This window comes from Vulpes lagopus, chromosome 18 (genome assembly GCF_018345385.1).
Source record: "Vulpes lagopus strain Blue_001 chromosome 18, ASM1834538v1, whole genome shotgun sequence".
NCBI classification, from domain to species: Eukaryota; Metazoa; Chordata; class Mammalia; order Carnivora; family Canidae; genus Vulpes; species Vulpes lagopus.
The window spans coordinates 29,319,368-29,586,439 of record NC_054841.1 but is presented as its reverse complement, the minus strand read 5'-3'; the positions used below and the strand labels follow the sequence as shown (position 1 = coordinate 29,586,439).

Sequence of the window (267,072 nt, the reverse complement as noted above, 5' to 3'; positions counted from 1 at the left end):
GGGAGCCTGCTTCTCCCTCTGCCTCTCTCTGTGTGTGTCTCAGGAATAAATAAATAAATCTATTTTAAAAATTCAGATAAGTAAGGGAGAAGACTGACAAATTTGACTACGTTGAAATTAAAAACAAAAATCTTTGTACATAGAAAAAAAAGCTACATTAGCAAAGTAAAACATTGTAAGCTGGGAAAATGTAATTTGTATTACAATGGTTAATATATAGCTTCTAAAATTAAATGCACATAATGTGTTAAACCTGTCGAAAGATGCTCAACCTTGCTCATGATATGGTAAAATGAAAGCAAGCCTAAAATACCATCTCTTGTCTAGCAGATCGGCACTCAGAGTCAGGCCACAGTCTGCCGGTGGGCAGGTGCTGTCATGCACTGGTGGCAAGCTCTGTGGAGGGCAACGTGACAGTTTCTAGCAGTTACATGTTCATGGACCCTCTGACCAAGCCGTCCCACTCCCAGGATTCTAGCTCAAAGATTCTCTGCAAAACTAGAAAGAGAAAAATCTTGGCCTCACTGGAAGCAGCAAGCGACCTGAGCAGCGGGTGCAGGTCCCTTGGGGGGGGTGTGCAGAGGAGATACCTCGCCCCCCTGCGGAGGGAGGGGCCAGCTGTATCGGGAAGCTGAGCCCAGGAACAAGTGGTTTACATGATCGCGCATGATCATGCATATATGATCATCAAGGAGGCTATGGAGACTCTGAAGGCCACTCGTGTGTTTAAAAAAACACAAATATTGCATTAAAATTTTTTTTTAAGTTTCTATGTATTGAGTACACTGCCCCAGGGTGGGGGCGGGGGACATCCCGCAGAGTGCTTTATGTGTATGACCTCATTTAATCCTTGCAGCTCTTTTTTTAAAGTGAGGTCTGGGATCCCTGGGTGGCGCAGCGGTTTAGCGCCTGCCTTTGGCCCGGGGCGCGGCCCTGGAGACCCGGGATCAAGTCCCATGTCGGGCTTCCTGCATGGAGCCTGCTTCTCCCTATGCCTGTGTCTCTGCCTCTCTCTTTGTGTGTGACTATCAATAAATAAAATCTTTAAAAAATAAAAAAAAAATAAAGTAAGGTCTCCAGCCAACGTGGGGCTTGAAATCAACGACCCCAAGAACTAGGGTCACAAACTCTACAGACTGAGCCAGCTAGGGCCCCCATCCTTAACTCCCAAAGGAGGAAACAGGTCCGTGAAAAGCTCAGGTGATGACTCCAAGGCTACTCCTAACCCCTGAGATGCTCTACTTGTGGCAGAGGCTGCCAAAGAGCAGACTCAGTCCCCCCCTCTATAGGGGTGGCCTGTATGTTGTCCCTGCATGGCCCCTAGGGACGCCTCCATTGAACTAGGACCCCAGGCAGTGCACAGAGGCACTGCTAGGACTGATCTGGTGGGAGCCCATGCAACTCCTCAACCTACAGGAACCTTTCTGCTGAGGCCCAAGTCTACCATGCAAAATAGAACCTGAGGCATACAAAAGTCTAATTGTGGAATAACAACTCACGACCAAGCTACAGCATAGCTTTCGAAAATTAAAAAATATTACACCTCTCAGCACAAAAATAAAAGTTGCTCCCCCCAGCAAAGACTCAGCACAATTCCCTTCGTGTATGTGGAGAAAACTGGCTGAAATGTGAATGGAAAAGTACCCGTCCCGTGTGGCTGCTGAAGGAGGAGAACGTGGGATGGAGCAAGGAGCCAGACAGGGAAGGAGCAGGTGCAGAGTGGCCCCGGAATGGTCTTTGGCAGGCTGCAGTCACAGCAGTGGGGACCAGCCTTCCCCGAGTGGGCATGCCACACTGCAGATAGCAACCCCAGGTGTGTGATGCGTGTGGCTGGGGGAGACGCTGTGTGAAAGAGAAACAGTGGGAAAACAGTGAGTGGGAAACAGTCACCAAATGAGCCCTCCGTGATCCTGGTGGGATCAAAGGCATGAGGGATGGCCAGATTGGGGGGCCATCCCAGAAAGGTGTTGGGAAGCAGAGGCAGGAATAGGGAGGAAGGCAGGCAGTCTGATACCCTCTAAACCAGTGGAGAGAACTAGATTGGGGGCGCTTGGCTGGCTCAGCTGGTGGAACATTAGACTCAATCTTGGGGTTATGGGTTCGAGCCCCATGTTGGATGTAGAGATTACTTAAAAATAAAATCTTAAAAAAAAAAAGAGAGAGAGAGAAGGGGTAGAGAATCAGGGTCAGGGGAGGCAGAGACACAGGCTGGCCTCCCCTCCCATGGTTCCTGATACCTCCCCTTGGGTCCAGGGCCCAGACATCAATCGTGACTCAGCTGATGAAATGCAACCTGATGGCTCATTAATTAGGAAGCCTGTAATTAGCCTGTCTCAGGAACCAGGATCCTCCAGAGAGAACCCCTCTGTCCTGCCTTCCTCTCCCTCCCACCCAAAGGATGAGATCAGGCTTGGGGGGATCTGGCCCCTGGGAACGAGGAGGGGCAGGGGAGCATGAACACCAGGGGAAATGAGATGCCAGAGCACGCATTTATGCATGAGATGGCCCTGCAGATTGACCCTAGGCAATGAGACGACGGAAATGACAGTAGGCGCCTCCACCCTGAAAGTTTCTGGGGGCAAGCTGGGTGCGGCTGGCGAGACCTGGCCCAGCTTGGTCCAGAGCAAAAGAGACATTCAGCAACTGAAATGCCATTTCACACCGGGTGTTACTCAGCAGCACTTCCTAAACCCCCTCCTTCCTCCATCCACCTCCGGTCCACCTCCCACACTACTTCTGCAGCTGCTCTGTCACCTCCCTTTCCAAGAGTCCTTGGGAAAATGGATCTCAAACCTTAGTCTTCATCCTTTCCTCCTGACTCCATGCCACTGTGACTGTTTTATTTTTTTTTTTAAGTTTATTTATTTTCAAGTAATCTCTACCCTCAGTGTGGGGCTCGAACTCACAACTGAGATCAAGAGTCATATGCTCTTCTGACTAAGCCAGCCAGGCGCCCCCACAGTGACTATTTTAAATGACCGGTTGCCAATCAGAGTGCCAAGTTCTCCTTCATCCAAAGGAGCACTCTGTTCCTTCTCGAGACTCTGGATCGGCTTGTAGCTGCTGGGACCAATTGCGTATAGTAGCAGCAGTGACCCTATGTGATTTCTGAGGCTGTCATAAGATGCCACATCACTTCTGCCTCATTTGCTGGAACACTGTTAAAACCCTTGTTTGCTAGAACACTCTAAAGCACTCTGGAAGCTGGAACACTCAAGAAGTGCAACTATCCCGAGGTCACCAAGCTGCAAAAAGCCACACAAAGGGGCCACAGATAGGCAGGTACCCTGGTCAGCAGTCCCAGTGGAACCCAGCCTTTGGGTTATCCCAGCCCAGGTGCCCAGGCATGTGAGTGGAGAAGTGTCCAGATGATTCCAGCCCTTAGCCATTCACACTTTCCAAAAGAGGCCCCCAGTCACTTTGAAGCAGAGAAAAGCTGTCCTTGCTGTGCCCTGTTTAGACTCCTGACCTTCAGAATCCAGGATCATAAGATGGTGGTTTTGTGTCACTGCCTTTGGTAGCAAGTGGACCAATGACAAGATCCTGGACAGCTACTAAGGAGAGAGCTGGGGTGGGGGATGGGGAGCCAGGAAGGCAAAGCACAGAGCGGAAGGTGACACTCACTGGGGCTGGCCACTAACTCAGGCATTGACTCAAGACCCACCACAGGGTCTGGGGACTCACTGAAGAAAGGAACATGGTCTCCGAGGCAGAGAGAATTAAGCATTTTTAGGGTACCATGTCAGCCTGGAAGAGGAGAAGGAGGATTTCAGGCTTTGAGGGCTTCAAGGACCAGTGCTGCCTAAGAGACCCTGGTCCTGGCCTCGTCCCTTAGAGGGCCAGCTCTGACCCTCCTCTGGGTGAGACCAGGGGATACGCCCTCCTCAAATGTGGATCCTGCAGGCTATGGCCTGGAACACTCTACTTAATGTTCCCATGACCTTTTCTAGGGCAGGAGGGGCCCTCTTCTCTGTGCCCAGGTGGACCCACCTGCAGTGTGCAAACATGCCTGCATAGTGTCAAGAGGAGGCAGTTTGTGAAGCACACAGAGAGAACCCAAGCCTGCAGCCTGGAGCGCCCACTTGCATGCTTGGGGTGTGGGACAGAATAAGGCTGTTGGGAGAGACCAGCCGCCCAACTGCCGAGCTCTGCTGCAGAACTCCCAAGAGAACCAGATTCCAAATTTGAACCTGGGCTTCCAGGTTATTATGAGCACATATTTTTCAAGAGGATAGAACAGGAGCACCTGGGTGGCTCAGTGGTTGAGCATCTGTCTTTGGCTCAGGTCATGATCCCAGGGTCCTGGGATCAAGTCCCGCATCAGGCTCCTCACAGGAAGCCTACTTCTCCTTCTGCCTGTGTCTCTGCCTCTTGTGTCTCTCGTGAATAAATAAATAAAATCTTAAAAAAAAAAAAAAAGAAAAGGATAGAACATATTTTACTTAACATTTTGTTAGCTTGACTTACAACTTTTAAATATTTGATCATATTTTACCTCAGGTCCCACAAAAGCTGGAGCTAATACTTTAAAAAAAGAAAAACACAACTTTGGGGCACCTGGTGGGTCAGTCGATTAAGTGTCTGGCTCAAGTCATGATCCTCGGGGCTCCTGGGTGGCTCGGCGGTTTAGCGCCTGCCTTTGGCCCAGGGCATGATCCTGGAGTCCCGGGATCGAGTCCCACGTCGGGCTCCCTGCATGGAGCCTGCTTCTCCCTCTGCCTGTGTCTCTGCCTCTCTCTGTGTCTCTCATGAATAAATAAATAAAATATTTTTTAAAAAGTCATGATCCTGGAGTCTCAGGCTTGAGCCCCCCACATGGGGATCCCCTCTCAGCAGGGAGTCTGCTTGTCCCTCTGACCCTCTCCCCTCTCATGTTCTCTCTCACTCTCTTTCTCAAATAAATAAAATCTTTAAAAAAAATAAAGCTTTTTTACTATGGAAAATTTCACACCTACACAAAAAGATGGATTAATATAATCAACTCTTGTGTGCCTCTGATCCAGTTTCAAAACTCACCTCATGGCTAGTCTAATTTCTTCTACACTTACCCCAGCCCGATTCAGCCCTCTCAGGTTGTTTTGCAGCGAGTTAGGGCAGCACCAGATGAACAAGTTGAGGGCATGATGGTGGGAGATCCCGGAGTCTCCTCATCAAAATGGCAGATCTAGGGATCCCTGGGTGGCGCAGCGGTTTGGCGCCTGCCTTTGGCCCAGGGCGCGATCCTGGAGACCCAGGATCGAATCCCACATCAGGCTCCCGGTGCATGGAGCCTGCTTCTCCCTCTGCCTATGTCTCTGCCTCTCTCTCTCTGTGACTATCATAATTAAATAAATTAAAAAAAATGGCAGATCTAGGGCAGCCTCAGTGGCTCAGTGGTTTGGTCCCACCTTCAGCCCAGGGCATGATCCTGGGGACCTGGGATTGAGTCCCACGTCGGGCTCCCTCCGTGGAGCCTGCTTCTCCCTCTGCCTGTGTCTCTGCGTCTCTCTCTGTGTGTCTCTCATGAATAAATAAAATCTATAAAAAATGTTCAAAAAAATGGCAGATCTGAACTTGGGCAAACCCATCAAAGTCTCGAAAGACATGGATGGCGAGCCCTCTTAGGGCTGCTCTGAAAGCACAATGCTGCTTGGGGTCCTGCTCCTGCTCCCTACCTGCTATGGCACTTCAGGAAATTTGCTTAACCCTTTGGTGCCTCAGTTTCCACACCAACAAAATGGTGACGTTTGTCATGTCATATGACATATGGCTTATAGTACATAACCTGAGAACTCATTGTCAGCATGCGGTAAATGTTAGCTATTCTTGACGTTATGCCATGTGCCCTGTTTGGTGTAGAAGATGGATAGGTCTTGGAAAATGAGGAGAGTTTTCCTGAATTTAATCGAGACACATCTCCAGGAGACTAGTCTTTCCACGGGAGTAAATCCTATACAGCTCCCGATCTGGGACACAGTTTTTTTTCTTCTCTCCTCTGGGGGTTAAGAATATCTAGTCCTCAGAGGAATGCTGAGTGGAGTTTCCATCCATTTCATTTTTAATAATAGTGAGTAGTGAGGAGTCTTAAAATCAAAGTGACACTAAAATATTAGCAACAATATAATGGATGATGAGAATGAAGGAATTCCTTGTTAAACATTCTAGAGGGACGCCTGGGTGGCTCAGTGGATTAAGTATCTGCCTTTGGCTCAGGTCATGATCCCAGGGTTCTGGGATGGAGCCCCATGTTGGGATCCCTGCTCACTGGGGAGTCGGCTTCTCCCTCTGCCTCTCCCTCTGTGTGCTCTCTCTCTCTCTCTCTCTCTCTCTCTCTTTCTCTCCCTCAAATAAATAAATCTAAAAAAAAAAAAAAAACATTCTAGGGAATTCATCTTGCTCTGGAGGAGGAGAGGAAGATGACCAGCCTCAGACCTTGGTTAGGTATGGTACTAAAAGAATAGAAATAAAATTTAAAGATAACCAATCTAAGGGCTTGGGTGGCTCAGTTAAACATCCAACTCTTGATCTCAGCTCAGGTCTTGATCTCAGGGTTGTGAGTTCAAAAGCCCCACATCGGGCTCCTGGCTCAGTGGGAGGTCTGATTCTCCCTCTCCCTCTGCCCCCCCACCTCATGCTCTCTCTCCATCTCAAATAAATAAATAACATATTTTTTGAAAAAGATTTATTTATTTGAGAGAGCATGCAGGAAGGGAGAAGGAGAGAAGCAGACTCTGTGCTGAGCGGGAGCCCTATGTGGGGCTCAATCCCACGACCCTGAGATCACAACCTGAGCCAAAACCAAGAGTCGGATGCCCAACCAATTGAGACACCTAGGCACCCTGGGTATAGAGATGACCCAGACATAAGATCTTCAAAAAGAAAAAAAAAAAGATAGCCAATCTATTAGAAGACAAGAAAGAAGGGAGAAGAAGTAAAATGTCATAGTAAATAGATAACAAAAGCTAAATGTGCACAAATGAGTCCAAGCGATCACCGCAAATGCCACTGGATTAACTCCACCTTGTGAAAAAAACAGGAACGCTCAGGGGTGATAAATCAAATCCTGCCATATAGTTTCAACAGACATTCCTAAAACACAAAGATGGGATTCGTGAAGGGATGAGGTTAAGGAAGGAGAATGGAGCAGCAGTAATATTAGGCAAATAGAATTTAAGGCAAAAATACTAATAAGGATAAAGAGATTTTATTTAATGATAACAGAAATAATCCATCAAGAATACACAGCAGTCAGAACCTGTCTGCACTGAACAGCATATCTTTTTTTTTTTTTTTTTTTTTATTTATGATAGTCACAGAGAGAGAGAGAGAGGCAGAGACACAGGCGGAGGGAGAAGCAGGCTCCATGCACCAGGAGCCTGATGTGGGATTCGATCCCGGGTCTCCAGGATTGCGCCCTGGGCCAAAGGCAGGCACCAAACCGCTGCGCCACCCAGGGATCCCCAACAGCATATCTTCAAAGCAGGACAACCGCACAACTGCAGCGAAAGGCATTGGCAGATCTCTCCATCCCTCCGAGATAGGACCGCTAAGGAGGGCCGAGAAGGTTCCAATCATTCAAATCAGTCTTGACCACCCGATTCTTGCTTTTCAAGGATTTGTGTAACATTAGCAGACACGATCATCAAACACGACCACCCACTTTGCCATGACGAGGTTCTCAACACATTCCAGAGAATCCATAGAACATAGGCTACATTTTCTGGCTACAGAAACAGTAAAAAATAATGATAAAACAAAAACCTGGAACTCTTGTAAATAACTAGAAAGAAAAAGGGTAAATCAGTGTGGATATTATGAAATGTTTAGAACCCAATGACAGTAAGGGAGCTACAAATCAAAATTCATGGGACAAAGGAAGTTTTATAGCCTTAAAATGTATTAGTTAAGAGATGCCTGGGTGGCTCAGTGGTTGAGGGGCTGCCTTTGGCTCAGGTCATGTTCCCAGGGTCCTGAACACTGGGCTCCCTTTGAGGAGCCTGCTTCTTCCTCTGCCTATGTCTCTGCCTCTGTCTCTGTGTGTCTCATGAATAAATAAATGCAATCTCTTAAATATATACATATATTTAAGTGTGACTCAGTCAGTTGTCTGCCTTTAGCTCAGGGTCACGATCTTGGAGTCCCGGGATCAAGTCCCACATCAGGCTCCTTGCTTGGCAGAGAGCCTATTTCTCCCTCCCCCTCTGCCTGCTGCTCCTCCTGCTTGTGCACTCTCTCTGAGTCAAATAAATAAATAAAATATTTTTAAAAAATTAATAAGAAGAGGGGTGCCTGGCTGGCTCAGTTGGTGGAGCATATGACTTTTGATCTCAGGATTGTGAGTCTGAGCACCATGCTGGGTGTAGGGATTACTTGAATAAATAAAATCTTTTTTTTTTAATTTTAAAGGGAGAAAGATTGAAAATTTATAAGCCAAAAAAATAAATAAAAATAAAATTTTTAAAAAAGAAAAAAAAAAAGAAAATTTATAAGCCAAGCATGCAACTCAGTCAGAAAAGAGGTACGGAAATAACTCAAAGACAAGAGATAAAATTAAATTATTGAAAATAAAGGTAGAAATTAATGAAACAAATCGGACCTTCAATAAAAGCAGAAGGTTGATTCTCTCTTTTTTTTTAAGATTTTATTTATTCATAGGGACACAGAGAGAGAGGCTGAGACACAGGCAGAGGGAGAAGCAGGCTTCATGTGAGGAGCCTGTCGTGGGACTTGATCCTGGGTCTCCAGGATCATGCCCTGGGCTGCAGGCGGCGCTAAACCGCTGTGCCACTGGGGCTGCCCCAGAAGGTTGATTCTTTGAAAAACTGAGTAAAAGGTACCAAGAGAGGAGGGCCCTGCAGTCCTGGCTGGGAGAAGCATAACCTTGGGGTTGAGGGCGCCATGGACAAAGGTGATGCTAAAATGCTTGGACATTGTCCAGTAGGCCAGGGGGAGCCATGGACGGGTCTTGAAGTGGGAAAGGGAAGTGGTGTGATCAGTCTGGGCAGTTGATGTGTGAGATCCTGGGCTGAGACCAGTTGCAGCCTGGGGATGTGTAGGAATTGGGGGCTGAGGGTTCCTCACCCAGTAGCCCTGTTACTGCTTAGCTGTGTGACCCTGAACAAGACACTGAGCTTCTCTGTGCCACAAGGTCCTCCCACTTTAAGTGATCTATAGGATCCTACAAATCCTCCCAGCCTGGGGCCAGCAGCCACTCCCTCCTGTTCCTCGTTAACAGAACCCCATTTAAAAAAATTTTTTTTAATTTTTATTTATTTATGATAGTCACAGAGAGAGAGAGAGAAGCAGAGATACAGGCAGAGGGAGAAGCAGGCTCCATGCACCGGGAGCCTGACGTGGGATTCGATCCCGGGTCTCCAGGATCGCGCCCTGGGCCAAAGGCAGGCGCCAAACCACTGCGCCACCCAGGGATCCCCAGAACCCCATTTTAGAAGGAGACTGCGGATACACCCAGCCCTGGGGTGAACCTTGGCTGACCTAACACACAGCCAGATGCCTGCCCAGCCCGGAGGGCCTTGGGAGTGGGGCCCCTGGGCCAGGGTGAGAGTCCCTGAGAGGGGAAAGGCTCCAAGGAGGGAACCACTTGGGCTGCCCCCTTGCCATAAGGAGAGATACCCAGACACGTAGAGGGTGCCAGAGAGAGTTAGGCAGCCCCGGGTGACACCCCTGAACCGTGAGCCCGCCACAAGATCACCAACCTCCAGCTCTGAATCCCAGTAAATATGTTCTGGTGGTTTAGTGCCCGTTGGCTATAAGGCAGTGGAGTGCTGAAGAACACAGGTGCCGGGGCCCAGTCCTGCTGGTTTTTACCTGTGCCTCCTCGGGCAAGTGCCTCAACCTCTCTGTCCCTGTTTCCTGTCTGCAAATGTCAATAAATAATACTGTCTCCTCAGGGTTTTATGCAGATTCAAGAAGGAAATGCATGTGAACAGTTTGGCCCAGCGCTGGCACAGGCTCAGTGCTATGGGAGTCTTTGTTGCGGTCTGTGGGTCAACGTGCTCTATAGCCTGTGTGTGTCCTGTGCGTGCACACACACACTTGCCACCTGCTCCTTCACACCTTACCCTGCCAGGTGTGCCCATCCAGGCTTCTTCTCAGAACTCCCCATTTAACCTTCAGTGCCAGACTACAGGTGAGGACAGGGAAAGGTGGACTTACTGCTGGCAGCAGAGGCCCTTTGAAAATGAGACCAACTGCCTTCCGACAGGTAGTATGCATGTCATGTGGTATGGGCACAAGGTTGATCTGAGAAAAGAATAAAGAACAGGAGTAGACAGACCCCAGGCAGTTAATTGTTACCTGCTTTCAGAAAAGATGGTTTAACGGGAAAGAAGTACTTTAAAGACAGTTCTGAGATTTGAGTTTAATCTGGAGACTTGCAACTCTTTGTTTTCAGGAAATATTAACCTTTCTAGCACATTCATCTGATTTCCTTAAGTCCTCAGTGAGATGGGAAGTGAGGTTAGTACATCAAGCAGGTGACCCAAGAACAGGTGTGGCTTGCCCAAGGTGATGTGTAGTTTTATTTTATTTTATTTTATTTTATTTTATTTTATTTATTATTTTATTTTTTGTTTTATTTTATTTTAAAGATTTTATTCTAAGTAATCTCTACATCCAATGTGGGGCTTGAACTCACAACTCTGAGATTAAGAGTTGCATGCTCTACTGACTGAGACAGCCAGGAGCCCCTGAAGTATAGTTTTAAAAAGGACAAGTAATCTTAAAAAAAAAAAAAAAAAGGCAGCTAGGTGACTCCGCAGTTTAGCGCCGCCTTCAGCCCAGGTTGTGATCCTGGAGACCAGGGATTGAGTTCTAGTCAGGCTCCCTGTGTGGAGCCTGCTGCTCCCTCTGCCGGTGTCTCTGCCTCTATCTCTCATGTTCCGTGTCTCCCATGAATAAATAAATAAAATCTTAAAAAATAAATACATAAAAAGCACAAGTGTTCAGGACGCTTGGGTGGCTCAGCTGTTGGGCATTTGCCTTTGGCTCAGGGCATGATCCTGATCTGGGGATCCAGTCCTGTATTGGTCTCCCTGCAAGGAGCCTGCTTCTCCCTCTATGTCTCTGCCTCTCTATGTCTCCCATGAATAAATAAATAAAATGAAATAAATAAGAAAGAAGAAAGAAAGAAGAAAGAAGAAAGAAAGAAAGAAAGAAAGAAAGAAAGAAAGAAGAAAGAAAGAAAGAAAGAAGAAAGAAAGAAAGAAAGAAAGAAAGAAAGAAAGAAAGAAAGGAAGGAAGGAAGAGGGACCCCTGGGTGGTGCAGCGGTTTGGCGCCTGCCTTTGGCCCAGGGCTCGATTCTGGAGACCCGGGATCGAATCCCACGTCGGGCTCCCGGTGCATGGAGCCTGCTTCTCCCTCTGCTTGTGACTCTGCCTCTCTCTCTCTCTCTGTGACTATCATAAATAAATTAAAAAAAAAAAAAGAAAGAAAGAAAGAAAGAAGGAAGAAAGGAGAAAGAAAGAAGAAAGGTGAAAGAAAGAAAAGAAAGAAAGGAGAAAGAAAGAAAGAAAGAAAGAAAGAAAGAAAGAAAGAAAGAAAGAAAGAGACAAGTGCTCAACCATGTCAAATGCTGCTAGAGAATTATGTTAAATGAGGACATTGGCATGACCACAAAATTTGGCAATATAGAGGGAATGTATGACCTTTATGCTAGGAGTTTCAGTGCATTGGTTTGGGCAGAAGCCTAGATGGAGAGAGTTGAAGAGTAAATATTGACTTCTGGATGAAAATAGTAGATGTACCACAATGAAAATCCAAGACAATCACTAACTTCAGAGAACACAGAAAGTTGTTCAAGGATGAAAAGATTATCAGAATATACCATACGACTTAGCTTAGAGAGTATATTTGAAGTCTAACTCATCATACTGATCTAACCAACATGACATCATTATATCCAGAAAATGGTGGGTGAGAGAGCATGTGGCCAGGGGTGGGGTGGAGAGGGACTGGTAAAAGGGCTAAGTCCTCCCTTTTAAAATGACATGTGGGGACGCCTGGGTGGCTCAGCGGTTGAGCGTCTGCCTTTGGCTCAGAGCATGATCCTGCAGTCCCAGGTTGAGTCCTGCACTGGGCTCCCTGCATGTAGCCTGCTTCTCCCTCTGCCTATGTCTCTGACTCTCTCTCTCTCTCTCTCTCTCTCTCTCTCTCATGAATAAACAAAATCTTAAAAAAAAACAAAACAAAATAAAATGACATGACATGTGAATAAAGATCCATGAGCTCAAGTGTAGGAGATGTAAGGATAGAGAGGGTGTGAAAAAGTAGATTTGAAAATATGAAGGGAGTAGAGGAATGTGGGGTGTCCAAAAGGTCCATGTGACATGTGAGGTGATACATTTGAAATGACAGCACAGTAACAAGACTTTTTCTAGCCCATGCATGTTCCAAGAAGGTGGATACTGTAAGAAGCAGGCCACCTGGCATCTCAATGGCAGTGGTATTTGGGGTCTTCAAGGGGGCCTGGTATGGGAGGCAACTCTTAGACTGATGATCCTGGTAGACACAGCTAGTTGGTACATGGGTGTCCTGGCCTGTCCCAGGCCCTGACCCCTTCAGTTAGTATAGCCCCATTCATTTTCAGATGATAACTTGGACCTGAAGTGCAGAGAGGGTAAGGTGCCAGGCCAAAGCCACACAGCTGGCCTAAATGAGGCATGTGGCCTCTACCATAACCAAGAGTTTCAAGGGAGCAATAATTTGGGCCCAGCTTCTCTCTAAGCCCCATAACTGGAATGAAAATGTCCCTCCTGGGTTAGCCCAGGAAGCTGTTCTCTCTGGAAGACTCTCTTCAGCTCTTAATAAGAATAATGGCATCAATAACATAACACTGTTATTACTTAGCTTTATGATGGTGCAGGAACTTTCCTAAAGCTCTTATATATTCCATTATTTCAGTCTTCACAACCCTACAAGGTGGCTACTAGTTAGTAAATTCCTGACATTACACTGGGAGAGGATGAGGCACAGAGAGGTCAGGTAACCTGCCTGAGTCATGAACTTTTGAGCAACAGAGGCCAGATTCTGATAGGCCATCAGGCTCCAGGATCCTCACAGTCTGTAGGGGATGTTCCTGAAAAGCCTGGCATCAGATCTTGAGTGTGGGAGGTCCCTCCCTGGGACGCCAGACCCCTTACAGCACTTGGTGGGGAGAAGGCAGCCAGAACTTTCCTGTGGCACCCCGAAGAGGAGGCAAAGAGCCCGGGGCTGGGAGAGCTGGGGGCAGAACAGATCCTGAGAGGAGGAGGATGGCCAGCCTGGCTCCAAGGACCAGCAGGGCACTCCTGTAGCCCAGGAAATGGAGACTGTACCTTTATCCCACCAGCCTGGGGGCATGAACCAAAGTTTGTTTTCTCAGGCAAGGCTCAATGGGCAGTGGCTCCTCTAGTGCCCCAACACCAAAGCTCCTGTGCCTCCATTTCCACCCTAGGCCTGAGATGGCACCTGCCCGGGGCCACATAAACTGGGGTCCTTGTAGGGCTGGGAATTGCAGCAGGTGGCTTTCCCCCCACCTTTGAACCTTACTGGGTCTGAATCCTGCTCTGGGTGTGTATGTGTGAGGGGCTGTCCTCAGCTTCCCCCAGAAGCCTACCCACTCCCCAGAATCCATGTTGGTCTCTTGCTCCATGGCTGCAGTTGCTCTGTCTGACGTTAGGCCGCAGACAGCCATTTCCTTTGCTAATGCAGTGGGGACAAAGCCCCCTGGGTGTGTGCTGTCCTTGGTCACTTATCCTCTCCTGAGGCTAAGCCTCCTGATGGGGTTTTGCACACCTGACCCTGTTCCATCCTTTCTGGGCCGGGGCCGACCATGCTCCTTGGACACTAGCCCCTCAGGCCCCCTCCACCTCCTCAGGGGGCTGTCTGGGGCCGGTCCCACTGACCCCAAGCCTCTTCTGGGCAGCCAGAAAGGTCGGGGATGGTCTCCACAAGACCCCCTGCTCCCATCCGTCTGTCTCCCCAGATCCAGAGAGCCACAGTCATGGTCACAGCAGCTCCTGTCACACCGCAGCCACATGCCTGCCAGTGACAGCACAGAGCCCCGCACCCCTCCCCACCAGGCCCCCCCACAGACAGGTCCACGTGCATCCCCAGATGCCTGAATCACTGCTGACGCCTGGGGACCTGGCGGTCGTGGGCTCCTGGGGAGTCGCTGGGGAGGGGGGATGGCGACCACGTCGTCTCCAAGGGAATACCTGCGGACATAAATAGGCAGCCAGCGAGGGCAGCGCAGCACAGTCGGCACAGCAGCCTCGCACACTGTGCCCACCTGCACCAGGATGCCGGACACCATGCTACTACCCGCCTGCTTCCTGGGCCTGCTGGCCTTCACCTCCGCCTGCTACTTCCAGAACTGTCCTAGGGGTGGCAAGAGGGCCATGTCTGACCTGGAGCTGAGACAGGTATGATGGTGGCCCATATCAGGGCTGCCTGAGGGGACAGAGCTCCTGGGCTGGCACTACAGTGAGGGGCTGGGAAGGAGGGAAGTGGTGGGAGAGGCAGGCTTTAGGGGAAGAGCCCCGCAGAAAGGAGGCTTGGCATGGCGGGGCAGAGGGGGCCAGGCTGCCGGGCAGGCGAGGATGGGCTGCAGGACTTCCTGGGCACCATCCCAATCTGGGCAAGGGCTGCAGGCAAGACAGTGTTTCTCCAGGAACGGGGCTTGGGGCAGATCAGGACAACTGGACAGCAAGGCATCCTGTGTGAGGGAGGGAGGGCCTCGCAGCAGCGACCGCCTCTGTCCTAGCCAGTATGGAGGCCTTCCCCCTCTACTAGCCACAGGCCCCCTGCGGGCCCCACACAGAAGCTGGCCATTGCTCTGAGCTTGTGGTAGTGAGGGTGCCACCTCCTGCCAGGAAGTTCTGCTGGGAACCTAGCCCAATTCTCCTGCGCTGCATGTCCAGTCAATTCCCTTTTATTCCATTTTCAGCAGAGCCAAAGGAAATCCAATGACCAGGCTCAGTCAGGCCCAGGCCACAGGTGGCTTCATTTTAAGCTATGGAACAAACTAGAGTTGGTCCGAGGGCCGCCCCCACAGACTACCCTTCCCTCTGCTTGGCACCTTTGGAAGCCTGAGTCAGTGAGGTGCCTCATGCCTGTACCTGGGGGCTTGGGCTGATGCCACCCACAGTTAGGGCACCACGGCCGGAGCTGAGGTCTGCACCCACAGAGGCCCAGCAGCTTGCGATGCTGGACAGGAAACCGGAGGAAGGACCCTCTGCTGGGGCCGTGGGTGCTAGAGACCGAGTTTGAGTGATGGGGGCAGGGGAAGGAGGCCTGCCTTGGGGCAAGGGTGGCAGCTGGGTGACGGTGCACCCCACTGATGGCCCCAGAGCGGAGAGAAAGGGCTGGGGCCCACCGAGGGAGCCTCGTTCAAGGAAAGGGGAGCATGCTGAGGGCCTGTCCTCAGTCACCTGAAATCCCGGGGACTGGGGCGGCCTGCGCCCCGGCCTCGCCCTCGCGGGGCCGCGCTCACCCCGCTCCCGCCCTCCCGCCAGTGCCTCCCCTGCGGCCCCGGGGGCCAAGGGCGCTGCTTCGGGCCCAGCATCTGCTGCGGCGACGAGCTGGGCTGCTTCGTGGGCACGGCCGAGGCGCTGCGCTGCCAGGAGGAGAACTACCTGCCGTCGCCCTGCCAGTCGGGCCGCACGCCGTGCGGGAGCGGGGGTCGCTGCGCCGCCGCCGGCATCTGCTGCAACGACGGTGGGTGGCCCGGGGTCAGGGCGGGGGGAGGGGTGGCGGGCGCGGCGGCCGGGGGTGCGGGGGGGGGGGCGGTCTGGGTCCCGCCCGCGCCGCGCTCAGCCCGTGGCCCCCGCAGAGAGCTGCGTGACCGAGCCCGAGTGCCGGGAGGGAGCCGGCTTGCACCGCCGCGCCCGCGCCAGCGACCGGAGCAACGCGACGCAGCTGGACGGGCCGACCGGAGCCTTGCTGCTGCGGCTGGTGCAGCTGGCGGGGGCGCCCGAGCGCGCCGAGCCCGCGCCGCCCGGCGTCTACTGAGCCGCCCGCCCGCCCGGCCCCGCCCCGCCCTCCCCCAGCCTGCAAAAATAAACCTTGTAAAATGCACCCGCGAGTGTCTGTGTCGGGGTCCGGGGGTGGGGAGCGGGCGCGGACACCCCTCCCTCACCCGCCCCAGCCAGTCCGGGATCCGCGAGGAAGTGATCTTGGCCGGCACAGTCCTTAGGGGGAACCGGGCCCCGGCGACCGGGGGATGGCGGAGGGGCAGGGGGCTGGGTAGGGAACACTCCGGCAGGGGGACAGAGGCAAGGCAAGGAGAGGGAAAGACGGTGGACAAGATTCCAAAAGCACACAGAGAAAGCCCAATGATGGAAAGAGAGATGTTCAGAGCGTCAGAGGGAAGAGTGAGAAAGGCCAAAGGGGAGCCACGGGGTGACCAGGTTCCGGTCCCCATCTACCTCCCAAGAGACTGAGGCACAGCTTCAGGAATCCACCAACTCCCCAGATTTCTAGCCTTCTAGTTCATCCAGGGCTGTGCTCTGTGCGTGTATGTGTGTGTGTTCAGGGGTGAGCAGGGGGCAGCAAATCACCTCAGACCCAGCAGAGAGAGGGCAGGTAGTGTCTGTCCAGGAAGAAGGTAAGGGAGCCCTTCAGCCAGAGTCGGAGGCAGAGCCCACTGACACCCTAGCTACATGCCCCCCCCTTCCATGCAGCCACACGAATCACACACTAACCCAGACACGACTAGTAAATAATCATTAGCCACATGCCTGGTGATTCTTGACCGGTTACAGGTAGAGACCCTGAGATACACATTCAGGACCACAGACCCTCAGAGAAACACGGCAGACTTGATCTTGGACAGGCACAAACACACACACACACAAACACACAAACACACGTGCACACACACGCACACACGCACACACCGAGCACACTCACATTAGGACCTTCTACCTTTTGACACATGCAGCTTCAGGGCAGATGTTCACTGGCATTTAACCGATGAGTTAAATTCTGTGTCCTTCTGTCCTTCTCTGTCCACTCTATTCCTTTATCTTCTTTGCTCTTCACTTGGCTGTCTTCCCCCATCCCTCAGCTCCTGGGCTCTCTTTTGCTTCCCTCCTTGTCCCATTACCTGCCCTCTCACCTCCCTCCCTCTCTCTCTGCCTCCTCTGTTCTTTACATCCTGTCCTTGGGATTTCTTGGTGCAGGCCTTGGGGCAACAAGAGGCTGCATCTCCTCTGGAAACTTCCACTGATTTAGAGGCCAGGAGGAAGCACAGGCAGAGAGCAGTCACTCTGAGCCCTGGCACCAACACCCAGCCTTAGGGTAGAGTGCCATGAGTCAGCCTCAGTCAGACCTGGCCAGGGTCCTGGTGCCAACCCAAGGTCAGGCTCTTTTCTGGTCCTAGAGCTCCAGTTTGCTGTCACCCCTGACCTGGCTCAGTGCTCAGCGGGATTAAGTGTCGAGGGAGGGCAGGAGCCATGTGGGCTTCTATCCCTGCCATGGACTCCTGGTGTGGCCCATCTGGCACCTGTCCCCAGGTCTTGATAGGACAGGGGCAGGACCAGACCTAATAGGATCTTAGTAACCCTCCAGGACGCAGGGAGATGGAAAGAGGCAGCTGGTTTAAGTAAAAATGGATCGTATACCCTAAATATAAAACCAAAAACTCTAAAGCATCTTGAAGAGATGGGAGAAATCATTTACAAACTTGAAAAATGCAAGATTTCTTAGCTCTGACACCAAAAGGACGGTCCATAAAAGAATAAATTTGATATGTTTGGAATTCACCAAAATTAAGAACTTCTGCTCTTTAAAAGAATGAAGAGGTAAGACACAGACTGGAAGGAAAGATTTACAACTCACAGAGCTTATCAGGGACTGACACACAGAATATATAAAGACCTCTCAAAACTCCATACTCAGAAACAACTCAACATTTTAATTTTTAATTTTATTATAATTTTTAAGATTTTAAGTAATCTCTACACCCGACATGGGGCTTGAATTCACAACCTCGAGATCAAGAGTCACATGCTCTAGCGACTGAGTCTGCTGGGCATCCCAAATCTTTTGTCCATTTAAAAAGTTGGATTGAGGGATCCCTGGGTGGTGCAGCGGTTTAGCACCTGCCTTTGGCCCAGGGTGTGATCCTGGAGACCCTGGATCGATTCCCACGTCGGGCTCCCGGTGCATGGAGCCTGCTTCTCCCTCTGCCTGTGTCTCTGCCTCTCTCTCTCTCTCTCTCTCTCTCTCTCTCTCTCTCTGTGTGTGTGACTATCACATAAAAAAATTATAAAAAAAATAAAATAAAAAGTTGGATTGGGGACGCCGGGGTGGCTCATTGGTTGGTTGAGAGTCTTCTTTCAGCTCTGGGCATATGTAATCCTGGAGTTACAGGATGGGATCAAGTCCCACATCAGGCTCCCTGCATAGAACCTGCTTCTCCCTCTGCCTGTGTGTCTGCCTCTCTCTCTCTTGTGTCTCTCATGAATAAATAAATACAATCTTAAAAAAAGAAAGTTGGATTGTTGGGGCACTTGGCTGGCTCAGTAGGTAGAGCATGTGATTATTGATCTCGTGGTTGTGAGTTCGAGCCCCACCCATGTTGGATGTAGAGATAGATTAAATTAAATAAATGGGCAAAAGATGTAAAAAGATACATCACCTAATAAGATCTGTAGATGGCAAATAAAGACATGTCAAGATGTTGAACATCATTAGTTGTTAAGGAAATGCAAGTTAAAATCACAATGAGAGATTCATTACAAAGACTTTTAAAAATGCTGACAATATCAGGTGCTGACAAAGATAGGGAGTAATTGTGACTCTCATATATTGCTGGTGAGGATGCAAATTCATTCAACCACTCTGGAAAAATGTTCAATAGTTTCTCATAAAGTTATGCTTTTCCTTACCATTTAACCCAACAAATCCCAGAACTCATCCAAGTGAAATAACTACCTATATTCACACAATAACTTTTACGTAAATGTTTGGAGTGGCTGTATTGGTAATCACCGAAATTGTGTAAGTTTAAACAGAGTAGAATTTAAACATTGATCCATTCTGAGTTGTGTTGGTGCAAGTTAGGGTTGCAGTTCATTTTTTTTTAAGCATTTTTTAAAATTTTTTATTTATTTATGATAGTTACACACAGAGAGAGAGAGAGAGGCAGAGACACAGGCAGAGGGAGAAGCAGGCTCCATGCACTGGGATCCCGACGCGGGATTCGATCCCGGGTCTCCAGGATCGCGCCCTGGGCCAAAGGCAGGCGCCAAACCGCTGCACCACCCAGGGATCCCTGCAGTTCATTTTTTGCATCTGGATATCCATTTGTTCCATCACTGCTTGTTGAAAGGACTACTTTTTTCCCTTTGAATTATCTTTTTTTTTTTTTTAAAGATTTATTTATTTATTCATGAAAGAGACAGAGGCAGAGACACAGGCAGAGAGAGAAGCAGGCTCCTCGCAGGGAGCCTGATGTGGGACTTGATCCCAGAACTCCAGGATCATGCCCTGGGCCGAAGGCAGATGTTCAACTACTGAGCCACCCAGGCATCCCCCCTTTGAATTATCATAATAACTTCCTCAAAATCATTTGATCATATACGTGAAGATCTATTTCTGGATTCCTTTGTCCATTCTATTGGTCTGTAGCGCTATCCTTTATCCACTACCATCTTGTCTTCAATATGGTAGCTTTATGATAAGTCTGGAAATCAGGTAGCGTGACTCTTCCAACTTTGTTCTCTTGCAGAATTGGTTTGGCTATTTTAGTTCCACTGCCATATAAATTTTGGAATCAATTTAATGATTTCTACAGCCCCTCCCCCCAGCAAACAAACAAATGAACAAACAAACGTTTCTGGGAGTTTGATTGGAATTCATAGCAACAGAATTTTAGCCACATTTTCCAGCTTTCTTTGCAGTGAGGTGTGTCCATATGACAATGCTTTTGTTAATAAAGTGTGAGCAAAAGGGATAGAGAACTTGAGGTCTTAAGACAGTGGGTGTGTCTCCTCCATGCTCTTTCCTTTCCCACCTGTTGGGAGTCTGCAGCATCCTCACCTCAAGCATCAGACAATGACAAGGACTAGAAGGTGCCAGAACTATGACAGAAGAAATCTGGATCCTTAAGTAACAGGATGGGACAAAGCCAGGAATGCTCATCTCAGGCTGATAGGAGACAGAGAAACATCTACCTTCTAGAAGCCCCTGAAGCCTCCTTACTATTTCGGTGGGGGTTTTTGTTTTGTTTTGCTTTAAGATTTTATTTATTATTCATGAGAGACACAGAGAGAGAGAGGCAGAGACATAGGCAGAGGGAGAAGCAGGGTCCATGCAGGGAGCCCGATCTTGGGACCGTGGGATTTGGACCTGGGCCGAAGGCAGGCTGAGCCACCCAGGCGTCCCATTATTTCAGTGTTTTAATTACAGCAGCCTCACCTTACCTTAAGCCCTGAATTCTGCAACAACTGAAAAATGACACAAAAGAACCTGACATATGGAGATTACAGTACTAATTTTTTTTTATGATTTTATTTATTAATTCATGAGAGACACACAGAGAGAGGCAGAGACATAGGCAGAGGGAGAAGCAGACTCCCTGCAGGGGGAGCCTGTTGTGGAGCTTGATCTCAGGACTGTTGTGGAGCTTGATCTCAGGATCATGACCTGAACTGAAGGCAGGTGCTCAACAGCTAAGACACCCAGGTGCCCCCCCTTTTAAAGAATTTATTTCACAATACTACTTCTGTTATTGGTAGAGCTGATGTCAGAGAATGTGATTTCTGCTGCTGGCAAGTGGGCTCCATAAGGATGAATAACAGGTTGGAGATGTTTACTGTCCTAGGCACAGGGAGCTGGACCCTCTTACCAAGGCTTTACTGCTCCTTTGTTTTTCTACGCACTTGCTCTGTTGCCAGCACCTGCTTCCTGGGCTAGCAGCCTGATCCCAAGAGGCCGGAGAGGAAGGGGTGGACTGTATGCATCATTCTTTCTCCGCAAGCCCACTTCGACTACTTTCTCCCCTGGGAGGAGTGTTACCTCAGGGATGCAAAAAGGAAATGTTAGGAATGGGAAAGAAATATCCCTGAACTCTGCCCCATGGAAAATCATGATGCTGGAAAACTTTTGGTATATTTTCATACCACTCCAGATTTAAAGACTAAACTACACTAAACTTAGGTATGGAAGAGAAGCCAGCTTGCTTAACCTATGCATAGGGACCCCTACAGGAAATTGAAATTACTGCCCTTAGGAATTGTACTGGAGGTCCTCGATAAGACTGTATGGCAGAAAAATCAATCATAGAAATACAAAAAAAAAAAAATCATAGAAATACATGTTCAATGATGAAGTTGCTGTTTATAATTTTCAGACTGGGGCAGCCCGACTGGCTCAGTCAGTGAAGCATGTGACTTTTAATCTCTGGGTCATGAGTTCAGCCTCACATTGGGCTTAGAGCGTACACTAAAAAAAAAAAAAAAAAAAAAAAAAAAAAAGTATAGCTTTCAGACTGGAACACCTTTGTCCTAAAGCTTCACACAGCTGTTGTTTTACAAATTAGTATTATTTACATATCTATATGTCCTAATTTACATTATTTTTGACAAAGTAAATTTGGGGTATCTTTTCATATCAAAACATTTACCTTTGCCACAGTCTTTCTGGTTCTTAGCTTTTGTTATGAGAAATTTCAAATATATGAAAAAGTAGAGCCAAAAGACAAAAATCTCTCAGATCTACCCCCTTTACCTTAAACAATTATCAATCATGTGGCTGCCTGTGTCACTTCTACCCCACCTTCTCCTCCCACCCCCAAATTATCTTGATGTCAAGCCCAGCTGTCATACCATTTCATCTGTAAAAGTTCCAGTGTGCATCTCAAAAGATTTCTTTTTAAAAACATGACCACACATAGCATTATTTTACAACAGCCAGATTATGGAAGCAACCCAAATGTCCATCTATTGATAGATGGATAAAGAAGATGTGGTATATATACACAATGGAATATTATTCAGCCATAAGAAAGAATGAAATCTTGCCATTTGCAACAACTTGGATGGAGCTAGAAAGTATAATGCTAAGTGAAATAAATCAGAGAAAGACAAATACCATATGATTTCACTCATATGTGGAATTTTAAGAAACAAAACAAATAAGCAAAGGAGACCAAAAAAAAGAGACAAACCAAGAGACAGACTCTTAACCATAAAGAACAAAGGGGTGGTCACCAGAGGGGAGGTGAGTGGGGGGATGGATGAAACAGGTGATCTGGATGAGGGAGTGCACTTGTGATAAGCACTGGGTATTGTATGAAAGTGTTGAATCACTGTATTGTACACCAAAACTAATATGTTAACATACAGTTAACTGTATGTTAACTATACTGGAATTAAAATAAGAATAATTAATTTTGATACTATATTAATAATCATATTTGATAATATATTAACTAAATTTTAAATACTACAACAAAAACCATGACCACAGACTGTTATCACACACACGCAAGCTGCAAAACAAAATGCAACAATATATTAATATCATGAAGTAGGGCACCTGGGTGGCTCAGTGGTTGAGCATCTGCCTTTGGCTCAGGTTGGGATCCTGGGGTCTTGGGATTGAGTACCACATCAGGCTCCTTGCAGGGAGCCTGTTTCTCTCTCAGGGGAGAGAAAGAAGTCTCAGAGGGGAGATCTCAGACTTCCTGCTAAGGCAGTGAGTGAACATTCCAACTTGGAAAACACAAATCCGTCACCCGATGTCTGTAAGTGAGGAGCCCAGTCACCCCTCGCTCTAGCCCTCCCAGCTGTGTGGTTCCTGAAGGACACAGAACTCTGCAACCATCCTCAAATATCCAATTGTGGGCCACCTGGGTGGCTCAGTGGTTGAGCATCTGCCTTTGGCTCAGGTTGTGATCCCGGGGTCCTGGGATCCAGTTCTGCAACTGGCTCCCCACAGGAAGCCTATGTCTCTGCCTCTCTCTCTGTATCTCTTATGAATAAATAATAAAATATTTTTAAAAATCCATTTATGTGCATCACATCCTTCACCATAGTTGGTTTGAACTTTGAGTCATCTTGTGTCCCTTTCAGTGACTAATTCCCCTGGATGTGGGGTGGAAGGATGGCCTGCTCTCATGGCCTCAGCAAGAACCACAGTCTATCCAGTGGAATATTGTTCAGTCATGAAAAGGGGTGAGATCTTGCCATTTGTGACAACATGGATAGACCTGGAAGGTATTATGCCAAGTGAAATAAGCCAAACAGAAAAAGATAAACATCATATGGTTTCACTTATATGTGAAATCTAAAAACAAAAATCAATAAACTGAAAGCAAAAAACCCCCAAAAGAACAAAAAGAACCATGGACCAGGTTGCAATAGGCCACTGGAGTTTTCAAAAGCCTTATCTCAGGGACACTTGGCTGGCTGAGTCTACGGAGCGCGTGACTCTTGATCTCAGGGTCATGAATTCAAGCCCCACTTTGGGTGTAGCGATGACTTAATAAAAAATAAAATGATAAGCACTTAAAAAACCCCAAAAGCTTCATCTCTATTCTCTCCATTCATCTTAGCAGTAATGATACTTTTTTCATTTTTAAAACCTTTTATTCAAATATAATATACATATAAAAGTCAACAAATCACATGCATACTGAGTTGTTTTCTGAAAATAACCACTCCTGTTTCACCAGCTCGCAGACCAGGAAACAGAATATGACAAGCACTCTGGAACTGCCCTTGGGTCCCCTCCAGTCACCACTCCACCCAAGACTTCTAGCACCATAGCTTAGTTTTGCCTGTTTTTGTAATTTATATAAAGAAAACCTTAACGGTTCTCTTCAGTATGTTTTTTTCTCTCTATCCTGTGAGACCCACATACTGGGGCAGTGCTCTGTAGTTCTCCAGTTCGAGAGAAAGCCATAAAAATTACTTTTTTTTTTTTTTCTCTCACTAACAGGGAGTGATCTGTTCCTGTTTTACTTAGAGTAGGAGTGTGGCCATGCACCTTCTGAAGTTGCTTGCCCAGTGGCATGGATAAGTGACAGCATGTTTTGGGGAAGAGGAATTAAGCTCTCTTGATTCCCAATAGGGTTTTTGGTCCAGGCACAGATGACAAACGGTTGAGGATTCTGTTTGTAGGAAGCTTTTGCATCTTGTGGTCATTTCCGTGGTTGCGGGCTCTCCTGAACCCCTGTCCTGCAAGAGGCCCAGCACTGCCAAGTTCCTCTCCCGCACAGGCCAGCGCAGGCCAGCTGGGGGCACGGCATCCTGGCCACCTTGTCTGAGCACCTGTGGCCTCCGGGGCTTTGGAGTCCAGCTCCGTGGAGCCTGAAGGCCCGTCAGCCGCGAGGCCCGCACCCAGCCCTCAGGGGCGCTCACGCCTCCTTCCAAAGGCAGGGGAGTGACTCAGGCGCTGGCCGCCTCCCGCCCCTCTGGTGCCTCAGGCCCACCCCACCTTATCCTTTGTCCTGGGGCACCCGAGTGGCTCCGTCCGCTAAGCGGCTGCCTTGGGCTCTGGCCAGGATCCCAGGGTCTGGGGACGGAGCCCCACGTCAGGCTCCCTGCTGAGCGGGCAAGTCGGCTTCTCCCTTCCCCTCTGCTCCTCCCCGTTTGTATTCTCTTTCTTTCAAATAAATAAAATCTTAAAAAAAAAAAAAATCTCTTCAGTCCGCCTGCGGTGCGCTCCCAGCTGTTTGGAAGGGAGACTACTCTCCTCGCAGCCGCCCTGCTGCCCCCTCCCTCGCCACCCCTGCGGACTCCGGCGGCGGGAACCGCGCCCGACCGGGGCTCTGAACCGCCGGGAGCCAGAGACGCAGGCCCCCAGGCACGACCGTCGGGGTCGCCCGGCGCCCTCCCTCCCATTTCCGACACCAAGACGCCAGTCGGGTTGGAGGGGAAACTGCTTTATTGGAGTTCACTACTCCTGAGAGGAGCTCAGCGCTGCGAGAAGGCGGCGTCGGGGTCGCAGGCGGGGTCGGCGCGGCAGCCGTCTGGGAGGAGAGACGCCGGATCAGGGTCCGCCCCGCGGGGTCCCGGCCCCGGCCCCGGCCCCGGCCCGGCCCCGGCCCCGGCCCCGTGCCCGGGCGCCCCCTCCCGGGCCCTCCCGGCCCCAGCTCACCCGGGCTGCAGCAGACGCCGGCGGCGGCGCAGCGACCCCCGCTCCCGCACGGCGTGCGGCCCGACTGGCAGGGCGACGGCAGGTAGTTCTCCTCCTGGCAGCGCAGCGCCTCGGCCGTGCCCACGAAGCAGCCCAGCTCGTCGCCGCAGCAGATGCTGGGCCCGAAGCAGCGCCCTTGGCCCCCGGGGCCGCAGGGGAGGCACTGGCGGGAGGGCGGGAGCGGGGTGAGCGCGGCCCCGCGAGGCCGGGGCGCGGGGCCCGTAGGGGCAGGGCTCACCTGGCGCACGTCGAGGTCCAGCGCGGCCCTCTTGCCGCCCAGGGGGCAGTTCTGGATGTAGCAGGCGGAGGTCAGCGCCAGGAGGCCGAGCAGGCAGCAGGCGAGGCCGGGGCCGGCCATGGTGCGGGCGCGCGGGGTCGCGGCGGGGGCTGCGGCGGCGGCGGCTGCGGCCCGCCTTTTTATGGCCGGGCCCGGGCGGGCGGGGCCTGCCTAAGGGGGCCGCCGCATGGCTGGTCACAGCGGGTCGCTGCGGGTCAGGCCCCGGGCGCGCCCCCTCATTTGCAGGGGCCTGGCCGGGTCAGGTCCCCGCGTCGGCTAAAGGCCTGGGGGCCGGGGAAGCAGCTAGGGAGGCCGTGCGGGGGCGGGGGGCCGGGGCGCCTGCGGGGGGACAGGGAGCGTGGGGCCTGAGGCCCAACCGGGGACTCTGGAGCCGGACTCCCAGCATCTGGGGGAAGGGTTACATGGCAGACACTTGGACCGCCCGGTCAGAAGAGCCTGGGCGGGCCTCCCCATCTGCCCTCTTGGCGAGTTTTGGGTTGGGAGCATCCTGGTCTCTCTTGCTGGGGGGCGGGGGGGGGGGGGTGTCCTCTGCCCCAACCCAAATTTCCTGGAACCCACCCTCCGCCTTCACACCAATACCCACATTCCTACACCTGGAATTGATATAGGGAAAGATCTTTATTTTCTGTAACTTCTAACTGACATTTAGCCTTTGCTTCAACTCTGAGGTGGGCAACAGACCACAGAGGGATTTGCAACACGTGTGACTTTGTCATAAATCAAAATGACAGATATTCTATCACATTACAACGTTGTATGTCTAGATTCATCATCACTTTGAAATTATGGCAGTTATTGGACCTGCTGCTGAATCTTAATGCTTTATTTATATTTTTAAATGTATTTTTAAAAATGTTAATATCTAATGCTTTAAATAAAGATGCATATTTGTGACTATATCACAAATTTGTTTTAACATTTCAATGCCTGAATATAAATACAATTGGTAAAAATACATAAATACATACATACATACAATTGGTTTCTGTTGTAATTCTGTGTCTTTTGTCTTATGGATTTTAAAGAGTGCTTTTTTTGCATTTTTTAATATATCTTTTTAAAAAATATTTTATTTATTTGAGAGAGAAAGATAGGGAGCGAGGGAGAGTGCAAGCCAGCAGGGAGAGGCAGAGGAAGATGGAGAAGCAGAATCCCTGCTGAGCAGGGAGCCTGATGAGGGGGCTCCATCCCAGGACCCCGAGATCATGAGCTGAGCTCTGTCTAACCAACTGAGCCACCCAGGTACCCCTTAATATATCTTTTTAAAAATATTTATTTATTTATTTGAGAGAGAGAGTGCGCACACGAGCATGGCTAGAGTAGGGCAGGGGGAGGGATGGAGGAAGAGGGAGAGGCCGATCTGCAGACTCCCCACAGAGCAGGGACTTTGATGCAGGGCTTGATCTCAGGGCCCTTAGATCCTGACCTAAGCCCTAAGCGAAGGCATGCTTAACAGGCTGAACCACCTAGGCACTCTGCATTTTTAATATATCTTAAAATGAAAATAATTACAAATAAAAGAGAGGGCCTCAATGGAAGGGATGTTGGCCAGTGTCACAAACAGGGAGATGCTCAGCACTGATCATTCTTCAAGAAGGGACCTGCCATTGGCTCTGTCCTACTCTTGGTTTCTGCTCCTGTTATGGCTCTCAGGGTTGTGAGTTTGAGCCTCATTTTGGGTGTAGAGATTACATCAATCAATCTATCAATCAATCTTAAAAAAATAATAAAAGAAGGGACTTGCCACCCAGCTGCTGGTACTGCGGTCAGTAGACAGCCTTTGGCTGGCAGCCCATCCAGGGCCTGCCTCAGCTGCAGAGAGCCACCTGGCCCAAGGTCACACTCTTCCCTGGTGGCTCACATCCAAATAACTGGTCTGGCTCAATGGTGGGCAACTACAAAGGACTATTTCAGCTCTGGAACTTCACATAGGGTTACCTGAGGCTCTCATGGCAGTTTTCCTTATACTTAATCCGGTTTCCACCCTTCCCTTCCACAAAAGTGGGTCCCCTGGACTCCTGGTAATAAACACCCTGCATGTTTAACTCCATCTCAGAGTGCTCTCGGGGAGCCCATCTTGCAGTAGCACAGAAGAAATGAGGCCAATGTCAGAAGGAATAGACTCAGCGCAGCCCAGCTGGTCCCTACGTGTTGCCTTCAGGGAGGAGGAGGCTGGGATGGCCCCAGCCACTCTAGCATTCTTGTCGACCCTCCCCAAAGAGGGGGCTGCGGCTGCTGGGGCTGAACAGGTCACAGGGCCCGGCTGACCCTGAGCCACTCATGTGAGCTGCCCGGCCCTGAGGAGCTGGTCAGGCTGCCCTGATTACCAGTCAGCAGCTAATCTTGTTTCTCAGCCAAATCAGCTCATTGGCATTGCCAGGGCTAGAAGGCCAAGGGCTTGACCCTAGAGGCAGCCCCAGAAAGACCTCCTGCCTGTCCTCTGAGCACATAACCTCACCCAAGTTAACACATGCACATAAATTACCTTAGCATAATGGTCCCCACAGTGCTGCCATTTCTTTAGCTGTTTCAGGACTCCTCATCTGAAGATGCATGGGGTCCCAGTACAGACGCCTGAAACACCAGTGAACCAAACAAAAATCCCTGTTCTCAGGGGCTTATATTCTGGTAGAGAGGGGGAGACATCAAACAGTAAATATATTTCAGTAGGTTAGGAGGTAGTAAGTGTAATGGAGAAAAGGGGGGGGCGTTTTGCAGTTTTTCACCCTTATCATATAATGAACTATAATCATGGGAGTGATATCTCACCATTTTTGCCATAATCTTCTATTGGTTAGAAGGAAGTTATATGTCCTCAAGGACATATAACTCATGGGTGCCTCAGTTGGTTGAGTATCTGATTCGATTTTGGCTCAGATCATGATCTCAGGGTCCTGGGATAGAGCCTCTGTCTAGCTCAGTGCTCACTGAGGGGTCTGCATGAGATTCTCTCCCTCGGCCCTGCCTCCTGCTTGTGCATGCACATGTCCTCTCTCTCTCTCTCTGAAATAAATAAAATAAATATTTTTTTAAAAAAAGATTTTATTTACTTATTCATGAGAGACACAGAGAGAGGCTGAGAGAGAGGCAGAGATAGGAAAAGCAGGCTCCATGCAAGGAGCCCGATATGGGACTCAATCCCGGGACTCCAAGATCACACCCTGGGATGAAGGCAGACGCTCAACCGCTGAGCCAACCAGGCGTCCCAAATAAAATAAAAGAAGAATAAGAATAAGAATAAGAATAAGAAGAAGAAGAAGAAGAAGAAGAAGAAGAAGAAGAAGAAGAAGAAAAAGAAAAGAAGAAGAAGAAGAAAAGAAGAAGAAGAAGAAGAGAAGAAAAGAAGAAGAAGAAGAAGAAGAAGAAGAAGAAGAAGAAGAAGAAGAAGAAGAAGAAGAAGAAGAAAGAAGAAGGAGGAGGAGGAGGAGGAGGAGGAGGAGGAGGAGGAGGAGAAAGCTTGGACATGTAGTCCTATTCATATGCAACAGGAGATTACATAAAGATGTGGCCACCAGGAGTAAGAATCACAGGGGTCAATTTAGAATTCTCCCTGTCGGGATCCCTGGGTGGCGCAGTGGTTTGGCGCTTGCCTTTGGCCCAGGGCGCGATCCTGGAGACCCGGGATCGAATCCCACATCGGGCTCCGGTGCATGGAGCCTGCTTCTCCCTCTGCCTGTGTCTCTGCCTCTCTCTCTCTCTCTGTGACTATCATAAATAAATAAAAATTAAAAATAGAATTCTCCCTGTCATGGGAGGGGAGTATTCTAGGCAGGGGAAATCACAAGTGCAAAGGTCCTAAGCTGGAAATGCGGAACCAGGAGAGCTCTGCATAGAGGAATGATGTGATTGGATTTAAAGGTTATAGGACAACATTGGATATTATATTGTGAAAAGATGCAGAGCAAAGGTGGAAGCAGGGAGGCTGTGAGGAGGCTACCGTAGCAATCCCCACAAGGGATGACAGTGGGCTGCACCATGGTGGTGGGGGTGTGGAGGGAGAAATTATTTGATTCCAGACCTGTTTAGAAGAAGGTGCCAATTGGGGGTTGCTTATGGGTTGGATGTAGGTGAAAGAGAAAAAGAAATGTCCAAGATGATTCCAAGCTTCTAGAGCTGAGCAGTGGGAAGGATGGAGCTGCCAACTGGGATGAGGACCCTGAGTGTGGCACAGCTTTGTGTTCAGAAGGACAGGAGCTCAGTGGGGCACATGATGTTTGAGATGCCCATCACACATCGGAAGGAATCTTTAAGCAGGCATTTAGAGATAAAGTTCTGGAGTTCAGGAGAGAGAGCTAGGCTGAAGATCCACATCTAGACATCATCAGGACCAATACTTAAAGGTGCAGATCTGAGTGAGCTCACCCAGGGGGAGGAGAGATGGAGAAAGGATTGAATCATGTTCTTAGGAGCAGCCCAGGTGGCTCAGCAGTTTAGCGCCGCCTTCAGCCCAGGACGTGATCCTGGAGTCCCCGGATCGAGTCCCAGGTCGGGCTTGCTGCATGGAGCCTGCTTCTCCCTCTGCCTGTGTCTCTACCTCTCTCTCTCTGTCTCTCGTGAATAAATAGATTTTAAAAAATCATGCTCTTAAAAAAAAATCATGCTCTTAAATAGACCATGGATGGAACATAGGAGAGAACAAGAGTGTGGTGGGGAAGACAGGGTTTCAAGGAGGAGGAGATGATCAGCTGTGCCAAATGCTGCTGACATGAAGGTTTAACTTCATTATTTAAACAATTTCAATAAGGTATAATTTATGTAGCATAAAACCCACCCAATGTAAGCACACAGTCTGATGATTTTTAGTAAACAGTTGTTCAACCATTACCACAATTCAGTTTTAGAACACTTCCATCCCCTGAAAAGATCTCTCATACCTGGTTACCATTACTCCCTGCTCCCATTCCCAGCCCCAGGAAACCACTGATACGGAAATTTCCTATAAATGGAAGTATATGGTATGTAATTTTTTGTGTCTGGCTTCTTTCATTTGCCATTGGTGTTTTTGAGGTTCATCCAAGTGATTGCATGTACCAGTAGTTCATTCTTTTGTATTGCTGTGTAGTCCATGGATGTACCTTATTTTGCTTATCTATTATTCACCAGTTGATGAACATTTAATTGTTTCCTGTTTTGACCATCATAATAATCTTGTTGTGAATATTTCTGTATGAATCTTTGTGTGGACATGTTTTCATTTCTTTTTTTTTTTTTTATGATAGTCACAGAGAGAGAGAGAGGGAGAGAGAGGCAGAGACACAGGCAGAGGGAGAAGCAGGCTCCATGCACCGGGAGCCCGACGTGGGATTTGATCCCGGGTCTCCAGGATCGCTCCCTGGGCCAAAGGCAGGCGCCAAACCGCTGCGCCACCCAGGGATCCCTATGTTTTCATTTCTTTTGGGTAGTTACCTAAGAGTAAACTTGCTGGGTCATATGATATATGTCCCAATAACTTTTTAAGAGGTGAGCAGTGTCAGGACACAAGGGTGTTTCAATATTTGCAAATCAATCAATGTGATACATCGCATAAACAAAAGAAAGAATAAAATCAATATGATATTTTCAATATATACAGAAAAAGCATTTGACAAAGTACAATATCCATTTATGATAAAAACACTCCACAAAATAGGTTTAGAAGGAACATACCTCAACATAATAAAGGCCATATATGAAAAACCCACAGCTAACATTATACTCAAAGGTTAAAAACTGGGAGCTTTTCCCTTAGGACTGGGAACAAGACAAGGATGTCCACTCTCACTACTTTTATTCAGCATAGTACCAGAAGTCCTAGCCATAGCACTCAGACAAGGAAAAGAAATAAAAGACATCCAAATTGTTAAAGAAACAAAACTTTCACTATTTGCAGATGACATGATACTATATATACAGAAACCCAAAGACTCCACCAAAAAACTACTAACAGTGGATAAATGACTCTAGTAAGATTGCAGGATACAAAATCAATGTATAGAAACCCATTGTGTTTCTAAATACTAGTAATGAAGAAACAGACACATTAAGAAAATAACCCCATTTACAGTTGAACCAAAAATAATAAAATACCCAGGTATTGGGATGCCTGGGTAGCTCAGTGGTTGAGCGCCTGCTTTTGTTCCAGGGCGTGATCCTGGATTCCTGGGGTCGAGTCCTACATTGGGCTCCCTGAGTGGAGTCTGCTTCTCTCTCTCTGCCTATGTCTCTGCCTCTCTTTCTCTGTGTGTCTCATGAATAAATAAATAAAATCTTAAAAAAAAAAAGAAACAAACAGGAATAAACTTAACCAGGAAGGGGAAAGATCAGTACTCTGAAAACTATAAAACAGGATGAAAGAAAGTAAAGATGACACAAACAAATGAAAGGATAGTCCATGTTCATGGATTGGAAGAAGAAATATTGTTAAAAAGTTCATACTAGGGATCCCTGGGTGGCGCAGCGGTTTGGTGCCTGCCTTTGGCCCAGGGCGTGATCCTGGAGACCCGAGATCGAATCCCACGTCGGGCTCCTGGTGCATGGAGCCTGCTTCTCCCTCTGCCTATGTCTCTGCCTCTCTCTCTCTCTCTCTCTGTGTGTGTGACTATCATAAATAAATAAAAATTAAAAAAAAGCTCATACTACCCAAAGCAATCTACAGATTTAATGCATTCCCTATCAAAATATCAATAGCATTTTTCACAGAACAAGAACAAATAATCCTAAATTCTGTATGGAACCACAAAAGACCCTTAATAGTCAAAGCAATCTTGGAAAAGAAGAACAAAACTGAAAATATCACAAACTCAGATTTCAAGGTATACTACAAAGCTGTAATCAAAACAGTATGGAACTGGCACAAAAACAGACACATAGAACAGAATAGAGACCCCAGAAGTAAACCCACAATTATATGGTCAATTGATCTTTGATAAAGGAGGCAAGATTATGCAATGGGAAAAAGATAATCTCTTTAACAAATGGTGTTGGAAAAATTGAACACTTACATGCAAAATAATGAAACCAGAGCATTTTCTTACACCATACACAAAAATAAACTCAAAATGAATTAAAGACCTAAATGTGAGACCTGAGACAATGAAAATCCTAGAAAAGAGCATAGGCAGTAATCTCTATGACATTTTTCTCAATATGTATCCTGTAGAAACATTTTTCTTGATATGTCTCCTGAAGCAAGGGATACAAAAACAAAAACAAAAATAAACTATTGTGACTACCTCAAAATAAAATTTTCTCCACAGCAAAGGAAACAATCAACAAAACTAAGACAACTTTCTGAATGGGAGAAGATATGCAAATGACACATCTGATAAAGGGGTTAGTACCCAAAATATATAAAGAACTTATACAACTCAACACCAAAAAACCAAATAATGCACTTTAAAAATAGGCAGAAGAGATGAACAGACATTTCTCTAAAGAAGACATACAGATGGCCAACAGACACATGAAAAGATGCTCAACATCACTTATCATCAGGGAAATGAAAATCAAAACCTCAATGAATTATTACCTCACATCTGTCAGAATGGCTAAAAAACCCTCCAAGAAACAACAAGTGTTGGGGAGGATGTGGAGAAAAAGGAACCTTCCTGCACTGTTGGTGGGAATGCAGACTGGTAATCCACTGTAGAAAACAGGATGGGGTTCCTCAAAAAAATTGAAAATAGAATTACCATATGATCCAGTAATTCCATTCCTGGGTATTTACCAAGAGAAAATGTGAGTATATGCAATAGAATATTACCAGCCATAAAAAGAAATGAAATCTTGCCATTTGCAACAACATGGATGCATCTAGAGAATATAATGCAAATAAGTCTGTCAGAGAAAGACAGATACAGTATGATTTCACTCCTTTTTTTTTTTTTTTGATTTCACTCCTATTTGGAATTTATTTATTTATTTATTTATTTTTCTATTTGGAATTTAAGAAACAAATGAGCAAAGGGGAAAAAAAGAGACAAACCAAGAAACAAATTCTTTTTTTTAAAAGATGTTATCTATTTATTCATGATAGACAGAGAGAGAGAGAGAGAGAGAGAGAGAGAGAGAGGCAGACACATAGGCAGAGGGAGAAGCAGGCTCCATGCCAGGAGCCCAGTGTGGGACTTGATCCTGGGACTCCAGGATCACGCCCTGGGCCAAAGGCTGGCGCCAAACCGCTGAGCCACCCAGGGATCCCCAGATTCTTTTTTTTTTTTTTTTTTTTTAAGATTTTAGTTATTTATTTGACAGAGAGAAATAATGAGTGCACAAGCAGAGGGAATTATAGAGGGAGAAGCAGGCTACTCATTGATCAGGGAACCCGATGCAGGGCCCAATCCCAGACCCTGGGATCACGACCTGAGCTGAAGGCAGCTGCTCAACTGACTGAGCCACCCAGTTGCCTCCAAGAAACAGATTCTTAACTACAGAGAACAAACTATGGTTACCCATGGGGAGGTGGGAGGAGGGATGGGTGAAATAGCTGAAGGGGACTAAGGACAGTTATAGTGATGAGCACAGTAATGTATAGAATTGCTGAATCACTATATTGTACACCTGAAACTAATATAACACTGTATCTTAACTAAGCAGGAATACAAATAAAGATAAAATAAGGGTGCCAGGCTGGGACACCTGGGTGGCTTAGCAGTTGAGCGTCTGCCTTTGGTTCAGGACATGATCCTGGAGTCCAGGGATCGAGTCCCACCTCAGGCTCCCTGCATGGTGCCCGCTTCTCCCTTTGCCTATGTCTCTGCCTCTCTCTGTGTGTCTCTCATGAATAAATAAATAAAATCTTAAAAAAAATAAGGGTGCCAGGCTGACTCAGTTGGTGGAGCATGGGACTCTTGATCTCAGCGCTGTCAGTTCGAGTTCCATGGTGTAGAGATTACTTAAAAATAAAATCTTTTTTAAAAAGGGTAAATAAAATAGAATGCTGTAGAGCAGTAACCTTAAAAAACAAACAAATAAACAAACAAACAAAAAAGGTGAGCAGTGTCACCTCCACCTAAGTGGAAGTGCTGCCTGATGGTCCTGGTGTGGAGCCAGCCTACAAGGAATGGACTCCCAGCAGCAGCAGGAGAAGGGGTAGGGCTGAGAGGATGCGGAGATGGTGCATGCACGCGTCCTGCACAACTTTGGTCTAAGAGGCTGAAGCTGCCTTCTCGATTCTTGAGCCAGAGTGGCTGAGCAGTTCTCATGGAAATCACGCAGCCACAAAGAATGACAGCAGCACTAGTGAGAAGCTTCTAGTTTCAACTAGGCTTTCAGGACTGCTCATGATTTTTCTTTGTTGAGGCTAACCATTCTCTCCATGCCACTCCTGTGGGGAGACAGCCCCACACATTGTTTACAGATTCAGAATATAATCCACCCTGTGGTGTGGTCTTTGGGCTGCCATGGTACGTCTGCCTTCAGTAGGCTGTTCCGTTGTTCTCCGAGGCCACGGCGTGGATGGGTGCATGCTAAGACCAGAGAATCCATTGTCCTCCTTCTTTTCCTAGAAAGGGAGTTCCTTGATCACAAGCAATTTGGTGGGATGTCCATCATGCTGCATGAGGCATCCAGTGCGTCTCTGAAGGTCGGTGCTGGCAGTGGTTTCTGCTGGTGCTGGGTTAGGCTCTCAGCAGTGATGGTAGCCAGGTCAGCCTTGGTGAAGGGAAGTCCATGTGGTTGAGCCCCACACAGCTGCAATCCCTGCCACCATGACCACGTTGTTCATGGGCCCAATGAGCAAGAAGTGGGGTGGATAGGGATAGAGGATGCCTGACATGCACAGGCATGGAGTCATCTTGTTCACTTGCTTATTGACAGCCACCTCTGCAGTAGGTCCTTTTGGGGATCTTCCTAAAGAGACACAAATAGGGGCACCCGGGTGGCTCAGTCGGTTAAGCATCTGCCTTCAGCTCATGTCATGATCTCAGCATCCTGAGATCGAGTCCCAGGTCTCTGCTCAGTGAGGAGTCTGCTTCTTCCTCTTCACCTCCCCCCTGCTTGTGCTCTCTCTCTCGCTATCACTTTCTCATAAACAAACAAACAAATAAAATCTTGTTTAAAAAAGAGACACATAAATATTCTCCAACTTCAGGTCCATTCTGACAGAGCCACCCACATGCTTTTCCACGGGTCTTCAAGTTACCATCCCTCCTATCCTATTGCTGCTAAGTGCCAAGTCCCTTATCATGCAGCCAAACCATTATCATGCAGCTACTTGTCTGTCCCTAAGGCTCTCTTTCCAGTTCCAGGTAAAGTGGTTGTGATGCTGCTGTAACAGTCCTTTGAAGGACTGTTAGCTGGGGAAAGTCATCTCCTTACTGTCCTTCAGGACCACTTATGAGCAAGACAGCAGCACCACAGCCAGCTGCCATCTGGATTATGAGCCGTCTGAAAACAGGACTCCATTTTTCCCTCTTTGATCAATTGGCCACCTAAGACTCTCCATGAGATCACAAACATGAGTTGAGGATGGAGCATGAGTTCGGGAAGAGTCCATTTGCACATGCTGCTAACTGACCCAAAACTGACCACACATGCATGAGAAAGCCCACCCAAAAGCAGAAGAAACATGCAGACACAGACTCCTGAACAGTAATAAGTATTTATTGTTTCAGACCATAAAGGTTTGGGGTGGTTTGTTATACATAATAAGCTAACTGAAACATCCCTGGGGGCTCAACATCAGGTAGTCTCTAACAGGGCAGGGGACCAGGAAAGATAGGTTTTTCAGAAGGAGTTAGTGACTTGTCAAAAAGAGTTATAGCTTTGTTCTGAAACCCTAGGGACTTCTGGGGCCCCTGGTTGGCTTGGCCAGTTCAGCGTCTGACTCTTGATTTCAGTTCAGGTCATGATTTCAGGGTCATGAGATCCAGTCTTGTGTTAGCTCCATGCTAGGCATGGAGGCTGCTTAAGATTCTCTCTTCCTCTCTGCCCCTCCAATCCTTTGTACATGCATGTGCTCTCTCTCTCTCTCAAAATAAAATAAAATAAAATAAAATAAAATAAAATAAAATAAAATAAAATAAAATAAATAAAATAAACCTCTAGGGACTTCTGATGTAAGATCCCATTGGAGCTTGTTGCAGGCTTCCCCAGCATTCTGATCAACTGTGGACATCTTGAGCATGAGGGGACTCTGCATCATTGGCATAAAAGGCAGAACCGCCTGTCATGCAGCTGGATCACCTGTGGTTGCCTCTTGCCCTAGATGACTCTCAGAGCCCATAGCCATTCTGTTCTGGCAAATGGGTCAGAGCAGCACATTCAAGGGTGGCCAATGTGGACTCCAAAATCCAGAGGGTCACCATGCACAGCATCCCCTTTTCAGGGATAAAAAGGTACCGGGTATAGCAATTTGTCCATCATTTTTGGGAGTAGTTAACGGGAAAAGCAACACACATATAAAGAAGACATTCATATGATGCCCTCTCTACTTTCATGGCCAACAAATTCATGCAGTCACTTCTCACTATGTCATCTTGTCTTTGTGCTGGGAAATATTTTTCCTTCACTTTTATTAACCAGAATAATATTTACATAAAGTGTACAAATCTTAAGTGTACAGTTCAATGGATTTTTACCTGTTGCTACACTATGAAAACAGCACAATGACCAGCACTCTCTAAAAGATTCACCGTGTATGCACTCTCCCGTTGAGCTTCCTGAGATGGCCCCAGCCTAATATCATAATTGAGTATTATAATTGATTAATCTTGCCTGTTTCTGAACCTATCTAGATGTAATCATAGAGTAGGTACTGTTTTGTGTTTGGCTTTCTCTGCTTTACACCATCTCACAGAGACTCACGCATGCTGTTGTACAGCAGTGGCTCAATTCTTTGTTATTGCTGAGTAGTATTCAGTTGTAAGAATATACTAGAATCTGTTTATCCATTACTCTGTTGGTGGACTTTTGGGTTGTTTTCTGTTTCTAGATATTATGAATAAAGCTTCTATGAACATTCTTTTACATGTCTTTTGAGACATAAGCATCATTTCTCTTGGGTATATATCTGCAAGTGGAATTGCTAGATTCAATAGTTTTTTATGTTTATCTTTTCCTGTCAGCACAGTGTGAGAATTCTCTCACTTTCGACAGGATATCTCAGCATGCCCTAGCCCAGTGATTCCCAGAAATGTCACTGACATGGCAAGCCTTTGTATTTTCATGGGATTTATCTCTCACCCTCCAACATATATATTTTATAAATGCATGAGGCTACTTCCTGCTTTCTAGGTCCTACTTCTCTCCTGACTGCCACAAGCCCTGGCTCTGCTTAGTGGGCCCCAGTAGAACTCTGGGTCCCCAGGGATTAGAAATTCCTGGAAGATCTGGATATTTTTCCTTCCCTGCTTCAGTTACATAGGTAATAGGCCTCCTTGGCAAACACTAGGATGAAGGTGTTTTGTTTTGTTTTAAGATGTTATTTATTTATTCATGAGAGAGAGACAGAGAGACAGAGACTAGGCAGAGGGAGAAGCAGGCTCCCCACAAGGAGCCCGATGTGGGACTCAATCCTGGACCCCAGGATCATGTCCTGAACTGAAAGCATCTGCTCAGCCGCTGAGCCACCCAGGAGGAAGATTTATAGTACAAATATAATGTTATTGCAGGGTTTTTCCTTTATCCAAGTGGCTCTGGTCCATGAATGAAAACAGGTTTGGTAAGGGACTAGGATGCTATATTGCAGTGGCACACATTAGGTCCCACAGACAGAGTATTTTGGTCATTTAGAGTAAGTGGGACCTTAGTGGGCTTCCTGATTATTTCAGTCCTGGGAGACCCATGACCAATTAGTACATCCCAAAGATCCTTGTGGATCAAACTATTATTAGTACAGTATATGTACTCAGCAAAGGGCTCATAATCACAATCTAAAATCAACTCCTACAAATCAACTGAAGAAGACAAATAAGCCAAGAAAAAAAAACACAAAAGAAGCTATACAATTGTCCAGGGGTGCCTGGCTGTCTCAGTTGAAAGAGCAGGTGGATCTTGATGTTGGGGTTGTGAGTTCAAGACCCACATTGGGTGTAGAGATTACTTAAAGAAACTTAAAAAAAGAAGATATACAGAGGTGCCTAGGTGGCTCAGCTGGTTGAGCATCCAACTCTTGGTTTTGGCTCAGGTCATGATTTTCAGGTCATGGGATCAAGCCCCGCACCAGGCTCTAAGCTCAGTGTAGCTTCTTCAGATTCTCTCTCCCTCTCCCTTCTGCTCATGCTCTCTCAAATAAAGAAATAAAACCTTTTTAAAAAGGAGCTATACAATTGTCCATTAAAAACAGAAAGGTGGGCAGCCCAGGTGGCTCAGTGGCTTAGCACCGCCTTTGGCCCAGGGTGCAATCCTGGAGACCCCGTGTTGGATCCCACGTTGGGCTCCCTGCATGGAGCCTGCTTCTCTCTCTGCCTGTGTCTCTGCCTCTCTCTGTGTCTCTCATGAATAAATAATAGTCTTTTAAAAAATAAAAAATAAATAAAAATAAAAATAAAAACAGAAAGGTAGGGATGCCTGGGTGGCTCAGTGGTTGGGCATCTGCCTTTGGCTCAGGTCACAGTCTCAGAGACTTGGGATCGAGTCCCACATTGGGCTCCCTGCATGAAGCCTGCTTCTCTCTCTGCCTATGTCTCTGCCTCTCTCTCGGGATATTCATGTGTGTCTCTCATGAATAAATATATAAAATCTTTAAAAAAAACCCAGAAAGGCATTTATCCCATTAGTTATTGGGGAAATTAAAATTAAAATCATAGGGAGATACATGACTAGAAGGATAGCTAAAATTTAAAAGGCTAGCATTACCACATGAATGCATAACAGCAGGAACCTTCATACACTACTGGCAGGAGTGTGAACTGCTTCAATACTTGGGAAATCTCTTTGGCAGTGTTACTAAAGCTGAACATGTACTTACCACACGACCCAGCAATTCCACTCCAAAAACACACCTGAGCATCAAAAGATGTCTGAGAGTGCTTATCGTGGTGGCACTATTTGTAACAGCCCCAACCCAGAAGTGGAAACAATCTGGGTGTCCGTCAACAGCAAAGTGGACTAAATAAATTTTGCAACAGAACACCATAAAGCAATGAAAATAAACAAACTATTACTAGGTGTGAAAACGTCCCATGGTCATTGTATTAAATGGAAGAATGTGTATGAAGAGAAAGGTGTGATTTCATTTATAGGAGGTTCAAAGAGAGACACACTCAACTTGCGTTAGAAGTGAGAGAAGAAGGGGTCTCATTAGGAGGTCTTGCTTGAGAAGGCATGAGAAGTACTTAAATTTAAAAAAATGATTATTTATTAATTTAAGAGAGAAAGAGTGGGGGGAAGGGCAGAGGAAGAGAGGGAGTAGACCCCTCACTGAGCGCGGAATCCAGGACCACACTGGATCCCAGGACCCTGCGATCATGACCTGGGCTGAAATGGAGAGTCGGATGCCTAACCGACTGAGCCACCCAGGTGCCCCAGAGGCTTCGATTTCTTGATCTGGTGTTTATTTTGCAGTATGCTTACTTTGTAGAAGTTGTGCACTTTTAAGTATGTATGTTTTAGTTAAAACGTTTAAAAGAAGTTTCTTGTTCTGCAGAAGATGAAACATGTATACTCCATCCTGCGTCTCTCATTGAAATGCCAGTATGCTATAATTTTGCACAGAATGCATGGAGTGGCTAAATGAGGACTCTGAAACGTAAATGGTAGCAGGTGGGTGGGGAGAGAGAGTGGAATTTGAAGTTCCAGGCCACTAGTGATGAGTTGACCATTTTATTCCCTTCCAGTATAGCCCAGCCAGGACTCAAAGTGTGCATCAGGTGTGGACAGAAATTATTCCAAGAGAAGTCCTCTCTGGTTTGAGGAGTAAGGAAATTGTCTCCGAAAGTCAGACAAAGTGAGGAAGTCCCCCCACTTTTTCATTTACTCCCCACCCCCTGATGCTATGGCAGCCAAAATGGTGGCAAAGGTGGCAGCAGAGTAACAGCAGTGGCACCCAGATGGTCACCTAAACCTCTGAGAGAGGGGAAACCTTGCAGCTGCTGCCCAGCAAAATCAAAGTATCAGATCGCATGTCGCTGGCCCAAAGAAAAATCAAAATTCAAAATTCAAACTGTGGCTTCTACTGAGGGTGTATTGCTACATAATACCATTGTAAAGTTGAGGCATCCTAAATCAGGGATTACAGCCGTCAAATTTTACTTTTGAGGGCCCTGTCACCACCTTGATAAGACTGCTCTCTGCTGGAGATAAGGGGAGCTGCAGGTCAGATCTTCGCCTCTTCCAGCAATTCATTCCCAATTTGACGGTATTTAGCAAGTAATTCTTCTTGGTCCATTGTACGATCTGATGCCATTATCTAGTTTCATTAAAAAAATAATAACACTGGGGACGCCTGGGTGACTCAGCGGTTTAGCGCCTGCCTTTGGCCCAGGGCATGATCCTGGAGTCCCAGGGTCGAATCCTGCATTGGGCTCCCTGCATAGAGCCTGCTTCTCTCTCTGCCTGTGTCTCTGCCTCTCTCTTTCCGTGTGTGTCTCTCATGAATAAATAAATAAAATCTTAAAAAAATAGATGGCCAACAAACACTTGAAAAGATGCTCAGCATTACTTATCAGAGAAATGCAAATCAAAACTACAATGAGAGATCACTTTACACCTGTCAGAATGGCTAGAATCAAAAAGAAAAGGGGAACCTGGGAGGCTCAGTCAGGCGTCTCTTGATTTTGGCTCAGGTAATGATTTCAAGGCCCCCCCCCCTTTTTTTTAAGATTTTATTTACTTATTCATGAGAGACAGAGAGAGAGGCAGAGACACAGGCAGAGGGAGAAGCAGGCTCCATGCCGGGAGCCCGATGTGTGACTCGATCCCGGGACTCCAGGATCAGGTCCTGGGCTGAAGGCAGGTGCTAAACCGCTGAGCCACCCAGGGATCCCATGGATCCTTGTGATAGAGTCCCTTGTTGGACTCCATGCTAGGCGTGCAATCTGCTTAAGATTCTCTTTTCCTCTGCCCCTCCCCACTCTTAAAAAATCCAAAAAACACAAGTGATGTAGCTATCAATAAGTTTTACAGAAATTCAGAAAACATAAATTCCTAATTGTCAGAATGTATTACACTCCCACAGTTCATTTCACCTTATTTTTAAAAAGTCCCTGCAATACAATTCAGCGTATTTTGCCCTAAATACTTTAAGTTGTGAGAAATAGTGCTTCTGCGTTGTTCATACATAACACTCCGTTCCACAGGTGGCTTGGAAGTTTGTACACCATATTCTCAGGCTTTCCTTGCCACCTGGTTTTCATTATGACAGTAACCTAGGAGTCTCTAGCAAGATTTGTTTTTACAGCCAAAAGATGAATCCATGTTTTCCTTCAGATTCCGGGGCACTCTGGAAGCCCTGAGTGGTTCCTGCCTTTCTGCCTGGGCACTGCAATTCTGACAGCAGCAGCAGGTAAGCCAGCATCAGCAGTTGAGGGCTTGGGGTCTGGCAGTGGTGGGCAAAGGTGCAGTAGCCAGGACTGACATTTAGGTGTCAAACTCAAAAGACCTTGACCAGCCACTCATAGGATGTCACAGTGGTTATGAAATCATCAGACACAAAATCCCACTCCTGGACCATCTCTCTCCTCCAGGAGGCAGCATTAAAAAGAAAAAAGAAGGGACACCTGGGTGGCTCAGCAGTTGAGTGTCTACCTTTGGCTCAGGGTGTGATCCCGGGATCTGGGATTGAATCCTGGATCGGGCTTCCTGCATGAAGCTTGATTCTTTGTCTATGTCTCTGCTTCTCTCTGTGTGTCTCTCATGAATACATAAATAATCTTAAAAAAAAAAATACTGTAGAATGTAACACAACTTCCCAGAGACTTTCAACCACTTACTTGTGTGTTTTTGTTTTTTAAAGATTTATTCATTTGATAGATCACATACAAGCAAGGGCAACTGCAGAAGGAAGAAGCAGACTCCTCACTGAGCAAGAAGGGAGCCTGACTCAGGGCTCCATCCGAGGATCCTGAAATCATGACCTGAGCTGAAAGGCAGATAGATGCTTACTTGACTGAGCCACCCAGGTGCCCCAACCACTTATCCGTGTTTTTACCCTTGGCAAGGAGAAATGCCAAAACATTTGGGGAAGATTATCAGATCTATGACTCACAGGGCCACCGTGGAGTACTGGTGAGGGTCGAACTATGCAGCTCTGACCTTGTCTTTATTGGGCACTTTTATGACAGCAGTGTTTTTCCTTACAGATTCCTGATTTCAAGGCCTTGGAAATGGAACAATGAATTGGGACCATATTCTGTTTCTTGACATGGATGTTCACATATATGGATTATGCACTTACTTGCACTAAGGAAATATTTGTTGAAGCAACCAATGAGAGAAATGCCGGTCTCAGGACTTGCGGTTGTAAACCTTGCTTTTGATTTCTTGTTTGGGAAAGCAAGAGAGTTCCAAGCTGACTCTTCCTGCCAGAATTCAGAATTGTCTTGATTTCATCAGTCAGCGGGACTTGTTTCCCAGGAAGAAACTGTACTTGTGCCAGGGACAATCAGGGGCCTAAGTTCAGGGGGAAACTCCCAAAGATTTCAGGGAATATTTGACACCTGTAACTATGTTCCACACAGAAAATTTGGAGTATACTGGAAAAATATGGGGAATGACTTAAGGCTTACTCAAGTCTACTGTGGCCTCTTTGATGGAAGAGATTAAGAAGTACCCAGTGCCCATTCATGTGGCAAATGCATTCTTCTTTTCCCTGTCCACTTGGACTAGTACAAGCAGTTTGCTTCTACCAGCAGCAGTATACCATTGCCATCCAGTCCAAGAGATGAGCAACTCTGCAGTGTTTTATTTTTAAAGATTTTTAAAAAAGATTTTATTTATTTATTCATGAGAGAGAGAGAGAGAGAGAGAGAGAGAGAGAGGCAGAGACACAGGCAGAGGGAGAAGCAGGCTCCATGCAGGGAGCCTGACGTGGGACTCGATCCCGGGTCTACAGGACCAGGCCCTGGGCTGAAGGCGGCGCTAAACTGCTGAGCCACCCGGGCTGCCCTATTTTTAAAGATTTTAAGTAATCTCTACACCCAATGTGGGGCTTGAGCCTATAACCCCAAGATCTACCAACTGAGCCAGCCAGGCACCCCAACAGCTCTAGTTTTGTACAACCTAATCCTTAAGACCTTGGCCACCCACCCCAGGACATCATGGTCGTCCACTTCACTGATGTCATGTTGCTTATCTTGGAGAATTGGAAAGGACAGGAATCCAGGTGTAAAACACCCATGCTTGACTCAAGAGATAAATCCCAGGGAAAAAATGCCCACCCAGCAAAGTTCCTGGGGGGTCAGCATACCTCTTCAAGTCAAACACAAATCTTGTCCCTCAATCTACCCTCACATGCATAAATCATGGTAGGTAGGCCTCAAGTCTTGGTGAAAGCACTTACGTTTGCATATTGCCCACAAAATAGAAGAGGCCCTGGTGTTTCTGAGGCCATCAGGGTTCTATTGGAGATAAAGCATTCTTCTGTGGGACACCACATAACTCTGCAACCTGGACCAGGTAAGATCTGAGCTTACCTGTGCACCTAACAGCACTCTATGATCCATGAGATGCAGGTACAGATGAGATTGGGCTTGCTTTAACCCTGAAGGTACCAGTAAGCTGCCTAATCTGTGTCTACACCAGTAAGATGGCCGAGGGTGAAGGATAAAAACATTGAAGCTTGGTTTACAGGTGGCTCCACATGATATACTGACATCAGCAGTGAATGCTAAGGACTTATAGCCTCATGGAGGACACTAAAGGACAGCTGTAAAGGAAAAGCTGCCCAGAGACAGAGTTTCAAGAAAGTATGACACAGTCTTTTCTACCTGAAGAGAAACAGCTTGTGTCCAAATTCTGGTGCAGAAAGCCAGGGACTTTAACAAGAATGAAACTGGACTTTCTGACACAGGCTGTGTCCCATGTGTAAAGCTCACCAACACTTCCACTGCAGGGGACCAAATGGTCCGCTTCTCACAACAAATCTCAAGGCTATGGGCACAGTTGTCTTGATCCATGGTCTATAACGTGCACCTATCAGCTTTCACATCACAAGTTATACTGAGCATCTGAAACTAAAGACTACACTGTCCTGTGCCTGGGCTCAGCACCAGAGGAAAGATGACCCACTATCAGCCTGGGGAGGGAGGTTATTGCCTTCAGGGGTGCAGGGCCTGATGGAGGCTGGGTGCAAGGCAGTATAACTATTAGCCCTCTGCTTGTACCTCTATACCTGCTACCTCACTTGAATGTTGAAGGATAGCACATATTCCCTAAATGGTTTTCATGTTTTAGGGGTTTCCAGACTCTCCACAACCTGGGAGTTGGGGAAAGAAACTAGGATTCTGTTCATTTTCCTCTGGTGGTATCTGGGCAAGTTCAGGTGAATTAGTGACAAAGAGCCAGCAACTCTGACTCTGAGAGACATGGACTTATGCTTGAATAGGGGCCATAAATCTATATGTTCACTTGTTGAACCTTGTGAATTTCAATTACAAGTAATTCTGGTACCCATGGCATTTGGTCCAAGTGCTAGATAAGCCACATTGATCTTCTAAAGGTCAATTAGGCCTCCCTTGCCAGTACCAATATGGTGTGCAGTCCAAGGAAGCTGGTAGTGCCAGGGCCATGTGGGTCATGGAAGCCTTGGGTAGAAAGGGCCACTGATAAAGAAATGGGGCTTCCTCCTTACTTCTGTGCCTTGGGCACACCAGACCTCAGCTGGCAAATCTTAGGATCAAGCAGAAGTGGGTCTTTGGCCAGTGGTTAGCTTGTGTCTCTGCTGCCCTTTTGTTACCTGGATACTCTGGCTAGAGTCCTAAAGCTCTAGATCAGGAGTTGGCAACCTTCTCTAAAAACCCATGTAACATGGGACACCTGGGTGGCTCAGTAGTTGAGCGCCTGCCTTCGGCCCAGGGCGTGATCCTGGAGTCCCAGTATCGAGTTCCACATTGGGCTCCCTGCATGAAGTCTGCTTCTCCCTCTCCCTGTGTCTCTGCCTCTCTCTTTCTGTTTCTCATGAATAAATAAAATCTTTTTTTTTTTTAATTTTTTATTTATTTATGATAGTCACAGAGAGAGAGAGAGAGAGAGGCACAGACACAGGCAGAGGGAGAAGCAGGCTCCATGCACTGGGAGCCCGACGTGGGATTCGATCCCGGGTCTCCAGGATCGCGCCCTGGGCCAAAGGCAGGCGCCAAAGCGCTGCGCCACCCAGGGATCCCTAAATAAAATCTTAAAACAAAAAAAAAAACCCCATGTAACAAATATTTTTTACACTTTGCAAGTCAAATAGTCTCTGTTACACAGCTCATTTCTGCCATTATAGTGTAAAAGTAGTCAACGAATGAATGTAGCTGTGTTCCAATAAAATTTTACAAAAACAGGCAGTAGGACAAATTGGGCCAAAGGACTGTAATTTGCCAACCTCTGTCCATGTCCTTGATGACACTTAGTAAATGACGTAGTTGATCGAGGGGACTGTGGTCCATTCTGCGCCACTGCGAGCTGGAAACCTCTAAGGTCTGCTGCTTTGCTGAGTCGTACATGGGTGTAGAACAGGACAGTATGTATGGGAACTGCCAACCAGGTGGTGGGTGTAGGGCAGAATGTGAGGAGGACCCTGGAATAGGCTGAGCCTCCTTCTTCCTAAGCAACATCAACAGATCTATTCCAGATCAGGCCCAACCCTCCTACCCCATACACACATGGTCCCTGGGTGGGCACTGTCCTTACTGGACCCCTACGAGCCCTTATGCTGTGGTCTGACCACCAGCCCTTCCCTGGTGATGGCCCAATTGTAGCTCTTCGGCGGCGAGTCCAATGCTTCTTCCACCCGTGCCTCCAGGTTCTCTCGGGTAATGAAATTTTTTGCTTCCTCCTATTGGGAGACAGAAAGCTACTGAATGGAAGTCTCCAGCAAAGGCCTGCTGACCTTTAGCCCATTGAGTCTCCAGTTCTCCCTCTGGATGGATGCTTGGTGCCCAGGTCCTCTGTGACCTTCCAGTGGAAGAGTATCAGGCAGCCTTATCATATTCCTCTTAGATAATTATCCACTGGACATCTCAGCCAGAACTCCAAGCACACCAGTTGTGACAATCTCGAGTCCCGCTGGGTTGAATGTTGCCTCAATGTCCCTCGTTAATCTCTGTCAAACTTGTTCTCCGCACCCATTACTTTAATTCAGACCTCATCCACTCTTACTGGATCACTCCCAAATGGTCTCCCTGCTTTTTAGTCTCACATCTGCCACCCTAGCCCAAAATATTAACACTTCAATGACTATACCCGCAAAACAAAATACAAACTCCTTGTGGAACTGGGGGCCCTTCCGGGGTATAGAGGCGGGCTTACCACCACCTAGCTACTCGGATACTTTACAATTCTAATGTCAACTCTCACCTCTGGGTGTCTGCGCCCGTCACTCTCTTTGCACTCCTCTCCCAAATCCTCACCTGCTAACTGAGACTCAAGGCTGCTCGCTCCCTCAGTGCGAGGGCCAGTGTCCCACTGCGCCGCGCCCAGGACTGCCGCCCAGGAGTTGTTCCCGGCCCTTAGCTCCAGGCCCGGAGACGCGACCCACCTGCAGCTGCAGCACTTCCTGCTCCTTGAGCTGCGCCCAGGCCTGGGCCTCTCGGGCCCGCCGGGCTTCTTCCTCCGCCTGTCGCTGCTGCTGCTCCCGCGCCTCCTGCCGCAGCCTCGCTAACCTGGGGTGGGGGCGAGGGCAAGAGGCTGAGACTGCGCGCGGCTGGGTCTGCCCCGCGCACCAGCGGCCTGCCCCGCCTCCCGGCCCACTCACCGCAGCTCGTGGAGCCGCTGGTTCTCCGCCTGGTTCCAGGCCATCAGGTCGCGATGCTCGGTGGCATCCTTCAGCGCCTTGCGCTCTGCCAAGACCCCGGCCCGGGCCTCGTGCGCCTTCTTCCGCACCTCAGTCACGAACTCCAGCCTGGGCGGAGACAGGCCCGCAGTCGGCACCCTCTCCGCCCGCCCTCTCCGCCTCACAGCCCACGGCGCCGGCGGCCGCCTCCCCTCGTCACACACCTGAGGGCGCGCACCGTCTGGCGATACTGCCGGTAACGCTCCGTCAGCACGAAGAACTCTACGGGATCCACCGTGGGCGGGGTCGCCACGCGCCCGACCTTGGACTTGGCCGGAAGGTCGTGGCGGGTCTTGCGGCCGCGCACGAGGAGCAGCAGCGGGGCCGGAGGCCCCCACCGGGGACCCGCGCCCCAAACTCTCAGCGCGCAAAGCATGGCCGAAGCCTCCCGCTTCCGGCGCGCCGCAGGGCATCACGGGGCCCGGAGACGACCGCGGGGCACCACGGGACGTGTAGTCCGCGGGCCCCGCCCCCCACCCCGGGAGCCCGTAGGGCGGGGCGGGCGCGCGCATGCACACCTCCGCGTGGTCCTCGGGCCCGCGGGCCTTGGCCGCACCCTCCCTGCAGGGCCTGCCCCGCCCCGCCCCGCCCCGCCCCGCCCCGCCCCGCCCCGCGTCCCTCCCGCCGGCGGGCGGGGCCCACGTCCCTCCAACCCCCGCGCTGGATAGTCTCAGTGCGCGTGGGCGGGGGACGGGACAGAGGAGAGAGCTCGAAGCAGCAGCTTCAGGGGCTTCGTATCTCTTTATTGGAGGGCGACAGGGCGCGGTGCTCTAGGTCCAGTCTGTGGGGGGAGGAGGTGATCATTTCAGAGGACGCCCTGGTCACCAGGCTGCCCGCCTGCGACCTTGCCCGCCCTCACCCCTCCCGACCTGGTCCGCCAGGCGGCCAGCTTGCTCTCTCATCCTGAGGACCCGCTTGCTGGCTAGGGAACCCAGCGTAGGGGCTCTGGAGCCCCTGGGCGTTGCCCACCCCAAACAAACCTGGTTTGTAAAAACCTGAGCTCACAACAACTTAAATTACGTAATGTTTTTGCCTAATACGAATTTACTTTTTCTCCTTCAGTTATGGCTTTCCCGTGCACTTTAAAATAAATGCAAAATAGTAATAATAATCCATCGCTGCACACTGGTCTTCTGCAATCACTGCATTTCTAGTGCGTCAGCCTTGGTTCTTGGGACCCCCTTACCTAATAGTGGAAGTTCACACCCCTCACCTCTTTTCACTGAGGGGCTGCTCACCTCCGGACATATGGGCTTCTCTTGACAAGAAAGAAGCCTGGAGGACCCTAGTACAGCCACTGTCTTGTGGAGGTTTTCAGTAGAATTCTCTCCACTCCACTAGTTACTTCTTTTAATTTAACATAAGTATCTTATAAATTGTCTAGAATTCTGGGAAATAGGAAGGATAGCAGATGGCATCCTGCTGCGTGCCCAGGGGTCATCTTAGTTTTAGCTCATTACCCCCCCTTTTGTCCACATATCCCCCAACAAGTTCTTAGCCACAATGGCCCCTGCTGGCCAATGCCAGGCCTCTCCCTGTACTTACTAGCAGTGTTTGCACCAGGTGCTGCTTTCTACAGAGGGGCCACCAGCCTGTAGTTCTGCCCTCCCAGGGCACACTGTTCTCAGGGGGAGCCAGGGCATTGCTTGGGAGGTTATGGGCGGTCTGGTCTGGGCTGTTTGCTGCAGTGCCCAGGACCCTTCCTCAGAAAGGAGCCAAGGCTGTGGCCTGCCCACTGCTCCCACCCTAGGCTCACAGTAGGTGAAGGAGCCCCAGCCAATACCTTCTTCCTCCCACTCAGGCGGGGGATACCTTTAACCCACCTGGGGGGCATGTGGGGGTGGCTGGGCTGAGCTGGAACCTCGCTTTCCTCCAGGGTACAGCCATGGGACCAGTGCTGAGCCTTCGAGGGTCCAAAATGAATAGTCAGCAGCAGCAGCAAGCCTGGCCTGCAGCTGGTCATGGCCAGCAGGGCTGCTGGCCCTGGATAACAGCACTCAAGACGACAGGCGCTTCCATCCATAACTCTTTCCATTTCTTCCAGGGCCCCTTAGACACCTGGCACTTCAAGGATAGCTTCAGTGTTTCCTAATGCCCTTCCCTCTTCTGCCACTCACTGCCCCTCATTCAAAGACTCTTGGGATCTGGACCCCAAAGGCTCCTGGCAACCAGCCTTCCCCAGAACCTCCTGGGACACAGAGGGTCCCAGCCTTGCCAGCAGAGGGCCTTCCTTTGTCTGTCAGGCCTACCCCTCCCTCCTTCAGGGATTCTAGAAGTGGGAGAAGGTTGGGAAGAGCAACAAAGGTTTTGGTAAGGGAAGCTCTCCAAGGGCCAGGCAGCAGTGTAGGGGCATTTGGGGCACCTGGTGCATGGCATGCTGCCTCTGTCCTTTGTCATCTCTCTTCCATGGCAGTTGGGGGTGTGGAATGGATGTGGTGGTGACATGGGCAAGTGTTTTGTTTTTGTTTTTTTTTTTTAAAAGATTTTATTTATTTATTCATGAGAGACAGAGAGAGAGAGAGAGAGGCAGAGACACAGGCAGACACTTGCCTGGGGTTGGGCAAGTGCTTCCACCCCTCATCCCTCCTATGCTAAAAGCAGCAGGCACAGGAACAGTGGTGCAGAGAGAAAGGTAAAGGGTTTTTTCCTGGGACATGGTTCGGGGTAGAGGGACTTGGGAGGGAGAAGAACAGTGTGTCACACACGCAGGACATACTTCCATCCAGGAGTCCCAGCCTTTGGGGAGAACAGCCTCTTTACTCACTGAGGGAAAGCTACGGAGGAGCTGGCTCCTTGAGGTGGCTCCTCCAGGTGACAGTGGATCCCCCGCCACCCTGGAGACAGCCAGCGCTAGGATTTATGGATCAGGAGACACCACACTGTTCCTGGTCCACGCACTTCAGTGATGTCTCAAAGAGGGAGGGGGCGCAGCCTGCCACCCAACACCCTTCTCTTATCAGTGTATGTTCCTAGTGTATTTTTAGCCACTGGCCCTGGGGTCACCAAATTGCTCCCTCTCCCTCCCAGGGATCTGAAGTACAAAGACTCCTGCTCCAGCCTGGCCAGGCCCTGAAGAATCACTTCTCTTCTCCCAGGTTGCATCCTCAAGCTCCCCCCCTTTGGCCTACAAAGCCCGGTCTTCTCTGATCCAGAAAGAAACAGCAGCCTGGGGGGTGGAAAATGCCTGGGGACCCAGAATCCCACCCAGCTGGCAGCTTGAGTAGGGAGCCCAGCAACCTGTGAAGAGTCTGGGGGAGGCTACGAGGGCCTGAGGCTTATCTGCCAAACTGCAAAATGGGCTGGATGGAGCGGTCCTCATCCATACACCTGGGCACCAGTGATGGATCACTCCAGATGGAGGCAGGTTTGGGTGGGGCACACCTACCCTCAGGCAGCTTCTCTTTCCTCCCAGCCAGCCCATGGGGGTGGGGGGGCTGCTAAGGGGGTAGTACAGCATCTGCAGGCTGGTAGCTGGTAGGACTATGAATGAGCAAGAGGTAGGAATAGTTTTGCCTCTCAAGGTTCCAAGCCCTCCCCATTCTGTGCTCAGCTAAGGCACTATTCATGGACTTGGACACAGCTAACCTAGGGCACGTGAAACATGCCTCCACCTATCAATCTGGGTCAGCCCAGCTTTTCACCACCAGCTATTAGCATGGGGGACAGGAGGGGGGCAGAGGCCTGTTTATAGGATTAATAGCCAATCTCTGCATTTGGGCTAAACAAATGCAAGAGCCAGGGTCAGGCTTGGTGTTGTGGTAGCCAGTCATTAGGAGAATAGGTGTGTGGGCAGCCTGGGGGGCCCAGCGGTTTAGTGCTGCCTTTGGCCCAGGGCCTGATCCTGGAGACCCAGGATCGAGTCCCACACGTCGGGCTCCCTGCATGGAGCCTGCTTCTCCCTCTGCCTGTGTCTCTGCCCCTCTCTCTCTGTCTCTCATGGATAAATAAAATCTTAAAAAAAAAGAGTAGGTGTGTCAAATCTTGTGGCAAAGATGGGGGAGGGGATGGCCTAATGGGCACCAGTCATTCATGGGTGCCTGGACATGAATTTCCAAAATGATTTATATTTAGTGGAGACCAGAGACAATATGTGGATTATATAGTTGTTTGGAGAAATAATACACTTTGTTCCTATATGTGTTGGTTAACCAAGTAATTTTTAGAGAAACATTTGTGGTTTAGTAAAAATGTTCAATAAACTAGCTTAGTTCTGGTTTGGGCTTACAGAATGTTTTATTCAAAGTCCCCTGTGTTTATTTTAAAAGAGGAATGGGGGGATCCCTGGGTGGCGCAGCGGTTTGGCGCCTGCCTTTGGCCCAGGGCGCGATCCTGGAGACCCAGGATCGAATCCCACGTCGGGCTCCCGGTGCATGGAGCCTGCTTCTCCCTCTGCCTCTCTCTCTGTGTCTATCGTAAATAAATAAAAATAAATTTAAAAAAAATAAAAAATAAATAAAAGAGGAATGGGGTGCCTTTATTTTTTCTGTAATTTGTAGTTTTTCCTAAAAAATTCAAATCAGAATAAAGCTTCCCAGGGGACGCTCTAGTTCCTTTCTTTCTGGCAACATACATAGCTTTTCAAGAATGTTTCTGTCCTCTTCCAGATTACAGACTCTAAAATTCATCCTCGTATCCCTCTCAGCAGGGCACAGAAAGCTGGTTGTTCACCACTGAGCTCCAACTCATGCTTGCCCGGAGGACAGGACTTCATCTGTCTGGGAGCTGCTTGTAGTCAGTTGGGAAAGCAGAGGCTTAGAGCTGAGTGCTCAAGTGCTGCTGGAGCAGAGGGACATAAACCCCTGATCAGATGGTCTGGGCAAAGGATGACAATGAGTTAGCTAGGGTCTGCACACAGGGTAAGCTGCGGTGCTTCCACGTAAGAACAAAATGGAGAAGAGTCCACACAAGAACTGCCAGTGGATCTGGATCCCCAGGCTCGGGGTGGAGGGAGAGAGGTGCAGAGAATGCTGGAAAACTGCAGGAAGGGATGGTAGACTCTGGAGAGACCAGGTGAACCCCTCAGCCGTGGGTGAGACAGGTGCCTGTGGGTCACCTTTTGCAGTCACTTGGCAGGAAGCAGGCTATGCCAACCTGTAGCTCAGGGCTGGGGTAGGGCTGAAAGTCCACAGCATACAGATCACAGGAATGCTTGGGCTCTGAGGATGGAGAGAGGAGGAGCAGAGGCTACAGAGTGAGGATAAAGTCAGAAGGGAGGAAGGAGCCAGAGGGCAGAGAGTGGATCCTTGGCAAAAGGGAACAAGGGAATCTGGGGGGATTAAGTGTGACAGAAGATCGAGTGAGTCTATCACAAAGGCAGAGGACTACAGGCCTGGTGGAGGTGCCTTTTTTTAAAAAAATTAAAACCAAAGACTTACGCTTTTGGTGGTGGAGTGCTGAGGGAAACTGAACACCCATGAGGGTGCTGACTTGACGAACTGGGGTCTGAGCACAGTGGGCACTGGATGCCTCGCTCCCTGTTCTGAGAAGTCCTCACAGGCTCTAGCTTTAACTCCATGCAGCACAGCTGACCAACTGAGGGGCGGGCACTGGATGAAGCAGTCACCCCTGCTGTGCCCACACAATTGAGTGGTGTGAACCCTGATACACTTACCCCTTAGCCTTGACTAGTTCCTGTCAGGTTTATGTCTCTTTCAACAGTGCAAGTCCTGCTTGGAGACATCTGTTTAGCAGCCAGGTGATATTTAAAATACTGGCCCAGAGGCGCCTAGATGGCTCAGTTGGTAAAGCATCTACCTTTGGCTCAGGTCATGATCTTAGGTTCCTGGGATGGAGCCCCACATTGGGCCCCTGCTGAGTGGGGAGTCTGCTTCTCCCTCTCCCTCTGGCCCTCCACCCTGCTCATGTTTTGTTTTTCTCTCTCTCAAATAATAATCTTAAATACACACACACACACAGCCACCAAGCAAATCTGCATGGATTTCAACAGAAAGGGGGAGTAGCCAGGCCACACTGGTGAGCTGGTAATCAGTCCTTCGGTAGGAACCCTTGTACACACTAGTAAGCTGCTCCACACCAGCCCTAGTAACAGGAGGTAGGCAGCCTGCTGGGAGGTAAGGAGGCAACCCAGGACACGTGAGGGACTCTCCTACAGATTTGCTATATAGCTTGCTGACCCAAGGCCTGCGGCCTCCTCCACCTGCCAGGACTTGGTCACAGAGGCACCAAAATGTAGCTTGCATAGAGCCAGGGTCTCCTTCTCAAACATGGCACCTCTCATCAGAAATCCTTCTCAGATTGCTTAATTTGCCCATGCTTCCTTGAAAACCACTGAGTTTTGAATTTATTGTTACTTGGAGTTCCTTAGTTCTTACAGAAGGACTAAGTACTTCTGACACCCACTCACTTCTCAGAAACTTCCAGAGGTTGTCTGTTATGGTGCCCCTGCCTCCTGAAGATATCCTGAGTATGTGCTGAACCTGGCTCCCATCTTAGAGCCACCACACCTGTTCACCTTCTGGAGGGTTCTGAGGCCTTCAGTAATGTGGCTCCATGTGACTTTGCCTCCTTTCATTTATCCACATTCCCGGCATCCCTTGGATCCAGCTCAAGTCCCACCTCTGCCAACAAGTACAGCAGCAATGACCTCTGACTGTGCTTCCCATGGCTTGGGCTGTGGTGCCATTTCTCACTCCTGACAGCCTGAGTAGCCCAGGGCCTGTCCCTGCTCTTTGAGAAAGTCCCCATGGGTTGTAAGACTCTCTTAGCCCTGTATTGACATGTGTGGCAACCAGTTCACGCTCCTGTTCCCATGATGAGCTGCTCATGAGGGTAAGAGGCAATGAACAGACCCACCCTCCCAGCTGTGCCAACTAAAGACTACATTTCCCAATATTCCTATAGTCACACAGTGTAGCCTTATGACTAGGTTTTGGCCAATAGGATAGGAGTGAAAATGGAAAGAACTTTTCTTCATGTCCTTAAAAATGAAGTTGCTTGCTATTTTCTTTTTGCTTGTCCATAAGAAAAGACAGTGATCCAGCTTCAGCCGTGAGGACAAGAATAACATTCTAAGGGCACCAGAGTAGCTCAGTAGTTGAGCATCTGCTTTTGATTCAAGTCGTGATCCTGGGGTCCTGGGATCAAGCCCTGCATCAGGGTCCCTGCAGGGAGCCTGCTTCTCCCTCTGCCTGTGTCTCTGCCTTTCTGTCTCTCATGAACCAAAAAATAAAATCTTACAAAACAAAACAAAAAGGAATAACATTCTAAGGGGCACTGGGACAAGATGGGAGAATACTGGGTCTCTGGACTGAGCACACCATTACATGAGAAATAAATGAACATCCACATGACTTAAAACACAAATGCCAGACATTTTTATATAATGTCAGGCTTGATATCAAGTTGGAATTGAAGACTCCTACTATCCTGGCCTCTGGATCTGAGACACTTCCATATAAAAGTCCTGGAAATGAGGGCAGATATAAAAGGAAATGAAAGCTATTTAATCTAGTAAGTGTGGGTATAAAGACTTATCCTGGATAGAGTGACACAATCCAGACAATTTTGTAGCAAAGCACCAGGGAAGTTGGACTGGACTTAGTCAGCTATCTCCTCTTTCTTCCATGCCCCTGTGCCAGGGAAACACTGAGGATGTTGGCCATCTTCCAGGGAGCAAGGCTGGCTGGGATCACTGTACCAAAGATGTGCTGGGAACGAAAGGTGAGTCCTGGCAACTAGCTGAGAGCTGGAGAGGCTGTGCCATTGGAAAGGAGTTGAGAGGATGGCGGTTTGTGAGACCAGTTGAGACAGAACACTAATTAATAAGCAGGGCCAGGAGTGGCCTAGGTAAGAGCCCCAGCCCTGGTATGGCTGCCCCACCCCAGACAAAGGGAGACGCTTCCTCAGGGAGTCAAAGCTTTTATTACCTGATAATCCCTAGTGTGGTGCCAGAGATACCGCTCTGGTTCCTTTACTCCCCACAGTAGGTTGTGGTGGTGGTGGTGGGGAGGGTGGAATGGGGAGGGATTATTTACAGAGCAGGAAGGGAATAAGAACCTGAAAGGGGTGAGGGAGTGGGGGCACCAGGACAACCAATTTCCTCAAGAGCTGTGAGAACTTTGTGCTTTTTTTCTTAGTTGATGCTGAGCTACCTGGAATGAATTTTGTGTTCCTTCTTTAGGAAAAGATGTCTAAACCAAAGAATAATACAGCCCAATTTCCAGGCAGAGGATTTCACGATATCAATCCAAACATCACACTATTTAATTCCCCAATAAAACATTGGAAAAAGGACTATCAGTACTAACACATTTACATATAAAATCTCCACCTAATAGGTAATAGAAGCCTATGTACCAATTTCTAAAACAGTTATAAGATATATACACAATTTTGGGTATATTAACAAAACAGAATATTACAAAATATTAAAGGCAAATTTCCTGTCCACTGGATCTCATCACCTCTTACTTGAAGTTGGCATAATCTGAGAATGCATCAATATATTCCTGCACCACCTTGTAGCAGAACTCATACTGTTCCTGTAGAGCAAAAGGAGGGGAAAAGCCACCGTTATTGAAGAGAATCAGGTACGTGCAATTCTGACAGACCAGTTTTTTAAAAGATGGGAACCTGAGGGAAGTGAATGTTTTTGGACTTGCACCTGAGCCCTGACCTGCCTGCGAAGTTCTGATAGCGTTCTCCTTCTGGGTTGAGTATAGCTAATTTTGTCCTGATGGAGGTGACCAGAAAGGAAGATGTGGTCCTAGGTTTGCAGCAGTTAGACATGAGTGTGAAGGGCTGGCAGACCAAGCAGGTGGGGAGACGGCTGTGTGTGGCCTGCACCTCACCATGGTTGCCAGACTGCAGGTGCTCTGGCTCTCAAAGCCTCATCAATTCTGAAACCTCTTAAAATGTATTTTTCTTTCCCCTCATACATGTCTTGCTCTCCGAGGTTCAGGGGCCCTTTTGGGTGCTTGTCCCCATACTCAGTGGTTACTGGTTAATGAGACAGTCAGGAGTCTGAGCAGTAGAGGCGGCATACCTGAGTCTTCCTATCCCAGGACCCATGGAAGAGTGCAGACAAGCCCTATGGGGTACCCAAGCACCTCTTTCTAGTCTTCACAGAGGCCACTCAATTCTCTTCCTGGTGATAGGGCTGTGTCCCTCTGCTCTGTCACCAAGGCTATTCTAGCTGGGGCACCTTGGGGGAATGATGGGCTCCCTGGAAGAGCCTCCGCCCCTGGGCTAGCCCTCACAGAGAAGGGCTATAGATGCAGTGGTAGTGCAGGCAGCTTACCAGTGTCTGGACCATGTGTGGCCTCTGTAGCCGCAGGCTCTTGACGGTTTGGAAGACGTCCAAAATCCCCTCTGCTTTCACCCGTTCCAGGACTGTGCTTAGGGCACAGAAGGTCCCCGTCCGTCCTGCCCCCGCGCTATAATAGAGCAGACATCTGTTACAATCCACTGTGCTGATCAGGTGAAGACAGTGGCACTGAGCACAAAAAGGCCAAGGTGGAGGCTGGTGCTCATGGGAAGGGCTGTCATCTAATGGAGATGGTGGGGTAGGGTAGAGACAGGGGCCGATTTGCTCCTCTCCACATAAGCCCCACACTCATACTGCTCTGGAGAGGAAGGAGTACCCCTGCTGCCTTTCCTGATGCCCCACTTTGTCTGCTTGAGGGACTCGCCCACTGGACAGTGGTGGAAGAACCTCTTGCACACTCCCTCTCACCCAGCACTGAGCCTTCACTGTCTATCTATAAATATGCCTGAGTTGTCCTGCTGCCCACTCCTGTTGGGATTCTAGTCTTCTCTTTCTTTTCCTGATGAACCCTGAGCCTCTACAGGGTGTGTGTGTGTGTGCATGCTGATTCTTTTCCATGCCTCTCATTTGCTTCCTAAATCCCAGGAACCCAGACTCTATGACACTATCCACCATGTTCAGTGTCATCAGGTGATTCACTAGACCCTTAATGAGTGCCTGCTGTGTGGCAGGAGTTGTGGTAGGGAGCAATATGCCCAAACAATAAGATATATAGTGTGGGAAGGAAAAAGAGGAACAGGAGTTCTAGGCAGGGTGGTCAGGGAAGGCTCTCTAAGTGAGTGTCACATGAGCAGAGACCTGAAGGTGAGGACAAGGCCCAACAGCTGTCTGGGAGAGGAGTATCTCAGGCACGAGGCAGGATATCTAGGTGCGGGAGCTGTGTAGCTGGATTTGATAGACGGAAGGACAGAAAGAGGGAAGGAAAATGATAAGGGTGAGGTCAGTGCCCTCAGGGAGATTGCCAACCCCCTGGTACACCTGCCTGGCCTGGGCAAGAGCTCTCAGATCAAGTTGGGCCTTGTGAACCACTGTCAGGATTCTAAGTGATGTGGCCTGACTGAAGGTTTTCGAAGGATTTCTCTAGTTCTCTAGCTACTGTGTTGTGAACAGGGGGAAGGTTGGGACAGGGAAACGAATGAGGCCAGTATAACTACTGGGAAGAGCGGATGGTGGCTTAGACAGAGGGGTGCTGCTGGTGGATGGAATGAGAAATACTTAATTCTCAAACTATTTTCCATGTAGAGCAAGGCTGGACATTAGATGTACATGTGTGAGGAAATAAGAACAGTATGGCTTCAAGGCTTCTCATCTCAGTTAGCTGGGGGACTGAAATGCCACTTGTTGATTGGGGGAAGGCTGAGCAAATAGTAGGCTTAGAAGGAAAGATGAGAAGTTCTGATCTCAACTATTTTATTTTTTTATATATATATTTTTAAGATTTTATATATTTATTCATGAGAAACTCAGAAAGGCAGAGACATAGGCAGAGGGAGAAGCAGGCTCCCTGCAGTGAGCCTGATGTGGGACTTGACTTCAGGACCCCGGGATCACACCCCGAGCCAAAGTCAGATGCTCAACCACTGAGCCACCCAGGTGCCCCTGATCTGAACTCCTTCAACTGAAGATACCCTAGTGGAAATGTTGAGTAGGTAACTAGACATATAAATCTGGTGTTTAGGGGAGAGGGTGAAATGGTGATAATGACACAGGAGTTGGTATGAAATCCAGCAGACAAGATGGGCTCACCTAGGGGAGTGGCTGTTAGTTGACAAAGAAGAGATCTAAGGAAGTCTATCTTGGTCCTGGACCACAAATGGAGAGGATCAGCCAATGAGGACACAAACCAGGAGAGAAGCTCTGCTGAAAGCATTCCATAGAGAAGTGAGTGGTCAACTGTGTTTGATATTGATAAAGGTAACAAGACAGAATAATCTCTGGATCGGCAATGTGGAGGTCACCAGTAGCCCTCACAGAGGCAGCTGCAATGGAATGTGGGGGGGAGGTAGAATGGGTTCAAGAGAGAATGAGAAGAAAGGAACTGGGGAGTTAGTTGGAACAAATCTTTTGAGAAGCTTTACTATTAAGGAAAACAGAGGAATAGATGGTACCTGGAAGGGAATGAGAGGTAAGAGTTTTTAAAATATTAAAATGAGAGAAATTATAGCATATTTGTATTAAGATGGTAGTTATCCAGAGGAAAGGACAAAAGGGGATGGAACCAATATCCAAGTGGACGGTGGGTATGGCAGACAAACCCTACCGTGGCCCCCCAAACCCCACCCCCTGGTGTTCATGCCCTTGTGCAATCTCTTCCCCAAAAATGTAGGCGGGATGTGTGAGGTGCTTCTAACCAGCGTCAATGGCAAGTGTGATGAGATGCATGTAACTACATGTATGTGATTATGTTACATGGGATCATAAAGCCTGTCTTGCAGGGAGACATTCTCTTTTTTGCTGACTTAGAAGCAAGCAACCACACTGGGAAGGTCCAGGTGGCAAGGAACTTCCACTTGGGACTTTCAAACAACAGAGGCCCTCAGTCCAGCAGCCCACAGGGAACTGAATGCTACCAACAACCAAGGAAGCTTAGAAATGGATCCTTCCTGATTGAGCCTCAGATGGGAACACAGCCCTGGCTAACACCTTGGTTGCAGTCTTGTGAGACCCTGAAGCACAGGACTAACCTAAGATGTGCTCAACTGCTGACCACAGAGACTGTGAGATAAATGTATGTTGTTTTCAGATGCTAAGTTTAAGATGCCAAGTTATAATATTATTACATAGCAATAGATAATTAATGATTAATGCAGCTGGCTTCAGAGAGGGGTCAGACAACTCATCCACTGAATAGGAGGGAATCAGGGTCCACAGCACCACTGCAGGGAGATGGGCAGTAGTGTGCTGGGAGCATATGGAAGTTCTGATTGCTTCTCTATTCTTAGTCAAACAGAAAACAGCGTCTTTTCTTAAATATGATGACAGAAGAGGTGGTGATAGTATCTAGGTTTGAGAGGAGGTGTGAACTAATCATCTAGGACAAAGGCTGGCAAGCTTTTCTGTAAAGGGCCAGATAGAAAATATCTTCGGTTTTGCCAAGAAGAGAAAAAATCAAGTTCTAATTGCACAATTCTGACTTCTTGTATGCTGAGCAGCAGTGTGAGACAAGGAGGGCACCACATATGGTCTCGATTCTTTGCTGCTGGAGCACGAGAGCAGCCAGTACATAAAAAGGGCAGAGCTATGTTACAATAAACCTTATATATGGACAATGAAATTTGAATTTCATGCAATCTTCATATCATTAAATAGGTCTTGATTTTTTTTTTTTAAACATTTTAAAATGTGAAAACAGTTCTTGGCTCGCAGATCCACACAAAACCAGGCAGCAGGCCAGATTTGGCACCAGGCCCTAATATGTCCAGCCATGGTCTGGGAGAATGGAGGGTGCAGAAAGACACCAAGGCAGCACTAAGGGCCTACTACAAGGCCGGTGGTCAGGAAGGTAAAACGAAGCCTGCAACCTGGTGCTTTTTTTCAGCCTCATTCAGCTGCATGGTGCTGATGCAGGGCAGCTAGAGAATCTGGGGTTTGCAGAGAGAGGGTAACCAACGGAGACAATAAAAGTGTAGGGAAGGAAGGATTTATCTGGACAAGCCAAAGAATTATTTTTTCTTAAGTTTTTAATTTTTTAAAAGTAATCTCTACCCCCAGGGTGGGGCTCAAACTCACAACCTCGAGTTCAGGAGTTGCATGTTCTACTGACTGAGCCAGCCAGGCGTGCCAAGGAATCTTTGTGATTTTGCCAATCCAATGGGCACAAAGCCATGCTGCACTATTTTCATTCTCATTTCTCAGAATATTACTAGTAAAGTTTAGCGTCTTTTCATGTTTACTGTCCATTTGTATTAGTTGGTGCACTTTGCCATTTCTTTCTTTTTTTTTTTTTTTCCATATCATTATTTTTAATGTCCAACATTTATAATATGAAGGCCAGGGCTTTCTCCTCAATTCAAGTTTATAAATTTTCTTTTTTTTTTTTTTTTTTTCAAGTTTATAAATTTTCAATTGGCTTGTGAGGCCAATAGGGATACTTCTTGTCTAATTTGGTTTCTGGGAAGACTTCATTCAGGTCCTCCTCAATGGTCATCCGATCAAACGGAATTATGTTCTTTATCTTCTCCAGCTCTTTTTCATATTCTTCAATCCTGGCTTTTGAGAGGGACAAAAACTCAGCACAGCTTCTCACATCTTCTTTTTCCTCAGCATCCACCTGGACAGTGTATTTATCCTCTGGCGCAGGAACCTTCAGGGCATTAAACTTCTTCTCAAAGTCATCTACCAAGCCAGCCTTTGCCACATTGGCCTTGTAGTAAGCCCAGTCGATAGCAGGTGGTTTCTCAGGAAGAGTAGCCAACCTGGAGATAAGCATCTCATTCCAGGATTTCAGGGAGGTGGCAATGGTCTTCTGGTTTCGGGGTATGATCTCCCCAAAAGCTACCCAGTCAATGGTTTTTAGAGCAAGTTTTTGCCCAGCCACCTTGAGATCCTTCACCGACCCCGGCGGCCCACAGTCCACAGCCCATTTATTTCTTTAAAATATTTTTAAAGTACTTTCTTTTGTATAGGTAATAAATTAGCATAGTTCAAATTTCAAAACAGCCCCCCAAAATGAAAAGCTTCCTTCATATTCCATTTTTTTGCTTTCGGATGCATTCCTGGGAAAGTGCCAATGTCCTCAGATCCTCACCTGTCTGTCCTTCCAGAGATATTTTTATGCATATACCAATAGAAAAATATATTGTTTTCAAAAGTTTATTTATTTAAATGATCTCTATACCCCATATGGGGCTCAAACTCACAACCCGAGATCAAAAGTTGCATGCTCTACCCACTGAGCTAGCCAGGTGCCCCCCAACAGAAACACATGTTCTTTCCCTATGTCCCATTTATTTTGCTCACAAAGCAATACATCTAGAGGATTAACCCATACTCAGTATATAAGCAGATTCCTCATTAATTTTTGCAGCTCTGTAGCATGAGATCCATCATAGCTTATTGAGTCAGCTGCCTATTAACATGTTTAGATAATTTACAATCTTTTACTATTATAAGCAGCACTTTAATCCTAGTGATTATTTCCTTTTGGCCACTTGAAGCATATTGACTGGATATATTCTTAGAAGTTTCTTTGCTCATTTCTCTTTCTCTAAAGGTTTTTTGAGAGAGAGTGCACATGAACACTCCCTGCTGAGCAGAGAGCCTGACATGGGGCTTGATTCCAGGACCCTGGGATCATGACCTGAGCTGAAGGCAGCTGTAAGCCACTTAGGCACCCCCTCCCCCGATTTTTCTCTTTTTAAAAACCAATTTGTAGTGATTTATAATATATTCTTTCTTCTCTAAGACTTCTTCCCCCAATTATAAAAGCAATTCAAACTCATTGTAAATTTTTTTCCTAAAGTGCAATCTCAAACAACATGCCCCAAACAAAATTCACCTCTGCCCCCCAAAATGAGTCCCCTTACCATAATTCTTCTGTCAGTGACAGCAATCATGACCAGTTACCCTGGTTTAAACTTGGGATACACTCTACACACTTGACTCCTCTTTCACAACTATGTTTTCAGTCTTGCTCATTTTTCTTCAAACTATTCTCAAAATAGTTACCCTTTTCTCTTTTCTTGTGTCTCTTAAGAAGGCCAGACCCTCACCCCCACTAGTGCCCATGGTCTCTCCACTGTCAGTATCCTCTGCTGCTCTCCTGTACCACCCCATCACTATCCCAAATGCTTCCCTGTCCAATATTTTAACATCACTGGTTCCCTAGTACTTAAGGCAAAGTTCAAACACCATGATCTTCTCTTATTATCTGGCCCTATGCTGGCCACCAAACTCAACTGCCAGGTGCTCTGCTCATCAGTACTGTTGTTGTCTGGCTTTCCTCACTGTCGCTTCCCCTGCCTGCCTCTCATTGCTTTCTCTCCCACTCTGAGGGCTGGGGAGAGGTACCTGCAGTGCACGGTGATGGGGTGGTTCCCTGACTGCTGCTGCTGCTTCTGTACGGCCGCAATGATGCTGATCATGCCCTTTCCATCGCTGGGGATGCCCACTTCAGGCCAGCCGTGGAAGTGGAACTGCCGGATCTGCCGGCTCTTGTTCTCCTTTGGAAGAAGTGGGATCAGAGAGGCAGGGCACCCTGGCTTTTCCCTGCGGGAGGAGCTGCACCCCCCAGCCACCTTACCCTGGTGTTGGTGACCAGGAGGTCTCTGACAGTGTAACTCTCACATTCCTCCTCTTTCTTCAGCTCCACTGTGATGTCTCCATAGGACACCACTCCATCGGAGGGCCAGTACTGGGCACACTTCTCCTGGAGGGACAAACGGGAGATGTGAGGTGCTTGGAATACCATGAATAGAAGCATGGCTGTCCTTTGAGCTGCCTGCTCCCGTCTTCCAATTACCACCTCTTATAGGACGTCCTTCATATCCAAAGTGTCAAAAACTCAGAGTGTCATTACATTACTTAATATCACTCCAATTAACTTCTGATCCTCACTAGGACACCTACAGCTGACCCTTGAACAACACAGGGTTGAACTGCATGGGCCCACTTATACACAGATTCTTCTGGATAAACACAGTACAGTAATATAAAGTACCAATTTTCCCTCCCTCCTTCCCTTCCCCTTCCTTCCCTTCCTTCCTTTCCTTCCTTCTTTGATCTTATTTATTCATAAGAGGCACAGAGAGAGAGACAGAGACTCCTGTAGGGAGCCCGATGTAGACCTCAATCCCAGGGCCCCAGGATCCCACCCTAAGCCAAAGGTAGACGCTCAACTGCTGGGCCATCCAGGTGTTCCCCTTATGATTTTTTTAATGATATTTTCTTTTCTCTAGTTTACTTTATTGTAAGAATACAGTATATAATAGATAAAACATACAAAATATATGCTATTAATGTCACTGATCAGTCCTCAGGTCAGCAGTAGGCTATTAATTATGTTTTTGATAAGTCAAAAGTTATATACAGGTTTTTTAAATTGAAGTATAGTTGACACATGCTACATATGTTTCAGGTGTACAATATAGTAATTTGGCAAATCTATATACCAGTGTAGCTACCATCTGTCACCAAAGAACACTATTACCAGACCACTGACTAGATTCCCTATGCTGCAGCTTTCATCCCTGTGATATATGCAGGTTTTCGACTACACAAGGTAGAAAGAAGGGGCTGGGAGTCAGTGCCTACCTAACCCCTGTGTTGTTCAAGAGTCAATTGTATATTTAAAAACTTAATTCCCGGGGCAGCCCGGGTGGCTCAGCAGTTTAGTGCCATCTTCGCCCCAGGGCCTGATCCTGGAGACCCAGGATCGAGTCCCACGTCGGCTTCCTGCATGGAGCCTGCTTCTCCCTCTGCCTGTGTGCCTGCCTGCCTCTCTCTCTCTCTGTGTCTGTCATGAATAAATAAATAAATATGTAAAAAAAAAAAAAAAAACCCTTAATTCCCTTACTGGACATAATCACTTAGCCTTTTGGTTTACTTTTTTACAGTTTAATTTGCAACACGTGACAGATCTCTGAAGAGCTCTGACCATCATTTCAGCTGCATTCAACACTTAATAGGGTGGAGGAAGAGGAATGAATGTTTTTGCTCCAATTTCTTTTCCCTTCTCCTTTGCTCCCTCGGGGTGTTTCCACCTCTTATAGGAGCTTACATATGTCAGACTGCTAACCCAGAAAAACAGAGCCCCACTGAAACTACCATCCAGCCATGGTGCTTCAGTAGAGCCCAGGGCACAGCATCCTCCCCTCCCTCCTTTCCTTCCTCTTGATTTTTCAATTTGCAATGGCACCTGCATTTCTGTCCTTGCAAGTGAATAGGAGAGTTTACAGCTTGTCTTTGCTGGCACCTGGCTCAGTTTCTTGTACAGCTCTATGTGGGCAGGGGCTGCCTCTTTTCATCTTTGTCTCTCTAGCACCCTGCACACTGCCTGCGTGTGTGGTAGGCTCTCAGTAACTGCTAAATGAATCTGTTCAATGTTTGCAGAATAAGTCAGGCTATAAATACGTAAATAAAACAATATAGCCAACTGTCCATTTCTTTAGAGCATTTGGGGGAAGATCTTAGATTTTCACTATTGGCACTTTTAAAATCTTCAACCATAAACATACTTTATACTCATTAGGAAAATTATGAAGAGTAGAAAAATAAAAATAACAATCTTAGTCCAAATAAAATCATTACTAAAGGCCCATTTTAGTGACTCTTTTCGCTTTTCCTATGTGTGATAATTCATTATCTCCTTTATAAATGATGCTGAGCTCATTTTAAACCACAGAATTATCAAAGTGGTAGATCAGGGAAATGTCACAGACCAGTGCTTTTCTACATGTACCCACTCAGAGCCCTGGAGATGCTATGGGGGTTGGGGCTCTGGGCCCTCTCCTCAACCAGAATGGCTTAAAAAAATTCTAATTAAGGCTCTTAAACAGAGATTATGTTGGTTTTCAGGTCACTGGTGGGTGGAATAAATTTTGCTACTCCATTTTCTTCCCAAATCTGCCCTCACACAGTTTACCAGCCAGGACTAACAACTGGGGCTTTAAAACCATTACAAGTGCTAAGATTTAAATGGGCTTGAGAGACACGGGGTGTATGACCGAGAATCACACTATGACTAGAAAAAGTGTGGTGGTCCCACACCTTATGGCTTGAGACCTTAATTTTGGCAGTGGGGTATGACAAAAGGGGCAGACTGGAAGAGGGCCACCACAGATACAGAGCTAGGGAACTAGAGCTGTGGACAGGCAGTCAGTCCACAGTAAAAGCAAATGGGGAGTCTACTGTGGCTGGTCTAAGGGGTACAATTTCTCAAGGTGATTATATGTGGTTGGGACCGACCAAGGGGTTAGATCAAGGCTGCAAAGTGAGTTTCAGTTCTATAGGTGAGCAAGTAAGGTGTGCCAAGAGGAGACAACCCTGGTAAACTTCTGGGGTTAGGATTTAAGGGATGATGTAAAGAGAAGCCACAAAAAACAATTACAGATATTGGACAAATGGCAGCAACTCATTCTCCTCAGCCAGGAGAAAGTACAGGGTTTATTTAATTTAGCTCTCCCAGTGGGCACAACGCAAACAGAGGAAGCAGGCTGGACTTAAAAACAAAGCCAGCTACTTAAGAGGAAAAAGGCACCATGTGAGGGCAACAGCAGTCCAGAGGCGCCTCTCACATCTGTGGGGAGGATACCGGTAAAGAGAGTGGACCCTGAAGCAGCACTAGTTCAGGAGGCTGAGTTAAGCTGCTGGAAGGCAAAGTTTTGAGGGAGGTTTTGGAATACTCAACAAGAGCAGCTTCAGTTTAGAGAGAGACCTATTGGGGTAATCCTCCTCTGGGTCAAAGGAGAGGAACCCCCTTCCTCAGGAGGCAGAACGTGGGCCTGGGAATCCGAAGCAGGGACCAGCAGTGGCTGTACCTACTGATGCCCACGGCTACAGAGGCCTGGGGATCTTGCTAAGGGGGGAGACTCACGTGAGAGCACGGAGGTGGAGACCAGGCCTGTGCAGAACACAAAGCAGTGACAAATACGGGACCCTCCTGTCAAGGAGTAGTAGGCTGTGACCCATCAGAAGCCATGCCTCACTTAACAGCTAGATGGCAGAAGGGAATGAGGGAAAATGGAAAGCAGGAGATTTAAATTAAGCAAGTGACACTATAAGGAAAGAGGGTCCAATTCAAGTCTTGGGACTAGATGTCAACATGAAAGGCTCTTAAATTTTGTATGATGGATATTTTCCCTCAGGACCTCAGGAAGCTCAGAGAAGACTTTAAGGAGTGACTATAGTTAGAATTCTATTTTTTTAAAAAAAGAATTTATTTATTCATAAGAGACACAGACAGAGGCAGAGACATAGGCAGAGGGAGAAGCAGACTCCATGCAGGAAGTCTGATGTGGAACTCGATCCCAGGACTCCGCGATCATGCCTTGAGCCAAAGGCAGACACTCAACCACTGTACCACCCAGGTGTCCCAGGAAGGGAGCCGGACATGGGACTTGATCCCAGGTCTCCAGGATCACGCCCCGGGCTGAAGGCGGTGCTAAATCGCTGAGCCACCTGGGCTGCCCCAGAATTCTATTTTCAAAATGATCTCTGGCTGCCATGCGAAGAAGTGACTAAAAGTGGGTGGGAGTGGAATCGGATAGATGGCTGTCAGGCTACTTCAGTGGTGCAGGTTTCAAGGAGGGGTCTGTTGCTGCACTGGAGAGAAGTGGACATGCTCAGTGTATGTTAGATCTCACTGATGTGGGAAGAGAGGATAATGTAGGAAGTGAGGAAAGGGCAGTAATGAAGGTAAACTACTGGGCGCAAGGATCTTACTGGAAGTAAGATCACTTACTGAGATGGTAAGAGCGGGGTGGACTAGTATGGGGGAAGGAGGAAAATCATGTTTCATCTGGGCCAGGAGTCTGAGATCCTTATCAGTCGTGTGAAGATATCCAGTGGGCACATGGATACACCAGTCCACAACTGGGAAGTAGAGGCTGCGTTAGAGACACAGATCTGGGGACCTCTGGCATACAGATAGCATTTCAACCCACAGGACTATATGAAGCCCTCAAGGGATAGTGTGTTAAAACAAACAACAAAGGGTTAAGGCCTAAGTCAACTTCAACAATTAGAGGACACAAAGAGGAGGAGGTGGTCACAAAGGAAACGAAAGTTGCTGCCAGGCCAGTGAGGGGTTGACATTGAATATTTCAGATGCTGCTGTAAAGGGTCAGAAAGAGGAGAAGGAATGGCAAGGAGGCAGTCATCAGTGATGCTGATGGAAGTATTCTCAGAAGGAACAGGATGAGGAGAGAACCAAAAGGAGGAAGCCAATTCTTCAAAGGTGTTGTGCTAGGAAGGAAGGGGTGCAGAGAAGTAGGATATAGAAGGAAGAAACCATGGGACACGAGAGAGATTTTTGTTTTGTAAAGACAGGAAATGCAACAAGGCACAGGCTGGTTAGAGTAATGCAGCAGAGAGGGAACTGCTGATGGAGGTGAAGGAGAAGGACTGCAGTAACATGCCGGAGGCAGCAGGAGGGCAGCTTGCAGGCACACTGGACATGTGGATGGAAGGGTGAAGGAACCTTTTCCCACCGCAATAGGAGAGGTGAGAGAATGGGTACAGATCTGAGGAGGCTGGTTGCTTGCAGGAGGGAAGGTGAATGCATTCTCATCTGATTTCTTAGAGAAGAATGGGCCAGGCTGTGAGATAAAGTGCCAAGAAAGTAAAAGACCAGGAGGGAATAATGGATGTTAGCAAGGGAGGGATTATAATAATGACATGTCATAAAAACTCTAAAGGGAATAAGGAAGAAAGTGAAAACATGAGGGGAGTTGGGGGCTGAGAAGGTGGAGGAGTCCATGGCTCTGAAAGAGGACTTCAACCACCTCCATTTTGATCTCAGTCTGTACTTTTTTTTTTTTTTTTAAAGATTTTATTTATTTACCCATGAGAACACACAGAGAGGATTGAGAGAGAGAAGCAGAGACACAGGCAGAGGGAGAAGCAGGCCCCACACAGGGAGCCCGACGCGGAACCCGATCCCGGGTCCCCAGGATCACAACCTGGGCTGAAGGCAGCGCTAAACCGCTGAGTCACCCGGGCCACCCTCAGTCTGTACTTTCTGATTAAGTTTTTATTTCCAGCTTCTCTCTTAACTCAGGCAAAAGACCTGACAGGAAAGCATCTAGGGATGGAAACTGACATTATCCCTAAAGCAATAATGACTGTCCTGACCTCTGCAGATGACTGACCCGAAGATAGTGATCAACCTGACCTTTCTGCCACCTGCATGCATCCACTGTCCTTTGTCTCACAGCTCCCTTATGTGAACCTAGAAATGTCTTCAGCACTTTGGACACAATCTTTGAGACATTAACCCAGTATCTTCCCCATGCTGGCCTCACTGAAATGAATTCCTGTTTTATCTCCACTCATCTCTCTACCTTTGGACTGTGGCAAGTGGCCGAATCTGGCCTGTTTGGGAGCCCCGGAGCCAGGTGCTCTGTGCCCTTGGGCCGTGGTCACAGCTCGAGAGATGTGGTGAAAGATAAAAACTTACTGTAGGGGCAGCCTGGGTGGCTCCAGCGGTTTAGTGCCGCCTTCAGCCCAGGGTGTGATCCTGGAGACCTGGGATCGAGACCTGCGTCGGGCTCTCTGCATGGAGCCTGCTTCTCCCTCTGCCTATGTCTCTGCCTCTCTCTCTGTGTATCTCTCATAAATGAATAAATAAAATCTTAAAAAAAAAATAAATAAAAACTTACTGTAATAAGAGGGAAGTAGTGAGGGGGGGGTGCTCTCAGCAGATGTTAAGCTGGGCAGGATGTGGGGTGCCTGGTGTTGAGATCCCAAAGGCAGCACAGATATGATATGGGTAATTTGTCATTGCTGTGATTTGAGTGGGTGGCTGGGGGAGCTGAGAGGCCAGCAAGAGGCAGTAAGCCAAAATCATCAGTAGCTGAGGATGGGAGATGGGAATAAGTACTCAAGTCCAGTAGCAGAATATTCGGGAACAGGGCTTTAATCTCAGATTTTTTTTTTTCTTAAGATTTTATTTATTCATTCATGAGACACACACAGAGAGACAGAGAGAGACACAGGCAGAGGCAGAAGCAGGCTCCATGCAAGGAGCCTGACATGGGACTTGATCCCGGGTCTCCAGCATCAGGCCCTGGGCTGAAGGTGGCGCTAAACCACTGAGCCACCTGGGCTGCCCTAATCTCAGATTTATGTTTTCAGGTTATGGACTCTAGATAATAATATCCTGAAAAGCTACAGTAGAAGCACTTGTGTCTTTTCTCCAACTGCTTTTAACCTCCTCCTCCTCCTAAATAGCACCTAGTTTCTTGCATGGTATGAAGCTGACAAAAGTGATGGGGACACACAGCTTTGTGGCAGGTGTCTAATGCAATCTCGTTCTACTGACTCTTGGATAAGTGGAACACAACCTCGGGTTGGGCTGACCCCATGCAGAAACTGCTGGTACTGCTCGGATGAATAGTCCAACCTAAACTACTAAGGGAATGCAAGCCTTACCAAGCATGTTGGTGGATCCCTCATAGTTAAGATGGAGTAGGAAAAAAACAAAAACAAAAAAACAGGGAGAAGAGAGGATTTTAAGTTTTAATTCTTTTTGGGATTTTAATACATATAAAATTTATAATTTGGGATTAAGACTTTTTCCTAAAAAAAAAAAAAAAAAAAAAGACTTTTTCCTTGGGGGACGCCTGGGTGGCTCAGTGGTTGAGTGTCTGCCTCTGGCTCAGGGTGTGATCCCAGAGTTGTGGGATCATGTCCCACACTGGGCTCCCAGTGAGGAGCCTGCTTCTCCCTCTGCCTATATCTCTGTCTTCTCTGTGTCTCTCATAAATAAATAAATAAATCTTTAAAACATTTTTAAAAAGACTTTTTTCCTTGGGAATTTAAAACCAGGTGTGGGGAGTGGTGGTGTCACAGTTGTATACGTGTAAACACCTTTCACTGTATCATTTAGGCTTACTGTGTTAGTATCTCTGGAGGCGACACTTGACAAGATGGATGGAGGATGGAACAGGAAGTGAAATTCTGTCAGGGGCAGTGAGGCCTTATAAAGAATGTCATTAATATCCTGTTCTGATTCATTTCAGAAGCTTCTGAGGGCAAGAACTGCCGCCTATCTCACTGGCCCTGCAGAGAGGCATAAGGCACAGTGGTGGGTAGAGGGGACTGCAGGCTTGGTCAGTGGCAGGAGACTGTGTGTATGTGGCCCTTTCTCCCATTTCCACCCTTTATTCTCACTAGATTTTCTTCGAGGATGGAAGAGCCTGATAAGCTGAAGGACAAAGTCTGAGATATTCACTGGGCCACATTTTATTGCAGGGCAGTGGACTGAGAGATACTTTTGCTTTCTGCCCCAGTACTTCTACCTGCAGCATGGGCCTGCCCATCATAGACCTGAAGGCAGGGAGTGTGGGGATAATCTCATGCAGGTCCATGGTTTATCTGCACGCACCTTCCATTCTGGCTTATTAGAGAGGGCTGGGAGATATGCACCTAGCTCTTGATAACACAGTAGTTGGCTGCCTTATTGCAGAGCCAGGAACTGTGCCCCAAACCTCTCATCTCATCAGGATTGTTATTAATGGTGAGTGAAGACTTAAGAAGTATGTCTGTTGATGTAGGGACATGATGGAAATTGGAAAGAATAGCTAGTGAGTTAAATGATTAAAATTGAAAAAAATCTTGACATAAAGAACATCAGGGTGTGCAAATATGTTTAAAGCCATATCAAAGGAGGCCTGGGTGGCTCAGCAGTTTAGTGCCTGCCTTTGGCCCAGGGTGTGATCCTGGAGTCCCTGGACCAAGTCTCGCATCAGGCTCCCTGCATGAACTCTGCTTCTCCCTCTGCCTAGGTCTCTGCCTCTCTCTGTGTCTCTCATGAATAAATAAATTAAATCTTAAAAAAAAAAAAAAGCCATATCAAAGTTAAACAAACTATACAAGTACAGAATGGGAAAGGTGTAGCTAATAAAAAATATGTAAAATATACTTAGTGATTTTTATTCTTAAATGGTTGTAAATTCAGTGAATTATCAGTGGGTGCCATCCTTAATTCTTCATGCTACCTCTTCACTATCTTTTGGGACAGACCCCTTGTTACCATCCCTGCTGAGTCCAGGCCATCAGCAGTACTGCCACAGCCTCCTCTCTGCTTGTGGTTGCTCATTCCTAATTTGTCCTCTTCACTAAGCCAGAGGGACTTTCAAAAAAACACAAATTTGATATTGTTAAGGGCTCTTACACTGCTCTATAAAATTCAAAATCTTCACTATGGCTCAGAAAGACTTTTATCAGGCCCTTGCTGGCTTCTCCAGGGTCCTCCTCTCAATTCTGAAGTCACATGCCAGGTATAACGAAGCTCCCATTTACTGCACTGTGCAGCCACAACAGTTTTTAAGATCATAAACACTGTGTAAACACAGACTGAGCCACCTAGCAGTACAGTGAGAGGTGGGGGCAAGAAGGTAGGCAGAGAAAGAGAGACCACTGACATGGAAAGTGCTCAGCAGAGCTGTATAGTTGTGACTCAGGAACAGGTTAGGAGACACCCCACACTGAGTGGGGCTGACCCAAGGGGGCCTCTAGGGTTCCTTACATTCTGAATTCTCAGACAATTCTACTTTTTTTTTCTTTAAAAGATTTCCTTACTATTGAGTTTTAACAGAAGAAACATCTAAGTTATTTCTCAAGTTCTTCTGTCTTCTTTTCTGTAGTCTGCAAAGAGGCCACTCATCTTCCCACAGTTCATTTTTCTGGCCTACAAGGCACCCTCTTCTTAGGGACACTCAGGAGTTCCACATTAGAGCCTTGGTCTGGCTCTGCATCCTTCATTTCACTAGCTCTGCCCTGCCTGGAAGGTGGGAGGAGGAGGTGTGCACAAAGCTAGGCAATGGGAAAACCATCTTTAGGAGAGAAGAGGCAGGAACTGTCTGGCAGCTCAGACCGCATTGCTCTTCCAGTCCTGAGAGAAATTCCTGACTCCTCAGGTCAACTGTTTGAATATGGCTCTTTGGACAGTTTAAGCTAAACATATCTTCTTAGCCCCTCACCTTTTCCTGTGCTGTTTCCCACAGCCCAGGACCTGACTGAGCTCACCTGTCCTCGCTCCTCCAGTTCTGTCAGCATTACGATAGAGCAGGATTTCCACTCCCAGATCATTCGCCAGAAGTCCTCAATGGTGTGGAGAAGAGGGCCCTGGCTGGCGATGTAGGAGTCCTTCTGTCGGTAGCCCTGTACAAGCCAGGTCAATGGTAGGAGTAAGGTGTTTTAATCAGGGAGGGGCTAGCGAAGAAGACAGACCACTAGGATGGGATGGGGCTGCTTGGAGGCAAACTCAACCCAGGCAGACCTCCCCTTTGGTCAAGGACCAAACCCTGTCTGACATGCTGGTCTTCTTCTACAAGGGTGGGGGAAAAGGGGACTGGGGCTGGGATGAAGAAAACAAGAATGGGAAAGGCCAGAGGCTTTCAGCTCTTGGCCGTGGTCTGTGCTATGAAATTTCCCCTCAAGTCATTACTCTGGTGTGAGCCCTCTGTATTCCACATCACATTCTGCTTTCTAGGGCCTGACAGACCTAATGTGCAGGCTGGGTAAGGTTCTGTATTTGACGACAGACTCAAACACAATACTCCCACCCACTGGCACTGCAAGGCCCAGACAAATCTCATGGAGCAGGGGCAGTCCTGGGGACACAGCCATCACTTACGTCAATGAAGGATGCATTCACGTAGTCCGTGTTCTCCTCACCCCTCTTAACTGGAATGATCACTCTGTTGAATTCATCTGCAGGAAGGACAGAAGCTGTGGCTCCCCAACATCATCTGTCCTCTCTAAATCTTTCCTTTCTCGTAGGCCCTGGGTAGGTATAATCCCAGCTGCAATAACATGCCTGTTCCCAGCCCGAGAGAGAGAAACCTCTTGGCGTTCATGCTTTTCTCATTTCCAGAAGCCACTAAAGAACTAAGAGCAAAAAAAAGGCAGTGCCCTAATTCTGGTCTCCAAGTCGATAATGAATTAGTAACCTCAGAAGTGGAAGGAGGGAATACTAAGGCTTTGGAGAGGGGGGGAGGGCTCTTACATGGAATGATCTGTAAAACCCGGTTCTTCTTCATGTTGGCTGGAAGGTTTCCAGTCCGCATCTTGTCATTCTGGATTTTGATTGATGTTAACTTCTGAATTGGGAAGGAGAGGGGAAACATTACTGATCCCTGTAACTTGGTAAGATTATGCCTGTCAGACACGGATCTTCAGGCTACTCTGATTGCATACTGTTCCTCACTGGGGCCCTGACCGCCACTTCCACATGTTCTTGCTGGAACACTGTTTCTTCTGTCATAAGCTCAATGAACAAGCCAAGAGTGTTTGGGAAACACTGCCTTGTGGGCTCCTGTGGACCCTTCTGGGATTCCCCGGGACTGGAATTATATGATCCTGGAGCAAGGATCCTAGCTTCATAGGAAGGAGTGTGTCTGCCTTTCTTCTCTCCCTGCTGTTCCACCCCAGAGGCTAGCTTGGACTCTTTAGAAAATTTTATTTTCAAATGCATATGCTCCCTTCTCCTGATTCTGAGGCTCCTTTCTGATCCTTGCTAAAGTGTAGTCCATAAACCAGCAATAGTCTTGTTATGTTAGTAATGCAGAATCTCAGGCCCTAAGTGTTTCCCCTTGCCAAATCAGAACCTGCATCTTAACAAGATTCTGTGGTTATTCCTGTGCATGTTATAGTTTGAGAAGAACTGCTTTAAGGGATTTGGTCTTTCCCACTGCTGCCCAGAATCTCTTTGGAGAACACTTTATTGACAGAGGTGTGACATGTTCCTTAGGTGTGCTGAGAACCACTGTCTAATGGCAACAGCAGAGGTCAGCAACCACGGGCCAAATCTGGCTTGCTGCCTTTAAACAGACTTTTATGGAAACACAGCCATGCTCAATTGGTTTATGAGCATCTATGGCTGCTCTTTAAAATTTTTAAGCAGTTGCAACAGAGACCAAACAGCCTGCAATCCTAAAATATATACTGTCTGGTCCTTATAGAAAAAGTTTAGGTTGCTGTAGATTATAATCACCTGTGTGTGTATGTGCGTGGGTGTGTGTGTGTGTGTGTGGGGGGGGGGAGTGTGCAGGGTGGGTTGGGTGCCTCAGAATCACCCAAGCAATTCTAACATGCAGGATGGGTTGAAAATGACGAGGTTATGAGTAAAGGGCCAGAAACTCACCTCTTAAACCATGCACAAGGGGATTCCCCATTTGTTGCTAAATCTCTGAGAGCCAAGCATCCCATATTCCCCAAAGCACGTGGATTCTTCAGTCTGGAAGAGGGAGTTCAGCTCCAACTCACCTTAAACTCTTCCTCTAATCCATTGTTGCTGGTCCCTGGGATTTTGTTGTAAATTTTCTGCAGGTGTGTTTCTAAAGAGGTCACCTCTAGTTCTGTATCTCCATAGAGATAATGCTCGAGAAGGGCTTGGTATATGAAGACATACTGCATCTGAAATGCCACGATGCCCGAGTTCCCAGTTACACATTACATGGTCTCTGTGGTGCCAGATTCCCCCTTACCCTCAATTCACTCCAGTTCACTTCTCCTTTGCCCTTAGCAAGTATAAAATTATTCACCCTTGTTGTGCCAGTTTAGTGAGGCAGGACTGTAATGCATGAGTCCTCTGGGGGTGCTTAACTTGGGAGGGAGGGTCCTATTCTGGCAGCCTCCTAGGGCAGAAGCCTGGAGATAAGGACAAATCCAATTCCTGCTCATTCTGACAGTATAGTTTGAAGGGGTTGTCTAAATCTGGTGACACACAAAACCTGTGCCAGCCTCTGGTGCTGCGCCCTTTGTACCCCATGCTTCAACCACAGAGCTGATCCTACTGCTGCTCTTGGATATGGTTGAGCTGAGTCACACCTTCGTGGGCACTGGTTTTCTCAGCTGCCTGCACGTGTGCTTCTCTCAGGACCTGTTTCGTGTCCTTAAAGTCTAGTGCAAATGACACCTGCCTCCCAACTCCAGTAGGCGTAACCTCCCCTGTGCTCTATGTCTCTTTAACACAATTCTTAAGAGTCCTTCATCACACTGCATGACGATCATTTACAGTAACCCAGGAGGCTGAGTAATCCATACGGCTATGATGTTTTGATCTTGGAATGTCCCCACCCTCACCTTACCCACAAATCACTCACATCTGTTTGCACCATCTGGCAGCGCTGTGCGCGGATCCGGCTCACAAAGCCATACACGTCCACTTTCCGCTCTGTATGCATCATGTCCAGCATGGCATCAATGACAACAAAGGTACCTGTACGCCCTACACCCGCACTGTAGCCAGAGAGCAGGGGTGTTACTGGGATGGCCAGCATGCCTTGTGAGAGCATACAGGGAGGGGGCAGCAGAAGCCAGGGCTTTTTCTTCAGGCCACCAAATTCTAATTCTGAATGGGGAATAGCTGGAACACTCATAGAGCCAACAGCCCCACCATACCGTGGACTCCGTATCTTTAGTTATCAGGACCAGGACCATGCACTTAGAAAGTTGTGAAGGCTCCAAGCACATAAAGCAGCACTCACTCTAGCTTTCTGGCTTCATAGCAGTGGTTTCCCCACCCCCAATCTCGGAGGACTGCCCTTCCCTCTTTCCTCAAATGCTCTATACCCAGCACCAAAACTTAGTCTATTTGGCTGCTGCCCTGGGACCCTAACAGCTTAGCTGCTCTTCGTTAGTATCCTGTCCTCAGCCAGGGCCCTTGTGCTTTCCCTTGCTCTGACCATAGGAACAGAGTATGGTATAAGCGGGGAGCCAAGGGTCAGCCACACTGACCTGCAGTGGACTACGATGGCCCCTGCAAACTGAGGGTTACAGGCTTTCACCTTCTTGAGGAACTTGAGCATGCCGATAGGGGTGAAAGGCACCCCAAAGTCTGGCCAGCTGGTAAAGTGGAACTGAGTGATGAGGCGCTGTGGCTTCCTGTTGGTCACGTCGCCCACCTGTGGAGTGAGGAGATCCTGTGTGTTGGCCCTGATAACCTGGGGTAGGGCAGTGCCAGGGGAGGGAAGGGGAGGCTTTGGGGCTGGGGCCCAGGCCAGCTGTGGTAGTCAGTGACAATGGAGAAGTGAGAGTGTATCCAAGGAAGTGTTAACCATGGAGAGAGGACTTCTTCCCAGGAACTCCATGGGGTAACACAGGGCTGTTACAATTATTCTCAGCTGACAGAGGTGAAATGTGAAGTTCAGAGAAGTTAAGTGACCCTGTCAAGGCCTCAGAACTAATTTATGGCAAGGTCAGAACTAAAATACAGGTCTCCTGACTCTTGGTAAGCCCTCTTTTCACAGCACCACACAGCCCCTCACCTGAAGGCAACCTTTGCTCAAGCCTCCAGAGTCACTCTAGAGGACCAAGAGCAGGAGCCACCACATCCTTAATGTCAGGAGCCTTTGAGGTAAGAAGAGGTAAGCCAAGTACCCAGAAGATTATACCACTTCCTGATGCACTTGGTTTATACCTATGATGACCAAATTCTATCTCAATAAAACTTTTTTCTCTTAGTCGTGAAAATGCTCCTTCTTAAACTTTGATAAAGTTCCCTGGGAGTTCAGATCTCTGGTTTCAGAGTCTAAACATACCTCACACTCAGTGAGACTCCCGACCACCCTAAATAAGAGTGGGGGATGACCCAGTCTATTCCACCCTCTTAGTGTCAGCAGATCCTAAACAAGAGCAGAGAAATGAGGTAGGAGACAGTACCTGCTGAATGCAGAACTTCCGCACTGTGTAGTCCACCAGGACGGTCACATCCTCTACTGACACACGGATATTCCCATAGGTCCAGCAGCCTTGGTCTGGCCAGTACTGGGCACACTTACACTGGAAAGGAACAGACATGCATCCCCTGATCACCTCAGACCTCCCGCCCTCAGAGTATGTGAAGGACCTGAAGGAAAGGACCACAAAAGCCCAGACAGAAGTCTCCAGAAAGCCCCCAGAGAAGGCCTCTTCTCTCACTTTGGTCAGCTGTGGACTTATTTAACTGTTCTTTTTTCAAGTTTCTCAGCTTCCATATTGGTAGCAGTATGTCTTGACTTTTACATAGCCCCAGCCCTATACTTCTCATTCTTTACCACCTGTTTCCTCAGTTTAGGGCAAACTGGGAGTTACTTTACCTATGTAAGTGCTCTTCTACAATATCCCCAGTAATGATCTAGGGACAGGACTGTCTGAACTCCTGGAACCAGCAACCTGCTATGAGTGGGTTACCAGGGTGGAGTGATGCCTTCTCTGATGCCTGGGCCTTAAATAGCTTCCAAGAATCAGAGGTCAGGTCGGAGGAAACGAACCTATAGCCTAGCCCTAGTGCTGTCTCTCCGAAGCACTGTAGTGCTGCTGATTAACATATCCAATACCCCAGGGTTGGGATCAAGGTAACTTAAAGGCCAGTCTGGGAAAAGACTGTCATGAATGAGAGTTCCTCTCTGGGGCTTGATCCAGGGCTCAGGACTCATTCTGGCTGTGACACAGTGATAGGGCTGGCCAGGCATGGACTTGGCAGCCCCAGCCACAAAAAGAAAAGGACTAGTCAGAAAGCTGCTTGCACAAGGATCAGGCAAGGGCCTCAGATTCCATTGTACTCCACAGGGTCTCAGTTTATATAGCTCCCACTGCTAACTCAGAGGAGGTAGAGGAAACCAGGAGAATGAGGGATTGGAGAGGCCAGGGGGAAAAAAAAAAGATCCTCTGTGGCTTTTCCTTGCAAAATGGCCCAAGTCTTTCTCCCAGGTTGTTTTGAAACCAGGGTGAGTTGTCTGACTCACAGACACGGGAAATGTGCCCTAGGCACAACTCTGAGGTTCATCTGAGATTTCCAGGCCCTAGGAAAGTCTGGTAAGCACACTGGTTTGGGTTCTGCCTGGATGAACGAATGACTGGCACAGGAGCCACAAAGGATGGACAGCCCAGGCTCAAACACAGGAGTTCCTCTGCTGGTCATGCCTACCTACCTAATTTCTTCACTCACCTCCTTTCTCTCCTTCAGATTGGTCACCATGACAATGGTGGCTGTGTTTTGTTCCCAGATCATCCTCCAGAAATCATTCACTGTTTCTTCTTTTGGTCCTAAAGTAGCCAATAGCAAAGATGAGGAGAACACACACCAAGGGGAAGAAATCTGCTGGGAAATTGGGAACATTCATTCCTGACTTTTGGAAGCCTGTGCCCACATGTTCAGTTAAATATCCAATCCATCTATCCATCTACCCACCTACAATGAACATTTCCCATCCACCCTGTGTCAGGCACTTCACTAGTTAGTGAAGGGGGGTGGAGATTGTCAAAATGTAAAGAGAACACAGATAAGTCTCCCAAGGATTTTATAGATGAGAATTGGAAACCGTAACTGCTCACTAAATACCTATGCTATTGGCTACACAGTGAGCTAAGTGCTTTATATCTCATTTATTCCTTATCATACTCTAAGGTGAGTGTTGTTAGCTATAGAGATGTTAGATGACTTGCTCAGGCTAGAGTTTAAAATTTATCCTAACCAGCCTTTTCCAAAAAAGACCCTGAAAGATTTTAAACTAAAATGAGGGAGCAAATAAAGAAATGGGATCTAACATAGGATAGAGGCTAATGGAAAGCCCTGGGTATTGGTGAAGGAAAGGCTCAGGGATGATAACTCTCACGGAGGCTAGAGGGCAACCAATCCAGAATGGAACTGAAGGAAGAAGGTTCTAGAAGGATCCCAAGATAAAAAAAAATTAAACTTACAGAAATTAAACCTCATATATCTGAAGGTACTGAGAGGAAATATATACTTCTAGTGGAGAGTTTGGGAGGAAAAATTCAGTGCTAGGTATGTAAAAAACTATGTAAATAAGAAAAAAAGGCAATTGTTAACTCTTGGAAAAGAAGAAAGCCAAAAACTGTACAAAACATCATACTACATACTTCAGTGGTAAATATTAGTACAATAACAATAATATAAATAACATATATTACCTGAACCCTGAACTGTGATTTAACTCTATTGGGGGAATGCGGAAAAGGGACACATGTATGCATGTCTGCCTGAGTGTGAGAAAGTCTGTAAGATGATTAAATAAATTATCATCTAGTTCTTGCTTTGGCAACACATATACTAAATAAATTCTCATCTATCATAAGAAGTCATCAACAGATAAAAATGGTTGAATTAGAGTAAAAAGGTGAAGAGCAAAGTGGGAGAACTTTCTTTTTATATGCCTTGTAATATCTTCTGACTTTCTTAAACTTTGTATTCTCTTTGATAAAAAAAATAGTAATAAGAAAAACAAATAATGACAGAGTGGGCACATGCCAACAATATGTACAGAGACAGAATGTTCCACTGCCTGGCAAGGTTAGGAAAAATCTCTTGGAGGTGGTGACATTTGAGCCATGTATTAGGGTAAATGAAGTGGATCAGAATTTAGAAAGGGGATATAGGGAGAAGAAATGCTCCATGCAGAGGTGCAGGGGATTGCAGCAAGAAAGAGCATGAGATGTCTAGGGACTGTAAGGAATTCAGTGAGGTTATTGTTTAGGGTACATGGAGTGGTAGGTGATGGAGCTGGAAAGACAGGTAAGGTACCAGAATCTAAAGGGTGAAATCAGGCTAAGAAAGGCTTGATTATGCATAATGGAAAACCACTGTAAGATTTTCATGAGTCCTAACAAGAGTTTTGCATTAGGAAAGGCCATTCTGGTGGAAGAAATGCAAGGAATAAGGCTGGGACCTAGAGGATCCATCAGTAGGTTACTACAACAAACTGGAAGAAAAATGGGGAATAAGGCATGTGTCAAAGAGATTTTGGAGAAAGAAATAAGAGGACCACAAATATTCAGGGCAAGGAACAGGTAGGAGATCTGCATGATCCCAAATCTGGTGTGGTTGATTAGGTGGACTGCCTTCCAGTCATGGAGACAGCCAGAGAATAGAGGAGAAAAAGCAATTTGGGGGCTGAAGAAGAGGCATATTTTAGTGAGTTTTTTTTAATACAAAGATTTTATTTTTAAGTAACCTCTACACCCAACCTGGGGCTCAAATCCACAACCCTGAGATCAAGAGTCTCATACTCTACTAATAAGCCTGCCAGGCGCGCCTAAGGCATATTTTAGTTTTTGATGCTGAAGTATCTGTGGAGGTATCCAGGTGATGGGGTAGAAAATTAGTTTGAAAAAGTGGCTCAAAAAGTTTAAGAGTCAAAAAAAAAAAAAAGTTTAAGAGTCAGCAGTCACTCAGAGGTGGATATTAGATGAGGTCTCTCAAAGAGAATACAGAGGGGGAGAAGAAAAGAAGAGGTCAAACAGAGAATGTGGAGATCTTCAGCACTGTTCAAGTTTAGATAGAAAAAGCCTGAGAGGAAGACTAAGGAAGAGCAGATGGAGAAGCAGAACTGAGAAATGGTGCCATGAAAGACAAGAACGGAGTTTCAAGGAAGTAGTCATCCACAGATTTGGGGAGAAACTATATTTAAGAAGGCAGAAAGAAGAATAAGAGCCAGAGAAGGAATATTTAGAAAAGTGAGAAAAACTGAGAACTGAATGTCAGGAAGTAACAGGAAAATTTCAAGGAGTGTGAAGTATTATGGAGAGGTTCAAAAGGATGGGAGTCTGGGAAAACGTCCATCAGAAAATTATAGGTGACCTTAATTTAACAAATATTTTAGCATCAACAAGGCCCCCCATGGCAAATACAGAGAGGAAGAGATTGTACATGACTGTTGGTGCTAAAAGGAACACTAAGTAGGTTGGCAGCTGAGCTGGGTTTCAGAGGGTAGATCTGACTTGACAGATGGCTACAGAGGGTAAGAGAAAGCAGGGCCTGGTTAGGCAGTGGCTAGGCTCCAGTGGGAGACTGCAAGGGCAAGAAGGATCTAAGGTTTTTCTCAGCCACCTTATTTTACCTAACTCTGTTTAATCTCTGCAATGGTACTTGTCCAATAGAACTTTCTGCAATAATGAAAATGTTTCATATGTGCACTAATCTGATAGTCTCTAGTCACATGTAGCTATTAAACCTTAAAATGTGGGATCCCTGGGTGGCGCAGCGGTTTGGCGCCTGCCTTTGGCCCAGGGTGCGATCCTGGAGACCCGGGATCGAATCCCACGTCAGGCTCCCCGTGCATGGAGCCTGTTTCTCCCTCTGCCTGTGTCTCTGCCTCTCTCTCTCTCTCTGTGTGTGTGACTATCATAAATAAATAAAAAAAAATTTTTTAAACCTTAAAATGTGACTAATAGGATTGAAAAAATGAATTTTAAATTTTACTTAATTAAAACTTTAATTTGAAATAGCCACTTGTGGCTAGTGGCTATTGTATTGAACAGCTAGCTAGCTACTTACCAGAACTTCTGTTAATTTTGGTAAATACTGTCCTCTACCAACTAAGGACCCCAAAAAGGCATGAAACATTTCCTGTTTTATTCCTCTACATATCCCTATCACCTAGGCTAGTGCCTGGCACATAACAGATGATCAATAAACATTTGCTAAATGGCTAAGTAAATGGGCTTTAATGGACTATAATAATATTAATTACTTTGTAGTGTGGTAAACACCATGACATTTTTGCTAGGATCCCAAAGGTAGAGGACACTTGTTAAAACGTTGGTCTATGGAAATGTGTATAGAGTATGTATAACACAATGGCACTGGGTCCCTGCTATGAGGGGGGACCCATCATCTGGCTGGCTCATCTTAGAGATGAGCCAGCCAGAACCTTGGGAGGTAGCCAACCCTCTCTGGAGACTGAATCCAAATTCAAACTTTGAGAAGCCTGGCTTGAACCTAAGGTTCCCATTTGGCTCCAAGACAGAGGACCTTATTAAGACTGTGTTATGTGTGTATGTGTAGACTTCTCTAGTCTTTTCTATGCACCTACACAAAAGGACTTAACAGGAACCCTAGATACTAAGTCATTAAGATGAAGGCCCTTAGTTATAAATGTGCAAGGCAGATTGTATTTCTTTCAGTGATAGTAATTACAGAAAAGTTACTGCATTCTGAGTCATCTATTTAGCATTTGGAAGAAAAAAAAATCCAAACCCACTAATGAACTCATGGTTAAGCCCAAAAGTAAAAAAATTATCATTACTTTACCTTGTGCAGCAATGAATTTGTTCTTTTCTTGGTAGCCCTGAGGGCAGGGTGGGGGAGAAGTGAGGGAGAAAAAGAAAGTGAGAACTAAAAATGGATAGGAATGAAATTCTTCAGACTCCCAACCAGTTAATAAAGGCTTCCTTGTGAAATGGTCCAGGCAATTAAAAAGATTTCCATTCTAGGGATCCCTGGGTGGCGCAGCGGTTTGGCGCCTGCCTTTGGCCCAGGGCGCGATCCTGGAGACCCGGGATCGATTCCCACATCAGGCTCCCGGTGCATGGAGCCTGCTTCTCCCTCCGCCTGTGTCTCTGCCTCTCTCTCTCTCTCTGTGACTATCATTAAAAAAAAAAAAAAAAAAAAAAAAAAAAAAAAAAGATTTCCATTCTAGAAATTTCCAAAGGATTAGCTTTGACTACTAGGAATCAAAGATTTCAAAGATCACATGGTTGAGTTAGCTTTCTCAAAGTGAATTATTAATTAACACGGGTCTAAAAACATCCAAATATCTAGTGAAATGCAGGGGCACCTGCACTGCAATGTTCATAGCATCAATTCCACAATAGCCAAACTGTGGAAGGAGCCAAGATGTCCTTCAACAGATGAATGGATAAAAAAGATAAGGGTAGCCCGGGTGGCTCAGTGGTTTAACGGGTGGCTCAGTGGTTTAACGCTGCCTTCAGCCCAAGGCATGATCCTGGAGACCTGGGATCAAGTCCTGCATCGGACTCCCTGCATGGAGTCTGCTTCTCACTCTGCCTCTCTCTGTGTGTCTCTCATGAATAAATAAATAAAATCTTAAAAAAAAAAAAAAAAGATAAGGTGTATATATACACACAATAGAATATTACTCAGCCATCAGAAAGGATCGATACCCACCATTTATGTCGATGTGGATGGAACTGGAGAGTATTATGTTAAATGAAATAAGTCAACTGGAGAAAGACAATTATTATATGGTTTCATTCACATGTGGAATATAAGAAATAGTGTGGAGGACCATAAGGGGAGGGAGGAGAGGAATGCTGAATGGGAAGAAATCAGAGAGGGAGGCAAACCATGAGAGACTCTTAACTCTAGGAAACAAACTGAGGGTTATTGGAGGGGAGATGGGTGAGAGGATGGGGTAACTGGGTGATAGGCATTAAGGAGGGCACATGATGTGATGACCATTGTGTGTCATACTCAACTGATGAATTACTGAAAACTACATCTGAAACTAATGATGTACTATATGTTGGCTAATTGGATTAAAAAAAAAAAAAGAACATCCAGAGGCCTAGGCTAGACCCTGTTTCTGATGCTTTCTCAACAGGTGACAATCTAGGTCTTAGTGTTAATGGCTAAGAGCCCTCCAAGGCAGAAGCTGTATGTGGTGGTTGGATCCAGGAATGAAGCTGGGCCCACATTAGGAAGGAAAAGGGGGTTCTTTTCTTCTCTTTTCAGGGGTTCTTTCCTTCATAATGCTTTACTCAGGTGCAAAAACCTTTGGAAAAGAGCCTGTGGGTATGTGGAACAGTTCCCAGTGTCAGACAACAGGGTTCTTCATTACAGTAGTGGGAGACAAGAAGCAAAAGGGCCTGGGAATGTCATTTGATAAGGAGCGTCAGAGAAACTAACAACTGGCAGATCTTTCTTTTTCAGTCTTTATTGTTTTAGTTATTTATCTTTTCAACCTCACTGTTTAAATATAGTTTAGTGTTCACTTGAGAAGTCCTAGGTAAGTGAAAAGAAAAATCATCTGATTTAAGGATTATAAATCACCCTCTGCTGCTTGAAGACAGCTATAAGATTGTCAATGAGGGAGGAGGCAGCTTCATGTGACCATGTCACATCAAGATGATGACGCAAAATACAAGTCTGCAAGGCAGTGGCAGAATAAAGGAAGGACTTGAGTCTGAGAAGCCACATCCTATTCTAGTTCAAACAAGAGCGGGACAGAGTTGTTTCCTGGCACAGAAGGAGAAAGCTTTAGGCCCTGAGCTGGGCAAAAAGTCAGTAACAAGAAGCTTGTTAAAATTTTTACTGAGAGGGGGAATTTAAGTTTCCACAAATGTTTTTAATCATTAGAAGATGGAAACTGAGAAAAGCTTAATTTTTTGTAACTAGTCATTAAAACTGAGCAGTTCTTGGAATGTGGTAAGCCATGTCATATCCCTGCTCCATGAGAAGGCACTGCTAATTTCTCACAGGAGCATGTGGGCCATGAACAGTTTAAAAGCACTGTTGGAGGGCCCAGCCCCAAAGTGCTTTCTGTGCCAACTAAGAGTGTGCCATACCCTATGAATGCATGCTGACATTGTGATATGGCAGCATTGCTTAATCAGTATCATTTAACTAGAATGAGACCAATCTACTGCTTTTCCTTGTGTTATGATCAAGGGAAAGATGACATGTGGCTCCCTGGTTCCTAAGATGTCTTTGGATTCTGAAATCCTAGGTCAGCTCTAGGTGATAGCTACCTTCCTATCCATTAAAAATAAAAACATTTTTAGAAGTGTTTTAGAGACCCTACTCTTAGACCTAAATTTAGAGGGAGTGAAGACACTGGTCCCTCTTAAGACTCCAGTTTGGAAGCCCACTTGCCAACTTTGCCACTGTTTCATCACCTCCTGTGACCAATGTCAGGTTTGCTTTTAGACCTTTGTGTTCTCCAAACTATAGGTCTCACTCTCCTCTGCCTTTTGCTACCACTCCATGGTGCTGGGTACCACTTTTCTTCAAGATTCCCATCTTGAGGGGAAAAGGGCTTGTAAGGGGTTGCCAAGGGTAGAAATGGATCGATAGTAAAAGGACAATAAGGTTCTAATCGGGGTGAACAAAAAGTAAGAGGCAGGGTGCCTGGGTGACTCGGTTAAGCATCTGACTTTGACTCAGGTCATGATCTAGGGGTCCTGGGATTGAGCCCCCGAGTCAGGCTCCCTGCTCAGTGAGGGGTCTGCTAGTCCTTCTCCCTGCTTATGCTCTCACTCTCTCTCTCAAATAAATAAATAAAACCTTAAAAAAAAAAAAAAAAAGGCCATAGCTAGGCGGTACAAGTTTCTTTGAGGTGATAAAAATGTTTTAAAGGCTGTTTTGTGACTAGCTTATTTCACTTAGCAAGTCTTCAAAGTTGTAACATATGTGTCAGAATTTCCTCTTTTTGGAGACTGAATAATATTCCATTATATGTATATACAACATTTTACTTACCTATTCATCCACTGAGGGACATCTGTGTTGCTTCTACCTTTTGTTGGCTATTGGGACTAATGCTGCTGTGAACATGGTGTACAAATTCTATTGATATTCTCTTTACATATTCTTCTTCAGTAGTCAGGCTTGCTCTTGCTAGCTTCTGATCTTTTTCAAATTTCCTTTACTGGATCCTCACATAGCCTTATAAAACATACTCAAGTCTCTTGCACCATTTCTGTAAATATTCTCTAAATCACCACTAAAAAAATCTCCTCCTAATTTCAGCTCTTTACTCAGGCTTGGTTCATAACCAGACTTACCTGGTGTCAGATATTCTCATCCTGTTCTCTCTTGCTTTTACTAAAGATGGCAAGACCTGCTTCTGTTCTTAGTTATCTGAGAAGGCTCAATGAAAGATTCACTGACTCTTACAGAAAAGTACACATTTAGATTTGCACGAGAAATCTCTGAGAATGACGAGAGAGTAAACATAAGAATACATATGAAACTATCTGATCTTTAAAAAAGATTTTTTTAGGGATGCCTGGGTGGCTCAGCGGCTGAGCATCTGTCTTTGGCTCAGGGCATGATCCCGGGATCGGGGATCGAGTCCTGCATCGGGCTCCCCTTGGTGAGCCTGTTTCTCCCACTGCCTGTTTCTGCTTCTCTCTCTGTATGTCTCTGATGAATATATAAATCTTAAAAAAAATAATAAATAAAAATTAAAAAAATTTTTTTTTTAGTCTTGGGGTGCCTAGGTGGCTCAGTTGGTTGAGCCTCTGTCTTCAGCTGAGGTCATGATTTCGGAGTCCCAGAATCAACCCCCGCATTACATTACTGAGCCCCCACTGCTCAGTGGGGAACCTGCTTCTCCCTCTCTCTCTGCCTTCTGCTCCTCTGCTTGTGCTCTCTCTCTCTCTCTCCAATAAATTAATTTAAAAAAATATTTTTTTCAGTCTCTTTAAAAAGATTAGACTCCCCAGGGAAAACCTGAAATGAGAAATATTTTAATGTGCAGCTGGAAAGGAGCCAGTAGATGGTAGCCAATGGTCATTCAAAGTAATAATGAGAAGAGATCAAGTTCCTTACATTGATGAATGAAGCATTGATGTAATCAGAATCTGGAACGCCTTCAACTGGTGTCAGATGGACTCTAGAGTGATCATCTGGAAAAAAAACATTAATGTTTCAGTTAATGATACAACCAGACCAGTTTGGACATCTGTGCCTCTGTGCCCAGAGACACACATGTATTAAGATGTCACTGTAGCGCTCTTTGTGACAGCAATAATTTGGACATGTCTCAGCGATCATTCAGGGACTAGTTAAATAAATTATGATATATCCCGCAACATGAAACAGTAGGAGCTGAAAAAATGGAAAGTATTTCTGTTTCTTGACAGATGAACTGCCAATATACACTGCTAAAAGGAACACGTTAGAGCAATGTAATCAGGATACTAATTACATTCTAAAAATATATGTAATATGCATATATTCATACATGAATAAGACATAAATATCTGTATAGTGGTCTCTAATATATTATGTACCCAAAAATACACCAGAAAATTTTTTAAAGGATAAATTTTTTTTGAAAAGGCAATTACAAAAACAAGAACTTCAAGCATTTTGAACTGGATTACACATATCCCACTGGATTACACATATCCCATTTTGGAGACCACTGGTTTAGACAAATGTCTATTATTAGGTTATGAATCAACTGATTAGCAATGACTAACTCTGGGAAGGGGTTACAAAGACAACTCTATATTAGGGTTTCTTTTCCCTAAGTACCACAAAAAAACGTAACAATCATGCATGTCCTATCTGGTCCTAGTAAAACTACTCCTCTTGACCTAGATAGAAATTTTAGGCCTGCCACAAAAACCTGGCCAAGCTCCGTGATTGAACTTTATGAGCACCCGGGTTACTATGGGTGATTATACAGGCTCTTCTAGTCCAAAAGCTTGACCCTACTCTCATTACCAACCTTTCTATGATCAGCCACAAAATTCTTTCCACCCTCAAAAAATCTGGCTAGAGATGCAGTTTCAGATCATATGCCAGGAAACTCTATAAACACTCACAAGGCAAGATGTTTACATATCGGTTTTTTTCCTTGTTTTCCTCCTTGGAAGCAGCTTCACAGGTGGCTTGGATAGGACAAGCAGGGAGAGCCTGAAAGGTTAAGAGAAATTAGAGTAAGTTACTAACAGGGATAAACACCAAACATACAAAATGCTCCACCATCCCTTGATCTAACAGCAAGTTCTACCCTTACTTGGGGGGAAAAAATGGGCCCAGGTGAACACCTGAGCCTAACACAGAGAGGCTCTCTTCTAAATAGCCTGCAAGCTTCCTGGAGTTTAACACCAAGAATCCCCAGGGGGCATTCCTGGGGATATAAGTTACTATAAGTGCACCAAGCTTGATTACTGGGTAGTTAGGAACATGTTAAATGCTGGGTCGAAATGGACCCCCCCTGTAAATAGGAATGGGGACATAACTGAAGGGATGGGCCATTTATCCCCATGTTAAGCAACATGCAAAGATGAGAAGCATCTCAGAGTGAACCACACAGGAGGGGTCTGGATGGTCAGCTGAGTTAGGCCCTTTCTAGAGACTTGAAGGGAATGACAACCCAGCCTCTAGTATCATGTGGCAAGGAAACAAGGATGGGCAGGTGGATGGGAGGACATTCACATGGATGCAGCAGTTAGGAAGCAGAGATCTGAGTGAGGTGACATTGAATCTGCAGCAGTCTGGGAGCAAATGTAAATTTGCTAGCATTGGGAAGTGTGTGGGTAAAAATAAATGGTTTGACACGAGATAGTTCTGGATTGTATCAACTTGAGAAAATCTGTTAAACTTCTAGGACCACATTTCCTCATCTGTAAAACTAGGTTAATAATATCTGCCATATAAGGAGTAAATACCATAATCTCATGTGTAGCACAGGATAAGCATTCAGTAAGCTAGTTTTATAGGAGTGGGAAGCTAAGCTTTATTATTTGAACTTTCTTATGTGTTCCATATATTTAAAATTAAGAAAGCACAAAAGGAAACTGTTCAAATTTCCAACCTAGACAACTTTTCTGACATGTGATTTGGAAGTACGTTTTATGAGCCTTAAAAAGATCCATACTCTGACCTAGCAACTCCACTTCTGAGAATCTAGCCTAAAGAAATAAAAATCTCTTTGTTCACATTCTTTTCTTTATTGCTGTTTGGAATGACCCAAAACTGAAAACAACCTTAGTATTCAGCAGTAGGGGAACAGTTAAGTAAATTATGGTTCATGTATTACTTTTCTTTTCTTTTTTTTTTTTTCAATAGATATAGATAGGTACCTATTAGGTTCCAGGAGAAACACAGAGCAAATAGTGGTGAATCAATCATATACATAGTTCTTGTTCTCAAGGACAATACAAACTTGTGAGTGAAAGACATTAAATAAAACAAATATAAATTACATACCATAATAAATACAATGAAAGAATAGAATGTTATTACAGAAAGTATCACAATGCCTAAGAAATACCCAAATTTAGATTAAGGGTAGGTCTCTGTGAGGAAGGAGTGTGGAAAACAGTATTCTAGGCCCAGACCAGCATCTGTGATGACCCAGAAGCAGGAGAAGGCCTCGCTTTGTGAGCTAACAGGAAGGTCAGTGAGGGTATTATGCAGACAATGTGGGTATGGAGATGTCAAGAGGAAGTGGACAAGAGGGGCTTAGCAAAGTTAGATCACACAATTCCATGTTGGTCCTTGAACAGGGATTTTGAATTTTAAGTGCATGAGGAAACCATTCACAATTTTTCAACTGTTATCCAGTTTACATATTAAAAAACCACTCTGGCTGCTATGTGGGAAAGGGACCAGGAGGAGAGTAAGAATAGGAGAACAGAAGGATGATGGTATAAGGAAAGATGCATCTGACATACATTTTAGAGTTAGAATCAGATATGGTATGAAAGGAAAGTGGGCTGGGGAGAGAAAGAGATAAAGGAAATAAAGGATGACTCTCAGGTTTCTAGCTTTGACAATAAAAAAAAGTATCATTAAATAAAAGAAATGCCAGCCTAAAAGCAACTTATTTTTCTAGGTAGATACAAAAACTTTAAGAAGGGAGCAAATACACTTCCTGGGAATGAGCAAGATCACGGTAGGAGAAATTAAAGTCAAAGACCCTAAGAGGACTCAGGGTCTCATAGTCCATCTGCCTTCACTTACTCAGGAGAGTTTCCTTTCAGAGTTAAAATGCTGCAGGTTTTGCATGTCATTTTACTGAGAGAGGCAATTGGTTGGACCCTATGCTGCCAATATATAAAGGGGAAAAGGGAGTTTCCTGGGCTGGACTCTTACACATGAAACAGAGACCTCACTTAAGACTGGAATTTCTCAGTTTACTTTTGCTTTGCCTTCTTCCAGACAAGCTATATTTCCACAGGTTTCCACCCTGATACAGGACAGGATGAGATACAAGTTTTTAAAGCTCTCATGACTAAGCCAGAGGAATTATTTTTCCTGTACACCCTTGTCTAAAACGACATAGAGCAGAAGTAGTGATAGCAAGACTCTTGAAAATAGTCCTCAGGGGTCAGTTATGACAATGACTATACCTCATAGTCCTATCAGCATTCCTAGCTCCCCACAGTCAATGTGAAGGAAAACTTGGGTCTCCAGCCAGGCTGAGACCCCTAAAAGGAGAGTCAGGAAGAAACAGGAGCCACTGTTTGGCAAAAGAAAAAGAAGCCTGCCCTAGAGAACTTGGTGGTACATGCAAAGAGTCAGACTGAAGAGCCTATGGCAGGGATAGAAACAAAGTGAACCCTACTCTTTTATTTTCTATTCTGAAAAATCTAGCTCACAGAGCTAGGTGCAAGCAGCTTGACGCAGAAGGCTACCAGATGTTAAAATCTCTAGGAACACTAGGTGGCATCAAAGACCATTTCATCCCTTGCTTAAGCCTTTACTGGGGACAAAGCTATGTATGAAATCATTTTTTTTTAATGTCAGGTTTTTTTTAAAAAATTGTTTTTCAAAGTCTACATTTGTAAAAAAAAAAAAAAAAAAAAAGAAGGATATCCATCACACAATTTAACTTAGAAGTTCTCTTTGGGCCCTTCCTCTTCCTATCCTTTTTTTTTTTTTTTTAACTCCCACAAGTAAACTTAGAATTTTGTGTTATCATCACATTACTTTATTTGAATCCCATACATTTTGTATCCTCAAACAATATACATATTCTTTGTTCAGTCTATTTTTTTTTATATAAAAGTGGAAGTGTAATCAAGTATGACTTTTTTTCTTGCCCAACATTATATTCTGAAGATTCATTCAGTCTATTCTACTAGGTAGCCAAAGTTCATTTACTTCGACTACTCTGTAGCACTCTGTTTTAAGACCATACCAACATTTATTTATCCATTCTACTACTGATGAATATTTGGGTTGTTTACAGTTAACAATCCTGCTCTGAACACTAATTTGCATGTGTTTCCTCATGCACATGTACAATCACTTCAAGTATGAGAATCTAACCTTTCCAGATAAGGTCAAACGGTTTTTTGTGATAGTTGTACAAATTCATACTTTCATCAGCGATATAAAGTATTCCAGTTGGATCTTCACCATCGTTTGCTACTTTCAGACTTTCAATATATCAAATGTAGGTTTAATTTACATTTCTGATTACTAATGAGATTCACCATCATTGTTTACTGGTCAACAGGGTTCCCTCTTCTGTGAAGTACCTAGTCAAGTGTTTCCCCTATTTTTCAACTGGATTGCTTATTTTCTTATTAATTTGTGGGAGTTCTTTATATATTCTTTATATATACTCATCCTTTGTCAGTACAAGTGTTACAAATACATTTTACTAAGTTTGTGGCCTGCCATTTCATTTCCTTTATCATATTTTATTTATGGAGTCAAGTTGATCTTTCCTTTTGTCAATATTTTAAATCTTAAATCCTTTTTTGCTGTGAGATCATAAGCATATTTCCCTCTATTATTGTCTTTATGTTTCACTGTTTTGTTTTTTAAATTTCAGTGTCTATACCAACTGGGACCAATTTTTTGTTTGGTATGAAACAAGAATTTAATTTCATTTCTTCCCATAGGGTTACCCAACTGTCCCAGCACTACTCATTGTAAAGACCATCCTTTCCCCCACCAAAACTGCCACAGCATTTCTGCCATAAATTGGTTTCCACTCACACATGAATTGGCCTTAGGGCTATTCTGTTCCAATGGTCAATCCATCTATCCCAGTGCCAATACAAAACTGTCTTAATTTTATAATAACTCTTTATATCTGGTAAGGCAGGTCTCCTCACCTTGTTCTTCTTCTTCAGGAATGTCTTGGCTATTCTTGAATCTTTTCTCCTCCATATAAATTTTAGAATCAGCTTGTCAAGTTCCACAAAAAACCTGTTGGGATTTTTATTGGAATTGCATTGAATCTATATATCAGTTTGGGGAGAATTGACATCTTTACAATACTGAGCCTTCTAATCCACTGATCTTACTTTTCATGAGTTTGGGCTTTTTAATGTCTTCAAACATTTTATAATTTTTTCTTTCCAAAGATTTCGCAAATATTTTGTTAAATTTATTCCTAAGTACTCTACATTTTAGATGGCATCTTCTAAAAATTATTATTAGATTTTCCGATTGTGGCTCATGTATAGAAATGCATTAATTTTTATGCTTTATTTTTTAATCTATCAACCTTGCTAAAGTAACTTATTAATTCTAATAATTTATCTGATGAGTACTTGGATTTCTCCAAGGACAATATTATCCTCTGTAAAAAAAAAAAAAATGTATATTTTATTTCTTCCTCTCTAATCCTTAATACCTTTCTTTTCTTGCCTCATTGTGCTAAGATCTCCAGTCCAATGCTGGGTTTCATTCTCTTCTAAATCCGAATTCTCCTGCAAACACTCTAACCTGGTAGTCATCAGTGCCTGAGCACTCTGGAATCTATTCCTTTTTAAGGCACTTCATCACATCTTAGAAAGTTCTGTTTAGAAGGACCCAACACCCAGATACACATTTCCCTTGTACTGACTGATGGAAAACCCAGAGGTCAGCTGAAGCCTTCTCTGTCCCATGGAAACCCTTAACTTCCAATTCCCTGGACTACTGAATTCCAAAGACCCTGACACAGTTCCTGCTGATTCCCATAGGCCTTTGGCTCTGATTCATTTATTTAGGGACAACTCATCAATGTAGAGGCTATTTTACCTCCCTCTCTCTCAGATGCCACACAGTTCTCTCAAAAAATTACACACACATGCTTCTCCACCTGGAAGTCCGAGAACTAAGCTGTCTCTACAAGGACACAGACTTGCAGGGGGGGAGGGTGTCACTCTTGCAATGCATAGATTTGGACCATCTCACTGTCTACACTCTTCCCTCTCTTCTCTGTCACCTATCCCCTTCTTCTCAAGCTAACTGAATTTTGCTTTTTTTTTTTTTAAACCTTGAACATGCTTTAGGGAACCTCAATAAGTGACTTTTCAAGGTGTTTCTTTTAGATAAACTCAATGCTTCTAAGACAAAAGCTGATCAATAAAAATATTCCAGTTTATAACTCTAGGATGAAGGCCATCGCCTGGAACTTTCAACCATTGTGGGGCTTCACAGAAATGCTAAACACTCTCCTTTTAGCCTGTTAAATATCTGAAAACAGCTGTCATGTCCTATGCTTATTATTCCTTCAGCTGTTCACCTCTATGGTCCAATTTTTCTCCAGAACAACTTCCCATTTAGTGATATTCTTTGATCACAAGCCTCCTGGCACAGCTCACGTTGGGGACATTAACTCTTTATTCTACATGCTATAAATCCATTAAACATTAAAGTACAGTGGATATTATGCTAAAGATGAGCTCCACTAGTTTCATTTCCCATATTAAAAAACTTTGCTTTTTAACATGCTATGAAAAGAATATGCTTATTAAAAGTAAAATTAATAAATAAATAAATAGATGTCAAATAATTCAGTAAAAAGTCAAAAGTTCCCTATCATGTCTCTCATGTCCTCTATTCCTCTACCCCTTGTAGAGAAGCCACTGCTCATAGCTCACAGTATTCTTCCAGGCTTTAAAATATTTGGGGGGACACATGTTGGCTCAGTTGGTGGAGCATGCGGCTCTTGATCTTGGAGTTGTGAGTTTGAGCCCCATGTTAGGTGTAGAGATTACTTAAAAAAAGAAATGTAAAAAAAGTATTTTTTTAAAAGGAGGATTATACATTGTATAGTCTCTGCAAAGTCTTTTCTCCCATAACAATGACTTAGAGACCTAGAGAAACACATTTAATTTAATGGTAGTATAGAATTTTATAACAGATGCAAGAAATCATTTAGGCAATCTGCTATTTGACAGATTTTTGCTTCTCATTTTATTTTCTTTGATATTATAAATAATGCTGTAATCAACAACCTTGTACAAATACATATTTGGTTTTCTGTCAGAGTCCCAAAAGTTAGGTCAAATAGTGTAAATATTTATTTATTTATTTATTTATTTATTTATTTATTTATTTATTTATTTATTTTATTTATTTATGATAGTCACAGAGAGAGAGAGAGAGAGAGAGAGAGAGAGAGAGAGGCAGAGACACAGGCAGAGGGAGAAGCAGGCTCCATGCACCGGGAGCCCGACGTGGGATTCGATCCCGGGTCTCCAGGATCGCGCCCTGGGCCAAAGGCAGGCGCCAAACCGCTGCGCCACCCAGGGATCCCCCAGTTGGCCACTTTTTAAAGATTTTATTTATTTTAGAGAGAGAGAGAGAGAGAGAAAGAGAAAGCATGCAAGTGCCCATGACTGGGGGTGTGTGTGGGGGTATGTGGGAAAGGCAGAGGGAGATGGAGAAGCAGGCTCCCCACTGGGCAGGGAGTCAGATGCAGGGTGTGATCCCAGGGCCCTGAGATCATGACCTGAACTGAAGGCACACACTTAATCAACTGAGCCACTGAGGCTCTCAGCTGGCCACATTTTTATGGTGTCATTTTTCATAGGAATATTTCATATTTTATTACCTTCCAATCTATTCCACTGTGGCTTCTGAATCTTGTGTTTTGCTGAAAAAGGCCTTCTCAACTCATGATTATAAGCATATTATTGATAGTAGACACAAATTGGAATGTTTGCCCTAAGTATTCTTCCTTTCCTTCCCTTCCCTGCCAGGCCTGGATGCAGGCGCAGTCGCATCTGAGCTGCACTGTGCCAAACCAGATTCCCAGGATTGTGAAACCAAAAAAGCAACCAGATTTCCCTAGAGGGCCCCAGGGCCACCAGGATAGGATTTTTCTGCCCAAGGTTTGGTAGTCCACCTTGGCTCTCGATTCTGTCAAGCTTTCCCAGAGTCTTCCCAATTGATGGTTTGGGGTGTTGTGGGTTTTTTTTTTTTTTTTTTTTGCTCAATATGCTTGAGTTGACTTTTCAAATTGTTTTTAAACAAAACCTTAACTGAGTTAGCAGTTTCATATCAGAGAGGGGTTGGGGTTGGGAGACTGATAGGGGAAATGTAGGTGATGTATACCTGGTTACTGGGTTCAGCTGAAGGGAAAGGAACTATCAACCAGTTTTCAGGATGGGAAAAGAGCAAGCCACTCCTGGTTCACAACTGTAACAACTGCACAACAGTTACTTAGGTTATTACTTGTAGTCACCTGGGTTATGTTCTAGCTGGTGGTAACAAGGTAGGGAATATCCCAAACAATGAGGAATGTTGAAACCAAGAGGTAGGGTAATTCTGATAATATTAGATATAGATAATGAAATAAGGAAAAGACAAGCTCTAGTATCAAATGCTTATCTCCAAAGACAGCAAAAAACTTAGGGTCTTCCTGTGTCACGTATTTTGCTGAGCCAAATGTTAAGATTTCAGTATTTTGCCAGCTGCTGAATGTTAATGCCAGTGGGATTCCCATGTTTCCTGGGCCACTCACGTGAAAGGCCAGGGCCTTAAGTGAAACAACAATGGTGCTGAAATAGAGGAGTTGGAGAAAGCCAACTTCTAAAACTCTCTAGTATGCTCTCTACCGTGCATTCCTTTCATGAGGAAGACAAGTGCCCCAAGACTCAACTCTCATCGCTCATGGATAATCAGGATGCAAGCACAACACAATGTGGAGGTTAAAACACACAAAAAGAAAAGCAAAGAGCTAATACTTAGAGGAAACCGTAGGAATTCATTGAGTTGGATCATCAAAAATCATAGGAATAGTTATTGATACAGATATTGGAGATCTTAGACCAAGGAAGGAAGAGGATCATTTTCAGACAAGGCCAAATTTCTAGCTATGGTATGGTTAACCGAATTTCTGCATGTAGTGTAACAGCTCAGGAAACCGGCCACAAAATGGCAGGCTAGGTTGGCCATTGAAACCTGGACTAAATACTAAATTTAGGTAGATAATGATGGAAAGCCAGAAAGCCCCTGGCACAAAGTGGGGGGATATCAGTGTTACAGAGGTTCCAAGAGGCTCAATCTTCCTACTGACACCTTCACTATGTCCCTGATGGGATCTACAACACATGCCTTGCCAGAGAGGGCACACATGTGAGGAAAGCACTGAAATCTTTCAGAAGTGCTTTCCTGACTGTCTTTACCAGAGTGAGATGCCGGTGGAAGGGACTGGCTTCAAAATGGGATTCTTGATCTTAGTGGGATGGAAGGAGTCTCAGCGGCCATAGTCACCAGGGCTCAGACATCTCTAGTTCTGGCTAAGTTACTGTGAAGCTCCCAGTGATACAAATGGGAGGCCGCCAGCACAAATCAATTAAGGAGGTCTGACTAGACCGCCAAACTACAGAAAGGGCCCTTTCACATCCAACTCCCAGCGTGGGTCAGTCCACAACCCAGAACCCTTCAATGTTAGGCATGTGTAAGGAAGAACGTAACATCAACACTCATGCACCATGAACTTCCTCTTCATCTTCCCTTAAGAATCTATAGCCATTTATCATGGTAACTCCACTGGTTAAAGAAGATAAACCTTTTGTGATCTACTAGGTTCTGGCCTTGAGCTACCTAATTCCTAGGAACCCAGAATGCCACTATCTTATGCTAGTTAGAATGGAGCCTCTGCTGGCCTGGTGATGGAAGGAGTTTTGGCCCAAACTGTACTTAAATCAGAAACTACCTATTTTGCCAATGCATGGTTGCAATAGCTCTCTATGGCAAGTGGCAGAATACTCACACTGGTCTCTTAACCCAATGGATAAGAAGGACCATTAAAGTAGCAAGAGCAAATGCAAGCTGGAGAAGTAATCTCTTTACCAAAAGGCTAAGATGAATTAGAGAGGTCCTCAATGCTACAGAAGATTACAAGTTGCAGTATGAAATAATACATTTACATGTGTGAGTTTAGGGAGTGCTACATGACTACTAGTATTAGCCATTCTGATGCTTCCTATTACCACCTCCCCCACACGCAAGCTACAAAAGACTAGCATAAGAAATCAACGGTGTTTAAGGATGTCAGTGGATTATAACATACAAATCGAATCATGTGGAGCTGCAAATTGGCAGGTGCTTTTCAGGACGCATTCTCTCTTCTATAGATTAACATAACCGTTGGTACCTGGAATACGGCTATTGATTAATAGCTGTATTATTTTTCCTTTATGGCGCACAAAGACTACAAGAAGCAGTTTCCATCCGTGTGGCAGGAGCAGCCTCAGTAATAAATCATCTTGACATCTCTCTGATGTGATCTGGTTCATCAGGATTTTGTCTGTTTCATAGAACATCACCCTGACAACTATGCTGATGACATCAAGCTGACAGGACTTGAAGAGCAGGAATTTATGTATGTTAGATGTACTGGTTGGACGTAAAAATAGAAAACACAGTGGCCTGCCACTTCTGCCAAGTTTTCTGAAAGTCAAAGGCATGTGGCATGTCAGGCTATCCCCTCCAGTGTAAAAGACATGTTGCTGCTCCTTGTTCCTTCCCCTCCATCCCTCAGGAAAGACTCATGCTTGCTGAGCCATTTTTGGATTTTGAAGACAGCACATACCACATGCTGGTGTCCTGTTGTGACTCATTTACTAAGTGATGTGAAAAATAAAGGCTGTCCAGTTAACCCACACCACAGAGAAATAGGTTCTGATTGATCTTCTCAGGCCCTAAGTGTCTGTGTTTAAGGCTGAGCAGGAAAATCATATGAAAAACTTTAGGATTTGGGGACAAAACCATAATCCTATCAGCAAGATCATGTTCCTAGCTTAGCACTACGCTCTGGTAGAGACTATATGCCTGACCACAGGTTACTAGATATCCAAATGGCTTCAGCTGCCCATCAACAACTAAGTATTACAGGATTCCATTGGCCATAAATCTGGACATGTCCAACAGAATTCCACTACCAGATGGAAGCGATGTGTCCATTAACACTTGCCATATAGCCACTCCTTCAACAGACACAAGTGATTTCCCAAGGATATCAACAGTTAATGAACAAAAAAAGTCCAGCCTAGTGCACAAATGGTTCTGTGAGACAGACTGGCCCACTCTGGAAGTGGACTGCTATGGGATAAGGGATGACTCTGAAGGAGTATAAAAGAGAATCACACTACCTCACTGGAGGTCAGAATCTAAACCAATCCCTGGGTGGTAGATAACTGGAACAAGAAAGACAGGAAATGATCATACTCCATGTGTATACTCAGCAGACAGTACTGTTAAAAACCTAGGAGATGTTGCTCAGCTCTTTCATTGGCTACCCCAGTGCTGGCCCAATGAGCCCATGAATATAGTGGCCATGGTAGCATGGCAATGGGCTCTGACCACAATATTTGTCTCAATTTGCCTACCATGCCTCTAGGAACACCACCTGCATGCAGGAATTTACCAGACTGCCTCAACTCTGGCAAGATTTTCCAAATAAAAAGCTCACTTCACAAACAAAGAAGTTTGGCCACAGGGTCACATACTCTATTATGCAGAAGCAGTGGGCATTTTAGATGATGAAACAGTAGAGTGTCTATTGGAGACCTTGCTCTGGTGCTAAGGCTGGGATGTTATCTTGGGGAATGAGGTGAATGTTCTCAATCAATAATGAGCATTAAAAGGTGCCATGTTAAAAAAAAAAAAAAGTGCCATGTTTTTAACAGCCAAAAAATGAGTCCAAGTTATCCCATTAACTCCTGTCTAGTAAACGGTCTCCTATTTGAACTTTTGCCTCCTTCCTATCCATTCTCCACTCTGTTGTTAGTGATTTTCTCTGAGTGCAAAGACCACATCACTCTCCACTCCCCTAAGTCCTTCGGTGACAGAAAAGAGTGGTGACTCACCTACCCAATAACTATCCCTCCTTTCCTCCTTGCTAGTATGGCTCTCATTCTGTGGGGTCGTCTGCCTCTCCCCTACATGACACAGGAATCATCTGCATTATTTGAATCAGCTGCAGTAAGCCTATTTCTTCCTTGCTTGTGACTGACTTAAGGAGCATGCAACAGGAAGTCTTCAGAAGCTCCTGGGAAAGTTTTCCTTGCTGATAAAAAGAGACACACAGGAAGAAACAGTCATCCTTTCCCTGTTGGACCTTGTAATACCTTCACATGGCACTCAGAACTGGGGAAGTTTTGGCAACAGGATGGGAGTCAGCCTAAGAGGCCAAGCTGATGTGCAACTGAGCGGGAGATGTAAAGGAGACGGAGTCGGCTCACGCCCAAGCTGGTGAGCTAGCTAGACCTGGAACAACTAACTACTCCATGTCCACCCCCCTCTCCCATCAGTACCACCTCATGCCATCAGCACCTCCGCTCTTAAACACTGTTGCAGCCCCTAACTGTACTCCCTGCATCTATTCTGGTCTCCCCATGGAAGCTTTTCTATTTAGCAGCCAGAGATCTTTTTATAAGGTCTGTTTGGTCCATGGCTTTACACCTCTCTCATGATAATCCACATATACAGTCTAGCCTCATCTTCCAGTTTCTTCTCTCATTGCCTCCACAAGCCTCTGCCCTTAAGCCACACATAGCCCTTCTTTCTTTTTTGAATGTGCCCTTCTCTTACCCACCCTCAATACTGATGTTTGGCTCCTGCTATTTCTAGTGCCTGGAACATTCCCCGCTCTCCTTTTCCAATGCCCTTGCCTAAGATTAGGTCTCAATTAAAACATAATTTCTTCAAGGAAGTTCTGAACTGGGATCAAAACTGGTAGATCCACAAACATGTTCAGCTTCCTTAAGGTAGTTATGAAAAAAAATACAAATATATCCCACATGAGGCCTCTGCCTGGTGATCTTCCATGGTCCTCATTTTTATACTGATTTACTCCTACTGTCTATTATTTAAGACATGATGGGACCCCTGCTCCAGACTCTAAAAGGCCACCTCCTACTACTATGCACCAGTCTTTCATGTCCTATAATGCTGTCTGAATTTAAATAGTTATTTCTGGTCTTGTTTATGGGGATTTCCCTACCAGACCACCAGTTGAGTTCCTGGAGTGTAGGGACTGGATCTGTTTTTGCTTCCCAGCAAATCCCTGGCACCTAGCACATATTAGATGCTTGATAAGTATTTATTCAACAAAGTAACAGATGCGATGATGAATGGATAAATGGGTAGATGAGAGAGGTGAGAAATCTTATTTCATTTCCTGTCTATGATCACACAGGAAAGGAGTCAAATGAACCTGGTAGAAAATTTCTCACCTCTTAACCCATTAGAAACTTGTTTTCTACCCCATGACTCAAAAGGGCTGACCTTCAGTCTGCCTTCCTCCCTGCTGACACACCAGCCTCAGCAAAGAACTCACGTTGAATTCCTCTCTGAAGAGCTTATTGTCATCAGCCATTCTCCGGTTAATCTCCTCTTCCAGCTTGTCCACGGGCAGGGGTGGATACTTCCTGTTGGTGCTTGGGGACCTGGCCAGAAGTGGCACGCTCTGGGGTTCTGCAGTATATAAGGAGGAAAGTTGGTCAGGTGCTCTGGAGATCAAACTGGGGATTCTATCTCATGCATCAGGCCTCCAAGAACTAGGACTCTTTCTTCAAAAGTCTTCCCCCCACCCCTTTTAGAATGAGAACACCCCTAATTTCTTGATTTTCTTCTCCATTAAGGTCCCCCAGGTTATTAAGGGGGGCCTTACCCACATCCTCAGTGCGGCCATTGGATAAACGGAAAGAATTGGAATGGCTTCCAGCTTGCTTGTATTTCTTAAACCTAATGAGAAAATGTTCACAGTGAAAAAGTAAGCACAGAGTTAAGAGAGACCAACCACTGGTTATATTTCCACATATCAATTCAGCTTCCTAAATCTCCTTTACCAAATAAACATGTTCTTTTAGAGACAAGCCCTGTACATGCTGAGGCAATTCCATTCCATGGTGGCCGAGTGCCTCTGGATGTTCCTGCTCATCCTCAGCACGCTAGAATCCAACCCAGGTGTCATATAGTATATTCTGGCTTGTCTGGCTCCTCTGTATGGCTCTAATTCCAGGACCCACTGGAGAGGACTGCCAAACCAGGTAGAGAGGGGTAAGTGGGTAGAATACAGTGGAGAGGAGATAAGAATATCCCTATCAAACTAAAATCCTGGTATTTCCCCAGTGCAATCAGGGAGAAGCCCAGAGCTTCAGACTCGGTGGGCACAGGTCTGGCTACAAGTCTCCTGAAGAATGGTAGAGACACGTGACAGATTGTAGGGCTGTATAAGGTTCCCATCTCTTTATCCCTGCAAAAGAATGGAGGGAGCAGAGAGCAGCTTTAGCCAAAGATAAGGGTGGAGTTAATCCCAATTAGCCAGGGCAGTAACTTCAGCAGAAAGAGGAAAAATGCATCTCCTTTTTCTTTCCCCTGGGTTCCCCTTCCTTGTTTTTTCTCCCTGTTTGAGTACTAATATCTAGAGGACGCTGAAGAAAGTCAGAAAGGGGAACTCTATAATTCACACAGTTCAGTTTAGCACACCATGGCCAGGGATCTTAGATCCTAGGTTTGTCCCAAACCTCCCAAGTAGAAATAGAGTAGGTTTCTATTTATCACATCCTCTCCAGCTTTAGGGGTGCTTCAATAGAGCTAGATTTGAGGATCTTAAATCACCTATCAGTAATAACACAAACTATACAGCTCTTCCCTCAACCTCAAACCACCATCCTGGGCTTTAGGTCAAACTAGAGTTGGGGAACTGGATTTGGGCAGATGGAAGCAAAGGGTAAGGCTGGGTCTTGAGGAAAACTATGTGGAGCTTTTAAACCATTTCTATGTAGAATTTTAAGCTTAGTATATCATAAACCATTCCCCTCTATTCCATTCACTGTCCTTATCCTACTATCTTCTGAACCGTGTGGGCTCACTGAGACCCTGGGGTATTGAAAAAGAGTCCACAAGAATGCAGAAACTTTAGCATTCTCACCTTAGCATTTTAGCACGCTCACCTTAACATGTACAGAACTATGATAATAAACACGATCACTAGCAGAGAGGACAGGGCCACCATCACTGCAATAATTGGCGTCTCATCTGAAATCAAGAGAAAACACATCATTACCATTGTGTGCAATGGAAGGGTCAAGTCAGATGCTTAGGGAAACAACCAGATAAGAAAGAAGGGCTCATGCAATGCTTCTGTAGACGGCAGGGTATGGACAACTTGAGCGAGTGAGAGACAGAACATTTCCCATGGCCACCCCAGGACCACTGTAGGTAGAAGGCAAGGGAAAGGATAGGATGAGGACCTAGGGTGATACACACATCCATCTCTAACTTGTATAATTGTTTACTCTCTGTCTCCCTGCATTAGAATAAAAGCCCTCTGAAGGCAGAGACTTTGTTTCCTTCATTGCTATAGAGCTTGAAACAGTGCTTAGCACACAAAAATTACTCATATATTTGAAAGTATGAACACATCAATCCTAATGGCAAGCTGGGTGTGCAGGGCCAACCATGTGCTCTGTCCCAGCCTCAATGGGCTCCATCTAGAGGAGGACAGGAGAAGAAGAAAAAAGGACAGTTTCTCTATTGTAAACCCAAATGGTTTCCTAGCATGGAAAATACTGCTCCTGGTTAAAGCAATGAGATATTGTTAGATCCTCAAGTACTATGTATCTAAGAATGTTGGGTACTTTGTTCTATCTCTTTCCACAGGCACCTTTTACAGTCCAACTAGAGCAATATCTGGCTTGGAGATAGAATAACTCCTCCCTTCATTCCACAGAGCCTGGCTTTCTATCCACCCAATACTTAGCCTCCTTTCTCATGGCAGCTGACCAGGTGCTAACTCATCCTCCCCAGTCCCATATCCCCACCATAAACCAAAAAACCAATGTGAGTTTGTAACTATCTTCACCATTTCCCCTTCTGCTTAAAGGGAGGGCATGTCCCTCCCATGTAAAGGTCAATCTTGTCACATATGGTCTGAATTACATCCATTACTGTCACTTCAATGACTTGTCTTTTTGACCAGTAACTGTATGCCAGGCACTGCTCCAGACTCTGGGAATAGAGCAGTGATCAAGCAGACAAGGGATGTGTGAGCCTACATTCTAAGGGAAGCAGCAGCACACTACTCAGAAACAAGTGAAGATACAATTTCAGTTAGGGACAAGTGCTATGAAGGAAAGAAGAGTAGTGGGTTAGAGACGGATGGGTTGGAGGGAGTTATTTTAGAGTAGTGTGGGAAGGTCTGAAGCGCTTATACTGAGGAAAGGTCCAAATAACATGAAGAAGTAAACCATGCAAAGATCTGGGCAAAGAACTTTCTAGGCACAGGGAATAGCAAGCATAATACCCCTTGGCAGCTTGGTAGGTTCAAGAAATAGAACGAAGGCCAGTTTTAGTACAGGACGTGACGGGAGAGGTAGGCAGGAGCCAGGAGACTTGGGCCTTTGTAGGCCATGGTAAGCAGTATAGATTTAATTTTGAATGTGATGAGAAGCACTATGTGATTGGAGGGCTCTGAATAGGGCAGAAATTTAACAGGATTTACAGTCTTTTAAAAGATCAGCTAACTAAATTGACTCATAAGCAGCAGTCATGAGGTAGAAGTAATCCAGCAGAATATGGTGTCAAAAAAAGTCAAAAAAAGTTTTTCAAGGAGAGGGTAATTAACTCAATCAGATACTACTGACAGATTAAGTAGGTGAGTTTTACAGAGAAGTGAAACTGGATTTGGCAAGACAGCAGCTATTGGTGACCTTTTTAAGAGTGATCTTAGTTGAGTAGTTGGTGAAGAAGCATAAATGCAGTGATATAAAGATGGAAAGGGAAAACAGATACCAGACTCTTTATTTGAGGTGATGACTTCTACTATAAACAGGTGCAGAGAGAAGTAAGAGCAACTGGAGGGAGATGTGGAATGGAAAGGTTTTTTTTTTTTTTTTTTTTTTTAAGAGATAGGAGGTATTATACCATGCTTCTTTGTTGATGGCAATTTTCAAACACACCTTGGCATGTGGCTCTCATCTGAAAATAAGCAAACTGGCTAACTCCTTTTTGAAGAGCTTTCATCTCTTGGCTTCCACAACATGCTTCTGATTTTCTATCTGTTGGCTGCCCCATCTCATTTTATCCTCACTAGCTGTTCCTCTTCTTCTTCTTCTTTATTTTTTTTCTGTTTCTCTTCTAACACCAGTCTCAAAGAGTCTGCCTTCCTCGGGGCTCCATCCCTAGCACTCTTCTCTGCCCTCTATCTAGCTGATCTGATCAGACAGATGGCTGTAAGTGCAAATGATACAGTAGCAATTCCCACATTTGCAATGCTTGCTCAGACCTCTCTTCTGAGTCTACGTGTCATCCCACTTAAATTTCACAGGCAATGCAAACTTCATGTGTTTAAGGCCTTCCCCTCACCATTCAGTGATAAGGACTGCCATCCACCCTGCTGCTCAAGTAAGAAATGTGGGTATCCCCCTCGATCTCCTTTTACTTATCATCTATATCCAACCCAGTTGCAAGTGGTTTAGGGCTAAAATCAATGATTTGTCCGCATTTTTCGATTCTGTTGCCATCACTGTAGTCTCAATCCCTATCTTCTCTTATCTGGATCACAGTAAGCCTCTGTCCAATGCCAATCCATTTTCCACAAAGCAGGCAGAGTGGTCTCTAAGAAGGCAAGCCAGATCATGTTCCTCTCACATAAAACCTTTTGGTTTTAGAGGCACCTGGGTGGCTCAGTGGCTGAGCATCTGCCTTTGGCTCAGGTTGTGATCCTGGGGTCCTGGAATCAAGTCCTGCATCAGGATCCTTGCAGGGAGCCTGCTTCTCCTGCCTATATCTCTGCCTTTCTGTGTGTGTCTCTCATGAATGAATAAATAAAATCTTAAAACTAAACAAACAAAACCTTTTGGTTCTAGAATGAAATCTAATATCCTTACCCTGGCCGAGAATGATCTTCCTGACCTATCTCCTCCACTATCTCCTGCTGCACTCACTCCACTTTGGCCACCATGCTGAGTTCATTCCTTCCTTAGGCCTTCAAATACATTACTTCTTTCTGCTTTACATAGCCTCCCTCCATTCTTTGCTTGGCTACCTCCTAGTCATCCAGTTCTCATTTTAAGTGTTACTTTTCCCAGACAGGTCTCTCCTAACTTCCTAAAACTAACTACAATCCTAAATTTTAATTTCCTTAATGCTAAAATAAGTTATCTGAAGATTAAATGAGATCATTCATATAAAATTCTTGGCACAATAAGCAGCACACATTATGTACTTGCAGTCAGTATCAGCTATTATCTTCCTTGTTATTCTAACGAGGCACTGTTATTGCCCTTGACAATACCTCCCACACTTTGTAATTATATATTTATTTGAGTACAGTTGATTAATAAGTGTTCCTCTTTATACCATAAATTCCACAAGGTCAAGAATTACATATCTGCTTTCTCACCATATACCTAAAACCCAGAATTTCTCACACATCTGGCACTAAACAAACTAGATTAATGATTTATCATTAAATATGTCTTTGTTTTTGTTTTTGTTTTTTTTTTAAATATGTCTTTGTTAAATGCTAATCACAAAGGAGTGCACACCAGGCATTAAAAGAAGGTAATTAGAGACATCTGGCTCAAGATAGTGAACGGAATCCATAATTTTACTTCTTTCTTCCCAAAAGTATGTTGAAATGCTAGAGGAAATATGGATATATTAATGAATGAAAAGCATATCTGGGGTGGCCCGGGGAGCTCAGCGGTTTAGCACCGCCTTCAGCCCAGGGCCTGATCCTGGAGACCCAGGATCGAGTTCCACATTGGGCTCCCTGCATGGAGCCTGCTTCTCCCTCTGCCTGGGCCTCTGCCCCCCGCCCCCTCTCTCTCTGTGTCTCTCATGAATAAATAAATAAAAGTGTATCTGGAAGGCAAGAAAGAGTGGCATTAGTAGACCTAACCAGGGATTTATAGAAGACCATGCAGAGGGATTAGACTGTTGCAGAGATCAATCAGAGCTACAGAGCCTCCAGTTCAAAGGTGAGCACTAGTTCAACCAGTCTGGGCCTGGAAATATCGCAAGCTTAGAGTCAACCAGGCCTGGGGATGAGAGTGGGCCTTGGGGTAGTGAGATAGTATTTATTTTTTTTAAGATTTTATTTATTCATGACAGAGAGAGAGAGAGAGACAGGCAGAGACACAGGTAGAGGGAGAAGCAGGCTCCATGCAGGGAGCCCGACATGGGATTTGATCCCGGGTCTCCAAGATCATGTTCTGGGCTGCAGGCAGCACCAAACTGCTAAGCCACCCAGGCTGCCCATGAGATAGTATTTAACCAAAGGTTTGTTGATGCAGGGACAGTACATCCACAGGCTGGGTAACAAGCTATAGTGCCCCATCCAAACTCAGCTGGGAAAACAGCACCCCATACAGGGTGCAGGATTAGAGTGCTGCTAGCTTTTTTTTTTTCTTTCCAATATAAGTTGTAAATATATTTTTAAACTCTGTATTATGCAAAACTTTCAAACTCACATATGTGTAAAGAGAATACTACAATGAATCCTTGTGTACTTTCACTTTACTTCACCATTTCACTTATATGCCAGTTTTCTTCATCTCTACCAGGATTTCTCAACCTCAGGCTAATGACAGTTTGGACCAGATAATTCTCTGTTGTAGAGGACTGTCATGTGCACTGTAAAATGTTTGCAACATTCCCTACCACCTCTACCTTCTAGGTGCCAATAGAAAACCTCAACTGTAATGACCAAAGTCATCTGTAGACATTGCCAAATGTCGTCTGGCAGGGGAAAACCACCCTGAATTGAGAACTACTGGTCCACACCCACTCCACTGATTATTTTAAAAGATTTTATTTCCTTATTTTAGAGAAAGTGAGAGAGCATGAGCAGAAGGGGAGGAGCAGACACAGAGGGAGAAGTGCGACTTGATCCAGAACTCTGGGATCACACCCAGAGCCAAAGGCAGAAGCTCAACCACTAAGGCACCCAGTAGGCTCCCTCTACTGGATTTTTTTTTTTTTTTAAGATTTTATTTATTTATTCATGATAGACACAGAGAGAGGGGCAGAGACACAGGAAGAGGGAGAAGCAGGCTCCATGCAGGGAGCTGGATGTGGGACTCGATCCTGGGTCTCCAGGATCACGCCCTGGGCTGAAGGCGGCGCTAAACCGCTGAGCCATCTGGGGTACCCTACTAGATTATTTTTTTTTTTCCTACTAGATTATTTTAAAGCAAAGCTGAGACATAACATTTCAACTATAATTACTTCAATATGTAGCACTAAGAATTCTTAACATAATCACATTATCCTAAAGCAACGCTAATTCCTTAATATAATTTAATATACGGTTACTATTTAAATATCCCTGTTTCATAAATGTCTTTTCTGATTTGGTTAGAATTGGCATCCAGAGGGGCACCTGGGTGGCTGTGTTGAGCAACTGCCTTTGGCTCAGGTTGTGATCCCAGGATCCTGGGATAAAGTCCCACCATCAGGCTCCCCATGGAGAGCCTGCTTCTCCCTCTGCCTATGACTCTGTCTCTGTGTGTCTCTCACAAATAAAATCTTAAAAAAAAAAAAAAAAGATTTGGCATCCAGAGAGGGTCTTTACATTGCATGTGATTGCTAGGTACACTAGCCCACAGAGGTTTCCTGGGTCAGCCCTGATGACAGAAAGGACAATGGTGGGGCCTGAGATAATTCTAGTAGGCCACAAGATATGAAGGAGGGGAAAAATGAAAGAAAGGCAGCTCCACCTAGAGGATAATTATATCCAACTTCCTAAACCATGACTGAACCCCTAGGTTAAGATATGTTCTTGTTTCTCCTCTTGAAGGGGGATACCTACTGTGAGCACATGCTAATCCACTCAATGTTCCAGAGCAACCTCAACCACAGCTTTACAAGTGACCTTCATAAATACCAAGGACATCAAATAGTAGTCCTGGGAAACAGACATAAGAGAAGAAATAGAATAAATCCTTAAAAATATATTGCAAGGGCACCTAGGTGGCTCAGTTGGTTCAGTGTCTCCCTCAGGCTTAGGTCATGAACCCAGAACCCTGGAATCAAGCCTCCAGAGCAAGCCTCAAGTTGGGCTCCCTGCGCAGCGGGGAGGCATGCTTCTCCCTCTTCCTCTGCCCCTCTCTCCAACTCGTGCTCAAGCATTCTTTCTCAATAAAATCTTTAAAAAATAAATAATTAAAAATTAAAAGAAAATACATTGCAATTTGTGTAAGAGGACACTACACTGATCTGATTTTTTTTTTTTTTTTTCAAAAAGCCACTACAAAATAAGAAGCTATCTTGCAAAAAGCCACTACAAAGTAAGGAGCCATCTTGCACCTACCAGGGACTGCTACTACTAAAAAAACTCAGAAAATAACAGGTGTTAGCCAGGATGTGGAGAAACTAGAAGCCTTGTGCACTCTTGGTGGAAATGTAAAATGGAAGAGAATTACTATATTATCCAGCAATTCCACTTCTGGGTATATACCCCCAAATTGAAAGCAGGGTCTCAAAGAAATATCTATACACCCATGTTCATGGCAGCATTAGTCATAATAGCCAAAATGCAGAAGCAAACCAAATGTCCATTTGTGGATGAACAGACAAGCAAACTGTAGACAGAGACAATGGAACATTTTCAGCCTTAAATTCCTTAGAGAGGAATTTCTAACATGCATACAAAATGGATGAACCTTAAAGACTCATGTGAGGTGAATAAGGCAGTCACCCAAAGACAACTACAGTATGAGTCCACTTACATGAAGTGTCTAGAATAGTGAAATTCAGTCAGAAAGTAGAATGGTGGTTGCTAGGGGCCTCAGGGAGGGAGGAATGGGGAGTTACAGTTTAATGGGTATGGAGCTTTAAGCTTTTCATCTTTACAAGATGAAAAGAATTATGGAGATGGATGGTAGAGATGACTGCACAACAGTGTCAATAAACTCAATGCCAGTGAACCACACTTAGAGATGGTTGAAATAGTAAATTTTGTTATGTGACTTTTACCACAGTAAAAAAAATTGGGGAAAAAGGGAGTAATTTGGGAATTAAGGAAGTTCTTAGAAACTTAAAACACGATTAGGGGAGAAACAATCTCAAATAGGAAGGCTGAACAGAAGAAAAGACGAAACAGAAAAACACATTAGTAATGTGAAAGACCAAATCATGGACGTTCCCAAAACACAGAGTAGTAAGAGTGAGAAGAAAAGTGTGACAATAAAGAGACATGTGGGACAGATCTAGGAGTTCCCAAAGAAGAAAACAGTAAGGAAGGAGGGAAAGAAATTATACAATAAAGTTTTCTAAGTTAGCAGGCCAAATTGAGCATCAAGTTTGAATGACAACATTGAAAAAGGAGCTAGTTTTACCTAAAAACATCCTGACAAAGTTTTTGAAACTCTGGATCGAAATCAACCAACCAGAAGCCACTCTTAAAAACTTTCAGAAGAAAAAAGGTTCCCTACAGAGAAACAAGAATCAGATTTGTGTAGGATTGCACATCTAAAATACCACCACCAAAGTCAATGGTGCCACAGTCTACCAAGTTCTTAGGAAGAACTTTGAACCTGGAGTTATTACTCATCTAGCCAGATTTTCATTTCAGCATGAGGACAAAAGAAAGCAATTTCCAAAGTGTGGGACTTTGGGGTCAGATAAACCTAAGAGTTCAAAACCTTATTCTCCTACTTAGTCGTAGTGTGACAATCTCTTGGAAACTTTGTGGAATGCCTTATGAAATGTAAATCTATTACTACTCTCTACTTCTTACACTTACTGATTTAAAAGAAGGAACATCTCCAAAATGCTTGATATCAAGAAAAAAGATTTGGCCTTGGCATCCAGAATCTCACATACTAGTAGAAAACCTCAGTCCAGATTTTAGGATCAGGCAGGTCCCTTTGTCTAAAACAGGGAAACTAGCCCAAATGCAGCCCAATGACAGTTTGTATAAATAAAATGTTATTGGAGTAGAGCTGTATGTATTCATATTGCCTCTGACTGCTTTTGCACTACAAAGGCAGGGCTGAATAAATGTAACACAGTAGTATGATTGCAAAAAACTGAAATTCTTTATTATGCAGCTCTTGATAGAAAAAGTCCACTGAATCCTATCTAGAATGTTATTACCACCTCTGCTCTTACACAATTCTAGATCAAATACTACTCTTTGTAGGTAACTGCTCATTTCTTGTACTTCCATAACACTATATATCTAATCTGCTATAACACTAATCACAATGAATTAAAGTCATTCATTGGGATCCCTGGGTGGTGCAGCCGTTTGGCGCCTGCCTTTGGCCCAGGGCGTGATCCTGGAGACCCGGGATCGAATCCCACATCAGGCTCCCGGTGCATGGAGCCTGCTTCTCCCTCCGCCTGTGTCTCTGCCTCTCTCTCTCTCTCTCTCTCTCTCTCTCTCTGGGACTATCATAAATAAAAAAAAAAATAAAATAAAAATTTAAAGTCATTCATTATATGTCCATTAAATTACAAATTTCTGGAAGGTATGGATTCAAGATCACACACAGATATTCCTGCACTCAATATTTATTCTTTCATTTCAATATTGACTGAGTGACTTATTGTGCCAGGCAGGTCTTGAGGGTACAGTAGTGAATAAATCAAAATTCCTTACTCTTAAGAAGCTTATATTCTAACAAAGGAGAAAGAACAAAAGGTAAATAAAGAAATATATCACACAGGTATTCATGAGTGCTATGAAGAAAAATAAGGCAGGATAAAAGAGGAAATGGGGGGGGGGGGATCAGGACAAGTCCTGAATGAATAGATGGATGGAATAAATATCAGGAGGCATGAACGGTACAGTATTGTTTATGACCAATAGTAGTAGAGTTGACAACTATAAGCAATATGACAAGAAGAGACTCAGCTAGGTAGATAACCTAGAAATTAATAAAAAAAGATTACAGTTAATATTTTAGCATTTATATAGCAGACACAGAGCACAGTGCCATACATGTATTATATCATTCAATTATCCTAAGAACCCTAAGATAGATACCATTATTAACCCTGTTGTGTCGGTGAGGAAATTGAGCACAGATATTAACCTTTCTGTATTACAAAGCTAAAGCAAAACCACAAAGTTACACTATTCTCCAGACTCTTCATAAACTGCAGGACCAATACCACTTTAAGTCTTCCAAACTTTCAGGCCAGAACATCTCTCTGGCATGGAAGTAAGATTTTACCTTTTGACACTTGAATTACATCCATGTTTCTGATACAGTTAAGGAAAATACAAATAGTGACGATGTCCCCAAGCCTCTGTAAGGGAAGGACACGTAGATCTATTACGAAAACAAGAGAGAGGGGCACCTGGGTGGCTCAGTGGTTGAGACTGCCTTTGACTCAGGTTGTGATCCTGGGGTCCTGGGATGGAGTTTCGCATCAGGCTCCCCTCAGGGAGCCTGCTTCTCCCTCTGCCTATGTCTCTGCCTCTCATGAATAGATTAAAATCTAGAAAGCAAGAAGGAGAAGAGAAGATAGGAGGGGAGGGGAGAAGGGAGGGGAGGGGAGAAGAGAGGGGGGAGAGGGGAAGAGGGGAGGGGAAAAAGAAAACAGAAGAGAACTTACAGTTCCCACTGTAAAATCTCAGTTTTGGAGATAGGCTCAGGAATCAAATCACTTTCCTAGGGTCCCTCCCTAAATGGACAGAGTCATCATTTCATCTCTCAGGCTTGTCCTGGTCGAGGTCTTCTGGAGGTGGCCTTGCATGACTCAGGCTGATGTTGGCAAGGCAAGCACAATGGTCTATTCTTTGCCCTACCCCCACCTCCTCTCCACTATCCACTCTTGCAAAATCTCACTTCCTAGACTCAGGCTATGGGGATAGCATTTCAAAAATACTGAAATGGTGTTCTGGGACAACAGATGTTTATTTGTTATATCCTTTTCCCATGAAAACAAAGGGTCATGTTATTCTAAAAGCTTACATGTAGACAGGTGAGTCACCTAAAGACTCAGACACACCTTGGTCAACTACAAAAATAATCACTGAAGTAAAAGCCATATTCCTCTATCTTCAATTCCTAAAGTCCATTTATTTGTCTCGTCCCTACACTTTCTGACAGAAGTATTTATCAGTTTTCAAAGGCAGAGTTGTAATGTTAAGTGCTTCATATTGGCTCTAAAAACAGCAAAAAAAATCAGGTTGCCTCTAGAGCCTGACCACTAGGTTGAGCCCAATCTTGACTTGGGCCAAATTATCATTCAGAAACTATTTTCTACTGCCCACCTATCTTCCATAAGGCCTCTGGAGTTATCTTTCTAAAACAAAAATCTGACCATGTCATTTCCTTCCTTTCCATCACCAGGAGACACCCTGACCCTTGTGCTCACTGTACCAGCAGGTCCACTGTGCTGCGGCTAGCTCTGGCCACTCCCTACCTCAAATACCTCAACTATGCACAGTTCCTCAAATACCTCACTTGCTCCTTCACGTTTCCTTGCTTTCACCCTATCTGGCACATCCTCATTTTCCTTAGTCACTATATTAATTAAAACTGCTCAGAGCTCACCCCCATGCCTCCTTCCCACTCTCCAGGCATGAGTCTTTTACACTCTCAAGCAGCACTTACTGTGGAATATAGCCAAATAATATGTAGCTGAGTAGACCTTGATGCTTGCTGTTCACACATTTCTTCCATGAGACAGAGAATATTTTTTATTTCTTTCTGGAATCCTTAGCATCTAACAGGTACTGAATGAACCTATGATTAAAGATACTTAGGGAAAGCTATGGAGTTCACAATAATAATGTCACTTGCTATGATGATAAAAAAAAAATATTTCTTTAAACAAGAATGTGAACTCTTTTATAGATTCCAACTTTGAGCAAAGTATTAAAGGAGAAAGCAGGGGGGAGCAGGTGATCTGATTTGAGAGCTGAGAAACTTGAATGAGTTTCTGGGCTTCCATAGAATGTTTATCGTGTCTGGTTCTAGAACTCTGTAGTTCAAAGACTCCTTCACAAATGTTTAGAGGATACTATTTCCAGATTTAAAAAAAAAACCAGTTATATAAACTATTATAGCTGAAATAATTTATTTTTTTAAATTGTACTTATTTATTCATGAGAGGCACAGAGAGAGAGAGAGAGAGAGAGAGAGAGAGAGGCAGAGACCCAGGCAGAGGGAGAAGCAGGCTTCATGCAGGGAGTCCGACGTGGGACTTGATCTTGGGTCTCCAGGACCACATCCTGGGCTGAAGGTGGCGCTAAACCACTAAACCACCGGGGATGCCCCAATCTGAAATAATTTAAAGTATGGTTACAATAGCTTTACCTTGTATTCCTGCTTAACAATTATTGGTGATAAGGTCTTTATGTGAAAATCCTATTATTAAAAAAAGCTGTTGAAATAAAAGACAGGATGAGATGGGTTGATGCAGGACTTTGTTTAAAAGGTAGAGGGCAGAAGAACAGCTGAATGTCTGCAGTCGTAGTGGTACTGCTGCCAAGATGACCCTGCCTTGGGAGTTGCCTCAAATCCTAGCCTCCAAGAGGCCTTGACATGAGTCTTGACTGACCAGCTAAGATTCTTGACTTCCTTAGTCTCCCATCAATAGTAACAGAATGGTGGGATGGTAGGAGTAGCAATATGATACCCAGCACTTTCTGAGTGACTGCTATGTGCTGACCCAGCACTAGGCCAAGCACTTCATTTGTGTTACTTCTTTCTCCAAAACAACCCTATGAAGGAAATTGTGTTCCTATCCTATTTTGCAAATGATGAAAAGACACACAGAGAAGTCAGACACGTACCTCTCCCTGCTGCTAAGTTTAAGCGCCAACTCACAAACCCAGATGGTCTAGCCCCAGAGCACAGGCTTTTAACCATTGCATAGAGGGCTTCTCCAAATATTCCACTAGGCTGCTCACTCTCCAGCCTTAATATATATAATCTCAAGATCATTCAGTAGCATTTTCTTTTTTTAAAGATTTTTTTTATTTATTCATTGATTCAAGACACACACACACACACACACACACACACAGAGAGAGAGAGAGAGAGAGAGAGAGAGAGAGAGGCAGAGACACAGGCAGAGGGAAAAGCAGGCTCCATGCAGGGAATCCGATGCAAGACTCAATCCTGGGACTCTAGGATCACACCCTGGGCCCAAGGCAGGCACTAAACAGCTGAGCCACCCAGGGGTCCCCTCAGTAGCGTTTTCTTACACAGGAAAACCTCTAAATAGTTGAATGAGAGTATGCATCACTATGTTGCTCAAACTTCATGAGAACGGAAACAGAGGTTCCTCTTCAAGACCAAAGACCCATTCCTATAGCTGCTGGGAGGGTTAGTGGCTAACAGTTCTCAGCAAGTGCTTTCCCAGGAGCTGTCCTTGGCCTGAGAGAGTAGCCTGGTAAAGGGAAAAGCCTCTGCAATGCTCATTCTACCTCTAGACCTTCCTGCAGGATTGACTGAGGCCTTCGCTGCCTTTGCTCTGATCATGTGACATTTCATGTCCCCTGTCTCCTCAATACTAATGCCTTCAGTGTTTCGAAGGTGCTGTGTAGAGAGAAAGTACTCTCCAGTAAACTTGCTATCTCAGAGTCTGTTCTCTCTAGATCAAAACTAATAAAATCAAGATGTAAAATTAGTAAAAACTAAAGAACAACTAGAAATTATATTCATGACCACTGACTTCATGGGGAAGAGGTACTCAGAAGATAATGCTAGAACTGGATTTAATGCTTTAGTATATGTAACACAAATCATCCGAATTAACAGCAGTAAAAATGCTTTAAAAGAAAATCTGGTTATATAAGGAAAAGTATTATTGTGATTCCACTTAAATTAGGTAGCTAGAATAGACAAATTTATAGAAACAGAAAGAGTTACCAGGGGCTGGGAGAAAGAGTCGAGTTACTGCTTAATGTTTAGAGTTTTACTTGGGGATTATAAAAAAGAGTTCTAGAGGTGGATGGTGGTGACAGCTCAACAATGTCTTAATTTCACTGAACCATACAATTAAGTTGGGAAAATTTATATGATGTATATTTTATTACAATTAGGAAAAAAGTTAGTTCTACTCAATAATTAATGTGGAATGCTTTTTAAAAAGAATACACATGAGAAAATAACCAGTTACTTAGACTTCAAAAGAAAGGAAGCAAAGTTGCCTGTCTACCTTCCTTTTCATTCCTTTCTGTTTTGACAATTAAAACACCAGCCGTTGCTGTTCAAAAGCATCCCAGAGACCAAGGCAGAAAAACTTAACAATTTAATTCATCTGCTTAAGACATACTTTGCTTAGCAAACCCATTATGATGCAAATATTTCAAAATAATTGGCCTCATTTCTCAGAAAGCATTTGGTTTTAAAATTAGAATGTGATATCAAAATTTACAGAAATACTTCTAAAGATCTGCTCTGGTAAAAATGTCATTACATTTGGGGTTTACAACATTGCAAAGAATATGTAAGCCTCTTCATTTTCCTGTTTAGTCAAAACCAATTATACCAAATTATTTTTTAACTTAAAAAGGATATGTGCCAATACATATTAATGTCACAATTAGCAATATTCTAGATAATTAAGATAGTTTCCTTTCTTTTTAACCACAATATTGAAACTATTAAAATCCATGTTAGTTAGCTATGTAAAACGGATAATATTGGGGCAAGAAAAGGCTGAATATTAAGAAAATACACCCTATGTAGAGAAATAAATCAAAGTTTGTATGTTTAATTTTAAAGCCTATACCATTTTGACTTTAAGACTGGGGAAAAGAGAAGTTTTAGGGAGCAAATATAAGTTATCTACTGCATTATTAATCTATTTAAGTCTGCACTTGGTACTGAGAATCTAGTAACCAAATGTGAATAGCAAATATACTACTTGATAGAATCTAGTTCCTGAGTTAAAGAAACTGAGAGCTAGAAAATCAAAAGAAATCTGTGCATAAAATAATACCTCATTAATCCTGACCAAATACAGTGGCAGATGGACAACACATAAAGGATTATAGTACCTACTTTTCTGATTCAAATGCTCCCTTACTTAGTGGAAATTCATCAGCCTTCAAATGTTCTATTAATTATGCAGGAAAAACTGTGCATGGTTAAATAATAGAATAAGAAAAAAAAGCCTCAGAAAGCTCATTTAATAAAATAGGAAATCATAAGAGAAAAATTGGTTCACAGATAAATATTTTCCAAACTCAAATGCAATGATCATTTCTTAAGACTTTTGGATGATCTCCCTTTCTCTTACACTCTCTGATGATAGTCCTACTACTGTCCAAAGCAAAGTGTGCCACTACACATAAGTACCTACACTCATTCTGTTCTCTGGTGACCAGGGATTTGGCAGCCCTGCTTAGACCTGCTTAGATCACGGACAGCATCTCCAGCCATAGAGAATGTCACACTAGAGAGGTGAAAACTCATAAAATCCATATAAAATGACAAAAGGTCAACACTTTATAGGCTAGGAAAAACAACACAAAAAGCTAGGATGTTTATAGGCAATTATTGACTAGACATTAGAAATTAACTGTGGTGTAGAAATTATGGCGTAGTATCACCAAGGATGATATTAGCAAGGTGACATGATAAAGATACAGCTTTTATTACTTGTTAAAAGACATCATAACTGTTAGATTCCATAATCTATATTTAAAAACACAATGAACACTTATTTCTATTATTCTTCACTACAAGGTTAATATGGACACAATATAAGGGAAAGTAAACACAACCATATAGATGCACAAGGTTACCACAGACTGTGAGCAAACATGATGAATATTGTACACTATTAAAGGGGACAACAGACATAGGTGAGTGGCTCACCTCTTCTGTCCTTCGAGTCAGAATTACCTGTGTAATAAGTGAAAAATAGAAACATTCACTCAAATTAAAGAAATACATTACAATTTAACCTAAATTAAGACAAAATAAGCCCTTAGGGACACAGATATTTTCTTGTTTATATATGTTGGAGCTAGAATGAGGTACCCTCCAATAAATGGGTAATGAGATTGCTGAAACTCACTAAACATTAATCAGTGGTTTGTCCTTCTGAGTACAAAAACAACACAGCATCAATCTTCCTAAAAAGTACAAGAACATAAAAAGAAATACAAACACAATAGTATTAGAGGTCATTATGTCTTTTAGGCCATTAAAATGCAACAGGACAAAATTAAGTTAAGGATATTAAAGACAAATGGTAGTAAAATCTAATTAGTGTAAAAAAAAAAAAAAAGTCTAACCAATGTAGACCAAACTCTATACACTAACAGAGAAAACTTTTTCAAAGGCTTGTGGAATATCCACAAGCCCTTATAAATTATTGCCATTGTAGAAATAACAGACAATATTATTTTATCATGATGCAATAAAACTAGAAATTAACAAAGAGAACAGCTGAAAATTAAAAGCAAAGCCAAATTACAAAATACCTCAGAAATAATAAAATCATTCTTTGGCATAATCTACCAACTCTCCCCTAGTAATTGTCTCCTCTTCTTGCTTTTGGTACAGAAACCATGTTTTGTTTTTGTTTTTTGTTTTCTTTTTTATTTTTATTTTATTTTTTTTTTGTTTTTGTTTTTTGTTTTCTTTTAGCCGAGCACAAAGCTGTCCAGCTACAGACTGCATTTCTAAGACTCCTTTGTGCCAAATGCAGTTATATGAAGAATTCCAGGCAATGACATGTAAGTAAAAGTGATGAGGGTAACTTCTGGATCACATTCTTTAGAAAAGAAATCATCCCCATTTCCTCTGTTCCCCTTTCTCAGGGGCTGGAACCAGAACCCAATGATGAGAGCCATCCATCTCTGATCAAGCAGATGAGGGCAATCTTGCCAAAATGGCAGAGCCAAGAAGAAAAAAAAGAACTTGGTGCACCTGGTTGGCTCAGTTGGATAAGTGGCTGACTCGATTTCGGCTCAAGTCATGAATATCAAGGTTGTGAGATTGAGCCCCTTTATCGAGCTCTGCAGTGGAGCCTCCTTAAAATTCTTTTGGGGTGCCTGGGGGCTCAGTCAGTTGAGCATCTGACTCTTGGTTTCAGCTCAGGTCATGATCTCGGGGTCCTGGGATCAAGCCCCAAGTTGGCCTCTGCACTCAGTGTGGAGTCAGCTTATCCCTCTCTTGCTCCCTGCTCCCAAATGAGTAAATAAATAAAATCTTTAAAACAACAACAACACTTCTCTCTTTTCTTCTGCCCCTTTCCCCCTTAAAAAAAAAAAAGAAAAGAAAAAAGGAACTCAGTCCTTGATTAGGCAAAGCCCTCTGGTCTACCTCTGGAATATGAAAGGGGAGAAAAGGCTTTTGTCTACTTAAGCCACCGAATTTTGGTCTGTCTGTATCAGAGTACTTTAGACTGCACCATAACTAATTCAATTACCTACAAGAACACTGATGGAATGTGGCTAAAGCTGTGCTTATAAAAATTCATAGCATTAAATATATAACTGGGAAGAAGGAAAATAAAAACAAGTTAAGCATTCAATTTAGGAAGAAAGAAAAAGCACAAAATAAATCTAAGAAAAGCAGAAAGAGTAAGAATAAGAAAGAAATTAATGAAATAAAAACTGAAAAATGACAGGACCAATAAATATACAATAGGAGGCTCTTTGGAAGAAAAAAGCAACAAACTATGAAACATATACATGGTTACTCAACTCAAGCATGAAAATAGACAAATACATAACAAATATTAACAGCTATGTAGGAAATGAATCTTAAGAGATGACTTTTCCTCAGACCTATTCAAGTAATTTTGAACACATGAACGAGATGCATAGTTAGCTAGGTAAAGTTCAATTCTTTCTGTGAAGCGAAACAAAACACTGACAACTAAGACTTACCAAAAATAGCACACATATATTAAAAAAAAAAGTACACATATGAAGGAAATAGACCAATTTAATTTAGAAATAACTTATGAATGTCATTAGAAAAATCCCAAATACAGTAGTATCAAACAAATTGCTACAGTTCATTCAAGGAAAATCCAAGTAGGGTTGTTTTTGCAGAAAAGTAAACAGTTCAAAGTTCAGAAATCCATTAAAATGATTCACCACAGTATATTATACAAAGACAAAAAATCATAAAGATCTTGTTCATTGATGCTAAACAGGGAACTGGTAAAATTTAATATCCATTCTTGACACATATGTTCTTGAAAGCAGGAATAAATTAATAAAACCTAAACATGATAAATATGTTTACCTCAACACAAGAGTCAGCATCATATTTAATGGAAAACCACTTAGCATCCTCCTGAGAGTCCGGTACAAGACAAAGCTGTCTGCTTTAACCATTGCTTGCTTCCTAACTTTATTCTGAAGGTATTCACCAATCATTTAAAGAGAAAAAGACTGATTTGAAGACTTATGATAATTGAAGTAAATTATGTCAAACACTGAGGAAATTTATTAAGATGACCAGCATAAAATAAACTTACAAAAGTCAATAGCTTTATGTAGTATACCCAAAACTAAAAAAGTGATCTATATTAATTATATCTTTAAAAAAAAAAAAAAAAAAAGGATGCCTGGGTGGCTCAGAGGTTGGGCATCTGCCTTCGGCTCAGGGTGTGATCCTGGGGTGCCAGGATCGAGTCCACATCGGGCTCCCTGCATGGAGCCTGCTTCTCCCTCTGCCTCTATGTCTCTCATGAATAAATAAAATATTTAAAACAAAACAAAACAAAACAAAACGATCAATAGCCTTCATAGCCTCAAGAGGAGCCAGTTAGAAGACATAGTGGAAGAAAATAATCCATTTATACTAATAAACAAAACACCAAAATAGCAACAACAACCCTCTGAAATATCTAGAAATAAGCTGAATAAAACATATGCAACATCAGTGGCAAAAACTTTAACAGTTGCAAGAAATGCAAAGACTTCAGCAAATGGAATACACTGCATTCTTGGATAGACTTAAAGATGTCAATTGTCCCTGTTAATCTATAAACGTGACATAACTTTTCTCCTGCTATGTAAGTTGATTCTACTGTTCATAAAGAAAAATAATCAAGAATCGGTAACAAAATTCTGAAAAATAAGATTAACAAGGGATGATTAACTTTATCAAATACTATTTTAGAGTTAAAATTATAGTAGTGGGGTTCTGTTCATGGACAGAGAAAATGATTAACAGAAAATACAAATGTTAAGAAACAGAACTCAAATATATACATGGGAACCTAAATACAGAATTCAATATATGATAAGGTAGCATTTCAAATTAGTGAGGAAAAAATAGATTATTCATTAAAAGGTATTGGGACAAGTCATTAACCATTTGGAAAAAAAACAGATGTATAGTTCACACTTCACATTAGAATAAATTCCAGATGGATCAAAGATTTAACCATACACTTACATGCACACACACATATATATACAGAAAAAGGAAATCATGTCTAGAAGAAATCATAAGGAAGTTATTTTGTGGGCAGCCTGGGTGGCTCAGCAGTTTAGTGCCGCCTTCAGCCCAGGGCCTGATCCTGGAAACTTGAGGTCGAGTCCTGCGTCGGGCTCCCTGCATGGAGCCTGCTTCTCCCTCTGCCTGTGTCTCTGCCTCTCTCTCTCTCCCTGTGTCTCTCATGAATAAATAAATAATATATATATATATATATATATATATATATATATATATAAAAAGAAAGTTATTTCGTAATGATGAAGTAAGAAAAGCCTTCTTAGGGGAGCCTGGGTGGCACCATTGGTTATTTGCTGGACTCTTGGTTTCAGCTCAGGTCATGATCTCAGGGTCCTGGGATCAAGCCCCACGTTAGGCTTGATCTGCTCAGTGCCAAGTCTGCTTGAGATTCTCTCTGCTTCTCCCTCCATCCCTCCCACTCGTGCTCTCGCTCTCTCTCAAATAAATAAATAAATCTTTAAAAAAAAAAAAAAAAAGCCTTGCTATCTATGATCCAATACATAGAAAATGTTTAGTTAAAACAAACTGACAATTTTTTTTAATTAAAAGAAGTTTAAATTACTTATGATAGTTTCTGCAATGCAGAAAAGCTAGATGAGCAACTGGGGGAAATATCTGCAACTCTTAATAGGTAGGCAAAAAGGTTCATTTCCCTAACATTAAAGAGCTTCTATAAATAAGAAAAACCTGACATTCTAAGAAGAAAAACAGATAAAGGATACCAGGTCTTAAGAAATACAAGTGATCTTTCCAAATATGGAAAGATGCTCAACCTTACTCAGTGATACGCAATTAAGGCTACACTGAGATGCTAATTTTCACCTGTCAGACTGGCATAGATCCAGAAGTGTGATAATTTACTGCACTGAAGACAGCATAGGAAAACAGGCATTCTGACACACTGTTTATAGGAATAAATTTCCCAACAGAGAAAAATCTGGCAATATTTACCAGTTTATAAATGCACACTTAAAAATAATTTATCCAGGGCGCCTGGGTGGCTCACCAGTTAAGCGTCTGCCTTTTTGGCTCAGGGCGTGAACCTAGAGTCCTGGGATCAAGTCCCACATTGGGCTCCCTGCATGGAGCCTGCTTTTCCCTCTGCCTATGTCTCTGCCTCTCACTCTTGTGTGTCTCTCATGAATAAGTAAATAAAATATTAAAAAAATAATTTATCCTATCAATATTCCCACATATGCTTGAAATGACAAATTATATTGTTTGTAATAGTACTCTGAAAACAGCTTTAACATATACTGATAAGGAAGACTGGATAAATACATTAAGGCATGTCTACACTATGAAGCAGCTCTTTACTATAGTACAGAACAAGTATGACAGGCTAACGGAAAAAAGTGATGTGTAGAAATATACACAATATATATGTCTATCATTTGTATGAGAAGTAAAAGAAAAAATATATAAAATATATGCTTATTTTAAAAAGAACAGAGACTCAAAGCAAAGGTCAATAGGAGAGAAAAATTTTAAAAATTAAAGAATTAATCTAGGATATGTCCAATATCCAAATAGTAAGAGTCTTAGAAGAAGAAAACAGAGAAAATGAACAATGGAAAAAATTTCCAAATATAATACAAATTTCCCCAACTGAAGAACCAAAAATTTTCAGATTTGAAGAACCAAGGCTCCGAAGGTCCTATCAAGTATCCAGCATAATGAGTGAAAAAGACCCACATCAAGAACATTTCCATGAAATTTCAGAACATGAATGATAAAGAAAAGATCTTTCAAAAACACACCAAAGTGTGATTAAGAATCTGGATAGCACTAGAATCCTCCAAGCCTGGGAATTAGAAGTCAGGGCAATGCTTTCAACATTCTAGAGAAAAAAATACATCCTCAAATTCTATACATAGCCCTACAGACATTTTTAGACATTAAGGCCTCATGCAATGTATCTCCCATGGACCTCTATATCTCAGGAAGCTACTGGAGGATATAGTCTATCAAATAATGGGGTAATCCAAGAAAGAGGTCAATATAGAAGCCAGGAAGCCAGAAGCGCTTCTCTATTATATTTCCCAAATAATAAAGAAGGAAAATCCCAGATCAACGCCTAGGCAGCAGCCCTGATGATCAAGCCTAGACTTGAGTAAGACAATAGATGAGTCAGGAGAAAAACCTCTAGGAAATAAATCTGTAGATTACCTTACAGATCTGACTTTACTGAAAACTGTATTGAGAGGCTATGAAAAGTATGGGAAGAATTGCCTTTAGCAATAGGCAAAAAGAAAACTAAAACAGAAATATAAGGCAATTGGGGCACCTGGGTGGCTCAGATCAGGTCATGATCTCATGGGTTGTGAGACTGACCCCTGTGATGGGCTCCACGCTCAATGGGGAGTCTGCTTGAGATTCCCTCCTCCTGCCCCTTCCCTCACTTGTATGCATGTGCTTGTGCTTGCTCTCTAATAAAGAAATAAATCTTTAAAAAAGGAACTGTAAGGCAATTATAAAATCCAGAAAAAAAAATTGTCCAAAGAAAAGAAAAATCACATTATACTTACAGCTCAGCAGGGAATAACATTATAGTTACAATAATAAAAAAATCAAATACTGATTCAATAAAAAATTAAGATGTAACAATTAATGGGAGGATTGGTCAGATGGTAGTGATGAAGATGTGAGGGGTTCAGACTGTGACAACCTGATGTAACATAAAGGTTTCCTTGTTTTACTGATCTTGAAAAAAAAAAAAAAGTCACCAGTGAAATGTAGTCTCAGTCTCCCCTGAGACATGAAATGTATTAAGAGTACAATAACCAGCTTCTTAGTTATGGAATAATTTGGACCTAAGGCAGAGTATGTAAAACTCAGTTCCCTAACAGCAGAGTGCAAAGACCACAAAAGTGAGAAATAGGCCTTGACAACCCTGAGATCTAAGACAAATCATTTAACCTCTTGGTCTTATATTAAGCATATATTAAAAGGAAATAATTATCCACGTTCACGTCACAGAACTGTTAAATGAAGACAGTAGAGAACAGAAGTAAAGAATACAGGCTGCAAAGTCAAGCAGGCCTGGGTTACCCTCTCACCTATCCCACTGACTACTTCAGCTTGTTCAAGTCATTTTGTCTTCCTTCCTGAAGTAATGGCCATAACTCACATCAAGAAATATATTCTATACCATTACTCTGTGTTTCCATATAACTGAAACAAAAGTTTGACAATACATATAACACAAAAAGAATAGAAATGAACAGGACCATCCACTTAAAATATGATACCCCACTAAACTGATTTCATGAATTGGTCATGACCTGTACTTTGTTTTTTTTTTTTTTTTTTATGACCTGTACTTTGAAAAAACATTCCCCTAAATTACAGTTTCATCACTGTAAAATTCCTCCACCCGCAAAACATAAAATAGAACCTATTCATAGGATACTTCATAGTATTACTCTAAATAAAACTCTCCGTACAATGTCTACCACTTAAAAACAGTGCTTGCCATGTGCATGTATACACTGTAAATGCCATACCTATATCAACTCACTTAATTTTGATAATTCCTCTATGACATAAGTATTATTACTATCACTTGTTCTTATTTTACAGATGAAGAAACTGCAGTACAGAGCTTAAATAATTTGCCTGTGGTCACACAGCCAGTGTATGGCAGAGATGGGATTCAAACTCAGGTGGTGCGGCTCAGCAGACTGTGCCCTTAACTGCAAATGCTGTACACCATTTATAGAGGAAAACATGGGATCAAAGCAGGCAGGTGCAGGGTCTGGGTTGTACAGTCTAGCTAAAAGAGGTCATCTGTAGTAAGTAAATGATATTCAATTCAGCAAATACTTTCTGAATGCTCCCCATGAGCACAATGTGATTCCAAGCTAGAGGCCCTCACCATTTAATGGAGAAGAAATATGAGCCATGGGGATGAGACCACAGAAGAGGGAAAGTGATTCTTGCTAGAAAAGGAATGACAGTTACAGCTGTCAGGGAACAAAGTCATACTTCTTACAGAATCCCTCTGAGGGACCCCTTCTCTTTTACAGACCAGGACCTGAGGCTCCAAGGGGTGAGAAACTTATTCTGCCCTACTTAGTCTCTGACACAGGGCTGATTCTATCTTTGCTGCCTCTTCCCATTCAACCACTGATGGACTGAAGGAAAGAAAGTGGGCAGGGCTGAGGCCCTGAACAAACTGACATCTCAACTTAACTATTTCCCTGAGCTCCTCTAACTCCACCCCTGGCCACGGGCTTCCCACACCCTGTTACAGATACCCAGACCCACTCTCCTTCCCATGGTCTCCATGGGTCCCTTCTTTTCAAGGCTAATCCTATTACTCAGCTTCTGCAGTCTTTTATCTTCAGTCTCTTGCATTATCAATTAGCTCCCAGTTCTCTTGCATTTTCAAACTTCTTCCTCTGCCTTTAACACTTAAGCCTCCTCAGTCTAACCAGAATGACAGGCAAAGCAGGATATCCTCTAGAATATTTCTTATTTCCTCTTAACTCTGTGGTAACCAGGTATTCCTGAGAATTCTCTATATCTAAGTTTCATTAGTTTACAATTTTAATAATTTCAAGAAATTTTACAGCTAGAAAACACGCAAAAAAAGTAGTAAAACAGTGAATAACCTCAAAGAGAAAAAGAAACAGCAAATAGAAACCATCTCTAGTACCTGAAGGAGGGAAAGTTTCTGGAGTGGTTGCCACAGTGCTAGAATTCCCCTCCCAAGATTCTGTGCCGGCATCTGTGAACTGGTTATCTGGAAGCCATGTTCCATTTGGTGAAAGTGTAGTGACTACAGAATTGGTACTTGCTGTTCTTGTGGTCCCATTGTCAGAGTCTGAAGAGTTGACAGTGGTTACATAGGTGGTTCCTAGAGTTAGATTTGAGCTGAATGTTGGTACCACAGAGAGAGAAGTTACTGAAGAAGTAGGATTTGAAGCTTTGGTCTCTTCTTTGACTGATTCTGCTGTCAATGTTTTCATAGATTTTGTAACGCCTACTGAAGGTGAAACTATAAACAAGGGGGGGGAAAAACACCACATAAAGAACGTAATAGTTCAAAAGTTGTGAGGCACAAAACAGCAAGCCTTAATAGACTCTCAAACAGGGGTGCCCAGGTGGCTCAGTTAATTAAATGGCCAACTCTCGATTTCAGCTCAGGTCATGATCTCAGGGTCCTGGGATCAAGCCCCACGTCGGGCTCTACCTTTAGTAGGGAGTCTGCTTGAGACTCTCTCTCCCTCTCCCTTTGCCTGCTTGCATTTTCTCTCTCAAATAAATTTTAAAAATAAACTCTCAAACACCTGGAGACCAACGAAAAACCAGACACACACACACACACACACACACACACACACACACACACACACTTTTATCTAACACAGGACTCTTTCTACCACCTTCAAAGGACTACTGTTTAAGGGACAAAGAAAACTGGACTCATTACTTATTTGCTCAAAATCAATATATAGGCATCTTATGTAGCAACAATTTTTAACTTTTCAAGGATGAGCATATAATCAATTAATTTAAAGTAGTGTATTGTCAATAGGACCCAGAGAGTTCCAAAGATAATTATTTTATACCATCACTTTTAAGTAAAACTTTAATATTTTTTCGTTCTCTAAAATCACTTAGGTCTCCAATTTAGGTCATTAAAGGTGAATGCAAAATTCTATTCAGAACACCAGCCTTATCAAATGACAAATTACCTGTGGTTGTATTGTTGGCACCTACACGTGTCAGACTACTGCCAAGCAGAACAAGAATGAACCAGGAATCCATGCTGACCTAGAAAAGAGACAGCCATGTTAGACAAGGTCCTATATTATTGTAACTACGTCCAAAATACCAAAAGGAGTATTTTGGATAAGATCTTCCCAGCAATTAAAAGTACACACAAGAACAATGATCTTTTGGGAGTTTGATTAGCACATTTGCCCCCAAATCCAACTACTTTCTTGAATATTTATATCAATACAAATAAAACTTACCAAGAACACACTTTTAAATGCCTTATTCTAAACTTTGGCTATACTTTAGAATCACCCAAAGAACTTTTAAAAGTCCCCCTGCATCTCTAGGTATGAGAGCTAGGTAGGGGTCCTATGAAAAGCTCCCCTTGTGTTCACCATGTGCAGCTTTAGAATCTTTGGCATGAGAAGCATGGAGAAGGTAGGGTGACTGCATGAATGTAATATTCTTTGAAACAGACCTCATACTGCTTTCCCTTATCTTTATTTCATCTCAAACCACATCAGAGGGCTGTGGAACATTCCTACTGCTCTTAGTGGCTCATCTGTCCATTCAGATCTCTGTGCCCTACAGTGAATTAGGTACTAGGGGAAGAACTGGGGAGAGATACACACATATATCTCATCTTCAGAAGACTCATAACCTGGTGGTAACTGAATATGGTAGTGACTCTCCAAGGGAAACAAGACAGGCCTCACCAAGGCATACATGAGAATCTCTGAGGAAGGGTAGGGAGATGCAGGTGGTTCACAATCCAAGAGTTTGCCTCTAGTACTAGCAAACATGCCTAGTAGGGAAATGGGTTCAATAGGTGGCCTTCTCAAGGTGCAGCCATTCAAGATTTGACCACTTCCTCAGTCTTCCCACTTGACCATAATCTAAAATTGGGAAAGCATGCAATTTCCTCCAAAAGGGTTAGAAAACAAACTGGAAGGCTGGGGCAACCCCAGTGGCACAGCAGTTTAGTGCTGCCTGCAGCCGGGGGTGTGATACTGGAGACTCTGGATTGAGTCCCACATCAGGTTCCCTGCATGGAGCCTGCTTCTGTCCCTGCCTCTCTATGAATAAATAAATAAAATTAAAAAAAAAAAAAAGAGTCTCTCAAACTGGAAGGCTGATTATTTGTATACATAGCTATTCTTGATAGGAAATGGCTTGAGGAAAAATAACTGTGTTTAGGAGGAGATAGTAAGACTGCCATCTCATTCCACATACCAAAAAAAAAAAATCCAGATGGGAAGAATTAAATGTTTAACAGCGCATTTTAAAAGCAAATAAATGAATATTTATGTGAGCTCAGGATGAGGATTTTCTGATGTAAGAAATCACAAAGGTAAAAATGGCATATCTGATGATAGAAAAAAATAATAGCTACTAAATGTAAAAGAAATCTATTATAAATAATGTTCATGGACAGGAAGACTCAATATTATCAAGATGTCAGTCTTCCGGGCAGCGCGGGTGGCTCAGGGGTTTAGCGCCGCCTTCGACCCAGGGCGTGACCCTGGTGACCGGGAATCGAGGCCCACATCGGGCTCCCTGCATGGAGCCTGCTTCTCCCTCTGCCTGTGTCTCTGCCTCTCTCGCTCTGTATTTCTCATGAATTAAAAAAAAAAAAAAAAAAAGATGTCAGTCTTCCCAGCTCGTTCTATAGATTTGATGCAATTTCTTTTTTTTTTTTTTAAAGATTTTGTTTTTATTTATTCATAGAGACACAGAGAGAGAGAGAGGCAGAGGAACAGGCAGAGGGAGAAGCAGGCCCCCTACAGGAAGCCCGACGTGGGACTCGATCCCGGGACTCCAGGATCACGTGCTGGGCCAGAGGCAGGCACTCAACCGCTGAGCCACCCAGGCGTCCCTAAAGATAGTCTTTTCAATAAACGGTGCTAGAACTGGGCATATGTGTACAACAAAAAAATCTGGACACAGACCTTATATTTTTACAAAAATTTATTCAAAATGTATTACAGGGATCCCTGGGTGGCGCAGCGGTTTAGCGCCTGCCTTTGGCCCGGGGCGCGATCCTGGAGACCCGGGATCGAATCCCACGTCGGGCTCCCGGTGCATGGAGCCTGCTTCTCCCTCTGCCTGTGTCTCTGCCTCTCTCTCTCTCTCTGTGACTATCATAAATAAAACATAAAAAAAAAAAAAACAAAAAAAACAAACAAAAAACAAAATGTATTACATACCTAAATGTAAACACAACACTATAAAACACCTAGAAGATAACAGAGGAGAATATCAAATAACCTGGTATGGAGAGGACTTTTTGGATGTAACAGTAAAGGTTCAATCCATGAAAGAAATAATCAATAAGCTGGACTTCATTCAAATTAAAAACTTCCACTTTGCAAAAGACAGTATCAAGAGAACATGAAGACAGCACACAGCCTGGGATAAAATATTTGCAAAAGGCACATCTGATAAAGGACTGTTATCCAAAATTTACAAGGAACTCTTAAAAATCAACAATTAAGAAAACTGACCAATTAAAATATAGACCAAATATCTTGACACCATACTAGAGAAGATAGAGAGATTGCAAAGAAACATATGGAAGATATTCAACATGTGTAAGGAATTGCAAAGCAAAACAATGAAATGCCACAACACATCTATCAGAATGGCCAGAATCCAAAATACTAACACCACCAAATACTGGTGAGCATGTGAAGCAACAAGAACTCTCATACATTGCTGGTAGGAATGTGAAGTGATACAGCCACTTTGGAAAACAGTTTAGTGGTTTCTTACAAAATTGAACATTTTGCATAAGATCTAGCAATTGTGCTCCTTGTTATTTACCCAAGAAAGTTGAAAACTACACAGAAATCTGAAAGCAGATGTTTACAGTAACTTTATTCTTTGTTGCCAAAACTTGGAAGCAACAACCAAGATGCCCTTCAGTAGATGAATGGATAAAGAAACTATACTACATCCAGACAATGTAGTATCATGCAATACTAAAAGGGTATGAATTAATTATGAAGCCATGAAGAGACATAAAGGGACTCTAAATGCATATTAGCAGGTGAAAGAAAGCAATCTGGAAAAGCTATATACTGTATGATTGCAACTATATGACATTTTTTAAAAGGCAAGCTCCTGGAGACAGTAAAAAGATCAGTGATTGTAGGGCTAGGAAGGTGGGAAGGAATGAAGAGGCAGTGAATTTTTAAGGGCAGTAAAACCATTCTGCATGGTAATACAAGGGTAAACACCTGTCATTATCTATTTGTCCAAAACCATAGAAAATACAACACCAAGACTGAACCTGAATGTAAATAAGACTTTGGGTGATAAGGACAGGTCAGTGCAGATTCATCTACCATAATAAGCGTACCACTGTGGTGCAGGATGACAAATCTGGGAGGCTGCGTGGGGGCAGGGAGTATTTGGGAACTCTAATTTGTGCTTAATTTTACCATGAGCATAAAACTGCTCTAAAAAAAGTCTATGTTTTTAAGGAGGGAAATAAATTAGGGAATTTGTTACAAATAAGACAAAGGATTAAAACAAGAAGTCCTATTGATATGGAAAACAGTAAGACTTCAATTTTGAAAAATCTAAAGAACCTAAATAGATAATTTACAGAAGAGAAAAATAAACAGCTAAAAAAATATGTGAAAAAGTGTTGACCACCCCTTAATCAAAGGAATATAATGACGAGATAACACTTTTCCCTTTCAAATCAGAAAAGATCAATCATATGAAATATTCAATGCTGGCAAGAGACTCACGAGAAGGAATCAAATACTGGTAGGAACAGCCATTAGCCTGTAATAACAAATTCCTTCCCAGAAAGATTATACAAGAATCTTAAACATGTCCATATTGTTTTGTGACCCATTTCCAAGGTTCTATTCTGAAGTAAATGTAAATAATCTGAAACTCAGGCTAAAATGATAGAGATATTCATTAAGTGGAAAAGCAGAAACAATCCAAATACCCGGCAGCAAGGAAAACAGGAAAAAGTTGAAGTGCTATGCTGCTATTCAAGATGATATACTGCTACTATTCAAAATGCTATCTTCAAAAAATTTGAGGAAATGGAACAAGCCCTTCATTTTTTTAAGCTTAAAAAAAATCAAAACTGAATATACCATACAATCTCAAATAAATTCATGTATATATATGAATGTATATGCATGAAAAACTAGAAGGAAAAATAGGTAAACATTTAGCATAGCACTTTATGATATTTTCTTCTTTACACTGCACTTCATTCTCTAAATTTAAAAAATGGACGGGACAGGATGCCTGGGTAGCTCAGCAGTTGAGCATCTGCCTTCAGCTCAGGTCATGATCCTGCTGTCCTGGGATAGAGTCCCGTATCGGACTCCCTGTGAGGAGCCTGCTTCTCCCTCTGCCTATGTCTCTGCCTCTCTCTGTGTGTGTCTCTCATGAATAAATAAAATATTTAAAAATAATAATTTAAAATGGAGAAGAGTATTTTTATAAATAAAAATAATCCATAAAATTAAGTTAAAAGAAAAACAGATTTCACTACAGAGCATGAATATACAAATCAAAACTAAAAGGAAACTGCAGAAGACAACCTGAGAGGCTGCAAGGGAAAAGAACAAGTGTACAGTGAATGGAAACTGGAGTATGCGTAAACTGGGCAGTGAGAAATATGTCAATGTAAAAAGATCCATTTAACTAAAAAGGTGTATCTATTGACCACAACCAGGAACAACGCAGACAAGGCCTCATTTTTCTCAAAGGATATAAAGACCATCAGGCAAATTCCTGTAATTTCCTGCCTCCCAAACTAAACTGCATCCATACCTATGCTTGTTTCCTTCCTCTTCCAGTCTCTAATCTTCTATTACAAGTATCCCAAGATCCATGTCAGGAAGGAAAACTGAAGTTTCCTCACTTTTCAAGGATCTCATATGCAAACTATTCTTCCTAGGGTCTGCTCTAATGGTCCCTGTTCTTGAGGGCATTCATCACTGAAGACACTGAAATGTGGCTCACAGTTTTCTTCCCATCCCCAGGTCCTGATACTCCTCCTTGAAGAGACAGTTCAACATCCTCATAGATGAAAGCCACCACAATTCACATTTGAGCCAGCCTATGAGTTCCTTGACTTCCTCTCTATTTTTTTTTTTATCCATTATCTCTGTCCTATTTCCTTCTCTATCTAACCAAGAAAACTTGGTATCAATTTCATCACTCCCTTGCTAACATCCTAATTCCTTTGCCACATTGTTCGATTCTACCTACATGGGGAAAACCAAAAACAGCCCAATCCTAAACTAATTCAACCATTAGCCCTACACTTGGAACTGCCCCAAATGCTGCTTAAGATAATCAAACTACTGATAAGGCTGATATCACTTCTGCCTCACAGAAGTCCAAACAATTTCTGCAACCTTTCTGTATTTCCTTACTCAGCTCTCTCCAATTCTCCATAGCAGTGATTTCAAAGAACCCCCTCTCCTCTCATACCCTTGGGCTGCTGGCCTTGCTTTTACTTCAGAGAAAACAGAAACCACTGGACTGTATGACATCCATAACTCCCAATCAACATACTTACAAATTTCCTCCTTCTCTACAATTCCTTCCAAGAATCTCAGTCCATCAGGAACCCTGTCCTGTAGATCCCCAACTACTATTTCCTCCCTTTCATAACAGCATTTAAACACAAGAATTTCTAAAAGAAAAGGAGAACTCCTGTGACTCTACATCAATCCTTCAGCTAGCATTCTCTGTATTCTACTTTGCAGCCAATTTTCTAGAAAGAGTTGTCTCCATGGCAATCTGGCTTCTTTTTTCCACCATTCCACTAAAACTAACTACTTCTGTATTTTTAAAGAATGAGCTCTTCAAAAATATTTCTAACTCATTCACCAAGGTCTTATTTCCCAATATATGAGAATCCTACAGATTAATAAAAAAGGAATCAATAATCCAAAAGAAAAATGGGCAAAAGACATTAAACTGACAACATACAGAAAAGCAAATGTTTCTCTTAAATATACAAAAAAACAAAACACAAAAACAAAAACCACACCCTGCACTAATCTCATTTATGAGTAGAGTAACCCAAATTAAGGCTATACTGTGATACCAGTTTCCACCTATCAGACAGGCAAATATAAAAAAAACTTTACCAATAATGCATCGGCAAGGATTTGAATAAACAGGTACTCTCATGATAATCTGTAAATATTTAGTAGAATTACAAAAGCCCAAACCCTCTGACATAATTCCACTTGAGAATTTTACGGATATGCCCATACTTTTAAAGTGCAAACTTACTCAATGCAACACCGTTTGCAACAGAAAAACATTAGAAATAACCTGAATGTTTACCAACAGGAGAGGGGAATAAATATTTATTAATAAATAAAAGATGGCATATTCATAAAATGGAATACTATGAAGCCTGCTAAACAGAAAGGAGGCTCCTTGGAGATCATTTCATTTCAGTACACAGACATCTTTTGATTTTGAACTATCTTAAAAATAACCTTTTCAAAATATTAAATTAAAATTCATGGGGCAGGGCAGCCCTGGTGGCGCAGCAGTTAAATGCCGTCTGCAGCCCAGGGCATGATCCTGGAGACCCTGGATCTAGTCCCACGTCAGGCTCTCTGCATGGAGCCTGCTTCTCCCTCTGCCTGTGTCTCTGCCCCCGCCCCCCCCCCCCGCATCTCTATGAACAAATAAATAAATCTTTAAAAAAATAAAATAAAATAAAAATAAAATAAAATAAAATAAAATAAAATAAAATAAAATAAAATAAAATAAAATAAAATAAAATTCATGGGGCAGAGAAGCCATTGGTATTTCTCTCTCCCTCCCCTGCCCCGCCTTCTTTCTCTCACACACACAACCTCTTTGTTGTTAAATTCCTCAATCTCCCACTGTCACATCTGATTTACTGACACCACATATGCTCCGAAATTCATCTCTTCCCCACACCTCTCTCTGAATTGATTTTAAAAGCTGGTTCTATGATAAAGATCTAGCCTTAGATGAATACAGATACAGATGAATAGTTAAGTAGTTTGAATTCAAGGGAAATATGTATTATCAAATGTCAGAAGGAAACTAGCACTACCAGCTGTAGTCTGCACAATGCCAGAAACCCTGTATATATATTCTAACAGTGGGAATGGTTTTGCCTTTCACAGAATGATTTTTAGGATGAGCTACTATTTGTGATATTTTTATTTTATTTTAAAAATTAGTTTGTCTCTCAGCTTCTTATAAAACTAAATATTCACCTACTTCACAATCCAATAATTCCACTCCTATATATTTACCCAAGAGAAATTAAAACATATGTCCACAAAAAGACTACTACAAAAATGTTCATAATAAAAAACTGAAAATAACACAAGTAACCATCAATAAGAAATTATATAAACAATGGTATTTTCTCACAATGGAACATTAACAATTGAAAGAATTACTGATACACACAACAACACGAATCTAAAAAAAAATCATGCTGAGTAAAAAAAGCCTTACAGAAGAGTATATAAATGTATGATTCCACATCTGTGAAATTCTGAAACAAGCAAATCTACTCTGTGGTGGGGGGGCGGGGACATCTGGCTGGCTTGGTCAAGTAGAGCATGTGACTCCTAATCTTAGGGTTGTGAGTTTGAGCCCCACATTAGGCAGAGAGACAACTTAAAAAAAAAATTTTGGGGGGGGATCCCTGGGTTGCGCAGCGGTTTAGCACCTGCCTTTGGCCCAGGGCGTGATCCTGGAGACCTGGGATCGAGTCCCACATCGGGGTCCCTGCATGGAGCCCGCTTCTCCTTCTGCCTGTGTCTCTGTTCCCCTCTCTCTCTCTCATTAATAAATAAATAAAATATTTTTAAAAATAAAATAAAATGTTAATTATAGAGTCTAGGTAGTGGGGATGGGTATAAAATTCAATTTTTCTTTATATTTGAAAATTTTTATAATAAAAGACAGATAAAATAATTAGTTCTGGGAGAACTGGTATTTTATTGTACTGAATTTTATAACCCTAGGATTTATAACCTAGCATTTTCTCCATTTACTTTTTTTTTTTTTTTTGGTGTTCCTCAAAGTGTTACTGTATTTATTGTAATTTTCGTCCTATTCATTTCTTCCTGCATTAATTCCTGATTATTTTCTATTATGCTGGTATTATGAATGGAAACATTGTTTTAATTTCAGCTATGAGGTATAAATGACATATAAATTGTGAGATATTTAAAGTGTACATCATAGAGATTTGATATACAAGCACAATGTGAAAGGATCCTCCCCTGTTCAGTTAATTAACACATTCATCATCTCACATCTTTTTTGGGGGTGAGAATGTTTAAATCCTACTCTCCCAACAAATTTAAACTATACAACATAGTGTCATTAACTACAGTCACCATGTTTCACATTAGATCCTCAGATCTCAGGCAGCCCGGGTGGCTCAGCGATTTAGCGCCATCTTCAGCCCAGGGCGTGATGCTGGAGTCCCGGGATCGAGTTCCTCATCGGGCTCCCTGCATGGAGCCTGCCTCTCCCTCTGCCTGTGTCTCTGCCTCTCTCTGTGTGTGTGTGTGACTATCATAAATTAAAAAAAAAAAATTAAAAAAAATCTATAAATAGGGGCAGCCCTGGTGGCTCAGTGGTTTAGTGCCACCTTCAGCCTGGGGTGTGATCCTGGAGACCTGGGATTGAGTCCCACGTCAGGCTCCCGCTCCCTGCATGGAGCCTGCTTCTCCCTCTGCCTGGGTCTCTGCCTCTCTCGGTCTCTCTGTGTCTCTCTTATGAATAAATAAATAAAATCTTTAAAAAAAAAAAATCTAGGGCAGCCCGGGTGGCTCAGCGGTTTAGGGCCACCTTCAGCCCAGGGCCTGATCCTGGAGACCCGGGATCAAGTCCCACATCGGGCTCCCTGCATGGAGCCTGCTTCTCACTCTGCCTGTGTCTCTGCCTCTTTCTCTCTTTCTGTGTCTCTCATGAATAGATAAATAAAATCTTTTTTAGGGATCCCTGGGTGGCGCAGCGGTTTGGCGCCTGCCTTTGGCCCGGGGCGCGATCCTGGAGACCCGGGATCGAATCCCACGTCGGGCTCCCGGTGCATGGAGCCTGCTTCTCCCTCTGCCTATGTCTCTGCTTCTCTCTCTCTCACTGTGTGCCTATCATAAATAAATAAAATTAAAAAAAATTTTTTTAAATCTTTTTAAAAAAATCTATAAATAGGATCATATTATACGTACTACCTACAGCTTGCATTTTTACTTAAATAAAAAGTCCTGGACATCTCCCATATCAATATATCTACCTACCTTTCTTTTCAGTGGCTACAGTGTTTCATCATGTCTATGTATCATTTGTTTTAACCAGTCTTTGTTTGCTTTTGTTAAGAGTTAATTGTATATGATTTCTTCCTCTGTCCCATACATCATGTTTGATTAGGCAAGACTGGCCTGAGTAAAGACAGAATTACATATTTCAGGAAGGCCAAAATAATGGAAGAAACTCAAATTTATACATTGTTCATTTTTCAAAAAGCACTTGTGAATCATAATCCTTTGGTTAACTGTGAATTAGAGAATACTGAGCAGGGAGGCTTTGGGAGATGAGTCATGAATTCTGGGCAGCTCCCCGATTTATCAGACACAATGGCACACACATTGTGTTTTCTCTCCTATACTACCACACCCAGAAAAAGGGCCAATATACAGTTCTTATTTCATTACAAAAGCATTTCTTAGTAAAAAAAAAAAAAAAGAAAGAAAATGGTTCCACTGCATATATATTAGGGTGCTCAGTGAGGAGAGTTTAACATTCAAACAACAGGGGATCCCTGGATGGCACAGCGGTTTAGCGCCTTCCTTTGGCCCAGGGCGCAATCCTGGAGACCCGGGATCAAATCCCACGTCGGGCTCCCGGTGCATGGAGCCTGCTTCTCCCTCTGCCTATGTCTCTGCCTCTCTCTCTCTCTCACTGTGTGCCTATCATAAATTTAAAAAAAAAAAAAAATTCAAACAACAGAGGAAAACCAAGACACCACTGACAATACTTAAAAGCCCTAGCATATATGACAAAGGAAGTTCTGAAAAACTTCCTGATATTTGAGTATCTAAGAGCATTTCCTAAGTTTGAATTCAACATAGGTCTGAGACATTCTCTTTAGGGATAGATGTGGAGGCTCCATACTCAGTGGTGGAGACATGTATGGTGGGCAGTGCCTACTAGCTGTAAAATCACTCATTCTTGCCCTCCTGTCTCAAAGCCTCATCTGCACTGAGCGCTTTGTATGCCTCCTTTCAGTTAACCGTCCCCAACCCTATGATACTGGTGTTACTGCAACTTACTGTGTTGTGTACCTTTGGGATAGGGACGTTTCTCCTAAACTACAAAAATCTTGGATGTTAACTTTATAAACAGTCAATTATAGATCCTTACATGCATTTCAGGGGTAAATTATTCCAAATTTACAACTTGTACCATTACAGGCATACTTAATATCTGCTGGAGAAAAGGTTCCTTTGGCTCGGGCCAAAGAAAAACACTCCTTGCCCGAACATACACTCCCTGTCACTGTCCCAGGAGACATGGCAACCTTATCTAAGAGGAAGAAAGAAGAAAGCTGGGTGCTAATACTAAGAAGAGAGAACATGTCCCTTCCTGCGTTGGTTGTAGAGAAGTGACTAAATTCTGGCCAAGGATTTATAACTTAAAGCATATGATGAGATTTCTAGGCAGGTGGTCTTAAAGGAAAGGAAGGGAAACCCCTCCCTTCTCTGCCCCTCATTCCTCTCTCCTGTAATCTGGAATTTAGACGTGAAAATTAGAGCCCTAGCAGCCATTACAGACTTTGAAGTGACCTAAGGATAGCAGAATAGAAAGTTAGAAAGAAATCAAGTTCTCTGATGATACTGTCCAACTGCCATACCAGTCCTGCTTATTTTCAGTTTTCATATATGTGAGAAAGGAAAAAAACTGTCTTATCAACCAACTCCAATCCTGAATAAGGATTGTTATAAGGGATAAGACTAGTTATAAGGAATAAGACCAATTCCTAATATTATGACTTGTGATGATCTAGGAATGAGAATGATGAAGGTGTTTTGGAATGTATTTTTCTCAGCCCTCTTGCTGTTAAGTACAATGCTGCATTCATTTGCTAATGAAAAAAATGTTTGAAGGTATAAATAAATATTGTGAAGCAAAGGAAAGCTCAGCCAATCTGCACATTTCCCAGAGTATAGACTTTGGCTGTAATAGCTTCTGTTAAGAGAATATCTACTCCAAGGTAAGCATTCAATATTCAATACATTAGTGCTGATAAAATGTGATCAACTGTCGGATACTAATTATCTCAATATTTGGCATTTTATCTCAGTTAAACCTCACAGCAACTCTACAAGTTACATATTCTTCTTAACTCCCACTTTGCAGGGATCCCTGGGTGGCGCAGCGGTTTGGCACCTGCCTTTGGCCCAGGGCGCGATCCTGGAGACTCTGGATCGAATCCCACATCAGGCTCCCGGTGCATGGAGCCTGCTTCTCCCTCTGCCTGTGTCTCTGCTTTCCTCTCTCTCTCTCTCTCTCTCTCTCTCTCTCTCTCTCTCTCTGTGCCTATCATAAAAATCTTAAAAATTAAAAAATTAAAAAAAACCTCCCACTTTGCAGATAAAGAAATTGAGAGATGATCACACAGCTGGTAAGTCGTGTAGGTAGAATTCAAATTCAGGACTACCAGACTTCTCTTCATAAATCTTATCACCACTTGATCTTTTTAAAGTGCAAAGACTAAGGGTGCCCAGATGGCACAGTTGTTTAGACAACCGACTCTTGGTTTCGGCTCAGGTCTTGATCTTTAGGGGTCAGGAGTTCGAGCCCCGAGCCAGGCTCCATGCTCAGTGCAGAATCTGCTTAAGACTCTGTCTCCTTTGGGCAGCCCCGGTGGCGCAGCGGTTTAGCGCCACCTGCAGCCCAGGGTGTGATCCTGGAGACAACTGGATTGAGTCCCATGTCGGGCTCTCTGCATGGAGCCTGCTTCTCCCTCTGCCTGTGTCTCTGCCTCTCTCTGTCTCTATGAATAAATAAAATCTTAAAAAAAAAAAAAACTCTCTCTCCCTCTGCCCCCACCCTCCAAAACAAATACATCTTTAAAAAAAAAAATCGTGTAATGGAGGGACACCTGGGTGGCTCAGCGTTGGAGCATCTGCCTTTGGCTCAGGATGTGATCCCCAGGTCCAGGATGGGGTCCCGCATCAGGCTCCCTTCGGGGAGTCTGCTTCCCCCTCTGTCTATGTCTCTGCGTCTCTCTATGTCTCTCATGAATAAATAAATAAAATCTTAAAAAAACTTCTAAAAAGACTATGGGAGAAACATAAATCTTCTTAATGCCACCTAAAACTAATTAAAGATTATTTCTATTTTATAGATTTCTAAGCAAAGGAACAGTGACTGTTTTAAATATGCTCACATTAACCAATCACTGGTTTTCAGATATTCAATACAGATAACTGTTCAAGTACTAATCTTGATTCAAGTAAACTCACCTCTTTCACGGAGATGAAGCTCTCTGGAAGAAAGATAGGTATTCTAATCTCAGCCTTACTGAGGATGGTTCCCAGGTGCGGAAGAAATAAAGAAGTGGCAGCTAGAGTGTTAAGTTCTGTCTGGGCCTTCTCCTAGAGCTGTTCAGGTTCTCTTGATTTGAGAAAAAGGCACCCAGAAGGAGGATTCAATTTCTTCAGCTAATTGTTCACTCAATCAACATTACATTATTATTAAAAACAAAAACTATTTTTGCAACTATAATCTTTGGTTGCTGTTATGTGCTTGGCACTAGTACCAAGCATTCTATACTTTAATCCATTTAATCTTCACAACCACATGATGAGTTAGATACCATTTTTCCATTCTACAGATGAAGAATCTAAAGATCACAGAGGTTAAGGAATTTCCTCAAGGCCACACACCTAATGAGTGGCTACTAGGATTCAAAATCAAAGCTTTCAAAAAATTCCAAAGCTCATGTCTTTGTTTTCATGCTTAACCTAATGCTGGGAATACCACCAGATATTAGATATGGACACATTATCATCCAGTAGTTCCATAGCCAGTAATGAGGCCCAAATAAACAATTTGTTCAAACTCTGAATTATCACCTGCCATAAATAATGTTAGCTGATAGCACTGAAGTGAGGTGGTGAAACTGCAGACCAGAGAAGGAATTTTCAGGGGAGGTAATGCTTGAGCTGAACTTGGGAGGATAAAGAGTAGTAAGCTAAGAAAATGGTCATAAACAGTCTTTTAAGTGAGAGGACTTGGAGGTGTGAACAAGCCTATCTGGTTCCAGGAATGGCAAAGAGCTAGGTAGGGCATCAAGCAGGACCTCAATAAGTATGCATTAAATGAATGTGAAAATGACAGACATGAACGACTGGGGTCTGTGAGGCCATGTGGAAGTAATGCAGGGGGTGAGATGACAGGAAAAGCAGTGATCAGATCCTAGAGGGGCTCATAGGCCACAATAATAAGTTTTTAAAGATTTATTTATTTGAGAGAGAAGGTGTAGACGCACAAGTAGGGTGGGAGCAGCAGCGGAGGATAGCAAGCCAACTCTGGGCCAAGCACAGAGCCCCAGGTGGGGCTCAATCCCAAGACCCTGAGATCACGACCCCAGCCAAAACCAAGAGGCAGCTGCTCAACTGACTGAGCCAGCCAGGTGCCCCCACAATAGAAAGTTTTCATCTCGCACTGAACACACTAAGGAACCACCAAAGGCTGAAGCACAATATTGACTGGAACAATTTAAATTTTAAAAATAATGACAGCAGGGTGGAGGATCAACTAACTGATGGGGTTTGATGTTAGGAGGGCCACTTACTGAAGCCTTCAGGAGTAATCTAGCCCATAAACCTCAGAGCAAGACAATCTCTTATCTAGAGACTGATAAGAGGGTTTAAAGGGCATGATGTTGTGATTTATAAGAAATATATATAAATGTAAAGATTGGTGAATCACAATGTTGTATACCGGAAAGTAATGTAACATTGTAAGTCAACTATACTTCAATTAAAAAAAAAAAAAAAAAAAAGGAAATATATATATTTGGTCACTTAGATGACCAAAATATATTTCTCACATCTAGTTGATCTTCATTCACAGTTCCTGATGCACAGCTCCCAAACCCTTAAAATGTCCTGAGAGATAAGAACAAGGAGCATCTTTTGTTATATTTGGTATCTTGCCCTCAGTTCCTAAAAATGCTTCAGAGCCATAAAGGTGAGATGTCTTATAATTCATAATAAACTCTTTCCACCATAACCAGGTTTATATTAATAAAGGCGACTTTTGCAAAGCACCCAGGAATGGAGACTGGCTGTGAGGGGAACGAACCATGAACAGAACATTGGAATATTCAGTCCCGCCCTGAGTTCTTGGGAAGAGCAGCTGGAGGTTGAAATCAATCACCAGTGACCAATGAATTAATCAACTGTGCCCAAGTTATGAAGTCTCTATAAAAAACAAAAAAGAAGGGGGTTCAGAGGGCTTCCACACAGGGAAACTAGAACACCCCACCGTGCCAAGCACCAAGTTCCACAAGGAAAAAAGCTCCTTTGCTTGGGACTTCTCTTATGTATCTCTTCATCTGGCTGTTGATTTGTATCTTTTAATATCTTTTGTAACAGATCAATTACCTAGTAAGGAAACAGGTTTTCCTGAGTACTGAGAGCTATTACAGCAAATTAACAGAACCCACCCACATAGACAGTCTTGGAAACCTTTGATTTACAGCCAATTGGTAACAACTTGGACTTGTGACTGGCATCTTGAGTTGGAGGGGCTGAACCATTGTATTTGCAGCCAGTTGTCTGAACCAGAGGGATGCTTTGTGGGACTGACCCTTTACCTATGCAATCTGATTCTATCGCTGAGTAGTCAGAATTGAGTTGAATTCTTGAACACACTGCTGGTGTCCAAAAATTGCTTGTTGGTGTGGCAAAGCCAACAGACAGACAGACACACATACATGTTGAATTGGGTCCAGGAACCCTTTTACAGGGATAAAACTGAAGACTTAACAATATGATGCTAGAGATGAGGAGGACCCAGGTGTCCGACTTAGGTAAATCATAATGCCATACACAAGAGGACGACATACCATGGGGGAAGGTGATAAGCTTAGTTCTGAACATGGAGAATGCACATGACGTACCTACGTGGGGCAGAGGTGCAGGATATGAGGAGGAGAGAGGGGGCAGAATGGCAGACAAGCAATAACAGAGCAGCTGCCACGGAAGTTAGGCAATAAGCCAAAGAAAAGAAGAAGACAGCTGTAAGAGTGACAAAAGCAGCAATGAGAGAGCCAGGCAAGAGACATCTGACAGGCGCAGGAGGCAACAGTAGGGGGGTGTGGATGAGCAGAAAACTGATACACGCGATCAAGGGAGAGTAGGGTAGGAATAGCACACTGAATACTTGCCAGTAAGAGAAAAGAGCTTGAAAAACTGAAGGCTTCTGAAGAAGGCCTAGTACACCAGACATCAACTTTCATTACTCTAGGTCTTCTCTTAAGAAAGGCAATGTTGGGGAAAAAAAAAAAAGAAAGGCAATGTTGGGGACACCTAGGTGGCTCAGTGGTTGAGCATGTCTGCCTTTGGCTCAGGGCATGGTCCCAAGATTCGGAATCAAGTCCCACATTGGGCTCCTTGCAGGGAAACTGCTTTTCCCTTTTCCCTCTCTGCCAGTGTCTCTGCCTCTCTGTGTCTCTCATGGATAAACAAATAAAATCTTTAAAAAAAAAAAAAAAAGGCAATGTGGTAGAGAGGTTTAAAATAAAAGGAAGAGGACCCCCTCCCTAAAATTAGCAAAAGTCTAAGATCCTGATGAATTGCTCACTTTCACAATGAAATTCAGGACCACCAAAGCTATAAAATAAATTAAGTTAGACCTAAGGCAAGATTCAGTTTCAGGCCTGAAGAGAGATGAGCCTGGAGGCAAGAAGTCAATCAGATTACTTCAATGATTAAACAAATAAATTTGGTTTAAATTTATATTGCAGATTAATTATGACAAAGAAGAATGTGGAAAAGTATTTGTTCTGTTTAAGCACACTTTGGAATAAATTTCTGGATATATAAAACCCTAGCACAGGTTACATGCATAAAATAAGAAACAAAAACAAACCAAAGGTAATTCTGAAAAGGAAAAATAAAATAGGAGAAAGCCATTTACCCAATGTTAAGGCTTAGTAAAACAGCTACCATAATTAAGACAGTATGGTATTAGCAAAGGGATAAACATACTGACCTATGAAATAAAACAGAACCAAAAACAAATCCACAGAAATATACCCAAATATTTTTGACAAGGATATAAAAATGGAGGAAGGACAGCCTTTTCAACAAATGGTACTGAGAAAACTGGATACTGTATCCACATACAAAAGAATGAAGTTGGTTCCTTACCTAACACCTAACCTTTGAACAATGGTTCAAAGACCTAAACATAAGGGCTAAAACTGTAAAACTCTTAGAAGAAAATATGGGGGGGCGGGGGGGGAGAAGCTCCATGGCAGTGGATTTGACAGTGCTTTTTAAAGTATGGTGCTAGAAGCAGAGTTCAATAAAACAAAATAGGTAAGTGGACTTCATCAAAATAAAAAAACATCTTTGCATCAAAGGTCACTATTAACAAAATAAAAAGGAAACCAAGAGATGGGAGAAAATGTGCAAATCACCTGATACGGGATTGAAAATCAATATATAAAGAACTCCTCAACTCAACAACCAAGAAAGCCAATCTGATTTAAAAATGGGTAAAGGACTTGAACAGATATTTCTCCAGGGAAGACAAATGGCCAATAAGCATACAAAAAGATGCTCAACTTGATGGGATGAACACTGGGTATTATACCATATGTTTGCAAATTGAATTTAAATTTAAAAATGTAATAAAAAATGCTCAAATCACTAATCACTAGGGAAATGCAAATCAAAATCCTACAAGACAACACTTCATGCCCATTAGAATGGCTATTACTTAGAGAGAGGGAGGGAGGGAGAGAAAGGGGAAAATAACAAGTGTTGACAAGGATGTGGAAAAATTAAAAACCTGTACACTGTCAGTAGGAATATAAACTGGTGCAGTCATCACTGTGGAAAACAGATGATTACTCAAAAAATACAGAATTACCACATGACAGAGCAATTCTACTGCTGGGTATATATCCAAAAGGCCTGAAAGTGGGGACTCAGAAAGATACTATGTACACCAATATTTATGGCAGCATTATTCACAATAGCCAAAAGGTAGAAGCAAGCAAAGTATCCACTGATGAAAGAATGGATAAAAAAAGATGTGGTATACACATATACTGGAGTACTATTCAGTCTTAAAAGGTAAATCCGGACACTTGAAGACATCCTACTAAATGCAACAAGCCAGTTGCGTAAGGACAAATACTGTGTGATTTCATTTATATTAAGGACATAGTCCAATTCATATAGACAGAAAGTACAAGAGTGGTCACCAGAGGTTGTGGCAGAGAATATAAGAGCTACTCAACAGGTACACAGTTTCAGTTTTGCATGATGAAAAACTTTTGGAGATGGACAGGGATCATGGTTACCCAACAATGTGAAGAAACTCAATGCTGTACTACACACTTAAAAATGGTTCAATGTATTTATTTATTTTTAAAGATTTTATTTATTTATTTATGAGAGACAAAGAGAGAAAGCAGAGACATAGGCAGAGGGAGAAGCAGGCTCCCTGGGGGGAGCCCAACTTGGGACTCAATCCCAGGACTCCGGGATCACGACTTGAGCCAAAGGCAAGTGCTCAACCACTGAGCCACCCAGGCATCCCCAAATGCTAATTTAATGTTATACAGACAACAATAAGAAAACAAGCATCCCAGTAAAATAACAAGTAAAAAACCTGAACATTTTCTTTTTTTTTTTTTTTTTTTTTTTTAAGATTTTATTCATTTATTCATGAGAGACACACAGAGAGAGAGAGAGAGGCAGAGACACAGGCAGAGGGAGAAGCAGGCTCCATGCAGGGAGCCTGACGTGGGACTCGATCCTGGGACTTCAGGATCACGCCCTGGGCTGAAAGCGGCGCTAAACCACTGCACCACCGGGCTGCCCATGAACAGACATTTTCAACAAAGAAGACATATGTAAGGCAAACAAGCACATGAAAGACGTCACAAATCATTAATCATTATGGAAATGCTGAATAAAACAGAAAATACTGCGCTGAAGTGGCTAAAATCAAAAGACTAGTAATACCAAGTATTCCCAAGAATATGGAGAAATCACAACCATCACACATTGCTCATGGGAATGTAAAATGGCATAACTCCTTTGAAAAACCATTTGCCCGTTTCTTTTTAAGATCTTATTTATTTGAGAGAAAGAGATAGTGAGAGAGAGCATAAGCAGATGGGAGAGGGAGAAGCAGGCTCCCTGCTGAGCAGGAAGCACTCCATTCGAGGAACTGGGATCACAACCCGAACCGAAGGCAGACGCTTAACCAACTGAGCCACTCAGGCGCCCCCATTTGTCAGTTTCTTTAAAAGTTAAACACAAACCTGCTATACAGTCCAGCCATTCCACTCCCGGGTATTTATCCAAGAGGAATGTATGTTCATACAAAAGCTTGTACATTCATGTTCATAGAAGCTTTATTTGTAATAGCTGAAAATTGGAAACGATCCCAAAATCCATCAATGTATCAACAGATAAACAAATTTTGTTATATCTATATAATAAAATACTACTCATCAATAAAAATGAATGACCTACTGATACAACATGGATGAATCTCAAAATAGTTATGCTAAGAAGTAATAGAGAGTACATATTTGTTTTAAAACATAGGTTTTATTATTATTCAGTTATGATAAGACCAACAAATAGATGATTGCAACTAAAAAGACAGTTTGTTATTCACAATTCCCAAGAGGAAACGGCATGCCATGCCACACAGGGGCCACATGGGGAAGCACTAGGGTTAGGTAGGAAGCAGGAAGAGTGAGGAGAAATGAGTGAGAATGATGATTTGGTTATTGCGGTTTCTGCAGGAAGAAATAGGTAGAGGCAAGGCAAACAGGCTTATGATTAGCTTATCTGAATAATAACAGTGAGCTCTGGGGTTTAGAGGCTATCCCTAAGTGCATGGTACCTGGCCCGGGGTGGTGGGGGGGGCGGGGTGAACTGGGCAGATAGTGGCCTAGAATGTGAAAGCCCCATAAAGGAGGTAGTTGGGGTATGGGCTCTGAATTGGCTGTTTGCATATGAAGGCACACTAGCAGGTAAGTTATGATCTCTAGAAAATGGCTAACCTTGAGAGGGGCAGTCTCTCCAGGGTATCCAAGGCCCCAGATGTCAAAGCATCAGAAACACAATACAATATACATTGTATAGTTATTACAATAATGTCTTATTTCATTTATATAAAACCCTAGCAAATATAAACCAATCTAGGGCAACAGAAAATAGATCAGTAGTTGCTTGGAGACAGAGGAATGGGCATCACAAGACGGAGGAATTACAAAGGTGCATAAGAAAAATTTGGGAGATGATGGATATGTCATCTCCTGATTGGCATGATAGTTTCACCACATACTATGTCAAAACTTAATACACTTTATGCTTTATTTTTTTTAAAGATTTTATTTATTTATTCATGAGAAACACAGAGAGAGAGAGACAGAGAGAGAGAGAGAGAGAGAGACAGGCAGAGGGAGAAGCAGGCTCCATGCAGGGAGCCTGACGTACGACTCGATCCTGGGACTTCAGGATCACGCCCTGGGCTGAAGGTAGGCACCAAACCGCTGAGCCACCCAGGCTGCCCACTTTATGCTTTAAATGTGTATACAGTTTATTGTACATCAGTTATAAAGCTGTTTAAAATCACAGGAATAGGGATCCCTGGGTGGCGCAGTGGTCTGGCGCCTGTCTTTGGCCCAGGGTGCGATCCTGGAGACCCGGGATCGAATCCCACGTTGGGCTCCCGGTGCATGGAGCCTGCTTCTCTCTCTGCCTGTGTCTCTGCCTCTCTCTCTCTGTGTGACTATCATAAATTAAAAAAAAAAAAATCACAGGAATAATCAATAATACATAAAATATACAATAAAAATTAAACAAGACCAAAGGATGGTTATTTGACAAATTAACAAAACAGATAAAAAGAGAAGGCACAAATTAACATTGTAAGTAGAAATACCTACAAATATAGCAGATGTACACAGAGATTATTATCAATAACTATTGGCAAATTTTGAAAACTTAAAAAAACGGACAAATCTCTACAAAAACAGAACTTAAAACTAGCTCAGAAAGAAATAAAAAACCTGAGTATTATTTTTTTTTTAAGATTTTATTTCTTTATTTGAGAGACAGTGAGTGAGAAAGAACAGAAGCAGGAAGGGGCAGGAGGAGAGGGAGAAGCATACTCCCTCTGTTAAGCAGGGAGCCAGACATGAGGCTAAATCCTGGGACTCCCGGGTCATTACCTAAGCCGAATGCAGACACTTAACAAATTAACCAGCCAGGCACCCCCAAAACATGAATATTCTTAATAACTATTAAAGAAGTTGAATCAAAAGTTAAATTTTCCTCACAAAGAAAACACTATGCTAAGATGAGAGATGAGGAAAAAAAGAGGGACTAATCTCTAATTTGTTCTAAGAGGTGAATGAAACTTGGCACTAAAATTAAATGAAAACATTACAAGAAAGTATAGTCCCTCTTCCACTCAATAATCAATAATATAGATTCAAAAATCTTAAAATATTAACAAGTTGAATCTGGTACATAAAAAAGACAAACCACAATCAATCTGAGTTTACCTAAGGTGTACAAATATGTGTTGACACATATAAATATAGTTCACTTACATTAAAGAAGAAAGATCATATAATCATTTTAATTGACATAGAAGAAATACTGGATAAAAACACATGAATTCATGATTTTTAAAACCCCTCTAATTAGGAACAGAAGACTTCCTTCACCTGATAAAATGGTTCCTGGTTTTTCTTTTTTAAAGATTTTATTTATTTATTTATTTATTTATTTATTTATTTATTTATTTATTTATGAGAGAGCACAAGCAGGGGGATGGGCAGTAGCATGGGTAGAGGGAGAGGCAGGCTCCCACTGAGCAGGAAGCCCAATATGGGGCTTCATCCCAGGCCCCTGGGATCATGGAGTGAGCTTCAGCTCACTGAGGCAGATATTCAACGGATAAGCCATCCACGTGTCCCAACAGTTCTTGTTTTAAAACAACAATCCTAACACTGCAGCTATCATCTTCAGTAGGGAAACACTGGAAGTATTCCCTTTAAAACCAGGAATAAGACAAGATGACCCATTATCACTCTTCTATTCAATAATTTATGAGAGGGGCACCTAGGTGGCACAGTTGGTTAAATGTCCAACTCTTGGTTTTGGCTCAGCTCAAGCCCCGGCTCCATGCTCAGTGTAGAGTGTGCTTGATATTCTCCCTCCGTTTCCCTCAGCCCTCTTGCTCATGCGCTCTGTCTCTCTAAAATAAATAAATAAGGGCAGCCCGGGTGGCTCAGTGGTTTAGCGTTGCCTTCAGTCCAGGGCCTGATCCTGGAGACCTGGGATCAAGTCCTGCATCGGGCTCCCTGCATGGAGAGCCTGCTTCTCCCTCTGCCTATGTCTCTACCTCTTTTTCTCTCTGTGTCTGTCATGAATAAATAAATAAAATCTTTATAAATACATAAATACATTAATCAATTAATTAAAATAAATAAATGCATCTTTAAAAGAAGTTTATGAGAGGTCCTAGCCTTGGCAATAAAAATCGAACTATAGGACATCTGGGTGACTCAGCAGTTAAGTATCTGCCTTTGGCTCAAGGTGTGATCCCATGCTCCTGGGATCAAGTCCCACATTCAGCTCCCCATGGGAAGCCTGCTTCGCCTTCTGCCTATGTCTCTGCCTCTCTTTCTGTGTGTCTCTCATGAATAAATAAAATCTAAAAAAAAAAAAAAAAAGAATCATAAAAATCAGACAGGTTATAGGGGCACCTGGGTGACTCAGCTGATTAGTCTGACTCTTGATTTCAGCTCAGGTCATGATCTCTGAGTTGGGAGATCCAGCACCTACCTCATGGAGTTCACTTGAGATTCTCTTTCTCCCTCTGCCCCTCTTCTGCCCTCCCCCACCCCCACTCATGTGCATGTTCTCTTTAAATAAATAAATACCTAAAAAAAAAAAAAAAAAGATAGGACTTTTTTTTGTAGAAAATATGACTGATTACATAGAAAATTCACAACCTCCAGGCAAGTCCTAAGAAACAATGGGGGTGGGTGGGTATCAAGGTGACTACAGAGAGTATTTTTATACCCTAGCAAAACTAGCCACTGATTTAAACGGGGGCGGGGGGGGGGGCAGTTGTTAGATTAAGAAAGAATTAATCAAATGTAAATGCTGAGAAGGACTCAGTGAGAAGGAAAGGAAGGTAGGAAGAGATGAGAGAAAGAGTGACAAAGTGAAGGAGAGTCAATCTGTCATTGTTGAGATTTCCTGTGAAGTATGTAGCAAAGTCAAAGGCTAAATAAAAAAGAGGGAGAGACTGTGGGATTAAGTTGTAAGAAGTGATAAGACTAACAGTGCTCCTGCAGAAAAAAAGCAGGAAAAAAAAGAAAAGGGCCCAGTTGAGATGAGAGACACTTTTCAAGAATTCTTTTCTGGAAAAATTCTCTAAGCAGTAATGGTTTGGAAAACACAGAATTAAGATTTGCTGGGTGAATGTAATAGAACTATAAGCAACAGGGTTGAGTACTAGCAAGAGAATTGCTGAACCAGAGCCTACCTTTGATAGGAATGGATGGTAGATATTAAAAACGATTCGTGAAAATAAAGGGCCTAAGTGACTAAAGATTCAGAAGATGTCAGAGAATATTTTACAGGGGCAAAAACAGGGTAGGTAAACTAGAAGGCCCCAAGAGACTAATTTCACCAGAATCATTTGGAATCTGTTATAACTGACAAGCTAGAGTCCTTGAAAAAATCAAGTTTTATATATATATATATATATATTTTTATAAAATAATTTCCTGAAGATGTACAGATCTCAATACCAGTACAATGCAAATCCTTTACTCCAGATTGTACCATAAGCAGCTTGCTAAATACCCCTCCACTGAGATGCCTGGGTGGCTCAGCAGTTGAGCAACTGCCTTAGGCTCAGGTCATGATGCTAGGATCTGAGATGGGGTCCCACACTGGGCTCCCTGTGAGGAGTCTGCTTCTCCCTCTGCCTGTGTCTCTCTGCCTCTCTGTGTCTCTCATGAATAAATAAAATCTTAAAAAAAAATACCCCTCCATAATTCCATGTTTACTTTCTTCCTTCTTCCTGTAGGCAAAACTTATTTAAACCTGCAGTGCTGGGATCCCTGGGTGGCGCAACAGTTTAGCGCCTGCCTTTGGCCCAGGGCGCGATCCTGGTAGACCCGGGATCAAATCCCACGTCGGGCTCCCTGCATGGAGCCTGCTTCTCCCTCTGCCTATGTCTCTGCCTCTCTCTCTCTCAATCTCTCTCTCTCTGTGACTATCATAAATAAATAAAAGTTAACAAAAAAATAAAAAATAAAAATAAACCTGCAGTGCTGGGCAGCCCCGGTGGCTCAGCAGTTTAGCACCGCCTTCAGTCTAGGGCGTGATCCTGGAGACCTGGGATCGAGTCCCATGTCGGGCTTCCTGCATGGAGCCTGCTTCAACCTCTACCTGTATCTCTGCCTCTATTTCTGTTTCTCTCATGAATGAATAAATAAAATCTTTTAAAAAATACAATAAAATACAATAAAATACAATAAAATAAACCTTCAGTGCTGATTCTCTCCTTCAAAAAAAAGGGGGAAGGTTATCTGAAGCATTCATCAGCCTCCTAGCCAACTGATTAAACAGAATTATCTAGAGGCAAATTTTATATAAAAATAATTTTAATACAGACATTTAAATTTTGGCTTAACAAACTTGGCAAAAATTAGACTGCCAAGTCAGTATATCAGATACTGGCAGACACTAACTTCTATGCTGCAACATTAATCAATACTAAAATCTCTTATCTGGAAGGAGGGCTGTTCATATACTCAGTGTCTGCACAGAGTCCCTGCTGAGCTACACACAGAGCAGTGTGTACTCTACGAAAGAGTCCTGAGACTGTCATTGCAGGGGGCGGGTAGTTTAATTCTTTCACAATGCCTGTGGAGAGTCTGGGAGTGATGAAAGCCTAGAAAACTCATGAAAGGCCCTTTTATAACTGGGGTGAATGTGGTGCACAAAAGCAAAGTCAGATGACCTACTTAAAGCTTTGCATTTACTGATGAGAATTAATTCTCATTCCACATTAGTCTCTTTCTAGAAAAAGAAAGCCTTACATAATTGTTGGAAAGTTAAGATACAGGGAGTATAACTCCACTAAGTTCCAGTCTTTCCCTCTCAAATATCAGCTCAAGACCTAGAGTCTGTGACCAGAAACAATATACTTCATAAGGCTCTGAGAGGTATGCTCTTGTTTACCTCAGAGTAACAATGTGTTCTCTGACTGCTGGGTTTTGAGGAAATTTAAGTTCCACGATCCATTGATCAGGTCAGGCTAATAGTAGTATGAGGGAAAATCTTAATCTCTTCCTGGACCTTATACAAAGCAAATGGATGGTAAATCTCTCCTATAAGGCAAGGAAGCCCAAGATCTTCAAAGTGGGGGAACCAATCATTTGCTCATTTCTTCAACTAAGTTCCCTGTCTTGTGCCACACAAGGATGCAGAGAGAGAAACTCCTGCCCTGAAGAAGCTCACATCTCAAGTGTTTTCTTACCTACCTTTTTCATGTTACCGAAAACAGTTCAGGTTAGTCAGCAGAACTCATATCATCCAGGAGGTAGATAAATACAGTCTTTCTTTTTCTTCATTTTGATGCATTTACTCTCTTTCCTTTAAACAGAAGACTAAGATGGAAAATTCTTATCTTACTCTTCTCTTCTATGATTAATTTCCCATTAAAAAAATTTCTCTGATCTGTTCTGATTTTGTTAAATTAACAGGCACTTACAGAATGCCTACTGTATGTGCTAAACTGTGTGAACACTTGTGAGGAATATGAAGAAACTGGACATCGTCTCTCTCCTCACATACTCCTTTCATTACTTTCCATCCCACTTCCATGTAGTGTCCTCGCTTTCCTCCTTTCCCTCCAAGTTTTGCTTTGAATGAAGAATCAGATAACTAGTCCAAGATCACAGAGCTAGATCTAGTGCCTAGATTCATCAACTCCTAATTCACTAATCTTCTGAAGAAATTGGGAGAAAAATGATGGGGGATGTGGGACATCTCCCAGAACTCATCAGTATAGTTCTTCAAATTAACCTCAATTCTCCCTCCACTACTCCCCTTACCTCTACCCCTACTTTTTTGGTGTCATTCAGTATTTATATTGGCAACTGCTTCTGTTTGGAAGCTTCCAGTCTCACATCAGCCAGGTCTCAGCTTAATTGAAACCTGATAAGTTAGTTATGGTAGGACCATTCTCATACTCTCCCCAATCCAAATATTCACTACCACAGCAACCTTCTCATTGTTTTCACAGAACTTGATTGTATATATATTTGTCATTTATTTTATCTTTTAAAAAGATTTTATTTATTCATGAGAGACACACAGAAAGAGAGGCAGAGACATAGACAGAAGGAGAAGCAGGGTCCCTACAAGGAGCCCGATATGGGACTCAATCCCAGACCCTGGGATCACGCCCCAAGCTGAAGGCAGACTCTCAACCAATGAGCCACCCAGATGCCCCTTATCTGTCATTTAATCAAGACTCTGTGCTCCAATTAAAGACCATGTCTGCTCATCTAACAAAATCTACCCAGCATTAGCAAAGTGCCCCACACAAAACCAGTATCCTAGGCAATGGACTGAAGAAAGGAATAAACAAAGGCTAAAAATTCTCCAAAACTGACAAAAGACATCAAGCCACAGATTCAGGAAATCCTAAGAACTTCAAACAGATAAAAGAAGAAAAATCTGTCTTTATATACCACTGAATATTTCTGAAAACCAAAGAATTAAAAAACATTTTTTAAGTAGTCAGAAGGGGGGGGAAAAGGCAATGTGGTAGACTATTTGTGAAGATGGCTATAAAAATTCTGCACATACCTTTTATAGTAAGAATCTAGTACTCCTATCTAAAGGAAGAGCTTATGTCCCCCATCCCTTGAATTTGAGCTGGCCTTGTGACTTAAGCCAATAAAATGCAGAAGAAGTGATGATGTAACTTCCAAGTTATCACCTCAAGAGACCCTACAGCTTCCAATTTGTTCTCTGGGAACACTGCTGCCATAATATGAAGCCCTGGCTATGTAAAAAGCCCTAACTTTTTTACATAGAGAAGTCCAGCAGACAGCCAACACCAACTGCCAGACATGTCCTTGAGACAATCTCAGCCCGATTAACCAGGAGCTGACTACAGCTGCATAAATGACTCTAGTCAAGACCAGAGAAGAACCAGACACCTAACCCAGTACAGTTTACTGATTCAAAGAATGGTAAGCTAATTAGATGGTTGTTGCTTTACCCTAATAAGTTTTAATGTCTTCTGTAATAGAAAATAGACAGCAAATGGGGCACCTGGGGTAGCTCAGTAGGTTAAGTGTCTGACTCACAATTTCAGTTCAGGTCATGATCTCATGGGTTAGGAGACTGAGCTTGGCATCAGGCTGTGCACTCAGCAGGGAGTTTGCCTAAAATTCTCCCCCTCTGCCCTACTCTGGCATGAAGGCATGCATACTTTCTCTCTCTCAAAAATACATAGATAAATCTTTTTTAAAAAATGGGCAGCAATAGAAGATAGATATGTAAATATTTCCTTCAGGGAAAAATATCAGATTAAATAGCTGATCATCGTACTCAAGTACTGTTAACTACATCACAGTAGTTAAGTGTTAACAGTAGTTAAGTTACAGGTTATCAAGAAAAAAAGTAAACATCATCCAAGGACTTTGCATCCTCTGCTAGGGAAAAGATTAGTGAGTTTTTGGTTGTATGTAGGGTAGCTCTATCACGCTAGATAGAAGCATAACCTTGTTATTGTCTTTATTCAGAAATTAAGTATGGTTTAAGGAGATGCATATGGGTGCAAGTTGGTAAAACATTAGTCTGATGTTTCTGTGAAGGTATTTCTGGATGAGATTTACATCTAAACTAGTGGATTTCAAGTAATTCAGATTGTCCTTCATCATATGGGCAGGTTGTATCCAATCAGTTGAAGGTGTGTACAGAAGACTGTTCCTCCCCCAAGCCAAAAAAAAATTCTCCTGATCTATCTTTGAACTGCAACTTTTTCTTGAGTCTCCACCCTGCTAGAGATTTACTTCAGAAACCTAGCTGTGGTCTATTATTAAAGAACGTATTAATAAAAATCATCATTAAAATAATTCAGAATAAAAAACACACAATTATCCTAATGAATGCCAAAAAAGCTACTTGTAAAACTGATTTTTTTAATGCATTCATTAGAAAAAAAAATTTATTGAGGATTTACTGTATGTCAGGTCCTGCTCTTGGTACTAGAAATGAAATAGTAACAAGCAAAATCTAACGAAATCCCTACCTTCATGAAGCTTACAGTCTAAGAAAAAAAAAGACATTAAACAAATGGACAATTGTGACAAGTGATAGGAGAAGAATTACGGGACTCAAAGACCCTGTAAGTTAACAGGAAAGGAGGAGAGGGAACAATTCTAGCAGGTAGTCTCAGAAATGGAGGGAGCAGGGCCTGAAAGAAGCCATTGTAACTGGAGCATGAAGAGCATGGTGCCAGAGAAGGTTGAAGATGCAGAACAGGACCATATAAAGAGGATTTTTCTTTTCTTTTTTTTCTACAAGCATTTAGAAGCCTTTGGAGAATGGAAGCATGAGGTAATGAGCACTCTGGCTAGGTAGAATGTGAGCAGCCCAGCAAGAAGGTTAGACTACTGGCAAAGATGTAAAAAGCATTACAAGCAGGGAGCTATTTAGGAGGTAAACTGAACAGGACTTGATAGTGGATTTGCTCTTGAGGCGACAGAGAGAGAGGTGTCAGGGGCTACTGCTCTTAGATTTTTCTCTTACCTAGCAGGTAGCATTCAACAAATCAGGAAATGGAAGAAAAAAACCATATTTGTGAGGGAAAGTTCTCAAGAATCTTTAGAAACCAGAAACAAATAATCTTTCAGATGAAAATATTATCTTAGCTTAATCGGCAACTGAAAAGCAGTATGCACTGAAATCAATTATCACTAAAGGAAAACAAGGAAAACACGTTGACTATCACCACTATGGTTTATTTATCTTCAAAATGCTGGCATAGACTCTCTGTTCCAACACTCAACTCTGCTGCTATACCATGAAAGCAGCCATGGACAATATGGAAAGTATAAATATGACCATGTTCCAATTAAACTTTATATATGAACACTGAAATTTGAATTTAATATAACTTGTATTTAATATAATTTTCATATATTATTCCTCTTTTGAGGTTTTTCCCAACCATTTAAAAATATAAAACCCATTTTGAGCTCATACATCATACACAAAAGGCAGAAGGCTGAGTATCGGAGGCAGGCCACAGTTTGCTGACTTCTGCTCTAGAAGCTGTAACTAATGGGATGAGAAAACAAAATGAGATGTAATCATCAGGGAAAATCCTCCCAGGGAACCACTGCACACTTAGAAAAAAATACTGTAGGTAAAAAACTAATGTTCCTAAACTAATGCACTAATGTTCATAATTTAAAAACTGAAACAAGGTCTTCTAGGCCAGGACAATATGGAATATGCATATTCTATCCATGTTTCAGCATAAACATACTGTAATTCAACAACAAAAAACCACCCCAGACAAAATTCATAAAGCAAATGATAGAAGATTCTGAAAAGTGGAATAAAGAAGATAGACTGGGACCATGGACATAAGGACTAACCCAGCAAGCAGTTTCCTAGTTTCTCTTTGATTTGGTTTGGCCTGACTTCTAGTATGTCCTGGTCTGAGCTCTGGAGAGGCTCACAACCTGAAAACAGTAATGAGCACAACCAAAAAAGTGCCAAGAAAAGACTTTCTGGTTTCTCTAGACAAAGGACCGGGAAAGGGGCAGCTCAGCCAAGACAAAAACATTTTGACCATACATGTCCTACTCTAGGCAAACAATGACAAAAGTGGTACTCCTCTCCCTCCTCACCAGGCACTGTGGCCCAGAAACTGTGGGCTGAGTTCCGTCTTCTAATCGTGTGTTAAGGTCCTGCATTGGGATCCCTGGGTGGCGCAGCGGTTTAGCGCCTGCTTTTGGCCCAGGGCGCGATCCTGGAGACCTGGGATCGAATCCCGCGTCGGGCTCCGGGTGCATGGAGCCTGCTTCTCCCTCTGCCTGTGTCTCTGCCTCTCTCTCTCTCTCTCTGTGTGACCATCATAAATTAATTAATTAATTAATTAATTAAAATAAATAAAATAAATAAAAAATAAAATAAAATAAAATAATAAATAAAATAAATAAATAAAATAAAATAAAATAAAATAAAATATAAAATAAATAAAATAAAATAAAATAAAATAAAATAAATAAAATAAAATAAATAAAATAAAATAAAATAAAATAAAATAAAATAAATAAAATAAAATAGGTCCTGCATTAATGAGGCAATATCTTTTCTCTCCCCATACTGCAGCTGTGGAGAACATGGGGGGAGCCCTGTCTTCCAGCACCACCCTGGAATAATAAAACAGATTTCTGACCCCAGCTCAACTAGATAGTAGGGGGAGGATTATAATGAAGAAGGAGCTAGAGAAACAAATCCTCTAAATGCATGTACAAAATCCCAGACATATTTCTGAGCCCGACTTATGTGTAAAAATGACCAGAAACAACACAGCAAAAAGTTTCAGAACTAAACAATGGTCTAAAACAATACTCAGGTTTTGGGTTGGGCTCTTGGTAGCATATAAGTAGAGCAGACCAGAATGGCACACCAACACTTGAAAACTAAACTGATCTTTGAACCACAACCCAAAAAGTTCCCTGTTAAGTATAACAATTTAAATGGGAACCAGAATACTAAAGAAGTCTAGAATGCAATCCAAAATTACTTGTCATACCAAGAAAGTCTCAACTTGAGAAGAAAAGGCAAGCAGTAGATCCCAACACCAAGATGATATAGATGTTAGAATTATTTGAAAAGGGTTTTTTTTAAGGTTTTTTATTTATTCATTTGAGAGAGAGAGAGAGAGAGAGAGAGAGAGAGAGAGAGAAAGAGCAGGGGGGAAGGTCAGAGGGAGAGGGAGAAGCAGAATCCCTGCTGAAACAGGATGCCCAACACAGGGCTCAATCCCAGGACCGATATCACGACCTGAGACAATGCAGATGATTAACTGTTTGAGCCACCCAGGAAACCCTGAAAAGGATTTTAAAGCAGCTATCATCAAAATTCTCCAACAAGAAAATTTAAACTCTCAGCAAGAGAATATATAGAGTCCCAAATGGAAATTTTAAAACTAATTAATGTATGAAACTGAAAAAACTGGGATCCCTGGGTGGCGCAGTGGTTTGGCGCCTGCCTTTGGCCCAGGGCGTGATCCTGGAGACCCAGGATTGAATCCCACATCGGGCTCCCGGTGCATGGAGCCTGCTTCTCCCTCTGCCTATGTCTCTGCCTCTCTCTCTCTCTATCATAAATAAATAAATAAATAAATAAATAAATAAATAAATATATATAAACAAATAAACAAACAAAAATTTTTTTAAAAAAAGAAACTGAAAAAACTCACTGGACAGGCACAACAGCAGAATGGAAATGACAGAGGAAACAATCAATTAACTTAAAAATGAATCAACAGAAAATATCCAAACTGTACAACAAAGAGAATAGACTAAAAAGAAATGAAGAGAGTCTTACAGTAATACAGGACAACAATAAAGATTGAACATTTCTGTCATCAGAGTCACAAGAACAAGAAAAGAGTGCACATGTGAAAAAACATTTGAAGAAATAATAGCTGAAAACTTTTCAAATTTAAAGATGTTTACTTTCAAACTGCTGAAAACTAAAGACAAAGTCCTGAAAGCAGCTAGTGAAAAGCAAAATATTACTTATAGAAGAACAATCATTTAAAGGACAGCATAAAAAAATAATAAAAAATAAAGGACAGCATATTTTTAAAATCAGGAACCATGCAAGCCACAAGGAAGTATACAATATTTTTCAAATTCTGAAAGAAAGGACCAAGCCAAAATTCTATATAGGGTAAAAATATCCTTCAGGAATAGAGATGAAATAATCACATTGGCAGATGAAGAAAATTAAGAATGCTACCAGTAGACCAAAAAGAATGGCTAAAGGAATTTCTTCAGAAAGGAAGTAAATGATAACAGTAGGAAATCTCTAACATCAAGAATGAATAAGAGTGTAAGGGGTATACACATACACACATGTACATATGTTATACATCTATATGCATACCTAAGCACACATGTACTAAACAATATTTGAGTTTTAAAAAATGTGTTTGATGGTTCAAAGTAAAAATTATAACCTTGCCTTGTGGTTCTCAATGTATATAGAGGTAATATTTAAGCCAATTGTACCATAAAATGGGGGGAAGGTAGAATAATCTAAAAGGTGGTAAGGTTTCTACCTTCCACTTAAAGCAGTTAAAAAGTTGTTATTAATGGACTGTGATATTATATACATATATTGTAATCTGTAGAGCAATTACATAAAATTATACAAAGAGATACAGTGGAAACACTATAGATAAACGGAGATAGAATACAAAAAAGATGTTCAAGCAACTCACAGGAAAACAAGAAAGGGAAAACAGAACAAAAATAAGAGGAAAGAAACAAAATAATAAAGTTGCAAACTTAAATGTAAAATATCAATAATTATATTAAATGAAATGGTTTAAACATACCAACTAGAAGAGAGAGATGGGCAGGACTGGTTAAAAAAAGGAAGACAATTTTATGCTGTTTATAAGAAATTCACTTCAAATATGATATAATAGTATAAGCAGGTTAGAAATAAATGGATTCAGTGTTTTGGGGGAGGGAGGGACAAATAAGGGGAGCACAGAGAATTCTTAGGGTAGTGAACCTATTCTGTATGATACTGTAATAGATACATGTCATTATACATTTTCAAAATCCATAAAATGTTCAAGACAAAGAATGAACCCTAATATAAACTGTGGACTTCAGTTAGTAATAATGTATCAATACTGGCTTATCAATTATAACAAATCACACTAATGCAAAATAATAATAGGGGAAGCTGGGGGTGGGGACATGGGAAGGGAACTATGAGAAATGTATTTTCTACTCAATTTTTCTATAAGACAGAAACTGCTTAAATTTTTGTCTATTAATTTTTTTAAATGAAGATAAATACTGATCAAAAGAAAACTGAATTATATATATTTTTTGATGAAGCAGTGATATTAATAACAGATAAAGTATTCTTCAGAGCAAGAAAAATTATCAGGGACAAAGAAACAATATACAATGATAAAAGGCTAATACCCATACCCCAAGAAGACATAAAAATTCTAAATGTGTATGTATTAAGGAACAGAGCTTCAAAAACTAACAGAACTGAAAGGAGATACAGACAAATCAACAACTGTAGTTTGGGAATTCAATAATCCTCTCAGTAAACTGACAGAAACCACTGGATGGAAAATCATCAGGGATACAGTACTGAACAATACTATCAACCAACAAGTTCTAATTAAAGCTTATAAGACACTCCATCATACACTAGCAGGATAGGTATTTTTTTTCAAACTCCCATGGAACATTCTCCAAGACAGACCATATCCTGGTTCATATAATAAATCTTCCAGACTTTAAGAAAAGAAGGGATAGCACTATAGACCCCATGGACATTACCATGGACATTAAAAGGATAGAGAATACTATGAAAAACTGAAGACACAGAAATTTATCAATTTAAACAAGATAAACCAATTCTTTGAAAATCACACATTCCCAAAACTCCTGTAACTATTAAAGAAATGTTTAATTTCTGAAAAATATATCTTCAGGCCCAGAAGTCTTCACTGTCAAAACCACCAAATATTTAAAGAAGGAAATAACACCAATTCTACAAATCTCATCCAAAAAATAGGAGGGAACATTTTCTTTCATTTTTATTTACCAGTGTTACACTGATAAAACCAGAAAGTAAACAAAAAGAAAACCATAGCCCAGTTTCCCTCATGAACATAGGAACAAAAATTCTCAACAAAGAATCAAGTGCAGCAATATGTAAAAAGAATAATCTGGGATCCCTAGGTGGCTCAGCGGTTTAGCGCCTGCCTTCAGCCCAGGGTGTGATCCTGGAGACCTGGGATGGAGTCCCATGTTGGGCTTCCTGCAGGGAGCGTACTTCTCCCTCTGCTTGTGTCTCTCTCTGCCTCTCTGTCTCTGTGACTCTCATGAATAAATAAATAAAATCTTTAAAAAAATAAAATAAAATAAAGTGTTAAAAAAAACTGTCCCTATTTGTAGAGGGCATGATAATCTACATAGAAAATACCAAGGAATCTACAAAAAAACTCTTGAAACTAGTGAGTTTAGCAATGTCACAGGATAAAACGTCAACATAGAAAAATCAATAGTATTTCTATATATTAGCAATGACTAACTGAAAAACAAACTTGAGGGGTGCTTGGGTGGCTCAGCTGAACAACTGCCTTCAGCTCAGGTCATGATCCTGGGCCCTGGGATGGGCCCGACGATAGGCTTCTTGCTCAGTGGAGAGTCTGCATCTCCCTTTCCCTCTGCCTGCTGTCCCTCCTGCTTGTGCTCTCTCAAATAAATAAATAAAATCTTGAAAATAAATAAATAAATAAATAAATAAATAAATAAATAAATAAATAAATAAATAAATAAAATCTTGAAAAAAGAAAAACAAACTTAAAAACATAATACCATTTACAATCATTCCTTAAAATAGGAAATAGGTATAAATCTAACAAAACATGTTTTGGATTTTAACACTAAAAATTATAAAACACGGCTGAAAGAAGTCAAGTTAGATTTAAATAAATGGAAATACATACTGTGTTCATGTTTTAGAAAACTCAACATTAGTACAACTGTCAATTCTCTCCAAAATGATCTATAGGTTTAACATAATACCTATCAAAATCACAGCAGTTTCTTTTTTGGTAGATCCTGACAATTTGATTCTAAAATTTATATGGAAAGGCAAAGGAATTAGAATAAAACAATTCTTTGAAAAATAAACTTAGAGGAATCATACTATCCAATTTTAAGATTGTTTGTCTACAATAAACAAGACTGCATGGTACTGAAGAAGGAATAAACAGAGATCAATAAAACAGGGTAGAGAGTTCACAAATAGACTCACAAGTATGCCTGATTTTTTTTTTTTTTTTTTTTTTTTTGCAAAGATACAAAAGCAATTCAATGGAGGAAGGAATTTAATGGCTTGGAACAACTGGATTTAGGCAAAGACAAAAAGAAACCTTGACCAAAATATTGTAACTTATATAAAAATTAACTCAAAATGGATCCCAGAAGTAAATATAAAATGTAAAACTAGGGGATCCCTGGGTGGCGCAGCGGTTTGGCGCCTGCCTTTGGCCCAGGGCGCGATCCTGGAGACCCAGGATCGAATCCCACGTCGGGCTCCCGGTGCATGGAGCCTGCTTCTCCCTCTGCCTGTGTCTCTGCCTCTCTCTCTCTCTCTCTGTGTGTGACTATCATAAATAAATTAAAATTAAAAAAAATGTAAAACTAGGGATCCCTGGGTGGCGCAGCGGTTTAGCGCCTGCCTTTGGCCCAGGGCACGATCCTGGAGACCCGGGATCGAATCCCACATTGGGCTCCCGGTGCATGGAGCCTGCTTCTCCCTCTGCCTATGTCTCTGCCTCTCTCTCTGTCTCTCTCTGTGACTATCATAAATAAAATTAAAAAAAAAAAACTTAAAAAAATAAATTCTTTAAAAAAAAAATGTAAAACTATAAACATTTTTGAAGAAAATCTGAGACCTAAAGTTAGACAAAGAGTTCTTAGACATGACACTAAAAGCCAAGACCTATAGAAGAGGAAATTCATAAATTGGACTCCATCAAAACTAAAACCACATCTATGAAAGACTAAAGGAGCATAAAGAGACAAGATACAAACTGGGAGAAAATATTAGCAAAATACATATCCAAATAAGAACTTTTATCCAAAAAGTATTATTAATTCTCTAAACTAAACAGTAAGAAGACAAAGAATCTCTTTAGAAAATGAGAACAATGGGGATCCCTGGGTGGCGCAGCGGTTTGGCGCCTGCCTTTGGCCCAGGGCGCGATCCTGGAGACCCGGGATCGAATCCCACATCGGGCTCCCGGTGCATGGAGCCTGCTTCTCCCTCTGCCTGTGTCTCTGCCTCTCTCTCTCTCTCTCTGTGACTATCATAAATAAATAAATAAATAAATAAATAAATAAATAAATAAATAAATAAATAAATAAATAAATAAATAAAAGAAAAAAGAAAATGAGAACAATGAAGAGACATTTCATTGAAAAACATATTCAGATGGTAAATATGGACATAATAAGATGTTCATCATAATTAGCCATCAGGAAAATACAAATTAAATCCAGGATGAGATACTACTACCTACCAGAACAACTAAAATTAAAAAATGGCAACAAGGGATCCCTGGTTGGCGCAGCAATTTGGAGCTTGCCTTTGGCCCAGGGCATGATCCTGGAATCCCAGGATCAAATCCCACATCAGGCTCCCTGCATGGTGCCTGCTTCTCCCTCTGCCTGTGTCTCTGACTCTCTCTCCCTCTCGGTCTCTCATGAATAAATAAATAAAATCTTAAAAAAAAAAAAAATACCAAATGCTAATAAGGATACAGAGAAATTGAATCTCTCATAGGATGTTATGGGAATGTAAAATGTTATATACAGCCAGTCTGGAAAACATTTGGCAGTTTCTTTAAAAAACTAAACTTAGGGATCCCTGGGTGGCTCAGTGGTTTAGTGCCTGCCTTCGGCCTGGGGCGTGATCCTGGAGTCCCAGGATCAAGTCTGACGTCGGGCTCCGTGCATGGAGCCTGCTTCTTCCCTCTGTCTGTCTCTGCCTCTCTCTCTCTCTCTCTCTATCTCATGAATAAAAAAAATAAAATAAAAAACCTGAATTTATACTAACCACTTGACCCAGGAATGGCACTTCTGGACATTTACCCCAGAAAAATAGAAAATACGTCCACACAAAAACATGTACATTAATGTTTACAACAGTCTTGTTAATAGCTCCAAACTGGAAGCAATACAAAGGTCCTTCACAAGCAGATGGATCAGTTGTGGTACATCCATACAATGGAATACTATACTAAGACATTTAAAAAAAAAGAACAAACCATTGATACTACAAAAACTTGGATGAATCTCAAAGGCATTATGCTAAGTGAAAAATTTTAGAAGGCTACATACTGCATAATTCTGTTTAAATGACATTCACTAAATGAAAAAATTATAGCAGTAAGTTACAAAGGTTTAAGAGGATTGGGAAGAGGATCTAATTATAATGGAGTAGCATGAGGGATTTTTTTTTCTTTGTGGTGATAGAAGAGTTCTGTATCCTGATTGTTATTGTGGTTATACAAATCTAAATATCTAATAAAATTTCACAGCAGTATACACCAAAAACATAAATACATACAGACATAAATGTAAAATTCAGCCAAAAATCCAAATACAGTCTGTTTTTTAGTTAACAGTATTATACCAATATCAATTTTCTGCTTTTGAAAATGTACTGTGGTAAGATGTTATCATTGGAGCATACTGGATGACATGTAAATGGGAACCCTGTACTATTTTACAGCTTTTGAGTTTTACATTATTTTAAAAATAAAAAGTGAAAAAAAGAAAGAGTTGCCTGGGTGGCACAGCCAATTAAGCATCCAACTCCTGATTTTGGCTGAAGTCAAGATCTCAGGGTCCTGGGATTGAGCCCCACACAGAGTCTACTTGAAATTCTCTCTCCCTCTCTCTCTGCCTCTCCCATTCATGCTAACTCTCTCGCTTTCTCTCTCAAATAAATAAATCTTGAAAGAAAAGAAAGAAAGAAAAGAAAGAAAGAAAGAAGGAAAGAAAGAAAGAAAGAAAAGTTGTAAGTATACAGTTAAGCATTGTCTAGGCATTGTTTTAAAACAAATAATGAGGGCAGCCCAGGTGGCTCAGCGGTTTAGCGCAGCCTTCAGCCAAGGGCCTGATCCTGGAGACCTGCAATCGAGTCCCATGTCGGGCTCCCTGCATGGGGCCTACTTCTCCCTCTGCCTTGTGTCTCTGCCTCTCTCTCTGTGTCTCTCATGAATAAATGAATAAAATCTTAAAAATAAAAAAATAAAAAAATAAAACAAATAATGGGACGCCTGAGTGGCTCAGCAGTTGATCATCTGCCTTCGGCTCAGGTCGAGATCCTGGGGTCCTAGGATCGAGTCCCACATCAGGCTCCCTCCATGGAGCCGGCTTCTCCCTCTGCCTGTGTCTCTGCCTCTCTTTGTGTGTGTCTCTCATGAATAAATAAATAAAATACTTTAAAAAATAAATAAAACAAATAATGAAAAGGTATTCATACTATGAGATATTACATAATTCACTTCATTAAAACTCTCTGGAAATGGTGCAGAAACAAATTAACACACAAGAAAATCTGTATACATACCCAAGTATTCCATAAATGATAAAGAATTTCCAATCAGGATAAAAATGAATGGATTACTTAATAAACAGTACTAGGAAAATTGCTAAATTAATTGAGCAAAAAGCAAATTAAAAATTAGCTCATTTTATGCAATATTCCAAAAACACATATTCCAAATGATTTAAAGTTTTAAGTAGAAATAACAATAAATAATACGATGTATGTAGTATAAATAAGCTATAAAATATCTTTTTTTTTTTAAGTTTCCAGTTCTTTTTTTTTTTTTTTAATTTTCATTTTATTTACTCATGAGAGATACAAAGTGAGAGAGAGGCAGAGACACAGGCAGAGGAAGAAGCAGGCTCCATGCAGGGAGCCTGACGTGGGACTTGATCCCGGATCTCCAGGATCACGCCCTGGGCTGCAGGTGGCACTAAACCGCTGCGCCACCGGGGCTGCCCAAGCTATAAAATATCTTGAAGAAAACATTTGTAAATATTTGTCTGTTCTTGAGGTACATTAGCACTTTCTAAACATAAAGAGAAACTGGATAATTTCAAATACAAAAAAATGTTTCAACTCCTATATGTTAACAAAACATCATAAAATTTAAATCAAAATAAAACAATGAAAAGCACTTTCAAAATTTTACAAAGGACTAAATAATCTTACTAAAGTGTTTACAAATCAATAAGTACGAGCACATCCATCCATAGAAGAATGGACAAAAAGCATGAATAGGCAATTTATAAAAAAGTGAAATAATAATGATAAATTTTAAAAAGTAGTCTTTACTAACAATTTTTTTAAAAAGCAAATTAAAGCAACTAGGTGTTTTTTCACCTCTCAAACTGGCACAATATTCATAAAAGTGATAACATTTAAATGTTCATAAGCTACAGGGAAATGAATCTCAAAGTATACTGCTATAATCTGACATGTGTCTATTCTACTCATTTGGCACTTAAGTCTATGTGCTATATGATAATTTAGCTTTATATATATATGATCTAGCTCCTCAATACGACGAGAAACATCCATACAGGAATTTTCTTACTTTGTTGTTTTTCCAGCACTAAAATAAAAACCTACAAATAACAGGTATCCAAACTGTTGGTTGATATTACTGAAAATTATTTAAAAACTCTGACCATTTAAGAGAGAAACAAATAGGGACACCTGGGCGGCTTAGCAGTTTAGCGCCTGCCTTTGGCTCAGGGTGTGATCCTGGAGTCCCGGGATCAAGTCCCACATCAGGCTCCCTGCATGGAGCCTGCTTCTCCCTCCACCTATGTCTCTGCCTCTCTCTCTGTGTGTGTGTCTCTCATGAATAAATAAAATCTTAAAAAAAAAATAAGAGAGGAGCAAATAAAACTATATCTGTTACAGACTGAATGTTTGTTTGCTTCCCAAATTCTCATACTGAAGCTCTAATCCCCAATATGATATTTGGAGATAGGGCCTTTAGGAGGTAATTAGAGTTAGATTAGATCATGGGGGTGAGGCTCTGTTGATAGGATTAGTGGCCTTATAAGAAAAGAGAGCTCCCTTTCTCTCCCCTCACCCCTCCCTTGCCCCCCATGCAGAAAGGCCATGTGAGGACATACTAAGTCATCGGGTATCTGCAATCCAAGGAGTGTGTTCTAACCAGACACCAATTCTGTTAACATCTTGATCTTGGACTACCAGTCTCTAGAACTGTGAGAAATAAATTTCGGTTGTTTAAGCCATCCAGTCTATAGTGTTTTGTTATGCAGCCTTAGTGGACTAAGACAATCTCCATCCCATAATTCCCTAATCTACAAAAAGTGCCATCTTGATTTATGTATTTTCCACACCATCTGGTTTCACCATTCCTGTCTCAGGCTGCCAACCATAGCTCCCAAGTATCACACTCAGGGTCTCAGTGCTATGCAGAAAACATCCTTTCTTTTGTCAGTTTCTAGCACAGTAGCTGCTCAGAGCTCCCTCTGGACAGATGGCTTTAGTGACAAGAGGACATCACCTCTCCCTTCTTCTCTACAGAGACTCTGTTCTCTCTGTTTAGACTAGAAGAAGAGATTCCCTCATCCTTTCAAAGCCTTTTAATCTGTGTCCTTGATCCCATTTGAGATCTTTCCCCTACAGTATGCCTTCCCTTCTGAGTACCTTCAAATTTTCCTCTCTAGCCCTCATTTTCCTCTGCTTACAAATAGGCACAGATGTTCCAAACAGATTTTTTAAAATGCAAACAAAACAACTACCCCCATTTAACCTTACAGCCTCATTTCCCTTCTTTCCTCATACCTCCAACTAGGGTAAGATGTACTTTGCTTTTGGGGTGCCTGGGTGGCTCAATAAGTTAAGCATCTACCTTCAACTTAGGTCATGATCCCACGGTCCTGGGATGGAGCCCCATGTCGAGCTCCCTGCTCAGCAAGGCATCTGCTTCTACTTCTCCCTCTCTCTCCCCCACCTTCCTACGCGCACAAACACATGCTCTCTAATAAATAAAAGCTTTAAAGAGATGTGCTTTGCTTTTAGTTCCTCACTATCTACCTCCCATTAAGGACCTCACTGTATTCTTAATGCCATCACTCTCAAATCTACAAATAACCTTCTCATCAAATCCAATTTTTTCCCAGTTTTTATTCTCTTGAACTTGCATTTGACATGTGATGGTCATCTCCCTTCTCAAAAGTTTCTCAGGTTTCCAGTTCTCTGGACACAACTACAAGTAAATTTTAGCTCCCACAGCTTTTTTTCCTCTACTACTCACACACCAACATTTTATTTGAGTCCCATTATAGGCCAGGCATTGCATTAAATGTTAGGAATGCAAGAAAAGAAAAAGGCAAAGTCTTGCATTCATTTTCCAGTTTAGTCACTGACCCAACAAATTTTCACTGAAAAGCCAGACACTGTGCCACGTGCTGGGTTTAGAAAGCCAATTAAGACCTGTCCCATCTTCAATGAGCTCCTGGCCCATAGGCAAACATCTTGTACACCAACATACACTAGATACTCTTTGAGAGCAGAATCCAAGCCTACTTCTCTGAATCCCCCAAAGTGCTTACTCTCAGCAAATGCCCAATACAGGTGAAGACCAAAGGACTAACACTGCTCAGGTTAGAGACATATGTGAAAAATTAAGGAAGCGATTATTTCCTTAGAGAGGCAACAGGGCAGAGTCACACAAACTTTCATTTCAATCTTAGCTCTGTCACTTAGCTTGGTATCTAACTTTTGAGTTTTCATTTCCTCATCTTTATTTTTTTAAAGATGTTATTTATTTATTTATAAGAGGCAGACAGACACAGGCAGAGGGAGAAGCAGGCTCCATGCAGGGAGCCTGACATGGGACTCAATCCTGGGCCTCCAGGATCACGACCGGGGCTGAAGGCGACACTAAACCCCTGAGCCACCCAGGCTGCCCTATTTCCTCATCTTAAAAACAACAATCTCTCCCCACTAGTATCAGCGGAGTGCTGTACTATAAAATATATATGTGTAAGTATATCTACATGTAATACGGTAAAACCTCTATCATTGAATCTAGTACACAGCAGGTACTGTCCAAGTGTTCCTCCTAGTGTGTTCCTAATTTTCCTTTGTATTCACTAATCCTTTACCATGACCAAAATGATGACTGGCATTCAAATTATACATCTCGGGCAGCCTGGGTGGCTCAGCTGTCCTATTCAGCACCCCCCTCCCGTTTTTTCTAAAGTAGGCTCCATGCCCTATGTGGGGCTGAAACTCACAACCCTGAGATCAAGAGTCTGATCTAAAGAGTCTAAAAACTCTACTGACTGAGCCAGCCAGGGACCCCCTCCTCTGCCTATTTTTAAATCAGGTTTGTTCTGATGTTGAGTTGTAAAAGTTCTTTATGTATCTTGGATATTAACCCCTTATTGAATATATCATTTGCAAATATATTCTCCCATTCAACTGTTTGATTGTGGATGATTTGTTTTTCTGTGCAAAGCTTTTCATTTTGGGGCAGTCCCATTTAATCTTTCATTCTTAAAGAAGAAAGAATAGGCAAGGATCACCAGACCAAGATAAACAGGAAAAAAAAAATGACTGGAGGAAATAGGGATCATTTCAGAAAAACAAACTTTTAAAAATTACTATCTTCAGAAATAAAAAATAAATGCACTTTTTAAAATTCAGAAAACAAGGGGTGCCTGGATGGCTCAGTCAGTTCAGCATCCAACTCTTGGTTTTGGCTCAGGTCGTGATCTCAGGGTTGTGAGAGAGAGCCCCACCTCAGGCTCTGCACTCAGTGGGGGGAGTTGGCTTGAGATTCTCTCTCTCCCTCTTCCCCTACTTGCCCTCTCTCCAAAATAAATAAATCTTTTAAAAAAGAATAAAGAGGGATCCCTGGGTGGCGCAGCGGTTTGGCGCCTGCCTTTGGCCCAGGGCGCGATCCTGGAGACCCGGGATCGAATCCCATATCGGGCTCCTGGTGCATGGAGCCTGCTTCTCCCTCCGCCTGTGTCTCTGCCTCTCTCTCTCTCTCTCTGTGACTATCATAAATAAATAAAAAAATTTAAAAAAAAAGAATAAAGAAAATTCATTAAAGGTGAAAAATATTAATCTTCAGATTAAGAGGGCCCACCCAGTGCACACTATGGAATTCTGGAAAATATAGAATATAAATGATAAGCTTCCAGAGATGGAAGATTAATTTCCTACAGGAAACAAAAATGAGGATAAATTTCTACATCTCATAAACAACAATGGATATCAGAAAAAGCAGAACAAGGACTTCAAAGCTCTGACGGAAAATAACCTGCAACTTAGAATTCTATACTCAATCAAACCATCACATAAACGTAAGGGAAGGACAGATATTAGAAGGCATCAAAGTTTATTTGCCATGTGCCCCTTCTCTCAAGAAGTTACCTGAGAATGAACTCCAAAAAAACTTAAAAAAAGAAAAAAAGAAAGAAAAAATGGGGTGCCTGAGTGGTTCAGTCAGTTGGATATTCAACTCTTGATTTCAGCTTGGGTCTGATCTCTGTGGCCATGAGCCCCATGTTGGCTCCACACTCAGTGTAGAGTCTGCTTGGGAGTCTCTCTCTCCCTCTCCCTCTGCTCCTCCCGTCCCCTGCTCATTCTCTCTCTAAAATAAATAAATAAATAAAAGTTAAAAGAAAAAAAAAAAAGGAAAGACTGAGATCAAAGATCAGTTGAGTGGGTCCAACTCAAAAACGTAGGGTAAATCTCAAGAATGCAGTTGTGCAGATGGCCCGAAAACAATCAGTATAAATGTGAGCAAGGTCTTAATAGACTAGAATGTGTATGACTGAGAGCTTGGGGAAAAGTGAGATAATAATAAAGTCAGACAAGAAAAAAAGAAAATTAGAATCAACAAGAAAAAACTGTATGAGGGGGCACTTGGGTGGCTCAGTAATTGTCTGCCTTCAGTTCAGGTCATGATCTCAGGGTCCTGGGATTCAGCCCCGTGTGGGGCTCCTTGCTCAGTGGGGAATCTGTTTCTCCCTCTCCCTCTGACCCTCCCCCACTCCTCATGCTCTCTCAAATGAATACATTAAAAATATTTTAAAAGTGTATGAGTCTCTCTCAAGTAAATAAATAAAATACTTTAAAAATATATGACTGGAAATAATGGATACTTTCAAAAAAGAATTAATTTTTTTCCTTCATTTTCTCCTTTGAATAGCCCAGGGTCCACAACATTAAACTTACAGGGAAAAATATATAAACCCACAAAACAATACTTGGCCTGAGAATGAGTAATATTTACTTAGCTATAGTAATGTAAATGCTGTTTATGGGCTTTTACAGTTTTATTTATCTTTAAAGATTTTATTTATTTATTTATTTGTTTATTCATTCATTCATTCATTCATTCATGAGAGATGCAGAGAGACAATGGTAGAGACACAGGTAGAGGGAGAAGCAGGTTCCGTGCAGGGAGCCTGATGAGGGACTCAATCCAGGGACTCCAGGAGACAAAGGGAGACATTCAACCACTGAGCCACCCAGGCATCCCCGGCTTTTTCAGTTTTAGAGATAACCTATGGATAGACCATGAAAAGCTTGGCAGTGTTCTGAGGACAGTATAGAGAGGTTAAAATTTTGACAGGTTAAACTGAAAACTGCATCTGACAGAAAGAAAGGAATGTTAATATCATCTGACAAAGTGGGAAAGGTAAAACATACTACTGAAAATGAACACAACAAAAGATAGAGGCTCAAGAGTATTTCTAGTAGTTAGAAAGTTAATTGACTTGTTAATGGGTTAAATTTTTGTCTCTTCAAAAGATGTTAAAGTCCCAATCCCCCAATACCTGTGAATATGATCTTATTTGGAAACAGGGTCTTTGCAAATGATCAAGTTAAAATGAGGTCATCAAAATGGGCCCTAATCCAATACGAATGGTATACATGTAAAAACAGGACATTTGGACCCAGCGAAAGACACGCATAGAGGAAAATGATGCGAAGTCACAGGGAGAACATCATGTATAAGGCCAAGAATGTCTGAGGCTACCAAGAGTTAAGAGAGGCAAGAACAGATTCTCTTCTCCAGCCCTCAAAAGGAAGCAGCTGACACCTTAATTTTTTACTTCTAGCCTCCAGAACTGTGAAATAAAAAATTTCCGTTGTTTGAACCACCCAGTTTATGGTACTTTGTCATGGCAGCCCCAGGAAACTAATACACAAAAGAAGAAAAAAATCATGCACACAACAATTTGGAGAGGGGAGAGAGCAGCATGTGGTAAATCTTCATCACTCATACTGATGTAGAAAATCAGGTAAGGTGATTTTTTTTAAGGTTAAAAAAACAAACAGCAATATAAGTATATAATTTAGCTTTATAAATGGAGCTCATCAATAAAACAGACTCGGGGTGCTTGGGGTGGCTCAGTTGGTGAAGTATCTGCCTTCGACTCAGGTCATGATATCCTGGGATCCTGGGATCGAGCCCCGTGTCCAGCTCCCTGATCAGTGAGGAGCCTACTTCTCCCTCTCCCTCTGCCGCTCCTCCTGCTTGTGCTCTCTCGCTTGTGCTCTCTAATAAATATAATCTTAATAAAAAAACAATAACAACAAACCAGTCTTAAAGAAAACAATTATAGCATATCACAACCAATAGGATAGGGAGCTGAAGAACATGTTTATTTCAGGCTCTTTTGCAGTATCTTCTTTATAACCTTGTGTGCATATTACAGTAAGAATTAAAAACTTTTTAAAGTTATAGAACATGCATAGTATAATCTCATCTTTACAAAAAAAATTATGACAACTGAATTTTTAAAACAGGTAAAGTACTTCAATAGACATTTCTCCAAAGAAGATATCCAAATGGCCAATAAGCAGATGAAAAGATGCTCTCAACATCACTAATCACTAGGGAAATAAAAACCAAAACCACAACAGGATACCATTTCACACCCATTAATATGGTTATTATTAAAAAATGAGATCATCACCTCACACCTGTCAGAATGGCTAAAATAAAAAACACAAGAAACAAGTGTTGGAGAGGATGTGGAGAAAAAGGAACCCTCTAGCATTGTTGGTGGCAACCCAAACTGGTACACTGTTGAAAACATTATAGAGGTTCCTCAAAAAGTTATCCTATGGGGTGCCTGGGTGGCTCAGTGGTTGAGTGTCTGCCTTTGGCTCAGGTTATTATTCCAGGGTCCTGGGATTGAGTTCTGCATTGGGCTTCCTATGTAGAGCCTGCTTCTCCCTCTCCCTCTGCCTATGTCTCTGCTTCTGTCTCTCATAAATAAATAAATAAATAAATAAATAAATAAATAAATAAATAAATAAATAAATAAATAAAAAATCTTTAAAAAAAATTTTTTAGAAATGTTACCCTATTATCCAGTAATTGCACTACTGGGTATTTACCCAAGACATACAAATACACTAATTCAAAGGGACATGTGGGGGATCCCTGGGTGGCGCAGCGGTTTGGTGCCTGCCTTTGGCCCAGGGCGCGATCCTGGAGACCTGGGATCGAATCCCACATCAGGTTCCCAGTGCATGCAGCCTGCTTCTCCCTCTGCCTGTGTCTCTGCCTCTCTCTCTCTCTCTCTCTGTGACTATCATAAATAAATAAAACTATTTAAAAAAAAACAAAAAACAAAGGGATATGTGTACCCTCATGTTTACAGCAGTATTACAATAGCCAAATTATGGAAGCACCCCAAGAGTCTATTGATACATGAATGGATAAAGAAGATTTGCCGTGTAAACACACATGTATACACATACATGCACATATGCACAAACACACACACACACACACACACACACGGGAATATTATTCAGCCATTAAAAATAAAATGAAGGGCAGCCCCGGTGGCCCAGTGGTTTAGTGCCGCCTTCAGCCCAGGGCATGATCCTGGAGACCCGGGATCAAGTCCCACGTCAAGCTCTCTGTATGGAGTCTGCTTATCCCTCTCTGTGTTTCTGCCTCTCTCTCTCTCTCCCTCTCTCTCTCTCTCATGAATAAATAAAATCTTTAAAAAATATATTAAAAGCAAATAAAATGATATCCTGCCACTTGGAATGACATGGGATGGGGCTAGAGAATATTATGGTAAGTGAAATAAGTCAGAGAAATAAGTCAGTCAGAGAAAGACAAATAAATACCATATGATTTCACTCATGTGTGGAATTTAAGAAACAAAACAAACGAGCAAACAAAAGAAAAGAGAGAGAGAGAAACCAAAAAACAGACTCTCCTAACTATACAGAACAACTGATGGTCACCAGAGGGGAGGTGGGCAGGGGATGGATGAAATAGGTGATGGGGATTAGGGAGTGCTCATCACTAGATGAGCACTGGGTGATGTATGGAAATGCTGAATCACTTATATTGTACCCTTGAAACTAATAACACTATATGTTAACTACATTAGAATTAAAATTTTTTTTTAACGAATGAATAAAAAAATACAAAGTAAGTGCTGGTAAGGATATAGAAAAATCAGAAATCTTGTGCAATGCTGATGGGATTGTAAAATAGTGCAGCCACTGTGGAAAACAGTATGGTGGTAAAAAAATAAAAAAATAAAAAAATAAAAAACCTGAACATGGAATTAATGACTATCTGATCTAGCAATTCCACTTCTAAGTAGATACCTCAAAGAAATGAAAGCAGGGACTTGAGATATCTGTATACCAATATTCATTATGGCATTATTCACAACAGACAAAAGGTGGAGACAACTCAAATGTCCACCAAAGGATAAAGGAATGAATAAAATGTGGTATATACATACAACAGAATATTATTCAGTCCTAAAAAGGATATAAATTGATACATGCTACAATATGGATGAACCTTGAAAACACTGTGTTAACTGAAATAAGCCAGACACAAAAAGATAAATATTGTATACTTCTACTTACATGAGGTACCTAAAGTAATTGAATTCATAGAGAAAGAAAGTATAATGAACAGTGGTTGCCAGGGTTTGAAGGAAAGGAAGAATGAGATTTAGTTTATAATGAGTTGGTTTCAGTGGGGAAGATGAAAAAGTTCTGGAGATGGATGGTGGTGACGGCTGTACATCAATGCAAATATACATGATGCCAATGAATTGTACACTTAAAAATGATGAAAATGAAAAGTTTTAGGTGTGTATAAGAAATAACAAAAAATACGTATACAAACACATTAACCTATAAAATCTCTTCAGTGCTACAGAGGCTCTCATGCATCCATCCAGTGACAACCTCTCACCTCCTGCTAAAGGAGCCACTAGTCTGACTACCATCATATCTCATCTTCCAGTATCTAAACTACATTTACTTTTGCTGTGTCTGGCTTCTTTCACTTAACATTATACGTCTGAGATTCATCCATGCTATTATGTGTATTGGTAGTCTGGTCTTTTCTATTGCTGAAAAAGATTCCATTATATGAATAGATCACAATTTATATTTATCTATTCACCTATTTTTGGACATTTGATTATTTCTATTTTTTTTTTAGCTATTACAAATAAAGCTTCAGTGTACATTTATATGCGAGTACTTTTGTAGACCTACATTTTCACTTCCCAATGGTAAAAACGCAGGAATGGCATTGTAGAAAATATCCAACAGTTTTCCAAAGCTGCAGTGCCGATTTACACTTCTACTTTAAAACCTGGAGCAATGGGAAGCTTGAATAATAAAAATCTATTTTTCCTTTATTAATACAAGTTACTTAATGCTACACATAAGGCAGAGTATTGCACTCTTTGACTGTTTCCATGCATCAGTTCTTCAACAAGTATGGAGATCAGAATTACTTGTGCTCTACCCACAGAAACTTTAATTCAACAAGGGCAGGGTGACAGGGCATAGACTTTTTTTTTTTTTTAAAGCTCTTTAATTCAAATTCATGAGCAGTTTGAGAACCATTATATTGTTTTGAAACGCAAAAAATAACCTACTCGTACAGCTTAGAAATAAACTGGAGTGGGAGAGAATCTGATTTTAGCTTTATTTTGTGAGAACACTAACTCAGGTGACAAAGCCTCCTCGCAGCTCTAATTTCTCTTACCTTAGTTACTTGAACCACATCTATCACCACTCATTGGAATTCCATTAAATACCTTTGGGGGGGGGGGGTGCCACCTGCAACTAGCAAAGGAAAAAACCTTTAGAAAGACAAAACAGCCCAATTTAAACCCATGGATTGTTCCCAGGGAGAGGAATACACTTTAACAAGATGTTTCAGGGAGCTCCATCTGAAGAGCTCATGAGAACTTGATTCAATGGGAAATCAGGTCTTTCCAGGGAAGGCAGGAGTACTCCTCTCTTGTTCCCCAAACTAGGACTCTTCTACTGCACTGTTCCTCTAGGGAACATGTGGCAATGACTGAAAATACTTTTGATTGATTGATTGCTTTTAAGTACTGCAAGTGATTCCACTGTGCAACCAGAGCTGAGAACCACTCTCCCATCCATTCTTCTGGATCTCATCCTTTCTTCTCCATCTATCTTCAGCCTTGGCTGTCTTCAGAACCTTAGATCTATATATACCCTTGTCTTCTAGACCTAAGTATCTCACAAGCACCTCTGATTCAAATAACCAATACTGAAAGAAATACGTTATTTTATTTTATATCTGTTCCCCTAATTGCTTATCCCAGTGGATAAAGATCACCATCTACCCCAGGAGTCAGCCGACTTTTTCTATAAAGAGCCACACAGTAAATATTTGGCTTTGCAGATAATGGAGCCTCTGTCACAATTATTCAGCTCTGGTGTTTAGCACAAAAGTAGCCACAGACAACAAGTTTGAATACAGATGTAGTCCAACAAAGCTTTATAAACACTGACATTTGAATTTTATGTAATTTCTCCATGTCCATGTCATAAAATATACTTCCGATTTTTTCAACCACTTTAAAAGGTAAAAACAATTCTTTGTTTATAGGCTGTGCAAAAGCTATCAGCAGGTCACAGTTTGCCAACTATCCCTTTGCCCAAATCAGAAATCCCAGTTGTCCCAATTTTGTCCTTTCTCTTAGTCACCAGAGTCCATCACTACCTCCAGCAAAGTACTTGTCACAAACCACTGCAACTGTTCATGGCCTGCCTCCACAGGCATTAAGATCCTTGATTAAGAACTATGTCTTAATAATATTCATAAAGGAGTGCCAGGGTGGCTCAGTTAGTTAAGCACCCAACTCTTGATTTTGACTTAAATCATGATCTCAGGGTCATGAGATCCAGCTCCGCAAGGCTCCAGGCTGGGTGTAGAGCCTGCTTAAGATTCTCTCTCCCCCTCTCCCTCTGCCCCTCCCTGCTTACTCTCTCTAAAAATAATAATTAGTAATAATATTCATAGAGCCTAGCAGAGTTCTTAGAACACACACATTAAGCAATCTACAAAAAGGCTCTTTTTAGGGGGTGCCTGGGTGGCTCAGTCAGTTAAGTGTCTGACTTCGGCTCAAGTCATGATCTCAGGATCCTGGGATGGAGCCCCAGGTCAGGCTCCCCACTCTGCAGGGAGTCTGCTTGTCTTTCTCCCTCTGCCTTTCCACTTGCCTCTCCCCCTGCTCATACTCTCTTCTCAAGTAAGTAAATAAAATCCTTTTTAAAAAAAAAAAGGCTTTTTTGAAGATTTTATTTTTTTTAAAGATTTTATTTATTTATTCATGAGAGACAGAGAGAGACAGAGAGACAGAGACAGAGACATAGGCAGAGGGAGAAGCAGGCTCCATGCAGGAAGCCCGATGTGGGACTCGATCCCAGAATCCTGGGATTATGCCTTGAGCCAAAGGCAGATGCTCAACCACTGAGCCACCCAAGCATCCCGAAGATTTTATTTTTTTAAGTAATCTCTATACTCCACATGGGGCATGAACACACAACCCTGAGATCAAGAGTGGCATGTTCTACCAACCAAGCCAGCCAGGCAACACAGGCTCTTTGTTCCCAAATTTTTCCCCTAGTTCAAAACAAAGAAAATTCCACCACCATGAAAGTTAATGGTATAGCCTACGAATTTGACTCTTTCCTATTCTAAGACTCCAGTTTCTTTTTCAGTTTAGCTTATTCTTGAACTTGGTAATAGTAAGATTTAAAGAGAAAAGAGAATCAGCAAATTTTAAAAAGCATTAAAGGCCCAGGCAAACATGGATCATATACCTTATTAAGTACAAATAATAATCATTAATCATTAATATCCAATGACTTAATTAATAATTGCTTATTTTCTGTTTTCTGGGTGGCTTTTCTGCTTTTCAAAGCCAACAAATATTGCCTGCATCGTTGAAATAATCGACTTGGTCAAATCTTGGAAGATGCCAGCTCTATGGCTGATTATCAATTAGAAATAACTAGGCACATGAAAAAGTAGCAACTCAACAAGGATTACAATAATAACCACTTATTAAGCGCTTATTATGTGCCAGGCATTGTGTCAAACTGTATAAACTACATTATTTTTTTTTTAATCTACATTATTTAACATTATCTCTGAAACAAGCACAGGAAATCAATGCTTCATTTTGCAGATGAAAACACTGTGGCATAGAACTATTAAATAACCTGTCTGCAGTTACAAACAACTGGTAAACAGCAGTACAAACAGTGCAAACAATTGGTAAGTTACAAAGAGGAGACTCAAATCCAGATATATATGATTCCAAAATCTGTTCTCACTCCCTAGTTGAATAGAGCCTATAACCAATATACGTCAATAGCCACTTGAGGAGAAGGGCTTCCCTCCAGAAGGAGCTAAACGGAAAATTTTGAAGCCCCATTTGAAATGTATCATAACAGTCATATAATTAGAAAACTCCTAAGTATGATGCAATGTACAAAGCCAGTCTAATCACTGTCTGAATAAAATATACTGGAAGAGCCGATTCTTGATATAGCAGAACATTCTACTCTGAAGATAGAACCAAACCTTGTAGCAAATTAAAGAGACACTGCCATGATTTCATTTCCTACTGTTAATAAAGCCATTGCCAGGAAGTCTCATGCTTACTATAGCAACAACTGGTCTAACTGTTCACCAAGTCTCTGCCTTTTTACTTCCTCAGGAAGTAGACAGGAAAATCAGGCTCCTGATCTTTTTTAAAGCAGAGCTGCCATTTAAAAATAGAAATTAATAAATGAACATGTAAAAAGTAGTTTTGTGGTTTGGCTGATATCCAATCTGTGTATATTAAGGTCAATCTTTTCTTTTTTAAGGTTTATTTTTTTGAGAAAGAGAACAAGAGAGAGAGCACAAATAGAGGGGAGGGGCAGAGGGAAAAGCAGACTCCCTGCTGAGCAGGTAGCCCAATGCAGGGCTTGATCTCAGGACCCTAGGATATGACCTGAGCTGAAAGCAGAGGCTTAACCAACTGAGCCACCCAGGCTCCCCTAAGCTCAATCTTTAAAGCACAGTCATCTTTTTTTTATCTTGCAACACAACAATCTAGAAAATGTACTAAAACTCTCTAGCTACTCTAATCTAGAAGTGCTGGATAAATACTAACATACTTTGAGAACCTTAGCTAAGTTCTCAAGAAACTGAACAAAACTGCCAGTGGCATGAAACAAAATGTGAACCAAAAGCCAGAGCTGGAGGGCACCTAGCCAGCTCAGTCAGTGGAGAGCACAATTCTTGATCTCAGGGCTGAGAGTTCGAGCCCCACATTGGGTTTAGGGATTACTTTAAAATAAAACTAAAACAAGACAAAACAAAACCCAAAAAAACAAAGACAGAACTGGAAGTATGAGCTGACTTCTGTAGTGGCCCCAGAAGCATTGGTGAAGACATTTGAATAAAGTAGGCAAGTAGAAGAAAGGAGACAGGAAGCAGGCTCCTGAGAAAGATGAGAAATTGGATCCAAGACCTCTTGCAAAGTTGTAGCCCTAGGGCAGCCCCAGTGGCTCAGCAGTTTAGTGCTGCCTTCAGCGTGATACTGGAGACCAGGGATCGAGTCCCACGTCAGGCTCCCTGCGTGGAGCCTGTTTTCTCCCTCTGCCTGTGTCTCTGCCTCTCTCTGTGTGTCTCTCATGAATAAATAAATAAAATCTTTAAAAAATCTGTCAAATAAATAAATCTTTAAAATATACAAAATAAAATTTACATAAAAATGCAAAGAACATAAAATAACCAAAACAATTGTTGATTTAAAGAGAGAAGAATATCTGAGTCCAAAAAACAAGGCCACTTTGCACTCTTTTCCCTATGGTCCAAGCCATTCCAACAAACTTCTTTCACCAAATTATGAATCATAAGAAAGCTGTTACCTTGATAGAAACTCTCTATGAAAAACTAAAGCTAATGACACATTTAATGGTGAAATATTAAAAAAAAACAAAACAAAACAAAACAAAAAAAATAATGGTGAAATATTGAATGCTTCCTCCCTAAAATCAGTAACAAGGCAAGAATACCTATTTTACCATTTTTTAAAAAGATTTTATTTATTTATTCATGAGAGGCAGAGACAGAGGCAGAGAGAGGAGCAGGCTCCACACAGGGAGCTCAATGTGGGACTCAATCCTAGGACTCCAGGATCAAGCCCTGAGCCGAAGGCAGATGCTCAACCGCTGAGCCACCCAGGGATCCCCTATTTTACCATTTTTATTCAGCATTATATTGGAAGGTCCTAGGTAATGTAACAAAGCGAGAAAAATAAATTAAAAACTAGCTATGTTAGGAAAGTAGTAATAAAACTGTATTCACAGAGATCTTATAGATAGAAAACTTTAAGTCCACAAAATAGTAGAAACAGTAAGTTTAACAGTAGCAGAATGTAAGGTCAAAATAAAATAAATATATATGTAAACGTCAACTGTATCTTTAGATATTAGTAATAAAGAGTTGGAAATTGAAATTTCTTAAAATACCATTTATAACAGGATTTTAAAAACACACTAATTACTTAGGGATAACTATTAACATAAGATGTACAACACCTGTACTACAAAACCCTACTGAACTTACATAATACTTAAATAGACATATATAATCTGTTCATGGATGAAAAGACTCAATGTTGTAAAAGATGTCAATGCATCCCAAGCTAATTTACAGATTCTCAGGTTTTTTAATGGAAACTGACAAGCTGATTCTAAAATTTACATGAAAACCCAAAGATCTTATAATAACAAAAAAAATACTGATAAAGAAAAAAAAAGTTTGGAAAACTACCTAGCAGTAAGCAAAACAATGCTATGGGTATACGGACATATAAATCAAAAGAATAGACCACAGAGTCCAGAAATAGAACCACACATATTTGACCATCTGATTTTCTACAAAGATGCAAAGGTAATTCAACAGGGGCAGTAGAATCTTTTCCACAAGTAGGGCTAGTACAACTGGATACCCATACAGGGGAAAAATGAACTTTGCATCTTATTCTCACGCCACTAACATTAACTGGAAAGGATATTAGATCTAAACCTAAATATAACAGCTAAAAGCATAAGAACAGTAAGAAAAAACTTCACAATCTCGAGAGTGTATTAATTTGATATTACAGAGTAACAAATTACCAAAAAATTGGAGGTGAGAAGTCCATGGCTGCATTTTCTGTGAAGGATCTCACAATGATAAACTCAAGGTGTCTGCCAGGCTGTGTTCCCATGGTGTTCAGGATCCTCATCTAATTTCACCTAGTTGGGGCAGAATTCAGCTCCCTACAGCTGTAGAACTAAGATCGCTGTTTCTTTGCTACTTCTTACTCAGGAGCCATTCTCCGCTGTTAGAGACCATCTGCAATCTTCGCCATATAGGACCCTCCATCATCAAAGCCAGCAATGGAAAAATTTCCCTCTTGCTGAAGTCTCATGTTTCAAACCTTTTGATTCTCCTGGCTTTGGCTTCTAGACCCATATTTTAAGGGTTCATGTGATTAGTCTGCCTTTAAGTGACTCAGTCAAATGCTTAATCACATCTTTAACATCTTTTGCTATGTAATATAATCACTGGAGTAAAATCTCATCATATTCACTGATCCTGCCCACACTCACAGGAAAGAAATAATAGAAGTGTGCAGGTCCTTAAGACTCCTGAGGCCCTTTTTTTCCCCCCAAAGATTCTATTTATTCATTCATGAGAGACACACAGAGAGAGGCGGAGACACAGGCAGAGGGAGGAGCAGGCTCCATGCAGGGAGCCCCACGTGGGACTCGATCCCAGGTCTCCAGGATCACGCCCTGGGCTGAAGACGGCACCAAACTGCTGAGCCACCAGGGCTGCCCAAAACCCCTGAGGTCTTATTAGAATTCAGTCTATTACAGATAGACTGAACAATAGATTGGACACACACAAAAAAAAACATGAACTCTTAAAAAAAAAAAGTGGTGCTCTTCCCCCGAGCGGCCTGAGGTGACCTCCGGAGATGGTTCGCTACTCGATGGACCCAGAAAACCCTACAAAATCATGCAAGTCGAGAGGTTCGAATCTTCGTGTTCACTTTAAGAACACACGTGAAACTGCCCAGGCCATCATGGGTATGCATATTCGAAAAGCCACCAAGTATCTGAAAGATGTCACTTTGCAGAAGCAGTGTGTGCCATTCCGTCGCTACAATGGTGGAGTTGGCCAAACAGTGGGGCTGGACACAAGGTCGGTGGCCCAAGAAGAGTGCTGAATTTTTACTGCACATGCTTAAAAATGCGGAGAGTAATGCCGAACTTAAGGGTTTAGATGTAGATTCTCTGGTCATTGAGCACATCCAGGTGAATAAAGCCCCCAAGATGCGACGTAGAACCTACAGGGCTCATGGCCGGATTAATCCATACATGAGCTCTCCCTGCCACATTGAGATGATTCTTACTGAAAAAGAGCAGATTGTTCCTAAACCAGAAGAGGAGGTTGCACAGAAGAAAAAGATACCCCAGAAGAAACTGAAGAAACAAAAACTTATGGCCCGGGAGTAAATTCTGCATAGAATAAATGCAAATAAAAATAAAAAAAATAAAATAAAATAAAAATAAAAAAAATTTTTAAAAAAGTGGTAATTTGGACTTCATCAAAACTACAAATTTCTGCTCTTTGGGAGACACCATTAAAAAACAAAAGCCCAGGCAACCCGGTGGCTCAGCAGTTTAGCGCCACCTTCAGCCTGGGGTGTGATCCCGGAGACCCAGGATAGAGTCCCACATCGGGCTCCCTGTATGGAGCCCGCTTCTCCCTTTGCCTGTGTCTCTGCCTCTCTCTGTGTGTGCCTCTTATGGAAAAAAAAAGCCCAAGGGTACCTGGCTGGCTCAGTTGGAGGAACATATGACTCAATCTTGGGATCATGAGTTCAAGCCCCAGGATGGCTGTAGAGATTAAATAAATAAAACTTTTTAAATAAAAAACAAAAACAAGCCACAGGCTGGGAGAGAATATCTGTATACATATACGTAATTAATGACTGTATCCAGAATATACAAAGAACCCCTGGGGCCACCTGGGTGGCACAGTAGGTTAAGCATCAGCCTTCAATTTAGGTCATGATCCCAGAGTCCTGGGATAGAGCCCTGCGTCAGGGTCCTCTGCTCAGTGAGGAGACTGCTTCTCTCTCCTCTCCCCCTACTTCTGCACACTCTCTCGCTCTCTTTCAAATAAAATCTTAAAAAAAAGAACAACCTTACAACTCAAGCATAAGATACTATTAACAAAAAAATGCAACAAATGGGCAAAGGATTTAAGGTGACACTTTACAAAAGTAAAAACACAAATGGCCAATAAGGACATAAACAGATATCCAACATCACTAGTCACTAGGAAAATGCAAACCATAATGAGACATCCATAATGGCTAAAAAGTAAAAGACTGACAATACCAAGCGTTGGTGAGGATGTGGAAGTGAAACTCTTGCATACCACTGATGAGAACGTAAAGTATAAAACTACAAATATAAAAAAAAAAACTACAGATATAAATCAGTTTGGAACAAACAAACAAACAAAAAACAATTTGGCAGGTTCTTATAAAATTAAACACACACTTAAAACCATAAAGCCCAGCAGCAGTTCTACTTCTAAGATTTACCCAACAGAAACAAAGACCTATATCTAACCAAAGACTTGAACACATATGCTCCTAGCAGCTTTATGCATAAGGGAATCAAACTAAAAAAAACCCTAAATGCTTATTAACATATGGAAGATAAACTATAGTATATTCACACGATGGAATACTAATCAGAAAAAAGAAACAAAGAAACTGACACCTAGCAACATGGATGAATGTCAAAAACATCATGCTCACTAAGTGGCCTGAGGTGATCTCTGAAAACGGTTTGCTATTCGACTAGACCCAGAAAACCCTACAAAATCATGCAATCAAGAAGTTCGAGGGGCACCCGAGTGGCTCGGTGATTGAAATGCTATGTATCTTCATTTGGTGGGATGGTCACTTTGATAAATTTGGCAAAACTCATCCAATTGTGTATGGAAAATGGGTACATTTTATTGTAAGAAAATTTATTATACCTCAATGAAGTTGATTTTATTTTTAAATTTTTATTTATTTATGATAGTCAGAGAGAGAGAGAGAGGCAGAGACACAGGCAGAGGGAGAAGCAGGCTCCATGCACCGGGAGCCCGATGTGGGATTCGATCCCGGGTCTCCAGGATCGCGCCCTGGGCCAAAGACAGGCGCTAAACCGCTGTGCCACCCAGGGATCCCAATGAAGTTGATTTTAAAAGGTAATCTCAATATTTGATATCCTGAAGATGTGCTTGCAATACGATCTTCTTACCCAACAGTCATTCATAACAAACTTAAATACAAGGCAAAAAAATGAAATTAAACAGAAGTTAACAGCTAATTAATCGCTATTTAAAAGTCCATCAGTGTTATCCATCACATTAATAAAGAAGCGAAACACATGATCATCTCAATGCAGAAAAAGCATTTAACAAAATCACTTCATCACAAAAATGCTTCACAATACTCACAGTGCACAACACTGTCCACTACACTTTTTTTTGTCATCTCACAAATCCACAAATTTACTCACTTTTCCATAGATTCATCATGCACTACATATGTTACCTTAGCTCTTTCTGAAGTGACCTCATGTACAAACCAGCAAATATTCCCTTCATTTTTCTGGATGTATCTTATTGTTGATTCATTAACACTGAACTAACAGCCAATAGCACTTTAACTTATGATTGAACAAAGCTTATCTAATGTACATGCATGTGTGCACACATACATATAGATGCATGTATGTTTAAGTATACATACATGTTTATGTATGCATACATATGCGTATATTAGCTAGTAGCTCTGCCCACTGAGAGGGCCTAGGTGCACTGATTCCCCAGGAGAACAATCATATCTAGCATCTAGATTTGGTTTCTAAATACATTCTATTCTTCAATAAAAGGAATCAATTCACTTCTTGGTGAAATGACTGATTTCAGGGCTGGGGCAGGAAAAGTACAGGAAGAGACTGGAACATCTCGTACCACAAAGTCAGGAAGGGAAGTTATCAAAGAATGATAGAATGTGTCAAAAGGATACAAAAGCCAGCTTGAAGCCAGGAGCATCCTACTAGTCAAATCTGGGACAAATTTAGCATCAAAGTAACATTAATAGACAATAACTCACTGAATAAACTAGAAATGCATAAATACATATTAATATAAGTTAATACATAAAAGGAGAGAAGAGGCTTTTCCTTATGTCAATTGATAAATGTGAAAGAAATGATAAAAACAGAAAAATCAGGGCAGCTCAGCTCTGGTTGTGATCCTGGAGTCCCAGGATTGAGTCCAACATCCAGCTCCCTGCATGGAGCCTGCTTCTCCCTCTGCCTGTGTCTCTGCCTCTCTCTCTGTCTCTCATGAATAAATAAATAAAATAAAATCTTTTTAAAAAAATTGTTTAAAACAGAAAAATCATCATTTGGTAACCACTGGTAACCAAGAAATACCAATGATGCTAAAACCAGTGGGGAAAAGCTTGATAGGAATAAGATGTTTACATGGTCTCAAAGTGCTTCCTCCTCACAAAATACTTACTGATTACACCAAGGAAAAAATACGTAAATTTACAGTAAGGAAAACCAGCAGACTTTATCTTAATCACATGATCCCAATCAACATCATAAAAATGAGACAAACAGAAACTGTGTACCTCATGACAGAACAAAATAAGAATACAGCGCAATATATGTGGTTTTCAGGACAATATGCATATTCTGAATCTAATCAGACCCAAACTGAGAAACAATCTTCAAAATAATTAGCCTATACTCTTCAAAAATATCAAGATGATCAAGTCAAAGACAGGACAACAAAATTTAATGTGCGATTCTGAACTGAATTCTTCTGCTCTACAGGTTATTATTGGGACAACTGGTAAAACTTGAATGGGATCTGAGGATTAGCTGGTACTACTGTATCACTGCTAAGCTCCGGATTTTAATGGATGTATTGTGGTTCCATGGCAGAATGTCCCCATTTGTAGGAAATACACACTGAAGTATTCAAAGCTAATGGAGCATCAAGTGAGCAACTTACTCTAATGGCTCAAGGAAGGAAAAGGCTCTTTGTATTATTACTGCAACTTCTCTGTAAACTTATTTTAAAATAAAAGACAAAATGCAAATATTAAAAAAAAAAGCACACATCAATGTCTCAGGATTATAAAAACATAATTCTCCTTCAGCAAAATTTCTGGATAGAAAAATACCCCATGGGGCAGCCCCAGTGGCCCAGTGGATTAGCGCCGCCTTCGGCCTGGGGTGTGATCCTGGTCCCAGGATCGAGTCTCATCGGGGTCCTTGCATGAAGCCCACTTCTCCCTCTGCCTGTGTCTCTGCCTCTCTCTGTGTCTCATGAATAAATAAAATCTTTAAAAATAAAATTAAATAAATAAATGGAAAAATACCCCATTATCCTCACTTACTTTTACTAGCTTTCCTAACAATATGTCTCATTTTCACAGTACTTCCAAACAGAAATTTCAGATGGTGGAAATGTTCTACATACATGCTGTCCAATACACTAGCACACAGCTCTGAGGACTATCATATTGAAAGTACAGGACTAAGGACGCCTGGATGGCTCAGTGGTTGGGCATCTGCCTTCCGCCCACAGCGTCATCCTGGGATCCGGGATCAGGTCCCACATCAGGCTTCCTGCATGGAGCCTGCTTCTCCCTCTATGTCTCTGCCTCTCCCTCTCTCTCTGTCATGAATAAATAAATAAAATCTTAAAAAAAAAAAAAAGGAAAATAGTTTTTTAAAAGAGTACAGGACTAGAGAATAGCAGTAAAACCCATAAAAGCTTAAGGAATTTTTCATTAAAAAAAAATTGTTTGTTTGTTTTTAAAGATTTTAAAGGGACTCCAGGAGCATGCACTGAGCCAAAGACAGGCTCAACTGCTGAGCTACCCAGGCGTCCCTAAAAAAATAGCTTTAATATTAATTAAATTTTGAAACAAATTGAGTTACTTTTTTATATACTTGCAGATAGACTAATGGCCTATATTTTTCAAAATTCCTCTCCTAATTTCTTTTTTTTTTCTTTTTAAAGATTTTATTAATTTATTCATGAGAGACACAGGCAGAGGGAGAAGCAGGCTCCTCACAGGGAGCCTAACATGGGTCTCGATCTCAAACCTCGGGATCATGACCTGAGCCGAACGCAGGAACCCACCACTGAGCCACCCAGGCGTCCCACTTATTCTCTTTTCTCTACCTCCTTTGAAAATAGAAAATTTAGGGACCAGGAAGCCAACCAACAATTCAAAAATTTTATAAGGCTTTTTTTTTGGCTTTTTAAATACTAATAAATACAGTATCTGCTTGCTGTAAAAATCTCAAACAATGGGGCACCTTGCTAGCTCAGTTGGCAGGCACAGGACTCTCAATTTCAGGGTCTTGAGTTCAACCCTCACATTAGGCATAAGTTTACTTAAAAAAATAAAAAAAGAAAATATTTTTAAATAAGCAGCTTTAAAAAAATCTCAGGCAATACCAAAGCGTATAAAGCATAAAGTGAAAGCCTTCCATGGTTTCTTTCTCCTTTTGTGGTTCAGTACTGGATCAACAGTTGATATAGTTACCAACATTAAGTTCTAGTTGGTGAACTTTGCCCATTTTTCTAATAATGTTTCAGTCTGTTTCTTATTTGCAGGTATTGTTTCATACTAGGATGACATTAACCTTATTATCCTGACACACGGTTCCAAATATGTTTTCCCAATGTGCAGCTTATATTATCTTTTTAAGCAGTCAAATCTTATGCTATCTTTTCCTTCTTGATTTTGGCCTTGGTGTAATGCTTTACGCTAAATGGAGATGAGCACACCATCTGTTTTAGTAAGGACTGCAAGCTAAGAATGATTTTACACTTTTTAATAGTTGAAAAAAACCAAAAGAATATTATTTCATGACATGAAAATTATGTGAAATTCAAATTCCAGTGTCCAAAAATAACATCAAACACAGCTGCACTCACTCATTTACATTTTGCCTACCGATGGCATCAACACTACACTGGCAGAATTGAGTGGCTACTTGTATTTGTGATGCTCACAGAGCTTTTCACTGCTGCTCAGTGCACTATGAATCACAGTGAGAGAGCTATAACTCAACAGCATTTTCACCGCTACATATGCATATTGGCACACTCCACTGTGAGTTTCTTTCTTTGTATTACCAGTGCATGGCTATCATGTCAAAATAAGAAGAGAAAGTGTACAGTGTCATGATTTAAGGCACAGAGGAGAAATTTGGATTATTCTGCTATGAAGTAATATGAGAAGGCTTCGTGTTTATTATGCAATGACCCTATAGCTATGTTAGAAGTCAATATACATCAATATTAAAACAGTAAGTAGTTACCCAATATTCTCAATTCACAGGAAAGCCATAGTCCGAAAAATCCAAGAGGCAGGTCTATTAGCCAAGCACAAAGCAAGTAATTTGCCAATGGTGAAATGGTTAAACCACACTCAGCTCTAGGCATTGAAGAAATATATTCAGAGATAATAAATTTAAGATTACTAGCTTAGGGCAGCCCAGGTGGCTCAGCGGTTTACCGCTGCCTTTGGCCCAGGGTGTGATCCTGGAGGCCCAGGATCGGTCCCACGTCAGGCTCCCTGCATGGAGCCTGCTTCTCCCTCTGCCTGTGTCTCTGCCCCTCTCTCTCTCTGCATCTCTCTGTGTCATGAATAAATAAATAAAATCGTTAAAAAAAATAAAAATACTAGCTTATTAGCAAGACCACTTGCTAAAAGCTGAGGACAAAGGATAAGATTAATAATTATTTTAAAAACGCAAATTAATTCATGTAGATTCCCTGTTTCTCTACGGGTTGACAGATGTTACCAATACTGCTCAGTTGTTTACTCAAAGAGTCAATGAACGAGTAAGGGTGCCTGGAGCTCAGTTGGTGGAGCATGCAATTCTTGATCTCAGGGTTTTGAGTGCAAGCCCCACATTGACTATAGAGATTACTTTAAATTTTTTTTTTTTTTTACTTTAAAAAAATTTTTTAAAAGAAACTTTAGAACCGGGAATCCCTGGGTGGCTCAGCGGTTTAGTGCCTGCCTTTGGCCCAGGGCACAATCCTGCAGTCCCGAGATCGAGTCCCACGTCAGGCTCCCGGCATGGAGCCTGCTTCTCCCTCCTCCTGTGTCTCTGCCTCTCTCTCTCTATCATAAATAAATAAATCTTGAAAAAAAAAAAAAAAAGGAACTTTAGAACCAATAAAATGAATGAAGATTTAGCTTCCACGAAAAAAGTCTGTTGAACACCTGTAGTTTAACTACAGGTCAGAAGTTGAGAAGACACTAATTCAGTATAACTTGAAGTGGAATCTGCTAAAATGTGTTATAACTAATGATGGTAAAAATATGTGTGGAGTAAATAAAAGCTTAGTTGGATAATCTAAAAGTTTGTTAAGACATATGGCACTTAATTCATTATATTTTTCATCAGCAAGTACTCTGAAAAATATTTTAAATTTATGATGTGTTATTAAACAACGTGTTGATGGTGAACTTCATTTGCTGTCATGGACTTAATTACTGCCAAAATAAAAGCTAAATAACCGGGCAACCCCGGTGGTGCAGCGGTTTAGCACCACCTGCAGCCCAGGGCGTGATCCTGGAGACCCTGGATCGAGTCCCATGTCAGGCTCTCTGCATGGAGCCTGCTCCTCCCTCTGCCTGTATCTCTGCCTCTCTCTGTGTGTGTCTCTATGAATAAATAAATAAAAATCTTAAAAAAAAAAAAAAAAAAAAAAGCTAAATAGCCTGACTTACCTGACCACAGAGCAGTTTGGTGATTTTGCTGTATTAAAATTTGGTGATTTTTAATCTTTTAAGCTTGGGGCTGAGAATTAAAGTTTTCAGAACAATAGGGATCCCTGGGTGGCGCAGCGGTTTGGCGCCTGCCTTTGGCCCAGGGCGTGATCCTGGAGACCTGGGATCGAATCCCACGTCAGGCTCCTGGTGCATTGGAGCCTGCTTCTCCCTCTGCCTGTGTCTCTGCCTCTCTCTCTCTCTCTCTCTCTATTATAAATACATAAATAAATAAATAAATAAATAAATAAATAAATATTTAAAAAAAGAACAATAACCTCTTGCTGATACTATTATCAAATAACGAATGGCTCTAAAACTTAGCTTTTGTTGCAGATTTACAGTATTTAATAAATTAAATCTAAAATAACCAGGGCAAAGGGTACCTGGCTGGATCCGTCCGTAAAACATGCGACTCCTGATCTCAGGGATGTGAGATCAAGCCCCATGTTGGATACAGAGATTACTTAAAAATAAAATCTTAAAAGATTTGTTTAAACAAATAAAATTAGGGTTGCCTGGGTGGTTCAGTTGGTTAACCATCTGCCTTAGGCTCAGGTCATGATCCCAGAGTTAGGCTCCCTGCTCAGCAGGAAGTCGGCTTCTCCCTCTGCCCTTCCCCCTGCTCATGCACAATTTCCTTCTCCCTCACTCTCTCTCTCAAATAAAATAAATCTTCAAAAATTAAATAAATATCGAAGGCAGATTAGCACTATATGTGAAACTTAAACTGCAATTAAGTCATTCAGACAAAAACTAATATTTGAATCATCACAAATGTCAAGTTGCTTTATACACTTCCCATGCTGTCAAATTTAAAACAAGAAGTGAGGAACGCCTGAGTGGCTCAACGGTTGGGCACCTGTCTTTGGCTCAGGGCGTGATCCCGTGGTCCCAGGATCAAGTCCCACATCAGGCTCCCTGCAAGGAGCCTGCCTGCTTTCTCCCTCTGCCTATGTCTCTGTCTCTCTCTCTCTGTGTCTCTCATGAATAAATAAAATCTTAAAAAATAAACAAGAAGTGAGATCTCCATTCCCAAACAAATTTGCAGTGGATATATTTTCTTAGCTCAAAACTACAGTTCCAGGGACACCTGGGTGGCTCAGTGGTTGAGCATCTGCCTTCAGCTTAGGGCATGACTCCAGAGTCCTGGTTTCAAGTCCCTGCGTTGAACTCCAAGCAGGAAACCTGCTTCTCCCACTACCTGTGTCTCTGCCTGTGTCATTCATAAATAAATATGTAAATATTTAAATATTTAAAAAACAAAACCAAAATCTACAGTTCCAGAAGCATTTTTAAGATTCAACATTCGTACAAAGAAAATTTCCATATTTCAAAGTGTATTTCATAGTGAAATTACAGAGCTTCCATCTAACCTTCAATTGGAAGTAACTAATCTGCTATGTAATGACATACTAAAAGGCAAATATTAAAAGAGAAATCTAATTCTATAAAGGCATCCCAAGTGATTAATATGCTCAATTAAGATCACATGCTTGGGAGTTATACCAATATTTGGCCACGGTACCTGGGTGGCTCAGCTAAGCATCCAACTCTTGGTTCAAGCTCATGTCATTATCTCAGGATCCTAGGATTGAGCCCCGTGTCCAACTCCCTGCTGGGTAGGGAGTCTGCTTGAGATTCTTTCTCTCCCTCTTTCCTTCCCCTCATCTGTGGACATGAGTGTGTGTTCTCTCTCTTTAAAATAAATAAAACTTAAAAAAATATCTGGCTATCCATCTGTGTAAAGACATTTTCAAAGATGAAATATAAAATCTCATTATAGATCATCATTAACATTTTCAATCAGTTTTGATGACAGGAAACACCAACTCTGAAACCCAATTAAGCAAAATGTATCACCTTAAAAAAGAATTCCACTTTTCTCATTAGTATACCTCTTATTACAAAAAGCTGTATTCAGGGGGATCCCTGGGTGGCGCAGCGGTTTAGCGCCTGCCTTTGGCCCAGGGCGCGATCCTGGAGACCCGGGATCGAATCCCACGTTGGGCTCCCGGTGCATGGAGCCTGCTTCTCCCTCTGCCTATATCTCTGCCTCTCCCTCTCTCTCTCTCTCTCTCTATAATAAATAAATAAATAAATAAATAAATAAATAAATAAATAAATAAATAAATAAAATTTTTTAAAGAAGCTGTATTCAATAATTATATTTTAATTTCATCAATAAGAAATCTGTGGATTTTTTTTAAGTACCTATATAATAGGTATGATTATAGAATGATTTTGCTTTGTGGCTCACAAATCCTAAAATATTTACTATAAATAAATTAATTAAAAATAAATAAATAAAAAATAAATAAAATAAAATAAAATAAAATAAAATAATAAATAAAATAAAATAAAATAAAATAAAATAAAATAAAATAAAATAAAATAAAATAAAATAAAATAAAATATTTACTCTTTGGCTCTTTACAGAAAATGTTTGATGATCCCTGCTTTGGAAAAAGGTTTTCTTTAGCCTAAGCATATAAAAGCATCTCCTCTATTTCCTTCAGGGATTGGTAAAATTTTTTTTACCAAATACAAACCGGTCTTGGGGTTAGTTGGTTACATGAAAAAAATGCAGTTAATCAGGTAATCAAAAAAATTTATATATATAATGTAAATATCTGATTTTTACTTAAAAAAAATATATGCACATTTGACTGCCAACATATTGGTAAAGAATCAAGGTCTCCGTGATACAGATCTGCTAATTTATGTCTTACATGTTCTTTTTTACATGAATCATATCCATGATTTCAAATTTCAATTTAAGATGGAACAAGAATTCAGACAACTGTGAGACAACTGAGTATAGAATCTTTAACAAGATTTTTATGATTTTTCCACAACTAAAAAGATAGTAGTGGGGGAGGGCAGTGCCTGGCTGGCTCAGTCAGAAGAGCATGCAACTCTTGATATCTTGGGGTAGTGAGTTCAAGCCCCATGTTGGGTGTAAAGATTACTAAAAATAAACTTTTTTAAAAAGATAGTAATTTGGGGGAGAAGGGAACTTATAATCACTAACTTAAGATCTCAAGATCTTCAACTTTTTTTTTTTTAAGATTTTATTTATTTAAAAAAAAAAGATTTTATTTATTTGAGAGAGAGAGAGGGAGAGCACATGTGAGAGAGTACAGTGAGGGGGAGGGATAAAGGGAGAGACTAAGCAGAGAGCCTGACGTGGGGCTTGATCCCAGGACCCCAGGATCACAACCTGAGCCTACCAAGCAGAGAGCCTGACGTGGGGCTTGATCTCAGGACCCCAGGATCACAACCTGAGCAGAAGGCAGACGCTTAACTGACTGAGTCCTCCAGGCATCCTTCAACTTAACTTTCTTAAAAAAACAACTACTTTTATACTCATATTTCATTATACTCATATAATATTAGGTTGTAAAATTACAGTAAGCATAACTGGCATAAGCAGATTTAGAACATACTGACCCCTGAAAGTATAAAATTCAACTTGTGATTGTAAAAGGCAAGGTATACAAGCAAGTAGTTTACTAGCCATGAGTGTTGAGCTTATTTTAAGAATCATTCAGTACACTCCAGAGAAAGAATGAAGAATGTGGTTAATTCAGTAATTCAGGTTAAGCATACCCTGTAATCTGGCGATTACTTGAGCACAGTCTAAATTAGTGATCTTTATATATTTTTGTCCAAAAACAGACCACTGTTGCAGGACCATTTATTGAATACTCCACTCTTGCTCCCTGATTTTTAAATGCTACTTTTATCACATCCTAAATTCCAATACATATCCTAGTCTGCTCTAAATACTTAGTTTGTCTATTCTAACGTGAATGCCAAACTGCCTTAAATATCTTTTTTTAAGGTTTTTTTAAGTAATCTCTATACCCTACGTGGGACTCAAACTCAGAACCCCAAGATCAAGAGTCACAGGATGCTCTACTGACTGAGCCAGCCAGGCACTTACTTTAATTCCTTTAACCTGTGATATATTTTACTTATCCAGAGAGTCAACTGTCACATACCTTCCTCCAACTTCTATGGCTCTCCAACTATTGTTCTTTTTCAAAATTTTTCTCAACTACTGAATTTACTCTTCCAAATGAACTGTACTGTGCAATCTGTCAAGCTTTTATGTACCCCACTGCACTTATAAAACAATATGCATTAAATCTGCAGAATAATTTGGGGAAGAGCCCTACTACACATCTGTACGATATATTTATAATATATCTTTGGGGATCCCTGGGTGGCTCAGTGGTTTAGCATCTGCCTTCAGCCCAGAGTGTGATCCTGGGGTCCCAGAATTGGGACTCCCTGTATGGAGCCTGCTTCTCCCTCTGCTTGTGTCTCTAAGAGACCCGCCTCTCTCTCTCTCTCTCTCATGAATAAATAAATAAAATCTTTAAAAAAATATCTAAGTCTTTTCACATTCAGGAACATAGCATGAATATTGGATTTTATCTTTTAAAAAATCCTTCCAGGGATCCCTGGGTGACACAGCAGTTTGGTGCCTGCCTTTGGCCCAGGGCGCGATCCTGGAGACCCGGGATCGAATCCCACGTCGGGCTTCCAGTGCATGGAGCCTGCTTCTCCCTCTGCCTGTGTCTCTGCCTCCCTCTCTCTCCCTGTGTGACTATCATAAATAAATTTTAAAAAAATAAAAAATCCTTCCATAAGACTCTATAGTTTTCTTCATATTAGTCTTGTGTATTTCCTTTTTCTTATTTTTTGAAGATTTACCCACTTATTTTAAGAGAGAGATAACATGAGCCGGGGGCAGGGGGGACCAAGAGACAGAGAGACAAGCAGACTCCCCGCTGAGCGGGGAGCCTGACACAGGACTCAATCCCTTGTCCCTGAGACCATGACCTAAGCCAAAACCCAAAGTCCAAACCAAGAGTCCAATGCTCAACCAACTGAGCCACTCAAGTACCCTTTGCAAGTTTCTTAAGTTAATTTGTGCTATTTCCGTATCATTTTTTATACTTAAAATTCTGCTAGTGTAGCACTTAACACAATGTATAAAGAATTAAGTTGTATAATAGGTCATCTTCACTTCTTCACCCTTTTCCATCTACACTCCTCCAAAACAGGAAGCTCTCCAGGGAAGAGGATGTCTCTCATCCACCTTTGAAATCTCAGCACCTACTTAACATGCAGCAAACAATCAATATTTCTCAAATCAACAAATATCTTGCTAAATTATGTAAGCCCAATACTGAATCTTTACAAAGGATCTGAAAACAGATGATTTTGTCATTTGCAGCAGGAAAGAGACTCCTCAATCAGCCACTACTCTTGTTAACCTAAAAAATAACACACATGTCAAAAATGCCTTCCTTCTTTTAAATCTTATGTGTAAATGGAATAGTCAGCATTTGCTGAATGCTCCCAACCAATTAGGCATGTGACATAATTTGGCTCATTTACCCTTCATGACAACCCTATGAAGTGGACGTTATTATCTTCCATTTTGCAGATAAAAAAAACTAAGGCACAGAGAGGTTAAGTAACTTGTCCATGTTAATACCTAATAAATAGTAGAGACAGGATTTGAATCAAGGCAGTCAGCTTCAGAATCCACAAAATATTGTTTTTTTTTTTAAGAGTATGTGCACACACGTGTGCATGAGAGTGGGGGGTAGAGGGAGAGAGAATTTCAAGAAGACTCCTTGCTCACTGTGGAGCCTAATACAGGGCTCAATCTCATAACCCTGAGATCATAACCTGAGCCAAAACTGTTGGACGTTTAACTGACTAAGCCACTCAGGCATCCTTTAAAATGACTTTTAGGGACGCCAGAGTGGCTGAGTGATTGAGCATCTGCTTTCAGCTCAGGTCATGATCCTGTGGTCCTGGGATCAAGTCCCACATCCGGCTCCTTGCAGGGAGCCTGCTTCTCCCTCTGCCTATGTCTCTGCAACTCTCTGTGTGTCTCTCATGAATAAATAAATAATCCTTTTTAAAAAATAAATAAGAAGACTTTTAAAGAGTCATTATTTCATATTTTCAGTTCATCAGCAGACAGACTTTAGTGGGCCAGATGAAAACCTTCATTATGTTAAATAAAGTTCAGCTCTACAACTCTTAATATTTTGAATTCATAAAGTTGAAAACAAAATCCTCAAATCAGGAATGTTTTAAAGTATTATAAACAATGACTAAACATTAATAATTCTGTATAATCCTCTGGTTAAACTAAACATAAAAATCTTTAGGTAAATAATTGCAGTTTTGTTTAGCAACCTGTTAATATTTAACTGAGTCACTTAAGACTATCCAACAAAATTCTCACTCCCTTTGAGATGTCCTGGAATCATTTAATAGCAACCTTCTCAAAATGTATTATTAAAGAATCTCATGCTTTTAAAAGAAAAGATCAGACCAGTGCTAGCAGCTGCCAAGAATGAGTTTACTGCCTGGTTTCCATGACTGCATCAATCTGAAACCAGCATAAGAGAGAAGATGTATCCTTGGAAACCAACTCTTTGCTTCCCTCAATTAAGAAAGGGAGTAGGAAAAAGAGAAAAAGCTTCAGAATAATTCAACTTGTATTTAACGTGCCCATTGCACACGATACTCATGGGCAAAAGCCCTGTCCCAATCAAACTTGTAAGAAAGTTACGTGATGCCAAGTGGAGAACCCCAAAATGATTTTACAGAGACTATCTTATGATCCATATACAATATCTGATTTCAATCTTTGAAGAAAATCATAACAGAAGCTGTACCAGTAAGAGATTTATGAATAATATCTACTTGTGACAATATTTAGTACTCCCTTAATATCGTTACTATACAACTATGCTACCATCTGATTCTCTGCACACATCCTGTAGCATCCTTTGTTTTAGGCACTGTGAATAGTGAAATTTCAAAACGGATTTTTCCAAATTCAGAAGCAGACTAAATTATACCTATGAAAATACCTATACTGGAATGCCTGGGTGGCTCAGTGGTTGAGCATCTGCCTTTGGCTCAGGGTGTGATCCCAGCGTCCTGGATGAGTCCCACATCAGGCTCCCTGCAGGGAGCCTGCTTCTTCCTCTGCCTATGTCTCTGCCTCTGTGTCTCTCTCATGAATAAATAAAATCTTAAAAAAAAAAAAATACGTATACTTCATAACAAATCCATCCATCTCAACTACTACACATCTAAGGCAAGAACTTCCTATGAAGTACAAATGAACTTTAATGAAACATATTAAACAGTCTGCCAGGTTTTCTTAAACCAGAGCCATCCTTCCTTGAAGCTATAAATATACTTCCTGTCATCAACAGCAATGGCTGGAGCAACCCCTCGGTTCAAAAGAACTAAAAATACATTATTGTACATATCCTCTCTTCTGCTACCCACCCACCATTCCAAGAGGAACTGACAGAGGGAAATGCAGAGCTGTGTAAAGTTCAGCTGAGAGAACTTTTTTTTTTCCTAAAAAAAAAGGGGGGGTGGGGGGTTACCTTCAATTGGATGATGTCTAGGAAGGATTAATCAGCTCTTAGAGAGTTGGAATAAATTTTAAAATCTTTAGAGAAGCTATTTCTGATCACAGGTTATATTTTGTATTTCCTGAACAGTTATTTGTGGACTAGTGTCATTTAATTAAACCATGTTAGGGGCATCTGGCTGGCTCAGTTGGTGGAGCATGCAACTCCTGATCTCAGGGTTTTAAGTCTGAGTCCCATGCTGGGTGTAGAGATTACTTAAAAATAAAAAAATGAGGGATCCCTGGGTGGTGCAGCGATTTAGCGCCTGCCTTTGGCCCAGGGCGCGATCCTGGAGACCCGGGATCGAATCCCACATCGGGCTCCCGGTGCATGGAGCCTGCTTCTCCCTCTGCCTGTGTCTCTGCCTCTCTCTCTCTCTGTGTGACTATCATAAATAAATAAAAATTTAAAAAAAAATTTTTTTTAAATAAAAAATGTAAAACCATGTTAACAGAAATTCATGCGTGAGAACAGGGCAAAGTGAAAACTGTCTATATATAAAAATGGCTCACGGAACTAGATGGGGGTACTCAGCCAGCACTTTCAGTGGGGCTAGGGTCAATGAGATGGCCCTCATAGGGGATTGTTACCTAAGGAAGATGGAGCAAAAAGGACAGAGACCCAGATTCTCAATGTCAGAGAAAGGAGGAACAAATTCAAAAAGGGGAAAGACTAGAGGTACCTGGTGGCTCAGTGGTTGAGCATCTGCCTTCAGCTTGGGTGGTGATCCCAGGGTCCTGGGATCAAGTCCTGTATCGGGATCCGCACATGGAGCCTGCTTCTCTCTCTGCCTATGTCTCTGCCTCTTTCTCTGTCTCTCACGAATAAATAGAATATCTTTAAAAGGGGGGAGGGGGGACTAGAAAAAAAATTCTGTGGTATTAGAATGGAATCGGTGAAGATATCGCAGTGAAATCATGTCTTTCAACATTCTTGAGCAGATACAGATACTTATATATCTTTATAGGTACATGTATAAAAACATTACAAATCTTCCAATCACAAACACAACATCTGTGTTTCACTTCCCACCTAACAACCTCCCACCATTATAGTAAAGGCTCTCACCCATGCTTTCTTTCCTCTTGCTCCTTTTGCCTTCTGACTGACCCTGGTGCTTCCCCCATGTAGCCCTGCATGGTGTCCCTCCTGCTTCTGGGAAACTAGAAGTAAACTTCAATGGCATTGACCTCTTCATGGCATCACTCAGTCATACTTATAAATTAAATCCTGGGTACATTTTAAAACAATATGCTATTTCTGACCTGTAAGAGAGTTTAAGGGCTATGACACCCCAGTAGCAAGGAACACATCTGGTGTCCTGATCATGTTTTCTAAATATATCCTCAGGATGCCTAGGTGGTTCAGTCGGTTAAGCATCTGTTCTCAGCTCAGGTCATGATCTCGGGGTCCTGGATCAAACCCCACATTGGGCTTCCTATTCAGCAAGGAGTCTGCTTTTGCCTCTTCCTGTGCCCCTCCCCACTGCTCATGCTCTCTCTCACATATCCTCTCTCAAATAAGTAAAATCTTAAAAAGCAAAACAAACATAAATAAATATATCCTCTAACAAAAGAAACCAGAGTGCATTTATGAAATGGTTGATTCTAGGAGTGGGTATGGAAAACCTTGTTGTGTCAAAGTTAGAAAAGGAAGTGATCAAAGAATGATGAGGACATGAAAAAAAGACTTAGGAGCCAGCTTGAAAGGGTTCCCACTGGCCAAATCAGAGGTAATTTAAGCATCAAAACAAATGAAAAATTAATAAAATAGGAATCCAGGAGTCTATGTTGATATGTTTAAATGATTTTTTTAAAACAGGAAGAGAAAGCTTTTCTTTACAGTGAAATGCCAAATTATGAATGCTGAAGTAATGATGAAACTTTTAAAAATCACCATCTGGCCAACCACTTAGTAATAACTGATTCAGGGACAAATCATCAATGGAGTCAAACACTACTGGGTAAAAAATTGTTGAGAAATGGGCTGCTTATATAGCCTCAAAGTAACATACTACAAAATGTGTATCATTTACTTATTAATTAGTAAAGGCAAAATACTTTTGAACTTACAGTATAGAAACCTCTCATTTTAACCAAGTGATAAAATTGCACATAACCAGTTAACAGGACAAGGTGGCATGTGTGCCTCTTAACATGATGTAGTGAAAAGAATACAACATCATGTCTGTGGTGTTCCTGCCAAAAAATGCAAAACCTAAACCTATTTATGTGGAAACATCAGACTAACCCAAACTGAGGAACATTTTACAAAGTAAATGGCCTATTCTTCAAAACTGTCAAGATAACTAAGCAAGACCAAGGAACTATTCAAAATTGAAGGAGGCTAAAGAGGCATGAAAACTAAAGGCATGGCTGTAAATGGTCTCTGATTCTGAGTTACAAGGAGAAAGGGAAGAGGTTTGTCTTCTTTTGTTTTTGGAGGGAGGCCTGACTTTTTGTTGTTCTTTCAGGGTTTTTTTGTTGTTGTTGTTTTTGCTGTAAAGAACATAATTGTGAGATAAGTGAAATCTGAGTGGTGTCTGTGAATTAGATAGCAGTATTATATCAATATTTCCTGATTTTAATGAGCATGCTGTGGTTATACATGAGAGTATACTTGTTTTTAGGAAATACTGATTTAGAAGTAACAGCATATCTGCAACTTATTTCTCAAATGATTCAAAAAAAAAAAAAACTATAAACAGGAACATCTGAGTAGCTCAGTTGGGTGGCAGACTCTTGATTTCAGCTCAGGTCATGATCTCAGGGTCCTGGGATCAAGCCCCACGATGGTCTCTACACTCAATCAGGAGTCTGCTCAAGGATTTTCTCTCTCTTCCTCTCCCTCTGCCCCTCCCCACCGTCACTTCCATGCATGCACATATATGCACACTCTCCCTCTAATAAATAAATCTTTTCTTAAATTTATTTTTTTTTAATTTTTATTTATTTATGATAGGCACACAGTGAGAGAGAGAGAGGCAGAGACACAGGCAGGGGGAGAAGCAGGCTCCATGCACCAGGAGCCCGACATGGGATTCGATCCGGGTCTCCAGGATCGCGCCCTGGGCCAAAGGCAGGTGCTAAACCGCTGCGCCACCCAGGGATCCCTCTTAAATTTATTTATTCATGAGAGACACAGAGAGAGAGGCAGAGACACAGGCAGAGGGAGAAGCAGGCTCCCTGCAAGGAGCTAGATGCAGTACTCAATCTCGGATCCCAGGATCATGCCCCGAGCTGAAAGCAGCCGCTCAACCGCTGAGCCATCCAGGCGTCCCTCCTTTATTGTTTTTTAAAGATTTATTTATGGAACGCCTGCTTCTTCTCCCTCTCCCTCTGCCTGCCGCTCCCCCTGCTTGTGCTCTCTCACTACTTGTCTCTCTCTAAAATAAATCTTTAAAAAAAAAAAAAATCCATCACTTTCTCATTCAAACAACTGCAATGAAGTTGTTGCCCTATGTGCCCAGCACAACTTGACCTTCCACTGGTCCCACAAACAACTGACTTACAAATAAAGATGTAACCGATGATCCTAAAATACAAACACAAGTACTGACATTGTGTGGCAATACTCAGTCACAAGGTGGGTAATCATCATATTGTAATATTTCTGAATACTGAAATTTAAAACACTCTAAGTCTACTCAGAGAAACTTCTCTCCAAAATATATCCAAGGACTCCCATTTGAGATCCTGCACTACAGTATGACTGCAGAGGTATTACTGAAAACATCCTCCACCATATCACACAATGCCCTTTTTTAAGAGGAGAATACCTCAAAACCTTAGTGCCAGGAAAGACTATATTTTTCACTACCGATGATGGTTTATAGCACAGAAGCCCCGTCAATCTCTTGGAACCTCTTTGCTGTGACTATTTTAACTTAAGAGGTCAATACATAGGCTTCTTTTTCAAATGACTGCTCAGGGGGCACCTGGATGGTTCAGTCATTAAGCAGCCAACTCTTGATTGGCATCAGGCTCTGTGCTCAACACGGAGTCACCTTGTCCATCTCCCTCTGCTCTTCCCCCTGCTTTTGTGCATGCACTCTATCCCTAAAATAAATAAATAAAACCTTAAAAAAATAAATGATTGTTAAGGATCTAACGGACTGTACTCTCTGTACTAACATCCCCAGCCTGCCTCTCTCTTACCATGAGACCTTTATTTTCCCTTTACTCTGACTTTCTTAATGTATATCTATGTATATTTATTTTTTTCTGTATATATTTAAAACGTACTTGTCCTTATTGAGTAGGTAGTCAGACACACATTATAAAATTCAAAAAATATAAAAGAAAATACACTTTCTAGAAGGTATCCTTCCCCTCAGCCATCCACAACCCCAGCCCCCAGAGGTAATTATTATTATTGCCAGTTTCTTTGGTATCTCTCTAGAGAGCTACACACACACACACACACACACACACACTGGTTTTATATACTTCAGCAAATCACTTCAAATTCTCCTCAGAATGAGCTAGACCATAATAAGTACTTCCTTCCCTGGCCATAAATTTTAGAAATTACAGTATTTTAGAATTAAGTAATTTTAGAGATGGATCTTTTTTTTTTTTTTTTAGAGATGGATCTTAAATCATCAAGTTTCTTATCACTTTACAAATGAAGAAACTGTGACCCATAGAGACTTGTGTTAAGTCAGATGGCTAATTAGTATCTCCAGAAATAGAGTTGAAGTCTGCTAACTCCAAATCCCTCTTCATCCAAGGGTACTCAAATTCCCTCACATTTTCCATAATCATCAGGTGTTTAATCTTTCTTAACCATATAAAAGTGGAAAGTGGAAGCAGGAAGTTCCCCTTTGCAATGGCTCTTTTCTCAGAGAGACAAAACACTGTTTATTTGTAAGCTGTTTAGTTACCATCTGTACAAACACAGATTTGTCGCTCTCAAATCCAACAAGAGATACATCATCACTAATATTCTCAGTAATTTCCAAGAAACAAAGCTGAAATTTAGTGTAGACATAGCCCTACAAACATTAAAAGAAAAAAATATTATATTCTTGACCTCTGCATTTTGGTTTTAATCAGTTATCTGTTGCCTAGCACTTCACTCAATGCAACATAAACGCACTAAACTCTTAGTAGAAATAAGACATGCTCAGGGCCCCTGGGTGGCTCAGTCAGTTAAGAATCTGCCTTCAGCTCAGGTCATCATCCCAGGGTTCTGGGATGGAACCTCACATGGGGCTCCCTGCTCAGTGGGGAGTCTGCTTCTCCCTCTCCCTTAGACCCTTATCTCTCCTGCTCATGCTCTCACTGGCACTCTCTCTCTCTCAAATGAATACATTTTTTTTTAAGATTTTATTTATTTATTCATGAGAGAGACAGAGACAGAGAGGCAGAGACACAGGCAAAGGGAGAAGCAGGCTCCATGCAGGAAGCCTGATGTGGGACTCGATCCTGGGACTCTGGGATCACACCCTGAGCAAAAGGCAGACGCTCACCTGCTGAGCTACTCTGGCATCCCTCAAATGAATACACTGAAAAATATGTATTTTAAGAAATAAAATATAAAATGAAATAAAAAAAAGACATGCTCATCAATAATCATCATCAATAAACTACCAGGAAATCAGACATGAAAACAAGGATAAAAATACATTGTGATCAACACTACAGTGGTCATGCTGATCCTAAAAGAAAAATATAATCCCTGGGTAAATTCAGGAAACTTCACTAAGTAGGTGATATACTACTGGGCCTAGAAGAGTAAGTAATATTATTGGTTAAGTTTTTGTTTAATGAATTCAATTTCAAGGAGAAAGATAAATTGAATCACATATGTACAGTCTTTGGCAGTTCGAGTGACAGTCACAAACTAGTAGCAAAGTGTGTTAAAAAAAATTGAATGTGAACTTTTTTGACTCTTTTTTTAAAGATTTTATTTATTTGAGAGAGAGAGAGAGAGAGTGTGCGTGTGTGCACCCAAGCAAGGGGGAGGGGCAGGGACAGAGAGAGAAGCAGACTTCCTCGTTGATCAGGGAGCCTGATACAGGGCTTGATCACAGGACCCCGAGATCATGACTTGAGCCAAAGGCAGATGCTTAACCTACTGAGCCCCCCAGGCAACCCGAATGTGAACTCTTTTAGATAGGCCATAGAACCTCCAGTGTGGCACAGGACCCAGGAGATCTATTTCTCTCATACACATGGCCTGTATGGCTTTCAAAGACATATTTGAGTTTGCATCCCCTGACAAAATGCCAAAGATAATGAGGATGGGAGGAGGGAAAAAAAGGCACCTCAAAAACCTTGAGTTTTGAGGGCATATTAGGGGTTTAAAGTTTCTTGTTTAAAACTATTTACCAGTTTTGGAATCAGAAAATAAAACCTATAAAAAGAAAAGATGAATAGGAAAAAGCAGGAAATAATAAAAGACAGCTTTAGATGCTGAGCAAGGTTAGGTTCATTGAAGAGCTAAGTAAACTCACTTGCTGCCAAATTTAAGGTGCAAGTTATATGATATTGTGCCTCAGCAAAATTACATATTACTACACATTTTGAACTACCAACATCATTTTAAGATCATTAATCTGCATGTGCTAATGTGTGGATTATTATACAATATAAATGTATCACACAATATAAGTGACTTGGGATCCCTGGGTGGTGCAGCAGTTTGGCGCCTGCCTTTGGCCCAGGGCGCGATCCTGGGGACCCGGGATCGAGTCCCATGTCGGGCTCCCTGCATGGAGCCTGCTTCTCCCTCTGCCTGTGTCTCTGTCTCTCTCTCTCTGTCTCTCATGAATAAATAAACTTTAAAAAATATTTTAAAAATAAATAAAAATAAACATCTAAGGAAATTTAATTTACTAGCAAAGGAATATGGAGGAATTTAATCTGTTAAGCTTGAATTAACATTAATTAAAGAGTGAGTACAAGTTATTGCTCTTATTTCCATATAAAAATTACAATGCTTATGGGGCGCCTGGATGGCTCAACTGGTTAAATGTCTGATTTCGGGTCAGGTCATGATCTCGGGGTCCTGGGATGGAGCCCCACCTCAGCTCCCAGCTCAGTGTGGAGTCTGTTTGTCATTCTCCCTCTGCCCTGCCCTCCACTCATGCTCTCTCTCCCTCTCTCTCGATCCCAGGACTCCGGCATCATGACCTGAGCTGAAGGCAGATACTCAACCACTGAGCCACTTAGGTGTCCCTCAAATAAATAAAATCTTAAAATTATAATACTTACAATAACAAGACTAAAGGAAAACTAAATTTTTAATTTGGCACTTAAATAATTGAATATTAATTTAAACCCAAGTAATTTTAAGTAGTCCGTGCACAAAAGCCCCACTCAGGGATCCCTGGGTGGCGCAGTGGTTTAGCGCCTGCCTTTGGCCCAGGGCGCGATCCCGGAGACCCGGGATCGAATCCCACATCGGGCTCCTGGTGCACGGAGCCTGCTTCTCCCTCTGCCTGTGTCTCTGCCTCTCTCTCTCTCTCTCTGTGTGTGACTATCATAAATAAATAAAAATTGAAAAAAAAAAAAGCCCCACTCAGATGTTAAAAAACACACAGATAATTTAGCTGCTATTAACCACTACTTGCTCTACTACAAGAGCCTTCTTCAAAGTAAAACCTTTGAAAACTTAAGTACAACTGAGTAAGTATTAACTGTTTAAGCAATCTCTCCCACTAACACTGGAGAAACTGAACTCCATATAACCCCTACCACCTCTCACCCAAAGGTAAGAACAGTACATCTCAATCTGCTTTAACACCCCTTTTCATAAACATAAAACACTCATACTCTTCTTTAATGTTAGCTGAAATGTCAAACTTAAATACTGGATGGGGTAGAGCACCTGAGTGGCTCAGTCAGTTAAGCACTGGACTGGGTTTCAGCTCAGCTCATGACCCCAGGGTCGTAAGATTAGGCCTCATGCCAGGTAGTCACTCAATGTGGAGTCTGCTTAAGGTTCTTTCCCCCTCCCTCTCCCTCCTCAGGCACACTCTCTTGCTCACACACGTATGAACTCTCTTTCAAATAAATAAAATCTTAAAAAGCAGGAGGGGCATCTGGGTAGCTCAGTGAGTTGAGTAGCTAGCTGACTCTTGATTTGGCTCAGGTGATGATCTTGGAGCCCTAGGATCCAACCCTCCGCAGGCTCCAAGCTCAGCACAGAGTCTGAGCTTGGAGCCTGCTTAAGGATGCTCTCTCCCTCTGCACACTATAACCGCCCCCCAAGATGGTGCACCCCCTCCCTCCCTGTAAAATAAATAAATCTTATTTTAAAAAAGAAATAAACACACACATTGTATGGACATGTACTATTTCTGGAAAGTTGCACAAGTTTCATAGTACCTGGGGATGCCTCTGGAAAGAGGAACCTAAAAGATGGGGAGAATTACATTTTATTATGTATTTTTAGTACACAATAAAAATACTGGAATATTTTATTTTTTTAAAAGATTTTATTTATTTATTCATAGAGACACAGAGAGAGAGAGAGAGAGAGAGAGAGGGATCCCTGGGTGGCGCAGTGGTTTGGCGCTTGCCTTTGGCCCAGGGCGCGATCCTGGAGACCCGGGATCGAATCCCACGTCGGGCTCCCGGTGCATGGAGCCTGCTTCTCCCTCTGCCTGTGTCTCTGCCTCTCTCTCTCTCTTTTTTTTTTTTTTTAATTTTTATTTATTTATGATAGTCACAGAGAGAGGGAGAGAGAGAGAGAGGCAGAGACACAGGCAGAGGGAGAAGCAGGCTCCATGCAGGGAGCCTGACGTGGGACTTGATCCCTGGTCTCCATGATCACACCCCAGGCTGCAGGCGGCTCTAAACCACTGCGCCACAGGGGCTGCCCAATACTGGAATATTTTTAATAGGTACATGTATTAATTATTCAAATGCATACATGATTTTTAAATGAAGCAAATTTTAAAAATACACTGATTTAAAAACATAAAACTAATTTTTCTTTTCAAAAAATTTTTTCAAACTTACCTCCTCTCTACCATAGACAAGCCACTACTGAAAATCATGGCCTTAGAGGTTCACAACTGCTGGCAACAGCACTACTACTGAGTATGAACTACAAGAAGAAAAAGAATCCTCTAGGACTTCTATCAACTTATAGCAAAACCCTGAGCAGGCTAGCGCCTCAGATTGAGAAAAGAGAAAGACACCAGCTGAAAGTCACTGTGAATTTAGCCCCTCTTAACATGAGCAGGTTTAAGCAGGCAATAAGGAGCACTGCAGAGCAGTGGTCTCACAGAGAAAGCAGGCAGAGGCACTGAATCAGGAACTGGCCTCAGTCCCTGAAAGGAGAATAAAGCATTCACATCACTGGAGACACGAAAAGGACCACCAGGAGAACAGAAGCATCCCTGTAAAAGCTCTGCCACCCCTCCCTCAGTTCCTTTTAGAAGAACAGTTGAAGTCCTGGAACTACTCCACATTGCTCTGGTAACAGTACTGCTGATACATCAGTGGTGAAACACATTATCTTTATTAATGGATAGTATTAATGTATTTACAGTATTATATTAAGCCACCGGTCAACCAATGTTTGAAAGCTAATTGCTCGTTAAGTTACTTGTCAATCAATGTTTGAGAATTCCTTGCACCAGTTCACAGCAATCAGATTTCAAGTTCTTCCCACACACAGCAGCTCAGTTCACGAACATCTCTCCTAAAAAGCCTGGGTTCTGGAACCCTACTAACATTTCTATTGCTTAAATCATACACCTATCTCCCTCCCCATCTCCATCCCCACTCCCCAACCCCAAACCAGTCCAGAACACCACCATTCCTGGCCAAATCTACTCTAACAATCACCAATTAGTCTTTATGTCCTGTGCAGTTCATTCTCCACAGTAATGACTAACCTTCTGACTACACATTAGCCAATCAACCCATGTGCACACCCCCAACAAATGTTCACTTATAAATATGATAAAGGTACTAATACATGTGAATGTTACAAAACATTATTTTCAAATGTAATAAAATAATGATCCCAATAATGGTTTTTATATGGGTAAGTATAATGGTAATTATAAAAAACTATTGCTATTATTAATATATTAGTATTAAACTTATTTTTTAAATATTAGTGTGACCATATAATCACGTATTTCTCACTGTGCTTGAAAAACCTCATTCCAATACGTTGTGACAGAGCAATCTAAAAGTTGGTCTCAAGTCAATACTTGGTTTTAATGGCTATCATAGCCAAAGAGAAACATGGGATCAAAAAGAAAAGAATACTGGATGCCTGGGTGGCTCAGTGGTTGAGTGTCTGCCTTTGGCTCAGGGCGTGATCCTGGGGTTTTGGGATCCAGTCCTGCATCAGGCTCCCTGGGGGTAATCTGCTTCTCCCTCTGCTTATGTCTCTGCCTCTCTCTCTCATGAATAAACAAATAGAAGAAAAGAAAAAGAAAAAGAAAAAGAAAAAGAAAAAGAAAAAGAAAAAGAAAAAGAAAAAGAAAAAGAAAAAGAAAAAGAAAAAGAAAAAGAAAAAGAAAAAGAAAAAGAAAAAGAAAGAAAACACTATGGCAGTGCTTACTAAATCATGGTATTTATTTTCCAACCCCAACCATTTCATAAACATTTTTCCTTTAAATCTGACTAGCAAATGTCCATCTTCCCTGATGCAATTATTCTTGAAAACTAATCAGAAGATTAGAAATCCATTTCTAACAAATGGATTTGAAACCCACTAAAACTATTGGGAGTATTTTCTAACTTTTTACTATGGGAAATTTAAAACATACACAAAAGAAGTGCAAGCTCTATAATAGTGCAAGTTCCAAGAACTTCTTCTTGGAAGATTTTATTTATTCATGAGAGACAGAGAGACAGACAGGCAGAGTCAAGGCAGAGGGAGAAGCAGGCTCTCCTTGGGGAGCCTGCTGCAGGACTTGATCCCAGGACTCTGGGAGTCACAACCAGAGCCAAAGGGACATGCTCAACCTCTGAGCCACCCAGGTGCCACTATAATAAATTCTTTTATGTCTTTTAACCAGCTTCAATAACTATCAATAAATGGTAAAGTATTCAAACACTTATGGTAAAGTAATAAGTTAAAGTTTGGTAGGGGGATCCCTGGGTGGCTCAGCGGTTTCGCGCCTGCCTTTGGCCCAGGGCGCGATCCTGGAGTCCCGGGATGGAGTCCCGCATCAGGCTCCCGGCATGGAGCCTGCTTCTCCCTCTGCCTGTGTCTCTGCCTCTCTCTCTCTCTCTGTCTCTCTCTCTCTCTCTCTTTATGTCTATCATAAATAAATAAAAATAAATCTTTAAAATAAATAAAATAAAGTTTGGTAAACGTCCAAATACAATGAATTTTTTTTCAGAGAGAGAGATACTTCTGTATTTATCCCTAAGAGAAAGGAATCTTTCCTTTTATTTTTTTTAAAGGTTTTATTTATTTATTCATGACACACACACAGAGAGGCAGAGACACAGGCAGAGGGAGAAACAGGCTCCATGCACGGAGCCCAATGTGGGACTCGATCGTGTGTCTCCAGGATCACGCCCTGGGCCACGGGGCTGCCCCAGAATCTTTCCTTTTAATAGAATACCATTATCATACTTTAAAATAATTAAAACAATTGTTTAAAAATCATCTAATATACAATGATATTCAAATTATTCCCAATGGTTTCATAAACATATTTTTAAAATTTTACTTAAGGGGCAGCCCTGATGGCTTAGGGGTTTAGCACCGCCTTCAGCCCAGGGCGTGATGGTGGAGGCCCTGAATCAAGTCCCATGCCAGGCTCCCTGCATGGAGCCTGCTTCTCCCTCTGCCTGTGTCTCTGCCTCTCTCTTTCTCTCTCTGTTTCTAATAAATAAATAAAATCTTTAAAAAAATAATAAAAATAAATAATAAAATAAAATTTTACTTAAGGAATCTCTACATCCCATGTGGGGCTCAAGCTCACAATCCCAAGATCAAGATTCAGACACTTTTCCAACTGAGCCAGCCAGGTGCAGCCTCATAAATATATTTTTATTGTTGGTTTGTATGAAACAGGATCTAAACAAGGTCAACACATTAATCATATTGAAATAGTATGTCTCAGGGAATCCCTGGGTGGCTCAGCGGTTTGGCGCCTGCCTTTGGACCAGGGCGCTATCCTGGAGACCTGGGACCGAGTCCCACATCGGGCTCCCGGCATGGAGCCTGCTTCTCCCTCTGCCTGTGTCTCTGCCTCTCTCTCTCTCTCTCTCTGTGTGTGTCTATCGTAAATAATAAATAAATGTTTTAAAAAAGGATTAAAAAAATGAAATAGTATGTCTCTAGTCTTTTCTAATCTGTAATAATTTATCTGGGGTTTTTTGCATTTATTTGAAGTAACTGGGATCTTCTACAGAATTTCCCATATTATGATATTCTTTTTTTTTTTTTTTTTTTTTTTTTAAGATTTTATGTATTCATGAGAGACACAGGCAGAGGGAGAAGCAGGCTCCATGCAGGGAGCCCAACATGGGACTCGATCCCAGGTCCCCAGGCTCAGGCCCTGGGTTGAAGGCAGATGCTCAACCGCTGAGCCACCCGGACTGCCCCATATTATGATATTCTAATCACATTCTGTGAACTCATAGTTAGATCTAAAAGTTAAGAGTCTGGCTTGATGGGTGCCTGGGTGGCTCAAGTCAGTTTAAGTGTCTGCCTTCACCTCAGGTCATGATCTCAGGGTCCTGAGGTCCTGGGATTGAGCCCCCACATTGGGCTCCATGCTTAGCAGGGAGCCTGCTTCTCCCCATTCCTCTGCTCTCTCAAATAAATGTATTTTTAAAATAAAATTTTTTTAAAAGTCAAGTTTAATTTTGTAGGAGGGAGAGTATTTCATGAATGGTATTATATTTTTTCCTATTGTACCACACAAGAGGAACAAAAGGTTTACTGGTATCCATTATGAAGATGATATAATTGATCAGAAGATTGTCAATCCCATCCTTCTATTATTATAAAATTCCCTAATGGCTTTAACAACCACTGATGATCAATCTCTAGGTCTTTTATTTCATTAGATCACCTGGAAATTTTTTAGAAACACATTTGGAGATTTTTATCAGGTAACAAACTTATGTTTCCAAGTTTTTCATTTGTAAAATTATGAGAGTTTTTATAGGTGTAACAAAATAACAATGAGATCATGAGTCATCAGGGAAATGCAAATCAAAACCACAACGAGATACCACTTCACACCCACTAAGATAGCTATAATCAAAAAGACAGAGGGAGTGCTTAGCTGGCCTAGTCGGTGGAGCATGCAATTCTTGATCCTAGGGTGTGGAAGAGAGAGACAGACAGACAGACAGAAAGAGAGAGAGAGAGAGAGAGAGAAAAGAGAAACGAAGGAAAGAAAAGAAAAGAAAAGAAAAGAAAAGAAAAGAAAAGAAAAGAAAAGAAAAGAAAAGAAAAGAAAAGAAAAGAGAAAAGAAAAGAAAAAAAGAAAAGAAAAAAAGAAAAAAAAGAAAGAAAAGAAAAGAAAAGAAAAGAAAAGAAAAGAAAAGAAAAGAAAAGAAAAGAAAAAAGCAAGAAAAGAAAAGAGAAAAAAATAACAAGTGTTGGTGAGGACATGGAGAAACTGGAATCCTTGTGCATTGCTGCTGGAAACCGTAAAATGGTGTAGCTGCTTTAGAAAACAGTTTTGGGGGATCCCTGGGTGGCGCAGCGGTTCGGCGCCTGCCTTTGGCCCAGGGCGCGATCCTGGAGACCCGGGATTGAATCCCACATCGGGCTCGGCGCGATCCTGGAGACCCGGGATCGAATCCCACATCGGGCTCCCGGTGCATGGAGCCTGCTTCTCCCTCTGCCTGTGTCTCTGCCTCTCTCTCTCTCTCTGTGACTATCATAAATAAATAATTAAAAAAAAAAAATTAGAAAACAGTTTTGGCAGCTCCTCTAAAAGTTAAACAGTATTACCACTTAATCCAGCAATTCCACTCCTAGGTATATACCCAAAAGAAATGAAAACATGTTCACACAGAAACTTGTTCATAACAGCATTATTCATAATAGACAAAAAATGGAAACAACTCAAATGTTCACTAACTGATTAATGGATAACAAAATGTGGTATACTCATACAGTGGAATGGAATGGAATGGAATGGAATGCATTATTTAGCTACAAAAAGCAATAAGTACTGATAGATGCTACAACATGGATGAATCCCAAAAACATTATGCCACATGCCGTATGATTCCATTTACATGATGCCTCCAGACCAGGCACATCCATAGAGACAGAAAGATAACTGACTGCCAGAAGCTAGGGGAAAGGCTGAATGGGGAACGAAGCTAGTGGGTACAGAACTTCTTCTTGGAATAATGAAAACCTTCTGAAATTAGATGGTGGTGATGACTGCACAACTTCAAGAATATATTAAAAACCACTGAACTTGGGATGCCTGGGTGGCTCAGCAGTTGAGCATCTGCCTTTGGCTCGGGGAGTGATCCCGGAGCGCCAGGATCGAGTTCCGTGTTGGGCTTCCTGCATGGAGCCTGCTTCTTCCTCTGCCTATGTCTCTGCCTCTCTCTCTCTGTCTCTGTCTCAAATAAATAAATAAATTCTTTAGAAACCACTGAACTTGTATGTTTTATTTTTTAAGATTTTACTTATTTATTTATAAGAGACACAGGAGAGAGGCAGAAACTTAGGCAGACGGGGAAGCAGCCTCCCTATGGGGGGCCCAATTTGAGACTCAATCCCAGGACCCCAGGATCATCACCTGAGCCAAAAGCAGATGCTCAACCACTGAGCCACCCAGGTGTCCCTGAACTGTACATTTTAAAACGGTGAATTTATTTTTTAAGATTAATTTATTCTTAATAAAGAGAGAGAGAGAGAGAAGAGATCACATGCATGAGTGGGAGGAGGGGCAGAGGGAGAGAATTTAAGCCAACTCCCCACCAAGGAGGGCGGTACTCAATCTCACAACCCTGAGATCATGACTTGAGCTGAAACCAAGAGTAAGACACTTAACTGACTGAGCCACCCAGGTGGCCCTAAAAGGGTGAATTTATGGTATGTAAATTATATTTCAATAAAGCTGGTTTTTTTAATTACTAGGAAAGGCTATTCCATAGCACACTTCTTTGTAAGAAAAAAATTACTTCTCACTGTTTAAATAACAATTTTACTTGAAAAGACAGATTAAGGATATTTATTTTTCAAATAGTATTTGCCAGGTAGCACACACAGGAAAAGTCAGCAAGTTTTTGGGGAAAAAAATGCAAAAAAAAAAAAAAAAAAACCAAAGGAAAAACTATCGACTCTACTACAAAATAGCCAAAAAAGGATAACCTGCCTCAATAATCCATTAAGTGGCAGTGAATGAATTTCATCTTTTTATTCAGTCAACGCAACTGTTCTGTCACTAGCTTACATTTAGACAATTATTCCATATAGCAATGTTATGAAGGCAGTCATTTCCTACTAAGAATACATCTTCTCGGGATCCCTGGGTGGCTCAGGAGTTGAGCGTCTGCCTTTGGCCCAGGGCTTGATCCTGGAGTCCCAAGACGGGGTCCCTCATCAGGCTCCCTGCATGGAGCCTGCTTCTCCCTCTGCCTGTGTCTCTGAGCGCCTCTCTCTCTCTCTCTCTCTCTGTCTTATGAATAAATAAATAAAATATTTTAAAAATAAATAAAATAAATTTAAAAAGAAAAGAAGAGGGATCCCTGGTTGGCTCAGTGGTTTGGCGCCTGCCTTTGGCTCAGGGCGCGATCCTGGAGTCCCACGTCCGGCCCCTGCATGGAACCTGCTTCTTTCTCCCTCTGCCTGTGTCTCTGCCTCTCTCTCTATCATGAATAAATAAATAAAATCTTTAAAAAAAAAAGAAAAGAAAAAGAAAAAAAGAAAACATCTTCTCCAGTACAATTTTCCTCCAGTAGCTCACAAAAGATGTGACTTTGGAGAGATTTAATTATTAAAAGAAAATCTAGCAAATACTAAGACATTATAGAAGCTTCTTATACTTTTATAACTACATATGTAGCAAACCTACCACACTGCAAAATTTGTCTCAATATTGTTCAAATCTTCACAACCCTTTCCATTCATTGTATAAGAGTATTTGCTGAAAAAGGAATGCATTTTGGCTTCTTGACATAGCTTTCCGGTCTTTTTTTAAAGCAAGCCTTTTTGGAAGGTGGGGTACAACAGGAAGAACCTGTCAATGTTATGTGCTTTTTTGTCTTTCATAAGAACAAATATATACTTTAATCACTAGGTTAGTAAAATTGTTAAAGAATCGCATAGAACAGCCTATGACTAAACATCATTGGAAGAGAAAAATGCAGAGGTTCTCTTTAAGCTCTGCATGCTTAGTTTTCAAGGGTCTTGGTACTAATGACAGCCTTGTATATTATTATTTTATATCTCAAGGTTCTACAAACTCTTAAAACAAGATTCCTATTAATGACAGAGGATGTGGGCAACCCTGGTGGCTTAGCGGTTTAGCGCCGCTTGCAGCCCAGGGTGTGATCCTGGAGATCCGGGACTGAGTCTCACGTCAGGCTCCCTGCATGGAGCCTGCTTCTCCCTCTGCCTGCGTCTCTGCGTCTCTGCCTCTCTCTCTCTCTCTCTCTCTCTGTCTCTATGAATAAATAAATAAAATCTTTAAAAAAAATGACAGAGGGTATGAATCCATATTTCAAGGAGGCTTCCAGGGGTGTATGAGTGACTCAGTCAGTTAAGTGCCTGCCTTCGGCTCAGGTTATGATCTCAGGGACCTGGGATAGAGCCCTACATTGGGCTTCTTGCTCAGGAGGGGAGTCTGCTTGTCCCTCTCCCGCCGTCCCTCACTCCAGCTCGTATCTAGGAAGGAAGGAAGGAAGGAAGGAAGGAAGGAAGGAAGGAAGGAAGGAAGGAAGGAAGGAAGGAAGGAAGGAAGGAAGGAAGGAAGGAAGGAAGGAAGGAAGGAAGGAAGGAAGGAAGGAAGTCTTAAAAAAAAAAAAAAAAAGGTCCTGGGATAGAGCCCTACATTGGGCTCCTTGCTCAGCAGGGGAGTCTGCTTGTCCTCTCCCACTGTCCTTCACTCCAGCTCATGCTCTCTCTCAATAAATAAATAAAATCTTTTTTTTTTAAGATTTTATTTATTTATTCATGAGAGACACACACACAGAGAGGCAGACACGCCGGGCTGCCCTAAAATCTTAAAAAAAGAAAAAAGAAGAAAAAAAAAAAGAAAAAAAAAGGCTTCCTGATACTTTCTAATGTAATAAAAGCTGACTTATTTAATCTGATTTAACAGCTCAGCAACAGTTTGTAATAGGAGTTGAACAAGGGTCAACTCTGCCATTGTTTGTGCTTACATTATTAGTATTTTCTTCAATCACTGGTTTCTTTGCAGAAATTGTTTTAAGCAGGCCCCTGGGTGGCTCAGTGCTTGAGCATCTACCTTTGGCTCAGCTTGTGATGCCGGGTCCTGGAATCGAGTCCCATATCAGGCTCCCCACAGGGAGCCTGCTTCTCTCTCTGCCTATGTCTTTGCCTCTTTCTCTTTCTCTCTCATGAATAAATATATAAAATCTTTTTTAAAAAATTGTTTTAAGCCACTTGTCCATTTTGTGAAGGTTTAATAAAAAATATGTATAAACTGTTATTAATGTTGGAATACATTAAAAGGAAATGCATGATTATGGCTCTGCTTGCTCACCACAGAACTCCTTTCTCTTCCTTCAGGGCACCCAAAGTTCTATAGCTAACACAGGAACACTGACTTACAGACCCAAGAAGATGCCGGTAACAATCCCTGAATTTAATGTTTTACCATTTTTTAGATAAAAATAATAAAAGCTCTAAAATTTTCTTCCAGCATCCCAGTGAGTCATCGTATCTACCTCACTTTGAAAATTACTGCACTAGTTTGAAGGCAACAGTGAACTTTTTAAAACTGCAAATCAGATCAGTTCACTCTCCTCCTTATCCTATAATGGCTTAGTTCTGCCTTCAGGATAAAGTCCAAAATCCTCGCATGTTATATAGGGCCCTCAACTCTGGCTCCTGCCTCTCTCTAGTCAAGTGGTTCTCAACCACTGCATATGGGTATCACTTGGGAACTTAAAAATATTTATACATTCTCAGGTCCCACCCTAGACCAATTAAATCAAAATACCTGGGGGTAGGGTATTTGCATCCCTGATTTTTTAAGTTCCCCAGGTGAATCTAAAGTACAGCCAGTGTGAAGAGCTACCCCTCTTACCAAAGTTTCAATTAGACCTTGTTACTCCAAGTGTGATCCACCCACCAGCAGCATCTGCCTCATTAGGGAGCTGGTTAGTAATGCAGACTCCCAAGTCCCACCCTAGACATAATGAATCAGGACTTGGCATTTTAACAAGGTCCCCAGATGGTTATGTGAACATTCAAGTTAGAGAAGCAATGCCCTGAGGTACCAAACCCCTTCCCAGCTCAGGGCCTTTTCATAAGTACTAACATTGAACTTCTCTGACATTAGCCCACAAGTGGGAAAGGACAGACATCACATCCATGTTACTCTGGGATATACCAACTCCAGGCACAATGTCTAGTATTTTCAGTTGAACAGCATCTAGTCTTATATTTCATACCAGTAGGATCTTATCCTAAATTTCCACAATATTTCTGACCTATTAATCATATCTTTCCTCAAAAAACAAGTTGCCTTTAGGTACATAACTCTTGGATACATATCATAGCACTCTATTTCAAATTCTAAATAAACTACTGGTCTCTTTTTCTAGAGAAATGTAAATTAAGCCTAATTCAAAGTACCATTACATTTTGAGTGAATTAATAAAATCAAATATTAGGTTTTGTTTGTAATAGTATTGGCTGGACTGGCAGGAAACAAGGCCACATAAATTTTTATGGTGTTATAACTTAGTTCAACCTTTCCAGATAGCAATTTGGCACTGAAACTGTAACCCAACTCAAGTGAACCCATTTTAGGAGCAAGACTCCAAGAAAATAATCCAGTAGTAGTATTTAAGCAAAGGTGTTCAAAAGCACCATTTGTTGGGTGCCTCGCTGGCTCAGTCAGAGCGTGCAACTCTTAATCTTGGGGTTGTGAATTCGACCCCCACGCTGGTTGCAGAAATCACTTAAAATTCTTTTTTTTTTTAAAGCCTTTTTTAATTTAATTATTATTTCTTTCAAGGTGAGGCGGGTACAGAGGGAGAGGAAGAGAATCAAGCAGCTTCCAGGCTCAGCGTGTGAGCCTGACAAGGAGTTCAATCCCCTGACCCATAGAATCATGACCTAAACCAAAACCAAGATTATTTTAAGATTTCATGGGGGGGGGGGGGGGGGAAGGCATCCGAAAGGCTCAGTGGGTTAAGTGCCCTACTCTTGGTTTTGGCTCAGGTGGTAATCTCATGAGTTGGGAAGTGGAGCCTGCTTAAGATTCTCTCCTTCTCCCTACCCACCCCTCCACCTGCTCACACCAATACACTTACACTCTCAAATCTTTTTAAAAAGTATAATTGTAAAAAGGATAAAGTAAAGGAAAAAATTTAAAAGATTGCACAAACTAGTTATTAATGCATAGTTTACTATTCTGTGATTTAAATTAGATACACAGGGCAGCCCCAGTGGCACAGCGGTTTGGCGCTGCCTGCAGCCTGGGGTGTGATCCTGGAGACCCGGGATCGAGTCCCATGTCGGGCTCCCTGCATGGAGCCTGCTTCTCCCTCTGCCTGTGTCTCCATCTCTCAGTCTCTATCTCTTTCTCTGAATAAAATAAATAAATCTTTAAAAAAAAAGATTTAAAAAAATAAATTAGATACATAGATAAGTATGAAATATTATATGCCATTCAAAAATACAACAATCATATTCTGTATGCACTGACTGCAAGTATAAAAAAAAAAAAAGCCATGCCTAAATAATGACCCAAATGAATGTGAACTTAAAGTCAATAAAGGGGCACCTGGCTGGTTTAGTTGGTAGAACATGTGACTCTCCATCTTAAGGTCTGCAAGTTCAAGCCCCATGTTGGGTGTGGAGCCTACTTAAAAATAAATACGTATATACATACAATTTGGCCAGGGGGACAGGCTGGCTAAATAGGTGATGGGAATTAAAGAGTGTGCTTGTCATGAGGAGCACCAAGTGATGTATGGAAATGTTGAATCACTATATCGTATGCTTAAAACTAATATAACACTATAAATTAATTGGAATTACAATTAAAACAAAAAATAAAGCAAATACAGTTTCACACTTAACAAATTCTCTTTTCTATAGAGAATATATATACAAACGTGTATATATATATATATATATATTTTTTTTTTTTTAAGTGAACTCAACACACAATGTGGGGCTTGACCTCAGGACCCCAAGATCAAGAGTTGCATGCTCTACTGAGTGAGCCAGCCAGGTGTCCCTATAAAGAATATATTAAAACAAATTTTGGCACACCCAAGTGGTTCCACGGGTTAGGTGCCCAACTCTTGGTTTCAGCTCAGGTCATGATCTCAGGGTTGGGAGATCGAGGCCCACATCAGGCTCTCCTCTCAGCATGGAGTCTCCCTGAGATTCTCTTTCCCTCTCTTCCCCTCCCTCTCCTGCTCAGGAACCCCTGCTTGTTCACATTCTCTCAACTTCTCACTCTAAGATAAATAAGTAAATCTTTTTAATAATAAATAAGTAAAAACACATCTTATTATTGGGTTATTTATGGATTTGCTGTTCAGTTTGCTTTTTTTTTTTTTAAGATTTTATTTATTCATGAGAAACAGAGAGAGAGGCAGAGACATAGGCAGAGGGAGAAGCAGGGCTCCTCACAGAGAGCCGGATGCAGGACTCGATCCCAAGACCTGGGATCACGCCCTGAGCCAAACGGGTGAGCCACACAGGTGTCCCTGCTATTCAGTTTAATAAGCGTTATACAGTCTATTTTTGTTGTACTCAAGCTCACTAAAAAGTCATTTCTTCAGCTTCGGTATTTAGGAACATTAGTTATTGCACTAGAAGTAAAAAGACAAGATTCTGTATTTGGCCAGCTTCCTGCTTATAACTCAAATTCAAACTTCACCTGCATCTCACTTTTTCCACATGACCATGAAGAAAAATAATGCAACAATGTTTACAAATCAACTGAGTGCCTCCAATGAAAGGAACTGAGCAAATACAAATATCAGAACTGCTTGAAAAACAACCACCACCCACACAGACAAGTCACAAAAGTCATTTATCCTCCTGAACCTCAATGTCTCCCTCTGTAAACTGAAAGAAATCAGTTAAAATCACATGGGGGGAGATTAGTTGAGGGAAAAGTAGGTATAGATCCCAGGGGATCCTGATGTACACTCTGATGAAGATCTACTAAGTCTCGTTCACATTTTGGGAGGAGGATGATTTAGTACAAACACCTTGAAGCAGTGGTGATTCGGATATAGGTCTAAAAATTTTAAATGGGCATATATCCTCTGACCCAGTAATTCCATTTCTAGAAATACATTGTTCAGATAACCTTACATATGAGCTCCTTACAAACTACTATGTACAAAAACATTCATTGTAACACTGTAATAGAAAAATCTGGAAAATTAAATGTTGTTTAACTTAAAGACTAGTTACAGATTATGATGCAGCCACACAATGAAGAGCAAAAAATGTCAACAGAAAGAATGAACAGCTTTATACCTACCAATATGGAATGATTTCCTAAATACATTAAGGAAAAAGGTGTGACTGGTATATACCATGAGGGGAAGAATACGGATAGGTACACACACTTATAAAAGTACAGTGTCTATGTAAAGCCATAGAAACTGGAAAGCCCAGTCATCTCTGAAGAGGTTAAGATAGGAGGGAGACTTATTTGCCTCTATATTCCCTTTTATACTGCTGGGGTGTTTTGTTTTGTTTTTTCTCTCTCTCTCTTTTCTGCTGGAGTGTTTCATCACATTTATTTATCTTTTCCTGAAACTGAGGATTCTCTCTAGCCCTCCCTGGGTCTAAGAGGCTGTGTAACTCCACCTCTGTGGGGCCTGAGCATTGCCTCCAAATTGAGGGGCATCAGCTTCTGGCCGCACACTGACCCTAAATGACCTTTCCAAAGCCCAGTCAGCCGAGGTCCCTAACCATCTTTAAAATCCTTCAGTGGCTCGGGCAGCCCGGGTGGCTCAGCGGTTTAGCACCGCCTTCAGCCCAGGGCATGATCCTGGAGACCCTGGATCGAATCCCACAACAGGCTCCCTGCCATCTCTGCCTCTCCCCCCACCCCCGTGTCTCTCATGAATAAATAAAATCTTAAGAAAAAAAAAAAGAAAATCCTTCAGTGGCTCTCCACTGCCCAAACTCAAAAACAGCACAGAGAGCCCTGCAAGCTCACTCTAATCTCATCTCCCAACCTTCTCCCCTCTACCCAACTCAGTTGTTTTAACCTCTGCTCCCCAAGGACAGTGGACTCTTTCCACCTCCAAGCCCTCACATGATGCTTCTTCTTTCCTACAATCTGTCCACAACACACAAACTCAGTACGCATCCTTTGTGACCTAAAGGTCCCCTCCCAGGAAAGGAATGCTCTCTATACATACAGCCTGGCAGATGTTCTAGAACTAGACTGCCAAGATTCAAATCCTGACTATTCCCTCATGTGCCCCTTATATGGTCTCAGTTTCCACCTTGCCAAATAGGAATAAGCCCCTAATTGACCACTGAAATGATTAAATAAGATAATTCATGGAATGAATTTATTACAGTCTCTCACAAGGCAAATAAAAGACAACAGTTATTATCATTACTACATTCTCATAGCACTTGTGAGGTTTTTGTATCCACCTGTCCTGTGAGCTCCTAAAAATTAAGATTTGACTTCTTTGCTTCTATTTTGTATTCCAAGCTCTTTACCTGGCAAATAGAAGGCACATGGACACCTTTACTTAAGTCAGCTGATTGGCTTTTCTGGTTCTGAATTTCATCCAGATGGCAAGTAAGTGACTAAAAGGTACCCACCCAGTGAATTGCCTCCTGGATCCCACATGCCTTGGAATACACATAGTAGCCAGGCCACCTGGGGCAGGCAGAGGTGAAAAGAGATCATGGGGCTTTGAAGCTTTCAGAGACAGTCAAGCAGATTGGAAACCAGTGGGATATGAGATCTGCCAGTTCCTGCCTGCTGACTACTTATGGCGACTGGATGAGAACAGACACAAGAGATGGGCAATCTGAGATGCTAAATATCCTAGATGTGCCATACACTCCAAGTAGGCCTTTGGGAAACACTCAGGAAAAGATTCTCTCAGCAAGTGGGTACCTAGAAGTAAACAGACGAGGCATATGGAGAAAGAGCTGGAATGGGACCTACAAGACAATTGAGAAGAAGAATCATCTTGGCATGGGGGATGGAAAGGTAAACATGACACAGCTCCTGGCCTCAAGAAGCTTCTCAAATCAGAAGATCTTTAAAGACAGAGGCAGAACTTGGCAGATTAAAGAAGGGGGAAGAAAGAGGATCACACAAGCAAAGGCATCCAAACATGTGAGAAGGCAGTCAAGCAGCTCCAAAGGGCTAGGAAAGAGGGAAAGGAGAATAGAAAAACTAAGCTATGAGTAAATAGAGGCAAGACCGTCCAGGGCCTTGTATGACTTGATAAGACATTTTGGGCTTCATTCATCCCATGGGAAAAGGAGAGCGAGGAGTTTTTAAGTAAACAAGTGACAGCATCAGATCCGTGTTTTTTTGCAGGAGTGGCCAGGCAGGAAGATGTTCGCCCATCTTCCACCCTCAGCTCTCTCCTCGCCCACCATCTTCTGGTTCTAGGCTGCCTTAACAGCAAGCAGGTGGCAAATGAAGACATCTCCTGGGAGATGCGACTGGTTCTAGAGCACAAATCCCTACCCTGGGTACAGGTTTCTGAAGGCATTTTACCCGCCGAGGGAGGTTTTGAACATTTCTCTTTTCCAATCTTACAACCATCATCACTGATCTCAAGGGGGGGGGGGGGGGGTTCCCTCAGCTCTGCCATTATTATTTTCATCTTCAAGAAATACAATCAAGAACTAATTTAAAATTAAAACACACGTTATTCTTTATTTACCAAAAGTAAAAAAAAAAAAGAAAGAAAAAAAGAAGGGGAATCCGCATTCCCGACTGGCTCATTTTGAATTCTGGGCAGCTGAGCCCCTATTTCCCTTCTTAAGCAGCCTCGACAGTTGGGAGTGGGCGGAAAAGAAGGGCCTGGGCCAGGGGCCAGGGGGGTTAAGGCAAAGAAAAGTTAGTCTCCGCAAGAGCAAATTTTCTCATGCCTGGAGTCTTCGCCTTTCTTCCCATTACACGGACCGGAGCAAATTCTGTCCTCACTGTTCCAAGTTTCTCCCTTCAGAATGAACTACGGCAGCACCCTGGCCTGGCCCCAGAAGGACGCACGCGAAGTTCTCGGGCCGTCGAGAGGGGTCGGCGCCCTGTCCCGCACGTTTCCGGGGACACCCCCCCCCCCCCCACCGACAGCGCAAGGACGCGGGGCCCCACTGGAGCTGCCTGACGGGTTCTGCCGGGAACAGAGGACCTGGGGCTCGGGCCGGCGAGCCCTCCCACACGCAGCCTGGAGCCGCCCCCCCTCGCGGAGCCCACCCGGGCGGCGGCGGCCGCGAGCACTCACCGAGTCCAGCGCTGGGCGGGACCGCTGGGAACGAGGACGGCGGCTCCGCCTCGACTCCGCGGCGGCGTCTCGGCCCGCCACACGCCCTCAGGGCCGCCGCCCGGCCCGCGGCTCGGAGCTTCGCGGCGGCGGCGGCGGCCTCGCCTCCATGGCGAGGGGAAGCGGCTGAGGGGCGACTGGGTGGGCGACGGTGATGGCGGCCGCGGCCCGGGGTCCGAACTGGCTGGCGCGCGCGCGTCTCTGTCAGCGCCGCACTCGCCGCAGCCTCGCTCCCGACCCGGCCTTGGCTGTAAGGTGGGCCCTGATTGGCGGTTCAGAGACAGGCGCTGATTGGCCCGCACCGAACGGGCGTATCCCAGCCCTAGTGGGCCCCGCCCTGCGCGCCTCCGAGCGCTCGCTTGCAAGCACGCCCGGGGCGCTGAACTGGGTCTCACGGTCTCAACCGCTTCTGCGCGGCGTGGGAGGTGTGCGTGCACCCCGCGGCCGCCCAGACCCCGGGAGCACTGACAGCCCGTGCACCACGCCTTCCGCCTCTTTACAGTCCCAGCCCCTTGGACGTGGGCCTTCCAGTTTACGGATGAGGAAACTGAGGCCAAATACGAATTGTGCCAATGTCTAGAAACCAAGACGGACTGCGACTCAAAAGCTATCTTTCCATCCCTCTCTCCAAATGTTTTCCATTCCTACTCCCCCGCCCCTCCCCATTGCTGCAAGGTATTCAAAGGACGTAGGCTTTCTCGGGGAGAAGAACCTGCGAAGTGCCTGGAAGGGACCTGGCGCCGTAGATGTCGTCTTACATCAAGTCGGCTCACACCATCCCCACCCAAGCCCCAGGGAAATCACTCCCGCCTTCTAGTTGCGCGTACCGGGGCCTGCTTTGCCACCGAGCCGACTAGAAATGTGACACATGGTGTTCTGCCGTTGGGGGGGGTGGGGAGGAGGTTCAAAGGGAGAGAGGATCCGGAGATGCGTCCGGCTATTGCGGTCGGGGTCGGGATTGCGCGCGCGGACCCCTTCCCAGGGGTCCCTACCGCACGCGTGGTGCCCCAAAGCTGTGCGTACGTCTGTCCCGCAGCTGTGGTTCCCAGGCTACGGGACTTGGGCATACGCGGCTGAAGGCCAGGGGACATGGTCGAGTTGGGTGGCGGGTGACACATTCCGCTGATTGTGGCCCCCACACAAGGGCCCTCAGACGCTCCCGGCCCCGCTCCAGGGCGAGTGGTTGGGCATCTGCAGGCTGGGGACAGATTGCACAGTAGTGTGCAAGCAGAGCTTGCTGGGCGACCCTCAATTCCGGACCCCAAGTCCGCGCCGCCTGCGGTGGGTGGAGGAGCGCCCCAGGGGAAGAATCTGTGGCCAGCGGCAACTCTTCTGACAAGGGGTGCCTGGGGGTACGTTTTGGTGCAGAAGGAGCCGGCAACTATTTCCTCGGATTGGTGCCCCTATCACCTCCAGTCCCCACCACTGCCTAAGGTTGAGACGCCAATTTAGGACTGTTTACACTCTCCCCTCTCCTCATTTGTGGGGTAAGTGACTATATGCTGACCGGAGCCAAGGCCTGGGAATACAGGCAGCGGTGGGCGGCCCTCAGGCCCTCCCAGGCAGGGAAGTTACTTCTCCAGCTACAATTGTCTCTTGCTCTCAGCAGGGCCAGAGGGGTCACGAAATGGCCAAACCCTAGGCGCTTCTGCCCAATAAACACAGTGGCGGGAAGGCCCAGAGACCACGTGCCCAGTCTCTTAGACCCCAGGGGCAGCCAATGAGGGCAGGTTCTTCCATACCTTTCCCAGGAAGTCCCAACTCAATCCATCCACACACCAAAAAGAAAACAGAAAAGCCAGAACTCAAAGCATTTGGAAGCCTGAAAAATAGACCATATGTGCAGGAGGTACCTGGGTATCTAGGGTAGCAGTGGCACCTTAAGAACAAACCCCATCAGCTTAGTTTTGCTTTATATACATCTACCCTATTATCTTCTAGTATGCTTCTTTTGGTTGGTTTATTTCTTTATAGTTTTACTTATCTTACCATAAAAAGGTTTGACATGCTACTTATATGTTCTAACAAATATTAAAGTATCTATTAAAATAAAAAGTGTTGAGGCATCTGGCTGCTCAGTGGGTAGAGCATAGGACACTTGATCGCAGGGTGGTGAGTTTAAGCCCCTTGTTGGGGGTAGAGTTTACTTAAGAAATAATAATAAAATAAAAAGTGTTCATCCTCAAGATCATCTATAGGACCTCCCCTCACACACACACACACACACACACACACACCCCATGTGGCCACACTTGGGAAAACACAGGGTGGGTGTGGGGGTCAGAGAGCCCTGGGGCTCAACCCCCTGCATTGTCTGGATGACCTGAATCTTCCTCTGCTACTCTTCCTGGAACCTCCCAGCCTCTGATAAACACATACAGCTTGGAAGATAACCCATTCTCAGGAAATGCAGTTCCTCTCTTTATGAGACAGCAGCACTGTGGTCAGGGCATTTGTGGTGTCTAAGGAATGAGACAACCTTAGACCTAGGAGAGGCAGGGGCTTAGGCACCCCATTCTGGACACCCTGGGAAGGAGAGTTCAGGTCTGTAACCACGACGACCATTTCCAGTGGGAAAGGACAGAGTCCCATTCCCATCCCCATCTGGCCATGTGTGGATAGGTGCCCAGCCTCCCCACCCCATCTGATGCCCAGGGTTTCCACATTTTTGCCCCATCACCACAGGACAAAGGGCTGTTTTTGAAGAGGACAGCATAAAGGAGGCTTAGAGAGGGAGCGGAGGCAGGCTTCCTGTACTCAGGCCCACCAGCTTGAGAGGCTGAAGTCCTGCTCCCAGTTCTCCTTTTGGCCCAGCTTATTGGAGCATACACCCCCAGATAGGCACTTGAGGGCCACACCACAGGCGCCCCCAAGGAGTCACAGGGCTCATGACAAGTGGACTGGACTGAAGAAAAGCTGGAGGATGGGGGTAAAAGACTCCGGTTTCATTAGGTAAACCACTTCCCCTCCCTGGGCCTTCTTTCACCATCTAATAAATGGAACGATGAATCATTCGTGCAACACATACTGAGTGCAAACCATGTGCTGGACCCAGCAGGAATAAGATAGAAAAGGTCTCTGCTCTCAGGAATTTACATTCTGGATTGGGAGACAGACAATAAACAAACAAGTAAAAATAAAATTTCCTAAGTGCTCTAATGAAAATAAAGCAAGGCAGGGATCCCTGGGTGGCACAGCGGTTTAGCGCCTGCCTTTGGCCCAGGGCGCGATCCTGGAGACCCGGGATCGAACCCCACGTCGGGCTCCCGGTGCATGGAGCCTGCTTCTCCCTCTGCCTATGTCTCTGCCTCTCTCTCTCTCTGTGTGTGACTACCATAAATAAATAAAAATTTAAAAAAAAAAAAGCAAGGCAATAAGACAGAAGGTTGGAGTAGAGGAGAGCCAAGTGCCTTTCCAGACCATTGTTCTATTTCCAAGGGTCTATTTACTGCAGCTTTGTACCTAAGAGATCATAGCCCCCTTGTCTTGAAGCCTTTGACTGACTCTCACTCCAGGGCTGCTGCTGATATCCTAAACTAGAAGAAAGATTCCCAAATTTTCTGCTTCCACCCCTGCCCCAATCCCAAAATCCTTGTCCTAGGTCTGAGCCTAGCCTCATCCATTGGCCAAGCCTTGGCCCCATCTATGACAGTAGACCCAGGGTGGCTGTGCAAATCATTCAGAGTAGGCTTTTTACATTAATTTTAATTGGGCAATTGAGGACTTGGGAGAAAAAAAAAACCTATTTATTCTTTTTTTTTAAGATTATTTATTTATTCATGATAGACATAGGGGGAGAGAGAGGCAGAGACACAGGCAGAGGGAGAAGCAGGCTCCATGCACCGGGAGCCCGACGTGGGATTCCATCCCGGGTCTCCAGGATCACGCCCTGGGCCAAAGGCAGGCGCCAAACCGCTGCGCCACCCAGGGATCCCAAATAAATTCTATCTAAAAAGGAAAAAAAAGCAAACAAATAATGAACTCTAGTTACTGAAATTCTGAAATATTTAGAGGGAAGTGTCCTAAGGATTGCAACTTAGAAGTGCATCAAAAATAAGGTAGGTAAGATGGACAGAGAGATGTTATGATAAAGTATAGTAAAATGCTAATAGCAAAATCCAGGTGGTAGGTGTATAGGTGTTCACTGTTAAATGCTTTCGATTTAGCTGTATGTATGAACGTTTTCATAATAAAATGTTAAATCAGGTTTTCACTTAACCAAAACGTACACCAAGCTGCTGTTCATTTTCAGACAACTCTCTCTTTGGACAATTCTGGTGTTTCTCCACCTGCATACACACTTTTTAGGAAGTTGGGATCATTCTATTTGTATGTCATCATTGTTATTTCTCATTATTTCTAAAACTTCCTATGTACAGTGCTTAACATTTGCACATTGCAGGATATATGACTCATGTGACTTTGGGGATGTAGGCTTTTTATTGTGTACATTCTCAAAAACAGGGCTCAGGGCTCCCTTTCCAGAGAGGGCACATTGGATTGGATAATCCCAACACTTTTTCACTGAGAACAACTAGGAAAAACTGGAGAAAATGTTCTTAAAAGGCATCAAAGAGCTAGCAGGGCAATGAGGAATTGTGAAGCCAAGGCTGGGGAGGAAAAGAGCCCCAAATCATGAGCCTAGTATTAGGATCTCTTTTCCTCTCCCTGGAGGTCTGCTGATTCGGAGATAGAAGGCTGATAGGCCATGCCTATCCGTGATTCCAAAAACTGGCCACACCACCAGTTCTACACACTCTGCCAGAGCCTTGCCTCTCCCCTTTCAAAGGGGAGATGGAGTCAATCTCCCCTTGAAATGGGGTGGGACTGCCCTGACCAACAGAATGTGGCAGATATTGAGAGGCCCTGTGCGACTTCCAAAGCCAGGTTAGGGAAAGGCAGTACAGCTCTGCCCAGCTCTCTTGGGATGCTGTCCTTGGAACCTAGCCACCATGTTGTGACACTACTGGGTTGCAGGTGTCCTGACCAACAGCCCCAGCTAAGGTTCCAGTCAACAAACTTCAGTGGCCAGACTTGTGAGTTGCCACTCCTTCAGATGACTTTGGCCCCCAGCTGTCAAGTCCACCCCTCACCTTTGAGTCTTCTAGCTGATGTGCCAAATATTGTGGAGCAGAAACAAACCACCATTTTGTCCTGTCAGATTCTTGACCCATGTAGTAAGAGGTGAGCATAATAAATAGCTGTTTTTTAATGTGATGTATATCCCCTTGGAAGATATCCAAAGTCACAGTTACAAACCAGGTGGAAGAAGAAAAAGAAACACCTTACCAGGCCCTGAATTTCTCACTCTTCAAGTCAACTCTAGAGGCATCAAGGGGGTAAGCCAGAAGCTCCAGGGAGGCCTGGCACCCTCTGGCTTTGGTTTCCTCCCGTCTTCTTTCTAGACTAAGGGCTCAATAAGAGGAAAAGGAAATGTCCTCAGGGTAGGTGGGGGCACTGGGGCATGAAGCTCACATAACAGGAGTGTATACTGAAGGCCAAAGATGGGGTCTGCAGGGCCAAGAAGGCACTGCTCCTGACGGTGTATGGAGCCTCTGTTCGGGGTAAGGTTGAACCAGGGGTCTCTAGCTTGTAGTTCTTCATTAGCAGAATTGAGATGTTCCATCCTCTTTTCCTCTTCAGCCCCGAGACCACATGGGAGTTGCTCACCATGGTTAGGTGGGCATGGTTTGTGAAGGCTTCTCTTCTAACCCTCCAACATGCTGGCCATGTACGCATCGCTCCTCCAACCCTTACTTACTGTAGTGTGAACAAGGGCCTTGACTCAGGCTCCCCTGCTCAGAGGGCCCGAGTTCAGTCATCCCTCTTTTGTCACCACAGCAACTGAGGAGAAGCTCTAAGACCCCCAAAAGTGCAATCAGGTTTCAAATCTCAGTTCTGCCATATACTGTTACCAAATCTCCTGTCTTCAATCTCCTCTACTGTAAAATGAGGTGATGTAACCTATCTCACAGGGCTGTCTTGTGGGATAAATGACATTGCAATGGTGAGGCATTTAGCGTGGTTCTTATGTGTACGTGTGTAATGCTTTTCAGACTGGCTCTTGATGAGCTGCTGCTTGAGTTTTGCATACCTCCCCCATAATCTTCCCAGGGGCTGTGAGTCTGATGCGGCTTTCTTTGGTAACTGTGGAGAGGGGCAGATCTCCTGTAAATATTGCTGAGGAACTCCCCCTCTAGCCCCAACGCAATCAAACACACAGAGTTCTGCTGAGGTATCTGATTGGTTCTGCCTCTGGCATACTTTTGCTTAGGCCGGACTGCATGAGATAAGGACTCTAAAATGTCCCAACTTTATTTACAACCAGACCCTTGGCTCCAACCCCACCCCAGCTTCTCAGCTCAGCTCGGCTCTGAAGAAGCTGGATGAGCAGTGATGCTTCTGCCAAGCCTAGGGCTCAAGGAGACGTGCAGGGGGAGTCCCTCACTTCTTCTGGGCTTGTGCCCTAGCCCGCTGAATTTTATCGGCTGTAGCCCCATCTGTGGCTCCAGTGCAGTGGGACAATACGAGGCTCAGCTCTGCTTCGTTCCGGTGCTCAATGGCCACATCTGCAGCCTGAGCCACATCCCTGTGGTTTGAGCAGGAGGGGAGAGGGTGTCAGGCTGCCCGAGGGCACAAACTGTGCTCCTCATCAGCCCACTGGCTTGACCACCCAGCACCCACAGGGTTCTCAGCTGACGCACCCAACGAGAAGCAAGGCCTTGACCTTCTGTTCGGGACCCACTCGGGAGGCATACTTCTTGGCCTCATACTTGTTGTGTTGCTTCATGCAGATCTCGACAAAGGGCTTAGGAGAAGGTGGGGAGAAGAAGATAAGGCAGAGCCTTCCTGTCCTCTCTTATGAACAAAAGCCCAATGGATGCATGGTCTCTGTGTATTTCATATACCCTTCCGTAATCCTATTCCAGCCCTGCCCTGACACACGTAGGATAATTGTAATCTCAACAGCCTCAGGGCAGGAACCACCTACACCACAGGTCTGTTAGAGCCTTGAGACCAGTTTATGTCCATGTGGCTACTCCATGATACACTGCTACCCTCTCGCAATAGGAGTCTCTTGCCTTCTCAGGGCCTGTGTTTTCTCCCACAGCTGTCCTTACCCCACCCACCTGCCATACCACTGAATCACCTGCCACAGAAAACAAACCCCTTCGGTCTCCACTGCCTCCTGGACATGCCCTCCCAGTGCTCCTCCACCCACCACTCACACAAGACTTTCCCTTAGGGACTTTTCCCTCATATTGCTATGGGCCTCCTTGGAGAAAGCAGCTCATTCCCTCTCCGGCCAACATCTGCAGGCTAACTCAGGCCCACTTGCCCACAGACCTGGCCCATAAATGTGTGGACATGGGAAATACTTGCTAACTATGTGGGACAGCTGAATAGATGAAGGAATGGGACATCTGCCTATCCCAGAGCCTGGTCCCCTCCCCAGGACTACTCTCTCTGGAGGTGGGGTGGATGCAGGGCCCCTGCCTCACCAGGTAGCCAATGGGCGATTTCTTGCTCTTAGAAAATTTTTCTAGCTCTTCCCAATCTTCCAGATCTGCCAGGGCAGTCAGCTTCAGCCACCAGAGCCTGCAAAGAAGCTGGGTTTGCAAGATTGTGGGACAAGCAGGTGGTCCCAGGACTATACGTTCTGGGCCCAGCCCTCACCTACCTCTTGTCCGGAATGCGGAAGTCACGTGCCAGCTGCTCTGCACGCTTGCTGTGGCCGCCCAGGATGAGGGTGGTGACTGTGTCGTGCAGAGACAGGTCCACGAAGTGGCCCCCCAGCTCATCTTCCAGGCGCCGCTGCAGCCGCAGGAGCCTCATTTGATCCTCCGTGGCCTGGGGCGGAGATGGGGCAGAGATGAGGCCAGATGGGGCTGGATGGGGCCAACAGGGACAAGGAGGCAAGACCAGGCGCAGAGGAGGTTCTCAGAAAAGAATGAGGCAAACCTTGGCTGCAAACTCGTTCTTGGCCTTGTAGAAAGCATCGGCTGCTGTCTGCAGAGCTGCGACTCGCCCCTCAATACGCTACAGGGGCAAGAAGGGAAGCCTGAGCTCATGGGACCAAGGATATTAGCCTTTCCTGTTCAGGCTACACTGTTCTCCCTGGTCCCCGGGCAACCAGGGCCAGCCTTCCCCACTGGGTGTACCACTCTAGTGCCTCTAGTGGGGAGGCTAGCTCCTCTGGGACCAACCACCATCCTGGTCACATATCTTCTTAGACTCTTCCACAACAGTGAGGACCAGATAGGGGTGTGTACCAAATAGGAGGCCCAGATCAGGAGCCCAACCCGAAGCTCAGCCCACAGGCCCCACCCACTCTGTGGACCTCAGACCTCCTCTGCAGCATAGCTGGCTCGGATGTGGAAGCTGCCCAGCTCCTGGTGGTTGTCATCCTGATTGTAAAGGTCCTTCAGTGTCTCTAGCTCCTGATGTTTGCAGAACTGGGGCCATGGACAGGCAGTCAGTCAGCAAGGCCAATTTAGGGGCTCATGAAGCTCCATCCCCACCCCTACCCAGGGCACATACTTGTCGGTACAAACTCAGGGCCATGGGCTGGTTCCGAAGAGTCATGAAAAAATCTCCTCGGTTGAGCTCATTCTTCAGGTGCAGCAATACCGTGAACACTAAGGAATGATAAGGTGGTGTGGAGACTCCAGCCTGGTCCCTTGGTTAGTTCAGAGGCCCCAGCCTTGGTTTCCCCCAAACCCTGCTCACCCAGATCAGTGTCTCCACTCTCAATAGCCTTGCTCAGTGCCAGTTTGCTCCTCTTCATCTTTAGGAGAAGGGGTACCTGCTCCCCAGAGCGTGGCTCATACTCCAGCAGCTGTGGGCAGGGAGAAAGGCACAGAGAGAAGGAGCTGGCCCGGGAGGCCTCATACCAATGTCAGAGCATCTGGGGAGGGCTGGGCGCCCACACCTTGATGGCCAGCTCTGTGCGGCCACATCCATAGGCCCGTGCAGCAATGTCAGAGTAAGAGACGCCTGGCGTGTCCCCCAGTTTCTGGTTAATGGCCCGAGCAACATCCTCGTCAGACACGTCTTTCTGTTGCACCTGCAGATGGAGGGGGGTTGTCACACATACCTGGATCTCACCGTTCACCCTCCCCCTTCAGCTCTGCACTTCATGTTTCCTACATCTCATCAGGGCCTGGAATCCTCTAAATGCCTTGAACCCACGTCCTCACCTTATAGCAGGCCCAGTGGGCCAGGATCCTGCTGACACCCTGCACTTCAGGAAGGCGCAGGTACTCGCAAATCTGAATCGCCAGGGGGTAAAGCCTCCGCAACACAAGCCTGGCAGGCAAGGGGATGAAGGGTACAGGGATGAGGTGGGATAGGAGAGGGCAGAGCGGCCCCAGCCTGCCCTCAGGCCTCCCAGCCCCCAAAGAAATGGATGAGGAGCCGTGACCACAAAAAACCACCAGAGGCTATAATGCCTACCCACACATAGCCCTCCTCTCAGAACCCTGGGGCTTGCTGTACCTGTCCAGCAGCACCTGGATGGTGAGCTGCTTATATCTGCATTTTACTTGGTTAAGGATCCAGCTGAGGGGTGAGCCCTATTTGCCCAGGACTTTCAGGCAGCATTTTCAGCCCCCGTCCCTGCCTCTTCCCCGGCCACCACTGGCTATAAACATCCTTGAGGCTTGCTTGAGGATACTGGCTATAAGTGAGGGGGATTCCGATGTGATAGTCCCGAATGGCATTGAGCACACGCAGGTCCTGACACATGCGCACGAAGCTGTCAGGTGGAAATTTGTCGAGGAAACACTTTCCAAAGGAGGCCGCCTAAGAAGAGTCAGAGGATGACAGAGGAGATCTTTACCACCACCCCCCACTGCCCCATCCCTCCTACCAGCACACTCCCTGCCCAGCAGCCCCTCCCCCCAGCCCTGCTGTCCAGGCCAACCCTGAGCAGACTCTTCTGCATGTCTGGCCGGTGCTCATGTCCCGCAGCCTCAATGCACTGCTGCACAGCCTGGGTCAGCTGGCCCAGCTCCTGGATCTCCCGTAGGTACTCATCTGCCTTCTGGCTCTCTTTCTGGGGGACAGAGAAAGTGTGCCAGGGATGGGGTGCCATGATAGAAAACACCCCCATGTTTGGTTCCCCCATCCTTGACTGTGGTTCAAATGGGCTGGTATGGAGGGACTGCAGAGGCCAAAGCTCAAACCCCCTCAGCCCACAGTCCACCCGAGGTACCCATATACTCCCAACCCATATCAGCCCACAATTGCAGGAAGGGACCTTGACAGGAGCCCTGAATGGTGCCTGGGTTGGGGATAGCAGGGGTTCCCTGCACGTCCCCATTACCACATGGAGGACACCATATCACTCCAGTCTACCTGAGCTGGCTTTCCTCAGCCCAATGTCCTGCCTGGAGTCCTCTTTTGACAAGCAGCTCCTGGCTGAGTCTACCATGCCCAGGCAGAGGCACGGGGAGAGCCAATTAGGAAGGGAAAGGAGAACATCCTGGGGCCAAGGAAGACGACCAGGGCTTTACCTCATACTCTTTCTGGGCCTCCAACAACAGTGCCCCGGGGGCCATTGAGGCAATTTTGAAGATCTCCTCGCTGGCCACTAGGGGAGGGAGTTGGTGAGTGTCGGGAGGGCAAGGAAACCTCAGCACAGGGAAACCTGATCCCGCCCCAAGTCACACTGTGTTCTGGGAGGGCCTCACCTGGAACCTCATGCAGGAACTCGTGGGTGCTACGAGAGAAGATGCGGACCCCATCCAGCTCAGGCACAAGGTAGGAGTCTTCATCCAGCACAAATCTGAGCTTGGTCAAGGTTCCCAAGAGCACGCAGAAACGGGGCAGGGCAGGTGACCCTTCCTCTCCTTTCCCCTCCCACCCCCACAGGAGCCCTCCAAGGATACTGGATGCTCTCGGGTGCATCACCCACCACCATTAGACGCCTCTCCCACGCCACCACGACAGCCCTCTCTTTGCTGCGAGGACGGCTGCACCTGTGGACAGCATCACACACACATCTATGACACACACAGGACATTGGGCCCAAAGCCACATCTCCTGCTGTCCCCTTTCACCGCTTATGTTGCTTTACCTTGAGATAGCCCTGCACATGCATGCTGCTCCCTAACCCGTTCCTCTGACATTGGCTTCCTTCTCCCCCTGTGCTGTCAGCTCCCAGGGGCATCTGGGACCCACAGAGGGGCCAGGGTTTCCCTCAAGTAAGCCCTGGCAGAGATGATAAGATGCAAGCTCCACCTGGCTTGGCCAGTAGACAGGATGAATCAAAGTGTTTTAGGAAACAAGGCTGCACCCACTCCCAGCATGACCCCTGTGCTCACCAGACCATCTGCTTCGGGGGGGCCCGGATGTTGCAGTTGAACTCACACAGCTTCTCCTGAAAGAGTGCAGGGAATATCACGGCCCTGTCCCAGGAGTCACCAATCTAGTTAAAAAGACCTTCCCCCACCACTAACAGATCTTTCCTGGACAAGGCAGGGTGCCCCATGTTGTCCAAGGATCACACCTTGAGTGATGCTGTCCCCATCCAGATGTAGCCTGTGTCTGTGAAGAGTGCCAGGTGTCGGTAGGTGAAGGAGATAGCCATCTGCAGGAAGCTGCTCACTCCTGGGGCCAGGCCAGGGAGCGTCTGAGACAGGCCAGGGAGGACACAAGATCTTTTTTCAGAGCTTCCCCCATCGCCTCCCCCAACCCTTCCATTTCACTCCCACTCAGGGCCCTCACCACTGCGGAGCAGGCTGCGTGGTCGAGGAGGTAAAGATCAGGCCCCACAGCCAGAAGAATGTGTGCAACTCGGTCCTGGCACAGTGTGGTCCAGCATGAGGGTGCACTCTGCAGACCTGTGGCCAGGGAGGCAGACAACTTCCAAATGACCAGAGCCCACAGCTTCTGCCTCTGTTGGCCCCACAGACTTGATGCCCTTCTGTGGGCACTGAATGGTTATCTTAGGGATGTCAGGGCTTACCTGGCACCTCTGGCATCCGGCGAAGCTTAAGATCTCCCACATTGGCACTGAGGGTGAAGCGGTGGGCCCCGGTGAGGATAGCCAACCCTGAACCAAACTCAGTATGGAAGATCCGGGCATCTAGAACTCGGTTCTGGAGCACCTCCTGGGAAGAGGGGCTGTGGGTTGAGGGAGCCAGAGTCACAAATTCCACCCCTTTCCCTAGCCCCCTAAGGCCCCTACATTGCCCATGCTGAAGTGTCTCCGGAAGTCACCATGAAGTCCATAAACCAGTACTACACCATCTTCCTGCACACAGAGCAGCTCCTCCTCAGCTGACCAGCCGAGGGACACCACGGGCCCACTCTTCCACTGTAGAGGAAAGGGAGGTTCCTGAGGCTGTCCTTAGGACATAGACGCAGCCCAGCCCCAAGATGGGTCAGAAGTGCTCACCAGTAGACTGGCCAGAGGCAGGCCAGAAGCAGAGTAGATCTCAAGCACTGGCCGTATGCTGGCAGCCTTCTCCTTCCGCCATGGGTTCCTCAATAGAGCTGTAATTTAAGCAGATATTTTCTGTCTAGCTCCCCAGGTCTACCCCAAAGGAAGCAAGCTTCATGAGAACCAAAATTTAAATCATCTTGGAAGGGGGTGAGAGGTGGGAAGGAAAGAGGGCTGGCATACATTAGCAAGAACAACCCAGTAGCAAGGCCCCCAGGAATCACAGACATTGAGTTCACCCCACTGTCCCAGAACACACAGTGGTAGAGGGGTAACATACCAATAGGGCCTCCATAGGGCGCAGCAGCTACCAAGCAGTCCCTGAGTTCCTCCTTCAGGTCCCAGTCCATGCTGTACAACTCATATTTCCTGCCCATATAGAGGCAAGCAGAAATTAGCCTTCAAATGACCCTGCATCCACATGGGAGTGAGCCCAGAGGAACCCCTACAGCCTCTATTTGTCCTTCACAGAACAGTCTGTGAAACAGGCCTCCCACAGGTGGGAGAGGGTGATGACTGGAAACAGCTCGGGCAATGGACCACATGCATGCTTAGGAATGGCAGACGACAGAGCAGAGGGTGTTGGCAGGCCAGGCTGTGGTTCTTAGGGCAAGGGTCCATGGATGGCAGGAGCTTCTGGCACAAAAGATAGGTTGTGTGGCCAATATCCAGGGCACAAACTAAGGTAGGACTAGGGTTGGGTGGCTGGCTTGGGCCTGCATTCAGGGTCTCTCAGGGCAGTCAGCTTTTCTTCTATTTCTGGTTCTTAACACCAAAGCAGGTTGTAGGCTTTATAGACCTCAACACTGGCTGATAATGAACTCAGTTTTATTTATTTATTTATTTTTTCCTAAATTTTATTTATTTGTTCACGATAGATGTAGAGAGAGAGAGAGAGCCAGAGACACAGGCAGAGGGAGAAGCAGGCTCCATGCCAGGAGCCTGACGTGGGACTCGATTCCGGGACTCCAGGATCGCACCCTTGGCCAAAGGCAGGTGCCAAACCGCTGAGCCACCCAGGGATCCCCTGGACTCAGTTTTAGAGGTACTGAGTTAGCAGTGCTTGAAAGAAATCCCAGAGGAGCTCGTCAGTGAGTCCAGAGCTGGGGAGACAGAGTCCTGGGCTGGAATGTCAATATCTGAATGTTCAGCTTATGTGAAGTAACAGAAATCACAAGCTGGCATGAGAGGACTGCAATCTGAGACGGCCTTGGGTCACCAAGAGCGTGTGATCATGAAGATGAAGTAGGAGGCCTGAGGCATGCCATCATTTGATGGCTGGAGGTAGGGAAAAGGGGATGGGAAAGGAGTGGGCATTATCCCAGGAAGCCAAGAGAAACCAGTATTTAAGGGGAAGGGGAGTGTTTCCTCTAGTATCATTTTGGAAGCCTTCCTGATAAAAAAAAAAAAAAGTCAGACAGATGCCTACCATTACCTTCTATTGACATTCTTCTTAGGGTTCTAGCAAAATAATTTAAGAAAAAAAATTAGAGGTTTATATTTTGGAGTTTGCTGCTATTCACAAATAACGTGAAAATCCAAGGCAGGCGATGAGTAATGAACAAGAGAGCTCAGGAGGGTAGTCAACAAAAACCTATATCTTTTCTATAACGATAAATTTTCTATATCATAACAAAAATCAATTAGAATATAACTTTAAAAGATCCTAATCATGAAAGCAATAAAATTATGATATGTAAGAACAAACCTAACAAAAATTTTTTACAAAACAAAATCATGGGTGCGGGATGCCTGGGTGGCTCAGGGGTTGAGTGTCTGCCTTCAGCTCAGGTCGTGATCCCAAGGTCCCAGGATCAAATCCCACATCGGGCTCCCCTCAAGGAGCCTGCTTCTCCCTGTGCCTGTGTCTCTGCTTCTCTCTCTGTGTCTCTATGAATAAATAAATAAAATCTTTTTTTTTAATTTTTATTTATTTATGATAGTCACACAGAGAGAGAGAGGGAGAGAGAGAGAGAGGCAGAGACATAGGCAGAGGGAGAAGCAGGCTCCATGCACCGGGAGCCCGACGTGGGATTCGATCCCCCAGGATCGGGCCCTGGGCCAAAGGCAGGCGCTAAATTGCTGCTAAATAGGTGATGGGGATTAAGGAGTACACTGCTGTGATGGGTACCAGGTGTAAACTCTACACTTGAAACTAACATTACACTCTATGTCAATGAACTGGAATTTAAATAAAAACTTGAGGGATGCCTGGGTGGCTCAGCAGTTGAGCATCTATCTGCCTTTGGCTCAGGGCATGACTCCAGAGTCCCAGGATCGAGTCCCACACTGGGCTCCCTGTAAGGAGCCTGCTTCACCCTCTGCCTGTCTCTCTCTCTCTCTCTCACTGTGTCTCTCATGAATAAATAAATAAAATAAAATAAAAAAACTTGAAAGAAGGGGTGCCTGAGTGGCTCAATCAGTTAGGTGTCTGCCTTTGGCTCAGATCCTCATCCCAGGGTTCTGGAATCAAGCCCTGTGTCGGGCTCCCGGCTCAGCGGGAAGTCTGCTTTTCCCTCTGCTTCTGCCCTTCCCCCCTGCTCTCTCTCTTTTTTAAAAAAACATTTTATTTATTTATTCATGAGAGATACACACAGAGAGAGGCAGAGACAAAGCTAGAGAGAGAAGCAAGCTCCTTGCAGGGAGCCTGATGCGGGACTTGATCCCGAATCCCGGGATCACGCTCTGAGCCAAAGGCAGACAATGCTCAACCACTGAGTCACCGAGGCATCCCTCTCTCTCTTTCAAATGAATAAACTCTTTAAAAAAAAGTGAAAGAAAAATAAATATAGTTTAAAAAAATTTTAAAAATCAAATCAAATCAAAGTTTACTCAAGGATATGGAAGACATGGAGAAACATCCCAAAATGATCTATGAATGCATAGGAATTCCAATAACATTTTTTAGGGGGGTGGAAGCACAAATTGATTCTTTTCTTTTTAAGTAGGCTCCATACCCAGCATGGGCCCAAGGAAGGGCTTGAAGTCATGACCCTGAGATGGAGAGACCTGAGCTGAGATCAAGAGTCAGAGGCTTAACTGACTGAACCACCCAGGCGCCCCAGCACAGACTGATTCTAAAACTCACTTGCAGGGCAGCCCAGGTGGTTCAGTGGTTCAGTGGTTCAGTGCTGCCTTCAGCCCAGGGTGTGATCCTGGAGATCTGGGATCGGGATTGAGTCCCACATCAGGCTCCCTGCATGGAGCTTGCTTCTCCCTCTATCTGTGTCTCTGCCTCTCTCTCTCTCTCTCTCTCTGTGTCTCTCATGAATAAATAAATAAATAATCCTCAAATAAATAAATAAATAAATAAAACTCACTTGCAGAAAAAACAAGTATCATCTTAAACATAAAATGCTGGAAAATATTTTTAAATATTTTGAAAATAAGTGAACAGATCTATATCAGATATCAAATACACTACGTAAAAATAAAGCCATTTAAAACTGTTGTCTTGGCACAGGAAGAAGCAAATAGATTGATGGAAGAGAAAAAGAGTCCAGAAAAAGAACTGGGAACTGAGCATGTAATAAAGATGGCATTTCAAATTGTTGCAAATTGATCCTTGAAATGAGACAATGGGCCATATGGGAAGAATTGCAATAAACACTATTTCATTACTTAATCTCTACAATAAAATATTTTCCAGATGGAATTTAAGATTTAAGTGTTAAAGAAATATATAAATCCATCTCAGAAGAAATCTTGGCTATTTTTACACTCTCAAAATAGAAACAATTTGTAAGCACAATATATAACCCAGAAGTCACAGAAAAAAAACAAGTCTAAATAAAAAGGACTTCTGTATACTTCTCTATATAAAAGGGCAAAAACAATACATGTTTTATATTTGCCTCTATCTGAAAAACAAGAAATTCTGAAAAGATTTCTAAGAATCTAGTAACTGGTTATTGGTAGGTGAGGGGTGGAATCAGCTGAATAAAGACAGGGACGGACAGGAATAAGACTTTGAGTTTTTAAATCACATTAATGATTATTAGAATGAGTAATATTAAAAAAAACTCTTATACATTAAAAAATTCATGGAAAACAAACTAGGAAGACAAATGAAAAGGGAAAAAATGTTTGTGATATATATGGAGAAAAGGTACTTTTCTTAAAAATACAAAAGGCTCTAATTTTTTTTTTTTAAGATTTTATTTGTTCATTTGAGAGAGAGCAAGAGCAGAGAAGAGAAGCAGAGGGAGAAGCAGACTCCCCACTAAACAGGGAGCCAGACTCAGGGCTCGATCCCAGGACCCTGAAATCATAACCTGAGCTGAAGGCAGACGTTTAACCAACTGAGCCACCCAGGTGCCCCAACTCTAATTAATTTTTGAAAATAAATATAATACCAAAAGAAAAATGGTCAAAGTCTATAATCATATTATTTTACATTTAAATATTTAAGAACTAAACAGGGGCACCTGGGTGGCTCAGTTGTTTAACCATCTGCTTTCTACTGGGGTCATGATCCTGGGGTACAGGGATAAAGCCCCTTGTTAGATAGGGAGTCTGCCTCTCCCTCTCCCTCTGCCCCTGCTCATGTTCTCTCTCTTGCTCGCTGGATCTCAAATACATAAAATCTTTAAAACAACAACAAAAACCACAAGGGATCCCTGGGTGGCACAACAACCACAACAACAGCAGCAAGGGATCCCTGGGTGGCTCAGCAGTTGAACGTCTGCCTTCGGCCCAGGGCGTGACCCTGGGGTCCCAGGATCGAGTCCCGCATCAGGCTCCCCGCATGGAGCCTGCTTCTCTTTCTGTCTGTGTCTCTGCCTCTGTGTGTGTGTGTCTCATGAATAAATAAATAAGGGCAGCCCTGGTGGCGCAGCAGTTTGGCGCTGCCTGCAGCCTGGGCTGTGATCCTGGAGACCTGGGATCGAGTCCCGCGTCGGGTTCCTTGCATGGAGCCTGCTTCTCCCTCTGTCTGTGTCTCTGCCTCTCTCTCTCTCTGTGTCTCTCATGAATAAATAAATAAAATATTTTTTAAAAATTAATAAATAAAATCTTTAAAAACAAACAAAAAACAGAAAGCCCTTGAGAAAATATAAGCTAATGTTTTTATAATATAAACTAGGAAAGTCTTTCAGAGCAAGACACAAAATTATCAAATGATAGATTTTATTACATAAAAATTAAAACTCTGTACATTAAAAATGAATACACAAGAGTCAACCAACCTATGTGATAAGATATTTATAACGTTTCTAACAAAGGATTAATATGAAGACCATGTAAAGAGCTCCTTTACACACCAATGGAAACAACACAATGGAAAAGTAGTCAAAGAATATGAAGACATATCTACGGACTATGTAAATATGAATTTAAAATTATTTTTTATGGGGTGCCTGGGTGGCTCAGTTGGTTAGGCGTCTACCTTTGGCTTGGGTCATGATCTCAAGGTCCTGGGATTAAGCCCTGCATCAGGTTCCCTGCTCAGTGGGGCACTGCTTCTCCCTCTCCCTTTGTCTTGCCTCCTGCTCCTCTCTCTTTCTCTTGCTCACTCTCTCTTTCAAATAAATAAATATCTCTTTTTAAAAATTATTTTTTATGGTTTGGCCATCTGAATGCCAAAAAAAAAAATAAGGGGATAGGAGCATCCAATATTGCTGAAGATGTGGGAAAATGAACACTTTCCCACATATTAAGTGGGTATATAAACTGGTTCAGGCCTTATGGAAGAAAAATGAAGGGCTATCTCTCCAAATTTTAAATGTCTACACCCTCTGACTTAGCAACTTCCTTCTAAGATTCTAACTTACAAAAGTACTTGCACAAGCATACAAACATATGAATTGATTGCAGCACTATTTAGAATTTTAGAAGTTCTCCCCCAAATCATAGAAAAGCTTCCTTCAAAATGGGGCTAGTTAGGGATGCCTGGGTGGCTCAGCGGTTGGTGTCTGCCCGTGACTCACGACATGATCCTGGAGTCCCGGGATTGATTCCCACATTGGACTCCCTGCATGGAGCCTGCTTCTCCCTCTGCCCATGTCTCTGCCTCTCCCTCTCAGTGTCTCTCATGAATAAATAAATAAAATCTTAAAAAAAAAAAAGTGGGGCTGGTTAAATAAACTATGGGATGCCTGTTCTGGGGAATAGTATGTGGCCACTAGTAAGGTGAGCCTGTGTACTGACATGAAATGATCTCTAGATGTCCTGTTAAGTAAGAAAAAAAAAAAAAAAAAAAGGAAGCTGCAGCTCAGTAGGAACCATATGAACGCATTTATTTTATACAAACAACCGAGCACGTATTTTTGACCAGCATATTTACATATAACTACACGTATGTGTGTACGTACATAGAAAAACAGAGACAGGAAGCTGCACTGAGCCAGAGACAGTGGTTACCTGTGGGGAAAGTGGTGAATGCAGGGATGTTGGAAGACTGTCAATTTTCAGATTTTTGCATTACTTGAATTTTTGATAACACATATGTAGTTTTTGACCTTTCCGTGATAGCAGACAGCATTTCTTTAGGCCTTTCTCCTTCACTGTGTGATCTTAATCTTCCTCAGTAGAGGGCACTTGGAGGAATCCTGCCGAGGAAGGAGCTCTCTGACTGCTTCCAATCCAGGCAGAGCTGGCCAGTAGCCAGGGTATGAGGACATCTCATGGTGCTCCGCCTCAGTTACGCAGCAGCAACCTCAGAGGTTTGCTGGGAATGGAGATCACCTTCCCACCGCTCCCTGGACAGACACCATACTCCTAGTCTCCTGCCCACACTACTTCTTGGGCTGCCAAGATGCCTGTCTGCTGGCCACCCTGCCTGAGCCCTTGCATTTCCACTGACTCCCCTGGCACACTTGGGCATCCAGTTTTTGTCTGTGGGGCTCAGGCTACAGACACCACACGCTCTAGGCTGCCTGTCTGCACCAGCAGCCCCATTCCGTCCTTTGCCCATATGCTTGGCCACCAGCTGCAGCTCACCTGTGTCCCCCTACCTCTGAACTCGAGAGAGTTGCTTCTTGCTTGCCCAGCAACTATGGACAGCTCTGGCACAAAACTTGCTTTCTAGTGAGCTACAATTTTATTTTCTCCATCAAGATCTGAACCCCAATGTGGGGAGGGGGCTTCCCTTCCAAGTTTGTCATTCCTTGGGCACACTCCCTCAGTCCTGGGTGATTATACAAAATTTTCATATGTCTTACTCTTTTAAAAATATTTATTTATTTATTCATGAGAGACACAGAAAGAGGGGCAGAGACATAGACAAAAGGAGTAGCAGGCTCCCTGTGAGGAGCCTGATGTGGGACTCAATCCCTGGATCCCAGGATCCCAACCTGAGCCAAAGGTAGACACTCAACCACTGAGCCACCCAGGCATCCCTAGCTATTCTCTTATCACAGTTTAATAATTCTTTATATTTACCAAACTTTCTCAGGTTAAGTCTCCCGACTGAACCCAAACTGATATAAATTGGGGGTGGGAGTGGTCCAGAAGACAGCCCCCTAAAGATGTGATTCGGGGATTGGTTTGATTGTGTGTTTGGGCCTGAGTGCAGTACTAAGCTCCCTGTCATGGGAAACAAATGCTAGTCACCTACTGCATGCAATGGCATCACAGTTAATCAAGCCTGCAGTTTACTGTGGTGAAATGCCAAGTCAAACATGCACCTTTGGGGATCCCTGGGTGGCGCAGCGGTTTGGCGCCTGCCTTTGGCCCAGGGTGCGATCCTGGAGACCCGGGATCAAATCCCACGTCGGGCTCCCGGTGCATGGAGCCTGCTCCTCCCTCTGCCTGTGTCTTTGGCTCTGTCTCTCCTTCTATCTCTCAAGAATAAATAAATAAAATTAAAAAAAAAAACAAAAAACCATGCACCTTTGGAGTGACTTCTGTGCCTGACCATATGGTAGTAATGATGATTATAAGGGCTGCGGGATGGGCTTGGTTATTGTGAGTGCACTTGGACATTTACAAAGAGAAAATGACAAGCTTGGGTCCATTAACTTTCAGCTCAAGACATGGCTCTGAGAAGTAGAAAGCTTCCATAACAGCCCTAAGAGAATCTCTTAGTTCTTATAGCCACACAGCTGCTACTGCTAAAAATCAAACACAAAATGTAATTGCATGGGTTGTTAAATTATAATAGTTGAATTCACCAACACGATTTTTCATGTGAAAGTTAACAGCATTGATCAGGAAAAGAACTGGAACCTGAAAATTGGCAACAGTGGAAGTAGCTTGCCTTGCTGTGTCCACAGAAACTAGCCTTCCACTGCTTGAAAACCCTGTGATAATCTCATGTCTTGGGAGCCTCCCTTCTGGGGAGGCTGGCCTGGCTAACACTACTGCTGAATAGCTAATCTGGCAACAGTAAAGACTAGTATCTGGTCCCAATATGGCACCATTCCTGGGGGTACCAGCCTGCAAGCTGATTACATATAACTTGACAAGGAAGGATGTGGCCATTAGCATTCAAACCCACTGGTCAATCTCAACTTTGCTCATAGTGGACAATCTGATATAAGATGCTTCATGATGTGGGCACCTGGGTGTCTCAGTGGTTGAGCGTCTGCCTTGGGCTCAGGTCATGATCCTGGGGCCCTGGGATCAAGTCCCACATTGGACTCCCCACAGGAAGCCTGCTTCTCCCTCTGTGTCTCTGCCTCTCTGTGTGTCTCATGCATAAATAAAATCTTTTTTTTTTAAAAGATGCTTCAAGATGTGATGCTGCATAAATACCACAGCATCACCTATGAAACAGTTCTGCCAAAAAGTTCAACCCTGAATCTATTCAAGCCTCTAGATCTAAAACACAGTTTCAGGAAATACAGGATATGACAGAGAATAAAGTTCAAAGGTACCACAGGGAAACAATGGGACAAATCCAGAAAGTGATTTGGTCTTTTAAACAAGTCAATGTTGGAACGCCTGGGTGGCTCAGCGGTTGAGCACCTGCCTTTGGCTCAGGGTATGATCCCGGGGTCCCGGGATCAAGTCCTGTATCGGGCTCCCTGCATGGAGCCTGCCTATCCCTCTGCCTACGTTTCTGCCTCTCTCTGTGTCTCTCATGAATAAATAAATAAAATCTAAAAAAAAAAAAAACACAGAAATCGGGAATCCCTGGGTGGCTTAGCGGTTTAGTGCTCGCCTTTGGCCCAGGCCGTGGTCCTGGAGACCTGGGATCGAGTCCCACATCAGGCTCCCTGCAAGAAGCCTGCTTCTTCCTCTGCCTGTGTCTCTGCCTCTCTCTCAATCTGTGTCTCTCATGAATAAATAAATAAAATCTTTAAAAAAAAAAAAAACACAGAAATCAAAACAAAAAACAACACAACAAACCACACAAGTCAATGTCATGAAAATAAAAGGTAAGGGTGAGAGTGGGGATAACAACATTCAAATTTACAAAACACTCAGGGCACCTGGGTGGCTCAGTGATTGGCCATCTGTCTTTGGCTCAGGTTGTGTTCCCAGGGTCCTGAGATTGAGTCCCACATGCGGGCTCTCTGCGGAAACCTGCTTCTCCCTCTGCCTATGTCTCTGCATCTCTCTCTCTCATGAACAAATAAAAATCTTAAAAAAAAAAAAAAGTTTACAAAAGACTTAAGAGAGGTAAGCAAATGAGTAATTCTAGTTTGGGTCTTGATTTGAACAAACTGGTTATAAAAAGACCCTTTGAAGACAACTGGAGAAGCCTGAATAAGGACTGGTTGTTAGACGATTTTAAATGTTAATTTTGTTAGGTATGAAATAGTACTGTAAAAAAAAAAAAAAGAAAGAAAGAAAGAAAAATAGTATTGTAGTTTTATTTTTTTTTTTATTTTTTTTTATTTATGATAGTCACAGAGAGAGAGAGAGAGGCAGAGACACAGGCGGAGGGTGAAGCAGGCTCCATGCACCGGGAGCCCGACGTGGGATTCAATCCCGGGTCTCCAGGATCACGCCCTGGGCCAAAGGCAGGCGCCAAACCGCTGCGCCACCCAGGGATCCCTGGAGTCGGTTTTTAAATAGTCCCAAAAAAGCGTGTATAAGAGAGGGAAGAGAAAGATGAAAAGAAAATTAGTGTTGCTCTTTATTGCAACTAGGTGAGGAGTACGTGGGTGTCCACTAAATTGCTCTTACTGTTTATGTATATTTGAACTTTTCCTTAATAAAATATTTTTAACTTCCAGAGTGTTGAAGCAAATATTCCAATATAACAACAATTTTTAAGCCCAAGTGATGATGCTGTGTATTCATTCTACTCTTCTACTTTGTTTTTTTTTTTTTTAATTTTTTTTTTTTATTTATTTATGATAGGCACACAGTGAGAGAGAGAGAGAGGCAGAGACATAGGCAGAGGGAGAAGCAGGCTCCATGCACTGGGAGCCTGATGTGGGATTCGATCCCGAGTCTCCAGGATCGCGCCCTGGGCCAAAGGCAGGCGCCAAACCGCTGCGCCACCCAGGGATCCCTACTCTTCTACTTTGTTGTATACCTGAAAATGTTCCTGGTAAAAGGTTAAATTCAATTCCCAAGAAAGAAGTGAGGACTCATCTCTATCAAGTGTTCTAGGAAGGCCTCAGATGAGGCCTAAGATCTGTCCACTAAGTGTCAGATCGTCATGAAAAGTAGGGTTGTCAGACCAGAGTGAATGGTCTTCAGGAAGAGAGAAAACAGAAGCAAATATAGATGGTGGCCTTTGGACCTTTGGCTAGAGTGCAGTGGAGAAAGATATGGTGAGAAGGAGGGACCTGTGGAATGGAGGAAGTTTATTTTTTGTTAGGATGGGGAGATACAGGTCAAATTTCTAGGACCCATCCCAGAGATAATGCAGTAGTAGGTCTGATCATGGACGCTCCAGCAGGATGCTAAGACCAGGACGACCATGACTTAGCCAGCATCTCAGGTGATCCTGATGCAAGGGGTCCTGAACAGCAGCTGGAGAAACACTGGCTGAGGAAGGATATGGGTGGGTGGCATATAGCTTCTGGGAGGACAGGGAAACAGGGGGATATCTCTCAACGGGCCAGGTTTGGTAGGGGGGAGCCTAGGCCCTCAAAGACTTCCAGTTCTCGCAGGAGCACAAGATGATGTCAGCTGTTGGGAGGAGGAGCCAAGGAGATTATGATTATTTTAATTGTTTCTTTGTGTAATCTTTAAAAGGAAAAGAAGAGTCCTTGTGATACATGTAGGCTGACCCCCCCACCCCGCCATAAGAGGACTGGGAGGGCCCAGTTGAGTCTGGTGGGCATCGATTTGCTGCAGTCCCAACCTGCCTGGCAGCACTTAGCAGTAGCCTAGGCACAGGTAGAGATGGTGAGTGGTTGGTACACTGGGAGGTGGCTCTGTGCCAGGCAGGGAAACCAAAGACAAAGGAACAAGGCTGTCAGGGAAAAGGCAAAAAACTGAAATGACTATGCCTGTATTCCAAGCTGGACAGGAAAGGACACATTTATAGAAGGGGACTCTAAAAAAAAAAAAAAAAATAGAAGGGGACTCTGCACACATATATGAGAGAACAAAGCATTCCAGGGGTGGGGATCCCACCGAGGTTGAAGGACAGGTATATCCAGAGGTATCAGAGTATCAGTGAGGACAGTAGCTTATGGTCAGATAGGGGGCTGCCTGAATTCAATTTTTCAGAGGCAAAGCAGTTCTGAAAGAGCACAAGTGCAGAGTGAAGGGTGGCTGATGTAGATAAAATCACTTGAAGAGAGCTCATAGAACCATGAAACCAGGTTGCCACTTAAGTCAGTATAGAAAGCGGCAAGAGCTGGGATGCCCAGAAGGCTGTCCAAATAGGCAGTGAGGGATGTGGTTGAGGAGGTTGGCAGCAACACAGACCTGGCTGGGAAGGAAGCAGAGCCCCTCTAAGGGGGATAAGAGTAAGGGTCAGGGAGTGAAGAGCAACAAAACACAGACTGCCTCCCCAGGCCTTTGAAGTAAAGAAAGTGTCTCAGGGACAGTTGGGGGACTCAAGCTGTGCCTAGAGGGTGGCGTGGCATACGGATAGGCAGAGTGAAGGGCAGCAGGGAGGGAAGCTTCTCAGAAGAGCCTAGGGGTCTGGACTTTTGTAAGAACAGTCATACCTTCAATGAGAAGGCCAGTCATACCTTGCTCCTCTACACCCAGGTCTGAGAAGTGGAAATCTCAGCAGCAGTAAACAGGACCCTGGATTCTAATACCAGGAAACCACTTGCAACTAAACCTTGCACCTCTCATAGCCTCAGTTCCAGCCCCCTCCAGGAAACAATAAAGAAATCCCTGTGGCTATGCAGCTGAGTTTGTGGAACAGTATGCCCCACCACAGTGTCAGAACACCTGTGTGAAAATTGATGATCTCCAGCCTTTGCCTCTATGGTCCAGGCTGAACTACTGGACCACTGGGGAGGAAGAGGCACATCAGATCTAGCCTTGGGAAATAATCTATTCCAATATCCTCAGGCCCAGGAAAGCCCATGGTCACCCCTGAAATCCCCTGAAATCAATTCACCCCTGAAATTGACTCCCAATTTGCCTCAAAAATAAATACTCCTGGGGCTCCTGCTGGCTCAGCTGGTGAAACATGCAACTCTTTTTTTTTTTTTTAAAGGTTTTATTTATTTATTCATGACAGATACACAGAGAGGGAGAGAGAGAGGCAGAGACACAGCTGAGGGAGAAGCAGGCTCCACGCAGGGAGCCCGACGTGGGACTCGATCCCGAATCTCCAGGATCCGGCCCTGGGCTGAAGGTGGCGCTAAACCGCTGAGCTACCTAAGCTGCCCGAAACATGCAACTCTGGATCTCAGAGTTGTGAGTTTGAGCCCCACGTTGGATGTAGACATTACTTAAAAATAAAATCTTTGGGATCGCTGGGTGGCGCAGTGGTTTGGCGCTTGCCTTTGGCCCAGGGTGCGAACCTGGAGACCCGGGATCGAATCCCACATCAGGCTCCCGGTGCATGGAGCCTGCTTCTCCCTCTGCCTATGTCTCTGCCCCTCTCTCTCTCTCTCTGTGACTATCATAAATAAATAAAAATTAAAAAAATAATAATAATAAAAAAAATAAAATCTTTAAAAAATAAAAATAAGTACTACTGACAAACTTCTGTACCTTGTTGCTAGAAATGTAAAATGGTGTAGCTGCCATGGAAAATAGCCTGATGGTTCTTCAAAAAAACAAACACAGAATTACATGTGATCCAGCAATTCTATTCAGGGTATATATCCAAAAGGACTGAAAATGGTCTCAAAGGGACATTTGTACACCCATGTTCAGAGCAGCATTATTCACAACAGTCATGAAGTAAAAGTAACCCAAGTATCCATTGATAGATGAATGCATAAATAGTGTTATATACATACAAAAAAATATTATTCAGCCTTAAGAAGGAATGAAATTTTGACACAGGCTACAATATGGACAAGCCTTGAGGACAGTATGCTAAGTGAAATAAGCCAGTCACAAAAAGGCAAATACTGAATGATTCCACTTACATGGGCTATCTATAGTAGTCAGACTCATAGAAACAGAAAACAGGATGGTAGCTACCAGGGCTAGAGGAGGGGGGGAAATGGGGAGTCTATTATTTAATGGATATAGAGTTTCAATTTTGTGAGATGAAAAAATTCTGGAGATTTCATTGCACAACATGAATATACTTAACACTACTGAACTGTTAGAATGATTAAGGTAGTAAATTTTATGTTACATATATTTTACCACAATTTTTTTTAACCACAATTTTTTAAGGATGTATTTTTAGTTTTTATTTTAGGGGGAGAGGGGCACAGGGAGAGAACCTCAGGCAGATGTCCCACTGAGTGGGGAGCCCAACTCAGGGCTTGGCCTCACAACCCTAAGATCACGACCCCAGCTGAAATCAAAAGTCAGATGCCCAACGGACTGAGCCATCCAGGCGCCTCTCATCACAGTATTTTAAAATGTTCATGATAGGGCAGCCCTGGTGGCGCAGCGGTTTAGCGCCCCCTGCAGCCCGGGGTGTGATCCTGGAGACCCGGGATCAAGTCCCACGTCAGGCTCCCTGCATGGAGCCTGCTTCTCTCTCTGCCTGTGTCTCTGCCTCTCTTTCGCTCTCTCTGAATAAATAAATAAATAAATAAATAAATAAATAAATAAATAAATAAATAAATCTTTAAAAAATAAAAAAATAAAATAAAATGTTCATGATAAATAAAATAATAATAATAATAATAATAAAATGTTCATGTTTAGGGACACCTGACTGGCTCAGTTGGTAGAACACGCAACTCTTGCCTTCAAGGGTGTTAAGTTCAAGCTCCACATTGAGTACAGAAACTACTTAAAAAGGAATGGCTCAGTGATTCAGTGGTTGAGCGCCTGCCTATGGCCCAGGGCATGATCCTGGAGTCCCGGGATTGAGTCCCACATCGGCCTCCCTGCATGGGGCCTGCTTCTCCCTCTGCCTGTGTCTCTGCCTCTCTCTCTCTCTCTATGTTTCTCATAAATAAATAAATAAAATCTTTTTAAAAAATTATTTAAAAATAAATCTTAAAAAAATGTTTGTGTTTATATGTTACCTGGCCCAACCCCTACTAAAATAGTCAATCTCCGAATGCCTGGGTGGCTCAGCAGTTGAGCATCTGCCTTCAGCCCAGGGCATGATCCCAGCGTCCCAGGATCGAGTCCCACATCGGGCTCCCTGCATGGGGCCTGTTTCTCCTTCTGCCTGTGTCTCTGCCTCGCTCTCTGTGTCTCTCATGAATAAATAAAAATCTTAAAAAAAAAAAAAGTCAATCTCTTTTCTAAGAAGAGTTTCAGAAATACATAATATATCTTGTCTCCTTTCTCTTATAAGGGATGTTTTTTTCTTTTTTCTTTTTTTTTTTTTATAAGGGATGTTTCTAAAGTACCTAGTATGTCCAAACTTTACTGGGCAACTACTATGGAACAGGCACTGTTCTAAAGATGCATTGGACATAGAGAGATAAACACAATCTTGGCTCTCGAGGAACTTCGTTTAGCAGAAGAAACCTATGCAAATACTGATCTACTGTGCCATTCATAACAGACGGTAATACTGGGCCATGTGAGGCCCAAAGCCAGCCGACTCTACTGTGATTGAATCAGGGAAGGTTTCAGAAAGAACTCTTGAACTAAGCCCTGAAAGAGGAACAAAAAATTCTCCAGTGAGAAAAAGTGGGCAAGACTGGCTGCAAACATGAGGAGCCATGAAATACCATAGTGTATTGATTGGGGTCCTGTAATTCTGTGCAACTGGAATACAAGACTTCGGTAAGGAGAGGGGCAGACGGAGGTGCAGACAAATAGAGGCTGACTTACAGGTGTTCCAACAGAAGGAATTTGTATTTTACCCTACAAAGAAACGACGCCACTGAAAAATCCTTATCAGGATAATGACGTGATCGGTTTACACTTCGGATCAATAGGCTAGGACCCTAGACTCCCGTGAGAGGCCTACCCCTGGCTGAGGGTCCTCACTTGCGCTGCCCCTGGATTCGCCCCCCTTCTCTCAGCCTTGGTTTGCTGCTACCCCGCCCGCCGCGCGATCCCGCCCCCCGCGGAGCGCCCCTGTAGTCCGACTTTGGCAGCACTTCCCCACAGAAGACTGGACACTCGCTGTCACCCGCAGGCCTTCTCCCTCAACGTGATCTGAGCATCCTTTCGGAGGCTGACAGATCTGGGTTTCAGTTCTCGGGCTCTGCCCCTACTCGTGTGACCTCGGTGCTTGCCTCAGTTTCCTTCCTGGAGCCGGGGAAGGCCCGGCCCCTGGGCATTATGCGGCTGTACGTTAAGTGGTAGACGCCGGGGAAGAGCCGGCGAGGGGCGGACCCCAGCGCCCACAGTGTCGGGGGCGCGCGCCGCCGGCTCCGCCCGGAGACTCGAGCCGGTGGGCCAGCGAGGTAAGACGGGCCGTGGGCGGGAGGCGGGGGCAGCTCACCGGTAAAAGGCAGAGTCCCCGAGCGGGTTCCAGTTTGCCGTGTAGCAGTCCATGGCTGGTGCAGACGGCGGCTGAGCAGCGCCGAGGGGACACCCGCCTAGCACGGGCTCCGGGCCGGCACTTCCGCTTCCGCCCGTCCGGGTCACGTGGCGAGGCTGCCGCCACGGCCATCACCACTGTGGGCAACTGTACTCGGCCGTCGCCGCCCCCCCCTCCCGCCCACACCCGGGCCCGGTGCCCGCCGGGGTGGGCCGGGCCCCGGCTCCGGCCCCCGGCTCCGGTCCCCCGCCGCGGCCTCCCCCACCGCCTTCCTGTCGCCTCCGGCGCCGGGGGTCGCGCAGGGCGGGACATGGGTGACCGGAAGTGGAAGCTGTGAGCGTCGCCGCCCGGGGCGCCGAGGCTCGAGGCGCCGTCGGGGCCGCTGCGACGCACGCATGGAGAGCGTTGGGCTCTGGGCTGCGCACCGACGGCTAACCGGGACGCACGGGTTCTGCCGGGCGCGGGCTGCGCAGAACCGAGTGGCCTCCCGGGGCGCGGGAACATGAGGCTAGGCCTGAAGCCCTCCGCGGGCGAGGCGCGCGCTGCGCGGGCCTGCCCGGGGCACGAGTGAACCGCGCGGAGCCCCGGGACTCGGTAATTGGCGCGAGCGGGCGGGCGCGCATGCGCGAGGCGGCGGCGGGCACGTGGCGGGACGCAGGGCGGTGCCGCGCGGGAAGTGCCTCGGGGCCGGCGACCCCCGCCTCCGGCACCAAATGGGACCGAGGCAGGCGCCACCATGGGTCGTACTGTGCCGCCGCCACCTCGCCTCCGTAGCCCTGAGCAGCCACGGAGGGGCCGGTGCACCTCTCATTTATCCCGGGGCGGGCCCCGGGGCCGACCTGTCCTGAGTCCCCGCCCGCGCGCGGCTTAGTAGCCTTTTCCCGCAGCCTGTCTTTGGCGGCGAAGGCATGGTCTTCTGTCTGGAGAAAGAGGAGCCGCGCCTCCGCCTGCGAAGCGCCATGGTCCACTTCCACGCCTCGGAAGTCCAGCAGCTGCTACACAACAAGTTCGTGGTCATCTTAGGGGACTCAAGTGAGTGCTCCTCTAGGATCACAGTACCAGGCCCCGCACCCTCAGTCTGTTTTCACCATCCCAAATCTCCTTTCTCACCCCTAGTCTGTTCCAGTCCAGTAGGTTTTCCCCATGCACCTTCCACAGGTGTCTTGACAGATGTAGTCTGTCACATTTTTCACCCCATCCTTGCTCAGCATTTTTCTCCCTGACAGTTTCCCGTGCTTTCCTTCATGGGAGCAATGGATTCTGTTGTCTGTCTCCTGGGTGACTTGGGCGACTTATTCTGCCAGGTGATCTTGGTCCACTTTGTACCAGTTGGGGGTGGTGCAGGGCCAGAAGCAGAGGTAGTCCTGGGGTATTTTTTAGCTCACCTTTTTTTCCAGCCTCTGTGATGAGCTCCACAGAGGTGGTGTTGAGCAGCCCTAGCTTTGGGAAGATGGGAGGCCTGGACTTGGGAGGAGCTGGGGGTGGGGGGGTTGAGGTCTGTTTTAGCCTCAGGATCTCTATCTCCCTGCAGTCCAGCGGGCTGTGTACAAGGACCTGGTGCTCTTGCTCCAAAGGGACTCACTGCTCACGGCTGCCCAGCTGAAAGCCAAGGTGAGGGAAGTTTGGTAGTCATGCCAGTGGTGGGTGGGGCAAAGACCCTGTCCTGGCAGGGTCTTCCTCCCTGGCATGGGTCTGACCAGCTGGGTGGGGGGGTGGGCAGGGGGAGCTGAGCTTTGAACAGGACCAGCTGGTGGCTGGGGGTCAGCTGGGCGAGCTACACAACGGGACGCAGTACCGGGAGGTCCGGCAGTTCTGCTCGGGTTCTGGCCACCACCTTGTGCGCTTCTACTTCCTCACCCGCGTTTACTCCGAGTACCTCGAGGGCGTCCTGGAGGAGCTGACATATGGGCCTGCCCCGGACCTGGTGATCATCAACTCCTGCCTCTGGGATCTCTCCAGGTTGGGGCGGGGGGGAGAGGGAAATACTGGTTGGGGGTGGAGGTGTGGCTCAGAGGCTATCCGCCCTGTGCTTTTGCCCACCTTGTGTACCATCCAATAGGTATGGCCGCTGCTCAATGGAGAGTTACCGAGAGAACCTGGAGCGGGTGTTTGTGCGCATGGACCAGGTGTTGCCAGACTCTTGCCTGCTGGTGTGGAACATGGCCATGCCCTTGGGGGAGCGCGTCACTGGGGGTTTCCTTCTGCCAGAGGCAAGTGACTGAGGTGGTTGAGGATGGGGGAGGAGGCAGCTGACTGGTAGATAGAGGGCCTTCCCTCCGGAGGGTGCTTCATTTTGTGGCTCTTAGATGCTGCACTTTCTTACTCAGCTCCAGCCCCTGGCAGGGTCTCTGCGCCGGGATGTGGTTGAAGGGAACTTCTACAGTGCAACGCTTGCCGGAGACCACTGCTTTGATGTACTGGACCTCCACTTTCATTTTCGGCATGCGGTACAGCACCGTCACCGGGACGGTGTCCACTGGGACCAGCATGCCCACCGCCACCTCTCACACTTGCTTCTGACTCATGTGGCCGATGCCTGGGGTGTGGAGTTGCCCAAGCGTGACTATCCCTCTGGTGAGCCCTCCCACAAGGGTGTAGGCTAATGATGCAGAGGGGGTTCTTAGAGCATAGGGTTCAGAATAGGACAGAGGTACTCGGGGAGTAGAGGCCTCTTGAAGGATGCCTGTGACCCCTGAGTGTGCCTTTCTCATCGCTTGGGGAGAGTGAGATCATAGGAGCAACATTTTTATCCAGGTTCTGGTTCTGTATGGTCTAGCATGTGGTTGTTTTTGTATGTGAATGAATTTATGTAAGTTTTGAGCACATAAGGCAGTGTGTCAAAAGATCCCTATTCCACAGATGAATAGGAAAGAAGTAGGGGGACTTCTAGCTAGGAATGGAGGTGGGGGGTGGAAAGACAGAAATGGAGGACAATCATGCATGTTGCAGAAGCAAAGAAGCCCCTCAGCTGGTGCTGTCAAGCCTCTCAGTTTCTGCCTGCTCTCAAAAGGAGCATGGTAGCTGATTGTCTCCATGTCTGCTTTCCCCCTGGATCATGTCCTCATTGGGCAAGGTTCTTACCTTGTTCCCAGCTCATCTCTTTTGGCTCTGGTGTCTAGCACAATTGCCGTGTCCATCGTACCTCCAGGATAGTGTTTGTTGAGTTGGGGACACAAGTCGTATTAGAAGGTTGTTTGTAACAGCAGTAGAGGGTATGAGGGCACAGAAAGGCCAGGAATGCTATAGAGGTAAACTAAGATTTGGTAGCCAAGAGTTGGAGCATTGGGAAGGTGCTTTAGGGCTTTGATTATGTAATGATTCAGTTTCCTTGTTTTTTAGATGAGAACCAGTCCCCAGCAAAGGGAGGGATGCTCTAATGGTTATAAGGATAGTTTGTGGGTTAATGGTTATAAGGATAGCTTAGGTCTTCTGAACCTAGTTTGGAGGTCCAGAAATAGGAATGTGAAAAGGAAGAGTTGAGTAGGAGGACGTTGCTGGTGAATTAGGTCCAAGCAGACCTCTAAGGTGTGGAAATGTGCAATGGATTTGGAGTCCGCAGGGCCCCGCTGAAGGTAGGAGTGTGAACTGTGAAGGAGAGAGCAGAACCCGGGCTGTGCGGTAGAGCTGGAAGGGAAGAGGGGCTGATGGAGGAAACAAAAGGACTTTAGGGCAGAGGCACTTTCAGGGAGGGCAGAGGTTATTGGCCATTTCATGAGACTGTCAGGAAGAGAGGAAGTGGTTACATTTAATCGGAAAAGTACTGAAGAATCGGATTAGGGTTTAGAAGCAGGAGCAGTTGATGAGGGAATGAGAACTATTTCTTGTGGAAGCTTAGAAGGCATGAACTGCTGGGAGAAGAGAGTGGCAGGGTCTCATGTTGTCCAGAGAGAAGACTTCTTAGGCTCCTTTGTTGGTCTGTGGGGAGGAGCAGGGAGAGGAAAAAAGCTACAGATACAGGAACTGGGCATACAAAGGAAGAAGACTCTGGAGGGGAGAATGAGGTCAGAGCAAAGACAAATCTGTGACTTTGAGAAAGGCAAGGAGGAAGGAACGTACCCTGGGCTTGGCCTGCAATGAGCGAATGAGGAAGACGGTAGGAAACAGAGGGTGCCCCTGCCCAGTGGCCCTCTTCTCTGAGAGGAGGGAAGAGAGGTTTAGAAGTTGGACAACCAGGATTATGGGCAGCCTGGCTCTCAGTCCTAAAACAACCAACCATCCCATTCTTAGACCCCTGGATTGAGGACTGGCCAGAGCTGGATCATCCGTTCCAGGGGAACCATGGGCAGCCCCCAGACTTCGGGGAGCCGCTGGCCTTGCCCCCACCCCAGCCCTCTCCTTTGCCCCCTCCCATGCCTTTCCCCTACCCGATTCCTCAGCCCTCGCCACCTCCCCTGTTTCCACCCCTGCCCCAGGACACCCCTTTTTTCCCAGGCCAGCCCTTCCCACCCCACGAATTCTTCAATTATAATTCAACAGAAGACTTCTCGATGTCATCTCACTTAGGTAGGTGCCTCCACAGCCTCCTCTCCCACCTCTCCCAGCCTACCCTCCTGTGCCCTGGTGAACTGAGAGGAGTTGGATAGCTCCCTGTGCCCTCATGATTGGGTTCAGTTGCCACTGGATGTAGAACAGCATCTGTAGACTTGTTAGTCAACTCACTGTCCCAGTCTGCTGGTTTGGAGGCAGGGGAGGTGGTATTGCCATTTTGTAGATGGGAAAACAAGCCCAGAAAAGCTCACCCTGGAAGACTAAAGCTGCCCAGAAACAGAGCTGGGCCCACCTGTCCACAAGCCCACTTTCTGATAATGGCTGGTTCTTTTGTAGGATGTGGCCCTGGAGTGAACTTTGTGCCTGGCCCCCTGCCACCTCCAGTCCCTGGCCCTATCCCCCACGGTCAGCACCGGGGCCCAGTGGTCCACCGGGGGATGCCACGCTGTGCTCCCAACAGCCCGTACCACATGCCGAGGATGGGGGGGCCCTGCAGGCAGCGGCTTAGACACTCAGACAGACTGATCCACACAAACAAACTGGACAGACAGCCTCCTGCCCATTCGGGGACCTGGCCTGGGTAGACTGGATCTTGGACTGGGGCTAGATGTGCCATTGGCCCTACAGGGCCTGCTTGTCACCCCCAGCACTGGGTCAGGGTGTCTGTTATGCCTGGCATTGTTCTTGTCCATTGCTGTCACTAATAAAGGCATGGAAGAACAGAGTGGCATCTTCCTGTGTGCGGGGATGGGTCTCCCAAACCATGATCTGAAGAGCTGGGGAGCTGCCTCTGGGTCCTCTCCAGCCTTGACCCTTTCACCTCACACTATTTAAAAATCACTGAATTTGTCCTTTTGCTGTCTCACACCCTCATTTCCACCCTTACCAGAACACAAGTGTGTCCCATGTTGTCTACTGCTCTTTGGGATTGGAAAATAGCAGGGGCTGAGTTGAAACTGTTAGTATTTCTTTTTTTTTTTTAAGATTTATTTAGTTATTCATGAGAGACACGGGGGGGTGGGGGGCAGAGACATAGGCAGAAGGAAAAGCAGGCTCCATGCAGGGAGCCCGATGCAGGACTCGATCCCAGGACTCCAGGATCATGCCCTGAGCAGAAGGCACAGCGGTAAACCGCTGAGCCACCCAGGGATCCCAAAACTGTTAGTATTTCATTTGGAATTTTGGATCTGGCTATTTCTCATTTCTGTTTCCCAGCCCCATGCATGTAGGTATACATTCAACATCCATGTATTTCTGGACATATACATGTACTTTAGTTATTTGCACGACTCTTAGCACATGATGGACATTAAGTCATTAAGTGGTTGGAAGTAAACAAGCTTCCAAACTCAAGTGGAAGACTAATTAGAAATCCATTATTTAACAGATGTAATGTGCAATGGGAGCAAACTGAACATAGACCAACTTCTTTGGTTAGGGCGTGGGGTGGGAGTAGAGGGGGAGCTGAGGGAGAATTCTAAGGTGGGGGGGCGGTAAGAGGCTGTGCCAAACTCTGTTAAGAGAGTACAAGGTTTCAGTTTTGGCAAAGGGTGTTGGCCGTAGGTTTGTGACTCTACTTATTCAGCCTCAGGTAGAGTGAGGGCCTGACCATGGCATGGAGTGGGGGATGGAACATGGCAGTAGGCTGGTAGGTGTGGGGCAGAAAAATGAGGGAATGTGAGACTCAATAAATCATCTTGAAGTAGAATTGGAGGGAAAAGAGGGATGCAGATTTCTTGTATTGAGTTTCCATAATTGTTATTAAAATTTTAACTTGGCAAGGGATATCATGTCTCATGTAAAAGGAGGTGAAATAGCAGATTAGAAAAGTGTTGATCGTTGCTAGCAATCAACCAAGTGTAAATGAAAGGAAGCTATTAAATTGACACACTAGTGCTGGGGAAACTGGTACACATATTGTGAGTTAATAAAACCCTTTAGAGAGCAACCTTGACAGAGTAGTTGAAAATCAAGAGACCAAGCTTGGTTTTCTTTCATATAGACAAAAAGTGAAAGGGAACATACAAAAATGAAAAAAAGAAAAGCCTTTTGTTAAGGAGTTAAGACTTTAGATTTCTTGTTGCAAATAATTATTTCTTTTTGTTAGCAAAAACCCAGCCTTGGACCAGCCCTCTTCAGCGCATCAGTTTGCCCACCCCTTTTTCACTCTTTTCTGCCTTTCCTTAAAACCCTTTTCTGTCTGAACACTTTTGCATCTCTGACTCTGGAGCTTCTCGTTGTTGCTGGAGAAAACTGTCCACCTGGACTGATTGACAGAAGAAAGTAATATGAGTTACCCGACCTCACCCAGCCCCCTCCATTGCTGACCCATCATGCTCTGTAAAAACTCCTCTTACCTCCTCTACCAGCACTTCCTTAGTCTTTTTTTTTTTAATTTTTATTTATTTATGATAGTCACAGAGAGATGAGAGAGAGAGGCAGAGACACAGGCAGAGGGAGAAGCAGGCTCCATGCACCGGGAGCCCGACGTGGGATTCGATCCCGGGTCTCCAGGATCGCGCCCTGGGCCAAAGGCAGGCGCCAAACCGCTGCACCACCCAGGGATCCCTTCCTTAGTCTTTTCTACCCGCTTCAAGACCCATCCTAGTTCTGGAACCCTCAGTCTGTAAGAAGCCTTGAGACTGAGCCTTGCCAGCACCACATTTCGCTATGTGGCTCCTATTGCCCATGGGGGATTTCCTAACCTTTTTTCCAGTTTCCCAACATTGATTTGAAATCTATTACAAGGGCAGGATGGAGATAAATTTTCTTTTTTCTTTTTTTAAAAAAGGTTTTGTTTATTTGACAGAGAAAGAACAAGTGAGAGAGTGAGCAGGCATGAATGGCCGTGAGAGGCAGAGGGAGAAGCAGACTCCCCACTGAGCAGGGAGCCCAATGTGCAGCTCAGTCCTGGGACTCCAGGATCCTGACCTGAGCCAAAGGCAGACACTTAACCAACCAAGCCACCCAAGCACCCCAAGATATTTTCTTTTCACTTGGTCATATAAGCGTATAGTACAAGACACTTGACTTCTCTCTCATAGATTTTATTTGGTTATGACTGGGAAAAATAAATAGCCATACATATTGTTATATACATTTACATTGTTCTCTGGTTTTTGTTTTGAGATGTAAAAATGTTAAGAATCGGGGATCCCTGGGTGGCTCAGCAGTTTAGCACCTGCCTTCAGCCCAGGGCATGATCCTGGAGTCCTGGGATCGAGTCCCACATTGGGCTCCCTGCATGGAGCCTGCTTCTCCCTCTGCCTGTGTCTCTACCTCTCTCTGTGTGTCTCTCATGAATAAATAAAATCTTTTTAAAAAATAATAAAATAAACAATAAAAATGGTAAGAATCTTACGTTTCCCCAGTATGAAGGCACACTACTTGCTAGTTAAGCATGACAGAACTCAAACCTTATTGTCTCAAAAACCATTCATATTTGACCAGTGACAAATCGTTTAATAAGACAATCTACATAGACTCCCTCTTTTTTTATTTATTTATTTATGAGAGACACAGAAAGAGTCAGAGACACAGGCAGATGGAAGAGAAAAAGGCTTCATGCAAGGAGCCCGATGCGGGACCCAATCCCGGGAATCGAGGATGATGCCCTGAGCCAAAGGCAGACCCTCAACAGCTGAGCCACCCAGGCACCCCTAGATTCTCTCTCTCATTCATGGAATCTTGGTGTGTGTTTTTTATGGGATCTTCTTTTTTTTGTTTTGTTTTGTAAAGCTTTTATATATTTAGAAAGAGAGCAGGGGGAGGGGCAGAGGGAGAGAATCTCTGCTGAGCGCAGAGCCCAACAGTGCTGGATCCCACCACCCTGAGATCATGACCCAAGCTAACATCAAGAGCCAGATGCTTGGGGGCAACCCTGGTGGCCCAGCGGTTTAGCGCCGCCTGCAGCAAGGGGTGTGGTCCTGGAGACCTGGGATTGAGTTCCACATAGGGCTTCCTGCATGGAGCCTGCTTCTCCCTCTGCCTGTGTCTCTGCCTCTCTCTCTTGCTCTCTCTGACTGAATAAATAAATAAATCTTAAAAAAAAAGAGTCAGATGCTTGGGATGCCTGGGTGGCTCAGCAGTTGGGCGCTTGCTGTCAGCTCAGGTCATGATCCTAGGATCGGGGATTGAGTCCCGCATCAGGCTCCCTGCGAGGAGCCTGCTTCTCTCTCTGCCTGTGTCCCTGCCTCTCTCTCTCAGTTTGTGTCTCTCATGAATAAATAAACAAATCTTTAAAAAGAAAAAAAAAGTCAGATGCTTGATCAGCTGAGCCACGCAGGAGCCCCTGGAATCTTGGTCCCATATCCTTTCCTTTGCCATACCAAGATAGTCCTGAAAGTACGAAAAGATGCATGAGCACTTTAGGTGTAATGCCAGCCTTTATTTTCCAAGGAAAATAAGTCTTTTGAGAAGAGAAAATCAGTGGAAAAAATTTTCAAAACATTTTAACCAAACTGGAAGTTTCCCAACAAAAGCAGATAACTTGCCTTCTGTTACATTGTCCAGTTTCTTGCATAGATTCTGTTGAGTTCATTTTAGTGTTTAAGTACCTCCACCATGTATGTTGGTGAAAGAAACTGAGTACAAGAAAGTGGACCTATGCTTTAAAAAAAAAAAAAAAACCTGCTTTATTGAGATGTAACTCAATAAACTGCATCTATTTCAAATGTACAATTTAATAAATGTTGACAATATATACATTCATGAAACCATCACAGTCAAGACAATGAAATTTATTTTTCTACCTCCTTATAGACCCTCCCCCTTATTCTCTCCCCACAACTTCCTCACATCTCTCTGCTTCCAACATTAAGGAACCATTGATACTGGTCTGCTTTCTGTTACTATAGACCAGTTTGCATTTTCCAGAATTCTACGTAGAACCATTTGATAGGTCCTCTTTTTTTTTTTTTAATTTATTTGAGAGAGAGCACAGAGGAAGAGCAAGAGGGAGAAGCAGAAGCAGGCTCCCCATTGAGCAGAGAGCCCAACATAGGGCTTGATCCCAGGACTCTGAGATCATGCATGAGCCAAAGGCTGATGCTTAGCTGACTGAGCCTCTCAGGTGCCCCTCAATAGGTACTTTTTTTTTTTTTTAACCTGGCTTCTTTCATGCAGCCTAATTAGTGGGATAGAATGTGGAAATGCATGTTATGTGTATCATACCTCGTTCTTTTTTACAGCTAAGTAGTAGTCTATTGTGTGGCCGTACCAATATTTGTCCACCTGTTGATGGACATTTGAGGTATTTTTAGTTTTTGCCCATTGCAAATAAAATTGGTATGAACATTTATTTGTAAATCTTTGTATGGACATATGTTTTCATTTCCCATATTTAGAAAAAATGGCTAGATCATATGTTGGATGTATATTTAACTTTTAAAGAAATTGACAAGCATTCTTCCACAGTGGTTGTCCCATTTTATATTCGTGCTAGCAGGGTATGAGGGATCTGTTCCTCCATGTCCTCATCAACACTTGATACTACTCTAATACTAGCTATTACAATAGGTGGGTAGTTTACTTTGCATTTGCATAATGACCAATGAAGTTGAACATCTTTTCCTCTGTGCTAATTAGTGATCTGTTTATCTTCTTTGTTTTGTTTCTTTTCTTTTTTTTTTTAATTTTTATTTATTTATGATAGTCAAAGAGAGAGAGAGAGAGGGGCAGAGACATAGACAGAGGGAGGAGCAGGCTCCATGCACCGGGAGCCCGACGTGGGATTTGATCCCGGGTCTCCAGGATCACACCCTGGGCCAAAGGCAGGCGCCAAACCGCTGCGCCACCCAGGGATCCCCTGTTTTGTTTCTTTTCAAATTGTTTGTTTTTCCTCTCTCCCCATCCCTTTTATAAAAAAAAAACAAAAACAGAAAACCCTTATTATTGGGTTTTGAGAACTTTTTATTCTGGACTCAAATACTTTATGAGGTGTATAGTTTGCCAATACTTTTTCCTTCCATGGCTTGTCTTTTTCTTAGCAGTGTCTTTTGAAGAATAGACAATTTAATTTTGATCAGGGGTAGTTTACTTTTTCTTTAATGGACTCTTTGCCTAACTCAGAGTCACAACTATTTTCCTGTATGTTTTCTTCTAGAAGGTTTATGGTTTGGGGTTTTACATTTAGGTCTGTGATCTATTTTGAATTAATTTTTATATATAGTTCAAGGTGATTAATTTTTTTTTTTGCATATGAACATCCAATGATTCCAACACTATTTGTTGAAGACTATCATTTCTTCACTAAATTGTGTTTGTACCTTTTTTGAAAATTTCTTGTACATATATATAGATAGATAGATCTATTTCTGGTCTCCATATTCTGTTCCATTGAGCTATTTGTCTATCTTTATGCCAGTATCACTCTTTTGATTATTACAGCTTTATAAGTCTGGAAATCATGTAGTGTTTGTCTTCTTTGTTCTTCTTTATCAAAATTATTTTGGCTATTCTAGATCCTTTACATTTCTGTATTTTTTTAAGGTTATTTATTTATTTGGGAGAAAGAGCACATGAGCAGGGGGCACAGGCAGAGAGAATCTTTTAAAAAATATTTTATTTATTTATTCATGAGAGACAGAGAGGCACAGACACAGGCAGAGGGAGAAGCAGGCTCCCTGCAGGGAGCCTGACATGGGACTCAATCCCAGGTTTCCAGGATCACACCCTGGGCTGAAGGTGGCGCTAAACCGCTGAGCCACCAGGGCTGCCCTCCCCGCCTTTTTTCTCTTTTCAGGCAGAGAGAATCTTAAGCAGACTCCACCCTGAGCATGGAGCCTGACACAGGGCTAGATCCTACTACCCTGAGATCACAGGCTGAGCTGAAGCCTAGAGCTGGACACTTTTTTTTTTTTTAAGATTTTATCTATTTATTCATGAGAGACACAGAGAGATTGGCAAAGACACAGGCAGAGGGAGAAGCAGGCTCTATGCAGGGAGCCTAATGTGGGACTCGATCCTGGGACTCAGGATCACACCCTGGGCAGAAGGCAGGTGCTAAACCACTGAGTCACCCAGGGATCCCAAGAGCTGGACACTTAACTGACTGTCCCACCCAGCCACCCCTTCTGTATGAACTTTTAAATCAGCTTATTTCTACAGAAATGCTTGGATTTTTATTGTGATTGTATTGAATACATAGATTAAATTTTGGGAAAAATTAACATCTTAGCAATACTGAGTCATCCATCTCATGAACAAGATATATCTCTCCATTATTTAGGTCTTCTTCTTAATATCTCTCAAGAGCAACATTTTGTAGTTATCAATGTATAAATCTTTCACATCTTTTGCCAGATTTACCTCGCAGTGCTATTTTTTTAAATGATGCTGCTTTTTAAAATTTATATTTCTGATCATTCATTGCTAATACAGAGAAATACAGTTGATTTATTTGTATGGATCATGTATCATAATGGTGATCACGTACTTATTAGTTACTTTGCTAAATTCTCTTATTCTAGTAGCTTTTTACAGGTTCCATTGGATTCTCTACGTAGGCAGTCTTGTTGTTTACAAATAAAGATAGCTTCGCTTCTTTCCAATCTCTATGCTTTCTATTTATATTTCTTGCCTTATTGCACTGGCTAAGACATCTAACACAATGTTGAATTGAAGTGGTAAGAATAGACATACTTTTTTCCTAATCTTAAGGGGAAAATATTCAGTTTTTTCACCAAGTGTGAGATTAGCTATTTTTCTTTTTTAAGATCTGATTTTTAGGTAATCTCTATAACCAATGTGGGGCTCAAACTGACAATGCTGAGATCAAGAGTCGTATGCTCCACTAACGAAGCCAGCAAGGTGTTCCTATTTGTCACAGATGCCTTCTATACAGTTGAGGAAGTTTCCTTCTATTTCTAGGTTGCTGAGAGTTTTGTCCTGTTTTTAATCGGGAATGAATGTTGGATTTTGTGAAATGCCTTTTCTGCATCTGTTGAAATGATCACACAGTTTTTAGTTATTAGTTTGATAATATGGTGAATTACGTTAATTATTGTGTGTGTGTTTTAATGTTAAACCTCCCTTGCATTTAAAAGGGAAAGCAGGGGGGATCCCTGGGTGGCTCAGCGGTTTGGCACCTGTCTTCAGCCCAGGGCGTGGTCCTGGGGTGCCGGGATGGAGTCTCACATAGGGCTCCCCGCATGGAGCCTGCTTCTCCCTCTGCCTGTGTCTCTGCCAATCTCTCTCTCTCTCTCTGTCTCATAAATAAATAAGATCTTTTAAAAATTTTTTATAGGGCAGCCCTGGTGGCGCAGCGGTTTAGCGCTGCCTGCAGCCCAGGGCATGATCCTGGAGACCCTGGATCGAGTCCCACGTCAGGCTCTCTGCATGGAGCCTGCTTCTCCCTCTGCCTGTGTCTCTGCCTTTCTCTCTCTTTCTCTCTCTCTGTCTCTATGAATAAATAAATAAAATCTTTTAAAAATTTATAAATAAATTAATTAATTAAAATAAGAGGGAAATCAGGGGGGGATCCCTGGGTGGCTCAGCAGGTGAGCATCTGCCTTTGGCTCAGGGAGTGATCCCAGGGTCCTGGGATCAAGTCCCATATCGGGCTTCCTGCATGGAGCCTGTTTCTCCTTCCTCTGCCTGTGTCTCTGCCTCTCTCTGTGTCTCTCATGAATAAATAAATAAAATCTTAAAAATAAAATAAGAGGGAAAGCAGTGGGCAGCCCAGGTGGCTTAGCGGTTTAGCACCACCTTTGGCCCAGGGCATGATCCTGAAGTCCTGGGATCAAGTCCCAATGTTGGGCTCCCTGTATGGAGCCTGCTTGTCTCTCTGCCTGTGTCTCTGCCCCTCTCTCTGTGTGTCTCTTGTGAACAAATAAATAAAATCTTTAGAAATAAAATAAAAGGAAAAGCAATTCAGGGCACCTGGGTGGCACAGTCAGTTGAGTGTCTGACTCTTGGCTTCAGCTCAGGTCACAATCTCAAGGTCATGGGATCAAGCCCCACATCCGGGCTTCCTGCTCAGCAGGGAGTCTGCTTGAGATTCTCTCTCCTGCCCCTCCCCCCTAAAATAAATAAATGAATCTTTGAAAAAAATAAAAAGGAAAGAGGTTGTGCAGTTTGACAGTGATAGAATAAAGGTGGTATTTCCTTCTTAGAAATTACCCAAGCGAAAGTGAAAATGAGAAACAAATGAAAATACCATCTGAGGGAACAAAAACCCCACACAATAAATTAGGTGGATAGACTGAAAAAAAGCAGTGGAATCACTGCTTGGTACAAATCACTTTGAAAATTATTGGGCAGCATTTACTAAAGTTGAACATTTACATACTCTGCAATCCAACAACTACCAAAAGACTTGTACAAGGGGCAGCCTGGGTGGCTCAGCGGTTTAGCGCCACCTTCAGCCCAGGGCCTGATCCTGGAGACAGGGAATTGATTCCGGCATTGGGTTCCCCGCGTGGAGCCTGCCCCTCCCTCTGCCTGTGTCTGTGACTCTGTGTGTGTGTGTGTCTCATGAATAAATAAATAAAATCTTTTTTAAAAAAAGACTCCGTACAAGGATATTCCTATGTTTTATTCATTCATGTAGCCAAAATTTGGAAACAAGCCAAATGTCTTTCAACAAGAGAGTAGATGAATTGTTTCTTCCCTTACAGTGGGATAGTACACACTAATAAAGGAGAGCAAACTACTGAGAGATGCAACAACATGGATGCATCTCACAGCTGTAACATTGAAAGAATCCAGACACCACCAAATTTTGCATGATTTTGTTCTGTATGATTTCAAGAATAGGCTAATCTGTGGTAGAAGTCACAATACAGGTTACCTTGGGGGGAGGTATTGATTGAGAAAGGGCGTAATGGAACTTTCTGGGATGATAGAAAAGTTCTGTATCTTAATCTGGATGGTAGTTACATGAACACATGTACAAGTATGTAAAAATTCATTGAGCTGTACCTCCAAGATTTGTGCATTTTACTTGCACATAAAATGTGTGTGTGAATTATATATCAGTTAAAGAGGAACTAGGATGGGTTTTTTTTCTAGGAATAGTTTAATATTAAGGCATCTTAAAAATTTAATTCACCATATAAAAAATAAAGGAAAATAACCAAGTCGTCCTCGTAATAGATGCAGGAAAAAAAAAACAATTTTATCATTCAATATCCATTCACAATCAGGAAGGGAAAGGAATTTCCTTAACAGGATAAAGGTTAACTATCAAAATTCTACAGTAATCTACACAATTCTTAATGATGGCACCTTAGAAGTTCCTTTTAAATCAAGATCAAGTCAAAGGTCCCTATGAATAGCATTTCCATAAGCCATTGTCTGGGAGTCCCAGCTCATCCAGTTAGGTGTTGAATGCACAGGGAGAGGCCTGATAACATCTGGCTCTTAGATGGATGTAGCATCCTTCAGTTTAGAGAACTTTATGACTTTCATATGTTACAACAAATATTTTGCATGTATGCAGTATCACATATCAATTTTAACTATTGCAGGGTTTTTTGTTAGGCATTTAAAGACATGAGCCAGAAAATATGGTCTTAAATCAAGTTCTTTTATTCTTTTATTTATTTTATTTTTTATTTGTTCATGAGAGACATAGAGAGAGGCAGAAGGAGAAGCAGGCTCCCTCCCTGTGGGGAGTCCGATGTGGGACCTGATCACGACCTGAGCCAAAGGCAGATGCTCAAACACCGAGCCACCCCGATGCCCCAAGTTCTTTTTTTTTTTTTTATAAAGATTTTATTTATTTATTCATGAGAGGCACACACAGAGAGAGAGAGAGAGAGAGAGAGAGAGAGAGACAGGCAGAGACAGGCAGAGGGAGAAGCAGGCTCCATGCAGGGAGCCCGACGTGGGACTCGATCCCAGGTCTCCAGGATCACGCCCCGGGCTGCAGGCGGCGCTAAATCGCTGCGCCACCAGGGCGGCCCAAAGACCGCTCTTTACCCCAGGAGGAATAGGATCATAGACGAGGGGTGAGCCAGGAGTTGGTGACACAGTGAAGACGGCTAGATTGGACCCTTCTTTCTCCAGGCTTCCCACGAGCTCTGCCCTGGATGCCTCTGGGTTTCTGGTTGGGGGACCCAGGTTGGAGATTAAGGAAGGGGGTGAGGCATCAACGAGGCCCCTACCCTGACGGCAGTGGCGCCAGGATCTACCCTCGCCCTCGGGGCTAGCGTGCCCGCAGCTGAGAGCCTCCCTTCCCTGCCTCCCCACACCCGGCCCCAGGACTCTGCATTGCCAGGGCGGGAGATCGCCGCCAGGGGGCGCGCCTTGCCTCGTCGGTGGCCGGCTCAGCCAGCTGCGATTCCCTGGGGTGTCGACTTTCGGGGGGGGCTAGCACCTCCCTTTTGTGGGTGCCCACAGCCCTCCGGTCCCCCGCTTGGCGTATCATTTCCTTCTCAGTCTGCCGCCACAGTCAACGCGCCCCGTTCGATGCCCTCCCGCCGTGGCCCTGGCCCTCTCCCGCGCCCCCGAGCGAACGACTCCTCCGGGCAGGAGCGGGCCTCCCCCCTCCCGCTCCGGGGCCGCGCGCGGAGGACAGACGCTCCCCACGCGCCGGAGCGGGACACGCTTCCCCGGCACTCGCGAGTCCGAGCGCGCGCGCCCCCTCTCGGCTTCCCGCCGCTGGCTCGGAGAGGATCCCGCGCCGCGCACCTACTTCCAGGGACCCCTCACCTTCCCCGGGCGGGCTCAAGTGCTGCCCCTGCTCCCGAGCCCCTGGACGCCGCCGTCTCGGACCCTCCGCCCGGCCGCTCCTCCTGGGCGCGCCGTACGCGAGGCCGAGAGTCCTACCCCGCGCTCCCGCTCCCAGGCGCCCCCCAGCAGGTGCGGAGGCCCCGGGGCTCCCTCTCTGCTCTCAGACGCCGCCTCTGCTCCGTCCCTCCCGTCCCGCCTGATCTGATTATCTTTCTGGTCGGGTCACGCGGGTAACTGGGTCCCCCCCACCCCCACCCCGACCCCCACCCCCACCCCAGCAGAGCAGGCCGCGCGCAGCGGTGGGGAGGCCAGGCTAAGGCACGACTCAGCCGTCCGGGTCACTCAGGCCGGAGGGGCAGCTCTGCCTTCTAGGCCCAAATCGGAAGGGTTTAGAACTCCTTCATTCCGGCCTGTTCTTTTGCCCCAGGCTTGCATTTTTAAGACTTTTAACTCTGAATGAATTACTTTATCTACATTTAAAGGAATTTCAAGAATTCCGTTCCTGATACCAAGGCCCCTCACTTCCCTTTGATCTGCATACTCCACTCCCTCTCGCCTTGCCCCTAGAGTTGGTCATTCCATTGTTTATCTTTTGTTTTCACGTGTTATTGGAAAAACAAAACAAAAAAATGTTTTGCTGGCATACATTTTAAATTTGTGTAAAAGGAATTGGATTATTTCTCATTCAAGTTTCTTTTCACTCGGTGCTAGGATTTCAAAATCAATATTAATATCTTCCTCTCCTTCTAACTGCTGTGCTCATCCACCTTATTTTACCCCCCATCTCCTGCCACCACCAAGAGTACAATCATCACTCTCGAATATATCCCTTTATGCAGTGCTTCTCAAACATTTGTGTGCATGTGTATTACCTGGGATCTTGTTAAAATGTGGGCTCTGATTCAACAGGCCTGGGTGGGGCCTGAGACTCTGCATTTCTAGCCAGCTCCCAGGTGATACCTATACTTCTGGTCCTGGTGGAACCACTCTGGGGAACAAGGCCCTTATGGGCTTCTATGAGAATTCATTCTGGATTGCTGGGTCACAGGGTATGCATTGATCTAATTTGATAAATATTGCCCATCACCTCTCCAGTCTGGCTGTACAACCTCTACCAGCAGATCAGGAGGTTGGAAGGCCTATATTTATGTGGGGATGGGAAGAAGGCCTTCTCCTTGCTTCCTCCCCTGACCCCTGCAGTGTGCCTGGTCTGGGCCAAACCTCCTGTTTCCCTTAATCAGAGTGGTCCCAAGGCTCTGAAGTGATGTGCCTGGCTCGCAATGCCCAGCCAAGTCAATGAGAGACCCAAGATTGGCATCCTGGCTTTAAACAGGTGTTCTTGGGATCCCTGGGTGGCACAGCGGTTTGGCGCCTGCCTTTGGCCCAGGGCGCGATCCTGGAGACACGGGATCGAATCCCACGTCGGGCTCCCGGTGCATGGAGCCCACTTCTCCCTCTGCCTGTGTCTCTGCCTCTCTCTCTCTCTCTCTCTCTCTCTCTCTCTCGTTCTCTCTCTCTCTGTGACTATCATAAATAAATAAAAATTTAAAATAAAAAAAAATAAACAGGCGTTCTTGCCTTGGTTTTATCCTTGAGGAAAATGAAGTTCAAGACCAAGGCCACAGAGCTAAAAGGTAACAGTGCTGGGATTCAAGCCCATCCTCAGCCAATACACCAGAGCCCATGCTAACCATGAGGCTCCACCATCTCCACGTCCTGCCTTACCTTTATTACTAGGCCACATCTGAGGGAGAACCACAAGAAAATGGGATGGAAGGACCGGGCCTGGGGTTTTCAGGCACTGATGCTGAAGGTGTCTGACCAGTGGCCTGAATACTTGTGCAACTCCACAGCAAGTGGGTTTTAGCAAAAATAAACTTCGGTTCTAAGGAGTTGGTCCTCATGGCCTGAATGT

At 43.5% G+C, this 267,072-nt stretch overlaps 8 protein-coding genes and 1 pseudogene across 11 annotated transcripts; 3 read left to right on the top strand and 6 right to left on the bottom strand.

Annotated features, from left to right (window-relative positions):
* Positions 1–14,280: 14,280 nt before the first annotated feature.
* Positions 14,281–16,001, top strand: LOC121477863 (arginine vasopressin). Its single transcript, XM_041732390.1, has 3 exons — positions 14,281–14,403; positions 15,496–15,697; positions 15,813–16,001. The coding sequence occupies exons 1-3, from the start codon at positions 14,281–14,283 to the stop codon at positions 15,989–15,991; spliced, it is 504 nt and encodes a 167-aa protein (XP_041588324.1). The 3' UTR covers positions 15,992–16,001.
* Positions 16,002–24,859: 8,858 nt separating this feature from the next.
* On the bottom strand, positions 24,860–25,897 carry OXT (oxytocin/neurophysin I prepropeptide). 2 transcript variants are annotated; one of them, XM_041733043.1, is made up of 3 exons: positions 25,368–25,858; positions 25,091–25,292; positions 24,860–24,962 (listed from the first exon to the last, which is right to left on the bottom strand). In XM_041733043.1, exons 1-3 carry the CDS (start codon positions 25,485–25,487, stop codon positions 24,907–24,909), a joined length of 378 nt encoding a protein of 125 aa, XP_041588977.1. In that variant the 5' UTR covers positions 25,488–25,858; the 3' UTR covers positions 24,860–24,906. The 2 variants fall into 2 exon arrangements, with proteins under 2 accessions (XP_041588977.1, XP_041588976.1); XM_041733042.1 differs by having other exon boundaries at positions 25,091–25,897.
* Positions 25,898–45,595: 19,698 nt separating this feature from the next.
* Positions 45,596–47,745, bottom strand: MRPS26 (mitochondrial ribosomal protein S26). Its single transcript, XM_041732242.1, has 4 exons — positions 47,484–47,745; positions 47,242–47,388; positions 47,026–47,149; positions 45,596–46,323 (listed from the first exon to the last, which is right to left on the bottom strand). The coding sequence occupies exons 1-4, from the start codon at positions 47,693–47,695 to the stop codon at positions 46,186–46,188; spliced, it is 621 nt and encodes a 206-aa protein (XP_041588176.1). The 5' UTR covers positions 47,696–47,745; the 3' UTR covers positions 45,596–46,185.
* Positions 47,746–47,949: 204 nt separating this feature from the next.
* On the bottom strand, positions 47,950–50,298 carry LOC121478316 (progonadoliberin-2). The gene is given in 3 exon segments (XM_041733268.1): positions 47,950–49,022; positions 49,139–49,201; positions 49,204–50,298. Coding segments are annotated over 3 exon segments (423 nt in total). The 5' UTR covers positions 49,355–50,298; the 3' UTR covers positions 47,950–48,813.
* Positions 50,299–55,181: 4,883 nt separating this feature from the next.
* On the bottom strand, positions 55,182–220,885 carry PTPRA (protein tyrosine phosphatase receptor type A). 2 transcript variants are annotated; one of them, XM_041732618.1, is made up of 22 exons: positions 220,609–220,885; positions 126,046–126,124; positions 125,004–125,345; positions 116,735–116,761; positions 101,888–101,972; positions 100,603–100,676; positions 100,270–100,406; positions 87,566–87,656; positions 86,562–86,638; positions 82,299–82,335; positions 78,198–78,295; positions 76,931–77,050; positions 76,007–76,173; positions 75,373–75,508; positions 74,534–74,683; positions 73,275–73,368; positions 72,903–72,979; positions 72,293–72,427; positions 62,847–62,972; positions 62,615–62,766; positions 56,579–56,714; positions 55,182–55,820 (listed from the first exon to the last, which is right to left on the bottom strand). In XM_041732618.1, exons 2-22 carry the CDS (start codon positions 126,116–126,118, stop codon positions 55,746–55,748), a joined length of 2,409 nt encoding a protein of 802 aa, XP_041588552.1. In that variant the 5' UTR covers positions 126,119–126,124; positions 220,609–220,885; the 3' UTR covers positions 55,182–55,745. The 2 variants fall into 2 exon arrangements, with proteins under 2 accessions (XP_041588552.1, XP_041588553.1); XM_041732619.1 differs by lacking the exon at positions 116,735–116,761.
* On the bottom strand, positions 56,723–61,384 carry LOC121478265 (ATP synthase subunit d, mitochondrial-like). The gene is made up of 2 exons (XM_041733207.1): positions 61,353–61,384; positions 56,723–61,194 (listed from the first exon to the last, which is right to left on the bottom strand). The coding sequence occupies exons 1-2, from the start codon at positions 61,382–61,384 to the stop codon at positions 60,657–60,659; spliced, it is 570 nt and encodes a 189-aa protein (XP_041589141.1). The 3' UTR covers positions 56,723–60,656.
* On the top strand, positions 180,615–181,179 carry LOC121477977 (annotated as a pseudogene).
* Positions 220,886–226,944: 6,059 nt separating the features above from the next.
* Positions 226,945–249,074, bottom strand: VPS16 (VPS16 core subunit of CORVET and HOPS complexes). Its single transcript, XM_041733199.1, has 24 exons — positions 248,955–249,074; positions 233,376–233,464; positions 233,051–233,148; positions 232,841–232,969; positions 232,619–232,763; positions 232,378–232,493; positions 232,160–232,282; positions 231,975–232,030; positions 231,540–231,629; positions 231,342–231,436; positions 231,165–231,241; positions 230,573–230,704; positions 230,324–230,451; positions 230,146–230,181; positions 229,848–229,956; positions 229,580–229,714; positions 229,378–229,486; positions 229,189–229,286; positions 228,996–229,103; positions 228,610–228,687; positions 228,329–228,498; positions 228,150–228,246; positions 227,352–227,455; positions 226,945–227,236 (listed from the first exon to the last, which is right to left on the bottom strand). The coding sequence occupies exons 1-24, from the start codon at positions 249,005–249,007 to the stop codon at positions 227,092–227,094; spliced, it is 2,520 nt and encodes an 839-aa protein (XP_041589133.1). The 5' UTR covers positions 249,008–249,074; the 3' UTR covers positions 226,945–227,091.
* Positions 249,075–249,385: 311 nt separating this feature from the next.
* PCED1A (PC-esterase domain containing 1A) lies at positions 249,386–254,203 on the top strand. 2 transcript variants are annotated; one of them, XM_041733201.1, is made up of 8 exons: positions 249,386–249,587; positions 249,881–250,025; positions 250,525–250,604; positions 250,714–250,952; positions 251,053–251,203; positions 251,321–251,567; positions 253,425–253,496; positions 253,818–254,203. In XM_041733201.1, the coding sequence occupies exons 2-8, from the start codon at positions 249,902–249,904 to the stop codon at positions 254,063–254,065; spliced, it is 1,161 nt and encodes a 386-aa protein (XP_041589135.1). In that variant the 5' UTR covers positions 249,386–249,587; positions 249,881–249,901; the 3' UTR covers positions 254,066–254,203. The 2 variants fall into 2 exon arrangements, with proteins under 2 accessions (XP_041589135.1, XP_041589134.1); XM_041733200.1 differs by having other exon boundaries at positions 253,221–253,496.
* Positions 254,204–267,072: the final 12,869 nt, after the last annotated feature.

Bases quoted from the DNA above. Each gene is read 5' to 3' on its own strand.
- LOC121477863 (XM_041732390.1), top strand. From the start codon at position 14,281: ATGCCGGACACCATGCTACTACCCGCCTGCTTCCTGGGCCTGCTGGCC. The intron at 14,404-15,495 runs GTATGATGGTGG...CCCTCCCGCCAG, and splicing joins CTGACCTGGAGCTGAGACAG to TGCCTCCCCTGCGGCCCCGG. The intron at 15,698-15,812 runs GTGGGTGGCCCG...TGGCCCCCGCAG, and splicing joins CGGCATCTGCTGCAACGACG to AGAGCTGCGTGACCGAGCCC.
- VPS16 (XM_041733199.1), bottom strand. From the start codon at position 249,007: ATGGACTGCTACACGGCAAACTGGAACCCGCTCGGGGACTCTGCCTTT. The intron at 229,957-230,145 runs GTACAGCAAGCC...CTTGCCTGCCAG, and splicing joins ATCCAGGTGCTGCTGGACAG to GCTTGTGTTGCGGAGGCTTT. The intron at 228,688-228,995 runs GTCTGAGGTCCA...TTGCCCCTGTAG, and splicing joins CCAGCTATGCTGCAGAGGAG to CGTATTGAGGGGCGAGTCGC.
- LOC121478265 (XM_041733207.1), bottom strand. From the start codon at position 61,384: ATGCATAAAAATATCTCTGGAAGGACAGACAG. The intron at 61,195-61,352 runs GTGAGGATCTGA...AATATTTTAAAG, and splicing joins ATCTCTGGAAGGACAGACAG to AAATAAATGGGCTGTGGACT.
- OXT (XM_041733042.1), bottom strand. From the start codon at position 25,487: ATGGCCGGCCCCGGCCTCGCCTGCTGCCTGCTCGGCCTCCTGGCGCTG. The intron at 24,963-25,090 runs GTGAGCTGGGGC...CTCTCCTCCCAG, and splicing joins CGGCGTCTGCTGCAGCCCGG to ACGGCTGCCGCGCCGACCCC.
- PCED1A (XM_041733200.1), top strand. From the start codon at position 249,902: ATGGTCTTCTGTCTGGAGAAAGAGGAGCCGCGCCTCCGCCTGCGAAGC. The intron at 250,026-250,524 runs GTGAGTGCTCCT...ATCTCCCTGCAG, and splicing joins GGTCATCTTAGGGGACTCAA to TCCAGCGGGCTGTGTACAAG. The intron at 253,497-253,817 runs GTAGGTGCCTCC...GTTCTTTTGTAG, and splicing joins CTCGATGTCATCTCACTTAG to GATGTGGCCCTGGAGTGAAC.
- MRPS26 (XM_041732242.1), bottom strand. From the start codon at position 47,695: ATGCTTTGCGCGCTGAGAGTTTGGGGCGCGGGTCCCCGGTGGGGGCCT. The intron at 47,389-47,483 runs GTGTGTGACGAG...GTCTCCGCCCAG, and splicing joins CAGACGGTGCGCGCCCTCAG to GCTGGAGTTCGTGACTGAGG. The intron at 46,324-47,025 runs GTGGGTCGCGTC...GTCTCCCAATAG, and splicing joins AGGAAGTGCTGCAGCTGCAG to GAGGAAGCAAAAAATTTCAT.
- PTPRA (XM_041732618.1), bottom strand. From the start codon at position 126,118: ATGGATTCCTGGTTCATTCTTGTTCTGCTTGGCAGTAGTCTGACACGT. The intron at 101,973-116,734 runs GTGAGCCACTCA...TCTTGATTTCAG, and splicing joins TGACTCGAAGGACAGAAGAG to ATGAGACGCCAATTATTGCA. The intron at 82,336-86,561 runs GTAAGGAACTTG...CCCTGCCCTCAG, and splicing joins TCAATGCTTCATTCATCAAT to GGCTACCAAGAAAAGAACAA.